The 282,570-nt window shown below is 51.1% G+C and overlaps 2 protein-coding genes, 2 long non-coding RNA genes and 2 other non-coding genes across 25 annotated transcripts; 3 read left to right on the forward strand and 3 right to left on the reverse strand.

Annotated features, from left to right (window-relative positions):
* Positions 1-42,769: 42,769 nt before the first annotated feature.
* LOC123567615 (uncharacterized) lies at positions 42,770-48,093 on the reverse strand. The gene is made up of 3 exons (XR_010579675.2): positions 47,988-48,093; positions 45,406-45,514; positions 42,770-44,668 (listed from the first exon to the last, which is right to left on the reverse strand). It is a non-coding gene; the product is annotated as an uncharacterized lncRNA (long non-coding RNA).
* A 48,334-nt stretch (positions 48,094-96,427) lies between these two features.
* SFSWAP (splicing factor SWAP) lies at positions 96,428-190,621 on the forward strand. 7 transcript variants are annotated; one of them, XM_005572640.4, is made up of 19 exons: positions 96,428-96,780; positions 99,386-99,555; positions 100,133-100,264; positions 105,354-105,439; positions 111,936-112,161; positions 113,470-113,582; positions 114,834-114,969; positions 139,994-140,234; positions 141,230-141,361; positions 142,856-142,949; positions 144,248-144,419; positions 153,301-153,531; positions 154,967-155,157; positions 167,158-167,423; positions 175,810-175,965; positions 177,202-177,327; positions 188,092-188,265; positions 189,913-189,985; positions 190,308-190,621. In XM_005572640.4, exons 1-19 carry the CDS (start codon positions 96,563-96,565, stop codon positions 190,371-190,373), a joined length of 3,003 nt encoding a protein of 1,000 aa, XP_005572697.3. In that variant the 5' UTR covers positions 96,428-96,562; the 3' UTR covers positions 190,374-190,621. The 7 variants fall into 7 exon arrangements, with proteins under 7 accessions (XP_005572697.3, XP_005572698.2, XP_045222248.1 ...); XM_005572641.4 differs by lacking the exon at positions 175,810-175,965; XM_045366313.3 differs by lacking the exon at positions 175,810-175,965 and having other exon boundaries at positions 99,386-99,508.
* A 15,073-nt stretch (positions 190,622-205,694) lies between these two features.
* Positions 205,695-205,800, reverse strand: LOC123567744 (U6 spliceosomal RNA). The gene has a single exon (XR_006690851.2). It is a non-coding gene; the product is annotated as a U6 spliceosomal RNA (small nuclear RNA).
* A 10,280-nt stretch (positions 205,801-216,080) lies between these two features.
* On the forward strand, positions 216,081-216,184 carry LOC123567743 (U6 spliceosomal RNA). The gene has a single exon (XR_006690850.1). It is a non-coding gene; the product is annotated as a U6 spliceosomal RNA (small nuclear RNA).
* Positions 216,185-222,589: 6,405 nt separating this feature from the next.
* MMP17 (matrix metallopeptidase 17) lies at positions 222,590-247,921 on the forward strand. Of its 14 annotated transcripts, none has more exons than XR_012420855.1 (10): positions 222,590-222,868; positions 232,295-232,427; positions 232,707-232,836; positions 234,387-234,781; positions 235,572-235,748; positions 238,588-238,672; positions 239,650-239,732; positions 239,827-239,979; positions 244,930-245,050; positions 245,862-247,921. XR_012420855.1 is itself a non-coding variant. In XM_074008435.1 (10 exons), exons 3-10 carry the CDS (start codon positions 232,727-232,729, stop codon positions 246,215-246,217), a joined length of 1,506 nt encoding a protein of 501 aa, XP_073864536.1. In that variant the 5' UTR covers positions 222,590-222,868; positions 232,295-232,471; positions 232,707-232,726; the 3' UTR covers positions 246,218-247,921. The 14 variants fall into 14 exon arrangements, 10 of the variants coding, with proteins under 10 accessions (XP_073864536.1, XP_045222245.2, XP_005572702.3 ...); XR_012420856.1 differs by having other exon boundaries at positions 234,498-234,781; XM_074008435.1 differs by having other exon boundaries at positions 232,295-232,471; positions 234,498-234,781; positions 244,793-245,050.
* A 23,192-nt stretch (positions 247,922-271,113) lies between these two features.
* LOC123567703 (uncharacterized) lies at positions 271,114-274,571 on the reverse strand. Its single transcript, XR_006690810.2, has 2 exons — positions 274,248-274,571; positions 271,114-271,690 (listed from the first exon to the last, which is right to left on the reverse strand). It is a non-coding gene; the product is annotated as an uncharacterized lncRNA (long non-coding RNA).
* Positions 274,572-282,570: the final 7,999 nt, after the last annotated feature.

The raw sequence follows: 282,570 nt of genomic DNA on the forward strand, positions 1-282,570 counted from the left end.
GTCACACTTCATCCCACTGTTTACTTGAAGTAAGCGGGTCGTTATGAAGTACTTCTGATAAAGGAAAATAGATACACGTGAAGCCGCTGCGTGTTTGCTCCCGTTTGGGTCACAATTATTCACTCGTTCAGCAATGCATTTTGAGCACCTGCTGTGTGCCGGGAAGGCAGCGGCGAGCAGAGCAGATGAGGTGTCTGTCTGGGGAGGTCCACCTGCCAGTGGGGGTGGGGGACAACACCGTTGGATGATGTGTTGCCCCCTCCAATGCCCGCCGCATCCGTCCTGCCACAGTGCTGCCTCCCCACCCCTTCCTCGCCCTTAAGTCAGGGCCCTGTCAACGGTAGCACCCCCACTCTCACAGCTGCCCCGTAGAAAACACACCGTGGGCATCGTCAGGAGTGTGGCAGGGCTGCAGTGAAGGGAGGACCCCACGGGCACCCCCAAGGCTTGTGGTGGTCATGGGAAATGGGGTCATTCATGTGTCATAAAAGTGCTGCAGCGTGGCCTAGGTCAGGTACCCCAGAGTTTCCACAGGGCCTTGGGGCCTAGGTCAGCGTATTGATCTGTTCTCATGCTGCTAATAAAGACATACCCAAGACTGGGTAATTTACAAAGGAAAGAGGTTTAATGGACTCACAGTTCCACATGGCTGGGGAGGCCTCACAATCATGGCAGCAGGCAAAGGAAGAGCAAAGTCGTGTCTCACATGGTGGCCGGGAAGACAGTGTGTGCAGGGGAACTGCCCTTTAGAAAGCCATCAGATCTCGTGAGACTTATTCACTACCATGAGAACAGCACAGGGGAAACCGCCCCCATGATTGAATTCTCTCCACCTGGCCCCACCCTTGACACATGGGGATTATTACAATTCAAGGTGAGATTTGGGTGGGGACACAGCCAAACCGTATCAGTCAGTCAGCCCCTCCCAAATCTCATGTCCTCACATTTCAAAACCAGTCATGCCTTCCCAGCAGTCCCCCAAAGTCTTCACTCATTTCAGCATTAACTCAAAAGTCCACAGTCCAAAGTCTCATCTGAGACAAGTCCCTTCCACCTATCAGCCTGTAAAATCAAAAGCAAGTTAGTTACTTCCTAGATACACCAGGGGTACAGGCATTGGGTAAATACAGCCATTCCAAATGGGAGAAATCGGCCAAAACAAAGGGGCTACAGGCCCCATGCGAGTCAAATCTTAAAGCTCTAAAATGATCTCCTTTGACTCCATATCTTGCATCCAGGTGATGCTGATACAAGACGTGGGTTCCCACAGCCTTGGGCAGCTCCGCCCCTGTGGCTTTGCAGGGTCCAGCAGCCCCCGTCCTGGCCGCTTTCACTGGCTAGCATTGAGTGTCTGGCTCACAGTGCAGGCTGTCAGTGGATCTTCCATTCTGGGGTCTGGAGGACAGTGGCCCTCTTCTCACAGCTCCACTAGGCAGTGCCCCAGTGGGGACTCTCTGTGGGGCCTCCAAGCCCACATTTCCCTTCCACACTGCCCTAGCAGAGGTTCTCCATGAAGGCCTCACCCCTGCAGCAAAATTCTGCCTAGACATCCAGATATTTCCATACATCCTCTGAAATCTAGGTGGAGGTCCCTAAACCTCAGTTCTTGACTTCTGTGCACCCACAGGCTCAACTACACATGGAAGCTGCCAAGGCTTGGGGCTTTCCCTCTCTCCAGCCATGGCCTGAGCTGTACCTTGGCCCCTTTGAGCCATGGCTGGAGTGGCTGGGATGCAGGGCACCATGTCCTGAGGCTGCACACAGCAGGGGGGCCCTGAACCCAACCCACAAAATCATTTTTCCTTCCTAGGCCTCCAGGCCTGTGATAGGTGGGGCTGCTGTGAAAGTCTCTGACATGCCCTAGAGATATTTCCCGTTGTTTTGGTTATTAACATTTGACTCCTTCTCACTTATGCAAATTTCTGCAGCTTCCATTTCTTTCCAGAAAATAAGGTTTCCTTTTCTATCACATCTTCAGGCTACAAATTTTCCAACTTTTATGCTCTGCCTCCTCTTGAATGCTTCGCTGCTTAGAATTTTCTTTTCCTAGAGACCCTAAATCATCTATCTCAACTTCAAAGTTCCACAGATCTCTAGGGCAGGGGTAAAAAGCCACCAGTCTCTTTGTTAAAGCATAGCAAGAGTGACTTTTACTCCAGTTCCCAACAAGTTCCTCATCTCCATCTGAGACCACCTCAGCCTGGACTCCAGTGTCCATATCACCATAAGCATTTTGGTCAAAGCCATTCAACAAGTCTCTAGGAAGTTCCAAATTTTTGCACATCTTCCTGTCTTCTGAGCCCGCAAATTGTTCCAACTCCCGCCTGTCATCCAGTTCCAAAGTCACCTCCACATTTTTGGAAATCTTTACAGCAGCACCCCCACTCCACCGGTACTGATTTACTGCATTAGTCTGTTCTCGCACTGCTAATAAAGACATACCTGAGACTGGCTAATTTATAAAGGAAAGAGATTTAATGGACTCACAGTTCCACACAGCTGGGGAGGCCTCACAATCATGGGGAAGGAGAAGGAAGAGCTAAGTCGTGTCTTACATGGCAGCAGGCAAGAGAGCTTGTGCAGGGGAACTGCCCTTTATAAAACCAAGAGATCTCATGAGACTTATTCACTATCATGAGAACAATATGGGAGAAACCACCCCCATGATTGAATTATCTCCACCTGGCCCCACCCTTGACCTGTGGGAATTATTACAACTCAGGGTGAGATGTGGGTGAGGACACAGCCAAACCGTATCAGTCAGCTACTCCAGCACTTCCACACGGTCTTGGGGCCCAGGTCAGGCACTCCAGTGTTTCCACACGGCCTCAGGGCCTGGGCCAGGTACTCCAGCATTTCCACATGGTCTTAGAGCCCAGGTCAGGCACTCCAGTGTTTCTGCACAGCCTTGGGGCCTATTTTAGGGGTCTATGTTGTATACAAGTCGTCACAAACTTAGCAGCATAAGACAACAGATTTTCAGTCAGGTCTGAGTCCTGACCCAGCCAACCCGGTCCTCTGCTCATGCCTCGCGAGGCTGAAACCAAGGTGCTGTCTGGCCTTGTTCCCATCTGAAGGCTCAGCTATAAGACCTGTATACAAGCCTCCCAGGATGTTGGCAGAATTCACTTCCTTGCAGCTGTAGAGCTCACAGCAACTTCCTTCTTCATACCCAGCAACGGGGAGAGAATGCGGCTTTGAATCTCCAACTCAGGGAAGGTCCAGACCTTTATTTTCCTTTTATAACAGCCATCATTGGACCTGTTAGCTGAGACACCTACTTGTGGCCTCTTCGAGGGCCTGAATTTGCCCATGGCCTGGAGGCTCCGTTCCAGGAGTGAGTTGTACCACTTCCAAGGAGCTCATCTGATTCGACCAAGAACACACAGCATAATCTCTATTTTGATGAACTCAAACTCGACTGATTAGCAACTATAATTACATCTGAAAAATCTCTTCTTTGCCAAAAAAGCCATAACCTAATCACAAGAGTGAAATTGTATCCTGTTCATAAGTCCTCCCACACTCAACAGAAGGGGATTTCGCAGGGCGTGTACACCAGAAAGCGGAAATCTTGGGGCCAGGCTTCCCAGCCTGGATTCATTCCTCCACAGCACTCCAGGGAAGATCTGGCAGCTCAGGCTCTTTAAACGCAGAGTCTCACTTTCAGTCACCCAAGCAAGAAAGTGGTTACAGCCTCTGCCTGCTGCAGCAAAGACCCTGCTCCCATGCTCCAGCTCCCCGAGCCCACCCTCCTGACAGCCACGGAAGCCTGCAGACAGGACTGAAGCCCAGGATCTCCAACCCACACCCCTGCCTGCCTGGCACTCTTACACTGCTGAGCCCGTCACAAAGCCCTGTGCCCTCCCACTGTCCCACCATGCCTCTCCACTCAGCATCAGCCAGCTCTGCAGGGGCCCACCACAGCTCGCTGTGCAACTTTTCAGAAAGAGTAAAAACAAATCCTGGTGAGATCCAGAGAATCTCAGCTGCATTTAAGAATTCCTACTATACCCTTCAGTATGACATTCTGTCTCAGCCAAATAGCCTGTTGCCAGGGAAAAAAAATTAAATTTTAAACACGAGCTGCAGAGTAGGTGACGGTGGATGACAAGTAATAGAAACCACAAACAAGGCTGTGCATCGTCGTCAGCCTGAACTGCAGAATAATTGCTTCTGGTGGAGGAAGCAGCTTAGATCTAAACATCAACTCAGCTCCAACAAAGCCTCGCAGAAATCCAGAGCTGCCTCTGGGATCAGAATTTTGAGGAACTCTGCTTCCTGCACTTGGAAGATTCTTAACGCAAAGAACAAAAAAATTTAAAAGTCTGAGAGAAGAAGGAATAAACCCCACCTTCAGAATTTTCTTTGATTTTTAAAAAATTGTAGTGTTTAATCCTAGTTCATCCAAAATAAAAGTGAGAGAGGGGTTTTCTCTGCATATCAAAATTTCTAGAAGGCTCAAGAGAAAACATGGCTGTGGGTGGGCACTGAGAACCGTTTGCTGACCCACTGGGAGCCGGGACCTGTCACTCACTCACAGCCCTTCTGTTACCGGAAAGGGGTCCTGATCCAGACTGCAAGAGGGTTATTGGATCTCGTGCTAGAAAGAATTCGAGGTGAATCCATCAAGTGAAAGGAAGTTAATTAAAGTGAAGGAATATAAGAATGGCTACTCCATAGGCCCAGCAGTAGTGTGGGCTGCTCTACTAATTATAGTTTTTTCTTGATTATATGCTAAACAAGGGGTGGATTGTGGTCTAAAAGTCAGGAGAAGCCCTCGGTTCTGGAAATTGCTCACCCCTTTCCCGGAAAACTCATGATTATTCACGGCATTTTAAAACTATCATGTCACTGATAAGCGAGAAGGACGACCCCAGAGGTCCCTCGTAGCCATCTTGGTTTTGGAGGGATTTGGCTGATGTCTTTACTGCAACCTGTTTTATCAGCTGGGTTTGTGACCTGTATCTTGTGCTGACCTCCTCTCTCATCCTGTGACTCAGAACACCTTCACCATCTGGCAATGCAGCCCTGTAGGTCTCAGCCTCATCTTTCCCAGCCCCTGTTTAAGATGGAGTCGCTCTGGTTCCAATGCCTCTGACACTTCCCTCACCTTTAACCCTGGACAGGGGATTCCCTGCTGACCCCACAGAGCCCACGCCGAGTTCAGTTGCCTCTTTCCTTCCCCTGCTCTACTTTGTTATTTTTAGAAGAGCAAACCTCAGAAACAAGAAAGTCCCTGCACCATCAACAATAATATTTAAAACCTCAACTCCAAGCAACTTTTCATCCCCTTCCTTTCCCAGCGAGACTTTTCTAAGGTTCGAAAACAAGCGCAAAACAACCACAGAAATCATCATCATCTCCAGGGTTTTTGTTTTGTTTTTCATTATTCTCCTGGAGCTTTCCCGTATCTAATATTTTCCAACTTTTTCCTTAAGGACATTCCCCCGGGTTTCGGGACAGAAGCATCTCAACAGGTGAGGGAGGTCTTTTCTGCTAGCGAGTGTAATTTTGGAACTGCGCTCACATTTCTCTCCCCTCCGGGCCAAGGTCTCATTCAGATGCATAACTGAAAATCTGGGTCCGCTAACAGTGCCTGTGATCGTCCAGTGGATTCTTCCTGCTCACTGCACAAATAAAGACCATGGCATTGCAGTCAAGAAAGAGTCTCATTGACGTGAGGCCAGCCGCGCCGTGTGGGAGACGGAGGTTTTACTCAAATTAACCTCCCCAAAAATTCATGGATTAGGGGTTTTAAGGATAATTTGGTGGGTAGAGGTTTTGAAAGTGGGGAGTGCTGACTGGTAGGGTCAGAGATGAAATCATAGAAAGTCCGGCCGGGCGAGGTGGCTCAAGCCTGTAATCCCAGCACTTTGGGAGGCCGAGACGGGCGGATCACGAGGTCAGGAGATCGAGACCATCCTGGCTAACACAGTGAAACCCCGTCTCTACTAAAAATACAAAAAAAAACTTAGCCGGGCGAGGTGGCAGGCGCCTGTAGTCCCAGCTACTCGGGAGGCTGAGGCAGGAGAATGGCGTGAACCCGGGAGGCGGAGCTTGCAGTGAGCTGAGATCCGGCCACTGCACTCCAGCCTGGGTGACAGAGCGAGACTCCGTCTCAAAAAAAAAAAAAGAAATCATAGAAAGTCAAAGCTGTCATCTTGTGCTGAGTCAGTTCCTGGGGAGGGGCCACAAGACCAGATGAGCCAGTTTATTTTTCTGGGTAGAGCTGGCTGGTGCATCAGAATGCAGGGTCTGCAAAATATCTGGAGCACTGATCTCAGGTTTTACGGCAAGTGACCATAAACCATAATTTCTAATCTTCTAATCTGTAAGTCCAGCAAAGGCAGTCAAGTCTCTAGGCAAGAAGGGGTTTTGTTTTGGGAAAGAGCTGTTACCGTCTTTGTTTCAAAGTTTACGTTCCTTCCAGAGTAAGCTCAGCCTACGCCCAGGAATGAACAAGGACAGCTTGGAGGTAAGAAGCAAGATGGAGTCAGTTAGGTCACATCTGTTTCACTGTCGTAATTTTCTCAGTTCTAATTTTTGCACAGGCAGTTTCATGCCCAGACAGAGGAACATTTGACATTGCTGTGCAACCTAGAATACTGTTGTGAAACTGTTCTTGTGCCTCATTTACCAACTGCACAAGTTCACCAACTTTCTCAAACTATAGTCGTTCCTCAGTCCTCCAGAGGTTGGTTCTGAGGCTCCCGTGGATACCAAACTCTGAGGATGCTCAAGTCTCTTCTATAAAATGGTGTATTATTTGCATATCCTCCTGTATACATTAAATTGTCTCTGCATTCCTTGTAATACTTAATGTAACATAAATACCATGTCAATAGTTGTTATCACTGCTTTTTTATTTACTTTTTATTGTTTTATTGTTATTTTTAATGGGTTTTGTTTGTTTGTTTTTTGTTTTTCGAGACAGAGGCTCACTCTGTTGTCCAGGCTGGAGTGCAGTGGTGTGATCTTGGCTCACTGCAACCTCCACCTCCCAGGTTCTAGTGATTCTCCTGCTTCAGCTTCCCAAGTAGCTGGGATTACAGATGCCCACCACCACATCCAGCTAATTTTTGTATTTTTAGTAGAGACGGGGTCTCACCATGGTGGCCAGGCTGGTCTTGAACTCCTGACCTCAAGTGATCTGCCCACCTTGGCCTCCCAAAGTGCTGGGATTACGGGCGTGAGCCACACCACCCAGCCCTGGGTTATTTTTTAATATTTTTGATCCGAGGTCCAAGGATGTGGGGCCCACGGACATGGAGGGCCACATCCATCTGTTTCCCCTCTCAAATTCTTCCCAGTCTTCCTCTCAAACTTGCCAATTAGTATTCTATTGCAGTTTAACTCTGGCATTAACTGTTCTCAACCTAACCTCAGTGGAATCATAGAGGTACATTTTGGATCCGACATTACCTGGGGAGTTCTGTGGGAGTTAAGAGGAAGAGAAGTGAGTGTTTGTACATCCACTGACGACTATTCCTGTTCTGCCTGTGTCTTCATTGTTTTGAATTTCTGTTTCATCTTCTATTTTTAGGCACGTCTTGAGTCAGTTGAAATTAGATTAGCTGTCCTCTGAAGTTCCTTCCAGTTCTGAGAATCTGTGATTTCATTTAATATTAAACAGGCTTGTGAGCAAACATGATGGATGGGGAAGTATTTTATGAACTATAAACATACCAACACCAGTATGAGATTACTAATTCAAACTTTGTGTGTCTTGTGTATTCACACGGAGTGCAGGTGCCCCAGGGCAGGGACCCTATGGTGTTGGGTCACTGGTTTCGATGTATGCTCAGTGTGACGGCCATAAGATCTCCCTTTGCATGCGGTGGCTGGTCGGGTCTTGCATCTGTGGTCACACTGGACCAGGGATACCTGCAGGAAGGCTGTCCAGACCTTAGAGAAGCATCTTCCCCTGCACACAGAATTCCTTTTCTTTCTCACCCACATGGTCCTTCAAGTTGTTTTCCTGACTCTTTTGTGTATAGGCCACAGATTCCAGCAGTGGCGGAGGGTGAGTCACTGTCACCCGTGGTAATTTATCATAGTTACCACTTTGGGAGGTTAGGAGGGGCTGGTTGTCTTTCATTCATCCTCAGGCTGTTTTTGTGATTTATCTCAACATCAGTAGGTTGGGGTTTTTTTTTTGATGAATTCTGTTTGTTTGTTTGTTTGTTTGTTTTTCTACCTTCCGAAAGTCTTTGTGGGATACTTCATTTTGGCCTTTTCATGTGTCTGGATGGTCTGACATTTTTGTTTTATTACAAAATTGAGTGGTAGAAACTATAAGTGAAGAATTTCATTCTTAGAAATGTTCAACAAAGATCATTTAAATAGATGAATAAAGAATTGAAGGTCCTCAACTAGTAACATTACAGTCCGAGCATAAATTCTTCCTTAATTCTTATCTATGATGGGTTAGTTCTGATTACAAATACCACTGGGGCTTGAGATTTTTGCTTCTCTTCAGTTGCATTCGATATCAATTTTGTTTTAATTGTTTTATTTGCATTTCAGAGGAAATCAATGCAATGGACAAATGAGAGAGAAACAAAAACGTATTAATGGCATTTGTTTTGCCATGTGACTGTTTTAAGCAATTCTGGGAATAAACAGTTTAAAATCTGTTACTGTTTAGAATTAAATACTTTATATTCGGCATGTACTGCCTTCGTCTGATTTCTGTGTTGTGTCCATGGAAACGCACATAATTTATGTTAAAGCACAACACCATGTGTGATCACTTATGTTTAAGCCCAGTTTAGGATATTGTCTCTCGTTTCCCCACACCTCCTCACCACTATTTTGTCTTTGGTATGGAGCAGGTGTTGGCTAATGCAGGAACATCATTAAGGCAAATTCCGCCATAGACAACGCAGATATTTTGCCTGGGGAGTTTCTACATTTAAAATCTTTGGGGGAGCCAAGCCAACACCCCATATTCGCACTGAGACGTGGCTTCTGTGGTTCTGAGAACAGAACCACGCAGTTCCGTGAGGGGCCTCCAGGGGGAGGCTGGGGCCGCCCCTCCTGCTCAGCCTGCAAAGGACTCCTCTGGCCAGACAGACTGTGGTCAGAGACCTAACAGGCAAATCAAATTTGTTGATTTTCAAAAAAAAAAAAAGAAAGAAAAATTTTTGGTTTGTTTTTTGTATTTTACAGATTTTTTTTTTTTAATTTCAGTCGTATTTTGGTGGTTTTTGTTACCTGCATGAATTGTGTGGTGGTGAATTCTGAGATTCTGGTGCCCCCGTCACCTGAGGGGTGTCCACTGTACCTAGCGTGTAGTCTGTTTATCCCTAGCCCCCATCTGGCCCTCCTCCTTCTGAGCCTCTCAAGCCCGTTACGTCACTCCGTATGCCTTTGCATAGTCAGCCTAGCTCCCTCTGACAAAAAAGAACATGTGGTTTTGGTTTTCCACACCTGTGTTCCTTCACCCAGAATAATGCCCCTGGCTCCATCCGAGCTGCTGCCCTTCGGCTACTGAGTGGATAAAGAAAATGTGGTGTCCATACACCACGGGGTCCTACTCAGCCACTAAAATGAATGCAATCCTGTCTGTTCCGGCAGCGTTTTGAGCAGGGCTCGCGCACCTAGCTGATCCATTTGAAGCCCAATGCAGTGCTCTGTTGTCTCAAAAATCAGTACTTGGAGGCAGGAATGTGGCTGCCTGCAGCAAACCATGAGAGACCCTGGGGACCTCGCTGTGGGGTGTTGGTGGGCAGGCCACCCTGAGCCCTCCCTGGCTTCTTGGCAGCATTGCAGGGCATCCCAGGGAAGCAGCTGGTGACGCTGGCACCTCTGATCATGAGAGAAGGGTGATGGGGCCATCATGGAAAGCTTTAGAGAACTCAGCTACAAAACAGGTGCCGTGGGCCTTGTGTTCTTGTAGCCTTAACTCGAGCAGCATGAAAGAAACAGCTGTGGCTTCACCTGCCCAACGGGCAGGGGACAAGGCGTAAAAAGACAACACTGCCGCCCCGTTGGTGGAGGTCGTCTCTGTCTTCGTCCACGAATGTGAAGCTTCTGATGGTCAACCTCGGAAATTAATCAAGTGCCTGCAGAGCTGCAGTGGGACGGGAGCATCTCCACTGTTTTACGGCCCATGGCAACACTGGGTCTGTTGGAGCAGGTTTGTCTGAAGGAGCTGGAAAGTGTCTGCCCGCAGTGGTCCCAGATCCCACCTGTCTGTGAGGAGGCCCCACCCTCCAGGGCACAGTTGACTGGACCTTTGGTGACCCCTGACACAAGTAGGCCTCTCCCCCTGGCCACCTGGCCTGGGAGCCGAGAGTCTTGTTTCGGGTTGAGCCTGCCTCGTAAGCAAGATAAGAGGAAACTCAGGGGCTGTGTGCTGGGCGGGGAGCACGTTCTGCCTTATGGACAGAGGTGCAGAGAAGTCAGACCAGCAGAGGAAAGATGACAAAGCCACCGGCAGGGGAGAGCGGGGGCAGCCGGCCGCCTCTTCCCAGCACCCTCTCTTTTCTTGCCTTTTCTGTCGTTAAACTTTCCTGGTTTTCTCCCCTGTCTCTGGACGCCCCTCGGGCCCCCTTGCTAGCTCCTCTGCCTTCTTGTTTAAACAGCATCCCTTCCCACACCATAGCCTGCTGGATAGAGTCCTGGGGCCCTAAGATGGGGACAGGATGCAGGAAGCAGGCAATGTCCCTACACACAGCTCCAGCTCCAGAGCGGAAGCTCAGCGATTTTGCCCAGGAGAGGGTAAAAGTGAGGGCTCCAGGTCTCTTCCCAAGGGAACTAACTTCATTTGCAGCACAGTATGGAGAAGTTGAAGCCCAAGGATGCTCCCAGGAACAGTGGAGGTGTGGCCAAAGGGGCCAGTGGACAGCAGATTCCTGGAGACGTGAGCCACACTGCAGGCTGGCCAGTTCGCAGGTCAGGCTGTGGGCTGTTTTTTGGAACAGGAGCATCATGTGGGCAGGGCAGAGCCTCCGAGGCACCTGCTACAGCTGCAGCAGCCTTCACAAGGCAGGCTGGTGTGCCTGTGGAACGAGGGCAGGTGCCTGGGGCTCGCGTGTGCACAGTGGAGATGGGAGGGAGACAGTGTCTGGGACAGGAAGACCATAACGAAGCCATCTCCTCTATTTCACTCATTAAAAATAACCTGGGTCTCAGTTCCTCTGCAGCCAACCAAAGTCTTGGTGCCTTGGGTAGGTGGGTATTTGGGGTCTAAATGAGCCTCTGCTTTCTGCAGATCTAGCTCTGGGGCTCAGTAGAGCGGAGGCTCCATGCTAGTTTGTTCAGTTCATGCTGACCATGCCTCGCATGGGCTGGGGCAGAGGGAAGCCAACCAGAGGCCCTTCAGCCACACGGGGGGGTGTGGGGTTCCGTCCAGCCTGCACCCAGCTGCCCAGACACGGCTGTGATGTGGGCTGAGTCCACTCAGGGGCCCTTTGTTCCAATCCATTGTACCGGCAGGGGTGCCTGCTCCCCTTGCCCAGCATGGCGCCACCCACCTGCACAAGAAGGCCCAGGCTCCCTGTGCCCTGGCTCTGTGCCCCCAGGCCCTGTGGCCATGCCGCATGATCCATGGTGCACTTGTTTCTGGCTCTGTGCCCCCAGGCCCTGTGGCCATGCCGCATGATCCATGGTGCACTTGTTTCTGGCTCTGTGCCCTGCCAAATGGCCCACCAGCCCAGGGGAAACCCAGGGCCACGTGTTCCAAATCGTGATGGCGTGAGCCTGCGGTGCTGTCGAGACCCTGGAAAAATCCCCCGGGGTGGGGCCCCCCCTCAGTCTCCCCCACCTGGCGGCTGACATCGTGGGGGTCCTGCCCCTTCCCCGCTCCGCTGGAAGCCGCCCACCCCCTCTTGCCACCTGCCTGAGTCTTGAGTCATGACACTTTGCAGAATTAAGTTACTTTGCCACTGGCTCTCTTCTCGAAAGTAACCTCTCTAATTGTTCATTTGGGGACCAGACCTGACCCTCTCTTGCCCGGGGCCCGAGGCTGCTATGTTAGCAGAAATCCAGCGTCTATGTCCACGTATCCTGTCTGCACACGTACACACAGCCCAAGGTGTCCTTCCTGCCACAGGCACCGTTCTCTTTAGGGTCCTGCTGCGGGGCCACTGGCTCTCTGGTTACCGCTGGGCTGGGGGGATCTACAGCACGGGGGGAAGATTTTCTCATTTTGCACTTCGGGGCCCACACTCGTCCACACTGTGCTGATGACACGGAGTGGAGGGAAGGGCACAGGCCCTGTGCCCACACCTGGGGTATGGCACCAGTGGGGCACCTGTGCACCACCCCGAGAAGCCACATTAGAATCCACGTCTGTCAGTGCATTCGAGCCGCTGAAACAAAACCACAGAATGGGTGGCTTAGAAACAACAGAAATTTATTTTTCACAATTCTGGAGGCTGGCAGAGTCCGCTTCTGATGAGGGCCACTTCCTGGTTCATGGAAGACGCCTTCCGGCGACATCATTGCATGGTGGAAGGGATTGGGAGCTTCCTAGGGTCCCTTTTGGAAAGGCACTAACTCCAGAAAAAGCGCTCAGTCCTCACAACCTCGTCACCTCCCAGAGTTCCCACCGCCTGACACCATCACCTTGGGGGTTAGGATTTCCGCAGATGCATTTGGGGAGACACAGCATTCAGACCATAGCTGGGTCCCTGGTGGCAGCCGCCTGGGGCCTGCTGGGTCTGAACCTCAGGGACAAGCTGGGCCCTAGACCCTCTGTAATCCAGGTTCAGCGACTCACCACTCAAAAGCCAGACACGAGGGCCAAAGGGTGGCGGGAGGGAAAGCAGTTTTCATTGGAGAGCCAGCAAGCCAAGAAGATGGACTGATGTTCTAAAGCACCATCTTAAATGTGCAAATGCGCCACAGGGAGCTGGGAAACGTGACACGGGGGCCACGCGGGGTGCAGGGCCTGTGTGTCTCACCCCAGTGGCTGGTGTTCTAAAGCACCATCTTAAATGTTCAAATGTGCCATGGGGAGCTGGGAAACGCATGGGGGCCACGCGGGGTGCAGGGCCTGTGTGTCTCACCCCAGTGGCTGTGCTAGGTGGACGGAGGTCTGGACGGTGCATGCTGACTTGGGCCCGGTGGTGGTGGACTCATTGGTCATGATCTCCCCTAAGCAGGAGAATCCACAATGGAGACTCGGTGCCTGGCTTATTTTGAGATCAGCCTCTAGGATTTCTTAAGCAAGATTCTAATTAGATAAGTGTGCATCGCTAGAGGGGAGTGTCCAGAGAGGGAAGGAATGAGGGGTGAGAGGGGAGGGAGGGAAGAAAAAGAGAGTGTGTGATTTTTAAAACTGAGGTCCCTGGTGTTAAATTAAGTTTAGCCTAAAGCTGGCTCCTTACGTATTTTAAGTTCAGCCTAAAGATTTTTCTGTACATAGAGAACTGAAACCTAACTGGATGTGTAAACAGACTAACCTACTCTCGTGCCAACCACCGAGTTCTGGCCAATTAAAAATAAGGCAAATGGCCGGGCGCGGTGGCTCAAGCCTGTAATCCCAGCACTTTGGGAGGCCGAGACGGGTGGATCACGAGGTCAGGAGATCGAGACCATCCTGGCGAACACGGTGAAACCCCGTCTCTACTAAAAAATACAAAAAAACTAGCCGGGCGAGATGGCGGGCGCCTGTAATCCCAGTTACTCGGGAGGCTGAGGCAGGAGAATGGCGTAAATCCCGGAGGCGGAGCTTGCAGTGAGCTGAGATCCGGCCACTGCACTCCAGCCTGGGAGACAGAGCGAGACTCCGTCTCAAAAAAAAAATAAAATAAAATAAAAAAATAAGGCAAATGCCCAGCTGCAGCTGCAGCCAACCCCGCGGGTTCCGTCCCAGCTGCAGCCAACGCCGCGGGTTCCGTCCCAGCTGCAGCCAACGCCGCGGGTTCCGTCCCAGCTGCAGCCAACCCCGCGGGTTCCGTCCCAGCTGCAGCCAACCCCGCGGGTTCTGTCCTCACTCCCTTTTCTGTGGTCACTTTCCTTTTATTCTGTCCATAAATCTTCTTCCACCACGTGGCTGCCCTGGAGCCTCTGAGCCTACTCTGGCTCTGGAGGTGAGACCCAATTCACAACTTGTTCTTTGCTCAATTAAACTCTGTTAAATTTAACTTGTCTAAGGTTTTTCTTTTAACGCTGGTTACACTTCCACACAGAGCGGCTGCCTGTGCTACCTCCAGGCCAAGTGAGAACGTCACCCTCCAGCAGCAGCAGGCCTGTCGTCCACGGGTGACTTGGTCTGGGAAGCCATGTGTTCACTGCTGACCTCTGTCAACCAAAAATAAAATTCTGAGGCCCCCAACCAACTAGTGAACCCCCCATCTCAGCCACGGGCTTTCCAAAGTCAACCTGAAACACTGGCTCAGGCCCTGATGGAAGGGGGTTCAGACAGGCTTCATGAGACCCTCCTCCCTTTGAATTTCTGACACAACTGACCAGCATTAACATTAAAACAGAGATTTTAAGACTGACCAAACAGACTCTTTGTAGCAATAAGAATTTCCAGGCCGGGCGCGGTGGCTCACGCCTCTAATCCCAGAACTTTGGGAGGCTGAAGCGGGTGGATCACAAGGTCAGGAGATCAAGATCATCCTGGCTAACACGGTGAAACCCCATCTCTACTAAAAATACCAAAAAAAATATAGCCGGGTGTGGTGGCGGGCGCCTGTAGTCCCAGACACTTGGGAGACTGAGGCAGGAGAACTGCCTGAACCTGGGAGGCGGAGCTTGCAGTGAGCCGAGATTGCACCACTGCACTCTAGCCTGGGAGATAGAGCGAGGCTCCATCTAAAAAGAAAAAAAAAAATTCCAACCCTAATCTAGTAAATCATCACATGACAGATAGCAGGCCCTGAAAGAAATCTAAGTATTTTACCCAAAAATATGTTTCTTTAATAGATTTTGGTGTGGCCTTGCACAGCTGTTTCTTGTGCAGGGAATTTGCATTCTGTAGAGAATCCCGTTCCCTTTCCCGGTCTTTTCCAGAGAGTCTAGCATCTTTTAAAGGTCTGAATAGGAAACATTTGCCACCTTTTGCCTCTAAGGGTGGTCATCTGTGAGACTTCATCTATGTAATAAGAACCTTGGTCTCCACAGCCTCTCATCTCCACCCATATATTCCTTTCTGTTGATTCCAAGTCCTTCAATAATAACCTCAGTCTCTCAATCAAGTGCCAGTCAGAAAATTTTGAACCCATCTATGACCTCCTATAGCCCCCCAACCCTGCTTCCAGTTGTCCCACCTTTCAGACTAAACCAATGTACACCTCACATGTATTAACTTATGTCTTATGTCTCCCTAAAATGTATAAAACCAAGCTGCAACCCAACCTCCTGGGCACACGTTCTCAGGACCTCATGAGGCCGTGTCATAGGTCATGCCCTCACATTTGGCCTGGATAGATCTCTTCAAATATTTTACAGAGTCTGGCATTTCTCATATGCACCTCTGAGCCTCCTGGAAGAGGCTGCCCCATGCAGTCCTGAGATCTGAGCTGTTGCCTGGGCTCTCAGGCAGAGCCATCTACACCAGCAGAGAACTGCAGAGAATGCTGGAGGAAATTAAAATACTTGCCCCCAAAATACATTTGCTTGACATAATTTGAAACAGCTGCCACTGGCCTCTGATAGAGAATCTTCACTAATGCAGCCAGGCCCCCTCCACTTTCCATGCCTTTCCCAGATCTGGGAGAGATTGAGAGTCTGACACTGTTAAGAGTCTGAAAAAAAAACACTTCCCATCTAACCTCTCCAAGGGAGGCTTCGTCTCCATAGCAAGGCTGCCTGTGCTAGCCAAGCCTCTTCCTTTCTCCCGCTGTTTCCCTGTCTTGTCACTGAGCCTGACTTTGCAGCGTGACCTGTTTCTGGCAGTGCTTAGAGTCCTCTGCCTTCCTCGCTGTGCCTCAGGATGGTGTGGAAGCTTCCGTACCTTATCATTGGGTTGGATCCTTATTCCGAAGACTCCCAGGCATACATTTTAAGTAAATGTGTGTGCTTTTCTCCTGTTACTCAATCTTCCTCATGTCAGTGACTTTCCAGTGAACCATTAGGGAGCCAAGAGCCTGTGGTCCCACAACACCTCTTTGTCGTAAGTATGGGCTTTGCAAGCCAGCCCCAGGCTTCCCCAGATGTCAGGTGAATTAAATGAAGCTCACGGCGGCCCTTACTCCCAACGCTGTCCTCAGAGAGGGCGTTGGGCCTGCAGACCCAGTGACAGCTGAGGGGACACGCTGTGCTCCTGGCCACCTTCCCAGCCCCTTCCAAAGCACACCTGGCCTCACTCTTGTATGTCAGCATCTCCTGCCTCGCAAATAAGTGAAGTCACTGATAAAAGAGTTGCATTAATAATTGTCCATTTCTCAGCAGCTTTTTAAAAATATATATTTTTCCTCCCTGAAAGCCTTAAGATAAATGGCACGTCGACCGTGCCGGCTCCCGCTCCGGGGCTCTCTGTTAGGAGCGGGCTGTTTATCAACTGCCAGTCACCCCGGCCCGGCACAGCGGGGAACAGAGGCCGCTCCCCCACGATGTGCTCTGCCCAGGCTGCTCCCTTTCAGCTCAGAACGATGGAACGTGTGTTTCTGCCGCGCGTCGGGTGTGGGCTCCGTTCACCAGAAACATCCAGCTTCACAGTAGCTGGGAAACAGACCTTGGTATAGCTACTCGTGGGTGCATAACTGGAGTCATAAACAACTCCTTTGCGAGGAGACACAGACCCATCCAGGGCCCTCACGGCTGCTGAACCTGCATCTGCCCAAACCAAACTCGTGATTCCTCCACAGACTTGTGTCCTCCTGTCCTCCTGCCCTCCCTCCAGAGAAGGTGGCACCAGCAGCTTCCTCTGCAGCTCAAGCCTCCCAGCCAGGAGTCACGTGTCCCACTCCTGGAACCCGCCCTGTCCAACTCCCAGCCAGGAGTCACGTGTCCCACTCCTGGAACCCGCCCTGTCCGCCTCCCAACCAGGAGTCACGTGGCCCCGTCCCACTCCTGGAACCCGCCATGTCCACCTCCCAGCCAGGAGTCACGTGGCCCCGTCCTGCTCCTTGAGCCCACCCTGTCCACCTCCCAGCACACAGGCTCCTCGGATGTGCCCTGCCCTTCTTGTTCCTCTGTTTCTCATGCCGGGCATGGCACGTGGCATACAGTAGGTGCTCAGTAAATACATTTTAGTGAAATGATGAATCCCTTGGGTTGGAAACTCATCTAAGTTCTGAGTAGCTTTATTGGAAATCCCACAGGAAGGAGCTCGCTCTGTCCCAGGGAAGGGGAGGTCTCCATACAGAGCCAGGCACCCCCTTGCACAGTGGCTCAGATAAACCTTCAGGGTCCTGGAGGCCCCCACTGCCAAGACCCTGGAGTGTCTTCCAGCCCCTGGCTGGTGTCCTGCTCGTCCACCTGTGTACCCAGCTCCTTCCATGGAAAGTTCCTGAATGCACGGCCTGGAGTGGGCTTTCTCCTGACCAGTTAGCCATGTCCTTCCTGGAGTCACAGCTTCGCGGGACAGAGCACCAAGTGGGGGTGGGGATTAGAGTGGAGGCAGGCAGGCAGGAGAGGGCTGAGATTGCAGTGTGGTCTCTGGCTGCACCCCAGGACTGTCGGCTGAGGACCATGGCGGTCCCGCTTGCGTGAGAGCTCCGAGAATGTTCTGGGAATGGAAGGCACTGGGGCAGGAAGAGGATAGTTTGTTTGGGAGCCTCATAGATTTAAAGACACCGTTGACATCCTATGGTGTTGGCTACGTGGAGGAGTCAGGTCCGAGACTGTGAGGATGAGGGGGGCCAAGTGCCATGTCCTGGGAGCAGCTACCTGGCGACTCACGGGATCCTTCGCAGGGGGCCAGGGCCTCCCCTTACTTTCTCACCAGCACTGATGCCCTCGTTTCTGATATCAGCCCAGGGATCCTCCCATGCCCCTGGTCTCTGAAGTTCAGGTAGGGCTCAGGCTTCCCTGTGCACCCTCACACCGTGGCAGGCACGTGTTCCAGGACAGGCAGTCGGGGACACAGTGGCCAGAGCGAGGGGGCCACGCCCCAGGCATGCAGGGCGCCAGGACAGGCAGTCGGAGACACAGTGACCAGAGCGAGGGGGCCACACCCCAGGCATGCAGGGAGCCAGGCTTGTCCTGTGCACCTCCCAGCTCTGGGTCCTGTCCCCAGGGCCTCTGATTGGCCGTTTGTGCTGCTCTGATGATTTGGTGGGTCCAAGTATGATGGAGAAATTCTGGATGCCATCCATGACCGATAACGGGGCAGTGCACTTGCAGGATGCGGCAGCGCCTGGTGCCACGGCCGCCTCCCACACCAGCCCCTGGGGAGTGGAGAGGCCTCCGGCAGTTGCTTCTGCACCACGCTGTTCACAGACCTGTGGCCTGGAAAGCAATTCAGGTTTGCTCTTGGTGAGCCTCGGAATTTCCAGGCAGCCACTAGATTCTCAGACGTCGCCACCCCCAAACCTCCTGGGTTTTGCCATCTTGGCATAAACAGCCTCGGTCCCGACCCCTGCCCTTTATTAAGCCCTCTTCAATTAACCCGTCATGTCCCTTCTGAGTGCTGGGGGACTCCTATGGATACAAGCTGTCTCCTCCACGGGAAGGTGAATGCTGTGAGTGCGGGGCCCTGGTTCAGCACCAGAAACAGTGCTGGCACCTGAAGAGACTCAGTGACGTTTGCTGAACGAGCGAACGGGCAAACGATGCTTCAACTGCGCAGATGCCATCAGCTCTTTCAGGATCATGGTCTTCCCACTTTAGTGACCGTCTGAATCACGTGGGAGGCTGCTGAGACGCAAGTACCTGGGTCTCTCACGCTCCATATTCTGATCCCAGAGTCTGGGCTGGGACCTAGGAATTTGCATTTTTAACTAGGATCTCATACAGGCTTCTAATCTGACAGACAAAGTCTTCAGAAAGTCAGTCTCTGAGAGACAAGCGCTATCCTCAGAGAACAGTGTACACAAAGCTGAAAATAATTTCCCTTTCTGCCTCCTCCAAGGCTCAAGGCTCCTGAAAAACTGCTCGAAATTTTCCCAAAATGTGTGCACTATTTTCCACTCTCCTCCCCTCTCTGCATTCCATTCAGCCATCCCAAGAGATCCACATGAGACGCTGCTCCATCGTTTCCTTATTCTGGAAACTCCTAAGGCCTCCTCTCTACACTGATGATTTTGCAGAGCGAATGAGAAACAATAAACACCTTCCAGAAAGAATTTCTCAGTGACGGCAAATCAGGAGTGAGATTCGCATTCGGGGAGGCCGTTTGCCCTCAGTGTGGGGGGTCAACAGTGTCAGAACTTGGCAGTGAACCTGAGGACGAGGCCAGGAGCAGATGGGATGTTTGACTTCACCTCCTTTTTTCTCCCTGATGCATTCCAGTGCAGGTCTGCTGTGCTGCAGCAGCTGTGTGGCTGAGGAGAGACGAGGAGGAGGTTCTTGGGCACAGGAGGAGCGGGGCTGGGGTGAAAGCAGCCAGCCAAGTGCGGGGGTGCGCTCAGCAGGGGAAGCCAAAGTGCGTGGAAAAGAAAACGAAGTGCTCTCCAGGACCAGCCCTGCCCACGGCCTCCTGGCCCTCAGGGGGACTCACAGAACTGGCTCCACAGGTGCACACACGTGTGCACACACACGGGCACACAATGCATGTACACATATGTATGCACACACAGAGACCCACACATGCAGACCTAGACATACATACGTGAATGCATAGGTACAGACACGTGCATGCACACACACCCACACACACACACACACACACGAGTACTGGAATCACCACCACCACCATGCCACCTGCTTAATCCTGTTCGAAAGGGCTTTCCTTGTCCTTAAGTTTTTCCACACTGGCCACACACTGCAAACCTCCAAGAAGCCAGGCCCCCCCAATTTGACAATGTCTGGTTCCTCCACAGGAAGCTGCCGTCTGCACAGCATCTGGACAGCTGTGGGACTCACCTTCTGGGGAACCCTGCTCTCCTGCTGCAGGGGGAGGACTCCCCAGACCCCAGAGCGAAAGTGTAGGATGGCGAAGGCTGTAGAGCCCACACAATCCGATGTCCCAGCGGAGCAGGGTCTGCTTCCTGGCTGCTGCAGCCACTGCCCAGCTCTCCTCTGCCCCTGCCCGGCTCTCCTCTGCCCCTGCCCAGCTCTCCCCTGCCCCTACTCCACATGTGTTATCTGGGCTCTCTTGGAAGCAAGTGACAGAAGGTGCTTCACCAACCCCCTCCCCCGAGCACCATAGGAAGGGGCTGGCAGCATCAGGACAGGTCCAGGCTCAACCTGCCCTCAGACAGAAAGCAGCTCAGCAGTTCCCCAGCTCAGACTCTGCAGCCAAACTCAGTGCTCAAGACCCAGCTCTACCACTTTCAAGCTGTGTGGCTTTGGTTGCGTTGCTTAACCTTTCCAGGTCCCACTTTCCCCGTCTGTGAAATGACCATGGTGAGGTGCTGCGGCGCTCTGATGAGATTGCCCACGCCAGTGCACACACAGCAGGACTTTGTGGACGACTGGCACCGCCCCGGCGTCACCCTCACCCAGCCCTGGGCATCGGCTCCCCATCCTCATCTCAGGCCCCCTCCCGTACAGCGGCAGAGACAGAGCTGCACTGTGGCTTCCATGGGCCCTGGGCCCTGTGGCATTCGTGGGCGCCTTCCTCCATAAAATCACCTTTAAACTTCTATTTTACAACTGGTACAAAGATGAGTAGGTTAATATTTTATATTAAAATGCTTTCTTTGACCTAAGAGCTCATATTTTCTTCTAATTTTAAAAGAAATTAAAACATTTTTGTAGCCCTGGAAACGCTCAGGACTCTTGCACTTTGCCTGTGTCCCTGATGGGGGAAGGCGGCCTGGAAATGGCCCTCAGAGAGCTCCTTTTTTTTTCTTTTTTTCTTTTTTTTTTTTTTTTTTTTTTTTGAGAGCTCCTCTTAACTGAGCAACTGCGAGAAAAGCCTCCCTTTCCCAGGGGTTTCGGAAAAAGTCCCAGGCACATTCTGATTGGACCAGCTTGGGTCACATGGCCATTCCTGAGCCAATCCCAGGACCACAGCAGGAAATATGCTGATTGGAAGGCGTGGCTCCCCACCTCTGAATCACGTGCACCAAGTGGGGGTGATCTGGCAGAGAAATACAGAGACAGGCAGGTGAGTGCTGGATGGACCCAAGGGACATCTGTTGTGCCCCTCAGGACCACACAGCAGAGCATGATACGGTGCCTGTCCACAGCCCAGGGACCCTTTTCAGGGGATGGCAGAGCTGGCTGTCCGGGGAGGGGGCAGAAGGTCCAGTCTGGTGCACGGAGAGCTCCATTCCCTCACTGCAGCCCTTCGGGGGCGTCCTCAGCCCTGCCCAGAGCCCCAGGGCTGCGGCCAGACTTAACCACTGGGACCCAGGCCTGCCCTGGGGCCACCTCCCAGGCCAGGCTCTGTTACTCACTGGGACACTGTCCCTGGGGGAGGCAGACACAAGGGCCCTTATTGTTCCTGGAGGAGGAGGTGGCGGGGAGAGCTGTGCAGTCACTGTGGACTGAGCCAGCACTCTCCTTCCTCCCCAGTCACTCCCAGGATGGCCAGATCCCTCCCAGGCCTGGAAATTGCTCCTCAGCCTCTCCTCGGGGCAAGGGAGAGGGGTCAGGGCTCCCCTGGACAGGGAGGCCCAGCATGGCCATTTCCGCTCATGTACCCACTGCACGATTAATGCACATTGCAGCAATTTCCAGGCTGGCGCTCACGAATATGCTGCTAAGAGCACCTTCTGGTGAACACACATGCCCCTGTCTGTGGTGCAGACACCCCAGAGTGGAACTGCTGCATCCGGATAAGTGGATCTTCAGCTCTGGGCAACGCTGCCAGGCTGCTTCCCAAGGGGTCCGCTCCACTGGCCATTCCCGGTCAGAGTTCCCGCTCCACCACACCCCCAAGGGGTTCCAGCCTGCAGCGGCAGAGACCCACCACTCTGCTGTGTACCTGAGAACGCACACAGGCACATGCACTCACACGCACACTTTTCCTGAATTCACACACATGATATGTGGGCGGAGGCTGTGTACACACACATGCATATGTGCACACACAAGCACGCACGTGTACCCTCACATTTCCTAAGACCACACCCGATACGTGGCCCAGGACTGCATACAGCCGGCGTCTCTGCTTGGCTGGGCAGCAGCCACAGCCTCCTCCCAGCTCTCCTGCTGCCACAGCTCCTGCGCTTCACGGGGCCTTGCCTGGCCACTCTCCCTGCACGGGGCAGCTCAGGGGCCTCGGCATCTGGGAGGAGAGGCTGCAGGGGAGGGGCTGGCAGGCGGCTGGGGTCCCTGTAGTCCGGCTCTTTTCCCTCCTCATACACTGCTGTGTGCTCCCCACTTGCCTGGCCCCGAGGCGAAGGGCCCAGGGGTCACTGGTGAGGAGGGGCTGCAGCTGGGCTGTCCTGGGGGAGGGAAGATTATAAAAGGCCCTCAGAGAGCTACACAAGGCGGCCTTGTTTGGGGAACAGCCTCCCCCAAGCTCAGGGTTCCCTCCCACGTGAGCAGGAAGGGGTGGCCCAGGACCTGTGGTCAGGAGGCCTGCACTGTGTGGCTGGGGTGGGGTCACTGTGGGTCTATTTCTAGCTCTGGCCTCTGCCCCGCAACAGGGGGTACTGGGCGAAGCTGTTTGCAACCTGAAGCATCCGGCCCCCTGGCCCTCCCTGCAGCTGTGACCTCACCAAAAACAGAGGCCACACTTCCCAGGGCGGGAGGGGCCGGAGGGCCCAGCTGTGAGGGTGGACGTGGCTGAGGCCTCAGCTCCCTGGGGGACCTGGGACAGGATGACCTTCCTCTACAAGCTTCTGTGGCTCCCCATTGATGTGCAGAATAGTCCATGCCCCTCCTCACCCGGGGTTCACTACCACCACTGCCACCCTCAGTCCTACCCCTCTACACCCCACCCCTGCCACCTTGCCCTCCCTCTCTGGGCTGTGGCCTCGCCCACCTCCCTCTGCGCCCTGGTGGAGACCAGCAGCCTCCCAGGGCAGGGCAGGAGGGCTGCCCTTTGTACCTCGGTGCCCAGAGTAGGACCCGGCAGGGCCCTCACCCTGCAAAGACGGGCACGGTGAGTGCACAGGGTGAGGACGATGACACCTACCCTCGGGCATGCTGTGGGCACCCATGCCTTCGAGCCTGGAAAGTGCTGGCCACGGTTCCTGAGCGGTCAGGATGCAGTGGGGCTGACGGCCCTGGGGAGTCAACTTAGCCCAGCCCAGCCAGCAACAGGCTCTGCCCCGAGGCCCGAGTTCAAATCCCCTCCACGCTCCAGTTGGGAGGACGGCCCACTCAGCCTCCCGGGCCTCAGGGACCTCGTCTGTGAAATGGGAGTGAAAGTCACAGTGGGTGAGCCTGGGAGGGCTGCTGCGAGGTTGAATGAGGGACCAGCTCCTGGCACGATGCCCACCCCCCCCAGCCAGTAACCGTCACAGGGCGTCAGCAACAAGGACCATTCCCCTTCCTCCCACCAAGCCGCAGAGGGCCTCTGAGTCACAAAGGAAAGGAACGGAGAAGACGGGCTGTGCTCCCGGTGACAAAGTGTCAGCTCTAAAACCCAAATCCGCTTTACAGACTGGAAACAACCACCACGGGCTGCAGGCGCTGATCCTCAAGCCTGTGATGGGCCGAGAAGCCCAGGGACTCTGCAGGGAAACGCAGGGCCCATGGCCCTGGCCTTGGCGTTGAACCGCACGCTTTGCCCGGGTGCGTTAACACCCAGGGAGGCAGAGGGCGAGGCCAGACTGTCCCGGCACTCACTCCTGGGCCTCGGGAGGTGAAGGAGGCATCACCCCACTCTACTCCCTCTGTCCCTCCTGCGCCTGGGCTGAGAGGCGGGGACGTCCGTGGGGCTCAGACCCCAGCATGGTGGCCAGGAGCCGAGTGACCAACAGCAGGGCTAGCAGCAGACGGCAGGACTGATCTCATGTGTCAACAGCAGCAACCCAAAGGCTCCCAAAGGCTCCAGAGACATTTCTGGGGAGGAGGCCCCTGTTGGGGAGCAGGGTCCCGACATCACACAGGAGGTGAATTCAGCGCCACATCACTGTCCTTGGGTGGCCACAGGTGGCTGCACTGGGTGTGAGAGTGTCCACATCCACCCTCTTCTACAGGCCACAGGGGGCGCTCAGGAGTCAGGACTCTGGGGGTGACAGAAGCCCCAGACCAGCCCAGGCACCAGAGGAAATGCATTGAAATCCTCAGACCAGGACAGCTTCAGGCACAGCGTGATCCTGCAGCTCAGGCATGACCTCAGGGCTCTGGTTTCCTGTGTCCGGGGCCCTCCCAGGCCAGTGTCTCCTTGGGGCTAAGTCCACTGAAGCTGACTGACTTCTCCAAGCAGGTCCAGTCAAGTGCCCACCCCTGAACCCATCGCCCAGGCCATGGGAATGGAATGTTCTACTCTCATAGGTCTGGATCACAGGAGCACACCTGACCTGGGGGTGGAGTCAACCCCACCCAGACCAGACCACGTGGACAGAGTGAGGGAGCCAGGGACTCCCAGATAAGCCAGGTATGTGGCCTGCAGCAGAGACAGCCCCTCAGCTGTTCCCTCCAGGACTCCCAGGCTGCTGTCACCAGGGCTCATCCAAGCCTCTGGCAGATGGGAGGCCCCACCCAGCACCCGTGATGCCCACTGAGCTTCTCCTGGCACCGTGCCAGGTTCCACAGGGAGGACGGTGCCAGGAAGCCCAGAGCAGGGAGGGGCTCGCAGATGCCCATGGGAAGACAGCTGGGTGCACCTTGCTCCCACGGGATGTGGACGTGTCCCCTGTGTCCCAGGCTGTGGGTCCATTTGTGTCACTCGTCACCCCGGCCTCATTTTCTGAGTGACTGTTCCTCTCCCTAGGAGCCCTGAGAAGAGACAGCCAGCACGTGCTGCTAATTCAGGAGGCTCAGCTGGAATCAGCTGTTTGAAACTTAAAAGGCTGTTAATGGGACTTCTAATTTCCGGAGGTGGAAAGAGTCAAATTGTATTGCGAACCAGTCCTGTAATCCAAGATGTTTTCTGATTCTGCGTTTTGTTCTGGTAATTAATTGGATGGAAGCTGTCCAAGTCTGTGGATGAAGCAGAGCTATTGCAGGTTTCACTGAGTCTCTGGAAGATTCAGTTACTTTGTCTCCCCCCGGAACTCCCAGAACCGTCCACATTGGTGCTGTTTCAAAAACAAAGGGCTGAGCAGCTTTCAGAGCGTGTTCCGTTGCTTTCTAGTTCCAGAACCGTGGAAGAGCAGCAGGCTGTGTCTGCTCAGAGCAGGGCTCTGGGCTCACCCAGCCTGGACTCCAGGACCCCAGGACCCAGGAGCCCCGCTGAGGCGCTGGCTGGGGCCTCGGGCAGGTCCAAGCCTTGGTTTTCTCATCTGGAGAAAGGGGCTGAGGGCGGCGCCTGCTGTCTAGGGTCTCTGTTGGCTGCAGGAGAGAGTCCAGCAGGCGTTTGGTCCCAGGCCCGGCACATCCTAAGCCTCACAAATGTCCAGGAAATGACCCCGTGGGTGAATCACCACTCCTCTATCACAGCTTGTGATGCCTTCCCACTGTCCTGAAAGTTCCAAAGTCCCAAACCTTTAACGCTCCACAGAACAGTCCCCAGAAGGCAGGCGAAGGATGTGTTTACGGAACCGAAAGTGGAAGAAGTTTTTAAATAGGGACAGAATCTGTGTTTGGGCTTTCTAAAGAGTGTGGTGCTCATGAGAGATTCGAACTTCACTGGGCTCCCGAACCTTCCCAGGGGAGGGACAATCGTCTTTGGTTTCAGTAACACAGGGGGCCCCACAGCCTCAGCCAACTCAGACCTGGCAGCCTGGATCCATCCAGCCCTGTGGGACCAGCCCCACCTCCCATATCTGCTGTCCTTCATCCTCCGGAGACCCTGGGTCTGGGCTAGGGCGGGCTCCCACCCACCACAAGGTCCCCCACAATCAGCCACCCCCCAACTTCACCTGCAACCCCTTTAACTGCTGCTCCTGTCTTGCAGGATTTGCCACCTGTGCTTGGAGGCGCCCCTACCACCTCCATGCTGGTGGGCTTTAAACCATTTCCATGAAGTCTCCACCCCCTCACTCTTACCTCCTCACTTGTTCACAGCAAGTATTTTCATTTAAAATGTAAAGAAATGGTTGCAGAAACGTAATTCCCCGTGTATTATAAACTGTGACATTTTAGAAACTGCCCCGGCCTCTGTGTCCCCAGTAACGCTGAGACCACAGCCACTCCCTTCTCACCATCCACATTTACAAGTACAGCGGGAAAACCCCAGCGTCCTTTCTACTCAGATTCTCCATTCGCTGCGTCCCGTTTCTCCATGGAGTGAGTACTCGATGCCTGGAAGTATTTGCTAATTGCCAGATTACATTCCCCACAACAAAAAAACGTGTTTGAAATTTAAATAGCAACGTAATTGTTGTGTCTAAAGAGCTCCAAGTGTTAACATGCTTTTCTGGATCCAGTTATGGTCCCATTTTTAGTAACAGACAATTCTTCCAAACAACATGAAGAGATCAAATGTTTCTATCATGTCATGTGTCCGTTTCCGTCGCATATACATGCTTACATCTGTATAAATATATGGCATAAGTCTATTTACATAATGCATGTGTAAATATTGACATATGGGATATGTAATATGGTGTATGTTATGTATTTATGTAATTAATATATCAAACTTTTTTAGAGTTATTTTAAAGGAAATGGATTGGAAAACTTCAGGAGTCTCATTTGGAGGGCGCCCGGGGTCTCTGCTCCCCCTCCCAGGACGTGCCTCTGGGGGATGCGGGATGGGGGGTTGTCCTTCCTGGGAAAAACAGGAGCTGGGAAGCCATAACGGGGAAGGGGAGACCAGGGAGCCGACCGCAGGCTCCTTCCAGGCAGGTATTTTTAGGACTTCAGGCAGCCGTGCTGATGCCCTGGGTGGTCCCTGAGGGAGTGCCCACCTCGGGGTCCCGCAGACTCAGGGGCCCTGGCTGAGCCATGCCTGGGATTTTCCTGCCACGTCCATGGTCTCCTTGGGCTCCTCCCCGACTGTGCCCTGCATTTCCTGTCCTCATCCCACACGCAGCCTGGCCCCGAACACCGTGGGGCTTTTGTTCAGGGGCCCTGCACACCGGGCCTCAGGATTCCATCCTCCCAGAATCATGGCCACAGAATAAGGTCCACAGAGACAGGTACTGAAAGCATCTCAAACACCGGGGGGCGGACAAGTGAGGAGCCGGCCTCTCTCCACCCTCAGCCGCCCTCCAGCCCGGCCTCCCTCTATCCTGGATGCCTCGGCCCCTCCTCACTCTGCACCTGCGGGTCCTCGGCCCCTGGGTCCCCCCCTTCCTGTGCCCTCCCAACTCCACACCAGCAGTGTGGGGCTGGGGGCTGCAGGACCACTCTACCCCCAACCTCATGCTGTGAGGGGCTGAGGGGGAGCCGGGTGCCCTTTGGCTGCACCCCATTTGTGGTCAGAGATCCCATGTTCTCCCTGGCTGGGCACATGGGCTCTGTGGGGTGTGTGAGTCCATTGAATTTGAACACCGGTCCCAGGACTTAGAACTCAAGGACAGCCCTGCCCCGTGCAATGCTGAGTGGTGCCTGGGGTATTGAGGAAACAGCTCCCCTGAAGGCCAGACTCAACAAGGTCCCCTAGGGTGACCTGCTGATCCCAGGACCCCGCTCCCTGGGAAGCCCCCCAAAGCAGCCCCTGCCCCTCTGCTGACACCCCTTGATCTCCACCCTGGCCTTGGCCCTGTCCCTGCCTTGTTGACAGCTCCTGGGTCATCTCAGAGGACCTCAGACTCATTGAGTCCCAGCTGCACTCGTGACTCTCCCAGAACGCTTTCCTCTTCCAGTGTCCTGCCTCAGCCTCCCGACGCTGACACCAGAAACCTGGGACATGCTGGACGCCCATCTCCTCTCCCCATCCAACAGTCACTGAGCCGCAGATCCTGCGTCCTGAAGGAACCTACCACCAACCTTGTTCCCCCGTCTTCACAGCTCCACCTCCTTCCTGCAAGGCTTCCAGACCCGCCCTCCTTCTGCCCCCTTCTCTAGCACTCAGTGAGGGGCCGGTGCTGACCCACTCTGTGTGGCCACCTGTGTGTGAGGCCCTCACACGACTTCTCCCCACATTCAGAGACCCCATGACCTCTGTCATAAACCCCAGGGCTCTGCCACACCGCACCTCATGGGGCCTCCCCGCTCACCTCCTCTCTGTTCTCCCCACACCATGTTCCTGCCAGGCCCAGGGACTGGGCACCTGCAGTTCCCCGGGTCCGGAAGCTTCCTGAGCCAACTCCTCCCCTCCTCCCAGGTTTCTCCACACATCACGTCCTCAGAGGAGCCTCCCGAGGCCAGCCCAGGATGGGTGTCCTGTACCGACCAAGGAACTTATCAGACTGGGGGCTTGAAGTTAATTCTTATATCATATGGCAAGAGCCACAAACACACAGGATGTCCCCACACATGTGTTTGTGGCTGCTCTGTGTGTGGTGGCTGAGAACTGGGAATAGTGACCCAATGTCAGTCACCCTTGGGAGGGCAGGCGAGACGTGGTGGTCCATGGGCACTGCGGGATGTTCGGCAGCTGCTACACAGAATGAGCAGAATTCCCGGGCCTGGGAGCCTGTCCCGGACACACAAGGGGTACAGTGAGAAGTGAAAATGTAAACTACAAATTCAGATGCTCCTCGACTTACAGTGGGGCTGTGTCACGAGAACCCATCCTAAGTTGAAAATATCGTAACTCAACATGCATCAGTGCACCAAACCTATGGAACAGCATGGCTTTTCCTGGCCTACCTTAAATGTGCCCAGAACAATCTCCTGTAATTTATTGAACACAGCACGGAAAATGAAAGGATGGCTGTACAGATAATCAAAGTACAGTTCCTACTGAAAGCAGATCATTTTCACACCATCGTAAAGTCAAAAGTTCCTGCATTGAACCATCAGACCATCTGTTTGTATTTATGATAATGGTACAAACTTGTTACAAAGCAAATGGTCCCGTGGACAAATATTACAAAATAATATGGACAAATGAAATTACAAATCTGAGGCCAAGCACAGTGGCTCATGCCTATAATCCCAGCACTTTGGGAGGTCGAGGCGGGTGCATCACTTGAGGTCAGGGGCTCGAGACCAGCCTGGCCAACATGTTGAAACCCCATTTCTACTAAAAATACAAAAATTAGCCAGGTGTGGTGGCACACGCCTGTAATCCCAGCTACTCAGGAGCCTGGGGCAGGAGAATTGCTTGAACCTGGGAGGTCAGGGACTTTGTTTTTCTTCCTAACGGCTCTATCCCCAGCTTCAGCAGACAGTCTGGCCCACAGCATGTGCTCAGTGAACTGGATGAAAGAATGGGTAGGTGGGTGGATGGGTGGAAGGATGGATGAATGGGTGGGGGACAAGAGGTGGACGGGTGGAAGGATGAAACGACGGATGAATGGGTAGATGGGTGGAAGGATGGAAGAATGGATGAATGGGTGGATGGGTAGAAGGATGGATGGATGGATGGATCCAGGGATGGATGGATGGATAGAAGGGTGAATCGGCAGATGGAAGGATGGATGGATGGGTGGATGGATGGATGGATGGATGGATGGATGGATGGTGGATAGGTAGGTGGGTGGATGGATGGATGAATGGATGCTGTTGGCCTGGTCAGGGGATCACTGACCCATGCTGGGAACCTACGTATTTCCTGCTCCTACAGGTCAGCCCTGTGCTGACCTTTAGAGCTGAGTAATCTTAACCTGCATGTGTGGAACCGGGATGGCTCCTTGGATGCCTGGGCTGAGGCTTCTTCCTATAAGGTTGGCAGGAGAATGGCAATTCTCCTTAGCTGCAGCGTTACAGGCTGGAGCAACAACTGTAAAATACATTTCCTTTTGAACAGACAAAGCGTGCTCCAACAGTTCAAAGGACACTCACTGACAAGCGGGTCTCCCACGCCGTCCCTCGGCCTCCAGTTCCCTCCCCAGATGCAGCTGGTGTTATCATCTTTGTTCATCCTTCCAGAGAATACTGTGTCACTAACAAGGAAACACACGGCTATGTCTCTTCTTCTCACACAGATGACGGCGGTCTGTGCGGCTCTACATCCCTTTCACACATGGGAAAAGTCCCTGTCAGTCATCCGTGATCTGCCGCATTCTTTACCCACGGAATGGAGGATTCCAGGCCTGGAAGCTCCAGCCTCATTTAACCCGCGCCGGCAGCGGGTCCCTCACAGGCTCCCCATCCTTTGCTAAGACGCTCGTGTGGGTGCGTTCGTGGGAATCATTCCTGGAGAACTGCTTGGTGGAGGAGGAAATGCATTTTAAAATTTGTCTTCTAATTTGCATGCCCTCGTTGGCGTGCGGTTCTGTGGGTTTGGACAACTGCCCAGACTCATGCGAGCACCTCCAGAACAGCCCCGTCACCCCCACATCCCTCACACTCCCCTTGTCCTCGCCCCTCCCCTCCGCCCTAACGCCTGGAACCCACAGGCCTCTTCTCTGACGTCCAGAGCGTCCCATGAAGGGGCTCCTGCAGCGGGTGGGCTCCCGGCCCTCAGCCCGGGTCACTGAGGGTCGCCCGGCGGCTGTGCGCGCCCACGGCCTGCCCTGCCCGGCCCCGCGGAGCGTGTCCACCGCACGAGGCCTGACGGCCGGTTCTGCGCTCGCTGGTGGGGGCGTTTGCGTTGTTCCCAGTTGCTGCAATTACAAATAAAGTCGCTTGGAACGTTAACCGGCATTTTTCTGTGCGCACGTGGCTTTTCACCCACGCGAGCGGGTCCCCGCGTGGGGCTGCGGACTCCCGTGGTGAGCGTGCGGAGCGCTGGGCTGGAGGAGCCGCCGCCCTGTTTCTAGAATGAAGTGGCCGCTCCGCTTGCTCCGCAGCCTCAGCAGCGCCTGGATCGGTTCCTTCTTCTTCCTTTGCTTTCCTTTTTCTGTTAATTTTAGCATCCTAATAGGTGTGTGCTGTGACCTCATCGCGACTTTAATTTGCATTTTCCTAACAATTCGTGACGTTGCCCATTCTTTTATGTGCTTATTTGCCACTTGTATATTTTATTTGGGAAAACGTCTGTGTACATTTTTCCTCATTTAAAAAATATTGTGTCCTTTGTTTTGTTATGGTTGAGCTTTAAGAGTTATTTACATATTCCAGATACAGGACCTTGGTCACATATATGAATTGCAAATATCTCCTGCCAGTCCGTGGCCGGTCTGAGCATTCTCTCAACTCTCTTTTGCAGAGCAAAAGGGTTTAATTTTGATGAAGTCAAATTTATAGATTTTTTTTTTTTAAGGATTGTGCTTTTGCCATTGCCTAACCCAAAGTCACAAAGCTTTCTCCAATGTTGCTTCTAAAATGTTTATAATTTTACTTTTTACACATGGGTCCCCGATACACGCTGAGGCAGTTTCTGCTTGAAGTGGGAGGTGTAGGTGGAGCTCACTGTTTTGCTTGCGGACCTACAATGGCTACAGCCTCATCTGTTGAAAACGTGATTCCTTCCTGTTGTGTCGTCTTTGTGGACAGATGCATTTAACATTGTAGTGAGTAATCAAAAGCCCTCTCCAGTCAACACACATTTATTCCACTGTGAATGAATGCACTGCGGGCGGATGGGGCTTTGTCATCCTGGCGCTCAGTGCACGGGGTGGGGATGGGTTCTGTCTGTGGGGGGAGGTGTGGGCCTCTGTGGGGGAGGCAGAAGGTGCCCGGGAAGGTGGTCCCCAATCAGCTGCACATAGTTACCCCTGGGGTCTGTGCTGACTCCCACACCCACCTGCATCTCTGGGGGTGGTCTCCAGGCACGAGCATTGTCTCAGGCTCCTTGGGTTCCAGAGTGCACCAGGATTGAGAACCCCTGTTCCTGGGGCAATGCTGCTGACACGGCTGCTGCTCAGGCCGCTGGCTGGCCAAGGTCAGGGTCCAGGGGCCTCTGAGTTGGAGGAGGGGCTCTTTTTCCCCGGCAGCCGCGCTGTCCCGGCCAGGGCCCAGGAAGCCAAGGGTGGTCCCCACTCACTGCTGCTCCAGCGGCTGGCTGGGTGGGCCTGGGTCCTGCCACTGCTCCCCAGGGAGCTGTAATTAGGCTTCCCATGCAAGGAGTTGATGGAAATGGCATGTCACAACACTAATGAACTTCTGCTTTCTCTCCAGAGCCACTTAGTCTATTTAAAATGCAAATTGAAATCAATAGGAAGTGGCTTGTCTGAGTTCCATCCAGGGATGTGGTAGGTTTGTGTTGGAGGAAAGACGGGCTGTGGTTCCCCTGAGGGAGAAGACAGGAATGTTTAGACCTGTCTGTGCCTAGGGCCGGCTCAGCATTGCCCTCTGCAGGGGAGGGGCTCCCTGGGTCAGGACCTGCACAGGGATGGGGAGGGGAGCGACCCAAGGATCGTGTCCCACCAGAGCCCATGAGGCCCGAGTCCTCTGGGTTCTTGAGTGGAGTTGTTTTTATCCCAATTATCCATGTAACTGCCCGAATTCCTCCCCCGTGGCCTGTGTAGGTTCAAGTCACCACCCACGTGTGGGCTGCCTGGGGCATCCACACCGCTGGCCGGGTTGGCTGACCTGCTGACCCAGGTTGTGACCCCCTCATTCCCTGACTGTCTGAATCGATCGGAGAAGTGGTGGAAACAGGAAGTGTGGGCTGCTGGGAACAGCAGGTGAGGATTAATGCACCACCTGCGTGTCTCCTGGGAACGTGATGACCCTAAGATTTAAGTCAAACATTCGCTCTCAAAGTTGTCATTTTTGTGTATGTCCATCCACCTTCTCACTAATCCATCCACCATCCATCCATCTGTTCATCTGTCTGTCCATCCACTTATCTGAACTTATACTCAGTTTACTATCCAGTCTTCTCTCTTCCGTCTATCCATCCGTCCATCTGTCCATCCATCTGTCCATCTGTTCATCCACTTATCTGCACATATGCTGAGGGTACAATCCATTCTTCTCCCTTCATCCATCCATCCATCCATCCATCCTTCTGCCCATCCACTTATCTGAACATATACCCAGGTTACTATCCATTCTTCTCTCATCCATCCATCCATCCTTCCATTCATCCATCCATCCATCCACTTATCTGAACATATACCCAGATTATTATACATCTTTCTTTCTCTTTCATCCATCCATCCATCCATCCATCCATCTGCCCATCCATTTACCTGAACTTATACCCAGGTTACTATCCATTCATCTCCCTTCCATTAATCCATGCATTCATCCTTCCATCCATCCGTCCATCCACTTATCTGAACATATACTCAGGTTACTATACATCCTTCTTTCTTCCATCCATCCATCCATCTGTCCATCTGTCCATCCATCATCCATCTACCTTCTCATCCATTTATATACCTATCCCCCATTTAACCAATCATCTGGATTTTAACCAATTATACCATTTGTCCTGCAATTATCCAGTCATCCATTGCACACCCATCCCTGTTTGCACGAATTCTCCATGTATTTGTCTGCCCACTTGCTCCTCTGTTGCTTAATGACCCCGTCATCCATCTCTGGTTGCCTCTGCCCATCACCTGACAGCACCAGCTATTTCCCTGGAGACTTTACCAAACACTGGAATAAGGATGGATTGATGAATGCATGGTACCTGGCCAGCATCAGAGGGAGCTTGATGAGTATATTAGGGCTAGGACGTATCTGTCCATGTTTGTCACTGGCCTATTTCTTACCTTGACATTTCCACTGGAGGGAGCCTGGAAAAGAAAGTGAGATTTATGCCTCCTGGTCTAGGAGCTACTGTCCTTCCATGATAAGAGAAGCAATATGGTCACTTAATCAGATGCCACTTTGTTTAATTGCCACATGATCACACCAGAACCACTGTTCCTCCCTGGACCCAGCCTCTGCTCCCCAGGGGAGTCAATGAGCCACCTGAGGGGCACCCGACACATGATGGGCAGAGATGGGAGGAGACGCGCAGAGCAATTTGCTTTACCCTGGGGCTGGGAATGCTGTGAAGTCTGGCTAAGGGTTTCTGTCCACTGATGGTGCTTTTCACACGATGCATGTGGTTCTGCTCCTGCCTGAGTCCGCCCTGAGTCTGCCTTTCTTCTACACCCGGAGCCCCTTCCATGCAAATGTGCCTTTCCTGACAGCCAGGCTCATGTGAACAGAGGAGAACTAAGCAGCCACATACAGGGTGGTGGAAACATGTCTTCTCTGGAAACATCAGCCTTCGCCCCCACACCAGGGAAGTGCTTTGAGTTTCACTGTCCTAGATGCCTTGCTGTGGGCTGTCCGCAGGCCTCTCTCTGATGGATAATACATTAAATCGTTCTTAGAATAGGCCCCAAAGGGATTTGCTCGGATGAGAAAGAAACACCAGGGGGGCTGGGAGGGTGTGCAGACCTGAGAGGTGAATCTGAGAATATTCAGGAGCTGCCACTCCCCCTGCAGGGGCGACCACGGGAGGTGCAGGAGGGGACCACGGGAGACCAAGGAAGGGACCACGGGAGACCCAGGAGGGCACCCCAGGAAAGCCCGGGGCTGGAGGTGTGGGTGAGGAGTGAGTGCAGGAAGGGGCTGAAGGTAACCATGGAATCCTCTTCTACTTTCTTCCAGGCCCTCTTGGGCCCTGTTTCTAGGGCTCTGTACCCAGATCGATGAGAGGAAGATGGTGCCATTCATGGAAATAACAGGAATAGGTGTGTGAGGAGGAGCTGGCAGGGTGGGAGGTGAAGGCTCTGTCTGGGGAATCCACTCAGTGAGGAGCGCCTGGACATGGCCTCAGCTCCCACCCTCCGGACACCCACTCTGTTCTACCAAGTTGAAGGTAGAGACACCTTTCTCTTGGCAACAGGAGGTCCAGCAGGGCTTTTTCTGTTACTGTAACCCCCGTACACACACACACATACACACACACACACACACACACACACGGCTTAAGAAGAGATGGAGACGGACCCAGTGAGTACAACAATCACTCACTCTGGGCCTGGACAGGACCGGGGAGGGCAGGCACGGACAGGACCAGGGAGGGCGGGCACGGACAGGGGCATTGCTTGCCTGATAGGGAGGCTGTGTAGGAGTGAGTGCTGACTCAGCTAAACACAGTGAGGGTCTCTTGGGGATCCTGTGTGAACATCAGGGTCCCTGCAGGAGAAGGAGACCAGTATCCCACCCCATGCTGGACGCATGATGAGCAGAAGAGCCACAGGCCACCTGCGGCCGGCAGCCCTGTGCCAGGAGGGCTGGGAAGGGCTGCACAGTCGTCCTCTGAGGGGTCAGCCTGAGTCTAGAGCTGGTGCCAGCTCCCATCTGTAGACTCAGGAGAGGTAGACCACACGGCAGGCCCTGAAGGACCCCAGTGTGCGGGACCACCCTCCACCCCAACGTGCCCTTGGGTGGCCACAAGGGGATCGTCCAGCACAGCCCCAGGCAGCCCGAGGCCATCCCTGGTGGACACACTGGAAGGCGGGTGGGCCTGGAAGCAGCCAGTCGGTGACTATCTCCATTCTGCAGCAGCGTCTGCAGAATAAGGGTGGTGAGGGGACAGATAAGGGCGGTAAGGGGACAGATGAGGGTGGTGAGAGGACAGATGAGGGTGGTGAGGGGACAGATGAGGGTGGTGAGGGGCTCTGAGAGCACTGTGCATGACCAACAACAGACTCTCCAGTCCCTGGGCTCATGTGGGGACATTGATGGTGCTCAGCTCTTGTGTCTTCCCTCTAGGAATCCACCCTGCAGGAAATACACCTGTGGGAGCTAAGGCGTGGACTACAGGATGTCCTCCCTGGCTCTGTGGGGTGCAGGGTCACATTGAACTGCCCTGGATTCCATCAGCAGAAAGCATATTAGGTGAACGACACTGCATCTCTACCACAGAACGCTGGCAAAAAAAAAAAAAAATCGATTAGTTTTAGGGGGGTTCTGTGTGCTCTGATGTTGAAGGATTCCATGGGCTAAAGCTCCACCTCGGAACTGGACTTGACCCATCAAGCACTGTTTGCAAGCCCTGCCCAGGTGGCGGGGCTGGTGACCCTGCTGCTGCATCGACCCCTGCAGTTCTAAGGGGACGCGGACCAGCCAAGTACTTCTCGGTGAGGTAGAAACGAGTCCCGGGCAGGTGTTACCTTGCTGGAGAGTGGGCAGGAAGGGAGGGCATCTCTAGCTCTGAAGACTCCACAGACAGGTGAGGGGTGGGCGTAGGGGGTGGGGTGGAAGGAAGCTCTGATGCAGGTGTTTTCCTTGGTTCTGTACCAGCCAGCCCTGGGGGCATCAATCTGACTCCGTCCCCAGGGCTCTGCTAGCTGGTCAAGGCCAATGTCCAGCCTTCTGGATCATGTTCAGGCTTTCACCTTCATCCCTGCCGTCCTCACCTCACCTGTGGAAGCCTTTTCACTCAGACCTTGGGTCAGGTGGTCCCTTCTCCACCCCAGTCCCTCCAGTGGGTAGGACCTGGGGTGTCTGTGCTGAGCTGAGGAGCCCGAACACAGAGCCTCCTGGGAGGGCATTCTGGACACATCCCTCAGCCGTCCCTGCCGTGGGCAGCAGCTGCTTCCGTGGGTGGGTGCTGGGAGGAAACTGGGAGGGGTCTCCAGTCTGGAGGTGCTCCTTGTAAACTGGAGGTTTGTCAAAGCATCTCCGTCTCCCCCTCTGATGTCTTCTCCATATTTAGGACTCTGTGGTTGAAGGAGACAAAAAACTCAACTCAAGCCAACTGAAGGGTCCAGGGTTGTGCACTTTCAGGTACAGCTTGATGGAGGGACCCGGGAGAAGCCCCCAGGACCTCTCTGTCTCTCTGTGTCTGTCTCTCTGTCTCCTTCTCTCTGACTCTGCTCCCTGTCTGGCTCCTCTCCTGGTTGAGCTCAGCCACGTGGGGCCAACCCTCCACCTGCAGTGCCAAGCCCACTGCCCTCCTCTCAGGGACATTTATGAAGAGATGCGTCTTCCCAGTCCTCTGTCAAAGCCCAGATGTGGGTCCCTGTGGCTTTCACTGTCTGGGGCTTGTGTCTATCCAGCATCAGGTGCCCTGATCAAGATGCTGTGATTGGCCAGGTCTCATCAACATCCATCCCAGAGCTGGGACAGACGCGTGATCTGAGAACTGGGGGTGTCATTTCCATGGGAAATCAGTGCGCTGTTGGTGGAATAAGAGGGAAAGGTTCTCGGGGCACCATAAAAAGCAGATGCAAGCACTCGGTGACACTGAGAGCTGGGTTGAGTTCCCTGGCAGGTTTTAATTGTAAAAGAGCTTCCGAGGGGCAATACTTACCTAGAGGAGGGGAGGTGTGCCCCTGGGATCTGGCACTGTACTTGGTTGCAGAGGAGACATTTTGGGGTGGGTACAGGGGAACTCCAAGTCTGAGAGTCGCTCTGTGAAGGGGAAGGGTTGAGTTGAGCTCAGGCTGGGGAGGGGCCTCTCAGCTGCAGAGCATAGTGTGAACACAGTTGCATATCATTATAGGATTAGAAAATGAGATTCCAGAACCAAGCAGCCTTCCCTCTCTGGGTGCCAGCAGTGAGCGTCTGTTACTGAAGCAGTGATATGGCCCTCGGCACAGTCAAGAATTGTGCCATTTGGGAGGCAGGAAATCGTTTCCAGGAGAGTGCTCCATGCAGATGGCTAAGCATCTGGCCCTGGAGAATCTGCAAATGCTGAAAACTTCAGGATTTAAAAGAAACCCAAACTTGTTCCCAACCCTTCCCTGAGCCTTTTCTCCTTAGAGACAATGGAATGGGCTAGAATGTGCTCAAGGATGCAGAATGCTGAGCAGGAATCTTCAGGATGAACAGCAGAGAGGCGATGGGGTGGGGAGAATTTCCCAGCCATTTCCAAACCTGTGGGAAGTTCCAACTGGTAACATATTTCAGATATGTTCAGAATTGACCACAGACCACACAGACTGGAGTATGGGCCAATCAAGATGAAGGATTTGCCAATCAGGATGGAGCATAGATCAATGAGGATGGATCATGAACACAAAGATGGATCATGAGCTAATCAGGATGGAGCATGGGCCAATCACAATGGAGCACCATCCAATCAGGCTGGAGCATTTTTCAATCAGCATGGAACACGGGCCAATCACAATGGACACCTGTCTAAAGACCCAGCACGGAGGGAGCACTGTGTCCAGCTGAATGTCCCTCCTGGTGCTGCACTCACCAGGCCCTTCCCCTTCTTATCCCACCACCCCAGGCTGTGGGTCAGGAGACAGAGGTGCCTGGAGGAGACAAGACCAAACCCCACTTCTGCCTGTGCAATGGGACACCCACGCAGAGAGAGGACAGTGGGGGACAGAAGGACAGGAGCCCAGGGATGCGCTGCGTCTGTCTGTCCAGATATCTGTCTGTGCAGGAGCCCAGAGACCTCAGGCAGCCTCAGGCCTCCAAGCTAGCATTTGTGCTTCTCAGATCTGGGGTCGACTCCAGGACAAGCTGATACTTACAGACACAGAAGGCGATTTAAATGTGTCCCCAGGAGCTGACAAGGTAGTCTGGGGTGAATTCATTTGTAAGAGTCTGTTGACATTCATTGTAAAAGATGCATACTTCTCACTGGTCCTCACATGTCTCATCCCTGAGACAGAGAGGGAGAACATCATTTTAATTGCCATACGGTATGTGTTTCCTGAAGACTTTATGGCTGCTTTGCAGTATACCATTGAGGGGTAGATTTATAGCACTGTCTGCGGGTCCTTGCCTGTGCTGGGCTCGTTGTCAGGTTGTGGGTAAAATGGAGAGGGTCTAAGGGGCGCGCCTTTGCCACCCAGGCATCTCCAGAGCTGACCTGCGGCTCAGGGCCAGAGGCAGGCCAAGGACAGTTCAACCAGCGGTCAGAGTCAGAGTCCCGGCCTTCCAGGCAGGTCCAAATCCCAGTGCGACCCTGACATCTGTGCTATGTGACCCCGGAGCCATCCTCACCACTGACATGGTTCCCTCCTCTCTAAAGCAGGGAAACTGATGCTCTCCCAGGGACACCACTCGGCAGCCATTCCCCCAGTGCCTGGAACAGGCCGCTGAGGACCGCCCTTCACCCAGCCTCAGTCCACGTGGTTCGGGGACATCCCCAGTCCAGGGACAGATCACATGACCGAGTCACAGCCAATCAACACACGGCTGTCCCAGGGCACGTGATTGGCTCAGGCATAGGGGTGTGACTCCATCAGAGCCAATCAGATGCAAGGAAACGGGCTGAGAGGCTCTGGCCTTTCTCATTGCCTGTGACCTGAGGGGGCGTGGCACAGGTTGCTCCCCTGGGACCAGTGGACAGAGCCTGCTTGATACTGGAGTCCACGTGGAAGAAGCAGAGCCAGGGGTGGAGCAGGCCTTGGTGATTGTGACCTGAGCCCTGGATACACCCAGACCTCAAATCAGGTGGCTCTGCCCCTCCCCTAGATTCAACCATTCATCCCCGTTTGGGGTTTAGGTTCTTCCAGTGGGGTTTGTGTCACTAACACCAATGAGGACAAGATACGTCTATTTCAGAAACAGGAGGTGATGAGGGTGCCTGGCCACAAGAATTCTTAAATAGGGGCTTCTGTTAGTATACGGAGCTCTCCTGCTGCCGGGGTGTCCCTCATTTCCCCGAGACAGAGCAGGTAGAAGGACCCCCTTCAGCCCCATGATATCCGGATGGAAGTGCGAGTCTCCGGTGTGGGCGTTGTCCTCCCCAGTGCTGGTGTTGCTGCACTGCCCCCGGCCCCAGCCTGGCCAGGGTCCTCGTAAGGCTCCCACCGGGTCTCCTTGGTGGGCGTTCCTCTTCCTGCCAAGTTCATCCCAGGCCTCCTCCTCTCCACCTGCTCCCGTTCCCCAGGAGTCAGCTCCTGTGGCTCGAACACCTTCTACTACTGCTGACCACGCATCTGAAGGAGCCTCGCCCACACCCCTGCTATATCACGCTGACTTTCACCTATTTCATTTTTTTTCCCTTATCACCACCCAGTGCTTTACCGCGGATTATTCTGGTTACTCTTTGTCTGCAGCACAAACAAGCCCAAAGAGGGACAGGACTTGGTCTTGGTCTGTCTCAGTTGTCCCCTATTTGTTGAATGGAGAAATGGATTGATGAATGAACAAAATGACTGATGGATAGATGGATAAGTGGGAGGATGAATTAATGGATGAATGCATAGGTAAATGAATGAATGAATGGATGGATGAGTGGGTGAATGGATGAATGGACAGATAAAGGAATGGATGGATGGATGAGTGAATAATGGAAGAATAGACGAATGGATGAATGGATAGGTGGATGGATGGATAGACGAATTGATAGGTGAAAGAGTGGATGGATGGATGGACGGATGGATGGGTGAATGAATGAATGGATGAGTGAATGGATAGATGGATACAAATTTGCAGAGCTCAAATTCTCCTCTCAAATGAGTTTTCTAAGTCCTTCCCACTCTCACTGGCTCGTGGTCACCTGCCCAGTGTCCTGTCTGCTGTGTCCCCACAATGCCAGGAGGACCCTGTGGCCTGCACTGGTCAGCGAAGGCTTCTTGGAGGAGGGGACTCAGGCAGAGTATGGAGGAGAGAAGAACTTGGGGGTGGGGTGGGGACACAGCCAGCAGATGGTGGGGAGGGGGCTCCATTCCCAGGTGGTGGGTGGGGTCTCACAGCCTCGCTGTGGCTCTGTTGGATCTGTGAGAGTGCTGGTAGCTAAAAATGCTTTTTCCCAAAAAGTCTGTAACTGGGAGACAGAAAGTAGGGCAGGTTCACAGTCCAGCAGGAATGAGGCCAGGAAGAAAACAGGATCCAAACCCGAGCATGTGCTGCTCATTTGCATATCATTTGTATGGAATTCTTAGTGCTCCTCCTCTCCCCACCCCCTCCCTGCCACCTTCTCTGGGACTGAACTCACAGCGGGGCTTGTCTCAGCCCCATCAGACACCAGAGCAGGCACAGGCAGCACCATGAACACAGACGGGTCCCCAGTGAGTGTGGCCCTGAAGAGAGGAAGGGCCTCCTGGGGCTGGGCCATTTCCCAGTGGGCTCAAGAAGACAGAGGGGGCCTTGGACTGGGGACAACCAGCAAGCCTGGTATGCCCCTGCTGAGACTGCCCTGCTGAGTCTATTGTTAGGGTACCCTTTGTTTGCCTGACCACGGGGGGCCTGCAGGACAGGAGGGTCTGGGGACAGCCTTAGGACAGGAGGGTCTGGGGATAACCTCAGGACAGGAGGGTCTGGGGACAATCTCAGGACAGGAGGGTCTGGGGACAATCTCAGGACAGGAGGGTCTGGGCCCCTTCTCCACTTCCTTCCTTGAAGTTTCTTGTGTGAGAAAGGAAAGAGCTACCCAGGCTGCACCACAGGAACTGTGAGGCCATAACTGGGGCTGCAGGGGTGTGGAAGTTGTGGTGCAGGGACAGAACCTGGCCCAGCCTCTGGAACAGAGGATGGGGAGCTTCCTGGGCCCTCTCCTGTCCCTGAAGTCCACAGCCCATGGGTCAGAACAGGTCACAGGGCACAGGCACAACCCCCTGCAGGGATCAGGGGCCCTGGGGAGCACACAGGCCCTTGGGGAGGACAAGGGCCTCCTCTGCTGCCATTGAATGGCACAGGTTCTGTAGGGCAGGTGTAGCCCCTGTGGGGCACAAGCAGAGAGTGAAACCCTCTAACACAGGCTGGGGAGGGACCCCAGGCAGCTGTGTGGGGAGTGTAAGGCCTGGGTGCAGGCAGCAGCCTGGGGTGTGTCCCGCAGGACCCCAAGGAGAGGCCACGAGTGCGGAAAAGAACCCCAGGGCAAATTGAAGAAGAGCGGCACTGGGACGTGTCTCCCACTAAGGTTATTCAAAGGTGGAAGCACAGGGACATCCTGAAAAGCTGCGCAGGAGCTCCAGGCTTGGGCTCGGCTGCCTGGAAGAAGGGAGGTGCTCCGTGCTTGGAGGCCAGAGGATGAGGGCGAGGCAGGCTAAGGAGGAAATCATGGCCCAGCCTGAGCCTGGGGCAGGGGCCTGGCTGGGGAAACTGCTGGCTCAGGAGCAGAGCATGGGAGGAGAAATACAGCCGGCCCCTGCTCTTGAAGCCTCTGGGAGGTCGGGAAGTGCATGAAAGCACCGCTGAGCCTCGGGTTCTCCATCTGCACAGTGGGCAGGATGATGCCGGGCCCTTCTTCCCTAGAAGGAACTTTTTAGGCACAAATGAGGAAATAACATAGAAAGACTTGGAGGCTTTGCCAACATAAGGCAGGAGACCACTCCAAGGTAGGATGACTGCTATTTTAACTGGCTGTAATCAAATGTAATGTCTCATTTTCATGATTTGGATTGGAGGTGGAAATATTAATTTACGAATCATCTATCCTGCAGCCAAGGGACCTCCCTGATGGTGGCTTCTCCCGTTCCCTGTAACTGCTGTGACTGATGAGCCGTCAGCAGGGTTGGGAGGGATGGAGCCTCGGACATCATGTACTCCCTTCTGCTTGTGAAATAACTCAGGACCTGGGGCTGCTTCTCGGGCCTGGGCCGAGTCTCCCGTGCCCAACGTGGTGCTGGGCGTATCTGCTGTCTCTGGGGAGACAGACACGAAGCAGAAAGGCAGGAGAAGGAAAAGGTGTCAGCCCAGGCGCTCCTGTCCCACTCCGGCCTGCAGGCCACCTCCCTCTGCCCATCCCGGAAGGACGTGTCTTCCTCTTAAACACCTGAGCCAAGAGCCTGGGGTGCACCTTCCCCTCCGCCCTCGTGCTCAGCTGCGTGGCTGCGTTGAGGGGGTTTTTCTGTCTCTGCCATTAAACAAATCCTGGCAGGTTAATTAGCTACGGGAGGTTTCAGGTGCTTTCGTTTTCAAAAGAAGTCAAAACAAGCACATATTATGCTTGGAACAAGCCTCGCTTTCTAATGAAAAGAGACTGCAACTGGATCGTCAAACAAATGTAAACAAACAGATCAATAAACATGCGTGCACACACGTGTTCACAGAGGACGATTTGAAGGTGGAACGTGAAATGAGAGCCCGCACGGAGGTCCAGCCATGAGATGTGCGGGGGCCAAGGGCGCAGGGCCAGGGCCAGGAGGATGTGCAGTGGAGCCGAGTTAATGTTACTGCTGTGCCCTAAGAAACGGGGAGGGGAGGGGAGGCAGGTCTGGAACCACCTAGGAGGCAGATTTGGCTGATTTGTTTCAGGAATCCTTTCTGCCTTGTGATTTAGGAGTCAACGTTTCCTTCTCCTCTTTCTGCTCCTCCTCCCTCCAATAAAGTGCCTGACCTTCATCAGCGCACACACAGGTGGCACTGGCTCAGGGCCCATCGAGGGCCAGTGTCCTGGGCCCTGCAGGGCATGTCTGTGGGAGGGGCCACTAGGGTCAGGGGACAGGGCCGTGGGGAAAATCTGCCCCGTGGACAGATTTGACCACAACCACGCTGTTCTTCTGGGGAATCAAGGCAGAGCCTTCCCTTGTCCCTGGGACAGCAGGGGCTTCCCCGGGTGGTGGCCTCTCAGGGGCCCCTCCCCAGCATGCTTCCTGCCCTCCCACTGCTCTGATCAAGTTCCTCCCGCCCACCTGCTGACTTCATTCCTGTTCCCCTCATCGTCCTGGGGGGGGCCTTCCTGAGCTGCTCCCCTAACCCTGAGGAGCTTGACCAGCCACTGGGGCCTGGCCCTCTCCAGGGTCCTGAAATCTGCTGCCGCTTCCTGGGTGGCAATGGCGTGACTGTCCCAGGATGAGCAGATGTGGGACCCCGTGGCAGAACTACAGTTGTTTCTATGTTTCCATCGTGCCCTAAATCCAGCCAGAAGCAGCGTGAAGATACCTGGTGCGGAATGTCCCGCCCACAGCACGCTGCTGAGCAGACGCCTGGGAGGAGCATCTTTATCCTGGATGGGCTCAGAGGACCCTCAGAGTCCAACACACACCTCTCCAGAATCCATTCAGGCGTCTGCAGGCTGGAGACTGAGGGCAGAGGAAACAATGCCCATGGGATCATCACCCAGCTCAGCAAATGCTCATCAACCCCTTTCTGCACACGGCACTGCGCTGGGCACCTGGGCGCTTTAGAGGGTGAGATGTGGCCTTTGAATCTGGAGAGTCATCGCTTGGTTGTGAGCCACACCATAGCTCCTCAACAGAGAAACAGTGAGGAGGCATCATCAAACAGAAGAATCTCGAAGACGAGGCAGGAGCATTGAGGTACCGCCACCGCCTCCAGCCAACTCTCGCCGCAGCTGATAAACGTGCAGTATTGGCGTTGTCGGGAACTGGCTTTCTGGGGCCTCTGTCACCTCCCGTCTTGGCGGAGCTTGTGATTGAGCCTGTTCGCAGGACACCTTTGTGCTCGACACAGTTTCCTGTCGTGATCCAGAAACTCACTGAATTTAATCTAAGACTGCTTTTGTTGCGAGTTTCCTGGGGCTTGGGAGGGGATAATCAGGAGTGGTGCTGCTCTCGGGGAAATGAGAAAACTGTGTCAGTCCGGGCTCGGCTTCAGCCTAAAGTGGCAGAAATGCGGCTGGCACTGGTGTAGGTCAGGGAAGTCCACATGAGGGGAAGAGCGAGGTGTGACTGGGTCTCTGTGAGGCTGGAATAGGGAGCGGGAGCTCAGCACGGCGCTCTTGCGTCTTTCTCTGTGCAAACTTGGTTCCTCCCCTCACACTGGCTGAGCCTCACACTGACCACTGTGGACCCCATTCCTCTGGCATAACAGATACGTGGGTAACCGACTCCAGCATTCCCTCCATGATGTCTGTTCACTGTCCTTGTAGATCTCAAAAGAGCTAGAAGAGAAGAATGTGAATGTTCCCCGCAGAAAGGAAAGATAAACGTTTGGGGTGATGGGTATCCCAAGCATCTTGATTTGATCACTACGAATTATAGGAATGTATCAAATATCACACGCACCCCCAAAATATGTACATCTATTTTGCTTAATTTTTTTTTTTTTTTTGAGACAGAGTTTGGCTTTTCTTGCCCAGGCTGGAGTGCAGTGGTGTGATCTTGGTTCATTGCAACCTCTGCCTCCCAGATTCAAGCGATTCTTGTGCCTCAGCCTACCTAGTAGCTGGGATTACAGGCACACACAACCACAACCGGCTAATTCTTGTATTTTTAGTACAGACAGGGTTTCACCATGTTGGCCAGGCTGGTCTTGAACTCCTGACCTTGTGATCCACCCGCCTAGGACTCCCAAAGTGCTGGGATTACAGGCATGAGCCACCACACCCTGCAGGCCAATGCTTCATAGGGTGTAAACAATCGGAGGCCTCTAAAGGGCACCTGGGGGTGTTAGCAAATTCTTTTAGCTTAATAAAAACCCTGAAGAACACTGTAATTGGGGCTCTTGAGCAGCTTGCGATCCCACTCCCCCTCTGTGGAGTGTACTTTTGCTTCAATAAATCTCTGCTTTTGTTGCTTCCTCCTTTTGTTACTTTGTTCTTTTGTTGCTTTGTTTTTTGTTGCTTTGTGCTTTTCATTTAATTCTGTGTTCAGTGTGCCAAGAACCTGGACAACTCACAGTCAAGCCCTTCCATCTGGTAACATCTCCTTCGAGTTGTTTCGTCGTTGAACTTGAAGCTTGCCTCTAAGAACTTGCGTCTTCCTTCAGCATGGACACCCATGGCTGCCTGCAAATCGTTACACAGATTCGCGTAAACTGCAGCGGGTTCACATAGTGGCAGCCGCATCTCATGAACCACTGCTCACCCCCGCCACTTGTGTCATAGGAAGAGACAACATGTGACCCTTGTTCCTTGAAAGGGTGACCATGCACACACACATGCATGCACACTCATTTACACACATGCTCACACTCATGCCCACTCACATTCATGTGCACACACTCATCCACTCATTTACACACCCTCACACCCATGCACACTCAGTTATGCACACATACTCATTTACACACATGTGCTCACACTCGTGCGCACACTTTCATCTCATTTACACATGCTCACACTCGTGCCCACTCACACTCATGCACATGCTCACACACTCATTTGCACACACACACATGCACACTTGCACGCTCACTCACACATGTTCACATTCATGCCCACTTGCACTCATTTATACATGCATGCTCACACTCATGCTCACACATTTTACACACACATGCTCACAATCATGCCACTCACACTCATGCACACACTCACACACTTATTTACAAACCCACACTTATGCACACTTGCACACTCATTTACAAACTCACTCATGCACGCATGCACATTTGCACACATGCATGCTGACACTCATGCCCACTCACACTTGTAGACACATGCACACTCACACAGTCATTTACACACTCATACCCACTCACACACACACTCATGTGCACATTTACAGGAACATGCTCACACACATGCCCTCATGGCCACTAACATTCATGCATGCACTCACACTCATTTATACACAAGCTTATACCCATGCCCACTCACATTCATGCACATATGCACACACTCACACACTAATTTACACACACGCTCACACTCATGACCACTCACACTTGTGCCACACATGCACACTCAAACATCCTCACACACACTCACATACATGCACACTCACACACATTCAGGCACCCTCACACATATACACTCACATTCACTAACACAGCATGCACACGCACAATCACAACCACATGCACACTTACACGCTCACTGCCCTGCACACTCTCACACACGCTCGCACCCACACACTAACACACGTGCACACTTACACTCTCACAAACATGCACACTCACACGCTCACTCATCCCCGTGCTCACCCCCCCCCACACACACACACAGGTTTGAGAAGTCGCCTCCCATGCTCACCCCCCCCGACACACACACACACACACACACACACACACACACACAAACACACAGGTTTGAGAAGTCTCCTCCCATGCTCACCCCCCCACACACACAGGTTTGAGAAGTCGCCTCCCATGCTCACCCCCCCCACACACAGGTTTGAGAAGTCGCCTCCCATGCTCACCCCCCCCCCCCACACACACACACAGGTTTGAGAAGTCGCCTCCCATGCTCAACCCCCCCCCACACACACACAGGTTTGAGAAGTCGCCTCCCATGCTCACCCCCCCCGACACACACACACACACACACACACACACACACACACAAACACACAGGTTTGAGAAGTCGCCTCCCATGCTCACCCCCCCACACACACACAGGTTTGAGAAGTCGCCTCCCATGCTCACCCCCCCCACACACAGGTTTGAGAAGTCGCCTCCCATGCTCACCCCCCCCCCACACACACACACACAGGTTTGAGAAGTCGCCTCCCATGCTCAACCCCCCCCCACACACACACAGGTTTGAGAAGTCGCCTCCCATGCTCACCCCCCCACACACACACAGGTTTGAGAAATCGCCTCCCATGCTCACCCCCCCACACACACAGGTTTGAGAAGTCGCCTCCCATGCTCACCCCCCCCCAACACACACACACACACAGGTTTGAGAAGTCGCCTCCCATGCTCACCCCCCCCCCACACACACACACAGGTTTGAGAAGTCGCCTCCCATGCTCACCCCCCCACACACACACACACACAGGTTTGAGAAGTCGCCTCCCATGCTCAACCCCCCACACACACACACAGGTTTGAGAAGTCGCCTCCCATGCTCACCCCCCCACACACACAGGTTTGAGAAGTCGCCTCCCATGCTCACCGCCCCCCCCCCACACACACACACAGGTTTGAGAAGTCGCCTCCCATGCTCACCCCCCCCCACACACACACACAGGTTTGAGAAGTCGCCTCCCATGCTCACCCCCCCACACACACAGGTTTGAGAAGTCGCCTCCCATGCTCACCCCCCCACACACACAGGTTTGAGAAGTCGCCTCCCATGCTCACCGCCCCCCCCCCCACACACACACACAGGTTTGAGGAGTCGCCTCCCATGCTCACCCCCCCCCAACACACACACACAGGTTTGAGAAGTCGCCTCCCATGCTCACCCCCCCCGACACACACACACACACACACACACACACACAGGTTTGAGAAGTCGCCTCCCATGCTCACCCCCACCCCCCCCGCCCCCCCCCCCCACACACACACAGGTTTGAGAAGGTCGCCTCTACCTCCTTGCTTCTCCTCCATGTGTGCTGCCTTCTCCCAACATTTCCTCGTGGAGCCGGGCCTTAGCCACTGGCCCATGTTTCTGCACCTGGAGGAACCAATAACCTGGTTGGATGGAAAGAAGGTAATTTTGATCAGGGGAGACATTCTTCCTTCTGTACAACATCCCACTATTTGGGTTGCAACTTACTTGCCCTTCCCAAGATTGGCCTCTGTTGTGAGAATAACACTGCACAGGCAGCGTGATCTGGGAAAGAAGAAATTCCGTATTGTGTGAGTGCCCAGCTCTCTGGGCCACTACTGAGATTCTGGGGGGCTTTGGACCATTCTATGATCCACCCATCCATCCATTAATTGCGCTCCCATTATGTGCAAGGAAATGCTAGAGTTTTGGGTCCCCCAAAGAGGAGAAGAATTAGAGGTGCAATAGTCAGCATCAGCTAAGCTCTGCTTCAGTGACCAAAAAAAAACTGCCTTCGGTGGTGTAAAAGCATAAAGCTTCTGCCTGACGCATGCTGCACGGCCACCACATGCCAGCAGGGAGGCTCTGCCCACGGCAGGAGGACTTATGAACCCTGCTGGCTGCTGTGCCTGAAGGAAGGGGTGTCCCACGGAGTCTCACGTGGACAATTTGTTGCTTTGACATGGATATTGTGGTGTCATTTCCACTCAACACTCATTGGTCAGAGCCTGTCGCTGGCCCCACCCAACCACAAGGAGCCAGGACATGCAGTCTTTTCCTTGTGCCCAGAAGGGTGAGAACCAAACGTATCTGACGAGCATCACTGCTGACAGCATGTGGAGAGGCGGGACCACGACCACAGCTTCCCCACTGGGCCTTCCAAGGTACGCACCTGGCTCAGACTGGGAGCCCAGAGCTGGGAGCATCTTTCTACACCTATAGTCTCATCCTGAGACCCTTGCCAGAAAATGGGACCTGATCCTGCTCCCTCTGTCTATCCACAGGCCTGTGGGGACCACATGGGGGTTCTTGTTGGTGATCTACACACAATGGGCCACTCACTTGTGACGGAGGCGTTGGCAATGCTCCTCACTTGCTCCCATGAGATAAGACGCCCCTGAGGGCCACAAGCGACTGCTTCCCCCTGGGCCAAGTAGTTGGTATTAAATGACTGGGATGTCCACTGACCACTGTCTGCATAGCCAGGACAGTGACCATGGAATAATCTTGAGGTCAGCATCTCAACTGCAATGAGAGAGTGAACTGAAACCTGGAAATCGCTTTTTAAACGTTTTACTTTTATTACTTTTTTTTTTTTTTTTTTTTTGAAACAGAGCCTTGCTCTGTCACCCAGGTTGGAGTGCAGTGGCACAATCTCAGCTCACTGCAACCTCCGCCTCCTGGGTTCAAGCGATTCTCCTGCCTCAGCCTCCCAAGTAGCTAGGACTACAGGCATGTGCCACCACACCCACCTAATTTTTGTATTTTTAGTAGAATACAAGAATCCTCTTTCACCATGTTGGCCAGGTTAGTCTCAAACTCCTGACCTCAGGTGATCCACCTGTCTCGGCCTGCCAAAGTGCTGGGATGACAGGCATGAGACATCGTGCCCGCCCACTTTTACATTTTTTCAAATCATACATTCTTGGTTCATGCTCCTCTAAAACACTAGGGAGAAATGTGTCCCTTGCTGCTCCACCAAAGTGGGAGCCTTGTGACTGCACCTCCCCGCTCCTCTCTGTCCTCCTCCTCGCCATTATTTTTGCTTCTCCACCAAAGCAGTAGCCTTGTGACTGCACCTCCCCCCTCCTCTCTGTCCTCCTCCTCACCATTATTTTGGTGGATGCCCTGGTGCCTGGGTTTGTGTATGGTTCCCTCCATGGGAACGGCACAGGAGTCGCTGAACTCCTTGTCTCTCAGACACATAGCTTCCCCTTGGCTGGGCAGTGGCCTTGGCCAGTCCCATGCAGGATTGGGTGTGACAAGTGTGGGCCTTCACCAAGAATTCCCTTGGGTTCTAATGATAATGTCTTCTAATGATAATACTCAGTTATTTTCCAGAAATGTTGCCAGACACTCAGATTCCTCACTTACCTTCTACCCAGTGGTGGAAAGAATCGTGATCCAGGCAGATGTGGGTTCCTTCTCCACAGCTCACTGGCCGCGTCTTGGCTGAATGGTTGAACACTGTGGAGACCAAGGTCTCTCATCTGCACAGTGGCCTTACAGCAAGTAGCTCCTGGGCTGTGGGGTGAGGGGCAGCAGCCGGTCAGCACGAGCAGAATTCAATTTGTCTTCCCCAAGCTCTGACCACGTTTCCCCCTAGAGGAGCCCCGGAGGCTGTGAGAGCTTGGAGTCCTCCAGAATCCTCTTTAGTTCCTTTCCCCAGGAGCAAAGGCCACTCCTTCCTGCCCAGAGTCGGGAACCTCGCTGGGATTGGGGGAAGAAGCTCTGGTTTGTTTTACTCCAGCATCCTTCTGGTCTGCAAGGAATTGGATTATAATTTTGAAACCATTTTTTGGCACTGAACAGGAATACAAACCAGGGTATTGTAAACATGCAGCATTCAGAAAACTGGGAGAAAATGGTTATTGTCATGTGTCATTTAGAAATATCGGATGCTGGGCCAGGCATGGTGACTCAGGCATGGTGACTCAGGCATGGTGATTCACACCTGTAATCCCAGCACTTTGGGAGGCCAAAGCAGGTGGATCGCTTGAGCCCAAGAGTTCAAGACCAGCCTGGCCAACCTGGCAAAACCCCAGCCCTACCCAAGAAAAAGTACAAAAATAATTAACTGGGTGTGGTAGTGGGTGCCTGTATTCCTAGCTCTCAGGAGGCTGAGGTGAGAGGATTGATTGAGCCTGGGAGGTTGAGGCTGCAGTGAGCCATGATTATACCACTGCACTGCAGTCTGGGTGACAGACGAGACCCTGTCTTAGAAAAGAAAAAACATACCAGAAGCTGTTCCTTTGACGTCAAGAACATAGTAAAGATGCCTGATATCACTGTCACAAACAGTATTTAATATAGGTCCCCCACCCAGGCCACAGTGTTTCTCTGGAAATGAAGAGGAATGTGGTGAGCAGGAAGGAAAGGACGGGGTGGAGTCAAGAATGACTTTCACTTTAATCTACAAATGCACAGTTGATATTTGCAATGATCTTGAATCCATGTATGGGGAAAAACAGCAAAAACAACGTCTTTGCTCTAGGGGATGGTGTGTGGCTGGGAGATTAAGGAAAGGGTCTATGTGAGAAGAGGGGCAGGGCAGGAGGAAATGGAGTTTGAAGGATCAGGCAGGATTTACCCATCACCCCTTTTTAGTAGTTATTTGAGGCATCACTTACACTCAGTAAAATAACAAATCTTACGAGCACAGATGGATGGGACTTCACATATGTACAGGCCTTGTGACCACCCCCAAGTCGAGGCACAGACATCACCACCCCCAGGAAGCCCCTCACGCCCTTTCCAGTCCACACCCAGAGGTCACTGCTCCTGTGATCGGTTTCCACACAGTCTTGCCTGTTCAGAAACCTAAGTGACAGGAACTGGATATAAATGGAATTCTGTGACACGTAGTATTTCATGTCTCCCATTTTTTTTTTCTCAACATAATTTCTTAAGATTTCTCCCTAAAGCTGTCGTTCTCAGGAGTGATCGTAGAATAACATTGCATTGTATGAAGATTCTGCTATTTGTTCTACATTTGCCTGGGTTGTTTCTGGGTTTCACTATTTTGAACAAAGCTATTGTGTCATTCTTGTGCAATTGCTTTTTGTAGACATATTTATGTATTTTTCTTATGTTCCCAGAAATGGATTTTCTGGGTCATGGGGTTGTTCTATGTGTAATCTTCTTAGAAGCCATCCAAGAGGGTGTCTTAGGGGTCCAACATTGCACACTCCTCCCCAGAAGCCATCCAAGAGGGTGTCCTAGGAGTGCACCATTGCACACTCCTCCCAGCTACACACAGGAGTTGCAAGGGCCCCACTTGGTCTTCAGCAGGAGGTCAGCTGTTCCAATTCCAGCCATTCTTGTGGGCATGTACTGGAGTCTGGCTATGGTTTAATTTGTACTTCCCTGATGTCTGTCGATGCTGCACAACTGTCCCTGTGCTTATGAGACATGTGAGAATCCTCTTTTGTGAATTGGCTAATCTAAGTTTTTTTTTTTTTTTTTTTTTTTTTTTTACCAATTTTAGTCATCACCTTAAAGCATCTAATTAATAGGGTCTCAGGTCACACACTCATGATTCTAAAATCTGGACAGAGCAGAGTGTAGAGAACACTTTCTCTGTTCTGCGAGTTTATCTTTGCTTAAAGCTGTGTCTGTTTAAGTCTGCGTAGCTCCTCCCCTCTCCCAAACCCGGTTTCCTCTTGTGTGAAATAGTGCAGGCCATGACTGAGTGCTGCTCTCCTGCAGCATCTGGGCAGGTGTGGCTCCCCTGGCTGGGCCTTGGAAGCCTCTAGAGGCTCTGGGTTGATTCCTTTGCCTGTCAGTCAGTTTGCTGAAGGGCAGGATTGGAGGTGGGAGGGGCACTCGGCCTCCAATTGCAGAGGGAAGCCGCCCAACCTCCCTGAGATGCCATGAGGCTGAATCAGGAGAGTCTGCGAGTCCTTCAAGAGGTGGCCACGGTGCAGAGAGTTGAATTCCAGGAAAAATCCCATTTCCTTCCCTGGCTCAGCCAGAGAGCAGCCAGAGGGCAGGGGCCTGAGATCTCTTGGTGTGTGCAGTGCTCAGCCTTTTGTGCAGTCAGGGATTCCGTGGCCCCCTCACCCTTCACAGGGGAGGAGCAGACATTTGACTGCAGATGTGAGTAAAGCGTTGCTGGGTTGGAGGTGATGGAGCTGCTGTCCCCACTGAGAGATGTATCCCATCCATGGCCCTGTGGCCAGGTTCATTGTGGGGTGATCCCCTGCCCCCATGGTGCCTGTGCACTAAACACATAAACTTCTCTGCCCAGGATGCCACAAAGCCCATACCCTCATTTTGGAACTCAGCATCTTCTCATCCCTGTCCTGGGACTCAAATTCATTGCTCATAGAAGTTCAAGGCAGAGAGAGATATGGGTGAGAATAATGGCAGTTTAAGCTCCCATCTCTGAACACATTTGACATTGTGATGAGGCAGGTTCAGCAATACACTAGAAGTGATTGATATCAACAGGAGAAATTCCCGTCTTCCAGGCCAGCTCTGCACTCTTATCCCAGGTACCACATCAGCAGCAGGAAAACAAAGAGAGGCACAGGCAGCCCGGTGCCACATTCTGGGGGTGAATCCACTGCAGGAAATGCTGCCACAATTAGCTGAGAAACCATACAGGTCTGTCCCTGGGGGTCAACCGGGGGCTCTGCAGAGAGGACCCTGAGCAACAATCAGTTATGGGACAGAAGGGACCCTCCCATGGCCCCTAAGCAGATACCTCTCATGGTGAAGGAAAACGGGGAATTGGAGCCCCTAAAGCTTTGCTACTCTGGGACCAGCAGCATCAGCATCACCAGGAGCTTCTCAGAACTGCAGACTCTCAGGCCCTCCCTCCATATCTGCCCCACCTGTGGATTAGAGCCCCACGTGGGATCTGGACCCACGGATATCCAGAGTGAGGACAATCTTCCCCAGCTCTCCTTGTGGCCTTGTGTGACCAAGTGACCCATTTCTGACCAATGCACTAAGATAAGAGGCCATGGGAGCCACTTCCTGGTCATTTCCTGACAGAGGTGAGCCCTCCCCTTCTCCTCCTCTCCTCCACTTCCTCAGCTGTGACATAGGAATGGTGATGATGATGATGATGGTGATGATGATAGTGATGATGGTGATGAGGATAATGATGGTGATGATGATAGTGATGATGGTGATGAGGATAATGATGGTGTGGTGATAATTATGTTGATGATGGTGATGAGTGTTATGATTATGATGATGATGGTGTTGGTGGTGGTGATGATGGTGATAACGATGATGGTGATGATCATGGTGGTGATAATGATGATTATGATGGTGATGATTGTCATGACGATGATAATGATGATGGTGGTGATTATTATGATTATGATAGTACTGATGGTGATGATGATGGTGATGATGGTGGTTGTTATAATGATTATGGTGGTGATGGCGGTGATTATAGTGATAATGATGTTGATGATGATGGTGATTGTTATGATTATGATGATAATGGTGATGGTGGTGGTGATGATGGTGATGATGGTGGTGATGGTGGTGATGATGGTGATGGTGGTGGTGATAATGATGATTATGATGGTGGTGATGGTGATGATGATAATGATGATGATGATGATGATGGTGATGGTAATGATGGTGATGTTGGTATCCCAGAGAGAGAAGAGGATGTGGTGAGATCAGGACAAGGTTCAGAGCACAGACAATCCCACCACAAATGCTGTATGAAATATACTTATTATTGCTATAATCATCTCAAATTATTAGGTATGTGGAGACATTCCCCTCCCAGGGGCTCCCTCTTTATAAACAGAAGCTGAGCTCCCCTATAGAAAACTTCCCTTCTGGTCTTCCCCTCAGCAGCACGCCCTCCATAGAGCATGTAAACATCCCCCAGACAAGGAGGAGACACAGGTGGGTCTCCTGACCCTGTACCAAGGGGGTCACTGTGCCTGGCATCCTGGAAAGAGTCATTAATGTAAGGAAACTTGTGTCCCTGAAATAGGCCATGATCAATGGCATTTGAGTTGCACTTGGCTAAGGGATGGGAGAACAGACATCAGATGGCAGGTACTGAACCATTTTACTAATGAAGCTTCTGCCTTGCCCACATCATGAGAAGTTTTCCAGTGGCCTTGGAGCTGCCGCTTTTTTTGTTTGTTTGTTTCTTATAGAGATGAGGGGGAGGTCTCACTATGCTGCCCAGGCTGGTCTTGAACTCCTGGCCTCAAATGATCCTCCTGCCTTGGCCTCCTAAAGTGCTTAGATGACAGGTATGAGCTGTTGTGCCTGGCCCAGGGCTACTGCTTTAAGGGAAGTGCAGCTGGTCTCCCCAGGCTGCTGTCTGCACGTCTTAGTACATTAGTGTGGAGGGGGCAGGCAAAAATGTCACACACCTGCTGAATTCACTGTTTGGCTGATTATTAGTGAGGTGGGACATCTTTTCTTTTGTTTAACTGTTTTTCGATGTTCCTTTTCTGTGAATTACCTGCTCATGATATCTGCTCATTTTTCTATCACTCTTTCTGTTTGTTATTCACTTATGGAAGTCACTTAGATGTTGCATATAACAAACTGTTGACTATTAAGCATAAGGCAAACATCGCTCCTCAATCTCACCTATGTCTTTTCATTTGCGTATGGTGGTGGTGTTTACAGGAAGAGGTCTACAGTTCATCGCAAGGCTCTAGAGGGAATCAGCATATGCCAACCTGAGGTACGCCGTTTTGGCATCAGAATTCTTTTGAGCAGAAAGCACTAGAGTTCCTAAAATTCTTCATCTGCCTAAAACCAGAGCCTCCCCAAACAACTCCATTGTCCTAAGTCTCTCCCCAGGAGCAACTGTAATCTCTTCTTGGAGGTGAGAAGCGCCCCCGCCACATCCCGGCAGACATTGTCACAAAGGACCATATCTCCCATCTGCCCTCCCGAGGGCCCATTTATCTTTCTTTTTTTTCTTCTTCTTCTTTTTATTTTATTTTTTTATTATACTTTAAGTTCTAGGGTACATGTGCACAACGTGCAGGTTTGTTACATATGTATACTTGTGCCATGTTGGTGTGCTGCACCCATCAACTTGTCAGCACCCATCAACTCGTCATTTACATCAGGTATAACTCCCAGTGCCGTCCCTCCCTACTCCACCCTCCCCATAATAGGCCCTGGTGTGTGATGTTCCCCTTCCAGAGTCCAAGTGATCTCATTGTTCAGTTCCCACCTATGAGTGAGAACATGCGGTGTTTGGTTTTCTGTTCTTGCAATAGTTTGCTGAGAATGATGGTTTCCAGCTGCATCCATGTCCCTATAAAGGAAATGAACTCATCCTTTTTTATGGCTGCATAGTATTCTATGGTGTATATGTGCCTTATTTTCTTAATCCAGTCTGTCACTGATGGACATTTGGGTTGATTCCAAGTCTTTGCTATTGTGAATAGTGCTGCAATAAACATACGTGTGCATGCGTCTTTATAGTAGCATGATTTATAATCCTTTGGGCATATACCCAGTAATGGGATGACTGGGCCATATGGTATTTCTAGTTCTAGATCCTTGGGGAATCACCATACTGTTTTCCACAATGGTTGAACCAGTTTACAATCCCACCAACAGTGTAAAAGTGTTCCTATTTCTCCACATCCTCTCCAGCACCTATTGTTTCCTGACTTTTTAATGATTGCCATTCTAACTGGTGTGAGATGGTATCTCATTGCAGTTTTGATTTGCATTTCTCTGATGGCCAGTGATGATGAGCATTTTTTCATGTGTCTGTTGGCTGTATGAATGTCTTCTTTTGAGAAAAGTCTGTTCATATCCTTTGCCCACTTTTTGATGGGGTTGTTTGTGTTTTTCTTGTAAATTTATTTGAGTCCTTTGTAGGTTTTGGATATCAGCCCTTTGTCAGATGAGTAGATTGCAAAAATTTTCTCCCATTCTGTAGGTTGCCTGTTCACTCTGATGGTAGTTTCTTTTGCTGTGCAGAAGCTCTTTAATTTAATTAGATCGCATTTATCAATTTTGGCTTTTGTTGCCGTTGCTTTTGGTGTTTTAGACATGAAGCCTTGCCCATGCCTATGTCCTGAATAGTATTACCTAGGTTTTCTTCTAGGGTTTTTATGGTATTAGGTCTAACATTTAAGTCTCTAATCCATCTTGAATTAATTTTCGTATAAGGAGTAAGGAAAGGATCCAGTTTCAGCTTTCTACTTATGGCTAGCCAATTTTCCCAGCACCATTTATTAAATAGGGAATCCTTTCCCCATTTCTTGTTTTTCTCAGGTTTGTCAAAGATCAGATGGCTGTAGATGTGTGGTATTATTTCTGAGGGCTCTGTTCTGTTCCATTGGTCTATATCTCTGTTTTGATACCAGTACCATGCTGTTTTGGTTACTGTAGCCTTGTAGTATAGTTTGAAGTCAGGTAGCGTGATGCCTCCAGCTTTGTTCTTTTGATTTAGGATTGTCTTGGCAATGTAGGCTCTTTTTTGGTTCCATATGAACTTTAAAGCAGTTTGGATAGGAAGAATCAATATTGTGAAAATGGCCATTTATCTTTCAATAAAGTCCTTTACGTTTCTGTAAGTGCGCCTCTGCCCACCCCACCCCCATTAGGATGAGGTGTGAGCTCCAGAATCTCACTGCTCCTCTGGTATTTGTTTATTTCTGGGACACTCTCATGCATGTGAAGTTTAAAATGTCCAACTGCATGCTTTTTTGCTGTTTTTGTTTTTGTTTTCTGTTTTTATTGAGACAGAGTTTCACTCTTGTCACCCAGGCTGGAGTGCAGTGGTCATGACGATGATGATGATGATAATGGTAACGATGATGGTGATGATTATTATCATCACAGGACACTCGGCTCACTGCAACCTCCACCTCCTGGGTTCAAGTGATTCTGCTGCCTCAGCCTCCCAAGTAGCTGGGATTACAAGCACGTGTCACCATGCCTGGCTAACTTTGTATTTTTTTTCAGTAGAGACAGGGTTTCTCCATGTTGGTCAGGCTGGTCTCGAACTCCCGACCTCAGGGCATCCGCCTCCAAAGTGCTGGGATTACAGGCGTGAGACACTGAGCCTGGCCACTTTCTTCCTGTTAATGACTTTCACCAGTTAGGCCCCCACCCACTGAAGGTGAGACAGTAGAGGAGAAGTTTTTCTTCCCCTACAGTTCTTTGAAATTAGTTTTCTCACCTAAACCTCCACTCTGCTCTCCCAGCAACCAGTGAAGATTTCTCCATTAAATTTAGTTCAAGACTTTGTAAAAGCAAAAACCCGGGAGGAGAAGAAAGTCTGAGCAAAACCATCTTCCTAGCAGTTTCTGTTTTAATAAATTTCCCCAGGAGATGGGTTTCAGCTAGAGGCCCTTTTAACCAAGTCGATCTTTGCCCAGAGGGTGGGGGGAGATCCGTCCTTGCCAGGTTCTTTGAGGCTCTTCCCAGTGTGAATTAAAGGGTTGGGGCTAGAGCTTGGGAAAATCTCCTGGAGAATCCACGGAGCTGGAGCTGCTGCCAAGGTCTGAGGTGCGGCCTCTGGAGGGGAGCCCTGCAGACCACAGCTGCCCTGGGCTGGGCCTCCCGCTCGGGGCTGTCCTCCCTGCTGACCCACCGCGGTCAGACTCCAGTCTGGGTGGAGCAGCCACAAGACCTATGTCGGTCTCAAAGGCTCCTCTCCTGTGCACCTGGGGAATAAGGCGGGAGCGGACCCTGCTCTTTTCCTGCCTGGGCCACCTTCTTCACCAGGTGAATGCATCTCTTTAAAGCCTGGGATGGAGGCTGGAGGCTGGGGGATGGGAATGGGGAGGGGACTCCAGAAATCCCTGGGAAGGAGGAGGAGGAGGAGGAGAAGGCCCCGGCCTTCGGAGCCCAGTGAGGCCCCATCCCCTGTGAAGGCTGCACTCACCCTGAAGTGTGCCTGTGCCCCAGAGATTTGTTTCCACGTCGGGGTCTCATCTGGCCAAATTCAGGAGCCTCCAGGTGAACCAGGGAACGGGAACCTGTCATGGAGGGGATTCCCCATCCCGGTTAAATATTTCCCACCCCCACGTCCTGAGCTGGAACTGGGGCCTCCTGTCTATGTGGTGGGTGTTCTCATGAGGGGAACCCTCCTCCACTTCCTGCCAATCATACACTTTTTAAAAACAAATCCACAAATTAAAACATTTTGACAAGCCGAAGAGTTGTGCATGTAATGCCCAATGAATGAGAAAAGAAACGTGAAAAATTCAGCCTTATTTCACTCTGTGTCACAAAAATGAATGTGTTGCTCAGGCTCATAAATTTTAGAAGGGAGTTTTTGCTAAAAAACAAAAATTGTTGGCCGGGCGCGGTGGCTCAAGCCTGTAATCCCAGCACTTTGGGAGGCCGAGACGGGCGGATCACGAGGTCAGGAGATCGAGACCATCCTGGCTAACACGGTGAAACCCCGTCTCTACTAAAAATACAAGAAAATTAGCCGGGCGAGGTGGCGGGCGCCTGTAGTCCCAGCTACTCGGGAGGCTGAGGCAGGAGAATGGCGTGAACCCGGGAGGCGGAGCTTGCAGTGAGCCGAGATCGCGCCACTGCACTCCAGCCTGGGGCACAGAGCAAGACTCCGTCTCAAAAAAAAAAAAAAAAATTGCAACCTTCAGAAATGTTGTCTACTCCCACAGCTCTGAAACAAAAGCACGCCCTCCTCCAAGCAGGAGAGAGCCCAGCTCTGCTCCCGGGCACACCCAGGGCCTTCACCCCAAATAGTGGATCCTGTGGGACCCTTAGCACTGGGGCCCTGGGGCACTGGGTGCTGGGCCTGCATGGATTTCTCAGGCTTGCTGGAATTCCGTGCTTCCCAGCAAACACCTTCATGCGGGGGAAGCCAAAGGAGAAGGCCCAGGGAGAATGGGGTCTAGAGAAATGACAGGTGCCCTGTCCTGGGGGAGTCAGGAAGGGGTACTGCAGCTCCTGGTGTGGCGCTGTCCCCATGCACAGTCCGAGCCCCCCACCGCTTCTGCAAGGCCCACCTCAGCTCCTGGTCCAGGCTGAGCCAGCGCTCTCTGTTTCCTCAACTGTGAAATGGGTTGCTCAACCCACTTGCAGGGTTGTTGAAGCTCAGGCCATATCCTCGGGGACAGTCAGTTCTGGAAGCCACAGGCTGTTGTCTGCAAATGTGCTCCTCAGATCGCCTTCCCACCCACAGCCCCTCAGCCCACCGTGGTACCAAGTGGCCAAAGTCTAAGGCCATACCACCCTGAACACCGACGATCTCGTCTGATTTCCGAAGCTAAGCAGGGTCGGACCTGGTTAGAACTTTGATGTGAGACCAAATGGCGAAGGCGCTGGGCTTTCTTCCTCAAACCCCACGACGGCAGCGCGATCCACAGGGACACTGTTGGAGGCCACGTGGCTCACAGGCCTGTCCCGGACCCAGCACTTTGGCGAAGGCAGTGGGGATCCCGGTTGGCCGCCCAGGGCCACAGACCCTCCCAGAGCCAGACGCGGAAGGGGAGGGAGCTCTCCCAGGAGCCTCACGCGGGACACTGAGCACAGCCCTCCCCGCACACGCGGTTATGGATAAACGGAGACTTGACACATTCGTGGATTCTGTTTTCCCGGGAGGGTCGCTGGGACCGGTGTGAATTCTCCCGTCTCACCCCGCAAATCCTACTAACAGGCATCCGCGAGCTTTCTCGTCTCCACTTTGGACAAGTAAATTGTGTTTTCTCTTTAAAATGACAAATAGCGCGAGCTTCTGGCGCCCGTGTCAGACTGGAACAGACGCTGCCCCACGGGGGAGAGACGCTGGCGGTTGAGAATTCTCTGGAACCCCCAGCGGCGCTGACATCCCAGCGCGGAGCCCGCCCTGCGCCTCCCTCCCCGGCTTCGGGTCCCGCTCGGCCCTGCCCGCCCGGGCTGCGCTCCTGGCGAGTCTGCGGCCCCCACGCGGCCCTGGGACCCAGCGCGGGTCTTCTGCGGACGCCTCCAGCCAGCGCCGGGTCCCCGCCCGGAGGACGCTAGTTCGTGTCCTCGAGCAGGAGAAGCAGGTGGAGACAGAGCCGCCTCCTGCCCTCCCCGCCCGCCGCCCCACAGCAGCCACCGAGCCTCGACCTGCGGCTCCCGAATGCACAAAGTCCACGCTCCTGCCCGGGACCCTGAGTCAGGGCCTGTCCCGCCCGCCGCCCCCTCTACGGCCCTGACCCCTCCTGGGCACACCCGGCCCGTCCCCGGAGGCGCCTCGGGCTCTGCCCTGCGGTTCCCCATCCCGCGCGGCTTCCTGCCCTCCGTGGGGGCCGCTCTTCACCCCACAGGCCCCGCGGCTGGAGAGGCCCTCGCTGGCGCCCCCCAGATGCCCACGAGGCGCTGCCCGGTTCTTCCCTTCCCACCCTCCGCGCCTCTGGCTGCATCTCATCCCTTCTTTAACGGATGCACTTATTTCAGGGGAGCTCCAGGAGGGCAGGGATTTTCTTTCGCTTTTGGATCTGCAGAGCCCAGGACAGCACCTGGCACCTAGTAGGTGCCGCAAGAAACGCCTGTTAAAGGAAGGAAGGAACGAACCAATGAGCATTGCAGAAGGACTAAATGAAAGATCAATTCATCCCATGTCATGATAACAGGCACCCTCTTTCCTCCCGGCCCGAGATTGGAGAGTTTGTTTTCATCCTCCTGTTGTCTGACACAGCACAGAGCAATCCTGAGACACAAAGCAGTGAGCCTTTCAAACTTTTTGATAAACATGGAGTCTTGCTATTCTGGCCAGGCTGGTCTTGAACTCCTAGCCTCAAGCGATCGTCCCTCCTTGGCCTCTCAAAATGTTGGGATCATAGGCATGAACCACTGTAACCAACCTCAAGGCAGGCTTTGTAAGACAAGATTCCGCCTGTCAACTGTAACCACGGAAACCATTCCTTAGTTCATTGTCACCGCCATTCCTAACTCTGATGTGAAAATCCCTGCTTTCCTCAACATAACCCAGTTAGGGTCGCACTCATCACAAAGCACACTAATATGTAAAACAAACTGACGGAACTGAAGGGAGAAATACACGTAAATGCAGCAGAAGGCTCAATACCCCATTTCCACTAATGGATAGATCAGCCAGACAGAAGAACAGGGAAGGAGAAGACCTGAGCAACAGTGTAGACCAACTGGGCCTGACAGACACACACAGAACACTCTCCAGCAGCAGAACACACATTCTTCGTAAGCACACAGGGAACATTCTCCAGGAAACATCATATGTTAGGCCACAAAATAAATCATAATACATTGAAGAAGGCTGAAATTATGCTGAGTATCTTTTCCAACAATGGGATGAAACTAGAAGTCAACAACAAAAGGAAAATTGGAAAATCCTACAAATATGTGGAAAACAAACAGCACACTCTTGGCCGGGCGCGGTGGCTCAAGCCTGTAATCCCAGCACTTTGGGAGGCCGAGACGGGCGGATCACGAGTTCAGGAGATCGAGACCATCCTGGCTAACACGGTGAAACCCCGTCTCTACTAAAATACAAAAAAAAATTAGCCGGGCGAGGTGGCGGGCGCCTGTACTCCCAGCTACTCGGGAGGCTGAGGCAGGAGAATGGCGTGAACCCGGGAGGCGGGGCTTGCAGTGAGCTGAGATCCGGCCATTGCACTCCAGCCTGGGCAACAGAGCTAGACTCCGTCTCAAAAAAAAAAAAAAAAAAAAAAAACAGCACACTCTTAAATAATCAATGAGTAAAAGAAGAAACACAAGGGAACTAGAAAATACCTTGAGGCAAATGAAAATAAAAACACAACATACCAAAGTTATACATTAGGTACAAATATACAGTACTAAGCAAAAGCAGTACTAAGAGGGGTGCTTACCATGGTGAATGCCAACCTTAAAAAGAGAAAAAAATACCTCAAATCAACAACCTAACTTTACACCTCACAGAACTAGACAAAGAACAAATTGAATCCAAAGTTAACACAAAAAAGAGATAATAGAGATTAATGCCAAAATAAAATAGAGAATAGAAAAACAATAGAAAAAAATCAATAAGACTACGAGCTGTTTTTTGAAAAGATCAATAAAGTCAAAAACCCTTTATTACACTAAAAAAAAAGAAAAAATATTCAAATAACAAAAGTCAAGAATAAAAGAGGAGACATTACAACTGATGCCACAGAAATAAAAAGGATCATAAGAAACTAGCATGAGCAATTATATGCCAACAAATTGGATAACCTGGAAAAAAAATAAATTTCCAGAAACATCCAACCTACCAAGACAGAACCATGAAGAAATAAAAAATCTGAACCAACCTGTAACTAGTAAGGAAATTGAATTAATAATCAAAAACATCCCAAAGAAGAAAAGCCCAGGACCAGATGACTTCATGGAGAATTCTACCAAACATTTAAAGAACCAACGCCAATCCTTCTCAAACCCTTCCAAAAATTGAAGAAGCGGGAACACTTCCAAACTCATTCTATGAGGCCAGTATTACCCTGATACAAAAATCAAAGATACTACAAAAAGAGAAAATTACAACACCAAATATCTGATGAATATTCATGCAAAAATCCTAAACAAAATGCTAACAAACAAAATTTAATAACAGATTAAAAGGATTACACACCGGCCAGGCATGGTGGCTCACGCCTGTAATCCCAGCACTTTGGGAGGCCGAGGCAGGCGGATCACAAGGTCAGGAGATCAAGACCATCCTGGCTAACACGGTGAAACCCCATCTCTACTAAAAATACAAAAATTTAGCCCGGCATGGTGGCGGGCGCCTGCAGTCCCAGCTACTCGGGAGGCTGAGGCAGGAGAATCGCTTGAACTCAGAAGGCAGAGGTTGCAGTGAGCTGGGATCACGGGGCCACTGTACTCCAGCCTGGATGACAGAGGGAGACTCCACCTCGAAAAAAAAGAATGAATAAACCAATTCAACAAAGTTGCAAGATATAAAATCAACATGCAAAACTCAGTGTCATCTCAATATACTAACAATGAACAATCTCCAAAGAAAATTAAGAAAACAATCCCATTACAACTCCATCAAAAGAAAAAAATTCTCAGGAACAAACTTAACCAGAGGCAAAATACTTGTACCCTGAAAACTACAAAACACTGCTGAAAAAAAATTAAAGAAAACACAAATCAATGGAAAGATATGCTGTGTTCATGGATTGGAAGACTTAGCAGCATTAAAATGTCCATACTACCCAATGCGAGCCACAGATTCGATGCAATCCCTATAAACGTCCCAATGGGACCTCTTACAGAAATAGAAAAATTAGAAAGCATCCTAAAATTCATATGGAATCTTGAAGAACCCTGAATAGCTAAAACAATCTGGTGAAAGAAAACCAAAGATGTGTTACGAAGCTACAGTAATCAAAACAGTATGACATAGGCATAAAGACAGACATACAGACCAAGGGAACAGAATAGAGAACCCAGAAATAAGCCCTCACAGGTGTGGTCAAATGAACAGTGTGGTGTTCTTCAAAAAATCCCTATGATCCAGCAATCCCACTTCTGGTTATTTATCCAAAAGAACTGATCACAGGATCTCAGAGATATCTGCATACCCTCGTTCACTGCAACCTTGCTCACCATAACCAAGAGGTGGAAGCAGCCTAAATGTCCTTTGAAGAGTGAGTGGACAGAGAAAGTTTGGGATTATACACAGCAGAATCCTCTTCAGTCTTCAGAAGGAAGAAAAATCCTGCCGTGCACTACAACATGGATGAACCCTGAGGATATTATGCTAAGTCAATAAGCCAGTCACAAAAAGACGAACACAACATGATTCCACTCATGTGGGATTCCTAAAACAGTCAAACTCTTAGAGACAGAAAGAATGGCTATTGCCAGGGACAGTGGGGAGGGGGAAGAGGAGTCACTCAGTGGATAGAGTCCGTTTAGAGAAATCGTGTGCTAGCTTGTGCATTTGGTTAACACTGCTATATATACACTTAGAAAAAAGGTGAAGATGATACATTTTATGTTATGTGTCCTTTATTACAACTAAAAAAAAAAAAAAAGCAACCTCCAGAGAAGAAAGCCAGGCAGGAATGGGGGAGCCGAATCCCACAGCCTGGGAAGATGTCCTGGCCGAGGCCCTGCCGCAACCCTGAAATCTCAGCTCTGTGGGCCCTGGAATCCCCCACGACCACCTGAGCCCCTGGGGTGGGCTCCATTACTGTTACCCAAGGTCTTTAGGATGCACTCAGCCACTCAGACCCTACAAGGGAGCCCAGCCCGGACCTTCCGCTGGCAAACCCAGTTCACCTGCTGCCCCCAGCCCTGGCCTCACAGGACCCCAGGGGCCCCTCCTGTGTGGATCAAGAGACCAGCATCTGAGGCTGGTCATGTCATCAATCACTGCTGCAGAGACAGAAAGTGCTGACGAGGGCCACGTGCAAAGACAGAAGGAGCTGATGAGGGCCACGGGGGCCCCGCCTTCCCTTCTCATTAGAGGCCTAACGAGACTCACACCTTGAGATTTCATTTCAGTGAATTATCAGCTCTAATCTGAGGGAGTAATGGCCAAGACCACCCGCCACACAGTCAGAGAGACAGGACGGAAAGAACTCTGCACCAGTGCAGTCCCCAGAGCCGGGATGGTGTCAGAAATGGCGAGAACGGCAGTGGAAATCCTGCCCCGACTCTGCCTGGACCCACGGGTGCTGGGCGTGACGTGGAAAGTGGGGGACAGGAGGGTGAGCGTCCTAAACACCTTGTCCCTTCCCTTCTCAAAGCCTCCGAGGTTTCTCTACATATTCAGAACAAAACCTGGGTCTGAGCCTGGGACACAGAGGTATACACAGGCCATGCAAGTTCGGCTGCTCTGACATCCTGAATTGATGTCCCACGCCCTCCTCCAGCAGGTGCCCCTGCTGTGCCTGGAACACATCAAGTTCCCCTGACCTCAGGGCCTTTGCACCCCCATTCCCACTGCTGGGGAGGCCCTGTTCCGAGTGCTTACACAGCTCCCTCACTTCATCGGGCATCTGTCCAAATGTCACATCCACGTCCCTGCTCTGAGAGGTCACTTTACAGAGGGGCCACGGAGCGTGGAGGGCGGGCACCTGGCTCCTCGCCTCGGCCTCTACTCCTCACTGGCTTCAGGCCACGGCCCGGTCTGAGCTGTCAGCATCCCCGCACCACATGCCGGCCCTCGGATCCTGGGCCTCAGTGAGTCACAGATGCTGTCCTTGCTTTAGATGTAGGGGTCACTTGTGGGGAAAGACTGACTTCAATCATGAGGATCGTGTGGGGAGACTCACAGCGTGCAGCGTGTGGACACCAGGATGGAGGAGGAGGAGGGGCAGACCCGGGGCCCGTCTCGCGTTCGCTCCTGTCGGGGGCTCCCAGGCCAGAGAGCGGGCAGTGGGTGCTGGGGCTGACCAGTCATGAAACACAGCTGTTGTCATAAATTAAATCCTGTAAACTTACAATGGAATAAATTGTGTGAAAACGAAGGGAATAAACTCTCACAGTGTCCCTGTGATGACTTACTACATTCCACCGTGGTCTCCGCCCTCAGGGTTCCCGGCGTCTGTGGTGTCTGCATGGTGGAAACGGTGGTGCTGGGCTGCACGCCTCTCCCAGCTCTGTTCAGAGACCTCCGGTGACAGCTTGAACCAGTCATGGTGAGAATACCTAAACAGTGGCACTCATCAAATGGTGCAAATGAGGGCCTAATTTATTCTTTTGTTGAGTTTCTAGATTTAAGAAAGTACAGAAGAAACATGTTAATTGTGCAGATTCAGATTAAACATGTGTTGTGTCAGTAGCCAACACACTGTGAGTGGCACAAAAAAATGAGAAAATGTTCTTCCAGTACTGGAAAACCACGAACCATTTCCTTTTTTTTTTCTTTTTTTTTTTTTTTTGGAAGCAGAGTCTCACTCTGTTGCCCAGGCTCAAGTGTGCAGTGGTGCAATCTCGGCTCACTGTAGCCTCAACCTCCAGGGCTCAAGCAGTCGTCCCACCTCAGCCTCCTGAGTAGCTGGGAATACAGGCACACACCACCACATCCAGCTAAATTTTTAAAAAATCTTTTGTAGAGACAGATGGGATTTTCCAGAGGCCTCAAACTCCTGGAATCAAGCAATTCTCCCACTACAGCCTCCTGAAGTGCTGGGAATACTGGCGTGAGCCACGCACCCGGCCTGAAAGTTATTTTCTGATTAAGTCAAGAAGCTGCTCACTTCATTGATGACAAGTGGGACTCCAGCGTCAACTTCCATCTGACCTGAGCCGACGCACGTGATGTCATCTCACTTAGGTCAGTGTAATGAAATTACAGCCCACACGCACGTCAGAACTGCACCCATTTGCCAGTCCTGCGAGTCTCTTGCTGAATCTGACAGTGAAAACATTTACTCATTGTCTATCTTTGCCAAACCTTGCTTGATTTGCAGCCACAGTGTGTCAGCCTGGGTTCCATCAGGAGAGAGAAATCCCACAGTGATTTGAACCAGGCAGGTTTTATTTAATGGTTTGTTCAATTTAACAGAGGACTGCAGAAAGGAGGAGTTGAGGATTAAGGAGTACAGAGAACTCCAAAGAACATGAGAAAGCTCATACAGGCACCAGCACTGGAGAAGCCACCAGCCCAGCACGACCCTGCAAGGGAGCCCAGCCCAGACCTTCCAGTCCAGCCACTGGAGCTGGTTTAGGGACCGGAGAGCAGCACCTTTCCTCCTGCCAGGCCTCCTCGGCGCTCTCTGCTGACTGTGCTCAACACTGCACCAGCTGACACAGGAGAGCCGCTGCCGGGCCCAGATGCATTTCCACCGAGCAGACAACGCAGGACAACTTTGGAACTCAGAGGCAATAAATCAATAGCCGGCACCCAGAAGTCAACTATGAATAGAACAGTTCAGTAAGAATCAGTGAGAACATCCTGCAACAACCGCTTGCAATTTGGAATTCACAATAAAGGGCGTGGTGTATTTCACTATTGAAAACCTGGGTGCTGCAGAGCCTCTGTGTCAGTAAAAATGAAAATCTGTGCACACGTGTGTGAGCATACACACATGCCAAGACATCCCGTTGTTCCGCCTCTGCCAGCACACCACTGATTATGGGGGGAAGGTATCCGCACATTTCTGCCATCTTCCTTCTTCCCTCTCCTCCAGCCCCTTCTTTTCTCCCCATGGTTTCTTTGCAGAAGGACAGGGCTGTGCCATTTGTCCTGTGAGTCCCCTGTCCAGATGGTGCTGATCACATCCCCAGGCATCCTTGGAGATGCTCCTCCCTTCCCTGCATTTCATGTAAGTTCCGGGGTTAGAACCAGCAGCTTGATTTGATGGCATTTAACTGTAGTTTGCTAGGAAGGTGAGTCATTCCTCAGGGACACACAGCACCCGGAACTCTCACTCCCAGGGTCAATGAAACAGTCTGGTTCTGTGTGAAGAGCCCGTTGTTGGTCCCCCATCCCCGGGCCGGGGCATGTCCCACAGAGGAGAGAGGAGGGGGCCTCCCCTGGGCTCAGACATCAGAGGAGAGAGGACGGGGCCTCCCCTGGGCTCAGATGTCAGAATAGAGAGGATGGGGCCTCCCCTGGGCCCAGACGTCAGAGGAGAGAGGACGGGGCCTCCCCTGGGCTCAGACGTCAGAAGAGAGAGGACGGGGCCTCCCCTGGGCTCAGACGTCAGAGGAGAGAGGACGGGGCCTCCCCTGGGCTCAGATGTCAGAGGAGAGAGGACGGGGCCTCCCCTGGGCTCAGACGTCCTGGAGGGGCTCCCACCCCCAGCTGCCTCTGATCCCTTGCGGAGGGAGGGGTGAGTAGATGCGGAATAACAGGGCCTGGGCTCTGTTTCCACTTTGAGTTCCTGACGAAAGGTCCCTGCATCCCCTAAGCTCTAACTTAACTGGTGCCTCCTAACTTTCCCTCAGGGTGGCCCAAGTAAGTCAGCGGCCCAAGCACATTCTGTTTCCAGTGCTGAGTGGAGGGTCCTGCGAGGCGCTGATCAGTCCCTCAGCGAGGCAGGCGTGGGCTGGCTTTGCAGGGCGAGAGCTTTTCCCTCACAGTCCACAGAGGCTGAGTCCACGGTGGCCATCCAGCCCCTTCCCCCTGCAGGGAGCCGGGGCCCCAGGCTGATTCCTGCTGACCCCTGACTTGGAGACTCCCAGCCTGTGGTCTCCATCTGATCCTTCTCGGGGAGAACCTGGAGCTCTGGTTTCCAGCTCGAGCACCTCGTCCTCACCCCACACGCATCCTTTCCCACAGCCATCCCACAGGGGATTTCGATGCCTCTCCTCTCTAATGCCACGGCCTCAGTGACCAGTTGTCCAACCCCATGGGTGCAGGGGACACTGGATCCAGCCATGTCAGGGGAGCTTCTCATCATCCCCCACTGCCTTCCTTTCCTGCAGCAGACTCGGGGTCTGCACGGCCCTGCAGAGGGGTTGAGTGTAGTCATGGATTTGGGAACCCTGAAGGGGGAATGTCATTGTCAAAGGGCTGGGAGACAGGCTGGGTGTGCAGGTGTGCAGGTGGCATGTGTGTGTACAGGTGTTCATATAGATGTGATGTGGCATGTGTGTGCAGGGGTGTGTGCGGGTGTGTACATGCATGTGTGTGTTGTGTGGATGTCAGTGTGCTTGTGTATCTGTGTATCCATGTGGGTGTGTGGATGTGTGCATCTAGTACACATGAATGTGCAGACCTGTTTTCGTGTGCATATATGTGTATGTGTGTGCATGGATGTGTTTTTGGTTGTATGGATCTGAGTATGTGTATATGTGTGTACATGTGTTATGTGCCAGTGTGTATTTGAGCATGTGTGTACACACAAGTATATGGGATGTATGGATGTGAGTGTGCATGTGTGCATATATGTGTACATGTATGTGTTATGAGTACTTAAGCATGCATGTGCACACAGGTACATGGGGTGTGTGGATATGAGTGTATGTATATGTGCACATGTGTTATGTGCAGCTGTGTATTTGAGCATGTGTGTACACACAGGTATATGGGATGTATGGATGTGAGTGTGCATATGTATGTACATGTATGTGTTATGAGTATTTGACCATGCATGTGCACACGGGTACATGGGATGTAGAGATGTGTGCATATGTGTACACATGTGCTATGTGCAGGTGTGTATTTAAGCACACATGTGCACACATATATGGGGTGTGTGGGTATGAGTGTATGTACATGTGTGTACATGTGTTCTGTGCAGGTGTGTACTTGAGCATGTGTGCATAAGTGTGCACACGTGTCTGTGGGATGTGTGAGTGTGAGTGCACCTGTGTGTCTATGTGTGTTCATGGCATGTGTGTGCTGTGCATCCGTGTGGGTGTGTAGCTATGTGCAGGTGTGTGCAGATGTGTGTTTTAGTGTGTGCATGTGTGCACATGTGCATTTTGTTTAAACTCAGGGGGAACCTGTGGTGAGAGGCGTCCCCACACAGGCTGCTCCCCACTGAGCTTACTCCGGACGCCCTAGGCCTCTCGCTGGGGGAGGGGGGCTCAGGGCCTCGGGGGCAAAGGCCCAGGTCACATCAGGGTCACAGCACCAATGCCCAGGGCTGGGTGGACGTGGCTGCCAGTCCAGCTGAGCTGGTGGGAGCTTGGTCACTGGGGAGCAGCCCCCAGCCTTGACTCTGACAGCCGACTGTGGCCGGGTGCGCCTGGAGCTGCCAGGACTTCCGGTTCTCCAGGAGGAGGTGGAAATCCAGGTTTTACCTGGAACATCCCGACTTTGATCTACTGGCAACAGACTCAGAATTTCACAGGACGACATATGGACCACATGGAGCGTCCCAGGTTGGGTGGAGCCCCCGCCCCACTGGTTTTCTCAGGACTAATGGTGGCAGCAGCTCACAGCCCTGAGGCAGGAACCATCCATGCTCAGGGTTTTAAGCGCTTTTTCTCATTTTGTGCTCCCTGGGAACTGCAATTTAGAGGTGATGGAAACCAACAGAATGGCTGACCTTGGGGGATTGGCCCAAGGTCACCCGGGCTCAGGAGCGGGGCCGGGATGGACTCTCCTGGACTCTGTGCTGCAGCTCCCCCAGCCCCTGCACTTCACTGGCTCCCTGCCTATTAAATCATAATGCTAATAATTAGTAGCGTAGTCATCATCGTTATCAGATGCCACTGCTTCCGGCTGGAAGGTCTGAGGCTGTGCAGGGAGGAGGGAGAGGCCCCTGTCTTCCTCCCTTCCCCACCCGCCTCCCCTGGAGAGCAGGGAACGGAACAAAGCGTCCCTGGGACTGGCTTGCACCTGCTCAGAAGCTGGGGATGAGCTTAAAGCTTTCCTTGAGGAGCTTGAACCCGAGCTTGTCCTGCCGCGGTCAGCATGGGGACCCTGCTGTCCACACCTCTGGGGACCCGTCCACCCAGGCATCTTTCTCTCTGTTCCAGGGAGGCCGACACCCCGGGCCTCTCCTCTGGGGTCTCTCGCCACTTGGAGGAGAGGTGGGCTCGCCGCGAGCTCCCATCAGCTGCTGCTTTTGCTGGGCTGCCTGTGCCTTCCCTTTGAAGTTACAATTCACATTCATGGTGTCTGTGCACATTCCTGGTTCCAACGTCTTCTGCAGAAACTCCTCACCCTGTAGTCTCCCTGCCTTGCTATGCTGTGTTAGTGATCACCCACAACGACGGTGACAGGTTGCATTAAAGTCATGAAGAGCAGAGCTCCTTGTGAGTGGTCCAGGATGCTCCACTTGGCCAGTGGATGGAGCAGCCACAGTGCAGGACTTCCGGGGACAGCTGTCTCTTCTCTCAAGGTCCTGGCTCAGTCTGGCTGCTGGATGCCCCATTTTCCCATGTGTGTCCCCGAGGGGCCTCTTCCAGGACTGTCCCAGATGAGAAGGCCTCCTGGGCCCCTCCTCCCTACTCCCCAGGGCGACTGTGAGCTCCGTGGGGCCCAGGACAGCCCCACAGGTTTCCCCGCAGAGAACTGGGCAGAGGCTGACCTCCTCAGGCACCCTGGGCCCCTGACCATTTGACGCTGCTCACTGTTCTCCAGACACTCATCCGACCTGAAGTCACGGGTGCTGGTGCCATGGCGACTGGTGCATAGCAACCCACACATTCTCCACGCCAGGGCAGGTGGCTTTATTGCTCTTAGGCTGGGTTAGTGACGGCAGCACCCAGGACAGTCACTGTCGAAGCCTCCTGGAACACAGGGCCTGACCGTCTAGGAGCGGCCATGAGAGGACAGCCCCAAGCTCTGTAGAGAGGACGTGAGGTCACACGTGGGGACACGATGGCACCAGTGTCCCGAGCTCTGCACAGAGGACATGAGGTCACAGGTGGGGACACGATGGCACCAGTGTCCCAGCTCTGTGCAGAGGACATGAGGTCACACGTGGAGACACGATGGCACCCACACCCTGAGCTCCTAACAGAGGACACGCGTCACACATGGGGATACAATGCCACACATGCCCCATCTGTGATCACTGTCACCTCCCCGGAATGGCCTCACTGAGGACAACAGAGTGGCCTGGGAGGAACATACAGTCACGTCTGCACAGCCCGTGTGACTGGCGGCCGGCACGTGGGGTGGGTCAGGTGAGAGTCACCCTGGGACCCAAACCCCACAGGCCCCCCAGACCCAATCCCCGATCACATAGAACAAGCCAGTAAGCATGTGTCCTGGATGAGCCAACCGCGCTCTCCCCACTTGGGATGTGGCTGCCCCGCAGGGGTGGGTCCCAGAGGCTGACTTGGGTTGACCAGATGGACTCTGGAGCAGGGCATCAGCTCCACTCTGGATGGAGTTCAGGGTTTGGTTGGAAGAAGCTGGAGCCAAGAGATGACACTGGGAAAGGGGCTCCTGGGAGGGGCCGACGAGAGGGAGAGAAGTGGGAGGACACGTATTGCTGGGGTCCAGGAGCAGGGTCCTCACGGGACGTGGGCAGCCAGCTGGGTCAGGAGCAGGAGGTGGGGCGGCAGCTGAGGGGCGTCTGCTGTGGATGACAGGGGCCAAGGGAAGAAGGAGGGAAACGTGGAGGGAAGCAGAGGTCAGTGTTGAACCCTGAGCAGGAGGTAGAGGCCAGGGAGGGGCAGAAGAGGTGGGTCTTATGGGAGGAAAACGGAAAGGGGAGGGGGAGGTGCGGGATCTGGACTGTGGGACGTGGGCTGAGGGGCGGGAGCGTAGGGAGGGGATGCAGGGGTGCCTGACCTGGAGCTCTGTCCCTCCAGCTGGCCGGGCAACAGGGCTCCAGAACCCACCTCCTGCGAGTGTCTCCGGACGGCTTTGCAGCAGCGGGAGAGATTTAGGATCGGGGAAAAGGGAAGATTCACGGTGGGGCTTCAAAACAATCAGCAGAAACGTCCCGGGTGGGGTGAACAGCAGCTCCCAACCTCACGTCGTTGTATTATATTAGCACTGCCCATCGTGATCGAGAGCTGGGATGTGTCCGCGCCATCTTCACAGGACGGCCTCGTTCACCTTTCGAGGCAATCATGTCAATACGACAGTCATCTGCATTTTACAGGTGGGTAAACTGAGGCCAGAGCCACACGGCTGTGGTGTGGAATCCAGCCGCAGGCCTGCCTGACCTGGAGCTGAGCTCTTGCCTCTGACGGCTCACCTGGGCTCAGTCCCCGAGACACGGGTCACGCGGCACCTGCCAGGGCTTCTGGGTTGAGATGGTTGCAGTGGACACCAGGTCAGGGAGTCCTGCCCGCCTCTCCCGGGAAGCTCCAGCGCCCCGTTCCCGAATCCCAGCCTGCAGGGCTTCCCTTCCAGACGCAGGCGCCAGCGTTCGCGAAGCTGGGAGCAGAGCCGCCCTGGTCCACGTCCGTCTTGGTCTCTCTGCACGCTCTCAGTCACAAGCAGCATTAATCCTGGGCAATAAACTGTGGTAGACGCACTGCAGGAAAAGTCAGGGCCTGCCCCGTCTCAGCTCTGGGGTTGGGGTCCTGAGTGATGGAGCAGATGGAAGCCCCCTCGGGAGTCAGCAGCCTGGGTCGTTACCACTGAAGTCCTCACGGACGAAAAGACTTAATTTTTCACTCAGGTGTGAAACAGACCAGGGCTTTCAGCCTTTCTGCTGCTGCGTGTGCATGACGGACGCGGTCAAGTGTGCAGCACACACACTCCTGGTGCTGACGCGGACTCTGACCAGCCCAGACAGGTTCCCTGGGGGCGTGAATAGAGACGGCAGCCCCCGAACACCAGGACAGACGGCTCTGCCGGGAAGGACCCGCCACGCGGACACGAGGCTCCTCCCCAGCACCTTCCCTCCCTCCCATGATGCTCTTGGCTCTCCCTGGGGGGTTGCCCCTCCCCACGTCCAGTCCCTGTGGGCCAGGTGGGGCCCTCGCCTTTTCACACACGTGAATCATATGATCGGGCCGCAGAGTGAAGGCACAGCCTCCCTAGGACAGCACTCTGTGGGGTAGGGGTCACATGACCCCATCAGGGCCAAGCAAAGCAAGATCAGGACCACTGCAGAAGCTATTGGGGAAGGCGTGTGCTGTTTCTTAAGCACAGGTGAGCTGGGAGGTGCTGCAGCATTGATGGGGTCACAGTCAGAGGGGATTCCAGGGGACAGCATGTGGGGCCTGAGATGGAAGCAGCACAGGAGGGAAGAGCTAAGAGCCAGAGAGAGTGAGTGCAGCAGAGAGCAGGGGGGAGAGAGAGAGAGAGTGAGAGCAAGAGAGAGAGCAGGAGAGAGGAGACAGCAGGAGAGAAAGAGAAAAAAAGAGGCCGGGTGTGGTGGCTCATGCCTGTAATCCCAGCACTTTGGGAGGCCAAGGTGGGAGGATCAAGAGGTCAGGAGATTGAGACCATCCTGGCTAACACGGTGAAACCCCTTCTCTACTAAAAATACAAAAAAAAAAAAAAAATTAGCTGGGCACCGTGGCAGATGCCTGTAGTCCCAGCTACTTGAGAGGCTGAGGCAGGAGAATGGTGTGAACCCGGGAGGCGGAGCTTGCAGTGAGCGGAGAACAGACCACTGCACTCCAGCCTGGGGGAGATAGCAAGACTGTCAAAAAAAAAAAAGAGAGAGAGAGAGAGAGAGAAAGAGAACAGAGAGCAGGGAAGAGAGAGAGAAAGAGAGAGACCAGGAGAGAGAGAGAGAGAGCAAGGAAGAGCAGGGGAGAGACAGAGACAGAAACAGAGATGGAGAGATGGAGAGAGATGTCTCTAGAGGCCAGAACGCAGCCACACCTGAAACCAGCTAGAATAACCTAGATTTCCTCACGATACCTGAAACCAGCTAGAATAACCTAGATTTCCTCGCGACGTGAGCCAACACTTCCCGGGCATCCGCTGATTGGCATCAGGGTTTCTGATGCTCCGCAGAGAACTGCCCCCAGCTGTTTGCCCTCTCCTGACTGTGGACGGCCAAGCCAGGCATTTGCCCTGCCAGTGTGATCCCAGCTCTCCTCTCTGGTGACACAGCGAGTTTGAATGCAGCAAAGGTGAAGTCACCCACCGTCAATTACTCTAATGACCTTTCATTTATTAAAAAGTAAAACATTCCCAATCTGTGGCACTTGGGTATTTAGAAAAACATTACTTGTCACACCAAGAAAACCGTGGTGACACAATGGTGTGCTTCAGCGCTGTGGAGAAGAGCGGAGTGAACCTGGCTCTAGTGCTGGGCTCTGGCGCTGCCTGAGTGTGTGCTCACCACACGTCCTTGTCTTCTTCTCCGGGGAGAGCCCTGACTTATCCGAGGGAGCCACGTGCCCCTCTATCCTGCTGGTTAGGACATAAATGTCCCTGCTGCACCCGGGACTGCCTCCGTGGTGATGACGCTGGAACCTCGGGTGGGGGAGGGAGGCTCGGAAGCGCCCGTGTCCCGAAGCCTGGACCTCCCGGCGCCCTGCCTGTGGGTTAGTTTCTGCATCAGTTGCTGATGTCCGTCTCTGGCACTTCCCACCAAGGGCCTGAACCTGCACACCTGGGCTCAGTCCCCGAGACACAGGTCGCGCGGCACCTGCCAGGGCTTCTGGGTTGAGATGGTTGCAGTGGACACCAGGAGAGTCGTGGGTGATGGTCGAGAACTGCCCAAGAACAATCTTAATCACACACTAAGAGCCTTGTCATTGAAAGAGGGTGACATCAGGTGGGGGTTCCCCTCCCCTCCCTGGGAAGGGTGCGCAGAGCTCACTTGTGGATGCTGGATCCTCATGGCCTCCTCTGCTTCTAAAGGATGGGGGAGGCAGGAGAACAGGTGGGGCCCAGGCTGGGGCAGGAGGAAGGTGGAACAGACCCCATGGCCTCCAGTGGGGATGGGGCAAGGGAAGAGGTGGGGCCCAGACTGGGGGAGGAGGAAGGTGGAGCAGACGTCATGGCCACCAGGGGATAGGGCAGGGGAAGTGATGGGGCCCAGACTGGGGGAGGAGGAAGGTGTAGCGGACCCCATGGCCACCAGGGGATGGGGCAGGTGGCTCTGGGATCCCCACTCCCCCAGGCAGCCCCTGGACTAACGCAGTTGAGGGGGTGGGGAGGGGAGGTGAGATGGGGGAGGGGAGGGGAGAAGGGGGAGGGAAGAGAGGAGAGGAGAGGGGAGGAGAGGAGAGGAGGGGAGAGGAGAGGAGAGTAGAGGAGAGGAGAGGAGGCCAGGCTCTGCAATCACTCACCCTCTTGTTTTCCACCCTTCCACCACAGGATGACCACACCAGAGGCCAGTGCCATGTGCATGGAGCCTCCAGAAACATAAGCAGAAGAAATGTCTCGTCTTGATAAATTACCATCTGTGATATTCTGTTACAGCAGCAGAGAACAGCCTAAGACACTCCATTTCTACTAACGGGCATTTGATGCAACAGTCATCCTGAAAATTCATGGAGAAAGTCTGCTCCGAAACCAATTTTCTGCTCCATAACATCTGCCTTTGGGGAATCTCATATAAATAAGGAATGAGGTGCAGATGTCGAAAGACAGTGGGTTCTGACGGTGTCATTCCAAATGGAGAGGGGTGATAAACGCCCATCAGAATTCAAATAAAATATGAACTTCAGAGAAAGGGAAAATGTGATGTGACCCTGCACGCTCAGCTGAACGTGGTAGAAACTGTCCTGTAGAGAAATGGAACAGGGATTAAAAAAAAGTCACCTTCCTTCATTTGCATGTATATATATAATAATTCATTTCCAGACGTGAAAGTAAGACCGAGATTTCAGCTGCTGAATTATACATCTTGATTCTGGCATACAGAGGACTCAAAAACTTTCCCCCGAAGGCCTAAATAATGATGTCCAGCCTTATTTTTCCTTCAACATACCTCACACACAAACGAGGATGGGCCATCCTTTCTGGAACTCTGTCCCCAGGACATGCGGTGAAAGCCACAGATAAAGAACCAGTGAATAGCCAAGGGTGTGCAGAAGTGTAGGCTTGTGACTCAGTCGTGCAGCCACAGGGAAGGACAGAGCCAGGGCAGCCGACAGCACCGTTCCCTCTGGGCAGCACCACCAGCAGGGACCACTCTCACCACCTTTACTAGAGACACGGATCGAGGCTCTGCATGGCGACTTCAAAGAGCACAGAATGGAAAAAGGAGCAGTCACTTTAGAGTGGAGAAACCCGGCAACCAGGCTCAGCCAGGAATCAAGGTCAATGTCAGCCATGATGTCGGATCCATGACAGGGGCCCTCAATACACCATGAGAGACAGCCACCTTACCTCTGTACACCCCAGGCGAGTCACTGGACAAATCCCAACGGAGCGACCATGCACGGAACACCTGGCCAGTCCTCCTCACAACTGTCAAGGTCATCAAAGCAAGGAAAGTCTGAGAAACAGTCACAGCCAAGAGCAGCCCAAGGAGACACAATGACTGAATGTCACATGGGATCGTGGGTGGGAGCCTGGGATAGTAAAAGGACGTTGGGAAAACTAATAAAGTGTGACTGAAGTGTGGACATGGGTTAAGAGTGATGTATCCATGCAAACTCATTAACTGTGACGGATGTACCGTGGTAATGAAAGAGGTTAGTGACAGGACACGGGACAGGAGCTGCAAGGACTCTGTACAGTCTTCATACTTCTCAGAAAACCTAAAGAAAGCCATGCTAAACTAGGAAAAGTTTCTTTTAAAACACGGGAAACAGTGGTGTTGAGGCTGCAGAATCAGAGATGAAGAGCTGTAACCCTAAAACTTTATTTCCCAGCTGAAATCGAACGTTTTACAAAAGAGGACGCTGGGGCTGGTAGGGCTGGCATTTTCCCACCACGGCCAAAGTGCTTTCACCCCAGGACAACGTCTGTGTGCGCTGGGCTCTAGGGCCTTTTTGGTTTTTTTAGTTTTTTGCTTTTATGTCCCCAAAATAAGACATGTCTGTGGTTTAAAAGTGTAGAGTATAAAATACACAGCGGGGAGGAAAAGAGGTTTCTTCTTTGTCATTTTGGCCACAATGTCTCCATGTTAGCCCTCAAAGGCTGCCGCGGTCACCTGCTCTAAAAGGTCTTTCCAAAGATAGTTTCCGCCGGGCATGGTGGTGTGTGCCTGTAATCCCTGCGTCTTGGAAGGCCAAGGTAGGAGGATCGCTTGAGCCCGGCAGGTCAAGGCTGCAGTGAGCCATGATCATACCACTGCACTCCAGCCTGGGAGACAGAGCTAGACTGTCCCAAAAAAAAAAAAAAAAAATCAAAGATAGTCTGTACAGGAACAAGTGCACGGGACCTTACAGAACCCTCATTATTTTCGATGGCTTCAGCCTGTGCTACTGTATAGGGGCCTCGTAATTTGTTTAAGCAATTCGCTATCAACAGACATTTATCTTAGTCTTTTATTACAAATCACTCCGTAATGATATCTTCGTTCAGACGTCCTTGCACACATTACAGCATTATTTTTAATGCCTGCTGGATATGCGATGAGAATGATGTACAATAACTTACGTAAGGCATCCTCTATTTTAAACGTCTAGATTGTCTCCAATGTTTTCCACCATTACAAACAATGCTGTTACAATATAAATCTTCACACACACCTCTGATTGCTTTTCTTGGATGAATTTCTGGAAGGAAGTGCTGAGTGAAAACGTTTTCACTTTAAGGTTGCTTCCAGCCCTTTCATGAGGGCTGAGTCTGGGCTGTTCGCATGGCGGGGTGGGCAGGCGCCCACGAAAGGGCAGGAGGAGAGTCCTGTGAAAGAGGGGAAGGCCAAGCCGCCCCTCCAGGGTCGGGGAGGGAGGGCGGTGCCCGGGGCCCTGCGGGTTGTCCTCTCACAGTCCGGCTGGGCCCATCTGGGGTCCTTTCCCTCACTCTTCAGGGTGGTGCCAGACACCAGGATTCCTAGAGCTTTGGCTGCTGTCAAGGAAGAAATGTCTGCAGAGGCTTCTTCTTTTTTATTTTTTCTGAGACGGAGTCTCGCTCTGTCGCCCAGGCTGGAGTGCAGTGGCCGGATCTCAGCTCACTGCAAGCTCCGCCTCCCGGGTTCCCGCCATTCACCTGCCTCAGCCTCCCGAGTAGCTGGGACTACAGGCGCCCGCCACCACGCCCGGCTAATTTTTTGCATTTTTAGTGGAAACAGGGTTTCACCGTGTGAGCCAGGATGGTCTTGATCTCCTGACCTCATGATCTGCCCGCCTCGGCCTCCCAAAGCGCTGGGTTCTTTAAAGAGAACCCCCATACACCTGGGAGGTACAGTGACGCATCTGACCCCGCCGAGGAGGGGGAACCAACCTGCATCGCTGAAGGTCGGCCTGAGGTGAGTTGGACCCAACACCTGCAGCTCAGGCCCTTGGGAGTGTCCTCCAGCTCTGGTGTGTGGGAAACAGCACTGCCTTCACGATTCCACCAATGGCTTTCATCTCCACCTGCCCCCGTGGCACACACTGGATCTCAGCTCCCCCAGGCACGGCAGCTGAGTCTCAGGGTCTGTGATGTGCTGCAGAGGCGGCGAGGCGGACTGGAGGCCACCAGATCCCTGACGTCACCTGCCCATCCAGGACAGGAAAGGATATCATCGTGCAAGGGGCCTCCGTGGGGTGTGCTGGAGTTGCCCTGTGAGCTTTCAGAGCCAGTCATTAGAGCTCTGGGAATGCACAAGCCGGGCGTTCAATGCTGCCTTTATCACAATTGCATCAGATAAACTTACCATGAAGTAAACTCTATTAAAGCAAGGGTAATAGTTACAAGCCCTCAGCTCCCAGTTATTTTACAACTGTTGCAGTTAGCTGTTGAGTCTGTGGTGGCAGCGCCATGCAGTAGAGACCACCAGCATCGCCCCCAGCTCCACCCTCAGGGGCATTACAGTGCAGTGGGAGGTCAGCCCTGGGCAGTGTTTACACCACAGAAGTTGGCAAATGCCACATATCCAGGCTGCTTTCTTTAGTTTACCTGAAGGGCTGGCTGTTACACACCTGCCTGCGTCCACAGAGCCTCCGTCGTCCGTTGGGGTGGGGGCTCTGCAGTGTCACTTCTGCCCGTCTCCCCAGGGTTCTTTCCCTCCAGAGGATCACTTGGCCTCCCTCTGCCACTCTTGGGGCATAGAATGACTCGCACTTGAGCCTGGGGGGCTCAGCCAGACCCTCTCTGCCTGCACACTCAGCCTTCAGCTCCTTCCGGGTCTCGCTCCCTCCCTGGCCCTCCCCAGGGGTGAGTCCAGGTCCTCGCTGCTCTGATGCCCCTTGAGCCTCGCGGGGTATCCCCTTCCTCCTGCCTCCTGCAGGGCTCACACCAGGCAGCCAAGGCAGCCCCCGTCATGTGTCTTCCGGGGCCCCTCACTCTGCAATACCACACTCCCCACCACGCACACCTCCACACTTGGAGAATCTCCTGGGTCCCAGCTGGGGCTGATTTCCCAGGAGCTGGAAGAGGGACCCCACGGGGCTAAGACCCAGACTCTGAGGGCCCCACACAGGAGGATGATGCAGTGAGGCTGGCCAGGGGTGGGCTGGGCTGAGCAGGCAGGAGCCCGGAGCTGCCTGCACTGCTGGTAGAAGTGTGGCTGCTGGGGGGTGGCGCTCAGAGGAACAGGAAGCAAACTGGAGGCCACCAGTCCTCTGTCATTCCACCGTAGGCAGGTGTGTGCAAGTCCACCCCAAAGTCCTCTGTCATTCCACCGGAGGCAGGTGTGTGCAAGTCCACCCCAAAGTCCTCTGTCATTCCACCGGAGGCAGGTGTGTGCAAGTCCACCCCAAAGTCCTCTGTCATTCCACCGGAGGCAGGTGTGTGCAAGTCCACCCCAAAGTCCTCTGTCATTCCACCGGAGGCAGGTGTGTGCAAGTCCACCCCAAAGTCCTCTGTCATTCCACCGGAGGCAGGTGTGTGCAAGTCCACCCCAAAGTCCGAGGAAGCTGTTGAAGAAAGAGGCCGACATGTTCAGTTTCTTTAAAAGAAACATCTAATAGTGACTTACGAACAGAAGCCAGGTCTGTGTCTCAGACGACAGCGAGACGAGATGGTGGATCCCTGCCCCATCACTCCCAGACCCAGGGCTCATAGACCACAGGGAGGGGTGACTCAGAAGAGACAACTGAAGGATGGTAACCTTAAGACTGTTTGATCCAATGGCAGGATTTAGAGTAAGTACCTGCTCCTGTACAAGGAACAATCAATAAACTGGAAACGTCACAGGCCTTCCCAGAACAGGGGTTAATCAGAAGCCAACATGGCAGATTCACATCCAACATGGAGCTGCTTTGACCTCCACAGCCCTCCAGTCTCACCGCCTCCCCCTACGGCCCCTAAGGCAGGGTCCAAGAGGGGTTTGCAGAGACCATGCCCCATGGTCACAGGCCAGCAGAGGACAGTCCCCAGCTGAGACACCACAGCCCAAAAACACACATGCCTACCTTATGGTCCTGCATCCAGGGGAGAGACCAGGGGCCCACCGACCTGCCCACCCTGCAGCAGACACACCCCCTTGAGGTTTCTGATCCCAGGACTGGGAAGTGAGGAGGGGGCACCTGCTGAAACCCTTTGACAATGACAGTGGGTGAGGCAGAACAGGACAGAGCAGGGCAGAAAGGATGCTGTAAAAAGGCCGTGCACAGAGTCCACGGCCCGCACAAGGGAGCCCGTGCACAGAGGCTGCCCATGGGCTGCACACAGAGGCCACGCAATGGAAGCTGCACAGAGGCCGCACACAAAAGCTGCACACACAGACTTCTCACAGAACCGCACAGAAACTGCAAGAGACGCTGCATACAGAGGTCTTACACGGAAGCTGCACACAACTGCCTGTGCCTGGGGAGAGCCAGTGAGGCCTCCACTGTGAGGGTGAGTGGAATAGTCCCTTCCCCATGGAGGTCATTCCTACAAAGAGTGCCTGCTCCCTGCACGCAGACGGGACCATCGGAAGGGGCTGTGGGGCTTTTCCCAGTCTAAGTGCTGAGCTCTCCGTGGTCTCCTTGCCAGAGCTGGTTGCTTTAAACACGATTCTGTTGGTTCAAATCATGTCTTAAAATATTTAGAACAGAGATTGCAAAGTAGTGGCCTAGCAGGAAGGTGTGTTTTCTTTGGGCTGCTATTCCAACTTTTTTCTTAACGGGGGATTTCACATAAAAATCCATACTCTGAGCTTCTCCTCAGGCATCCCCAGCTGGCGCTCCTGCAGGGTGCAACTGGTGCACCCACCCTGACGCTCACCACCTCCACCTCTGCAGCAGCCTCACCTACAGGCCTGGCCCCTGGCGGTACCTGAGCTTAACACTTCTTGTGTAGGGAAAACACTGCGCTGGGACTCTTGAAGAGTCAGGCTGTCTTCAGAAAGATGTAAACATTTTGAGGTTCAGAAAAGTGGAGGTTGAATGCAGAGCAGGTTGACTCGGGAACTCAGTTGCCAAGACCACCTGTTCCTCGTGGAAGGAAATCATGACAGAGTCGGGCTTGATGTCATAGGGAAAGAAAACCTTTTCCCCCTTCGCTTCTGCCTCTGACATGGAAAAGCATCTTGGGTGTGGGAAAGGATGTCCCTGAGTAACAAGGGCAGTTAGATGCCACCTTCCCAACACGGTCCTTTCATGTCTGTTCAACCCACCACAGAGATGTAACTGGGCAACAGCAGTAAATACTGCACAGCTTCACACCAATTCCACAAGTCACCAGGATGCCCGTACACACGTAAGTGATTACACGTGTGCCTAAGTTAAATCCCCCCAATAGAGACTCCGAATGCTTTTGCAATGGTGTCGGCCACAGAGCTAGCACTAAACACCTTGGCTCACTTGTCCTGTGGTCGCCACTCCCCACCCCTGGTGTCCCTTCCCTGGCCCTCGCCCCTTCCCTGGTCCTGGTTTCCAATCTTGACACTCACCTCTTCCTCCATCCTTTCTCGTTTCACTAGCCTAAAGACGACAACGTTGGCCACACTGATTAGCAACAGGGTCCCTCGGTGTGGCCCCCACGTGTGAAAATGCCCATGGTGCAGGTGCCTGTAATCGCAGCTACTTAGGAGGCAGAGACAGAAAAATCACTTGAACCCAGGAGATGGAGGCTGAAGTGAGCCAAGATCGCACCACTGCTCTCCAGCCTGGGCAACAAAAGCAAAACTCTGTCTTAAAAAAAAAAAAAAGACATGTGCACACAAGCTCACAGCAGCGCTATTTACAATTGCCCTAAAGTAAAATTACTCAAATGCCCACAGACTACTAAATAAACGATGGTGCTATCATAATGGGCCATTATTCAGCAATGAGAATGAATAAACCAGAAATAACTGTTAACCCAAAAGGAAGAAACTGAGGCAAAATTAATACAAGTAGAGAGTTTATTTGGGCCAAACCTGAGGATTGTGGCCCAGGAGCACACATTCAAGTTTCCTGAATATACACTCTGATTAGCAACCATTAAAAGTGGATTTTTAAAGGCAAAAGGGAACAAGGAGTGGGTTGATAAAAAGTTATATCAAGAATTATCTGGCCAGGTGCAGTGGCTCATGCCTGTAATCCCAACACTTTGGGAGGCCGAGGCAGGTGGATCACCTGAGCTCAGGAGTTCAAGACAAGCCTGGGCAACATGGCGAAATCCTGCCTCTACAAAACACTAGCTGGGCGTGGTGGCCCATGCCTATAATCCCAGCTACTCGGGAGGCTGAGGTAGGAGAATCGCTTGAACCTAGTAGGTGGAGGTTGCAGGGAGCCGAGATCGTACCACTGCACTCCAGCCTGGTGACAGAGCGAGACTCCGTCTCAAAAAAAAAGGAAAAAAGAATTCTCATTAGTCTACAGAAATAACATTGATTAGTGATTGGCTGTACCATGTTACAAGGTAGGGTGTGGGTCACAGTGTCCAGTGTGGCGTTACTAGCTTAATTTACAGCTACTTGTGGCGACAGCCCACAGTTTGAAGAGTCGAGTACACAATTCAAAGCAGGGAGAAGCATGTGGCTGCCGCTCATTCTACGGTCTCTCTGGGCCTGATCATTAAAGGGACTTGCATTCCTCAGCCTAAAGTTCTTTACTTTTCTCATAACATACCATGATTTGGGAAAATCTCACAAACGTAAGTAAAAGACAACGGATTTAGAAGCATGCATACTATATAATTCCATTTACATAAAATATAAAAACAGGCAAAATCAACTTACCATGGTAAAAGTCAGGGTAATAGTTACCTTTAAGAAAAAAATTAATCAGCATATCAGGTAATTAGCATATCAGGTAATCAGCATATCAGGATATACGAAAAGTCCATAACTTTGTTGTTGTTGGTTTGTTTTGGAGACAGAGTCTCACGCTGTTGCACAGGCTGTAGTGCAATGGTGCGATCTCAGCTCACTGCAACCTCCAACTCCCAGGTTCAAGCAATTCTCCTGCCTCAGCCTCTCAAGTAGCCGGGATTATAGGCATGCGCCATTCGGATAATTTTTTGTATTTTTAGCAGAGACGGGGTTTTGCCACGTTGCCCAGGCTGGTCTCGAACTTCTGATCTCAGGTGATCTGCCCGCCTCAGGCTCCCAACGTGCTGCGATTACAGGTGTCAGCCATCTCTCCCGCAAGTCCATAGCTTTTAAATGGGTAAAAGATTTTAATAGACACTTTGCTGCAGAATATATCTGGATGGCTGATGACCATAGGACAAGATGCTCAACATCATCAGTCACTAGAGAAACGCAAATTAACACCACAGAGAGACACATAGCCACTAGAATGGCTACAGACCAAAGGACTGCCCACACCAAGTGGTGGTGGAGATGGAACATGTTACAGCCAGCTGGAAAACAGTTTGGCAGTGCCTCAGAAGCTTCAGCATGGAGCCGCTGTACACACGGACTTCCCATCGCTGCTGTAACAACTGAAAACGATACAGCTTTGCTTTCTTCCCATTTGGAAGGTCAGAAGTTCACAACGAGTCTTCGAGGAGTTGAAACCCAGGTGCTGGCAGGGCTGGTTCCATCCAGAAGCTCTAGGGCAGGGGTCCCCAAGGGGTCCCCAACCCCCGGGCCACAGACCGGTACCGGGCCTTTTAGGAACCAGGCTGCACAGCAGGAGGTGAGTGGCAGGCAAGCGAAGCTTCGTCTGTATTTACAGCTGCTCCCTGTCAATCACATTACCGTCTGAGCTCTGCCTCCTGTCGGATCAGCGGCATTAGATTGTCACAGGAGGCCGGGCGCGGTGGCTCACGCCTCTAATCCCAGCACTTAGAGAGGCTGAGGCAGGCGGATCACCTGAGGTCAGGAATTCAAGACCAGCCTGGCCAACATGGTGAAACCCCGTCTCTACTAAAAATACAAAAATTAGCCAGGCGTGGTGGCACATGCCTGTAATCCCACCTACTTGGGAGGCTGAGGCAGGAGAATCGCTGGAACCCGGGAGGCGGAGGTTGCAGTGAGCCGAGATCGCACCATTGCACTACAGCCTGTGCAACAGCGTGAGACTCTGTCTCAAAAAAATTAAAAAAAAAAAAAGATGATCACAGGATCATGAACCCTAGTGCGAACTGCACACACAAGGGATCTGGGTTGTGAGCTCCCTATGGGAATCTAATGCCTGGTGATCCGTCACTGCTCCCATCACACCCAGATAGGACCATCTACCTGCAGGGAAACAAGCTCAGGGCTCTCATTGACTCTACACTGTGGTGAGTTGTACAATTATTTCATTATATATGACAATATAATCATAGAAATAAAGTACACAATAAATGTAATGCACTTGAATCATCCTGAAACCATCCCTACCCCATCGGTGGAAGAAAAGCCTTCCACAAAACCAGTTCCTGGTCCCAGAAAGGTTGGGACCACCGGTCTAGGGGAGAGTGCATTTCCGGCCTCTTCCAGCTCCCAGAGGCCACCCCGCATCACTCCAACCTCCGCTTCGCATCATTTTCCCCCAACACAGACACTCCTGCCTCCCTCTCATTAGCACCCATGCGATTATATTGGACACATACGAAGAATCCAGAATCATCTCCCATCTCAAGACCCTCAGCCACATCTGCAAGGTCCCTTCTGAGTGAATTCAGAGTGAATGTGTGTATTCTGGTTCACTAACGAGGCTAACAAGGAAAGATGAAATGAGAATTCAAGACAGTAGAAGACAAAAGACAGTCCATGATCAATTGCCGATGGATTGTACAAATAGAACCGCATTCCTTCTTCTTAGTCCCACAGAGCACATCAGGCTCGAATGTTTCCAATCCCAAATGTACTATCATGACTCAACTGAGATTAAATAGTTCATAAATGGTGCTGCAGAGTTAAACTGGAATATAATGCCAATTAGTGAGAGAAATGATGACTGGGGACAATGTGGTGAGGAGTGAAATAGACACAGCTGCATTTTTAAATGGCAAACTTGTGCAGTCAGTGAGGGAAGGGAGTGAGAACAGAGCCTCCGGTACAACTGGCTGAGTTAAACATCAAGGTCAATCGATTGATCTAGCCAGGGTACTGTTATCAGGAGTAAAAATTGCCAGTTATACATCTGAGTCAAGCCTTTGCCCAAGTGGGAAAGAAATATAAAGCTGTTTTCAAAAAGGCTTCATCATAACTGTTTACAAGCTTTCACTCTGAACGCTGGATTTCAAAGAAACTTAGAAGAAAGGCTAGGTGAAGAAATATGTTAGCTGTGAAATAGCCCAGGAAAATGGGAAAACTGGAGATGGTGCTACTCATTTTGTCATCATGAAAGCAATAATCCCAAAAAACTTAAATACATAGGTTTTGGGGTTTACTGTGGGGCTTGACATCCATGGAGGGATGGACCCTGCAGGCCACTTTGCTATGCAGCTGTGACATGATTCCAAACACATCGTGTGCTACATGAGTGGAACATGCTTTGCTGTGATGAGAAAATGGAGAATAAGCCCCAGCCCCATGAAGATCTTACATCACACCTTGTCAGACCACGTATGTGACTACTGGACCCCAAAACACATACACATCCATAATTTCAACAGACACATTGACAGCTCAGGCTGTGGCCAGGCTACTCTGTCAGCCTCTGATCTGTGCTTTGAAGCCTAGTCCACAAGCAACACCACTCACTCGTGTCGAGGGACCTGGAGAGTCACCCCAGATCTCTGCTGTGCTGGTCAAACCGTCTCTTCCAAGAACTTCTCATAGAAAGGTATACCTAAAACTTCAGTTAGACTCTACATCCCCAGCAGCCTGCTTCCACCCTAGAGCAACTGGACTTTAATAACTGAACCCTAACAAAATGTACCTCATCTGTTGAGTGTATTCCCTGAGAGATTTGTTCTCATCATCCTCCCCATCTTTGAGCATTGTGACAAAAGGAGTCTGTTTGTATAGCAATTAAACCACGTTATTTGTGAAATCACACTTTGATCATGGCCTTCGTTTAACCACAGAAAACACATACACATGGGTCAGAAGATGGCTGACTAGAAGCCCCTCGTGCTTGGACCCCCGTGGAGACAGCCAGAACAATGAACACACAACAGCATCGGAATGAAAGTAACTGAGAGAGAGAGAGCGGTGGAGTGCATCAGAAGAGTCACAGAAACGCTGGTGAGCACAGAAACTCAGGATGGCCACATCGAGAAGGAAATGCTGGGCCTCCACCACCCCATCCCCCAACTGGGACCAGCTGGGACCCACAAGGAGCTTCTCCCTTGGGTGGGGAGGAAAGCAAGAGGACCCCAGCGGCCCCCACCACCACCATGGACACCCACAGCCCTCACCACTGGGGTCCCTGTAGTCCCCACAGGCACCAAGCTCAGCAGAGGGAGCTGCCTGGAGTCTACATGGCTGTGATCCCCCAGAGAAGGAAGCAACACGGTGCCCACCCCCATGGCCCACATGGCTACTGTGCCCCGCCATCTTGGAACTGGAAGCATGGCTGGAGTGTGTCATGGTCTGGAACAATAAGGGCAGCTCCTGTGGAACCACCACAGCCCAATGACCCAACATCCCCAAGCAGAACTGGGGCAGCTGTCACAGCCTCTTCCCGTGGGGCCAGGCAGATGTGAAGCCACCTGCCTACCCCTCCCTCTACCCCTCTGGGCAGCTGTCACAGCCTTCCCGTGGGGCCAGGCAGATGTGAAGCCACCTGCCTACCCCTCCCTCTACCCCTTTGGGCCGGAGCTGAGAAGGGCCCTGCATCCCAGGAAACAGGGCCTGGGCTGCCCAGAGCAGCCATGCTCCCCAAGCCTGAGGTGAAACAGCACGCTGCTTCCTGAGGAGTCAGTGCCCTGGCCAAGCTGCACAGCTTCACATCCCAGAGCAGAGCTGAGATGGTGCCCCGCATTCCAGGGAAACAGCAGTGGCTGAGCGGAGACACCCACCCTACAGGCCAAACAACTTTAGTACCTGCTTCCCTGCAGCTGGACTAGCACTCTAGAGTCTCAGCAGCTGAGACAGCCCTCTACCTGGGAAGTGGAGGCATTGCTGTGCTATTCCCTACCCCTCAAGGGCCCAAATGACAACCTTATACTACCATCCTTGCCACCTCTGCACCTGGCCTCCCAGAGCCTGGGGTACTGCCAAGCCTCACCATCCCAGAGTCTAGAGTCACTACCACCTAGTGCCTCATCCCCTGGGACCCAAGTTACCACTGAGCCTTATTGGCTGAGGTTATCGAATTGCAGTCATGCCCTGATCTTGAGGCCCAAACCCCCAGGACAAGCCTTCTTCCCCAGAGTTGGGCCAGTGCTGTGCCCTGTCTCCCAGGGGTAGAATCACAGCTACAACCCAGGCCCCAGGCCGGAGCTGCTAGGGAGTGGCTCAGAGTCACAGATCTATTGGCAACCAACATCCAACCCTGCCACAAAGAATGAACCTAGACACCAAAACCCACGTGCCATAATAGGCTTGTGAGACCCTGAGCCTAGGACCCTGGATTCACAGCTGCTGCAAGCATCTACACCTGGAACCCAGCACCACTGGAGCTGCTTACAGGCCATGTCAGACTGACATCAAGAGAGATGCCCTGACCTGAGTCCCCTATTGTGGGGAAAACAGGAATAGGAGGACTCCAAAAGCCTTTGATACCAAGGACATTAACAGCCTATGCTGGCACCACTGCTACCACAAACTTTACAGCCTAGACAACTGAGGCACCTACAGTTACTGCTGGCATTCAACACAGCTGAAGAAGCTGAGTGGGGACTATATCACTGCACTTATCTGGAAACAGAGTCACCACATCCTTTTTAACCAGCACGTTTAAACCAAGCCAACTACATGTGAAAGTCTTTCTCTATGCAAGGCACTCTCAAAATTTGGAGGAGGTGGTTTTTCCACCAGATGCACAGACATCAATGCAGGGGCATGAGAAACATGAAAAAGCAAGGAAGTATGACACAACCAAAGGGATCTAATAACTCTCTAGCAGCAGACCAAAATGAAAAGAAAATCAACAAATTTCTAGAAAAGGAATTCAAAATAATGATCTGAAGGAAACTCAACAATATACAAGAAAATACAGATAGACAATCCACCAAAATCAGGAAAACAATTCAGGATATGAACAAGAAATTCCAGAAAGTGATAGAAATCATAGAAAAAAACCCCAACTGAACAGAAATTCAGCAGCTGATGAATTCAATGAATACAATAAAAACACAATAGAAAGCTTCAACAGCAGACCTGATCAAGCAGAAGAAAGAATTTCTGACTATGAAGATAGGTCATTTGAAATTATCTAGCAGAGGGAAAAAAAAGAAGAATGAAAAATATTTAAAAACCTGTAAGACATGGGACACTATTACACGGTGCCTCACGCCTGTAATCCTATCACTTTGGGAGGACAAGGCAGGTGGATCATATGAGCCCAGAAGTTCAAGACCAGCCTGGGCAACATGGTGAATCCTCATCTCTACCAAAATAATAATAATAATAATACACACACACACACACACACACACACACACAGAATTAGCAGGGCACTGTGGCATGTGCCTGCAATCCCAGCTACTGAAGAAGCTGAGGTCAGAGGATCACCTGAGCCTGGGAGGTCAAGGCTGCAGTGAGCTGAGATCACCTCCAGCCTGGGTGACAGAGTGAAACCCTGTCTCAAAAGAATAAATAAAATAAAATGAATAAATAAAAATAAAAACATCAAGAGAAAAGCATCAAGTCACATATAAGGGAATCCCCACTAGACTAACAGCAGATTTCTCTGCAGAAGTCTTACAGGCCGGATCCAGAGAACAGGATGATATATTTAAAATGCAGAAAGAAAAAAAACTTGTCAACTAACAATACTATATCCAGCAAAGCTATCCTTCAGGAATGAGAGAGAAATAGTCTTTTGCAGACAAGCAAAAACTGAGGAAATGCATTACCACTAGAACAGCTTTATAAGAAATGATTGAGGGAGTCCTACATCTGGAAGTGAAAAGATAATCGTCACTATTGTGAAAACATGCAAAGGTATAAAACTCGCTGGTAGACCAGATACGCAAAGGAGAAACACAAAAGAAGAAAAACTTGTTTGGGTAGGGTGGTTCACACCTGTAGTCTCAGCACTTTGGGAGGCCGAGGAAGGCAAATTGCTTGAGCCCAGTAGTTTGAGAGCATCCTGGGCAACATGGTGAAATCCCATCTCTACAAAAAATACAAAATTAGCCAGGTGTGGTGGTGCATGCCTGTGGTCCCAGCTACGCAGGAGGCTGAGAGAGGAGATTCACTTGAGCCTGAGAAGTTGAGGCTGCAGTGAGCCATGGGCATGACACTATACTCAGCCTGGGCAACAGAGTGAGACCCTGTCTCAAAAAAAAAAGAAAGAATAAAAACTTGCTACTATAGAAATACACCACACCAAAATAATAAACAATAAGCAAGGAAGAAAGGCACAAAGGATATATAAAACAGCAAGAAAACAGTCAAAAAATGATAGAAATAAGTCCTCACATATTAATAATAACCTTGAATTAAAACAGGTTAAATTCTCCCACTAAAAATACATAGACTGGCTGAAAGGATTTTTTTTTTAAATGACAAAACTATACGCTACCAACGAGAAATTTACTACACCCATAAAGACACATAAAGACTGAAAGTGAAGGGATAGAAGAAGATATTCCATGCAAACGAAAATCAAAAGCAAGCGGGATTAGCTGTATTTATATCAGATAAAACAGGCTCTAAAGCAAAAATTGTAAAAAGAGAAAAGGTCATTATGTTATAATAAAAGGATCAATTCAGCAAGAGGATATAATAAATATATATGTACGCAACACTAAAGCATCCAGATACATAAATACCAAGTATTATCAGATCTAAAGGGAGAGATGGACTCCAATACAGTAACAGTTGGGGACTTCAACACCCCACTCATAGCACTGGACAAGTCATTTAGACAGAAAATAACAAAGAAACATTAGATTTAAACTATGCTTTATGCCAAATGGACCTAACAGACATTTATAGAATCTTTCATCTAACAGCTGAAGATTACATTTCCTTTTCATCAGTACATGGAACATTCTCCAGGATAAAATTCTCCATCAACAAGTGAATGGATAAAGAACATGTCGTGTATATATACACAATGGAATTCCATTTAGCCACAAAAAAGGAATAAAGTTCTGGGCTGGGTGTGGTGGCTCACACCTGTAATCTCAGCACTTTGGGAGGCCGAGGCAGGTGGATCACCTGAGGTCAGGAGTTCAAGACCAGCCTGACCAACCTGGAGAAACCCTATCTCTACTAAAAATACAAAATTAGCCAGGCGTGGTGGCTTATGCCTATAATCTCAGCTCCTCAGGAGGCTGAGGCAGGAGAATCGCTTGAACCCGGGAAGCGGAGTTGCCAGGAGGCAGAGGTTGCGGTGAGCCGATATCGCATCACTGCACTCCAGCCTGGGCAACAAGAGTGAAACTCTATCTAAAAAAAAAAGAAGAAAGAAAGAAAGTTCTGTCATACCAGCAACATGGACGACCTTGGAGGTCATTAAGAGAAATAAGTCAGGCACAGAAAGATAAATATTGTATGTTCTCACACATATGTGGAGCCTAAAAAAGTTGATCTTATAAAAGTAGAGAGTAAAATAATGGTTACTAGTGGCTGGGAAGTGTCAGGAGAAGGGGGCATAGCCAAAGGTTGATTAACAAATACAAAAGTAGTCAGCCAGGCGCGGTGGCTCACACCTGTAATCCCAGCACTTTGGGAGGCTAAGGCAGCCAGATCACGAGGTCAAAAGAACAAGACCATCCTGGCCAACATGGTGAAACCCCACCTCTACTAAAAATACAATAATTAGCCGGGCATGGTGGTGCGCGCCTGTAGCCCCAGCTACTCGGGAGGTTGAGGCGGGAGAATCGCTTGAAGCCGGGAGGCAGAGGTTGCAGTGAGTCGAGATGGTGCCACTGCACTCCAGCCTGGGCGACAGAGCGAGACTCTGTCTCAAATAAACAAACAAACAAACAAACAAATACAAAAGTACATCTAGTTAGGAGGGATGAGTCTAGTGTTCCATAGCATTGCAGGGTGACTATAATTAACAATTTATAGTATATTTCAAATAGCTAAACGAGCACATTTTGAATGTTCTCAGCACAAAGAAATGATAAATGTTTGAGGCAATAGATAAGCTAATTATCCTGATTTGATCATTACACACTGTATACATGCAATGGAAATATCACACTGTACTCATAAATACGTACAATTATTATATGGCAACTTAAAATAATTTTACAAAACACACATTTGCATGTTGATTCTTAGGTTTTTACAGTTCTTTAATCTTATTTATTTACCTGTTTTTTTTTTTTTAAGACAAGGTCTTCACAGGGTCTTGCTTTGTCACCCAGGCTAGAGTGCAGTGGCATAATCACAGCTCACTGCAGCCTCGACCTTCCAGGCTCAAACAATCCTAAATTTTACCTTTTGACATACACAGACTAATTTTATTAGATTTTAATGTAAAGTCTCCACCCTGAAGTGAACGTGGGACCATGTAACATAAATGTTCACTTGCCACACACCCTCACAAGCCCCTTTCACGAATATTCATACCTCCTCCTATAACCTGTTAAATATGTATGTTTAGCCGACCTGTTTATCATAAAACTCCTGTCCCACCCTTCTTCCTTCAAAGTGCCTCCTTTCTCTCTCAGCCAGAGGGTCTGCTTCCCAGGCTGTGGGTTGCAACCCTTCTCAAATATAAAGTTCTCCTCTCCAAATTTAAGATCTTGTGATCTCTTTACTTTGACATATGAGATTTCCCTAGCCGTTTTTTAGTCCATCCCTGAAAGACCAAACGGTTAGATCTTTGATATCTTTTTCAAGTACCTCCCATCTGGCCTCAGCCATCCATTTACAAGTATCACCAGTCCCAATATCATATGAATAAATTGGGAAAGATCAAGGAATCATGGATCATGTACTCCATGAGAATTTTTTACCTCTGAGAAAATTTCTGGGGGCTTTCCTTTGAAACCTTTCACTATTGCTCTGAACTCAAAAGATTTCTGAACAAGGCATAACAGTAATTAAAGAAGCAGACTTATTGATCTGAGGGCCTAACTATATAAGGCATTTGTTTGGCTTTCTTTTTGTCTTTGGGGTAGGAAGGTAACTGAGATAAGAAGTTAGGAGATTCTGAGTAGGCAGAGAAGGATAGAAAGACAGAATGCACAGTGAGTTCAATCCACCAAAATACAAGTTTTTTCTCATAAATTAGCTGCTTAAGTTTTTCATTTGCTTTTTGTAAGAAGTCACTTAGAAAGGCAATTTTTGGTTCATTTAACCTTTTAGAAGTCTCTGCATGTCAATCAAAAGACACCCTGTTGTTTCTGAGCTGCTTTTTATCCTTTTTTTCTTAATATTTTATTTTATTCCTTTCAGACCTAGTCCTGCAAAGATCCTTTCTTTTCTAATGCCTTGCAAGTGAACAATTTTATCTAGGTTAAAACTTCCTCACTTTGACCACTGCTAACTCTTAGATAACCTTTGGTAGGTTCACCCATTTCTCTGCAAAAGTGCAGACTCTGGGTTGATAGTTTCTTACATATGAAACTGGCTGGAGTTCCAGGTGGAGGAGTTTCAGACTCCTTGGATCCAAATGAAGGCATCATTCCATGTATTCTCATACCCTTTCCAACCATAAGCCTCCTACTGGACTCAGTCCTGTTCCCATAGGCCTTGTACTGGATCCAGTCCCAGTTTCTGTCATAACTTCTGGACCCAGCTCAGATAAAAAATGCTCAAATAAACTTTAAGAATTTGACACAAGTTGTACAGTTTGTATCCAAGCAGGGCCTACAAGTGGCAGCCTCCAAATGTGCAGTGAGAAGCTGTGAGCACTAACGGCTCAGCATGTGAAGCAGACCCACTGGGCACTGGTTACCAGCCTGTTCTGAATTATCATAAGCAACAATTTACACGCAGTGCATTTCGTACCTATAGACAAGTGGTAGGGACGAAGGCTAGGACTCACTGTGAGTCAATCCCCCAAAGCTCAGAAAGTTACCCAGGTGGATGAAGTCTCCACTGCACATTCCTCACTCACACCACAGATAAGAGATCGCAAAGAGCGGCCCACCCAGATTACACACTGCGTGTTCACATGAATCACTGGGCTAAAGTGCTGAAGGACCTTCTATTTCCAGGGGAGAACTGGAACAGAGCCTGGGCTACTTCGGCCAGTCCCTCCCTATCTCAGGATGTTGCATCCCAGCATGTTATGCAGTTACTCTTGAAAACTACGAAGGAAAAGGAGGGAGAACTGGGTAGGCCCAAGGCTATCCAGAAAACTGTCCTGCGCAATGAAGCACCTACATCCGTTTAGTCACTGTTCCCAGAGGTCATGATTGAGGGGATGCGGGGGCCTTCAGACCCCATTTCTGACACCAGAACTGTTAAAAGAAAAACTTTACAGAAAACCAATTCAAGTTTATTTGAGCAAAAAAACAATTCACGAACCAGGCAGCATGCAGAAACAGAAGAGGTTCAGAGTTCCACTCAGCAGCATGAGCAGCAAGCTTTTATAGACCCAACATGGAAGCACAGAAATTACTTGATTGGGTTTTGGTTTGCTTGCATAGGAGCTGGTGCTACAGAGTTGATCTCAAGCTAATGGCCTCCTTATTCGCTTTAGCACCCCACACCTAAATCCAAGGGAAAGCTTGAAGGGAGCCCAGCACCCCAACAAACTAGTATATGCCTGGGGGCAACCAACAGTGTTTTTACCAAGTAACCATGACACGTACATATTCCTCAGCAGTGGCAGAGCAGTCTTGTAGAGTCAGATAGAAGACGATGGCCTGGCCATGCATGCTTAGCTGCTGGCAAAGCTCATTCTACAGGTATTAAATGGTATTTGGCTCACAGCGTGCCAAGCACCATTCTAGGCACTGAGGATGCTAAGGTGACCCCCAACAATGTCCCTGATCTCTTAAAGCTAATTCTAGTGGGATGCTGAACACAGGATGTAACCTAAGGTGGTGATGAGTGGTACACAGACAAATCGGAAGGCACAAGTCAGCCACCAGGGAGGGGAAACTCCAGACAACATAGACACATAAGCCCAGGTGGAGAGATGGATGACTGAGTTAAACTTGGGTGAGGAGCCTGACAAATGAAAACACAGAAGCATGACCCAGTCAGGGGAAACCACAACAAAAGACTTTTGGTGGGAACTGCCTGTTTCTTAATTTCCAAAAGTCAGTTAAGGTTCATACACATTATCTCATTTCAACATCACTAGTAGAAAGATGCCATTTTTATGGAAAGGGGATCTGAGGCCCAGAAAGGGGATTATCTGTCATCGTTTTCCAGTCAAGGGCAAACATGGGGATATCCCATCCTAAGATTTTGCACTCCAGCCCCTTTGACCTGAAATTACTGAGCTAAAAGGGACCGAAAGATCCTAACGGAACCACCGATGGAAAAACTGCGGCCCAGGAGGAAACACACCAAGCAAAATCGCACCGCATCAGGGTGGCCAGTCTCCAGAGCCGCCAGACCACCTCCCCGCGACAAGGGTCTCAGGTCTCCGAAATCTCGCCACCTGCGTGTGATTTGCGGCGCAGAGGCCTCTGCTGCCTCGGAAACCTTCAAAGGTGGGCGGGTGGGGGGCCAAGTCCCCCTAGGGATGAAGAAGGGGGCCAAGGAAAAGGACATCGCCGCCCTGGGCAGAGCACGCATGGCCCCAGCGAGCCGGACACGGTGAGGGGCGCGGCGGCCCGGGGTGGACCCGAGGCCTCCACACCCGCTGCAGGGCCACCCACAAGGACTCGCCCAAGGCCTAGAGCGCGCAAGGCCCCTCCCTCCGACTCCGTCGCCGCCAGACTGGCCGCAGCGGAAGCCGGCGCGCGATCCCACGCCGCGCTTTCGTCACTCACCTGACGGCTGCCCGATAAAACGAACAGTAAAATTGCACTTTGCACCGAATACAGCAGCACCTATTGTGGCGGCGCATCTGAATGCGAAAATTAACGCCAAAATATTTCCTAGCGGCTAAAAGAGCTTTGAGCCATGACGAATCTGCCTGTCCGCTCGCCGGAAATGCGGGCCCTCCTGCCGGAAGCTGCCCCTCCACCATTTTGTGGCCCGCTATGGCGGCGGTGTTGAGGTTGGGTCCGGGATGCGGGGCATTTGACTGAAGGGGTAGGCCAAGTGGAGGTATCAGGGACGTCGCGCGGCACAGAAGAGGACCAGCCTGGACGCCGGGGACGCTGTCATGTACGGCGCGGGCGGGGGCCGCGCCAAACCCGAGAGGAAAAGTGGCGCGAAGGAGGAGGCCGGGCCAGGCGGTGCCGGCGGTGGGGGCAGCCGAGTGGAGCTCTTGGTTTTCGGCTATGCCTGCAAGCTGTTCCGGGACGACGAGCGGGCCCTGGCTCAGGAACAGGGACAGCACCTCATCCCCTGGATGGGGGACCACAAGATCCTCATCGACAGGTCGGTTCCTCCCCCCACCCGTCGATCCTCCCCTTCCCTCACCCGCTTGATCTCGTCTGATGTTGACTTGACTGCAAGGACTGCAGAGGGTTTTCTGGAGCCAGCGGGGATCTGGGGGACACCCCCTCCCCTGTCCCCACCTCCTGCTGGTGTTCTGGTGGGGAGGGGGACGGTGAAACCTGCCCTAAGGCACTGGCTGGAATTGCGTGCCGCGTCCGTCTCCGGAGGGATCGTCTTTGGTCCCGCAGCCCCCTTGACCCCTCACCCTGTCGCTGGGCTGCAGTTGGCGATTCCGCGCGGTGAAAGCTGCCAGTGCCCAGGGTCTGCTTCTGAGCGCACCTGGGCCTGCCGCCCGGCGATGCCATGGGGTCGCGCGCTGCTTTTCTACTCGCCGCGCTCCCACTGCTCGGTGTACTGGGAGGGTAGCCTGGGAGGCGTGCCTTTATTCTTCCGAACCGCCGCTCACTGAGACCGTGGCTAAAAGTCTCTTTTGGACCCTGTGAGTTAGCCTTAACCTGTTACGACCCCAGCGCCCTCAGTGGAGCGCCGGTACTTTAACGGCATGACGTTTGACTTCCTGGTGATAATCCGACGAGTTCGACAGATTGAGGTAGTGAGCGAAGTTGCCTGTCAGTTGGCGGCCAGTTGACTTCGTGCGGACCCTGGCCTTGCCCTTGGAAGAGATAGTGTTCTTAGGGCTGGTTTCACTGTCTCTTAAAACCGAAGGGTGGAGCTGGGATATAGATGTGTTGTTTCTTTTCAAATCAAACCTGCTTTAGGTCGTCACTCGAGGGTGTCTAGCCATTATGGGCAGTGGGGGCCTGGGATTAGGGATTTCTAAAGGCGTTTGATTTGAAAAGGATAACGTTACATGATGTAGGTGGTTTGCTCCCCTCTTCCCATTTTTTCAGTCCCTCTTCCCCTCGTCTCTGGGTTTTGGGGTTGTTGTGGGGTGGTATTTTTTCTTTTTTGCCTGTTCGGCTACTTCTGGGGCCCGGACTGAAAAGCTAACCATGACCAACCATTAAACTGTGGAATAGTCTCTCCACGTGAAGAAAGCCCATCGTTTGAGACCATTAAAACTGGATTCTTCAAAGCCCTGGATCATGACCGTAGGGATGACCTCTGAGCTGGCCAGAATGGACACATTTATGACCAAATAGGCCTTTTTCCATCCCTGACGTTTCCACTTGGAATTAGAGCTAGAAAACAAGAACTGGTGAAGGGAGGGCTGCGGAATCAGATCATGCCTGGATCTGATGGCTCCGTGCTCCGCTCAAGCCTGCTGTGCCTTCACACCATGGTTTATATTGAATGTGTCACCTGAGTTATCAGGCTTGCTTTTCCAAAGTGTCACTTGTGATATTTATCATTAAAGTTTGGTAAGCAATGAAGTCTGAGCTCTTTGTACAGTTTTCCTATCATTCTGTACATGATTTGAGTTAGGTCTTCCAAAACTGGTGGGGAGCAAACGCCGCACATGTACATGTATAGTATTTTTAATAATAATCTACATTTGTAAGTTAAGGAGGTTTACATCAAAGTCCAATTAATTTTGAAATTTAATAAAATGCAGTAACTTGACTACCCTGGAATTTTGGGCCTTTTTCTTGTAAATGTCTTTTTTGGTCTACATTAATATTTTTGGTTCCCATTACAAAAGTCAGCATTTAAAAAATAAGCAGACTTTTGTTTGTTTCTCTGTTTGTTTTTGAAACCCTAAATCTGAGTGTTTTAAGTAAAGTTCACTAACTCACTCATTTATTATCTGACAGTTTTACACGTTGACAGCATCCTCATTGGATCGTTTATGTTAAAAGCATAGCAGAAAGTGCTCCCATTGTTTGGCTAAATTACTGATTGGTCCATGCAAGAGAAACATGGAAGTGTCTTCATGTATGTTACTTCCTGCGGGTATAAAGTTCAGAAGGAAATATTGATACCGTATCTTCTAATAGTTTTGCTCTGTTGCCAGTGAACCTCCTTAAACTGCATGTATATGTCACTGTTCCGATGTATGTGTGTCTCTCTATCACATAACCCAGCACTTATTTCCTCAGCCAAGTGGCTAGGGGGCGAGCCTAGCCAAGATTTTACCTCCAATGGACGCAAGTTTCTTTGGTGAAGATCTCTCCTGAGAGTTCGGGACTAGCAGAAAGAAGCGAGGAAATTTCGACCGTTTGGTTCTTACGGATAGGTATTTATGTATTTGGTTTGTGTGAATGTAAGCTATGATATTTAACTTTTCAGAAAAAAATAATAATTTTTTGCAAGTGGCATTGAATGGTTGACCAAACCATAATGGTAAGAACTGCCAGTGAAGTGGATACCATTTTTCCTAATAATGGATTGTTTGCCTTTAGTTATAAATGTTATCTTACTGTGGAAAGGAATTTAGACTTTGTTAAGATAACTTGAGTTTAAAAGTAGGTGAGATATGACTATCCAAATTAAATGTAAACCTGGGAAGAGTTTTTATACTTGTTTTAATATTTTTATTTATTTTAATCGGTAAGTATGTGTGTATATATATATATAAAAAACACACACACACGCCAGTCTAGACGTTAATTTCCTTTTATTGACCAGTTTGTTCACATTACAGATATGATGGACGTGGTCACCTGCATGACCTTTCTGAGTACGATGCTGAGTATTCCACGTGGAACAGAGATTATCAGCTGTCTGAAGAGGAGGCGCGAATAGAGGCCCTGTGTGATGAAGAGAGGTATTTAGCCTTGCATACGGACTTGCTTGAGGAGGAGGCAAGGCAAGGTACTGCTCAAGACAAACTTACTTCAGCAACAAACTTTTTAAAATTTTTAAGTATTTAAAAATTTACTCCCATTCATTTTTTATACTCACTCTTTCTGATATTATCTTGACAGTACCCAGTGGATTGGAAAAACAGGAGTCTTTGCGTTCTGAGAGGACCTCAGGATAGTTTATAAATAGAGCCACAAAGAATTTTCCCAGCTTTTGAGGGCAGACTGGGATTTGAAAAAAACAAAAACCAAACTCTTTAACTGTTCTTCTTTAACAGTATCGTATAAATAAAATTGATGTTCTTGTCTTTGCCGTAACAATCTTTAATACAGTTCTTAATCCCAAGATTTTCTCAGCAGGAAGAAATTTTCCACAAAAGACGTGTATTCAGCTGTCTGTGGGTAAACATGTACTGACAAAAGTACATATTGATAGATATAAAGTGTGAATTTTAAAAAATATTTTACCTCAAAAGGAGGTTGAAAAAAGTATGTTGTATGCTTTACTGATAGCTACAACTTTAGAAATAAAAGTTTTTCTCAGTAATTTTCTATTTTTGTTGATAAAATTCTCATTTTTATTCAAGAGGAAGAATACAAGCGATTGAGTGAAGCACTAGCAGAGGATGGGAGCTACAATGCCGTGGGGTTCACTTACGGTAGCGACTATTATGACCCGTCAGAGCCGACGGAGGAGGAGGAGCCTTCGAAACAGAGAGGTGAGCGGGAACTGCCTGGACTGCTGGTGTGGGGCTACATGTGTACACACAGGCTGCATGCACCATGGTCAAGTCTGCAGAACACATCTCTGGACTCATGATAACACCACTGTGACCACAGGGGAAAACGGGAGGAAGTGGTATTCCTGCTTTTGGTAAAACAAAGTTAAAAACTAGAACAGGAATGATTAGTGGAGGTGGAAAGTGAATGCATTGGATCATTTATTTCTCATTGATTCGGGTAACAGAATTACTCGCTCCAGATTATTTGTTTCTAGATTGTTAACGTGTTCATTAATATCCTCAGGGATTCATTCTTGAGGCAGTGAAAGAATAGGTGTGAGCTGGGATACATTAACCTCACCGCCCTCTCACCAATCTGCTTCTCCATATCCCTGCACAACTGAGACAGTGACACATGCCCAGTGGAAGGACACAGTGAGTGAGTTACTACTCCCCAGAAAACAACACAGCTCTCCGGTAGCCTTGGTGCCACCTAGGGCATATGCTTATCACAGTACTTTAAATTAAAGATTTGGAATTTATGCTTTTCTGGATTAACATGGAAAACTTTGGATATAAAAAATAGTGCTGCTGAAAAACCTGGGCTCATGTGGTGTAGACACAAATATCCTTAATCACTTCAGTAAGCGTTGAGAGCTCCACTACCACAGCACTGCATCATGGTCAGTCATTAGTTACCAATAATGGTAACATGAACCTGACACATTAAAGACGGATCACTATATTCAGGATGTTCTGTTTAAAAAGAAGGAGAATGTTAACTTAGAAACTGACTCAAACGTTTAGTAAAGTGGAATTACATCAAATGGAGATTCAGTTTTAGAGCTAATTTAATCTGTTATTCGGAACTTCATTCGTTTCTCCTTCAGTAACACTTTTTTGTTATCTCTTTAAATTTTTTTATTATAAAATACACAATAATTTTTAAAAAGAGATGGGGTCTCACTGTGTTGCCCAAGCTAGTCTCAAACTCCTGAGCTCAAGTGATCCTACTGCCTTCGCCTCCAAAGCACTGGGATTACAGGCGTGAGCCACCACGTCCAGCGAAGTAACACATCTTTTAACAAGTGTGAAGCAATTACAGCATTTTAGTATTAAAGCAAAATGATGTCTGCCACTCCGTGCTGTGACTGCACCAGGGTTCTACCCGTCGGCACTCTCCAAGGGCTGCGGTCCTAATGGAATGATAGAATGTGGGGCAAACGCACACAGGCTTTCCTTTTGCCCTGCCTTTAGTCCTGCTCCTTACTTCGTGGGCACAAGAATTACTGTTGCACAGCTCTATTTTATGAGCTTTTAGAGAAACTTTCAAGTGTAATTGTAATTATACCGAGTTAAAGGCTAGTTAAGGTACTTAAGACTTTTTGCATTAACTTTCAAACCTACCCATCCCTCAGAAGTTACAATGCACTGGAAATGTTCTATCAGGTCTAAAAAGTAAACACCCATTTATTTATCCAGCATAAGCTCTCCTTCCTAGGGTTCTGGATAGTTGTGATTTTGTTGTCTTATCTCTAAGCGACACACATGAGTTCGACTTTCTATCTGTGGTGTTTTTATCAGAAGGAAAGAATAGATACTATAACCACTTCACAAATAAAGAGTTGAAATACAGTCAGCTTATCGGGTCCACATCTGTGGATTCAACCAACCACAGATCTAAAATATTGGAAAGAAAATAACAGTTTTATTGGAACACAGCAGTGCTCATTTGTTTACATATTGTCTGTTGCCACTTTCGCACTTCAACAGCAGAGTTGAAGAAATGAAACAGACCATATGGCCCACAAAACCAAAAATATTTATTGATACTGTCTGGCATTTTATAGAGTTTGTCAGCCCCGGTTCTCGCTGGTGGACCGTTGTCTCAGTGTAATTATTGGGCTAAATGGTGTTCAGTTTGTTACAATTACTGAATTTTGAGAACTTCAGCATGACTTAGTTTATCTTCTGAGTATTAGTTTGCTTTCTCCTTAAGATAAAATTCTCTTTAGTATTTTACAGTGTTACTTCTTTTCTTTCTGTAATCATGTTCTCAGAACATTACCTTATATGCTGATTAATTTCCTTAATGGAAATTGGGCCCACATAAAACTTAGAGCTTGACGTTTTATGTTTAACTTGCATTAATATAAGTGAAACACCTAACACACACACACACACACGTGCATATTGTGATAGAATCCAATACCACTAACAGCCACATTGAGTGTCACATTCTGTTAAAATAATTTTTTTTTCCTGAGCCGTCAATATGTCTACCTATGTCTTGATTTTCAAAATTACTCTATTGTATTGTTTGTTAGTATTTTAAAGCCTTGTGATACTAGCCAAAAGCAGTTGATGGTGCCTCCATCTCTGCCATCTTTACTATTTTCAGTCAAGTTTCTATCCTTTAGATGTTCATAATTTTTCATCATTATTCTATATCCATTTTTTTCCTCTTTTTTAGGGGAATAATGGGGCGGGGACAGGCCCTCACTGCTATATATCTATTTTTTAAACAAAAGATTATTTGAATTTATTTAAATCTGAGTTTTTATTGCAATGGTTGGTTTTTATTTTATGCTACTAAAGCTGGGGTTTTTTTTGTAAATAAAGGTATATATAAGAATAGAACAAATCTATTTAACCCATCCATCCCAAAAGGCTATTTCAATTAAAATGCCTTTATTTTTGTGAATAACTTAACATTAAGGAAAGGCTTTTTGCCTAGACAATGTTTTAATCGTTTTTTTCATTTTAGGAAAATATAGTAAAAGTTGTATTTTTAAATTTATTTTATTTTATTTTTTTGAGTCAGAGTCTCGCTCTGTCACCCAGGCTGGAGTGCAGTGGTGTGATCTCAGCTCACTGCAACCTCTGCCTCCTGAGTTCAAGCAATTCTTATGCCTTAGCCTCCCGAATAGCTGGAATTGCTGGCGCCTGCCACCACACCTGGCTAAGTTTTCTATTTTTAGTAGAGACAGGGTTTCACCATGTTGGCCAGACTGGTCTCAAACTCCTGACCTCAAGTGATCCACCTGTCTCGGCCTCCCCAAGTTCTGGGATTACAGGCATGAGCCATCGTGCCCAGCCTTACTTATTTTTTTTAAGGCAGTCTACCTTGGAATATAAAAAGTTGCATTTTTAAACACACACTCCTGCCTCATTCCCAAAGAGATTTTGAGAAAGAGGAAACATCTGCTGCTTGGCATTTTACCAATAGAAAATCGCTGCAGACCAGTGTTTCTGGTATTTTCTAATCTTACTGTGTCGTTTGGTTACTGAAACTGAATGACAGGATTACTAATTACAGAGAGCTTTTTAAAAAGCAGTAGTAAATCTCTGCCCTCTCATTCATCTCTGATTGATTGATTGATCGATTGATTGAATTTTGAGACAGAGTCTCACTCTGTAGCCCAGGCTGGAGTGCAGTGGTACAGTCTCAGCTCACTGCAACCTCTGCCTCCTGGGTTCAAGCAGTTCTCCTGCCTCAGCCTCCCAAGTAGCTGGGATTACAGGTGTGTGCCACCATGCCGGGCTAATTTTTTGTATTTTTAGTAGAGACAGGGTTTCACCATGTTGGCAAGCCTGGTTTTGAACTCCTGACCTCAGGTGATCTACCTGTCTCGGCCTCCCAGAGTGCTGGGGTTACAGGTGTAAGCCACTGCACCCAGCTTTGTCTCTGATTTTTGAAAGAACAGGGGACTCAAACAGAAATGGATGGGACAGTGTTAAATAACTGTAACTTAATAGGGATTGTAATCAACTTGTATCTGATCAGACTAGAATACCCAAGTTTTTATGTACCAGGAAACCTGCTTAAAATTCCTCCTTGGTTTCACAGAATGAGGCTTGACAGGAGATCTTTGCAAATTATTGATTGCTTCAAGAGCCTTTACTGTGTATGAAAGAAACATTTATTTTCATGAAGATTTAAGGTTTGCTTCTTTAATGTCATCTGTTTTTAAATAAGAACCTCAATAGATCATTGAAATCCTTAAAAAAGTTAGCTTTTTAAAGTTTGCTGTGGTATTTTTGTACATTTCAGTGTATCTTTTTAAACTGGTAATCATCTGAGTTATTGAGATGTACTTAGGTACCTTAGAATACAGAAAGATAACGTGTAGTACCTTGTCTACCACGTAGTAGGCAAATACTTGTTAAGTGAATGGTTAATGAATAAACAGAAATGGAAAAATAATTGATTATTTGTGAAAGAGGTAATTTGCTTGGGTGGAGGAATCTTGACAGTTATACCCAGGTAGTTTACAATTCAAAGATGAAAATCATTTATCTAGGAATTGATTACTTTGTGTTGTGTCATGCTGTCAGGAATCCACAGAAATAGTTGGAGAAAAATCTTAGCGATACCAATGAAATACTTACCTACATACCTGAAAGAGATGCGGGGGGGAAAAGGAACATGGACTGAGCATCTGCTAAGTGCGGAAGATTATGGTAGAGATGTTCAGGTGGGCTATCTCACCTGAGCCCCACTTGGCCCTGGGAGTAGATGCGATGACTTCACAGCCTGTGACAAAACAGAGAACAGCAGAATCCTGGGGCTAACAAGTGGCAGGGCAGGAGTTTAACTACAGTTACCCTTGAACAACACAGGTTTGAACTGCATAGGTCCGCTTATATGAGGATTTTTTTCAGCCATACAGGGATCAGATTGAGGGATGTGAGACCCGCATATATGGAGGGTCAGCTTCTTTGTATATGTGGGTTCAAATGGACCAAAAGCGGAATTCGCGCACATGTGGATTTTGGTGTCCGCAGGGGTCCTAGAACCCTGTGTATACCAAGGGAATGCCGTGCAGTCTGACCCTAGACACACTCCTGCTGCTGCACCACACCTCCCTGCCGCAACCGCCCCTGCCACCCCCCGCCCCGCCTCATTGGGAATTTTGTAAAGTGAGTTTCACTTGCGTTGTAGGTAGAAGAGAAAGCTGAAACTGGCTTCTAGAAGTAAAACAGAAGGTAAAGAAGCAGGAACAGCCAGTCACATGCTTCCGTCTTGCTGCAGGTGCCTTCCTCCCTGCATTGTTCTGAATTTTTAAATTTTCTTTTTATGCAGAAAAAAATGAGGCTGAAAATTTAGAGGAAAATGAAGAGCCCTTCGTTGCCCCCTTAGGATTGAGCGTCCCATCTGACGTGGAGCTGGTATGTGTCCTTCATGAGCACTAGTTGTCGTCATTATGATTTATCATGATTCAGTCCTGCTTGTGGGAAAGCTCAATGATGATTACAGCTGCTTTTTAGGCATGTAATGCTTTAAAATGGTTTGTGAGTTAATGGGTGAAAAGATCACACCCTACTTATTTTCCTCAAAGAAAAAGGGAAGACTTATAGCAAAATTTGAACTAGACTGGAGCATTAGGGACTTGAGGACTTGGGTGTGTTTCAGCGGCCATATAGTTGAATCCCCAAGTCAGAATCAGTGGTGAGTGGGCTGTTAACCACACATAGATGCAAAAGCACTCTTGCTCAGGACAGCGTTGATTTCAGTAACGTTGCTTTGTTCTGGCTTTTTAAAGTGTGATTTTTGGGGGCACTTCACGTTACATTTTCTTGGCAGTTTTCTGTGTTGTGATTAGGTCCCTGTGGCATCTCCAGGCCCAGGCCGCCCTTCCACTGATGAAGGGGAATTCTACCCTGGTTTTCCTCATCTGAGGGCTTTGCAGCTGGTTACTGTCTGTTCAGCATTGACCTTTCCTGCTATTTCAGTTATGTCACATTAAATTAAGTTATAACAGGTGTTAAAGCCCAAACCAGGATTTTTCCTTTTTTTCTGAATGTTCATTGAGGGAGTTCCACATTCTAGTCACGTGCTAAGCTGCTTTTTGCATATTAATCTTATTTAATGCTAACAGTCCTATAAGTGAGCTGCTGTTTACTCTCCCTCTTGTGCCGATGAAGAAACTGAGACTTAGGAACGTCAAGAATTTGGCTAATAAATGGCAACTGGGAACCGTGGTCTTAACTATGATGCCATCTTCAGTCACCGTGCTTTATGGGGTTTTTATATGTTTACTAGGGAAGTTGAAAATCTTTCTGCTGCGTGTGTATACTTGGGAAGGAATCTTAAGTGTTTGTGCCTAGCAGGAAGTTTTTTATTGGACATTTTTGTAACTGGACTGCAAGTGGCATAGACGCAGGCATTCTCGATTCTTTTTGTTCCCACATCCTGAATCACCTGCACAGTAGATGCTGGGAAAGCTCAGCACAGAAAGAGCATCTCTCACCTCCCACTGCGATCACTTGCTGCCAGTCTCAGTGAGTTCAGCGTGAATTTGATGGTTCTTACCCTTCATTATGTGATGAAGGGCAATATAAAAATAGCCCTTTTAATTCGTGCCTCCCAACACTTTCCTTCTCTTCCCTTATTCATTTACATATCCTCTCTCTCTCTTTTATTCTTGCAAATATGGGTAAAATAACTTTTTGGATTTTGCCTAGTGTAATTACTACTTGTATTGGTAGTAATTTCTCGCATGGCTATAAAAAAATACCTGAGACTGGGTAATTTATAAAGAAGAGGGTTAATTGGCTCACGGTTCTGCAGACCGTACAGGAAGCCGGGCAGCATCTGCTTCTGGGGAGGCCTCAGGAAGCTTTAACTCATGGCAGAAGGTGAGGAGGGAGCAGGCATGTCTTAGCATGTCCAGAGCAGGAGGGAGACAGGGAGGTGCTACATGCTTTCAAATGACCAGATCTCACAACAGCTTATTCACTGTCTATCACGGGAGCAGCACTGAGGAGATGGTGCGAAACTACTCATGAAGGATCCACCCCATGATCCATTCATCTCCCACCAGGCCCCACCTCCAACATTGGGGATGACAATTCAACAGGAGATTTGGGTGGGGACACAGATCCAAACTATATTACTACATCTGTTTGTTTCTCCATTTCTAGTATTGATGATTTTGCTATAGTTAAAGCTAAAATTACCCGAAGATTTGATATCCTGAGACTTGTATTAATATATTTTCCATGTATTAGTATATGTCGTATTTGTTTGTTCTGAAATATGTTTATTATGCATGACACATTAACATGAAGCTTTAAAAATCAGTTACTCCATTTTTATTAAATGCTAAGTGCTGCATCTAATATTTAATGCTAAAAAGTTTATGTGAAGTTGACTATATGGAATTTTGTTTTTAGTGTTAAAGATTTTTTAAATTTTATTCAAATTTAAATATAGAGGTACAATAGAATTTTGTTGCCTTAATTCCTATTAAAATATTTAATAGCTTTGTGTTCTCAGCCAAACTAAGCATCACTAAGCTCTTGGTAGTCTGCCAGATCAAACATACTTGTCACTCATTGGAGAACAAAGTAAGTCTTAGTGTGTAGCAACTTGCTATCTTATCATTAGAGTTTCTTCTAATATTATAAAAGGTCTCTTGAATGTTGTTTTGACTGTGTGGAAACTGAGGGCTTGATTGAGTCTCTCATTTGCGTCTTTCATTTACTTTGTGGTAGTGTCAGTATTTCATTCTCATAATTATTATGATTTTTTGGCAGTAATTCATTGTGTAAATTATACACTGTGGTGTCCATGTTAGTGGAGAAAATGTAGAAAACAGAAGTGTCTGAATTATAAGGTGTTTTGGTGACTAGGCCTCAGGATTGTTGAATTGTGGTTAAGTAGACTATTGCTGCCTCAGGGGCAGGACATGGTTTGACTCAATGACGAGGTTGGAGTGATTGGGAAAAACAGCAGGTACTTTAGGAGGTTCTTGGTTTTTTAACTAACTTGGTTTAGAACCTAATGATGACAGGATCCTTGAGGCTTTTGGATGAAGAGTAAGAAGTAGTTAGAAATTACAGCACCCCAGGCTGGGAACAGTGGCTCATACCTGTAATCCCAGCCCTTTGGGAGGCTAAGATGGGAGGATCACTTGAGGCCAGGAGTTCGAGACTAGCCTGGGCAACATAGTGAGATCCCGTCTCTATAAACAAGTAAAAATAACAGGCCAGTGTGGTGGCGCATGCCTGTAGTCCCAGACCTGTTAGGGCATGGTTCCAAGGGAAATGTGCTTGCTCCAACACATGTTAGGGACAGAAGAAAAGCAGGGAAGGATTTGATAGTTGCTGTTATGTGCAACGTTTACTCCATTAATGAATAATAACATAGAACCAGCCTTTATGGAGCACTTACTGTGTACCAGACACTGTACTAAGTGCTTCTTTAGGCGTATCTCTCAGTGAATACTCAAAGTAACTCTACAGGCCGGGTGCAGTGGCTCATGTCTGTGATCCCAGCACTTTGGGAGGCTAAAGTGGGAGAATCGCTTGAGCCCAGGAGTTCAAGGCCAGTCTGGGCAAGATGGTGAAACTCCGCCTCTACAAAAAATAAAAAAAATTAGTCAGGCATGGTGGTACATGCCTGTAGTCCCAGCTACTCAGGAGGCCGAGGTGGGAAGATGGTTTGAGCCCTGGAGGTGGAGGTTATAGTGAGCTGATATGGTACTGCTGCACTCCAGCCTAGACAACAGAGCCAGATCCTGTCTCAAAAAAATAAAAATACAAAAATAACTCTGAAGCAGATACAGTTGTTTCCAGATGTTAAGGTTTAGAAAGTTAAGAGTAACTGCCCTAAGTTAGATATGTTAGAGTAAGGCCTGGGGTTCCAGCCAAGGGACCGACTGCAGAGCGCTGAACCACTGAAGTTAAGCTTTATCAAATCTGTGCAGATTAGAGTGTGATTTCATCATAATTTAGGTACTATATTGTCACAGAAGGTGGGTGGGGAGGGAAAAATGTTGATTCATTCTTGAACTGCTGTGGAGTGATTGGCCTTTTGCTCAGATTCGTAAGGACTCTTGACGTCTGATGAGCAGTAACTCTTGGTCCCCAGTGTGTCCTCCAGCTGTTTTCTCCCCACGCTCTGTCTTGTAAGTGATTGTGCGGACTCTGTGCAGAACTTAGGTGTAGAGTGATACATGTTCCTCTATTCCTTATGGCTTCAGAATTTTAAAGCTTATGTTGGAAGACTTTTCCCACTCGCAAGAGTTTGAAAATATTTTCCTATATTTACTGCTAGTACTTCTGTATTTGTTTTTGTTTTTTGTTTTGTTTTTGTTTTTGTTTTTGTTTTGAGATGGAGTCTTGCTGTGTTGCCCAGGCTGCAGGGCAATGGCGCAATCTCGGCTCACTGCAAGCTCCACCTCCTGGGTTCATGCCATTCTCCTGCCTCAGCCTCCCGAGTAGCTGGGACTACAGACGCCGCCACCACGCCTGGCTAATTTTTTGTGTTTTTAGTAGAGACAGGGTTTCACCATGTTAGCCAGGATGGTCTCCATCTCCTGACCTCATGATGCACCCGTCTCGGCCTCCCAAAGTGCTGGGATTACAGGTGTGAGCCACCGGGCCTGGCCTTACTTCTGTATTTGTATTTTTGCCTTTGAATTTTGGCTCAATCTGATACTTATTTAGGGCTCTGGGCAAAGCAGGTATTTGATTTTTTTTCTCCCCTAATCCTGTGAGGAGAGGGCTGGCCCTGCTGCCCCTGGGGTTCCTTGCTAATTTCCCTGTCTTCATGTCATGCCACCTCCTTCCTGGTTCCCCGATGGGTCTGAGCTCAACCTTTTTCCAAAGCTCTTAGGAAACCATACATTTGTGTGGGTTTTCTGACCCGTAGATACCTGTCTCCCGTTTCCCATGCCTCCCCTGGAGTTTAAATTCACATTAATGGAATTTCCAGGGAGGGGGAGAGGACGTGTTAGACCCTTTCCGGAGCTCTGTCAGCTTCCTTAAACAGAAGCCTTCCCCACTGGATTTAAATTTGAAAAACAGTTTCCTTTTCTCAGGCCATTGTAACATGCATATTTATACGTTGACTGTATTTTTTAAATCTCATTGTGTAGTAGGAATGATCATGATATTCTTAAATGGAAAATGATTTACCTAAAGTCTGCATAATAAAGAAAGTAAAGAATGGCTTTTTCCAAACCAGGTACTTTTTAATCTCATTCAGGGTTGGTAGCCAACCTTGAAATATGTTCATAAGATGTTTTGTTTTTTTGTAAAAACCTACACGTTGCTTTTTAACCATGGTAGTAGTAATATTATATAACAAATAGGCCGACTTTTAAGAAATTTTAGGGCCGGGCGCGGTGGCTCAAGCCTGTAATCCCAGCACTTTGGGAGGCCGAGACGGGCGGATCACGAGGTCAGGAGATCGAGACCATCCTGGCTAATATGGTGAAACCCCGTCTCTACTAAAAATACAAAAAACTAGCCGGGCGAGGTGGCGGGCGCCTGTAGTCCCAGCTACTCGGGAGGCTGAGGCAGGAGAATGGCGTAAACCCGGGAGGTGGAGCTTGCAGTGAGCTGAGATCCGGCCACTGCACTCCAGCCTGGGCGACAAAGCGAGACTCCATCTCAAAAAAAAAAAAAAAAAAAAAGAAATTTTAGATCAACAAGTTGATTTGGTCAATAAAGAAAGCCTCAACTGGGAACATCATATTTTCCTTTAAGGGTGGTTGTTATGAAGTGATCATTAATTATTGATGTGTTTATGGAATATTTTGTTTTAACAATCAATAACCAAAGCTACTGAAAATCCAAGTCATGAGCCATATGCACACAATGGGCCTTTAACATGGAATTTAAATTATTTGGGGATTAATGAATAACTTTAATTGTAGACATTTATCCTTTTTAAGTATGAAGGATGTTATTAGTTCAAAAATTAAATTAGAGAACTAAGCCATTTATATTTTATGAAGGATGAAGCCCTGAATTCTTAACCATCCATTTTTAATGAGAATAATTGCCAGTTTTATTTGCAAGTAATTTCCTAGTGTTAATCTCTTTGTTGATATGAAAAGTATTTTAGACGTGTGGCTTTCAGCCTTTAGTCTAACAAGATCCTTTTGGGGGCAGGAAATGCTAAGAGCGTGAGGGTCGGGTCGTCGAAGTGACTCCTTAGCAGCACATGAAAGGATGAGGGAGGGCTTTGATGCTGGGAAGAAACTCACCTGGAGTGTCTGGAGCGTCCCGTCTGCTCTGGCCAGACAACACCTAGGTGGTCTTCAGCTTGGGATACTGCTTCTAAGTGGGAATGGCAGTGAGCCAGGAACTGTGCAGAGGCTGAGGAGAAGGGGTCAGGAGCAGAAGACAAGACATGGTGTATGTGCTCTTGTGGCTTTTGTTGGGTGTCGAGAGGGCTGTTTTTTAAGAGGGAGCCTCCAAGCTGTGAGAACGAGTCCCCGCTAAGAAAAAGGAAAGAGCGGTGATTCTGATTACTGAGAACCATGGGATGTGTATCCTCTCCCTAGAAAAATGTTCGTATGTAAAATTTGCATACACAAAGGATTCACAAACCCCCTGAATTCCATCATAGAACCAAACTTAAAGACCCTTGATATATAGAAAAATGTTGACTTGGTGCAAAAAGAGGTTGCCTCCCATGGATCTGTACCACCGTGGAGTGGCCTGCCTCAGCTGGCGAGTTTTCTCCCCTGCAAAATCCTGACGAGATTTGGAGATGAGGAGTCTGAACAGCCTTGGCTCTTCCAGCTTCAAGTCTCGTATCTCTTAAAATTGACAGTAAAGCTAGAGTCATTTCTTTGTTTTAATGAAATCATGTGGCCGGTGGACAAGAGCACAGATGGGTAATGTGAATATGTGTGTTTTCCCGTAGCCACCAACTGCTAAAATGCACGCCATCATCGAGCGCACGGCCAGCTTCGTGTGCAGGCAGGGAGCGCAGTTTGAGATCATGCTGAAGGCCAAGCAGGCCCGGAACTCCCAGTTCGACTTCCTGCGCTTCGACCACTACCTCAACCCCTACTATAAGTTCATCCAGAAAGCCATGAAAGAGGGACGCTACACCATCCTGGCGGAAAACAAAAGTGACGAGAAAAAAAGTAGGTCCCACTGCATCTGTTCCATCCGGACTTTGGGCCTGTGTTGTGGGGGTGGCAGGCAGGGGGTGGTTCTGGGAAAAGTTTGAAGACGTACATTCTTACAGATGCATGGTTGAAAGCCAGACTTGAATTTCTAGAATGTGTCTGAAATCCTGCAGCTAAGGCGTGATCATTACCCCTGCTGGTGCACCTTTATTAAATCCTTGGTTAATATTTTATAGATAAATGAAATATAATTAAATATTGATGCTATCAGAACATAATCATCTGGGTGGGAAATTTTTGCCCTCATTTTACCCACTTAACGTTTCAGAGAGAAAACAGTTATACCCTCTCTTGGATTATTCATGTACCATAGTGTTCAGGGCTGTATAGCTCTATACATGGCCACAAAAGTGAAAATTTTACTTGGATTATCTATTTTAAGCTATTATTTTTATAACAGTGTTTCTCTTTTAGAGTTCTTACTGCAAAAGCCAGTTAGCTGTATTTTGAATAAAGATGGTATTTTGACAAGTCTGTTCATAGATGTGTGTATATATATACACACACACACACACATATCTTCCATTGAATTTTTTTTTTTTTTTTTAATTAGAGACAGAGTCTCACTCTTGCCCAGGTTGGAGTGCAGTGGCATGAGCGCGATCTTTGCTCACTACAACCTCTGCCTCCTGGGTTCAAGCAATTCTCATGCCTCAGCCTCCCGAGTAGCTGGGATAGTGGGCACGTGCCACCACGGCCAGCTAATTTTTGTATTTTTAGTGGAGACAGGGTTTCACCATGTTGGCCAGGCTGGTCTCGAACTCCTGACCTCAGGTGATCTGTCCGCCTCAGCCTCCCAAAGTGCTGGGATTATAGGCGTGAGCCACTGTGCCTGGCCCTTCCACTGAATTTTGTTCTCTTCAGCTAAAATAAGTTTCAAATCAGTTGTGTAAATCTTAATGCAGATCTCATCTTCAGGTTTGTTGTAGTTGTTTATTTCTGTTTGTTATTTTACTTTTCATAAATTAGTACAATTTTTGCCCTTTTTTAAAAAAGAAAAAAAAAGAAAGAAGAAAGCATACAGAGCCCCAGACCAGCTGGTGTTCAGTGTTGGCAGGAGTCACCAAATGGCCAAAGGTTGCAGTCCTTTCTAGCTGGCCTTCGTCTGAGCAACTTGGGTGACTCTAGGGAAAAATTACTAATAGTGTTTTTTGGACAGATAACCAAGAAGCTCTACCTTTGGCTGCTTCTAAGTTTTTGCATAATTTTTGTACTTTTTTTCTCACCAAACACCAAAATCTTGAAATGTGATTTTGATTTCAGAATCAGGAGTCAGCTCTGACAATGAAGATGATGATGATGAAGAAGATGGGAATTACTTGCATCCCTCTCTCTTTGCCTCCAAGAAGTGTAACCGCCTTGAAGAGCTGATGAAGGTTTTTATCTCATTGTTGAACTATATTTTTTATGCCACCACAAAACTGCTAACGTAATTTTGGAAAATTTGAAGCATGTCATTCTTGTGTGTTACAGTTGTATCTTATTTTATCATCATTGAAGTGTATTTGCATTTTTGTTTTTAGCTGGGTGACAAAGCATCTGCTTCTTTGGTTTCTTACCTATCTATCTTATAAAATTCATGAGCATTTGCTCATGATAATTTTATCATTTCATTAGAGTTTTACTCTCTGAGATACTTAGAATAAGTAGAGTGTTGGTTAAGACTTGGAAATTGTTCTGTTGTCCGGGTGCGGTGGCTCACACATGTAATCCCAGCACTTTGGGAGGCTGAGGCGGGTGGATGACCTGAGGTCAGGAGTTCAAGACCAGCCTGGCCAGCATGGCGAAACCCCATCGCTACTAAAAATACGAAAATTAGCCAGGCATGGTGGGTGCACTTGTAATTCCAGCTACTCAGGAGGCTGAGGCATGAGAATTGCTTGAACCTGGGAGGTGGAGGTTGCAATGAGCCAAGATCACACTATTGCACTCAAATCTGGGAGACGGAGTGAGACTGTGTCTCAAAAAGAAAAAAAGAAAATTGTTTAGTTGTGATTTCATCATAGGATTAGATTTTGTAGGTGATTAGAATGTATGCATCTTCAAGTCCTCTGTTACCATCATAGATTGTTTTTAAATAAATGTTTCCACTTCTAATTCTCCTCTCATCTGTGTGATGAAACCACTCAGCAGTATCTTGTGGTTAATTCACACCACTCTGCCATTTGCGACAGAAAAAACTAGAGTCTACTAGATTTAAGTGTCTAGTTTTCAGCAGTTAAGCATCTAGTTTCAGCAGTTGTGCAGTGTGGGTGACCTTTTGTGGGAATGATTGCTGATTGATTGGACTGGAAAAGCTGTTGGTGATTAAAAATCAGAAACTCCTATAAGGAAAAACAGTTTGAAGTTTTGCATGGGGTTTAATTGGTGTCAAACTGGACTTAGTTGTTCATCTGTCCTTTTCTTGATAGTTATTTTGGAAATTGAAACCCTGTGTTTACTCAGTTCCTCTGAGACAGCCAGCTGGGGCATTTGGCCACAACTAGTTAGGACCTACATGGGTGCATGCGTGTGTGTGTTTTTTCTGAGGCATGTACACTGTGTCCTAGAGGTGAGCGTTGTGTAGCAGAAGAGTTCCGTGTGGTTCCGAATACTGAACGCTAAGGCTGTGTCTTCTCTGTTTTCAGCCCTTGAAGGTGGTGGACCCAGATCATCCCCTCGCAGCGCTTGTTCGTAAGGCGCAGGCTGACAGCTCCACTCCCACCCCACACAACGCAGACGGTGTGCCTGTGCAGCCCTCCCAGGTGGAGTACACGGCAGACTGTGAGTACTCACTGTGTGTATCCTGACCTGTGTTCAGCTGCCTGTGACAGAGCCAGCTGCAGGGCTCTAAACCCCAGGTGTTCTGTCCTCAGTGTAGCAAGTTTGGAAGCAGGCAGCCCAGAGCCAGCGTGGGCCCCGAGGGAGAGTGCCATGAGGCCTTGCTTGGCCCCGTGTCAGCAAGATGCTGCCCTGTTCCAGCATTAGCTCTGCATTCCAGGAAGGACTGGCAAAGGTAGTTGGCTGCCTCCTCTTTCTTTTTTTTTTTTGAGACAGGGTTTCACTCTGTTGCCCGGGCTGGAGTGCAGGGATGCAAGCATGGTTCACTGCATCCTTACCTCCCAGACTCAAACGATCTTCCCACCTCACTCTCCCTATTAGGTGGGACTACAGGCACTATAACTCTGGGCTGATTTTGATTTTTTGATAGGGATGGGATCTCACTGTGTTGCCCAGGCTGGTCTCGAGCTCCTGGGCTTAAGCAATTCTCCTGCCTTGGCCTCCAAAAGTGCTAGGATTACAGGCGCAAGTCGCTGCTCCTGGCCCTGGCTCTGCCTTCTTTAAATATCTCCCCCCAAACCATACCTAGTGGCTTCCCTTACCTCTCAGTGGCTAGCGTGGTGTCACGTGGTCTCCCCACCTGCAGCAGAGGCTGGGCAGTGGGGCCTCCGTTAAACATATTGCTGCCCTAAACAAAGTCAAATGCTGTTAAGAACAGGGAGAATGGGAGACACATAGTGTTGTCTAACACAGTTGCTTCTTTAAAAAGGCTCACGGCAGGCCAGACATGGTGGCTGGTGCCTATAATCCCAACACTTTGGGAGGCTGAGGTGGGAGGATCACTTAAGCACAGGAGTTTGAGACCAGCCTGGACAACATACTAAAACCCCATCTCAACAACAAATAAAAAAAGTAGCTGGGCATGGTGGTCTGATCTGCTTGGGAGGCTGACATGAGAGGATGGCTTGGCCCCAGGAGGTCAAGGCCGCAGGGAGCTGTGATTGCACTGCCGCACTCCAGCCTGGGTGATAGAGCAGTACCCTGTCTCCAAAAAAAAGCCTTACAGTGTAAGGCAGCATATTATATGCATATGTAAAGGAATTACATTTCTTTTTCTTGCTGATTGCAATTATTTTATGGTATTAATCGAAGGTAAGTCTTGAAGGTCCATGCAGGAGATCATTTGAAAGTGTTTGGCCTTGGTTCCAGCGTCAGGTCTTTTTGTAATTGTTTTATTCAGAGGTTAAATATGGAATGAGGAAGCTTTAGCAGAGCCGAGGAACCACCTGCTGAATCTGCTTCCCAGGCACATCTGGTGCCCTGACTCCATTTGTAAAGCTTATATTCTTCAGTTCAGCCAGAGATGAATTGTTAAAACATGAGCTCCTCTTTATTTGATACAATATTTTGTAAACATCACAGCTGTGTTCTTCGCTCTTCCCTTTTAGCACTGGCATATACTAAACGTTTTTAGACTTTAAAAAATTAGTTATTTGAGTGAACTCTCTGCATGTGTCCCCCCAAAAAACTTTTAAAGCTGAGATTGTCTTTAAATGATTAAATCAAGTCATATCTAATTTTATTGAATATTCAAATCAAAGATCAGCTCTACTGCTACAGAGGTGCGTGTTGAATGGTGTAGGCAGCCAGCTAGCTGAGGTGCTCTGTAGATCTCTCCTAACGCCCAGTCCTCACTGCTTCACTGCATGGATTTTTGGATAGACGGCCGCACACCTTTAAGTCCTGAGCCCCACTTGGCAGCCTGTGAAGCTCCTGCCCTGGCATCATGGGGTGCTATGCTCTGCCCGGGATGCCTGCCCACTGAGGGACTATCCCTCTGCTTCCTCCTTTCCTTTTTCCAAGCCTGTCGTTGAGTTTGCTTGAGCCACATGCATTGTCTGTGCACGTCCACTAGATCCCTGAAGCTGTTGCAGAGGAGAGGACTACAAATTCAGGGCAGGCTGACCTTGATTATTTGCCGTGTTAATCACTAGTAGAAGAACAGCTATGTGCAGACCCCGCAGGGCCAGGCAGGATGGTGGAGCTGGCTGATAGTGGCCGTTCTGTGACACACAGCATCCCCTGGTCTAGTGGGAACGTGATCTGAACCGAGGCATGCTGGGGCGGCATTGTGAGCTGTCTGGGTCAGAAGGCTGGGCACATTCCCAAGGGTTCACCGCAGGGCGACCAGAGCCCACACACCTTGGTTTCTCCCCACCTGCTGTTGGCTCCCAAGACCACTGATGAACCATGACAGCCTCTGCAGGAACCCCAAACTTACTCTGTTCAGGCCCCCGACTACCACCACCCTGGGCACTGACGGCACCCCACCCCATCCTCCCAGCTGCAAGTGCTCCAGCAGGGGGCGCCCTCTCCTCCCCTCAGTACAGTAGAGTTGTTTTGAAACATTATCTCCCCTCAACACAGCGAGAGCAGTGGACACGCACATGTGAGAGTAAGGCGGCTGGGTGCCTGGAGGCTGGGGAAAGCATGTGTGTCTGATGTTAGGGTCTGTGGGTTTTAGACACACGCTCCTGCATCAGCCATATGGGTCAGAGCCCTTAGCACAGTGCCTAGAGCTTCCTCGATGAGCACTCAGGGCCACCACCACAGTCCCACCCATCTTGGATCTGGAGGCTCAGAAGGTGGGGGAGGTGTCCTCATCCAGTTTCCAAGAAGAGCCAAGAGCTAGAACTTTGGCTCTAAATCACTGTAAAACCCAGCAGAAATCAGTATAAACCTGTACTCAGGCGCTCAGCCTTATGGGATGAGTGGCTGTGGTGTGGCAGTAGTAGGGTCCTCCAGCACCATGCAAGCCCGGGCTGTGCGGCTGCTGCAGAATCTGCAGAGGTTCCAGGGTGCCTCACTCACACACGCCTCCCTGCCCGCCGTCTTCCTCTGCTACCCTTTGAGTATCTTGTTCTGCCTGCCTCGTGCTTCTGTGTGCTGTTGAAGTTTCGTGGGTGGAAGTCCCTCATGACCTCGTCTTCACCTTCCTGGGTTTTCAGTGAAGTTGTTGCGGAATTTGGGGTCCTGTGTGGCGGGTTGTTGGCAGTTGCAGGTGGAGACAGCAGTCATTGCTTTACCCAGGTTTGTCATAATTAGGGAACTACCTGTAATTCATGGACTGACTACTCTGTGGTTATTGGTTTGTAATCAGTCATTGGTAACAGCATTTATTTACAAATGCAGTTCAAATAGAGGGAACACTGGTCATAGTTTTTGGGTTGAGTTCCGTTGTGCTAAAGTTCAAGATAATATTTTTACATTCATTATATGTAGTTAGTTTCCAAAAGTATTAATGCCGTGGGATCTCAACTATGCTTAAAATAATAAACTGAAGAGAGCTGTACAAAAAATACTGTGAGGCTCAGAGCTACCTCTCAGATTGGCATTTGGTTGATTTTTTTTCTCTGCATACTTTTTTCATTTTCCTAATGTTTTTGGGTATGCGTTGCTATTTTACTTTTTTTTTTTTTTTTTTTTTTTTTTTTTTTGAGATGGGAGTCTCACCCCGTCACCCAGGCTGGAGTGCGGTGGTGCAATCTCGGCTCGCTGCAACCTCTACCTCCTGGGTTCAAGCAAGTCACCTGCCTCAGCCTCCCAAGTAGCTGGGATCACAGACGCTCGTGACTACGCCCTGCTAATTTTTGTATTTTTAGTAGAGACGGGGTTTCACCATGTTGGCCAGGCTGGTCTCAAACTCCTGACCTTAGGTGATCCGCCCACCTCAGCCTCCCAAAATGCTGGGATTACAAGCTGAGCCACTGCGCCCAGCCATGTGGCCATTATACTTAAGAAACAAAGTAAAATACAAAGTTCATAGAATAACTGTAGTGTTTGAAACGCCGTGACAGTGAGGACAAGAGCAGCCTGTGCCTTGACCTGAGTTTGTGGCAAGCCCAGGCCTGTACAGATCTCCCGAAGTTCCTTCTCAGGCTTCTGAGCTGCTTGAAGGAAAGACCTTACTCACGGGCTGTGTCTGGCGAGCCTTTGTGAATGCAGTGTATGAAGTTGGGCTTTGTGAATGCAGTGTATGAAGTTGGGCTTTGTGAATGCAGTGTATGAAGTTGGTGGGCTGTTTTGAAATTCCTGCTTCAGCCAGCACAGAGGAAGGTTTGAGGGGCCCCTTTCTGTCTTGGGCCCACCCAGCCCTGCTCAGGAGAGCTTGAGAAGCAGGTCTGTGGGTTGTGCTGCCCTTGGCTGCTCTCAGCTTGCTCCTCGTCTCCCCCTGATGTACCCAGTGCGTTCACAGAAGTGCTGCCCCACGGGGTTTCGTATACAGCCTGTTATTCCTGTATCTCTAATGTGTGATTTTCCATGCTCTGGGCATGCATGGGTTTGTTTCTTAAACAGCCAGCTTTCTACAGAGAAGGCACAACCGTCAGAGGCATTAAAGTAATTTTCAGAAGAGGACTTAAACTGTGGGCTTTGCACTTGGGGAAATAGTAGGATACTGGAGAGAAAGCTATCTGGAAAATTACTAACATTACTGATAACATTTTGGGAGATTCACAGCTGGGGCAAACCTGGGGCCCCGTGGGGTCTGGAAAGGGGTGGGGCTAGTGTCCGTCAAGCACGTCAGCTTCCACAGCACCCAGTTACTTTTCCCGAGAACAGAGGAATTGTGTGTGAGGGAGGAGGCGTGGTTTAAAGCCTGCAGAGACTCATGCCCCACGATGAAAGCAGAGCCCTGTGACCCACGTTTCAAACCACTGCCAACTGTGGACACCAAAGACGAGACAAAGGACGTTTTGGCCGTAGACTTGAAACATCCTGGGACTTACTGGGAAGGTGCATATCGTCAGGAGCTCCTCACCCTGCCCTGCGAGAACTTTCTTGTGTGTGTCTCTGCCATCTCCTCCTCCCATTCCTGACCTGTGGAGCCAGGGGTGGACTGGCAGGCCTATAAGGTGCCTTTCACATTGAGGGTCTTAGGATTTTCAGTCCAGCTTTGCAGGGAGCGGCAGTTTGTCGTTTGTGGGAGGAAATTTCACGATCATAAAGCACAGCATGCATCCTGAGATCCAGGCAGCGACCCCTCCTGCACTGCCCCAGTGCTCAAAGGGTCACAGGAGCAGGGCTTTCGCCTCGCCTCTGAGCAGTGGAGCCGAGGCTGGAGGTGGGCGCGGCTCCGTGTTCTCGGGGGATTTCTTCACTGTGTTTCTCGGGGGCTCACAGACTGCAGCCGTATTCTTGGAGAGAGGAAGAGGCCTGTCACAGCGTCTGACAGCCCAGAAGGAAACAGCAGTCCATACAGTCTCCTCGTGACGGGCACAGAGGACCTCGCCCTGGGGTCACAGGCTTGGTGAGGTAGGGGGACAGGCAAGAGTGGGCCCTGAGGTGTGCAGAATGTGTGTTTGGGCTTGTCTTCCTGCCACAGTGCAGTAGCCCTCCCAGGCCTCGATCCTGGCACCTGCCCCTCCACTCCTCTTGCAGCTTCGTCCTCCAGGGCATGGTCTCCAGATGACTTACCTCCTAGATACAAATAAGACACTAAACACACACATGGGAGCAGCTCAGCGCCCTGTGCGTGGCTTTGCCACCACCATTCGGGAACTTTGCTCCTGTCCTAGGTGAGTGCCCACCATGTGGCACTGAGACCCGACAGCTCAGGTGACAGTGACACCTGCAGCAGAGGCTGGGGAAGCTCAGAGCCTCTGCCACGGTGGACGCCAGGTGGCCCCTGGCACAGAGAGCGTGTTCATCGCTGGCTCCTGCCGCCCTCGAGGACTTGAAGGCTGATGTTGGGCTGGGTGTGGCTCGTACATAGGACAGGGCCCACACACTGGATTCCTGTTTTTCCCCACAACTTAGAATAACAAAGTTACAGACTTTGGGTTCTTACGAAGACAAGAATGAGTGTCTTGGCTAGCCATGATCTAACCCAAGAGGACTTTAAAATGAGTGTGCAGGGGAAATGAGAAGAGGACTTATGATCAAACAGAGAGTGACTAGGAGGTCAGAGAGGCAGCCACCCTGGCCCGCACTCCCCGCTTATAAGCTGGGGCCCCGTTGTTGTGTTACCACACTTCTGTTGTAGAGCCTGTTACGGTTTTGAGTTACACAGTCGTGTGTGCTTGTGCATGTGTGAATGCCCTGTGGACCTGGAGGTCCGTGAGGCAAAGGCTGGGACTGTCTTACTGGCCAGTGTGCTCCCTACACCTCGATCCAAGGGGCCACGGGGATCCCAGGAACATTCACCAAGTAACTTCAGAAAAGTGAAGAGCAGAAGTTCCAAAAGTACCTGGTGCTTCCTGGGAGAAATCACCTGCACAGGTACCTTGGATCCAACTGACACGTGAGATGAACCAGCTCTCTCTCCGTGCGCACGTGTACACACACGTGTATGCTGAGGAGCAGGCATTCAAACATGACGAAGCTGCTGCCGCAGCCGCAGATACCACCTCAGCTGGCATGGCGCATGGGGGCGGGGTGGGGCAGTGCGGGGGGCCTGCTCCGAGAGACAGACAGGTCAGGCCGGAAGCAGCTGTCCGTGAAGGTGACGCTCATACCATAACCTTAGCAGCGAGCTGTTGCCACACAGTCACAAAAGCGGGAGGCAGCAGTGGAACCGCGTGGCCACAGGCACTCGGACTCCCCAGAGAGCTGGCGGGAGGCTTTGCTGGCTGGAAGCAGTGACAAGTATTTGGGTTTGGGGGACAAGGGAAACTTGGAAATGACAAAAAAGCTGAAAAATCAAGTCCCCACAACCTCCCCTAGCGAAGAGAGCCGTCGTAGCCATGGGCTGTGCATCATTCCTGCGCGCCCGCGACAGAAGATTTGCGCGCTTTCCCAGGACGGCCTTTGCAGTTGGGCTTTGCTGTGGCTGGATGACGCTGAGCCCTTTGCTTTGCTTCTCTGGGCCTCAGTTTTCCCATTTGTACCATTAGGGTATTAATTTAAATAGCAGAAGCACTCTATCGTATTCTGAATGGGACACCAGTTAATTCTGGAACGTTTGGGAGGTTTCCCATTGCTCCTGTGAGCCCCAGGGAGAGTTTGAGAAACAAATGATGGAGGGTCCACGTGATCATAAAGTGTATGCTGCCACCGAAGGTCTCTCGAGCCTTGTAGTTGGCGCTTTAAGCAAAATAGGTGGTTAAAACAGGTCTGCACATGCTGTGTGTGGACCCAAACCGTGAACATCTGCTGGGCCTCAGCTCGTCTATTGCTGTTCCCTTGGTCTTGGCGTCCTGTGGTCCTCATGTGAGCTGCACCCAGCCAGCAGAGCCCTGACCTCCAGTCTGGATTTCTGTAAAGTGATGCTGGACTTACAGTAGTTCAAGGACTTGATGGTTACTTCTCCCTCTTCAAGTTGCACTATGGCTTCTTAAAGCAGGTGACTTTTTGTCCATCTTCTCAAAGTATTCAGCTTCATTTTCACAGAAATGATCATTCTCATCTCTCAAGTTTTACGGTTACATAAATTTTCATCAAACATGTAATTACAGTAAGTTTAACTGGAAAAAATAAGAGAAAGACTCTAATGTTAAAAGCAAAAAGGCCCAGGCTTCTGAAGAGACGCCCCTTCTACCCTGGTGTTTGTCATGGCACCGGCCAACCCAGCAAGATGGAGCTGTCATTCTAGCCAGGAAGCTTCTGCGTGTGTCTCACACAAGGCGGCACCAGCACAGAAATCCACAGGCCCTGCAGTGGGAAGGGATGAATGAGTCCCCAGAAACAGATCCAAATAAAAATAGGGACGGAGAAAAGGAAACACCAAGCTAACAGGAAGGGATGTTCTAAGACACGAAGAGCTATTTGGAAAACATCACATTAAAGCCTCACTTTTACCCATATCAGAGTCACTTCCAGATGTAAATGCCAGTTGTGGAAATTCTTAGGAAAGTAAGGATGCTTCAGCAGAATGAAGAATCATCTATTTTCAGTCAGCAGTTATGTTCAACTAATTAAAAAAAATTTGAGGGGAAAAAAAAAGCCTGTATGTCTAAACAGCTTTTACAATCAAATAGGAAAAAAGTCTGATAGTCCAGTAGAAGCATGATCTGCAGTGTGAATAAATCACAGAGGTAAAAATGCCCGTACGGTTTTACAGGCTCACCCTCACTGCCTCTCACAGACATTGTGTCTGTTGACTGCAGAGCCTGAAATCCGTAGTGACCACCACTCCAGCGCTTTGGTTCAGCTCAGCTGCAGCGAGTGTGTTAGGATGGGAGGCTTCGTATTACAGTAGAAAGGAGCGCGCTCACAGGCACACAGAACACTCTGCAGGTCTAAGACTTAGGAGAAGACGAAGATTTCTAGGCTGTTAGAATGTTATTTTGTATATGCGAGTTTGGGTACCTTAATAATAGAGATTAAATAAATGCAGAGGAAACCTACAATGACGTGCCATTTTTCAGCTGTCACTTAAGCAGAGAGAGAAAAGGTGACAGACGTTTATTCTTGGTGGGGGTGTAGATTTGTACCAGCGATGTGGTACATGTGGAGGGCCAGCGGGCAATCAGTCTAAAACACACATGCCTCCAACCCAGGATGTCTACTCTCATTTACTAATGTGTGGGTGAACATGGCTTTGTTCAACATAGCGAACATAGCCACTAGATATTCATCATAGTACGATTTTAGTAGTAGCAAAAGCCTGAGACGACCCACGTCCTCAGTGGAGGACTAATGGAGTCCCTCTGGTGCGCTCTCGAGGCGGGCTGCAGGGCTCTGGGGGTGAGCCAGGACCCGAGTATTGCAGGGCTGCCCGCCGGAATGCCTCTTCCTGAGGATGAAGACGAGGTGACTCAAGAGGAGGGCAGCACAAGGCAGTCTGTTCACGTCAGAAGGGGAGGGAAGTGTCTGTACGTGCTTCTGTATCAGCACCTAAAAGGACAGGTAAGAAGGACCGGTGGCCAGCACAGAGAGGGGAACTGGAAGGATGAGGTCGCAGTCTCACCTGCCCGTTCGTGCTGCTTGAATTTTTTCAGCGTGACTCGTTGCCTCAAAACATGCAGATTGACGTGGTGCTTATTTTGAGACTAAACTAGTATCCTGAATTAATTCCTTACAATTCTGTATTTTAATAATACATGCTTTTATAATTTTGAGGTGTTTCATCTGCTCAGTGTATTTTGTTTAGGCGGAAGCGGTCCCTGTAACATCCTTTTCCCCGTGAAGACTGGCATGCCCAGTACTGCTGTGTCTCGCGGGGGCTGTTGGGTCACTAAGCTTTTCTGGCTTTCATGTGGCCTGGTATTTAATAATTACCTTAGGATACACTCAGTCATTCTTTCTTACTTACTTCCTACCGATAGAGATTTTCCTACATTTTGGCAGCCTGGAAAGAAAAGCATCTATTTTTTTCCTTAAAGTCCAGCAGAATTTTACATATATATATGTATATAAAATGATTTTTCTACAAGCTCATTAAATATGGATGTGTAAAACTAACAATTTATTTCATGTGTTAATTAGCCTGACAATGAACCACTTTTCATGCCCTTTATTTTTCATTACTTAGTTGTCTCCTGCTATTTACCTATAAATCCTTACAGAAGAGTATAAATAATAAAATTAATTATGCAGGCGGCAGTAATAGTGAAATACTGCCCACTGTGATAGCCTATGGTTTTTTAAATAAAATGCCAACTCAGTTTTTCTTAATATTTATTTTATAAATATCTGCAGTGAAATTAAACCATTGCACGTGGCTACTATAGATATTTTCTAGCTTGGTCCCGGTTTTTTAAATGTGTCTTTGCTGTTTATGGTATATTTTTCCTGCAAATCATGACCTTGAAGTTCTTACTTTCCAAACCCGTTTTTAAAAATGATTTTATTGTATGTCAAGAGAAGAAGAAAGAAAGCAAAAATATTACCCAAGATTCCACCATCCAGAAATAGCCATTAGTGAACATCATTAGCAAAGTGGAAAAGACTGAGGTAATCGTGCTAAATAAAAAGGAAAGAAAGAAGCTTGTTATCTGTGGAACACAAAGATCATCTTTATGCACGAATATCAATTAAAATGTTGGCTGTGTCTCTAGAAATACTTACGTTAAAGTGAGAATAAACTTAATTTTACTTAAACAGAAGAGCCTGCAATCTAAAAGTGAAGTAACTGTGGAACTTCGGATGAAAGTTTCCTTTATGCCTAAAGAATTCAGTTCTGAAAAAAGGTCAGGAGACCATTGAGAGGTTGTCATTGTAGATGTTTTATAAAGCTGTGTATTTTTCCTGATTTTTGTTAGAATTTTTCAACTTTTTCTTTGCATTTAATATCTATCGAACATCTTTGTGTAACAGTGCATGTAGATTTCTCTCTCCTCGCTGTAGCAGCTGCTTAGTATCCTGTCATATAGATTTATTATGAAACAGCCCTCCATTAATTGATAATTTGATTATTTATGATTTCCAATTATTTCTGCTTTTCCAGTACTGTAATGAACACTCTTTGTGTTTTTTTGGTGTGTTTTTTTTTTGAGACAGAGTCTCATTCTATCGCCTAGGCAGGAGTGCAGTAGCGGGATCTTGGCTCACTGCAACCTCAATCTCCCAGGCTCAAGCTATCCTCCCACCTCAGCCTCCTGAGCAGCTGGGACCACAGGCATGTGCCACCACACCTGGCTGATTTTTTAGATGAATTTTCTAGAGGGTCTTGCCATGTTGCCCAGGCTGATCTTAAACTCCTGGGCTTAAGTGATCCACCCACCTTGGCCTCCCAAAGTGCTGGGATTACAGGCATGAGCCACTGTGGCCTGCCAATTACTTATTGCTTTTAAGCACTAACACGGTATAATCCTATATGCAAGATAAAAATCTTAGAAAATAAACAGCTAGTTCAAAGAGTATATGCATTTGTTCAAAGTATTACCAGTGACTGAGCAGTTGCCTTCTGAAACATTGTGCCGTATGCATTGCTGCATTGTCACCACGGGGATATGAGAGCTGCTTAGTTGTGTAACCATTTAAAATGTAAGATTGATTTGAATATGCTGATACAGAAATATATTGAAGAGTGAGTAGGACAGTTAATATACTATATATATGACTTTGACTTTGATTCCTTTATAGAAATATTTTTAAATTATGAGAGTTTATAAATAGTATTTGCATTCTGTTATTTCCCAGTTGCTTTTTTTTTTTTTTTTTTTTTTGAGACAGAGTCTTGCTCTCTCGCCCAGGCTGGAGTGCAGTGGCACGATCTCGGCTCACTGCAAGCTCCGCCTCCTGGGTTCACGCCATTCTTCTGCTTCAGCCTCCCAAGCAGCTGGGACTACAGGCTCCCAGCACCATGCCCAGCTAATTTCTTGTATTTTTATTAGAGACGGGGTTTCACTGTGCTAGCCAGGATGATCTTGATCTTCTGACCTCGTGATCTGCCCACCTTGGCCTCCCAAAGTGCTGGGATTACAGGCATGAGCCACCGTGCCTGGCCCCCAGTTGCTTAATTTTATTTTTATGGTTGACTGGATTTGTTTTTTCCCCACAGCTTCTCCTTTTGAGTTATTTATTCAATTCATCTTTTCTTGGTCATTTGAATTTCATAAACAAGCACATTTTTACAAGGGCTGTAGTTCATGAATTTCTGCCTCTTGAAAAATGCCTGCGTTTGACCTTTATGTGAACAGGACAGCTTGTCTGGGTATAAAACTCTTTAAGTAATGCTGTGGGCCTCTCAGGTCTCTGGGAACTGGCATCTGATACTGTTTTCCACGGCTCGGCAGGGTGGCCCAGGGCAGCTGGGTGGGTCATGACTGCTTATTTGGGTTTGTTCATTGGTTGGTTTGCATTCATTGCTCCTGTGCTGCTCTCTGAGTTTTTTCATGCTTGAACATCTTTCTCGGCTGCCTTGTAACATAAATAGCAATTTGCAGGGAATGATGCACCGAGTTGCTTGCCTGGGATTCAGAAGTGGAACTGAACGTTGCTATGGAAAGGGCGAGGCCAGCCCTGTCTTCCCTACCCCGCCCTGGGAGGCGGATGCTCTTTCTGACCCAACATCTGAGGAAGTCTCGCTTTGCCCTTAAATTTTATTAACTTGATTTCCCATTTTTCAGGGACTATATTGTACACCTTTCAGTCAAAGATTCAGTTCTCATTTCCGGGAAGCTCTTTTCTGTTGTGCCTCGAGCACCTTTCCTGTCCCATGCATTGGTGCTTCTGCTTGAGGGCCGCAGTCTCTTGGTTCGGGTCACCTTTCTTCTGTGTTTCTCTTTGACACTCAGCAGGACTGTGTCTGTCTTCCCTCTCAGCGACTTTTTTCAGCCATGTCTATTTATTCCTTGTAGTTTAAATTCCATTGGTTCTGCAATGGTATTGTTTGGATGCACGGCTGGTTTTCTAAGCTTTACAGCAAAGCTCCGCAGCCTTTCTATATAAAGGTGCATGTCTTCAGCCCTGCAGCTGCCCAGCCTGTATGCAGCCCCTGCTTTGTCCCTGGGGTGTGGAGGCAGCTGCAGATGGTCGTAGACCCGTGTGTGTGGCAGGGCTTCACTAAAGCTTAATTGATGGATACGAGGGTTTTCATTTCTTTTTTTTTTTTTTGAGATGGGGTCTCACTCTGTCGCCCAGGCTGAAGTGCAGTGGCCGGATCTCAGCTCACTGCAACCTCCGCCTCCCGAGTTCAAGCAGTTCTCTGCCTCAGCCTCTCAAGGAGCTGGGATTACAGGCGCTGCCACCACACCCAGCTAATTTTTGTATTTTTAGTAGAGACGGGGTTTCACCGTCTTGGCCAGGCTGGGAACTCCTGACTTCATGACCCACCCGCTTCGGCCCCTCAGAGTGCTGGGATTACAGGCATGAGCTACCGTGCCTGGCCTAAGATTTTAATTTCATGTAATTTTGACGTCATAAAATATTATTCTTTTGTTTGTTTGTATTTTTTTCAACCATTTAAATATGTAAAAACCAGGCCAGCCATGGTGACTCACACCTATAGTCCCAGCACTTAGGGAGGCCAAGGTGAGTGGATCTCTTGAGCTCAAGAGGTCAAGACCAGGCTGGGCAACATAGTGAGACTGTCTCTACAAAAAAATTAAGAAAATTAGGTGACCATAATGGCGCACACCTGTGGTCCCGGCTGCTGGGGAAAGTGAGGTGTGGGGGTTGGCAGTGGAGAGGACATCGAGGAGTTCCAGGCTGCAGGGAGCAATGGTTGTGCCACTGTGCTCCAGCCTGGGTGACAGAGCAAGACCCTGTCTCAAAAGAGAAAAAAGCCAGTAAACACCGTCCTGCTGATGGCTGTACAAGAACAGGGAGAGCGCCTGCTGGACCCTGCCTCACAGCCTCCCCCTCTATTGCATGTGGTTGTGTTACCTTATTTTTGTGTTTTGTTGAACTCCTGTCTTCCCAGATTCGTCTGTGGCTCAGAGAGCTCAGAGGTTCCTCGGGTTAACGCTTCTTCAGCCTGAGTTGCCATTCACGTGCCATGCTGTTTCCCTCTGCTGCTTTTCCTGGGGGCGTGTGCGGGGTCTCATGCCATCTGGCGCTCTTCCTTCCCTGGTGTGCGAGCCTGTGTGTTCTTGGTATGGGTGGATTCTCCTTGATGCTCTCTCACCTTCTCTTAGCTCCTTTGTCTTCCCTTCCAGCAGCCTTCTTTGGAAGACCTGTCCTCTGCTGTCTTCTGTGAGATTCTAAAAATGTCCTGGTGCATTTCCTTCCCCCAGAGAGGGACCCACAGAGAGAGACGTTCTTGAGTATCACAGCTTGTCCGTCAAGCAGGGCCCCCCAGTCCACAAGCCCCCTTCTCCTCACTGGCAAGATCCCCACTGCAGGTCAATGGCATTTCTGCCTGCTTCTCTCTGTGGTGGGGCCCAGGTCCCACTTCAGCCACTTGCTCTCTGTACCCACAACTATTTTTATGTAAGAAATCTTCAAAACCTCAATACAGCATTAAAAATTGAAAACTTTTTGCTTTGAGGGTCACTGATGAAAATGGTAAGTAATGTTTAGAGACAGGCCTTTTTTTTTTTTCTAGAGGAAAGTTTTATTTGCCAAAAAGAGGTGACTTTTAAGCACAGTGGGCTAAAATTCCAAATAGCTGGTTAAATGCCCAAAACAGATTCATTTTTGTAGTTTCCCAACTTGACAAGTAGAATAATCTTGCATCACTACAGAATTCATTCGGGTTTCCCAAATCCAATTCGGTGATGTCAAAACGAGTCTTCTCTTGTTGGGGAACTTTTTTTTTTTTTTTTTTTTTTTTAAGTTACTAGGTCATCTGGAAGTTGCAACAGAATACAGTGTGGTTGTGATGGACTGCGTGTTAAGTGTTGACTTTCTCAAGTAGGTCTTGGCGTATAAGAACCCGTTAACAGATCATTGGAAACCATTCTGTGTTGTGATACGGATAGCCTTACGGTTTATATTAGTCTGTTTTCACACTGCTGATAAAGACATACCAGAGACTGAGAAGACGAGGTTTAATGGACTTATAGTTCCACACGGCTGGGGAGGCCTCACAATCATGATGACAGAAGGCAAGGAGGGGCAAGTCATGTCTCACATGGATGGTGGCTGGCAAAGAGTTTGCGCAGAGAAACTCATGTTTTTAAAACTATCAGATCTCATAAAACTCATTCACTATGACGAGAATAACGCAGGAAAGACCTGCCCACATAATTCACTCACTTCCACCAGTTTCCTCCCACAGTATGTGGGAATAGTGGGTATTAAAATTCAAGATGAGATTTGGGTGGGGACACAGCCAAACCATATCATTACCCCCTCCCTGACCCCTCCCAAGTCTCACATCCTCACATTTCAAAATCAGTCATGCCTTCCCAGCAGTCCCCTAAAGTCTTAACTCATTTCAGCATTAACTCAGAAGTCCACAGTCCAACATCTCACCTGAAACAAGACAAGTCCCTTCTGCCTATCAGCCTATAAAATCAAAAGCAAGTTAGTTGTTTCTTAAATACAATCGGGGTACAGGCATTGGGTAAATACAACCATCCATATGGGAGAAATTGGCCAAAACAAAGGGGCTGCACAGGCCCTGTACAAGTCCAAAATTTAACAAGGCCATCAAATCGTAAAACTCCAAAATGACCTTTGACTCCATGTCTCACATCCAGGTCACGCTGATGGAAGAGGTGGGTTCCCATGGTCTTGGGCAGCTCCGCCCCTGTGGTTCTGCAGGGTACAGCCTCCCTCCCGGCTGCTTTCACAGGCTGGTGTTGAGTGACTGGCTTTTCCAGGCACATGGTGCAAGCTGTTGGTGGATCTACCATTCTGGGGTCTGGAGGATGGTGGCCCTCTTCTCACAGCTGCACTAGGCAGTACCCCCGTAGGGACTCTGGGGGCTCCAACCCCACATTTCCCCTCTGCACTGCCCTAGCAGAGGTTCTCCATGAGGGCCCTGCCCCTGCGGCAAACTTCTGCCTAGGCATCCAGGCATTTCCATACGTCCTTTGAAATCCAGACAGAGGTTCCCAAACCTCAGTTCTTGACTTCTGTGCACTCGCAGGCTCACCACATGGAAGCTGCCAAGGCTTAGGGCTTCCACCCTCTGAAGCCACAGTCCGAGCTATGCATTGGCCCCTTTTAGTCATAGCTGGAGCAGCTGGGACACAGGGTACCAAGTCCCTTGGCTGCACATAGCACAGGGACCCTGGGCCTGGACCACAAAATCATTTTTTCCTCCTAGGCCTCCAGGCCTATGATGGGAGGGGCTGCCATGAAGACCTCTGACGTGTCCTAGAGACATTTTCCACGCTGTCTTGGGGATTCACATTTGGCTCCTGGTTACTTATGCAAATTTCTGCAGCCAGCCTGCATTTCTCCCCAGAAAATGGGATTTTCTTTTCTATTGTCAGACTACAAATTTTCTAGACCTTTATGCTCTGTTTCCTTATAAAACTGAATGCCTTTAACAGCACCCAAGTCACCTCTCGAGTGCTTTGCTGCTTAGAAATTTCTTTCACCAGATACCCTAAATCATCTCTCTCAAGTTTAAAGTCCCATAGATCTCTAGGGCAGGGGCAGAACGCCACCAATGTCTTTGCCAAAACATAACAAGTCACCTTTGCCCCAGTTCCCAACAAGTTCCACATCTCCATCTAAGACCACCTCAGCCTGGACCTTATTGTTCCTATCACTGTCAGCATTTTGGGCAAAGCCATTCAACAAATATCTGGGAAGTTCCAAACTGTCCTGTTTTCTTCTGAGCCCTCCAAACTGTTCCAAACTCTGCCTGTTACCCAGTTTCAAAGTCACTTCCACATTTTGGGGTTATCTTTTCAGCAGTCCCCCACTTCTGGTACCAAATTACTGTATTAGTCCATTTTCACACTGCTGATAAAGACATACCTGAGACTGTAGAGAAAAAGAGGTTTAATGGACTTAACAGTTCCACATGGCTGGGGAGGCCTTACAATAATGGCGGAAGGCAAGGAGGAACAAGTTATGTCTTACTTGGATGGCGGCAGGCAAAGAGAGCCTGTACAGGGGAACTCCTGTTTTTGAAACTGTCAGATCTTGTGGGACTCATTCATTAACACGACAACAGTGCAGGAAAGACCCACCCCCATAATTCTGTCACCTCCCATCAGGCTCCTCCCACAACACATGGGAATTGTGCTAGTTACAAATCAAGATGAGATCTGGGTGGGGGCACGGCCAAACTATATCACTGTTTTATCTCAGTTGGAAAATATTTGGACACAATGTGTGATGAGCCAAATAATAAATGCTTTTAAGTATGGGAGGATGGGAAGGAAGTCATATTTTCTTAAAAACTGTGGGCTTACATCTTAAGGAGTTTTTGGTTTGTTTTACCATTTTTATTCTTGCAATATGAGATTTATGTTATAGAGAGCTAATAGGTAACCACCCTGCCTGAAACAAACTATTGCCAGAAGGGGTCTTTTAGGAATTCTTGAAAATTATCTGAGTTCAGGAGATGAAGTCAGAAGTCTTGAGAATGGAGATAATTGAGTGGAAAAGAGAAACTTGCAGAAGGAGAAAGAGTTTCTCAGCCCTGTTTTCTCTCATTCACTTCTAGAAGACCTTGAAGGTTTCTAACATCCCCTGGGTGTATTAGGCACTGCCTCACTCTTGAGAATGCAGAATTCAGTAATAAAATCAATTATTCTTGAATTGTGTTGTCAATGCCTGACATTTCCATGCATAGAATTTGAACCTCTCCTGGGGTGCAGGTCTTCACTGTGAATAAGGCAGCACTCTAACTGTAAGCAGAGTAAGAGTCTCAAATCAACAGTCTGCCACAGTCTGAAGGAACTAAAAATACCTCTTTCAGTGATCTGTATCTTCAGATGGTAGTAAAACTTTTAGTATGGCTTTTTTTTTTTTTTTTTTTTTTTTTGTCAAAAAAAAAAAAAGTAGTATTGTAGAATTTTACACTAAATAGTGGAATTGCCATGATAACAATGTATTCTGACATTGATCCAGCAGTCGAATAAGCCTGCCGGGAACAGTGGCTCTTGGCAGCAGGTCAGGCTGTGGGCTTCAGAGCAGGCGGCTACCTGGCTCACCAGCACTGCTAGGGTAAATCTGCTCTCAGCAGCTTCCTCCTAGAATCCAGCTTGAAAATTAAATGGAAATAAACGAACATCGGTTATGGTCTAGGAAATTTGCTGCATATTGCATGTTCTGTTTGACACACTAATACATGTACATGCCTAGTATTACCGATGACTGCATATGTTGGTGAACCATTAGCCTGAACTGGAGAGATCTCAGGTGAGTGCTGGGAGCGTGCACATCATCTTCGCAATGCAGCCCACTCTGTATCTCTGAGAAGTCAGTGTGCGTGTGGACAAAGAATGGAAGGGAATGCAGGCAAGAGGGGCAGTTCTCAGACGGAGCTGTGCTGACTTCCTCGCTGAGGACCTACAGCGCTGTTGTAGTGTAGACTCACGTAATGGTGCCATCTTTTAAGCAGGTCTTGACTTTTGATGCCTCATTTGCTGCTGCTGGATCCAGGTGGAGCCAGCTTCTCTGGTGTGTGGGTCATTTGTTTGCAGTGTGCATTTGGTGAAATTGACAGCTGGGTTTCTGTGTCCCCCGCCTGGAACAGTGGTGTTCTGAGCCTGTAGCCAGTACTTTTCTGTGACTTGTCTTTCTTTCCTGTGTTCGTTCCTGTTACTGTTGTTTGTATGTTTACTTCTGTATTTTGCTGGAGCACATCCTCCAGTAGTTTGCCAAGGAAGGGTACATAGGAACACAAAGTTTTTTAAATTCTTGGATATCTGAAAATGCCTTAATGTTGCCCTCCCATTTGACAGGTAGTTCGGAAGGACCTAGAATTGCTGGATGGGTATGACTTTCCCTAAGAATGTGGGTGCTGGGTGCCACCATCTGCAGGAGCCTTTACTGCCATGGAGAAGCTCATGCCGGCCAGACGCTGTGGCTCACGCCTGTAATCCCAGCACTTTGGGAAGCTGAGGCTGGCGGATCACGAGGTCAGGGGGTTGAGACCATCCTGACTAACACAGTGAAACCCTGTCTCTACTAAAAATACAAAAAATTAGCCAGGTATGGTGGTGGGCGCCTGTAGTCCCAGCTACTGGGGAGGTTGAGGCAGGAGAATGGCATCAACCCAGGAGGTGGAGCTTGTAGTGAGCTGAGATTGCACTACTGCACTCCAGCCTGGGCAACAGAGCAAGGCTCCATCTCAAAAAAAAAAAACAACAAAATCTCATGCCATGTTCATTCCCATTCTCTCCTGTGTAACTTGTACAGGCTTTGAGCGATTTGCATCATGCTCTGCCATGCCAGGAACACAGTGGACAAAGCTCCTTCTGCCATGGAGCTTATGTTCTGGAGGGCAGAGCCAGACAGTGACAGTGGACACGTGACTAAAAGCGATGGAGAAAGTGGCCATGACAGGGGGACCAGGGTTCTGGGGAGGCTAGCAGTGCTGGCATCATGGGTCGGGGAGGCCTCCTGTGACCAGAGACCAGAGGAAGTGCAGGTGAGCCCAGCAATTACCATGTGCAGGGTGGGGGATGGGACAGCAATGGGACATGAGGTGGGAGAAGCAGGCAAGTGGGTTTGCAGGAGGGCTTCCCAGACAAGGGACCTAGCTTGACCCTGGTTGAGAGAGGTCACCGTGGGAGGGATTCAGGCAGAAACTGTGGAGGCAAGGGCGGAAAAGCCCGGGGCAGAGCTGTGCACGTGGAGGGAAGGAGGTGCTGGAGCTGGAGGGCAGGTCGCAGAGCTGAATCATGGGGCATCAGCCATGGGGTCTGACAGATGGACTGGATGGACGAGGGGTGTGGCCACCTCCTGTGTTGAGGGACTACAGAAGAGAGGCATGGGAGAAATCAGGGGCTCTGTTCTGGACACATTCGACTTGAAATATGGGTGAGACGTCCCAGTGGGAACATTGAGTAGGTGGTTAACGCACAAGTTCAAGTTCAGCTCAGGGCTGGAGATGTGAATTCTGCAGCCATCAGGTATAAATAGAATTTAAAGCCATTGAACTTAGAAGAGTCCCTGTCAACAGGATTTAGAGATCCAGGAAAGGAGATAGAGGCATGGCTGGTGCTGAGGAAGAGCCTGGGGCTGTGGGAGCAGCGAGGCCACGTCTGGCTCTGGATGGCTGGAGAGCCAGGAGACAGGAGGGCTGGCTTGTTGCTGCCTCTCAGATATGCTCAGCTAGTGACATTTGCCTGGCTGACACCCAGGGGCTTACTCGGATAGGTGTGTTTTTTCAGAATATCTATACTTATCTCCATAGAACTCTTAACTATTTTAATTCTTTTTTTTTTTTTTTTTTTTTTTTTTTTGGAGGCAGTCTGTCCCTGATCTCAGCTGGCTGCAGCCTCCATCTCCCGGGTTCAAGTGATTCTCCTGCCATAGCCTCCCAAGTAGCTAATTTTTTTGTGTTTTTTAGTAGAGACGGGTTTCACCACGTTGGCCAGGCTGGTCTGGAACTCCTGGCCTCAAGTGATCCCTGCACCTTGGCCTCCCCAGGTGCTGGGATTTCAGGCATGAGCCACCTGGCCAGCCTATTTTCATTCTTTTCTTTTTTTTTTTTTGAGACGGAGTCTCGCTCTGTCGCCCAGGCTGGAGTGCAGTGGCGCGATCTCAGCTCACTGCAACCTCCACCTCCCAGGTTTATGCCATTCTCCTGCCTCAGCCTCCCGAGTAGCTGGGACTACAGGCGCCCGCCACCACGCCCGGCTAGTTTTTTGTATTTTTTAGTAGAGACGGGGTTTCACCGGGTTAGCCAGGATGGTCTCGATCTCCTGACCTCGTGATCCGCCCATCTCGGCCTCCCAAAGTGCTGGGATTACAGGCTTGAGCCACCGCGCCTGACCCTGTTTTTATTCTTAATGCACACATTGTTCATCTTCCCTGACTTAGTTCTTCCGGAAAGGTGGTTGCTCACCAGTCTCCTCCTCTCTAAGAACCTTCTCAGCACAGGAGTTCTGTTCTGTCTGTTGAATTTACACGAGATTAAGATCATGCGGAGATACCAGGAAACTGGCTCTGGTTTTTGTAAGAAGCCAGCTGAATAGAGGGGCCTTGGGAGATAATTAGGCAGATTTCTCTGACCTGTGTTAAGTAGCTCTGCATGTTTCAGAGGAGGCAGTATTGGGGAAGAAGGACTTACAAATGTGCTTCCTGCTTTTAAGCAGCTTGGTTCTCTTCGTACAGCTATACTTGCCTTTAGGGACTGTGTAGGTACCTGTTGGAATTCCTTTCTTGGATTTATTTGGAGTAGGCTTTCGTAGTACTCATAGTGTTTATTAGAGTAACATTACATCAGCATTTAACTTACTTTAAAACCTAGTCCTTTTTTGGGAAATTCAATATAAAATCCTGAGAACAGCAACAAACCTAACAAAATATATGTGGTCCCAGCTTACTGAGGGTTCAACTTGATGGTGGGGCAAATGCAATTTGCATTCAGTAGAGCATCAGTAAATTACTTGAGATGCTAAAAACTTTATTATAAAATAGGCTTCGTGTTAGATGATTTCATCCAGCCATCAGCTACTGTAGGTGCCCTGAGCACATTTAAGGCAGGGGAGGCTGTGCCATGATGTTGGGTAGGCTACAGGTGGATTCAGTGCATTTTCCATTTCACGGTGTTGTCAGTGTATGGTGAGGTTGTTGGGAAGTAGCCTCACGATAAGCCCAGGAGATTCCCTGCATGTCGTGGCAGCCTGAGGACAGCAGGAGCCCCTTGGCACGCTGTGCCCGCCCCCATTTATGACTAGTGATGGCACAGTTATTGTCGGCACGCTGTGCCCGCCCCCATTTATGACTAGTGATGGCACAGTTATTGTCGGCACGCTGTGCCCGCCCCCATTTATGACTAGTGATAGCACAGTTATTGTAAAGCTGATGTGACTTTTGCCAGCCCAGACTTCAGTTTCTAGACTACAGCCCAGCTCGTAGATTCTAATTCTGTTCTCACCCTGTTCTAGTCCAGAAATTCTTAAAGTTTAGTGTTCATGAGAATTGCTATATACAACATACAAGGGGCTGTGTACAAAATCCCTGTGTGCTGTAGTTGCTAGTCAGTTTAAAGGGCTTCAGTCCAGTTAAAGGGTTCTGTCAGCTGTGTGGTGCTGCCACTGTGTGGGGCATGTGTCAAGCAGCTTCATGGTCACTGCGGGATATTTTAGCACTGAGGCATTTTAGAAGCAGCCCAGGCCATGCCACCAGCTGGCATGAACTCACTCATTAGACACTTACTGAGGGCCTGCTCATGCCAGGAGCTGTGCGAGCTGCTGAGGTTTTGTGGTCACTATTTGGAGATGTGGAGTCCTTGGGGCCATAGCTGCACCCCAGTCCTGGTGGCTGGCACAGGAGTCGCCTTAGGGCATTGTGTACAGGGTCCCACGTGAGGTCCCACGTGAGCCCAGAGCAAAGGCCTCCTGAGTCTGCCAAGGAGGCAGAGGCTTCCCAAAAGAAGTGGCACTGGAGATAAGCTGAATAGGGGCCTCTCGTGGCAGGCAGAGACCCTGTGAGGCCGTGCCAAGGACAGAGACCTGGGGACCAGAAACCAGGGCAAGGGGCGGGCTGGGCAAGCGGCAGAAGCCCTTCAGGAGACTGGCCCTGGGCTGTTCCAGATGCCTTGTGCCCGTCCTGCCTCCCACCAGGGCCACAGCATCTGGGGAAGGATGGATCTGATGTCCTCCCTCAGATCTTCACATCCCTGATACCCTACGAAATGGGAATCTGGGAGAGGCAACCCAAGAGCAGTGTAGCGGAATTCATGCACCCCTGCGGCACTGGTTCCCGGGCCACTTCGGAGCATGGCAGTGCCACAGGACACGCCCCACGTTCCACATTCCACCGTCTGCCGACAGATGAGTGTTTTCATCTCATTGAACAGCACATACTTTATTTCTCTTGGAGTCCTTTTGAGAAGCAGGACGATTTTCAAATTTGATTAAAACCTTGGAGAGAATCACAGGGAAGAGGTCACAGCAGCAGTGGCTAGTAGCAGACCGGCTCACAGAGGCTGCGCGTATCTCGGCTTCACAGCTCTCCTCCATGAGAATCTCCTGAGTCTGGGTCAAGGGTGTGCCCAGAGCATGGTCAGCCTGGGTGGTTTTTGTGTGGAGCCTCTGAAGCAAGTTGGGGACCCAGGCTAGGATGTCCCTGGAGGTGTTTTCAGATTTGGGGATTTGTTTCATTTTTACACCTAGAGACAGCCTTTTTTTCTTTTTGTGAGCTCAGCTCAGGGCTTCACTCTATCACCCAGGCTGGAGCGCAGTGGTGCCATCACACCTCAATGCAGCCCCGAACTCCTGGGCTCCCGCCATTCTCCTGCCACAGCATCCCAAGTAGCTGGGACGATAGGTGTGTACCATACCCAACTAGTTTATTTTATTTTTTGGAGATGGGGTCTGACAATACTGCCCAGGCCTGAAGCATCCTCCCACCTCAGCCTCGCAAAGTGCCAGGATTATAAATGTGAACCACTGCACCCAGGCTAAATTTTTCATTATATTTTAGCCAACGTTTTTGACGTTTGTAGTGGATGAGTCTCTGAGTAGTCTGCCATTTTGCCAGCACTGCTATTTTTTTTTAACACTTCGTTTTTATTTAACAAGATGGAATGCTCAGGAAGGTCATATAGTCTAACAGTCTGCGGGTTCTTTCAAAGAAATGGCGCTTAGCTTTGAAAATAACTTCTTCATCTCTGTTGTGTTCCAGGGTGATTGCACTTTACACAGTTACATAAAGAATGCAGGTATCAGGTTGGAGTTGCGTAATATGTACTTACTAGTTGAAATAATTATAAACTGTTTTGTTTTGTTTGTTTTTATGAATTCAGATCCCTTCCTTTGTGGCCCCAGTTTAAAACATATTTGGGCTTCTTTTTAGGGATGAGACTGACTGTCCAGGGCAGGACATGGGGTTTCCGTCCTTCCTGCTGAGGTGGGAGGCTTGAGACCTGACAGTAGCCAGTCAGTAGTGGCGTCGGTTCCGCCCAGCCCTCCCCAGAGCCAAGCACACAGTGGGCTGCGCTGTCTCCCCTGGAGTGCTGGCTTCACCCTGGCCCATACACAGTAGCCTGATGGCTCCAGCAGGGAGTGGATGGAAGCAGCAGCTCCCCTCTTCCAGGGACGACGTTGTCTCTTACAGAAGCACGTGCTTATATTTGGATTCCTGATTTTGATAGGAAAGCCTGTGCTGGACTATCAGGTCGGCTCGCCGGTCCAGCACGTACTCTGTGCTCAGTGCAGAGGCTACCGAGACAGTGAAGACAGGACCTGCCCCGTAGGACCTCAGAGACGGGGCCTGCCCTGCTGTCAGCCTCCTCCCATTGACCTCCAAGGGTTTCATCCTTGCCCCCGGCCTTTTCTCAGAGATGGTACTCAGATATTTCTGTGTAGACGATAATGTGGAGTACATTGAGCCCACTTATCTTATTTTGAAAATTTGGAGTATTGCTGTTTCTGTGTCATGGTGGTTGGTATATAACATGGAGCTACAGAACGACGGTTTAGGAGTTCATCGTGTGTAATTAATTTAAATAAGTCGTTGGCAGCTGGAGAATATGCCGACAGTACGTAGGAATTATGCTGCCTCGCCAATCTATGACGGAAAGGTCAAGAGAGTCTAAGTCGTACTTCTGAAATGTTTCTCTGCATAGCATACATTACTGGAAACCATGGTTAAGCTTTCACTGTTTTTCAGTGTTATCGTTTCAAGGTGAATTATTTGAAAATGAAGATAAAAGTTCTTAATTAGAAAAATAATTTTGCCATCTCCTAATAAAGAGGAAATTAAATCTGTGTGTAGTCAGAACTACTTGCTTATCTACAACAGGACTGGAAATTAAATTTCATAAGTAATCGTTGAATCTTCTGCGATTCATGGTTCTGAACATTTAGCCCCAAAAAGGATAAATGTACAGGATTTTTAATTGTTAAGACAGCGTGCCACTGCCCTACAGATACCTGCATGTGTACACAGAATAGGGGGGAAGATGGCGTACATCACTCTCTGTGATGGAAAGGTCCAGACGCAGACTCAGTGCCCCTGGGAACTTTTATTTACTGGATAAATTCCCGCACAGCCTGTGTTGCTGGGGCCGGGGGTTGACACCGGGGTTGCCAGGAGCACCTGCCTTACCGAGGGGGTAGTTTCCGGATTAACGTGTGAACGAACGGAGGGAGCAGTGTGCCTGGAGAATGAAAGCTGATGTCAGCGCAGGCAGCTAGCCAGAGGCGTTTCCTCACATGTGCGTTTAGGAGCATAGGTGGCCTTCGTGAGCCGTGTGAGCAAAGGGGTGACTGGTTGCTGCAAGAGAGGAGACTGTTCCCAACCTGCACATTTTGAAGTTAAGGAGAATATTAATTTGTCTAGAGAATATTCACGTCTGGTGGCTTTGAACATCCTCATGCTGTTCACTTTCCATCTGTCTTTGGATGTGTGTTGTGGCTTTGCCTGGTTCTTTTAAATTGCGTATGGCACAGACAACATTTTTGTATCAGAAAAATCTAGAAAACAGCATGGTTGGAAGTGAGCAGAAGCAAGGCTGCATCTTGCCGGGGGACAGGCTCTTGTGACTGTGTTGCAGACTCACGGACCAGTCTGTCGCTGGCCACGCTCACTCCCGGGCAATGTGTCTCCACAGCGACCGTGGCAGCCATGTATTACAGCTACTACATGCTACCGGATGGCACTTACTGCCTGGCGCCGCCCCCTCCCGGAATCGACGTGGCCACTTACTACAGCACCCTTCCTGCTGGTGTGACCGTGTCTAACTCCCCCGGAGTGACGACCACTGCCCCACCGCCTCCTGGGACCACGCCACCGCCGCCCCCAACCACGACGGAGACAAGCAGCGGGGCCACCTCCACAACCACCACCACAAGGTAGGAGCAGGGTCCGCCGGCGCCTGCTGTGTGGGTCACTTAGCACTGCAGTCACTGGAGCCGTCTGTGTCTCCCTGGGGGGCTTGTAATCTGGATCACATATAGGGGTCCCCATTATCTGAGTAGTTATTATTCCAAATCCCCAAGTTACAAAGTTGACAGGAAAACAGAAATGGTCGTAGCACAAACTTTTTAGCGTTGAAGTTAAACCTCTTATAAAGTTGAGTTCATTTCACGTTGCACGCTGGCCCCAGATCTCCAGCATCTGTTCTTGCGCTTTGTGTCAGAGTCTCAGTTGAGCTGTGCTAGGCAAAATCAGTATGCAGTGAAACTGCAGTTGTTTGTAAAACATGCAGGTTCGTAAAGTTGAGGAAGGTGATGTTGGGGTGCTTCATGAGTCTCCCAAGCTGTTGGCCATTGCAGGGGCCTGGCAGCTACTTCAGTTAACCTGTGAAGCCATCGGCAGAGCCCTAGCTTCCCCAACAGCGAGGGCCCCCAGTGTTCGTGGGACGAGGAGGAGACAGGTGCTTTACCAGAGGGCCTGGAATGCCCGGCCTTGAAAGGAGGCTCTTGGGAAATGTAATAAAACACGGGAGTTTCTGTAAAAACGACTCTTTCTGGTCATGCTGAGCAAGTCAAACAGGAAATGAAGAAAGCTGAATCATGCTTGCTGACTTTTTTTTTTAATATAACAGCAACAACAACAAAAACTTACTCTTGTTTATTTCTAAGAATTAGCTTGTGATTGGGGAGAAATGTTAATTACTAGGAAAAATGCACCTTTTATCACTAAAATCCCCATTTTCACTCGACAATAATCCTGTCTAGTTGACTTTAGTTTCTGTCGTATGCATCACCTTCAACAAGAGCCTCCCCTATATACTGTAACTCACATGTCTCTCTGGACATCTGAGGCGGTGAGGACCTCCGAGCAGCCAGGACGGAGCTTGGCGAGCCCCTGAGGCCCAGGGGCCTCACAGACTCTTCTCCCACAGTGCACTTGCCCCCGTGGCCACCATCATCCCCCCGCCCCCCGACGTCCAGCCTGTGATTGACAAGCTAGCCGAGTATGTCGCCAGGAACGGCCTGAAGTTCGAGACCAGTGTTCGTGCCAAGAATGATCAAAGGTCAGAAGAAGAATTTTGTATGTTAGGTATATGGCATTTGGGGATTTCGTTTAGCCTTTTTTAAAAAATGTAGGTACAGAATGAATTTTTTTTTATGTATTTTTAATCCTTTTCTTGGCTCAAATGTCTTTTTTGAGATGGAGTCTCACTGTGTCACCCAGGCTGGAGTGCAGTGGCGTGATCTCGGCTCACTGCAACCTCTACCTCCTGGGCCCAAGCAATTCTCCTGTCTCAGCCTTCCAAGTAGCTGGGACTACAGGTGCGCACCACCACACCAGGCTAATTTTTGTATTTTAGTAGAGACAGGGTTTCACTGTGTTGGCCAGGCTGGTCTCAAACTCCTGACCTCAAGTGATCCACTTGCCTCGGCCTTCCAAAGTGCTAGGATTACAGGCATGAGCCACCACACCCAACCAATGTCTTTAGATAAATACATTTTTTAATTGGCTTGTTAGGCCGGGCACGGTGGCTCAAGCCTGTAATCCCAGCACTTTGGGAGGCCGAGACGGGCGGATCACGAGGTCAGGAGATCAAGACCATCCTGGCTAACACGGTGAAACCCCGTCTCTACTAAAAAATACAAAAAACTAGCCGGGCGAGGTGGCGGGCGCCTGTAGTCCCAGCTACTCGGGAGGCTGAGGCAGGAGAATGGTCTAAACCCGGGAGGCGGAGCTTGCAGTGAGCTGAGATCCGGCCACTGCACCCCAGCCTGGGCGACAGAGCAAGACTCTGTCTCAAAAAAAAAAAAAAAAAAAAAAAAATTAGCTTGTTAAATTGCTTAGACTTGGGGTGGTGTTTTTAAATTATGTTACCTGTTTTTTGTTTGTTTCATTTTTTAAGTAAGAATTTTGGGCCGGGCGCGGTGACTCAAGCCTGTAATCCCAGCACTTTGGGAGGCCGAGATGGGCGGATCACGAGGTCAGGAGATCCAGACCATCCTGGCTAATATGGTGAAACCCCGTCTCTACTAAAAAATACAAAAAACTAGCCGGGCGAGGTGGCGGGCGCCTGTAGTCCCAGCTACTCGGGAGGCTGAGGCAGGAGAATGGCATAAACCTGGGAGGCGGAGCTTGCAGTGAGCTGAGATTTGGCCACTGCACTCCAGCCTGGGCGACAGAGCGAGACTCCATCTCAAAAAAAAAAAAAAAAAAAGAATTTTGAAGCTACCTAAAATAAAACCCTATAATTCATGGTTTTCAAGAATCTGCCTTAAAAATCTAGACACAAACCCTTCTTTTTAAAAACCAAGTAATGTCCCATGCTTCAGTGCTAGTAAAGCCTAAAAATATGTTGTCAGTTTGCCGTGTGACCTGTGTAACCCCGGGCAAGCGATTTCGACCCCTTGTATGCCGTCTCCCTCGTCTATGAGTAGCTGTAATAGTAACCACCTTGTGGGGTTGTGGAGATCAGTAAAGAGCTAGGAGAACAGGGCCTGTTGTTACTTCAGTGTGCTTATGTTGGTAAATGACCCATTTTCTTTCTCCTTCTGCTCAGATTTGAATTCCTGCAGCCATGGCACCAGTATAATGCCTATTATGAGTTTAAGAAGCAGTTCTTCCTCCAGAAAGAAGGGGGCGATAGCACGCAGGTACGTGTCTGCACACCGGGAGGCCGTGAAGCTGTTACAGGTGGCTCTGCCTTCCAGATCAGAAGTCACTTTCTGTTTATTCTCCTACAGGTGAAAGGGCTGGGTGATTCTTCACCTTTCTTTAATGTGTGTCTGGCATACTCCATCTTTCACATCCCCCTTAGCTCTGGAACTTGATCTGTTGAAAGCATCTGCCCACATTCACAGTACTGATGATTGTTTGTCCAGCACATTCTAAACAAAAAAAATCCTGTTCCTTCAGCTGTTCAATGTTTTGGCTGTCTACAGTTTTTAGCTACATTTCCTGACAGCTGGGTACCCTGCATGTGTTGTGTTAACATGTGTGAAATATATAAAATATGGCCAGGTACGGTGGCTCATGCTTGTAATCCCAGCACTTTGGGAGGCCAAGGCGGACAGATCATGAGGTCAGGAGATCGAGACCATCCTGGCTAACATGGTGAAACCCCATCTCTGCTAAAAATACAAAAAATTAGCCAGGCGTGGCAGCAGATGCCTGCAGTCCCAGCTACTTGGGAGGCTGAGGCAGGAGAATGGCATGAATCCCGGGGGGCGGAGCTTGCGGTGAGCAGAGATCATGCCATTGCACTCCAGCCTGGGCAACAGAGTGAGACTGTCTCAAAAAAGAATATATATATATATATGTGGGCGCCTCACACCTGGCCAGCTGCTGCTGGGGGTGTCCTGCAGCATGGTCTCTGCCTGCTCCTGCACGCCCTTCCCCCTCACCAGGTCCCCGGCGTGGTGCTGGTGCCCTTGGAAGTGCTTTTTGTCCCGCAGCCCCGTCTTCTGCCTTTGCTCTGCTCTTCTCAGTTATACAGACACCCTGACATTTTTGTAAAGCCAGTTTTGGTGAAGAGATGACATGGACCTTGCTTCTCAGGAGATTTCTTCAGACCTTTATCTCCGATGGCATGGCCCACACTGAAAGAAACTGACTCCTCTGTAGGTGATGAGGATAATTTGGTATTTTTAAAGAATTCTCAGTAATCAGCGTCCAAAGAAAAGGTACCGAAGATTGGTTCCCAAGGCAGTATTAGGGCTTCAAAGAGTATAGTGTTTTTTCAGACAGGAGAAAATCTTCTGCTCCTCTTTGATACATTCTATTGTAAGAAAAAATAGCAGATCTGGATATGGAAGTCTATTCCCAGTGCTGCTTGGGCAGTAATGTACAGTTGCCGTTGTCCAGTGAAACATATATACTGTATACATCTCTCTTTTTTGAAAATGTCTGTATAATTTCTTGCTGACAGTTTATAGTGACATTTCATCTCTAGGCTGTGTCCGCACCGGAAGAGGCTCCCACAGACTCTGCTCCTGAGAAGCCGAGTGACACTGGGGAGGACGGCGCGCCTGAAGACACGGCCGAGGTGGGAGCACGGGCAGGCTCAGGCGGGAAGAAGGAGGCGTCGTCCAGTAAGACCGTCCCGGACGGGAAGCTGGTGAAAGGTACGCTGCCACTTGCATGTTGGCCTTGCACGTTCCACCGTAAGTCGGCAAGCGCAGGATCCTCGGCGACCTCACCTGCAGGCTGGGTTGGGGTTGGCGGCCCCCGCAGGTGGCTGTGGCGAAACCTCCACCTTCTGCGCTGTGTCGTGCTTGCCTAGCGTGGCACTGGAGGTAACGTGGGTGTGAGCAGCCCTTAGGTATGTGTCTGTTTAACAGTCTGTTCACTGTACTGGACGTTTGCAGAAAGTTTCAAATAATCCTTCATACTCCCTGGGACTTTCTGAAGCTATTTATATGCAAACTGTTGTACCAATGAAATTCATTTACTTACTTGTCAAAGCAGGTTCCTTGAGAATCTCTGCCAGGCGATACTTCGCTCACTCGATTTCAGTTACTTTATTATGTTCTTGGAGGGAGACTTTCATGTTGCAGGACACACATGCACGTAAAAATAAAAAGCCAGTGCAATTAAAAAGCAGACAGAAGCAAAGGCCAGAGCAGGCCCCGTAGCCAGGAACCTCATGGAAGCCCGTGTGGAGCAGCGGTGGGCTCCCCCACAGGAGGGAGGTTCTGTGGAGGAGAGGCGTTCAGCTGGTGTTGCGAGAGGAACGGGAGGCACCGAGGCGGGGGTGCAGCCCTAGGCAGGAGCCCCGTGGTGCGAGCTGCCCGGCCCTGTGCTGAGATGTGGTAGGTAGTCAGCAGTGACTAGGGGGGTGGCTGGTGAAGGATCCTTGGCCAGCTTGTCCAGGCGTGCCCTTTGGGGGAGGGGCCGGTACATCTGACAGGTTTCAGGTCAGCAGAATAACTTTATCCAGTCTGGTGACTTTGCGATGCAATTAAGCCACTGGAGCGACTTCAGAGATTTCTGGTGGCATTGGTGGCCTGGAATGGAGTGTGACAGGTGTGGCAGTGGGGCGAGGTGACAGCTCTTGGGTTAGAAGGAAAGGCAGAGTGGAGACGAGAGATTGAGGAAGTAGGCTGGGGTGGTAAGAGGACCATTCTTTGCATAAAGATGCCTTGCTGTATGAGAATGGTGATCATTTAGCAAAACCAAATCCGTGTGGATGAACTGTTAACTAGGCAATTCACTATGTGTGTCTTTGGGCCTCTCATTCCAGGAGGTTACCTGAGCACAAATGATCCATCTCTCACCCTTCCCGGCCACCCGCAGACTCTCATTGGAATAACCAAAGGATTGTAATAAGTAGAGGATGAAAATGGTTATTGCTCTAGAAAGCAGGGGGAGGTACTGTCTGTATGTCAGGGTAAGGCAGCACACCTGGAGCTCGCAGAGAAGTGCCCTTGAGACTCAGGGCGGTGACCCCAGGGGAGTCGACCGTCAGCCGCAGAGGGGTGGTCAGGAGGCTGGAACAAGCTGGGGGCATCCCAGAGGCAGCAGTACCTCATCCGTTCTCACACCCAGAAAGAAACCACAGCCCGAACCTGCCTCCTGCCCCAGGGTTTGCGAGCGCAGGGAAGGCGCCTGACGCAGCCAGCTCTGGGGCGTGGAGAGGGGTTGTGAGCCCAGGGAAGGCGCCTGACCCCTGCCAGCTGTGGGGCTCGCAGAGGAGCAGCCCTGCACACAAGGCTGCTGCCAACCAGCATGGCCTTCTCCACACCTCCCTGATTGTCCTGGCACCTGGCAGACAAAACAGCACACCCAGAAGTTTCCCGTCTCCATCCACCCAAGCCTGAGACACCTGAACAGAGATCTACTCAGTATCTGACAAAACTCATGCTAACTCTCAGTTCTCAAAAGCACAGGCCAGCCTCTCTCTGAATAGATGCGGAGACAGAAATGTCATTGCGCCCACAGAGATTCCAAAGTTCGGAAGACACAGCTGAGCCTCCAGGCATATGGGCATCTCTGAAACAGACTGCGTAACAGGAGAAAAATCTTTAAGTCTCTAATTTGTATTCTACAAAACTGAAAATATAAAACTTGTGCTACTGATTATCAGACGTGGAAAAGATTGCTTAGAAATAAATTGCTGTGGAGTGTGGTGGCTCACGCCCATAATCCCAGCACATAGAGAGGCCAGGGCAGGCAGATCGCTTGAGTCCAAGAGTTCGAGACCAGCCTGGGCAACATGACAAAACCCCGTCTCTGCTAAAATTACAAAAATGTAGCCAGGCATGGTGGTGCATGCCTGTAGCACCAGCTCCTCACAGAGGCTGTGAAGCGGGAGGATCACTTAAGCCTGGGAGGTAGAAACCAGCCTGGACAATATCGTGAGACCATGTCTCTACAAAAAAATTAAATTAACCAGGCTTGGTGGCACACATCTGGCCTCCCAGCTACTTGGAGGCTAAGGTGGGAGGATTGTTTGAGCCTGGGAGATGGAGGTTGCAGTGAGGCAAGACCACGCCACTGCGTTCCAGCGTGTGTGACAGAGGAAAAAAATTATAGGTATCTTTAAAGTATATGAAGAACATATATTATTTCAAATTTGAATGAATTTGAAAATCAGTGAAAAATAACGTTTTCTAAGAAAACATGAGTTGCTGAAATTATTTCATAAATAAGGAACCGACATAGATCTATAGACCTGAAAGAATTTTGAAAATAATTGGTTAGTGAAATACCTCTAAACCCAGGCAGTCAGCCAAGACAAATTAAAGGTCAAGTTAATTCACCCTCAAGAAATAGAACGCCTACATCATTAAAGCCACTCCAGAGCATTAAGAAAGATGGAAAAGAATGAAGCTCTCAAAGCTTGGCAATCTGTAGACCACGATCACTTACAAGTATAGATGTTAAGATAAGAAACTGAATTCAGCTATGTATGAAAATAGTAATAAGTTATGAGCAAGTAGGATTGTTCCAGGAATCCCAGTATGTCACAAAATGAGAAGATCTTCTAGTACAGTTTATCATATTAACAGATGAACATTCTCTCACATTTTTATGATGAAACTTCTTTAGTATAACAGTAATTGATGTTGGAAAAACAGGCTCTCCGTTTTGAAAAATAATAAGACATCACATATTTGACAACCATAATTCCATATAAATCCAGTATTTAAATGTAAAAAATAAAACTAGAAAAGTAGAAACATATAAAGGTAATTTTTTGAAATAATCTTGGAGCTGGAAAGAAGTGTCTAAGAACTGAAGCTGTAAATCATGGGGAAAGATTAGTAGGTCTAATGGGGGCTTGGCCTGAATAAAGTTAAAAGACAAATACAGAAATGGCAGTAATTGCTACCACATAAAAATAAAGGTTAACATCCTTACTATAGAAAGAGCTTTTATAAATCAATAAGAAAAGACAGTCACTGACCTAGAGAAATAGACAAAGGACATGAAAAGATGGTTCCAAAAAGAAGAAAAATCGATGGCCAGTAAATATATTTTTTCAATGTATCCTCATTAACAGGTTTTTATTTTTTGCCTCTCAAATTGATAAAGTTTAAAAAAAGTAACAATGATAGGCTGTGGGCAGTGGGAGTCCTGGTTTTGAAGGAACAATGATAGAGAGGCTGTGGGCAGTGGGAGTACTGATTTTGAAGGAACAATGATAGAGAGGCTGTGGGCAGTGGGAGTACTGATTTTGAAGGAACAATGATAGAGAGGCTGTGGGCAGTGGGAGTACTGGTTTTGAAGGGACAGTGATAGAGAGGCTGTGGGCAGTGGGAGTACTGGTTTTGAAGGAACAATGATAGGCTGTGGGCAGTGGGAGTACTGGTTTTGAAGGAACAGTGATAGAGAGGCTGTGGGCAGTGGGAGTACTGGTTTTGAAGGAACAATGAGAGAGAGGCTGTGGGCAGTGGGAGTACTGGTTTTGAAGGAACAATGATAGAGAGGCTGTGGGCAGTGGGAGTACTGATTTTGAAGGAACAATGATAGAGAGGCTGTGGGCAGTGGGAGTACTGGTTTTGAAGGGACAGTGATAGAGAGGCTGTGGGCAGTGGGAGTACTGGTTTTGAAGGAACAATGATAGGCTGTGGGCAGTGGGAGTACTGGTTTTGAAGGAACAATGATAGAGAGGCTGTGGGCAGTGGGAGTACTGGTTTTGAAGGAACAGTGATAGAGAGGCTGTGGGCAGTGGGAGTACTGGTTTTGAAGGAACAGTGATAGAGAGGCTGTGGGCAGTGGGAGTACTGGTTTTGAAGGAACAATGATAGGCTGTGGGCAGTGGGAGTACTGGTTTTGAAGGAACAGTGATAGAGAGGCTGTGGGCAGTGGGAGTACTGGTTTTGAAGGAACAATGATAGGCTGTGGGCAGTGGGAGTACTGGTTTTGAAGGAACAGTGATAGAGAGGCTGTGGGCAGTGGGAGTACTGGTTTTGAAGGAACAGTGATAGGCTGTGGGCAGTGGGAGTACTGGTTTTGAAGGAACAATGATAGAGAGGCTGTGGGCAGTGGGAGTACTGATTTTGAAGGAACAATGATAGAGAGGCTGTGGGCAGTGGGAGTACTGGTTTTGAAGGGACAGTGATAGAGAGGCTGTGGGCAGTGGGAGTACTGGTTTTGAAGGAACAATGATAGGCTGTGGGCAGTGGGAGTACTGGTTTTGAAGGAACAGTGATAGAGAGACTGTGGGCAGTGGGAGTACTGGTTTTGAAGGAACAGTGATAGAGAGGCTGTGGGCAGTGGGAGTACTGGTTTTGAAGGAACAGTGATAGAGAGGCTGTGGGCAGTGGGAGTACTGGTTTTGAAGGAACAATGATAGAGAGGCTGTGGGCAGTGGGAGTACTGGTTTTGAAGGAACAATGATAGGCTGTGGGCAGTGGGAGTACTGGTTTTGAAGGAACAGTGATAGAGAGGCTGTGGGCAGTGGGAGTACTGGTTTTGAAGGAACAATGATAGAGAGGCTGTGGGCAGTGGGAGTACTGGTTTTGAAGGAACAATGATAGGCTATGGGCAGTGGGAGTACTGGTTTTGAAGGAACAGTGATAGAGAGGCTGTGGGCAGTGGGAGTACTGGTTTTGAAGTGTAAGTTGATACAACCCAGTAATATGGACTGAATTTTAAATGAAAATGACCTTCTACTCCTAGAAACGTGTTTTACCAAGATGTCTATACATGGATGTTTGTTGTAGGGCATGTTTGTTTTTTTAAATAAAAAAAAAACCTTGGAAGCAGTTATGGTAAATTGTGAATTGGCATGTCCATACTACTTTTTGCTGTCTAAGTGGTCTGAGTTGACACGGAAATGTGTCTACACAGTAAAGAAAGGAGTTGCTGGGGCCGGACGCAGTGGCTCACGCCTGTAATCCCAGCACTTTGGGAGGCCAAGGGGGGCAGATCACGAAGTCAGGGGTTTGAGACCAGCCTGGCCAACGTGGTGAAACCCTGTCTCTACTAAAAATACCAAAATCAGCCAGGTGTGGTGGCAGGCACCTGTAGTCCCAGCTAATTGGGAGGCTGAGGCAGGAGAATCACTTGAAACTATAAGGTGGAGGTTGCAGTGAGCTTACATCACTCCACTGCACTCCAGCCTGGGTGAAAGAGCAAAACTCCGTCTCAAAGAAAAAATAAAAAAGGAGTTGCTTATTAAGTGAAAATAGCAGGTTATGAAACAAGGAGCTGTGCCCTCACTTTTCACACATGTACCATTGTACACTTCTGCCGAGGAATCCACCAATGATGTTCAGATGATTTTTTTCCGTATTGGGATTGCAGCTGATCTTTTTGCTCATATGCTTTCAAAATTTCCCATAGAAAATGTATATTACTTTTGAAGTTAGAAGTTAGCAATAAGAGTTGTTAGCTAAAAAGCAGAAACCTATTTGCTACGGAAGACGGAGGGTTCACTCAGGGGTGCCCGATGCCATGTCAGCCGTGCATCTGTCCCCGCTTGGTCCCGTCCTCCACTGCCTGGGAGATAGTGGGCCGTCATCGCCTGAATGCAGATCGTAGTGAGTGGTGTGCAGGAAAGAGGTGGGGCAGGTCTGTCTGAGGAGGCCTCGTAGGGGCTGGTCCTTGAAGAATGTGAAAGGGACAGGAGAAGAGCAGGCAGCTCTCAGGCAGAGGGCAGGCCGGCAGCAGAGGTGAGGGGCAGTGCAAACGTGGAGCAATGGCCCCGGTCACGCAGGGACGTGGCAGCCTTGGGAAGGAACTGGGTTTATTCTGAATGCAGCATGAGACCACTCGCTGAAGCGGTAGGACATGCATGTGTTGTCACGTGATCTGCAAGGAGGATTCTAGGCAGAAGCAACAATTTTGTGATTGAAAAATTCCACATAAAGAAGTAATTCCTGATTCCCTGCACTGACCTGAGGTACCATGAGAAACTTACTTAATCTTTTCACCCTCAGTTTTCCCATCTGTAAAATGGGAAGCCTCTCAGTGTCCGTTCTGTGGAGCTGTAAAGGCTGAGTAAGGGAGGCCTGTGGGCCGTGTGCCATAGGCCACTCTTAGTGTAAGTAGCTGTGGTTTTGGCTTTGTGTTTGGTATGTATAGATACTAGCTTTAAAATGTCTACTTGAGAGGCCGGACAAGGTGGATCACCTGAGGTCAGGAGTTCGAGACCAGCCTGGCCAACATGGTGAAACCCATCTCTACTAAAAATACAAAAAATTAGCTGGGCATGGTGGCGAGCTCCTGTAATGCCAGCTACTCAGGAGGCTGAGGCAGGAGAATCGTCTGAACCTGGGAGGCAGAGGTTGCAATGAGCTGAGATTACGCCTTTGCACTTCAGCCTGGGCGACAGAGTGAGACTCTGTCTCAAAAAAGCAAAAAATGTCTACTTGAGGCTGGGCACAGTTGCTCATGCTTGTAATCCCAGCACTTCGGGAGGCTCAGGCAGGAGGATTGCTTGAGGCCAGGAAGTCAAGACTGTAATAAGCTATGATTGCACCACTGCACTGCAGGCTGGGCAATACAGTGAAACCCTGTCTCAAAAAATATTAAGAAAATAAAATGTAAAATGAAATAAGCATCACTAGAAAGTGTTCCAGAAGCTTTCATCTTAATACTCTTATTTGTTGATTGCATATTTTTCTAATTTGGGGAGATGGTTTGGAAATAATTGTTATTAAATCATTTCGTGATATGTTTTAGTCTAGCCCCTTGTTTTTTTTGTTTTGTTTTTTGAGACAGAATCTCACTCTGTCGCCCAGGCTGGTGCAGTGCAGTGGTGTGATCTCAGCCCACTGTAACCTCCGCCTCCCGGGTTCAAGTGATTCTCCTGTCTCAGCCTCCCAAGTAGCTGGGATTACAGGCACCCGCCACCGCACCCAGCTAATTTGTATATTTTTAGTAGAGACAGGATTTCACGATGTTGGCCAGGCTGGTCTTGAACTCCTAACCTTGTGATCCACCCACCTCGGCCTCCCAAAGTGCTGGGATTACAGGCATGACCCACTGTGCCCTGTCAGTTTTTTTTTTTTCTTATGGAAAATCTCAAACATGTACGAAAACAATATCATATAATGCCCACTCACGCCCCACACATGTGCTCATCATCTGGCTTCAGCTGCCGGCCCTGCTCCTTATTATTTTGACGTTATAAAGTACTGCTCTCCCGGTATTAGTGTCTTGGTGTGTGCCCTGTCCCTTGAGGCAGTTGCTGATGAAAAGTGGTTATATTTCAGAGGGTCCGGGCTATCACATACTTAACTGTCTACTTCACGTCACACCGGGTTTGAAGCCGTAAATTGCTAAAGCGGGAGGACCTCCCCCAGGGGCTGGCCAGGTAGCCCGCCGTGTGCCGCAGAGCATCACAAACATAAGTTGCAGCCCTTCCAGAAGCTTCCTTGTTTACCCAGAACCCACCTCCCTCTCAGTCACCTGGTTTGCGGTGCACTTAGCATCCCCTTCATTGTGGGTTACTTGAATATTCTTCATAAATAACAACTAATGGTTTTTTAAAATACTGTATCTTATTGCAACCAGTTAGCTCTTGTCAAGAGCCATTTATCACAGCATCTGAAAGAGAAAGGGACTCTGTGTTCACTGAGTGGTGGGGCAGGGAAGATGATTTTTTTTCTTCAGGGCCTCCATATTTCCCTTAAATTAAACTTTCTGGATATTCTAGGAGGAGGGATTGCTTCTAAATTTTTGTTACGCTGGGTTTGAAATTTTCTTACAGGTGTGGAAAATGGTCTAACATAATGCCTGTCACAAAGTAGGTAAAAATGTTTGCTGAATAAAGGCATGGATTCTGTAATTTTTGGTTTGTAAGAAAAGGCTATTTTGTATCATGGGGAATTTTTGAAAGAGACCTGTTTATAGTGGAGTCACATCATATGCCTCCTGAAGCAAATTTAGATATATGCTGAGCCGTGAGCTTTTTTTTTTTTTTTTTTTTTAAAGAAAAATGAGGCCGGGCACAGTGGCTCACGCCTGTAATCCCAGCACTTTGGGAGGCCGAGGCGGGTGGATCCCAAGGCCAGGATATCAAGACCATCCTGGCTAACACGGTGAAACCCCATCTCTACTAAAAATACAAAAATTTAGCCGGGCGTGGTGGCGGGCGCCTGTAATCCCAGCTACTCGGGAGGCTGAGGCAGTAGAATCGCTTGAACCTGGGAGGTAGAGGTTGCAGTGAGCCAAGATCGTGCCACTGCACTCCAGCCTGGGCAACAGAGCGAGACTCCATCTCAAAAAAAAAAAGAGAGAGAAATGACAAGAATTGGCCGTTTAAAATTGCAGGTGACTGCCCTGGCATCAGCAAGTGTGCCCTTGCCATGCAGTGCCCAGTCAGTGTCATTCTCACAGCACAATTCAGGGGCTTGCCCCAGCCCAGCGCCGTGCAGTGCATGTCTGTCCAGGTCTGCTCTGATGGCACGGCATCCCCACCAGAGACCCTGTGTATGATGTGGCTCCATGCTGGTCATCCCCTTCCCAGCAGCCTGTGCTCAGGTGGGTAGCAGGGCCTGCAAAGATTTCCACTCTGTAACATGTATCATAATTCTCACCTTTCCTCAATAGCTTCCTTTGCTCCAATAAGCTTTGCAATCAAGGCCAAAGAAAATGATCTGCTTCCCCTGGAAAAAAATCGTGTTAAGCTAGATGATGACAGTGATGATGATGAAGAAAGCAAAGAAGGCCAAGAAAGTTCTAGTAGTGCTGCAAACACTAACCCAGCAGTTGCCCCACCCTGTGTAGTTGTTGAGGAGAAGAAGCCTCAACTTACCCAGGAGGAGCTAGAAGCAAAGCAAGGTTTGTTGATAGCTTTTAAACTTCTTGAAAGAAAGGAAATACATAAATATAAGATTTATCTGCTAAGCCAAAAAACCTCAAGGCTGCCAACTAGAATCTGAAGCCTTTGGAAATCAGACCCATTTGGGAGTTGTGTAACATGTCTGAGGTTTTGAAACGTTCTCTGTTAGAGGAATGAGCTCTGCTCTTCACTGAACCTCAAATGCAGTGCCGTTGGCAGTTTGTTTTCGAAGAAACTGAGTTGGCCGTCTTAGCCCTCATGCGCCACAGTGGAATGCATTAATGGAGGCTCACTTTGCGCTTGGCTGGCAGCCCCAGGGTAAAAGGCTCAGCCTTGCTTCCCAGCTCAGGAACCAAACTAGGAGATGCCCTTTCGTGAGGCTGCCTCCCAACAGAACCATTGGGCCCTTGAAGGTGGTGTGTACCCAGCTGGTTTTCGGGCTGCAGCTCATCTTCATGGGCCACAGCGTGGCCACCACACCCGCTCCAACACTGCCGGTAGCATGGGGACAGCATATAGTCTTCCCATCCTGACTCCAAAATAAATTCTATTCTGCATTAAAGCAGTCAAATAATGGTTGCTGCATTGTGGTTGTTATCTATTCTAACTGATTTTCTTAAATTGCTTTTCCTGTATACACACATTCAGATCAAGCAACATTTAAAAGAGGCCAATTTTCAGGCCGGGCGAGGTGGCTCATGCCTGTAATCCCAGCACTTTGGGAGGCTGAGGTGGGTGGATCACCTGAGGTCAGGAGTTAGAGACCAGCCTGGCCAACATGGTGAGACCCCGTTTCCACTAAAAAAAAACAATTAGCCAGGCATGGTGGCGCACGCCTATAATCCCAGCTACTTGGGAGGCTGAGGCAGGAGAATTGCTTGAACCCGGGAGGCAGAGGTTGCAATGAGCCGAGATCGCGCCATTGCACTCCAGCCTGGGCAGCAAGAGCAAAACTCTGTCTCACAAAAAAAAAAAAAAAGGCCATTTTTCAACCACAATCCACCATCAAGAACTTCCATTGTGCTGTGGCGTTCTCCCTGAGCAAACTTGTACTCATGCCTGTACATCTGAATCTGTACTTCCTGTGTGTAAACTAACCAACTGTCGGATCATTTGGAATAAAACACTTCTCATAGAGTATCCATTGCCTGGTGTGAATATTTTGGATATATGTTGAGAGCCATTCTGAGGTTTTCATTATTCCAGCTTTCGTTAGTATAGAGTCTCATCAGCCTTCTAACTCTAAAAGTAAAATATCCAAAAAAGGGCACGTTATAAACTAATTCTTTCAAAATTTGATTTGTCCGATATATGTACCTATTCAGAAACTTTAACTGACTGCATCGTATGACGCTTTTGCAACCTGTGAAAATTAAGATCAGATAAAATACTGCTTGCTCTAAACTTCTCTTTTCTCTTTGTTTATTCCTTAAGCAAAGCAAAAGCTGGAAGATCGCCTCGCAGCTGCTGCCCGGGAAAAGCTGGCCCAGGCGTCTAAGGAGTCGAAAGAGAAGCAGCTTCAAGCAGAACGTAAAAGGAAAGCGGCATTATTTTTACAGACCCTCAAAAATCCTCTGCCGGAAGCAGAAGCTGGGAAAATTGAGGAGAGTCCTTTCAGTGTTGAGGTATAGTAAAGAAATCCCACATTGGTATTTGCGGGGCTGCGTGGTACATAGAAGCAGGGAGGATGTGTCTCCCTCCAGCTGCCTGTCTCTGGCCTGAGTGAGGGATATGAGCCCCCAGCTCTTCCTTCCTACGTGGGTTGGCTTTTGCTTTATAGCTGTGAATCGAACAATTTGACAAGAGTTTGCCCCGTAAGTGCACATTCACATAAACAGCAAATACTGCCTGCGATTTCGGGGGAGCCTCTGCTTCATGGCTGCCCTTATGGGGCGGGCAGGAGGGCCTGGGGAGTCACTCCCATGGGTCCTGCTGGGGAAATGTGGTGGATACACTTCCCTGGAGCCCCGCCTCTGCAGCAGCACCAGTACTGAGCTCACACTTAGGGCAGAAATCCTTTTGCCACAGTCTGTATCAATGTCAACACTTTAATTAAAGAGAAAAAGGAAGAGGGAGTTAAGAGAACAGATTCCGGGAGTACATGGCTCCTTCCTCAGTGGTGTGAGCAAAGATATGGCCTTACATGGGGATCATCACATGGCTGCCTTACAAGTCTCCTGCACCAAGGGAAGGTGCTCAGAACAGAGGCCTTCAGTAGACACTGGCTCCTGTGCCAGGGGAATTGCTCACATGGGTGTCTGAGACCAGAGGCCTTCAGGAAACACTGATGCCTTCAGCAGCAGCAGTACCGTAATTAATCATATTCAGCAAAAACACTGCTTTTTTTTTTTTTTTAGTCACATCAATTTAGAATCTTTTAAGTTTAATTTTAGATTTTTTATAGCAGTTCTGTCTCTGAATTTTATTTTGTATTTAAACTACAAGAATATCCAGAAATTCTTTGGGGAGTTTAGGAGCATTTTGGAGACATAACTCTTTTAAAGTAAGAAAAATAATAGAGTAGGACACATCCTTTGAGGATTAAAGGAGGATTGTCTTTGTATCAATAAACTATGACAAAACTGGGCATTTTAGTAACTAGTCCTATAATTGTAGATAAAAGCTGACTTAACATTTGAACTATAATATTAGGATGGGTTTAGATCTACAATTAGACAATAGCTAAAAAGTTGTGGTTTTATGTTATTTCAAGAGCACTTAAAAAATCTTTTTATAAAATCTTTCTCAACCTAATCTCTCTCCTAAAAAAAAATGAATGAACACAGGAACAGAAAATCAAACACCACATGTTCTCGCTTATAAGTGGTAGCTAAACATTGAGTGCACATGGACACAGAGAAGAGAACAGCAGACACGAGGGCCTCATTGAGTGGGGAGGGAGGGAGTGAGGAAGGTAAAGATGAAAAACCTCCCTATTAGCTACTGTGCTCACTGCCTGGGTGATGAAATAAATAAAAGTTGGAAAGAATAAAAAAGATAGTAACTCTGGGAATTTTACTTTTTGAAAAGTTTGCAAACCTTCAAAAAATTGGAAAGAATGGTAAGATGCCCCCAGTGCCCAGGCGATTGCATGCGCATGCTTACTCATCTATATGTGGGCACGTTGACCCATGCGTGCTCACCCTCTCTGAGAGTCGTTTGCAGACGTGGTGACCGCTCTACCCTGAATACCCATGAAGGGCCTTCTCCTGGGAAACACAGTGCCGCATGCAGATTGCCCACTGATGGTACATCACTTCCTCTGCAGGCCGCAGTCACATTGCTCCAAGTGGCCCCACGTGTCTTTTGTAGCTCTTTTTTTCCCGTAGTATAGAATGAGCCTTTCACTTTAATTATGCTGACATTTCTAAGAGTCCAGGACCATTATTCAAAACTGATTCTCTGCTTGAAGTCACTCCGCTTGTTTTTGTGTGGAAACAACATTCTGGGCTCAGACTTTTGAAATGATGCAGAAGGCTGAATCAGCTTTCCTGTTTTGGGAGTCAGTCTGAAATCCCCTCACATCTGGCAGGAGGCCTCAGAAATAATATGATGAGCAGGGAGGGGAGAGTTACATAAGAGGAGCAGAGAAGATGAGTCTGTGTGAGACCTGTCGAGTGCCCGAGTGCCACAGGGTGGGCTCCTGCCCCTGATTCCGGAGTGCCCGGGCCACCCACTGTAGCCTCAGCTCCACAGGTCGGTGGTGCCCAGTCTTCTGAGCCGTTCGACTTGCCAGTCCCAGAAATGAACATTTTCAGGGAAGGTAGGAACCCCCAGCAGCCCCGCAGGACACCATCTCACAGCCTTTCCACGGCTCTTCAGAGTCGGGGCTGCCTCCTGGCTCCTCACTTCAGCCTGTTATGGCAAAAGGATCTCTGGTCATTCCTTAGCTTTAATAGGATTTCTTGGCTGGGTGTGGTGACTCACACCTGTAATACCAGCACTTTGAGAGGCCAAGGCGGGTGGATCGCCTGAGGCCAGCAGTTTGAGATTAGCCTGGCCAACATGGTGAAACCTCGTCTCTTCTAAAAATACAAAAAATTAGCCGGGCATGGTGGCGCATGCATGTAACCCCGGCTACTCGGGAGGCTGAGGCAGGAGAATCTCTCGAACCTGGCAGGCAGAGTTTGCAGCAAGCTATGATCCCGCCACTGTACTCCAGCCTGGGCGACAGAGCGAGACTCCATCTCAAAAAAAAAAGGATGGCCAGGCATGGTGGCTCACGCCTATAATCCCAGCACTTTGGGAGGCCAAGGCAGGTGAATCACAAGGTCAGGAGATTGAGACCATCCTGTCCCACATGTTAAAACTCCATCCCTACTAAAATACAAAAAATTAGCCAGGCATGGTGTTGCGCGCCTGTAGTCCCAGCTACTCCGGATGCTGAGGCAGGGGAATCGCTTGAACCCGGGAGATGGAGGTTGCAGTGAGCTGAGATCACGCCACTGTGCTCCAGCCTGGTGACAGAGCAAGACTTTGTCTCAAAAGAAAAAAAAAGATATTCGGCAGCAATAAGGGGATGAAATACACAACAACAAAAATGATCATGAGGACGCTTGTAGCCACACAGAAAATGCTTCTGATGTAATAAGCAAGAGAAGCACAATATAAAATACATCCACTTCTGTGGTTACAGCCATGAAAATATGCATGTGGCAAGAAGGGAAGGGAATTTAAGAAAGTAAGCGACCTGTTACAGTGGCGTATGGGTTATCGTGTTTTGATATCATTTGTGCAGTGGATAAAGGGGTTCATCAAAAGACATTCGTGAGAATACTTTAACCATTTATATTACATGACTGTATCTGTATGTTGTAATAAAATTTCCAGTGAAATTCAGTCACAACTATAATTTATCACTAACCCAGTTTTTCCCAATCTACTGTAGTTCCACATCACAGCAACCAGAATTATTTCCTTATAAACACAAAATATGTTACAGCTTAGGCCTTTGTCCTATTTATTTATTTTATTTTACTTATTTGTTTTTTTGAGACAGAGTCTCACTCTGTCACCCAGGCTGGAGTGCAGTGGCACAATCTCGGCTCACTGCAACCTCTGCCTCCTGGGTTCACGCCATTCCCCTGCCTCAGCCTCCCGAGTAGCTGGGACTACAGGCGCCTGTCACTGCGCCCGGCTAATTTTTTTGCATTTTTAGTAGAGACGGGGTTTCATCATGTTAGCCAAGATGGTCTCAATCTGTCCTATTTATTTTTATACGTACATTTCTCTCACCTCTCCTGTTTGCAGGCATTGGTTTTTGAATCTGTAGAAAATGGAAACGAGTGTTTAAATCACTAGAATGCTCTCCCTGGATATATGTGTGTGTATGTGCAGATTACAGCTACCAAGCCATTTCAACAAAAGTGTAATGGTTGTAGCAGATGATGATAAATGTCTTTATTTGCTTCTGAAACAAAAATACTTGTAATTAAATTGGCAATTGTCATAAATAAAAATCAAACTCAAAAATATTTTTAGCCTAAAACAACTTCTGGGACAGGTTACCCTTGACTTTACTAAGTATTCTAGCATCTACTTTACTCACTGATGTTGACATTTGACCCAGCTGTGTAGTTGTAAAATTCTCGGAGTCCAGGAGGACTTGAGACAAAACCATGTTTGGCCACCGCACACCCTGGGTGAGGGAGCCAGCGTGGCTGAGGGCACATCAGCACCAGGAGGCTCATGGCACCCCCAGGTCTGTTGGAGCCATGGCTAGCTCAGGCTGACTCTGCAGGGTGGCATGAGGACACTCCCTTATACAAGGCCTGGCGTAACATGGCAGGAATTTTACTGTCACCTTAAAGTTAACTAAAAACAGCCACAGAGCAGCTTATGTGCCTGAAGGACAGTCACTTCTCTGTCTTTACTTTGCTTTTTATAAAACTGATGTATACATATTATTTTTAAAGTTCAAATGCTACAGAAAGGTATAAAAGAGAAAAGGTCCTTTCTTTCTTGTGTATTTTTTTAAATTCCTGTGGAAATGGCATTTTTTAAAATTCCTCTCAATTCTCTCCCTTCTGTAGTTTGAGTTTTTAACATAAAGGTTACCATTTTACCTTTTTTAACTGTGCCGTTTATGCTGGCATTAAGTGTATTCACACTGTGCAACCATTACCACCCATCCATTCCCAGAATGTCCATCTTCTAAAACCAAAACTCTTTAGCCATTAAATAGTAACTCCCTGCTCTCCCCTCCCCCAGCCCTGACACCCACCTGCTTTCAGCCTCTGAACGGGACTCCTGGGGACTGCCTGTGAGTGGGATTCTGCCGTGTCTGTGCTTCTGTGCTTCTGTGCCTGGCTGACTTCGCCTAGCGTGGTGTCCTCCGGTCCAGCCATGTGGCAGCCGCGTTGGACCCCCTTCCTTTTTGCGGTTGAATGATGCTCCGTCGTGTGTATCCCCTCCCTTTGTTTCCTGTGAATCCTTGAGGGGAAAAACTCAATTCGATTCATGTATGTAGAGATGTAAAACCTCACAGTTATGGGATCATACCCTACGTATTTTTCTGACATCTTTGACTTACAGTAGAGATCCTTCTGTTATCAATGCTTACAGTAGTGTTTGGTGTGTTACAGGCACTTGGTAGATATTTATTGACCGAATGACTGTAAGTAGTTTACCTGTAAATCACCCGCTCTGTGTGTGCCCCTCCCCTGCTGTGGGAAATGTGAGCCACGTCTCAGGTCTGTCTTTGTGAACAATGCCATCACCCATCTGTGTCCTGTATCTTGTGTACTCCAGTGAGTGCACTCATGGGGGAAATCCTCACCATGGAGTTCTTTTTTTAATTTGAGATACTGCTCAGTTGACCTCTGAAGGGATTGTAGCAGTTTTATTGGTGCCCGTGGAGTATGAGAACTGTTTCTTCATGCCCCTGTCGGCATTGGGTACCATCAGCCTTTCAGTGGGAAAGCAGCATCCGCTTTAACTGACATATTTAATGATAAGTAATACTGAGTCACTTTGCTGATGTCTTTTTTTTTTTTTTGAGACGGAGTCTCGTTCTGCCTCCAGGTTGGAGTGCAGTGGTGCGATCTCGGCTCAGTTGGCTCACTGCAACCTCTGCCTCCCGGATTCAAGTGATTCTCCTGCCTCAGCCTCTCAAGTAGCTGGGGCTATAGGCGGGTGCCACCACGCCCGGCTAATTTTTGTATTTTTAGTAGAGACAGGGTTTTACCATGTTGGCCAGGATGGTCTCGATCTCTTGACCTCGTGATCCGCCCGCCTCAGCTTCTCAAAGTGCTGGGATCACAGGCCTGAGCCACTGGCCCGGCCACTTTGCTGATGTTTCTTGGCCTTGTCTGCTGCCTTTTGAACTGACTTTCCCTTAGCCTGGGCCTGTGTTTCTTCCGGCCCCAGGAAGGGCCCTTTCTTTGTCTGTGCTGCTTCATGTTAGCTGTTTGTCATCAGTGTCACAAACTTTTCTTCCTCTGGTACGTTTTTGACCTGCCACACTTGGAATTAATTTCAGTTTGAGGAGCCTGTCGCTAGATGCAACACATTCACTAAGTCATACATGTTTTCCCCAGTGACTCACAGAGCCTTCTTTACGACGCGCTGAACTCCCATTTGTACTCGATCTTTCTGCGTATGTGTTCCTGTTCAGTCCCATTGATCGTTAGGAGAGGTGATTTTACGTATTGAGATACAGTTGTAAATGATGTCCTAAAGTGTGCCTGTTGGCATGGAAAGATATTGGCAGTACTCTTAAATTTTTCAAGTGGAGTATAAAATTTATAAAAGCATATGCAAAAATAGTGCATATAAACCTGCATATGAGACTGGAGAGTTCCCTTGACCCCTTCCCAGGACTCGCAAAGGGGGTGGCTCGTTTGCTCGGCCGCCACTCAATCTCTTACAGGAGGGACCACATGAACAGACAGGTGCGGGAACCAGAGCAAAGGAACGCTCCTCTCTAGCGGGAGCAGGCTCTGCGCTGGCCTCACGGCATCCTCCAAGCACATTACAATGCTCTTTTAGCTTTGCCGTCCAGGAGGGGGTGTCTGTGACCCCTGGAGCCCCAGAAAGCGTGTGTTACAGTCAGCGTTGAGTGTTAATCAGCTCTGGAGGGCCAGGGTGACAGCCTTTACACCCTGCCCTCTTGGTACCTGAGTTCTTGTCCAGCGTCCAGCAAGAATCAGGTCACACGAACAAATTGAAGGATGATGAATGTGGAGGACTTTATTGAGCTGTGGAAGTGGTCTCAGCAGAAAGGGAAGCTGACAAGGGGTTACAGCAGGAAGATAATTTTCCCCTGGAGTCTGGCCATCCTCAGCCAAACTCCTCTCCAACATCCAGCTGCTTCGTATCCTCTCTTCGCTCAGACGCGTCTCTCTTCTGTGTGTGTCCCCTAAGTCTGGAGTCTGGGGTTCTTATGGGCACAGGATAGGGGGCAGAACAGGCCAAAAGGCAACATTCAGGCGGGAAAACAGGGATAGTTCTCACTTTGGGCCGTGGGTCCAGGCTTGAGTGTGAAGCCCTCGCCAGTATTTCCCTGCCTCCTGTCCGTGTCACATATATTCTCTCTCCATTCCTAGTGTGTGTTCTTAATCCAGGATGAAGAGAAGGCAGAAGTCTTCACTGAGCCCCTTTTGCCATGCAGTCATTTACATAGTCGTGCAGTCATTTACATAGTCGTGCAGTCATTTATGTAGTCGTGCAGTCATTTACATAGTCGTGCAGTCATTTATGTAGTCGTGCAGTCATTTACATAGTCGTGCAGTCATTTATGTAGTCGTGCAGTCATTTACATAGTCGTGCAGTCATTTACGTAGTCGTGCAGTCATTTACGTAGTCGTGCAGTCATTTATGTAGTCGTGCAGTCATTTACATAGTCGTGCAGTCATTTACGTAGTCATGCAGTCATTTACATAGTCGTGCAGTCATTTATGTAGTCGTGCAGTCATTTACATAGTCGTGCAGTCATTTACGTAGTCGTGCAGTCATTTACGTAGTCGTGCAGTCATTTACGTAGTCGTGCAGTCATTTACGTAGTCGTGCAGTCATTTACGTAGTCGTGCAGTCATTTACGTAGTCGTGCAGTCATTTACGTAGTCGTGCAGTCATTTACGTAGTCGTGCAGTCATTTACGTAGTCGTGCAGTCATTTACACAGTAGCAACAGACTGCGGGATGGTTTCTTGGATTCCACACATTTTTTTCTTTTTCTTTTTTGAGAGAGTCTCACTCTGTCACCCAAGCTGGAATGCAGTGGTACCATCACAGCTCACTGCAGCCTTGACCTGCCAGCCTGAAGCAGTCCTCCTACCTCAGCCTTCAGAGTAGCTGGGACTTACATACATTTGCCGCCACGCCCAGCTAAACGTTTTTTGTATTTTTGGTAGAGATGGGATTTTGCTATATTGCCCAGACTGGTCTTGAACTCCTGGCCTCAAGCAGTTCTCCCGCCTTGGCCTCTCAAGATGCTAGGATGACAGGCATGAGCCCCTGCACCCAGCCCATAGATGTTTTCAAGTTACAGATCCTGCCAAGTTTACGATTCCAGTAAGAGTTTGACAAGGAAATAGGAACTGAAACCCGCCTGTGTTTGCTGAATCTGCTGTGTGCTAGGTGCTGAGGCACTTTGGGATATGCATTAGAAGCTTGCTTGTTCACCAGTGACCGTGATGGCATTTGAGCTGTTGCTGTTCACACATGGGCATTTCCATCAGGACAGCACAGCCAGGAGGAGAGTGGCAGCTCCCGGATCTAGGGCTCAGGCAAGGCCTTGAGGCGCTTACAGAATAGTGAGGACCCACGAGGACCAAAGACCCACAAGTGGTAAAGGACAGGTGGCCCCACTCGAGAACACACGTTCTCAGGCAGGACGGGTATGACAATGGGAGGCCAGTTGTAGAGAGCCTGGGACGCCAGGATAAGTGAGCATGAGCACGAGAGCTGCATTTCCGCTGAAAGAGTGTGGCTGTGGGGCAGGGGGCACTGGAGCAGAGTGGAGGCAGGGGTGGGAGGACGCACCTGGCCAGGAGACAGTAGGGCAGTGGGGCTGGGTGAAGGGATGGAGAGGACGCTTTAGTGTTTGCCATCCGTCCGTGGGATTGGCCCATTTCATAGTTAATGTAATGCCCTTCACAAATAAGATTTCTTTTATTTTCCAATACAATCAGATACACAGTCGGTCTGCTTTTGAGCAATTTGTTTTGCCACAGTAGGAAATAATAGTTGCTAGTTCATGTGCTAATTTGTTGCCAAATACTTCATTGTGATAAAGGGGGGCTAATCAATGTTATTTTCCAATGTTACAAAAGTGGCAGGCAGTAAGCTTTTAATGCTCTCATAAATGACCATTTTTCAGAAGTTCTTTGCTTTGTCCTCGACTCTACCTGAACCAACGTACGTCTGCCCCCCCACACTCAAACATGACTTCGGTTTTGATCATTTTTGCTGGAATATTAAAATTGCATCTCAAAGGGAGCTGTGGTTTCTGGAAAGCTGTGTTTGGCATCAGTCCTTGTGCACTTTTAGCACTTGAAGCTGAAAAAAGCGGTCATGTCAACATCACAGACCATCTTAATTCCGCCTGGCAGAGCTCGCAGTAGCTCTGGTCTTCACCTTCGTGGTGAAGGATGATCGTGTTGTTGGAGTAAATAGAACTGGGCTTCATTACAAGTGACATTTGAAAGTGTTGATTCAGATTGTCCCCTCACTTCAAAATGAAGCCCTCGTCTTTAACCACAGTGGTGAGATAAGTTTTGTTTTTTGTTTTTTGGTTTATTTTTGAGACGGAGTCTCGCTCTGTCGCCCAGGCTGGAGTGCAGTGGCCGGATCTCAGCTCACTGCAAGCTCTGCCTCCCGGGTTTACGCCATTCTCCTGCCTCAGCCTCCCGAGTAGCTGGGACTATAGGCACCCGCCACCTCGCCCGGCTAGTTTTTTGTATTTTTTAGTAGAGACAGGGTTTCACCATGTTAGCCAGGATGGTCTCGATCTCCTGACCTCGTGATCCGCCCGTCTCGGCCTCCCAAAGTGCTGGGATTACAGGCTTGAGCCACCGCGCCCGGCCAAGTATTATTAATGACAGGCATTAGTTAGGATAAAGGCAAAAAAAAAAAAAAAAAGTTTAGAGGTTCAAATCGTTGGCAGTAAAAACAGGAGTAGAAACTCAGCTGGAGAGTTGACTCTTCGCACCCCTGTTTGTCTTGACTATGCCTCAGATGGCGTCTCGCGCCCCTTTGGTTTTGTCTTTCACAGACGTTTGCCAGGGACCGGGTTTTTCCATCTCCCCTCTGTTTTAACGCCATGTGTTATCAGTCACATGCCAAAATAGTGCAGTGATTTTGTGAGAGAGAGTAAATGAGGAGAGTTCTTCACCAGAAAAAGACAACAAAGACGTGTTTCTCTTCCTTCTCGCCACAGAACAGACTCCTCACTCGAGGGTGGAGTCTGCGTCTCAGTCTCCTCTTCAGCCTTCTCTTTGTTTTCCTGGGGAGATCCCGGGCCTTGTTAAAAGGACCTGCAGCAGCTCTGACTTCCCCAAACACTCACAGGTGCCCGTGCTGAGGTTCCCAGTGGCGTCTTTCATCCCCGGGGCTGGCTGGCTTTCTCCTGGTTTAGAGTCCATGGATATTGGGATTTTTTTTAGTGCCTCAGCTGATTTCTCTGGTCCCACCCAGGGCTCACCTCAGAGGATGTGCTCAGCTCACAAACCTTTGTTCTTTGCTGTTTGCAGAATGGAAGCCCTTGCAGTGTGTATGGGAGAGGCCATAGCTAGGATGTTGAGCCTCTGAAGTTGTAAAGCTTACTGGCTTTTATTTATTGTCTTTTTAATTTAAAGGATCATTTAGCATTGCTCATGGGCAAATCCTGACTAATGCCAGAGTGGAGTGGGTGTTCTTGGATATAGAGCTTGGCTTCTCATTGGACGTTTGTGTGTTAGAATTATGTAAGCAATAAAATATTTTAGCTGAGTGCGGTGGTTCACGCCTGTAATCTCAGCACTTTGGGAGGCTGAGGCGTGCAGATCACTTGAGGTCAGGAGTTTGAGACCAGCCTGGCCAAAATAGCAAAACCCTTTCTCTACTAAAAATACAGACAAAAAAGAAATTAGCTGGGCATGATGGCACATGCCTGTAATCCCACCTACTCAGGAGGCTGGGGCACAAGAATCACTTGAGGCCGGGAGGCGGAGGTTGTGGTGAGCTGAGATCACGCCACTGCACTCTACCCCAGCGACAGAGCAAGACTCTGCCTCAAAACAAACCAAAAAACATAAAATATTTAAAAGTTAGACCTGAAAAATATTGTTACACTTACAGAATTTCAAATGAGAAAGACCTTTTTGATAAGAACTCTCCCACAGTAAAATGGATTTTTTTTACCAAAGTGTCCCTGGAGATAATTTAGGCAGAGCCGTAAAGATGAACTTGGTAGCAGTGAACTTGGTAGCGGCCAAATGGGAGGGCCATCAGCTCCCGACGAGGAATTCGTCCCTGCCCTCCTGCCTGCAGCACACCCACAACCAGGGAGGGGCATCAGAGAGCATGGTGTAAACGGAAACAGCAAGGAGGCTGAACAGAGGACTGGGAAATCACAGTGCCATCATAAAGCAGCCAGCTCGAGTGGAATCTCATCTTAAATTGGGGCCTGCCCCACCAGGGCTCCGCTGAATTGCTTTTGATCTCAAAGCCAAAGTAAGAAGCATAACTGTAGAAGAATCATTTCTACAGTGTTTTCCCTCAGCCAGTTGGCCTTGCCAGGGCAGACCTAGGGAGCGGAAAGAAGGAAGGGAAGCCCCCTTAGCACTTTGCCTTTCACAGACGCTGTCCTGCGCACACTGTGCCGTCTTGCACACACTGTGCCATCCTGCACGCTGTGCCACGGGCTGGGCTGGAGCTCTCTCCCTGGGGAGCAGCTGGGGGCAGCCTGGGAGACTGGGTCCTACCCCAGCACCTGACCTGAATTTCTTCGAGGCACTAAATGATGAATTGCAGATTTTTTCACTGTGTCTAAAGGTGTGAAATGTTTAATGGCTGTAGTTTAAAATTCACTTAAAGTGAATTGAGGAGAGAGTGAGCTTTCCGGGGAAGAGGGCCAGGCTGCAGGCCCACACTGTTGAAGGGTGTTGTCTCCTGACCTGGTTCCGATGCGCTGTGGTGGAAATGTGTCAGGGTGCATTGAAGATTCGTGTGCTCTTCTGCATGTATGTGACACTCAGATGGAGAGGTTTTAAAACATCAAAGGGGAACCTAGACCTTTAAAAATTATTGTCAGAGTAGTGCAGAGATTCATTTAAAAACCTAGTATTGGAGGTTTGAGGAATCTCTCCGTTGGTAGTTAAAACTATTAAAAAGAAACGTATTTTTTTCCAGCATAGCATCTCTATTACTGTGCTCCTCTTATTGGCTCCTGCTGTCCACAGCCTGGGGGCTGGGAAGGGAGTGCTGCCTGTGGAAAGGCTCGGGAACCAGAGGGGGTTCCCTTTCTCCCTTTGCATCCTGGGAGGTGAAAAGGAGGTCACTCTGGATAGCTACAGGAGGAGACGGGTCTTTGTAAGGGATGGTTGCTATGTTTGTTGGTGTGAGGGGCCCAAAGTTGAAACTTTATACATACACTTCAGTGTTCTGTTTTCCCTGTTAACACCCAGATTTCCCTTTTATTCTTAGGAACCCAGCACTACGCCCTGCCCTCTACTAACTGGAGGCAGACCTCTGCCTACGTTAGAAGTTAAACCACCCGATAGGCCTTCGAGCAAAAGCAAAGATCCACCGAGAGAAGAAGAGAAAGAAAAGAAAAAGAAAAAGCACAAAAAAAGATCTCGAACAAGATCGCGTTCTCCCAAGTACCATTCGTCATCCAAGTCCAGGTCTAGATCACACTCAAAAGCAAAGCATTCTCTTCCCAGTGCCTATCGGACAGTGCGGCGGTCGAGGTGGGTGTGCAGGGGGCAGCACCTCTGGTGCCTTCGTGACCCCTGTGTCCTTCACAGGATACCCAGTAGAGCTAGGTAGAAAGTTTAAAATCAGTGCCACTCTCATTGAGCAGACGTGTGTATGCGTGTGCTTGTGTGCCCTGCAAGTCCAAATGGAGGCTGAGGCAGGAGAATGGCGTGAACCCGGGAGGCGGAGCTTGCAGTGAGCTGAGATCCGGCCACTGCACTCCAGCCTGGGTGACAGAGCGAGACTCCGTCTCAAAAAAAAAAAAAAAAAAAGATCTTTTTTGGTTTTTTGTTTGTTTTGTAGTTAACTTTTGTTTGTTTTTTGAGACAGAGTTTTGTTCTTGTTGCCCAGGCTGGAGTGCAGTGGTGCGATCTTGGCTCACTGCAACCTCCGCCTCCCGGGTTCAAGTGATTCTCTTGCCTCAGCCTCCTGAGTAGCTGGGATTACAGGCGCCCACCACTATGCCAGGCTAATTTTTGTATTTTTAGTAGAGATGGGGTTTCACCATGTTGGCCAGGCTGGTCTTAAACTCCTGACCTCAGGTTACCCACCCACCTTGGCCTCCCAGAGTGCTGGGATTACAGGCCTGAGCCACCGCGCAGGCCTATACTTAACTACTGCCAGGTTTTTAAAAATTGGTTTGTTTAAATTCTAATGGATCCTGGAAGTAAGCCTACCAGGACCTTGATTCACAGGGTGGTGTGCTGATTGTGTGAAAGATTCACAGGGTGGTGTGCTGATTGTGTGAAAGATTCACAGGGTGGTGTGCTGGGGGGTCTTTTGTTTTATTTGTGTAAGTGAAGTTTCCCATGCTAATTTCTCTCAAATGTGTAAAGTTGCAAGACAGGAGAACTCTTTAGCACTGGTTTTGGGTTTGGATTCCCTGCTCTGCACATACACTCACCGGTGCCACACTCTGCACATACTTCATGTGGCACCGGTGAGCATGTGTGCAGAGTGGGTGTGAAGAGGGCGGCGCGGGTGAGCGTGTGTGAAGAGGGCAGTGTGGGTGTGTGTGAAGAGGACCGGCAGGTGTGTGTGTGAAGAGGGCAGCACGGGTGAGCGTGTGTGAAGAGGGCGGCGCAGGTGAGCGTGTGTGAAGAGGGCCTGCGGGTGTGTGTGAAGAGGACGGCACGGGTGAGCATGTGTGAAGAGGGGGCACGGGTGTGTGTGTGTGAAGAGGGTGGCGCGGGTGTGTGTGAAGAGGGCCGACAGGTGTGTGTGAAGAGGGCAGTGCCGGTGTGTGTGTGAAGAGGGCGGCGCGGGTGTGTGTGTGTGAAGAGTGTGGCGCGGGTGTGTGTGAAGAGGGCCGACGGGTGTGTGTGAAGAGGGCAGTGCCGGTGTGTGTGAAGAGGGCCTGCGGGTGTGTGTGAAGAGGACGGCACGGGTGAGCGTGTGTGAAGAGGGGGCACGGGTGTGTGTGTGTGTGAAGAGGGTGGCGCGGGTGTGTGTGAAGAGGGCGGCGCGGGTGTGTGTGTGTGAAGAGGGCGGCGCGGGCGTGTGTGAAGAGGGCCGACGGGTGTGTGTGAAGAGGGCAGTGCGAGTGTGTGTGTGTGAAGAGGGCAGTGCGGGTGTGTGTGTGTGAAGAGGGCGGTGCGGGTGTGTGTGAAGAGGACGGTGCAGGTGGGTGTGAAGAGGGTGGCACAGGTGTGTGTGAAGAGGGCGGCGCCGGTGCACACTGTTTCCTCTCCACGCTCCTTCCGGAAGTCACTATTAAACCAAAGGCCTTCCTGGTGAGGAGCCAGTTTTTCAGAAAGCAGGTGAACATTTCTGGGAGCAGAAATTAAAAATGTAAAAACATTTAAGAGTCACAGAATTTACATCTTGGTGAAAACCATTTTTTAAAAACAAAACAGTGGCCGGGCTGTGGGAGGCTGGCACAGCTTGCTGTGTTTTCAGGGCCCCGTTACACCTCGGGTTGTTGCTGAGCACTGACTGGCTCTCTCGGTTTCTGTAGTGCGGCACTGACTGTGCTTGTCTAGTTTTTCTTCTGGAATTGCTGTTAGCTCTTACGTTTCCATGGGACAAATACAGATGCCTTGGGCGCTCTGTGGGCTTTTTAAGTATAATTTTACACATTTGCCTCTCTGAATATATCCTAAAAACAATATGCTTTATTTATTTGTTTGTTTGTTTGTTTATTTATTTAGAGACGGAGTTTTTGCTTTTGTTTCCCAGGCTGGTCTGCAATGGCGTGATCTCGGCTCACTGCAACCTCTGCCTCCCAGGGTTCTAGTGATTCTCCTGCCTCAGCCTCCCAAGTAGCTGGGATTACAGGCATGCGCCACCACGCCCAGCTAATTTTGTTTTTTTAGTAGAGATGGGGTTTCACCATATTGGCCAGGCTGGTCTCTCTCTCTCCTGACCTCAGGTGATCCACCCATCTCGGCCTCCCACAGTGCTGGGGTTACAGGCACGAGCCACCACGCCCAGCCTGCTTTCTTTATTTTTACCGCAGCCAACACTTAAAGTTTGACAGGCATTTACACTGATTTCTCTGCAGTGAAATTGGATTTGACTCTATGATAAATCAGTTTGATCTTTCACTCTGCATTTTTGCGAGTGTTTTAAATGTTTCATCACTTCATACCCTTATACACACAAAAAAGAAACCTTGCTATTTTCTAATCAAATGGACAGTTTTGCTAACATATCTTCAATTTCTGAAGGCTCCCAGGAGCTTATATATCAAAGCTTTTTAAAAATTTCTCATTTGAGGCCAGGCACAATGGCTCACACCTGTAATTCCAGTGCTTTAGGAAGCCAAGATGAGAGGATTACTTTGAGGCCTGGAATTCGAGACAAGCTTTGGCAACACAGTGAAGACCTATCTCTACAAAATTTTTTTTTTTTTTTTTTGAGACGGAGTCTCCCTCTGTTGCCCAGGCTGGAGTGCAGTGGCCGGATCTCAGCTCACTGCAAGCTCCGCCTCCCGGGTTTACGCCATTCTCCTACCTCAGCCTCCCGAGTATACAAAATATTTTTTAAAATTAGGCAGGCGTGGCAGTGCGTGCTTCAAACTCCTGAGCTCAAGCGTAGAGTCTGATGTGGGGGGATTGCTTGAGCTGAGCTCAGGAGTTTGAGGCTGCAGTGAGCTATGATCACACCACTGCACTCCAGCCCGGATGACAGAGCGGGACCCTGCCTCTACATGCAATTAAGTGAAGATTAAAATAAAAAATTTCCCACTTGAAAATGTTTCTTATGACATTACATAGCTGAAGACAGGCATAAACAAGCCCTCCTAGTGACCAGATGCAGTAAAATTCTTCCCAGTTTTCCTTTTCTACAGGCTCCAAAGAAAGCATAATTCCTTCCTAAATCCCAAGCCTTGGGGCCGATCCTTGTAACAGCTGTTCGTGGTTCTTTAGTGTAAGAAATTAGCTCAGCTTTCACGTGGGGAGTTTTTGCAAACACAGTGGATGCGGCATCTGATATTTCCAGGTCTCCTACCATTCACTTCTAAGGACAGATGATGCCGTGGCCGCCAGCTTTTCCCACATTGGTGTATTCAGAGCTGAAAGGCTTCACCTCACACTTGGAATTTCAGGTTTCTAGGCTGTGCCTCCTTTTTGTTCACTAGACTATAGGAGAAAAGGTCATTTTACATCTTACTTGAGTGATTTGTTTTAGAATAGATTTAGTTACATATTTTTGAATAATGTACTTTAGAATAGCTTTAGTAGCATATTACTTTATATAAAAATATATCTTTATATTATTTTTATGGATTCATTGCTGACAAGTCCAAGAAGCCAAACCCTACTCATTTGTTTGTAACTTTCAGTTAAAAGAAAAAATTAAGGTAAAAATTACCTGAGTATGGTTTCTATTGTGATGGTAGGCTACCAATTTTAATTTGACCTACATTTAAAATGTTTTACAGTGTCAACAGAGCAAAGTGTTTTCAGAACACTCAAATTTTTAGTTAATCTCCATGGCTGAGGAGGTAGTATCTACATACTTTTAGTTAATTTTAGTTAAATAACTGATTAGAAAGCATTCGATTTTGCAACTGAGACAAAATATGAAGGCAAAGTGCACGTTTATTATAAAATGAAAATAAGAGTATTATAAAACAAAACCTTCCAGGTGTTGGATTGTTGAGCAAGTTCTACCGTAGGTGCTGGCCCCTGGCAGTTGTTTCCTCCACAGGGCCAAGGGCATGGCTGGGTGCAGAGACCAGCAGTGCGGGCCAAGGGCAGGCTGGGTGCAGAGACCAGCAGTGCGGGCCAAGGGCAGGCTGGGTGCAGAGACCAGCAGTGCGGGCCAAGGGCAGGCTGGGTGCAGAGACCAGCAGTGCGGGCCAAGGGCAGGCTGGGTGCAGAGACCAGCAGTGCGGGCCAAGGGCAGGCTGGGTGCAGAGACCAGCAGTGCGGGCCAAGGGCAGGCTGGGTGCAGAGACCAGCAGTGCGGGCCAAGGGCAGGCTGGGTGCAGAGACCAGCAGTGCGGGCCAAGGGCAGGCTGGGTGCAGAGACCAGCAGTGCGGGCCAAGGGCAGGCTGGGTGCAGAGACCAGCAGTGCGGGCCAAGGGCAGGCTGGGTGCAGAGACCAGCAGTGCGGGCCAAGGGCAGGCTGGGTGCAGAGACCAGCAGTGCGGGCCAAGGGCAGGCTGGGTGCAGAGACCAGCAGTGTCGTGGGTTCTGGAGTCCGAGGACATGAGTTAAACAAGCTAGTCAAGCCCCAGATGCTTGGGAGGCAGAGGCAGGAGGATCCTTTGAGCCCAGGAGTTCGAATCTAGCCTGATGGACATGTTCTCTATGACAAAAGAAGAAGAAGAAGAAGCTGATGGTTTTTCACCATAACCTTTTCTTGTGGAATTCTGCCTCAGCTCTTCTGGGAACAGGGAGTGTGTGTTTTTTTGAGTAGGATTGCATTTTTCTAAACTGGCTGCAAACCTGCGTCCTCCATCCAAGCTCTGCCAGCAATAATCATTTCCAGGGATCCAAGTGGCCTTAAAAATGCAAGTTAGAAATGGGAGGGGTGGTGGTCTCCTCAGTCATATGAATTATTGGAGTATAAAAGATAACTAAATTTTAACCAAAGTATTGAAAGTGCTGCCGGGCGCGGTGGCTCACGCCTGTAATCCCAGCACTTTGGGAGGCCGAGGCGGGCGGATCACAAGGTCAGGAGATCGAGACCACGGTGAAACCCCGTCTCTACTAAAAATACAAAAAATTAGCCGGGCGCGGTTGTGGGCGCCTGTAGTCCCAGCTACTCGGGAGGCTGAGGCAGGAGAATGGCGTGAACCCGGGAGGCGGAGCTTGCAGTGAGCCGAGATCGCGCCACTGCATTCCAGCCTGGGCGACAGAGCGAGACTCCGTCTCAAAAAAAAAAAAAAAAAAAGAAAGTGTTAATGCGGTTGTTATCAGATAGAATAAACTGTTAACAAACATAGCCTCCACTCAGAATGGATCAGACTTGTCACCTGGGCCTGAACAGACCTAATTGATCATTTTTAATGACTGCTGCCAGCCCACAGTAGAATACCACAGTTGTTAATATTTCTAATTGTGGTAGGATGCTATGTGGAATATGTTTTTTGTATATATTAAATTACTAAAGTTCTATGTAAAATACAGAAAGTTAAGATTAGAAAGCTTTCTTACAGCACAATGAATATTTATTTAATGGCCATACTGTTCCTGTGGTTGAAGTCCCATTTATTTAGTATGTCTAAGTTATAGGTGACTTTGGATCTCCAAAGACAAATTAGACATGTAAAAATCTTTAGTTTTGGGAAATCACTATGTTACTTCTCAAAAAGTATACTAGTTATGACCAGGTAGTATTTAGTGTCTTTTATATCAACATTGAGGTTGGCACAGTGGCTCACTCCTATAATCCCATCTCTGTGGGAGGCCGATGCAGGTGGATCACCTGAGGTCAAGAGTTTAAGACTAGCCTGGCCAACATGGTAAAACCCCACCACTACTAAAACTACAAAAAACCAGGTGTGGTGGTGGGCGCCTGTAATCCCAGGTACTCGGGAGGCTGAGGCAGGAGAATCGCTTGAACCCAGGAGGTGGAGGTTGCAGTGAGCCAAGATTGTGTCACTGCAGTCCAGCCTGGGCAACAGAGCAAGACTCCATCTTAAAAAAAAAATTAAAATACTTTTGTTGTCTTGTTTTCTGTTTTCATTTGTATTTTGATATCGTATCTGGTTCTCTATCTTAATGGAATGAAGAAGTACTCATGCAGTTCATTTACAACCTAAAATTAAATTTTAATAAGTATCAGTTTGAAACTAAGTTTATTTTTAAAACTTTTGCTAAGATGGTCTCTTGTGTTCATTTACTTATCTAAATACATCTTCAGAGTTAGGCTGGGCTTCTGGGAGTTCTAGATAGATCTCTGCATGTTATCATTTTAAGATATCTTCTAGTGTAGAGACCTATATGATAAAAACATATTTCTGGCTGGGTACGGTGGCTCACGCCTGTAATCCCAGCACTTTGGGAGGCCGAGGTGGGCAGATCACAAGGTCGAGAGATCGAGACCATCCTGGCGAACACTGTGAAACCCTGCCTCTACTAAAAATACAAAAAATTAGCCGGGTGTGGCAGCGTGCGCCTGTAGTCCCAGCTACTCAGGAGGCTGAGGCAGGAGAATGGCAAGAACCCGGGAGGTGGAGCTTATAGTGAGCCGAGATTGCGCCACTGCACTCCAGCCTGGGCGACAGAGCGAGACTCCGTCTCAAAAAATATATATAAAAAATATATATATAATCTATTTATTTGTAGAAATTAGCTTCCTAAATACTTGGGGTTGGTGAAGGAGACTGGGGATGGATTTGGAAGACTTTTCTTAGGAGTCTTGTTTAGCATTCAGAAGGGACTCAGGCAACATTGGGTTTCGACTTTAGGTTGAAAGTTGTGGCTCCTCATTGCCCTTTTTACCCACGATAAACTGCATAGCAAATCAGTCAAAGCGATGACTCATCTCCTAATCCTGCTCCTTAAAGGAGGAAACCAGATGCTTGCAGTTTCGTGAGTGGCAGTGTTGATCATGCTGAGGTGAGGACCGTCTTCCCATCACTTGCAAAGTGAATCAAAGTGAATCATAGCCAGACACAGATAAGACCAGAGGGTATCTGCACTGAGCAGTCCAGGAAGGAGGGGAGCTGCAGCGGCTGTCACTGGGCTGGGGACATGAGGAGGAATTGCATGTGAAATCAGATCCAGTTTCAACTTGAGAAAAATTAAGCCCCGGGAGCTGCTGGTAGAGCCCAGATCTTGCTGCTGAGTCATCTGCAGAGATTATTCCGGGAGCTGCTGGAAGTTCCAGCTGTGGCAGAGCCAGACCCTTGCTGCTAAGTCGTCTGCACAGATTATTCCGTGACTGAAATGCCGTGGGTAGGGACACGAATGGAGGAAGTGGAGTAGATGAAATGGTTACATGTCGGAGAAGAGAGGCTATTTATAAATACGACCACTGTCATTCAGATAAAATATCTGGAGTTTTGTCATTGAAAAAAGTCTCATTATGTTTCTTTTTTTTTTTTTTTTTTTTTTTTTGAGACGGAGTCTCGTCGCCTGGGCTGGAGTGCAGTGGCCGGATCTCAGCTCACTGCAAGCTCCGCCTCCCGGGTTTACGCCATTCTCCTGCCTCAGCCTCCCGAATAGCTGGGACTACAGGCGCCCGCCACCTCGCCCGGCTAGTTTTTTTTTTTGTATTTTTTTTTTTTAGTAGAGACGGGGTTTCACCGTGTTAGCCAGGATGGTCTCGATCTCCTGACCTCGTGATCCGCCCGCCTCGGCCTCCCAAAGTGCTGGGATTACAGGCTTGAGCCACCGCGCCCGGCCTATGTTTCTATTTGAAAGCAAACCATTATGCTTTTTTAAGAAAAAAAAACAAAACTGAGTCACGTTATGCTTGAAAGTGTTTAATTCAGACCATTTCATCTTTAAGAAGGCTTCTGGTCACATTATATGGATGATTTGCTTATAAAATGGAATTCCTGTTTCTTGCACTATGTTGTGGTATCAATATGAGAAGCCTAATTAGCAGAATAAAAGCATTAAAGCTTCTTTAGCTAAAGTCAAACTTAGAGAATTGTCTAATGGTATGTAACCCCCTCATTCTGAGATGGGCGTTTTCCCCCGATAACTTGAAAATCTACTGGTAACAGCCATTTCCCTTTAAAGAAGTCTATTACTAATAGCCACTACAAATGGTATTGTATTTCAAACTTATGAATTTGCAGGCCTTACAAACTAACTTATCTTTCCTGATTATTGAGTTTATTGTAGAATTCTACGTGTAAGCATTCCCTAGCCGCTATAGCTTTGAATAAGCAGAGCTTTTTTCAGAGTTCTGGTAGCGCCCAGCCCAGCACCTTTTATTCTGAGTGTGAAGTGCGTGCCTCCGTGTCCCAGAGCCTCAGCCTCCCCAGGGATGCTGCGTGCGGAGCCCTGTCAGAGCAGCGTGTCAGTGACAGCGGCAGCCCAGCCAGGAAGTTATCAGCCAGCCTCGGCCACCAGCAGATTTGACTCCGCGAGTTCTTTTGAGGGAAAACCTGGTAAAATGTCAAGGTGTCTAACTGACCTCGCCTTTATCGTCTGTTCTGTAAATCTTAGGAAAGGTCTGGAAAAAAAATCAAAACCATTCTGTCAGTTAAAGGATGGCCACTCCCGGCTCTCCAGGATGCCGGGGGCTGAGTGATCCCGAGCTGATCTGCAGAAGCATAGCCTGTGGCGTGTGCGGTTTATTGTCATGAAAATGATTCAGTGTAGAACTTTTTCAAATGGCAAAATCAGACCACTCTTCTTATATTGTTTTGAATGAGTTGTCATGGAAACAAAATGGAAATAAATGGAGTTTTTTTTTCCAGATTTGTGCTCATTGCAGGTCTTCCCAAAATAGTAGCTTTCCTGAATGAACAAAGAACTAAAACGAAGGTCCCAACTCATCGCTACGGGGCCTCCACTAGGGAGCATCACCCCGGAGGGGCGCGGGTCTCAGGGTCCTCGTGGCCACGTGTGCGTTGTATCACCACAGGAGAGAAATTAGTCCTTTCCAGGCACATGAGGAGGAGGAGGAGTCAGTGTTCATGGGTGGCTTTGCATCTGTGAAATCTCATAAACTTAAGTTAGCCGAAACTGTCGTAAGACTGGCATTTCCGAATTGGATCGAAGGTTTCAGGCTTCATGCCAGTGCCCCACAGCCTGTTCCTGAGTGTCTGTGCTGAGAGGCTGTAAGATTAGTGTGAACAGGAGAAATTTCCAGGTAGGCCTCTAGCTTCATTACCGTTGAGTTTCTTCTTGCTGTTACTCAGACAGGTAGACCCGACTCGTTAGAGTCTGATTTGCCTTTTCTTACCTCGTGCTGGTAGAAACGTCAGTGAGCTGAAATGTATAGGGAGATAAAATGGGCAAAGGCAGGAGGAAGGAAGAGAAAGCGGCAGCCTGAGGTGGTCATAAATTGCATACTCAGACCATGGCTTGTGGGGAATTGGTTGCCATTGACCATTTGAAGCAGCTCCAGCCTCCACGCCAGTGTATATTGGTTAAAAGTTTATCCTTGGTGTGATAAGTGTGTGGAACGAGAGAGACCATCTCTGCCTCTGAGGTGGGATTCGGGGTTTCAGTTCGTTGTCGGTGGAGTAGTGGAGCTCGGCAGGGGTTCTCTGAAGCCTCAGGGTCTACACGGGCACCATCCTGAGGAGCAGCCTCTGCAGACGGGGCCTGATCTCTGCCAAGGCAGTCGGAAGCATGACACGTCCCGCCAGCCAGGCCACAGAACTGAATGCTGCCTCCTCCTCTGTCCAGGTCCCGCTCCCGGTCCCCTCGGAGGAGAGCCCACTCCCCTGAGAGACGGAGAGAAGAGAGGAGTGTGCCCACTGCCTACCGCGTGAGCAGCAGCCCTGGGGCCAGCAGGAAGCGGACCCGCTCCAGGTAGGCCACTGGGTGTGCGCACAGGTGCCGGATGCGGGCCAGGTTTCCCTGGGCGGAAAGGGCGTCTGAAGGTCGGGTATCTGTGAGCAGAGCTGTGGGTGACCAGAGGGAGGTGCTGAGTCCCTCCCCGTGGCGTGGCCATCCCTGTTGCCACTTGATCACACTGAGCTCCTGTGTCTGGTGGGCGGGGCTCACTTACCCCCCAGGCTCTGCATGGCCTGGCTTTGTGTCCAGCTTTCCACTGTGCTGGTACCTTGACTGGGTCCACATGCAGCTGCTGCCCCTCTACCTGCTGGTGGAGAGGACAGGAAGGCACAAACATAAGGAAAATGCAAGCTTCCGGTCACAAAGCCTCCTGGTCTCAAGGACAGTCACCGTAGTTGCCTGGGTGCTGTGTGACTGTGACCACAGCCCAGGCTGGAGCTCCCAGGAGAGGCCACAGAGTCCTGTTGGGGCCTAGAGGGCAAGGAGCATCCATCCCTTACCTCTTGACCACTAAGGAGAACCTGTCTTGGTTGGAGCAGGAGATGGAGGGAGGTTGGCGTTCATGTTTATCAAGCGGAAGCGCCAGCCGTGGTACCTAGCAGGGCCTCTGACAGCCCAGGGTGCCACGGGCTCACCTCTCACTCAGTGCCTGGCACTAAGTAGAGGTTCCACCTTTCACTTCAGGAAATACATCCACCATCTGTCCTCTCGCCCCGGCTTCCAGTAGCTGTGGACGGCCACCTCCATTGGTGCCACCAGTGAGCACCGCCCTCTCGACCATGAGGGTGCCATCTCACGAGCGCCTCCTCTGGTTCTCACCCACTGATGTCACCACCCAGTGCCTTGCATGGGCCAGCCCTGCATTTCCACTCTTTCCAAGCACAAGGAGCTTGTTTTGTGTCCCCACGTGGAGTTTGTGCAGCCTCCTGGCTGTGTGGGTGGACCGTGTCTGCGTCTGGAGCCACACAGAGAAGGATGGAGCGTTGCACGTCGTAGCCTTGAGTTTCTTAACACGGTTCTGCTAAGTGCATGGGGGTCAAGACACTCAGGGTCCCAGAGCCTTCCAGAGGACGAGCCTTACATTGCCAGGATCACCCACACACTGGGACCCTCCTGCTCCTGGGACAGATAGCCCCAGCCGTCACCCACACTGCCCAGCCGCAAGGCATACCCTAGGCAGAGAGCCGCAGCAGGTCCTCCCCACAGCACCCTGGGCAAGAAGACGCTGCTGCAGTTGGCCAAGTACCACAGTTCCCTCCGTTGACAAGATATGATTTTTTCTTAAAACAGAAAAATTAGCAAAAGAACTATAAAGCAGATAGATACTAGCAAATGTTTCATGTACAACTGGCTCTGTTTATAAATTACATTTTGTTCCTTAGTAATCCTACACTGAGCGTTCATGTCTACTCTCATACAATCTGATGAAAATTAAAATGTTAGAATCCATCCCTTAAACAAGTAATTTCACATCAGAAATTCACCATCACCTTTGGTATATGTGAAGGGCATGGTTAGAAATTAATTCCTTCTGTCTCAACAGAAGAGGCCTTCACATTAACCTTTGCTTTAAGAGAGAGCTTGTGGGAGCAAGTAGCGATCGTATCTGTAAGTAGCAGCGTCCTGACGGCCAGCCAGCACACTCAGACGTCAGACTCGCGTGAGCGGCTCATATTCTCACCGAGCGCTAACAGGTCACACAAGAGAAGCGAAGCATTAGACTCGGTGCAGAGCTGAGCCCTGAGCTACCCTGCCTGGATAGACGGAATTAAACCTGCAAACCTAACTCTGTGGAGTGTTAAACTGTGATTCACTAGGAACTCAGTAGAGGTGAATATGTCGGTAATTACTGGTCAGTTTTGTAGTTGTAATTATAAGCCCCCAGTTAGTCTATAAATCCAGAATATGGATTTGGTTTTGTTTTCTTTGGGGGGTGGTTTTTTTTTTTTTGAGACAGGGTTTCACTCTGTTTTCCAGGCTGGAGCGCAGTAGTGTAATCACAGCTTCTGCTTCTGCTTCCTGGGCTCAAGCCATCCTCCCACCTCAGCCTCCTGAGTTGCTGGGACCACAGGCTCCCACCACCGTGCCTGGCTGGCTGCTCTCAAGCTCCTGGCCACAAGTGATCAACCTGCCTCAACCTTCAGAAGTGTTGGGATTGTAGGCATGAGCCACCGTGCCTGGTACAGAATATGTTTTATTAGCAATCATATTAATCCTACAGCCAGGCTGTGTCCCCGTCTCAGAGTGGGCATCCACTTCCTTGCCGTGGTGCAGTGCACGTAATCAGCTACCGAGTTGCTGTCACTTTAATGCTGGGACAGCACCAGACCAGACCCGGGGATATGCCCACTACCCAGATTTGAATTTTTTTCTTTTTATTTGAGATAGGGTCTCACTCCCATTGCCCAGGCTGGAGATTGCCCAGGCTAGAGTGCAGTGGCACGATCTCAGCTCACTGCGGCCTCAACCTCCTGGGTTCAACTGATCCTCCCAACTTAGCCTCCTCTGTCGCTGGGACTACAGGCACATGGAACCATGCCCAGCTAATTTTTTGTATTTTTAGTAGAGATAAGGTTTTGCCGTGTTGCCCAGGATGGTCTCAAAATCCTGAGCTCAAACAATCTGCCTACCTCAGCCTCCCAAAGTGCTGGCATAAACCACTGTGCCCGGCCCTGATGGGTCATTTCTGTAAACTGATTATAGCCTGATTCTTTCACTGACTTCTTTGAAAATGTTTTTAACTTACAGGAAAGTGTTTAAAATAGTACAATGGGGCCAGGCTCAGTAGCTCACACCTATAATCCCAGCACTTCAAGGCCAAGATAGGAGGATCACTTGAGCTCAGGAGTTGGAGGCTGTAGTATGCACTGTGATCGTGCCTGTGAATAGCCACTGCACCCCCTACCTGGCCAACAGAGTGAAACCCTCTCTCTCAAAAACAGTTGTACAATAAACACCCATATGCATAAAATCTGTAGCTCAGTTCCACAAGAGCTGACATTTTGCCACATTTGCTTTCTCTCTCTCACCCCTTCCCATCGCACCCATCCCATCCACTCCCATCCCTCCCTCCTTTGTTCGTGTGTGTATTTCATGACCTTCACATTCCTGAAAATTCCAGGCCAGCTCTACTATAGATGGTCCCACAATCAGGCTTCGTCTTGCTGTGCCCCATGGCTGGGTTCGGGGCGCATGTTTTGGCTGCGCAGGCGACGTTGCGTAGCTTCCCACTGCACCACCGATCAGCAGACATAGGAGTGTCCGCTCGTCCCATCATTCATGATGCTGAGTTTGATCACTTGATTAAGGCTGCATCTGCCCCTTCGCCTCCCCAGCAGCGAGGAATCCAAGAGGTGACACTGTGAAGCAGCACGGCTCTGCTGCTCCCAGCAGCTCTCTCCTCATTTGTCTCAGCACACGTCAGGCAGGGTGGCCCCTGCCTGAATCAGCTCTTACACTGCTGACTGCCAAATAGTGACTTTCTCCCTCTCTTCTTCCTTCTGTGTTCATTAGCTGAAGACCCTGCCCTTTTGTTGAAATCTCACCATGGACTCAGGAGCATTTTTGGTCTTGATTTTTGATTTGTTGTGTGATAATCCCATTGCTATTATTATTCTATTAGATGGTGACATGGTCTCCAATTTGGCCAGTGGCAGCCCTTTCAAGTCAGTTCTGTTCTTTTGACACCTCCCATGGTTCTTTGTGTTCTTGCTTTTGGTACAGGAAATTCCAGGTTTACTGGGCATTTTCCCTGTTCCAGCCCTGGAATCTGCCATTTCTTCAAGGACCTCTGGTTCCTTTTAGTGAATATTTGGAAAACCAGATGTGGACGTATTGAGGAATTTTTAGGAGTAAAATTTGGTACTATGTGGACATATATAAAACAACATTCATGAAAGTTACTTTGAGTACGTCATAGAAGTGTTTTTCAGCCAGGCACAATGGCGGGCACCTACAGCCGCAGCTACTTGGAGGGCTGAGTGGATCGCTTGAGCCTAGGAGTTCACACCCAGGGCTTTCCACAAGAATATTGACCAAATCTTACAGTAGCACACTTCAACAAGATGTCCCAGTTATCTTATTGTAGCAAATACAATGAATGATTAGTTACAGGTTTTCCCCATTGAGTTTCTAGTACTTAACACTGCACAAGGCACATGGACAGCTATTTGTTGAGTGAGTGAATGGGAGTTTACTGCTGCAGTAAAGATCTTTCTTTATCCATGAAATGTTAATTCAAGGTAGACTTTGCTAACTGAAGGATGCGTAACTTAATTCCCTAGAGCAACCACTAAAAACAAAAATGTAGCTAAAAAGCCAATAGAAGATATAAAGTAGGATTCTAGATGCTTTCTTAAATTCATGAAACAGCAGAAAAGGGCAGGTGGGGGAAAGAACAAATGGGACAAATAAAAAACAAGATTGTAGGCTTAAAACCATTGTAAAATAATTACATTAAATGTAAGAAGACTAAAGACTAGTTAAAAGGCAGTGATTGTAGAGTGGATTACAGAGCAAGACCTGGCCTGGCGCGGTGGCTCACACCTGTAATCCCAGCACTTTGGGAGGCCGAGTGCACTTTGACCAGCCTGGCCAATATGGCAAAACCCCGTCTCTACTAAAAATATAAAAATTAGCCAGGTGTGGTGGCACATACCTGTAACCCCAGCTACTTGGGAGGCTGAGGCAGGAGAATTGCTTGAACCTGGGAGGCGGAGGCTGCAGTGAGCCAATATGGTGCCACTGCACTCCAGCCTGGATGACAAAGTGAGACTCTTACCTCAAAAAAAAAAAAAAAAAAAAAAACCTTTTCCACCAAACTCCAGGCCCAGATGGCTTCACCAGTGAATTCTAACATTCAAGAAAGGAGGGGCCGGGCGTGGTGTTTCATGCCTGTAATCCCAGCACTTCGGGAGGCTGAGGCGGGCGGATCACAAAGTCAGGAGTATGAGACCAGTCTGGCCAACATAGTGAAACTTCATCTCTACTAAAAGTACAAAAAATTAGCTGGGTGTGGTAGCGTGCATCTGTAATCCTAGCTACTCAGGAGGCTGAGGCAGGAGAATCACTTGAACTTGGGAGGTGGAGGTTGCAGTGAGCCGAGATAGCGCTCCAGCCCAGGTGACAGTGCAAGACTCCGTCTCAGAAAACAAAAAAAAAGAAAGGCCGGGCGCGGTGGCTCACGCCTGTAATCCCAGCACTTTGGGAGGCCGAGGCGGGCGGATCACAAGGTCAGGAGATCAAGACCACGGTGAAACCCCGTCTCTACTAAAAATACAAAAAATCAGCCGGGCGCGGTTGTGGGCGCCTGTAGTCCCAGCTACTCGGGAGGCTGAGGCAGGAGAATGGCGTGAACCCGGGAGGCGGAGCTTGCAGTGAGCCGAGATGGCGCCACTGCACTCCAGCCTGGGCGACAGAGCGAGACTCCATCTCAAAAAAAAAAAAAAGAAAGAAGGGGTACTCTATTTAAAAAAATAGATGAGGGAACACTTCCCATCTCATCTCTTGAGTCCATCATCTCTCATACCTAAGACAGATAAAGATTCTGTGTTTGGGGAAAGGTGTGCACGTGCACCCGTTTCTGTTCACGACCAGTACTGTCTGCGCACATCTGTGTTCACAGACCAGTGCTGTGTGTGTGCGCGTGTGTGTTCACAGATAGGTACTGTGTGCATGCACATGTGTGTTCACAGAACAGTGCTGTGTGTGCACGTGTGTATTCACACATCAGTACTGGTGCGCATGCATGTGTGTTTACAGACCAGTGCTCTGTGTGTGCACGTGTATTCACAGATTGTACTGTGTGTGTGCACGTGTGTGTTCATAGACCAGTGCTGTGTGTGCATGTGTGTGTTCACATACCAGTGCTGTATGTGCACATGTATTCACAGATCGGTACTGTGTGTGTGCACGTGTGTGTTCACAGATCAGTACTGGTGCGCATGCATGCATGTCCACAGACCAGTGCTGTGTGCACGTGTGTGTTCACATACCAGTGCTGTATGTGCACATGGGTTCACAGATCGGTACTGTGTGTGTGCACGTGTGTGTTCACAGACCAGTGCTGTGTGTACACACACACGTATATGTTTCCAGACTAGGACTCTCAAGAACATAGATGCAAAAATACTTCATAAAATATTAGCCAACTAAGTATTACTGAGATGCCTGTTCTCCACAAGTTGGTGCAGAGATGCAGTGCAGTCCCACTCAGAGCTCCCATGGCTTGTCTAGAAATTGACACAAACTCCGAAGCATGTGTGGAAATGCAGATGACCTGGGAGAGCCGAAACAGCCTCCTTGACAAAGAGCAAGATTTCAAGACTTACCAGAAAGCTGCAGTGACCAAGGCAGTGTGGCCTCAGCATGAGGATACAGCAGAACAGTGGGATGGAATAGAAAGTGCAGAAAAAATTCATCACCCAAAGGGCAGGGGGCTGGGGCCACAGCCACAGTGATTCAGTGATGGAAAAAAGAAAGGAAAGTGTTTTTTTTTTTTTTAAAGAGACAGGGTCTCACTCAGTCGCCCAAGCTGGAGTGCAGCAGTGGTGGGATCTCGGCTCGGCTCAGCTCGGCTGACTGCAGCCTCCTGGGCTCAAGGAATCCTTCTGCCTCTGCTGGGACCACAGGCACACGCCACCATGCCTGGCTAATTTTTTTTTATTATTTTAGAGACGGGGTCTCGCTATGTTGCCCAGGCTGATGTTGAACCCCTAGGCTCAAGCAGTCCTCCTGCCGTGGCCTCCCAGAATACTGTGGCTGCAGGCGTGAGCCCCAGCGCCCAGCCGGGAAAGTCTTTCCGGCAAAACTTGCATGGACAGCCGGACACCGGAACGGGAAAGGTGCGGCGCACACCATCTGCAAAATTTAATTCAGGTCGGATCAGACTGTTACGCTTTTTGAAGAAAACACAGAGTATGTTCATGAATTTGAGGGTGGCAGAGATTCCTTAAGATGTGGAAAACCCTCTTGATAAGAGGAAAAAATCAATTAGACTTCATTGAAGTGTAAAAACTTCTCTCAAAAGGCACAGTGAAGAAGATGAATAGGCAGGCCGCAGGTTTTGCCGCGTGTATCTCTCGACAAAAGCCTGTGTCAGTACCAAAGAGACAAAGGACCCAATTAAGAAGGGGGCAGATGACGCCAGCCAACTTCACAAAAGGATCTACTGAAATAGCCAGTAAGCACATGGAAAGATGTGGAACGGCACGAGTCAGCAGTCAGGGCCGTGCTGATGAAGCCAGTGAGACAGGACTGGACGGGAATCGCCCGTCCCAGAAAACCGGGACGGGCTCTGGGGAGAGTGGGCACAGGCCCAGCGGCTGCACTCTCAGACACTGGGTTGGGAAATATTTGCAGTTTCTTGTAAAGTTAAGTATACACCTACTCCCTCACCCAGCTGTCCTGTTCCTCGCTGTGACCTCCTCTGTAGGTCAACATTGGACCAAAAACACTTTGATTGATAATTGCCGAAAACTGGAAACAACCAAATCTCTATTAACAGGAGAATTAATCAACAGACGATGGTAGCGTCCTGTCATGTAATACTATTCACAGGTGAAAGAAACACATCGAGAATCACCCTGCTTCATGGAGGACTCTCAGACATGCTTTGCTAAGCAAAAGAAGCCAGACACAGGGCAGGTGTGGTGGTTCACACCTGTAATCCCAGCACTTTGAGAGGCCAAGGCAGGAGGATTGCTTGAGCCCAGGATTTCCAGGCTTTTTTTTTTTAAGTAGAGACCCCCATCTCTACTTAAAAAAAAAACGTTTGTGGTGGCGTCTGCCTGTCGTCGCAGCTACTTGGGAGGCTGAGGCAAGAGGATCACTGGAGCCTGGGAGGTCAAGGCTACAGTGAGCAGGGATTGTGCCCCTGCACTCCAGCTTGAGCAACAGGGAAACTGTCTGAGAAACAACAGAAAACCAAGAAGCCAAACCAGCAAACAAATACAGGCATAGTGTGGGGTTCATTTCCATAGAGCTTTAAGCTGTGCCCTAGAAATCAGAGCAGTGGGGAGCGCTCAGGGTGGAGAAGGTATAGATGAAGTGGCATTGAGGAACTTTCTGGAAGGAAGAGACACCCCTGCGTGGATAGGGCCCAGGTGTCAGGGTGTGCGCACTTGCCAGCACCGAGGACATCGTTTCACCCAATGGCACCTTAGTGCTTTAAAAAAATGAATGAGTTACTTCATTCCTTCAGCAAGGGCTTAGGTCAGATTGTAGCAGAATTGAGCCAGTTTACAGTTAAGGATTAGTAACCTGCTTTTTGTTCATTATGCAGCCACATAAACTCAGCTGGATTTCGAGAGTAAGTCATTTCGGACACATGTCACATGCTGGTATATATTTTATTTATTTGCTGCTTCCTTTGAAATCCTGGCATGTATTCATAGACAAAAATTTCACAAAACATTTTGCAATATAGAAAAATGACTCTTGTGTACAGATCCCACATGGGCGTATTGAACAGTAAGAGCAACATCTCCATTTACAACATTTTGTCCTCACTGGGCACGTCAGGCAGGCTTCCAGAAGATGCCAGGTCATCTGTCCGGGCCCAGCTCACCAGGGACAGCCCCTCCAGCAACTGGATTTAAGCTGCCAGCCAGCACCGCCTCTGGCAGGTCCTGCCTTGTTTGAATGGAGCTGGGTGGGAGTGCCCCAGGCCTGGCGCTGCTGCTTTAGGTCACTTCATTGGCACCAACACAGTCTGCTCATGCCCAGAACCACACAAGGGAGCCCGGACAGAAACGCTCAGTCCCCCTCTGCATATCGGGGCTGTCCCTACCAGGGCATGCTGTGGCCCCTCCTCCCACAGCTCTGTCTGAGCTCTGCAGGGCCATGCACTAGTGGGGTCCGAGAGATGGGTAGAGGGTATGGCCCCTTGATGGGGGTCTGCACCCCAGACTGTGAGCACAGCCCCAGCCATTAAGCAAGAATGTTCCAGATCTTGGGGGTTGGCACAAAAGAAATGCATGAAGTCGGGAGACCCTGATGAGGGGCAGGGCTTGGGGTAACTGGGCCTGTGCACAGACCCTGGGGGTCTCCCTGGAAGACAGAAGAGGCCAGGCTGGGAAGGGGCTTCGTGGCACGCAGAATCATAAGGGAGGCCAGACGCTTGCAAGCTGTGCAGATAGCAACCCCAGGAGAGTCAGACACCAGCAGAGAACCACGGTTCCCCCTTCAGGTTGGCAGATTGAGCAGTTTGGGTCCACCTGGATAGCGAGGGTGAGGCTGAGCCAGGAGGCCTCTGGCAGCTTCTGCGGCAGCGGACCCCGCAGCCCTACTCCTAGGATCTGTCCTGTCCAGGCCCCAGCAAGCAGGACAGGAGGGAGGGAGGGAAGGAAGGAAGGAAATCCTGTCCAGGCCCCAGCAAGCAGGACAGGAGGGAGGGAGGGAAGGAAGGAAGGAAATCCTGTCCAGGCACCAGCAAGCAGGACAGGAGGGAAGGAGGGAGGGAAGGAGGGAGGGAGGTGGGGGAAGGATAGAGGAGGAAAGGAAGGAAGGAAGGAAATCCTGTCCAGGCCCCAGCAAGCAGGACAGGAGGGAGGGAGGAGGGGAAGGAAGGAAGGAGGGAGGGGAAGGATGGGGAGGGAGGGAAGGAAGGAAGGAAGGAAATCAGTGATGCAAATGACCCATGCAAAGACTCTCCAAGAAACTCTGTACTCAGGGCCCAGAAGCGCAGGCTGCAGCGTCTGTTACAGATGAATTCTGAAAGATGCCAGGTAGGGCACCTCAGGGCTTGGAGGGCCTCATGGGAAGGGCTCAGGCCTGTCTGCCTTTACCAAGTACGTGTTCACTCTCAAGTGTTTGTAGAGGAGTGGCCAAGAGGGCCACGTGGCTCAGGTGTGGAAAGGAGCTAGACCAGGCGGAAGCCAAAGGGTCGGCCTCTACAGGCAGGAGAGAAGGATGGTCTAAGGGCAGGTGCAGGCCGGAATGTCTGGCAAGCATTTCTGGTACGGGATTGTCAGTTTGGTGATGTGGACTCTGGGAGGCAAGAGGACAGGGAACGACAGCAGTCAGAGCTGAGCTGCTGCCCACAGAGCAGGCTCCACTGCCCAGAGGCTAAGCAGCATCACCAAGCGGCGGGCAACTGGCAGGTCAGAAAGAAGCACCGCTCTGGCCTGGACAACAGAGTGAGACCCCATCTCTTCAGAAAAAGGAAGCAGCAGCACCAGAAGCTGCGCCCCTAGCCTCAACTGTCTGAGAGGCTGAGGCAGGAGGTTGCTTGAGGTCAGGAGGTGAAGGCTGCAGTGAGCTGTGATGGCACCACTCTCTCCAGCCTGGATAGCAGCGTGAAACCCTGTCCGCTTTTTTAAAAAAAGGAACGCTAAACTTCGATGTATTGATACTTTAATAATTTCCTGTATCATTTTGGAAATTTTCATTGATGAAACGTAGCGGCAAAGCGCTGTGAACTGCCTATGGTTGCTTATCTTACGTATTTTGCATGTGAATAAAATGCTGGTTGCATCTTAAATACCACAAGTATTTTAGTTGAGGTCCTAAACTGGAACGAAGCTTCTTCCAGGGAGACCATACCGTCTTCAGTGTGCTGGGTGGCTTTTGTTAAACCCATGGATCGATTTGCCGCGTTGTCAGTTATCAGTTCAGTGAAATAAGTTGCTTTAAGAAAAATTCATGTGTTTGGAATGGTTCCATCCCTGAATTGTGCCTTGACGAACTCTTACCCAAAAACTGGCTCAGGTCCGAGCTTCTCCCTTTGTGCTCTGCCTTTAAACCAAAGGTCCATCTCTCACAGAAACACTTGCCTTTCAGAAGTCCCCACGAGAAGAAGAAGAAGAGGCGGTCCCGGTCGCGGACCAAGTCCAAGGCCAGGTCTCAGTCGGTGTCACCCAGCAAGCAGGCAGCTCCCCGGCCCGCGGCCCCCTCGGCCCACTCGGCCAGCGTCTCCCCTGTGGAGAGTCGGGGCTCCAGCCAGGAACGCTCCAGGTAACCCCTGTCCTCCAGCGGCTCTCTTTGGGGAAGGGCAAGGGGTGGCCGGCAGGACTCTCCCTCCCTCCCTGAGTCCCTGCCTGTGTCCTGGGGGGCACCAGCCACGAAGCCAACCACACTCCCTGTAGCAAGGAAGTCCCCCAGACGAGGCTTCTCACGATCCATGAGCGCTCAGAGGAGTAGGTCCTGTACTGGGGAGACCCTCCTGCAGAGCCCAGGAGTGGAGCAGTCCACTTCAAGCAGCCCGGGTGTCACACACGTGCCTGATGCTCACCAGGCATACTGGGCTCTGCAGTGACCAGTAGACCTGGAACTGTCAGCAGCTCCCCAGGCTGCCATGGCTGGAGCAGGTCCCCAGGCTGCAACGGCCGGGGCCAGATGACGCCAACCTGTTGCTGGGCATCACACCTGGGCAGCAGCACAGATGTGGCATCCCAGTCCTGGGCTAGGTGATAATGACTTCAAGTCAGACACCCTCCACTGCCCAGGCACCCACACCCTGGAGGGACCAGAGGGCGGCATCTGGGAATAGCCGCTCCCTTTAAACTGATTGCTTCCGTAAATGTGAATCATGGGACGTGCGACCCTTCCATTCAGGTGGCAGAGGCCTCAGCTCATTTGAGATGGATCCGAATCTCTAAGAGGTGGCAACTTTAGAGCTAAAATGTCAATCGGGCCGGGCACCGTGGCTCACACCTGTGATCTCAGCACTTTGGGAGGCCAGGGTGGGAATTTGAGACCAGTCTGGACAACATGGCAGGACCTTGTCTCTACTAAAAATAGGTGGCATGCATCTGTAATCCCAGCTACTCAGGAGGCTAAGGCGAGAGGATTGCTTGAGCCCAGGAGGTGGAGGCTGCAGTGAGCTGTGACGGCGCCACTGCATGTCAGCCTGGGTGACAGAGAGAGACCCTGTCTCTGAAAATGTGATAATGGCCAAATGCACATCAGTGCGGGAGGCTGAGCATCGCTGGGGGGCAGGGGTGCTGGCTCCCCACACAGACGCCTCGTGCACAGGCCGAGGGCACCCACTCAAGGCCATGGTTCTGGGAGGGCTCCACTGTTCTGCTGCATCTTTCCTTTCTTTGTTTCTTTTTTCCTTTGTGTTTAAGGTAATTTTATATGAAAATTTTTTTTTAGTTAGATTGCAGTTTGTACACATTTCAGATGCGTGTAACAGCATGTTTATGAAGCCTGTTTTTATTGAAGGATATGCTCACGCCTATAATCCCAGCACTTTGGGAGGCCGAGGTGGGTGGATCACCTGAGGTCAGGAGCTGGAGACCAGCCTGGCCAATATGGTGAAACCCTGTCTCTACTAAAAATACAAAAATTAGCCGGGCGTGGTGGCGCACTCCTGCAATCCCAGCTACTCGGGAGGCTGAGGCAGGAAAATCACTTGAATCCTGGAGGCAGAGGTGCAGTGAGCTGAGAACCTGCCATTGCCCTCCAGCCTGGGCGACAGAGTGAAACTTGTCTGGGGGGAAAAAAAAAAAAGGATACTGGAAGCAGATGCAGTGGGCTCTTCTCAGTCCTCGAGCTGGGGTTTGGAGGTGGAGATGCTGTTCGCTGGCCTTGGCTCAGCGTCTTCACACGGTGGTAAGCTCTGCGCTCTCTCTCTCTCTCTCTCTCTCTCTGCATCAGGGGAGTCTCTCAGGAAAAAGAAGCCCAGATCTCTTCAGCAATCGTTTCTTCCGTGCAGAGCAAAATCACTCAGGTCAGTGGGCGTGCCCCTCCCGCTCCCAGCCTTTCATCAAGGGGCCTCATGGATTTTCTTTTGCTAATTTTCATTCCCTGTCCCTCCCGTCATCGACACCAGCACGGGACAGGGATCTCAGGCAAAATGCCGCAGGCCCTGGGTGAGGCCGAGGGCAAAGCCGTGTGGCCCGCACCATGCACAGCCAGGCTCCTCCGCCACCCCCACTGTGCTAGAAGCACTGTCTTTGGTCTTGACCACCAGCTCGTTGATGAATTTCTTCACCGCATGGATTGTCTGGCCAGGTCTTCACAGGTTCTCCTCTGTGTCTCGCCCTGCACAGGATCTCATGGCCAAAGTCAGAGCGATGCTTGCAGCTTCCAAAAACCTGCAAACCAGCGCCTCCTGAGACGGGGCCAGCGGAGGCAGAGCTGGGAGGCTGCGTGGGCTTCTGGGCAGGCTCACGCAGACGCTGGCCACACCATCCACCTGGCTGCCTCCGTGGACCCTCGGTGGCTTTTGTAAATTAATTTTTGATGACATTTTCAGTTTTAAGATTTCTGACCAGCAGTCTCTTACCTGTATATTTGTAAATATATCATGTTTCTGTGAAAATGTATTATGAAATAAAATGGGAGGAAACACCTTTTCTAGCTAGACCCTGGCGTGGTTTCTTCCTTCTCTCCTTGGTTGGCTTCTGGGTCTGTTTGACTGTTTGTCATCTATTATACGTGTGGTCATGGAGGTGTGGCGGGGACAGATGGGCAGCGCTGGGCCTCCCTGTCCTGGGCCCCCAGCCCTCTGACAGCAGCCGCTGGACTCCCTTCCCCATCCCATGCCTCCTGCGATCACCGCACACCCCTTCCCAGGCCGTCAGCTCCCCGTGGGCGTGTGTCCCTGCCGGCACCCATGCTGCAGCTGCTGGACAGGCCCTCCCTGCGCGGTGGCACACAGCAGGGGAGCAGCCCGGCCCCGCGGCCCCGCGGCCCCGCTCCGAGCACCGCGTCACCACACGGAGCACCGCGTCCTCGCGCCAAGCACCGCGTGTTGCCTTAAGCGCTGGCTGCTTGCTCCTGGTGCCTTTCCTGACGTGCGAATGCCCGGGACTCCACTGCAGCCTTTGGCCGCCCCAGTGGAAACATAATTTGTGTGTAGCTGAGGGTCCGGCCACCTGGAGTTGGGGCTCATAAGGTCCTTACACCAGAAATGAGGATTTGCTGCTTGTCAGGTCACAGTGATAGTTTGGTCCCCACAGGAAGGAAACTCCCTGGCGTTCACTTAAACCCCTGCTGTGCCGAGGTCGTTCCATTTTCAGTTCTGCCAATTTACCAAAACCCAGAAAGGGAATTAAACACTTTTTCCTCCTTATGGCACTTGGGGTCCAGACACTGCCTGCCACAAAGGCCAGTGTGGGTGAGGTGAGGCAGGGCAAACTGGAGCAGGTGGGTGCGTGGGGCCAGGCACACACATAGGCACAGGCCCCACAGCTGCCCACAACGACTCGGAAATGCCACAGGCCCTGGACGAGGCAGAGAGCAAAGCCGTGTGGCCTGCACCCTGCACAGCCAGGCTCCTCTGCCACCCCCACCCCCACGGTCCCATATACCTGGTTCCTCTCACAAGCGGTGGCTGACTTTATGTAGCACTCTAGGCGTCTCCTCATGGGTTGGTTTCTGAGATGACGTCCCGCGGGGCCCCCTGCCCCCGCCCACGGCTTGCAGTAGCCGTCCATCCCACAGACGCTCATCGGCCCCCTGCACCTGGACACGAAGCCGTCTCTGGGAAGACGCTGGCTTCCTCCCGCCGCGGCGCACTGCGGTTCAGTTCCGGCTCCCCAGTGGCTGCTTGGGGTCGCAGGTGGCCTTTGCTGCCGGGGCAGAGCCGTGGTGACCGTCCTCAGGCAGATGTTACCCACATCCTCCTGGTGCAGCATCTGCAAACATTTCTATCTTTGCTAAATCAGAAAGATGGAAAGGGCTTGATTTTACTTGCATTTCTTTAGTGATGAGTCAAATGGCGCAGTTTCTCTTCTGTTTAAAAATGCGTTTATGTTGCTTTATGAACTCAACCGCATCCATGCCTGTGTGTTGCCATGGACTTCTTTTTCAGTCATAACCACTCTCTACATATTAAGGGACTTAGCCTTCTGGTATTATTTATTTTGTAAATGTTTGCCCCAATTTCTCATTGCTGTTTTGACTTTTTTTTTAAGGTTTTTTTTACATGGAAAAATTTTTGTATGTAGTGGTTTTTTTTGTTTTGTTTTGTTTTTTTACCAAAAGCCTCCAGCACCTGGTATTCCCAGTTGGTCTCCCATCCAAGTACTAACCAGGCCCAACCCTGCTTAGCTTCCTCGATCAGACACAACCAGCATGTTCAGGCTGTTTGTGTTTGCCATGGCTCCTGGGCGCTGCTCCTGAGATGGGCCCTCTGTGCAGAGGTAACCTTGCTTTGCCTCGGGTTTGCACCTCCAAGTTTTACACACACCCTCCTTGTTTCACTGGGTCATTTTCCACTGTAAAGCGTCGGGGATCATGAGCCAGACATCGGCGTCTTGATGCAGGGAGATCGTTACGTGGGACCAGACGTCAGCAGGACCGTGGTTTTACCCATGCACTGTCAAGGCGACGTTTATGCCGGCAGCAGCCAGGATCGTCGGCGAGGGCAACACAGGCTTGGCCAGCGTCTGGAACATCGGGGAATCCTGAGGGGCCTGCCACGTCCTGATAACGGTGATGTTTTTGTTTGGTGCGTTGGTGCTGGAAGGGTTGAGGCACTTCCCTGATAGATGGGAGCAGGCATCAGTGCCTGGAGCAAGGAAGACCACCCACCCGGCCTCCAACCACTCCAGTCTCCAGAGCGGCCATTCGTGATGGCCAGTGTGCCCCGGAAATGAGTGTCCCCCGGAAATGAGTGCAATGGTGTCACATTCGTGATGGCCAGTGTGCCCCGGAAATGAGTGTTCCCCGGAAATGAGTGCAATGGTGTCACATTCGTGATGGCCAGTGTCCCCTGGAAATGAGTGTCCCCCGGAAATGAGTGTCCCCTGGAAATGAGTGTGCCCCGGAAACAAGTGCAGTGGTGTCACACTCTGCATAGACCCCCCGGTAAACTCAGCAGCACACGTGCACTCTAAATACCGGAGCCAGATGTGGTGCACGCAGTTGAGGTTCCAGCTACTTGAGAGGCGGAGGCAGGAGGATCACTTCAGCCCAGCAGGTCGAGACTAGTGAGCTGCGATCACGCCACTGTACTGCCACTTGGGTGACAGGGAGACCCCATCTGTTTTTTGTTTTTTGTTTTTTGAGTTGGAGTCTCCCTCTGTCACCCAGGCTGGAGTGCAGTAGCAGAATCTCAGGTCACTACAACCTCTGCCTCCTAGGTTCAGGAGGTTTTCCTGCCTCAGTCCCCTGAGTACCTGAGACTACAGGCATGCACCACCACGCCCAGCTGACCCCATCTTTAAAAACAAAATACTGGGTCAGGCACAAGTGATTCAGTCCCAGCACCTTGGGAGGCCAAGGCAGGAGGATCACGTGAGGCCAGGAGTTCAAGACCAGCCTGGGCAACAGAGCAAGACTCCGTATCTACAAAAAACACAAAAATTAGCCAGACGTGGTGACGCCTGTAGTCCCACATACTCAGGAGGCTGAGGTGGGAAGATAGCGTCAGCCTGGGAGGTCGAGGCTGCAGTGAGCCATGAATAAGCCACTGCACTCCAGCCTGGACAACAAAGTGAGACCCTGTCTCAAAAAAAAAAAAAAAAAAAAAAAACCTGTAAAATTAGACTTTGCATAGTGTATACAAGACACATTACTGTGTGTATGACACAGTAGTAATTCCATACCATGGGCCAGGCACACAGTGGCTCATGCCTATAATCCCAGCACTTTGGGAGGCCAAGGCAGGAGGATCACTTGAAGCCAGGAGTTCAAGACCAACCTGCAACATGGTGAAATTCTGTCTCTATTAAAATTATAAAAATTAGCCGGGCGTGATGGCGGGCACGTGTAGTCCCAGCTACTCAGGAGGCTGAGGCAGGAGAATTGCTTGAACCCGGGAGGCAGAGGTTGCAGTGAGCCGAGATCACACCATTGCACTCCAGCCTGGGCGACAGAGTGAAACTCCAGTCTCAAAAAAAAAAAAAAGTCTTATCACGGCTAAGGACTATCATGTTAAACCTCAAATGTCCTACTTTATGGGTGATTAAAGAGATTTCCGGCCGGGCGCGGTGGCTCACGCCTGTAATCCCAGCACTTTGGGAGGCCGAGGCGGGCGGATCACAAGGTCAGGAGATCGAGACCATCCTGGCTAACACGGTGAAACCCCGTCTCTACTAAAAATGCAAAAAAAATTAGCCGGGCGAGGCGGCGGGCGCCTGTAGTCCCAGCTACTCGGGAGGCTGAGGCAGGAGAATGGCGTGAACCCGGGAGGCGGAGCTTGCAGTGAGCCGAGATCGTACCATTGCACTCCAGCCTGGGCGACTAAGCGAGACTCTGTCTCAAAAAAAAAAAAAAAAGATTTCCAAGGGTGACTTTGGCTGGACCCCTCACCCGTATGAGATGCAACCCCACCCTCCCCAGGCCTAACTCTCCTGCCGTTGGACATCTAGACAGCTTCCTGCCTTACCATCGGCAAGGATGCTGCTGTGAAATTAGAGTTTTTTCCCTTTAAAAAGAGTCCTTCTGGGGCCGGGCGCAGTGGCTCGCCTGGAACTCCAGCACTTTGGAAGGCCAAGGTGGGCAGATCACTTGAGGCCAGGAGTTCGAGACCAGCCTGGGCAACAGTGAAACCCTGTCTCTACCAAAAAATAGAAAAATTAGCTGGGCATGGTGGTGCACGCCTGTAATCCCAGCTATTCAGGAGGCTGAGGCAGGAGAATCGCTTGAAACAGGAGGCAGAGGTTGCAGTGAGCTGAGATGGCACCACTGCACTCCACCCTGGGCAACAGAGCAAGACTCCGTCTCAACAACAACAATAAAAATATTCTTTCCTTCTTTAGGACAGATTTAGAGTAGTTTTACTGTATCACTTCTAAGGTTCTTAAACTGTTAATAAAATTGTTCTCCAAAGAATGTCTCCTTCACCTGTGTTTAGTAAGGCTGGCTTTTGTCAGAAGTCATTTGCTTTGATGTCCTGGTGTGCAGCTTGGATCCCTGCCCCGTGTGTCCCTGGGTGTGACCCGTGTCTGGATCGTTCAGCTCTCTGAGCCCTAATGCAAGCTGAGAGGGCTGGGTTGCTCTGCCAGATTCCGGGAGCCAGACAGGCACTGGGGGTTGTGAGCAAGAGCGGGGCGAGGCCGGGAAAGGGCTTGGGAACGAGGAGCTGAGGAGGCCGGGCAGGCCTTTGAGGAGCAGGCATCGCTAGGAATGCTGAGAACTTCCACCTCACGGCCAACATTTGGGGTTTTATTTGTCCGAATACGTGATTCACTCACGTGGCTACATAGGAATTTCTTGTGAATCTTTCCAAGTTTCTTTGTATAAATACAAGCAAATATGCAAATATATTCTCCCCCTCCAGCCCCAATACACATCTTTATACACAGAAAGTGTGTATCATTTCTATTCTGTGCCAGCATCATCTTGCTTTTGCGGTTACTGTATGTCTCGGAGTCATTTCCTTATCCGAACATAAAGAGCTTCCCTATTTTTTAAATAATAAACTCTTTTTTCTTTTCTTTTCTTTTCTTTTTTTTTTTTTTTTTTTTTTTTGAGATGGAGTCTCGGCCGGGCGCGGTGGCTCAAGCCTGTAATCCCAGCACTTTGGGAGGCCGAGACGGGCGGATCACGAGGTCAGGAGATCGAGACCATCCTGGCTAACACGGTGAAACCCCGTCTCTACTAAAAAATACAGAAAACTAGCCGAGCGAGGTGGCGGGCGCCTGTAGTCCCAGCTACTCGGGAGGCTGAGGCAGGAGAATGGCGTGAACCCGGGAGGCGGAGCTTGCAGTGAGCTGAGATCTGGCCACTGCACTCCAGCCTGGGCGGCAGAGCGAGACTCCATCTCAAAAAAAAAAAAAAAGAGATAGAGTCTCACTTTGTCGCCCAGGCTGGAGTGCAGTGGTGCGATCTCGGCTCACTGCAATCTCTGCCTCCTGGGTTCAAGCGATTCTCTTGCCTTAGCCTCTTGAGTAGCTGGGACTACAGGCATGCATCACCACGCCCAGCTAATTTTTATATTTTTGTTCACCATGTTGGCCAGGCTGGTCTCGAATTCCTGACCTCAAGTGATCTGCCCGCCTTGGCCACCCAAAGAATAATAAACTTTTTTTTTTTTTTTTTTGAGATAGTGTCTCACTCTGTTGCCCAGGCTGGAGCGCACTGGCGGGATCTCAGCTCACTGCAAGCTCCACCTCCTGGGTTCACGCCATTCTCCTACCTCAGCCTCCCCAGCAGCTGGGACTACAGGCGCACACCGCCACACCTGGCTAATTTTTGTATTTTTAGTAGAGACGGCATTTCACCAGGTTAGCCAGGATGGTCTCGATCTCCTGACCTCGTGATCCGTCCGCCTCAGCCTCCCAAAGTGCTGGGATTACAGGCGTGAGCCACCGCTCCTGGCAACACCTTACATTAGGATGGTACATTTGTTATAATCAATGAACCAATATTGATACATTATTATTATTGAAAGTCCATACTTCAGATTCCCTTTGTTTCCCTAATGTCCTTCTTTTGTCCCAGGATCCCATCCGGGTTCCAACCTTGTATCGAGTCCTGTCTCCCTGGATGCCTCTGGGCTGGGGAAGTTCTACATTCTTTTCATAGCTGTATAATATTCCATTTTATAAATGGCGCATTGCTGATTAACCAGTCCTCTTCTGGAGCACATTTGGGTTGTCTCTGATCCTGCTGCTACAAATAACACTACTCTAAAAGCCTTGTACCTAAGTCATTTCTCATATCTGCACAAACATCTTTAGCATAAGCAAACGTTCAGCAAAAGCCAGATGGTAAACATCTTAGTATTTGCAGAGCATCCAGTTTCTGTTATTCAACTCTGATGTTGCATAAAAGCAGCCAGAGACTATATGTAAATGAGCAGGTGTGGCTGTGTTCCAATAAAATTTTATGTGTGAACCCTGAGATCTGAATTTCATAGAATTTTTACATATCACAAAATATTCTTTTTCACAAATTTTTTAAAATAAATTTGTTTCAAAATTTAAAATGTATAACCTGGCCAGGTGCAGTGGCTCACTCCTGTAATCCCAGGTACTCAGGAGGCTGAGGCAGGAGAATCGTTTCAACCCAGGAGGCAGAGCTTGCAGTGAGCAGAGATCACACCACTGTACTCCAGCCTGGGTGATACAGCAAGACTCCGTCTCAAAAAAATAAATAAATAAAAGCATTTGTACCCAGAATAGCCAAAACACTCATGAAAAAGAACAAAGTTGGAAGACTCACAATTCAGAGTTGGAAAACTTACTGGACGGCGCAGGGACCCGGACCATGCAGAGCTAACTGATGGGGCAGAACTGAAAGCTGAGACAATTCAGGGGACAAAAAAGTGCTCATTTAGGCCGGGCGCGGTGGCTCAAGCCTGTAATCCCAGCACTTTGGGAGGCCGAGACGGGCGGATCACAAGGTCAGGAGATCGAGACCATCCTGGCTAACACGGTGAAACCCCGTCTCTACTAAAAAATACAAAAACCTAGCCGAGCGAGGTGGCGGGCGTCTGTAGTCCCAGCTACTCGGGAGGCTGAGGCAGGAGAATGGCGTGAACCCGGGAGGCGGAGCTTGCAGTGAGCTGAGACCCGGCCACTGCACTCCAGTCTGGGCGACAAAGCGAGACTCTGTCTCAACAAAAAAAAAAAAAAGTGCTCATTTCAACAAGCGCTGCTGGGAAAGGCATGTGTCCACGTGCAAAGAACGAAGCTGGATCCTTCCCTCACACCATGTGCAAATGTGAACTCAAACTGGCTCAGAGGCCAACAGGTAAGAGTGGAAACTGCCGACCAGCGTTAGAAGCTAAACCTTTGCGACTGTGGTGGCCGTGGTGTCTTCAACAGGACCACAGAAGCACGACCAACGAGAGAAAAAATGACAGACTGGACTTCATCAAAACGTACAACTTTTGTGCGTCAAAGGACACCATCAAGTGAAAAGCTCACAGAATGGAAGGAAAACTGCAAATCGCGTGTCTGGTAAGGGATTTGTATCCAGCATATGTAAGGAACTCTTACAATTCAATAATAAAAAGAAAATAACCCAATTAAAAAATGGTCAAAAGATCTGAATAGACATTCCTCCACATAACAGATACAGATGCTAGTCAGCACAGGAAAAGAGGCTCAACACCATTAGCCATCAGGGAAGGGCAACGCAAATCGCAGTGAGGCGCCACCACACACCGGTTAGGACAGCTGGATCAAGAAGACAGCACAGGTGCTGGCAAGAGTAGGGGGTGTTGGAGAAATTGGAACGCTCACACACTGCAGGTGGGATGTAAAATGGTACAGCACTTTGGAAAACAGTCCGGCTCTTCCTCAAAAGGCTGAACATGCAACCTGGCAATCCCACTGCTCGGCATCTACCTAAGATCCCATTTATGTGAAATGTCCAGAATAGGTACATCCACAAGCAGTAGTGGTTGCCTAGGGCTGGGGGGATTGGGGAGAAATAAGGAGTGACTGCTAATGGCTGTAAGGTTCTTTTTGAAGTGCTAAAAATATTCTAAAACAGGCTGGTGATGGTTGCACAAATCTGTGAATACACTGAAAAACTTTTTTTTTTTTTTTTTTTTTTTTTTTTTTTTTTTTTTTTTTGAGACAGAGTTTCTTGCTCTTGATGCGCAGGCTGGAGTGCAATGGCACGATCTCAGCTCACTGCAACCTCCACCTCCCAGGTTCGAGCGATTCTCCTGCCTCAGCCTCCTGGGGACTACAGGCACACACCACCACATCCCACTAATTTTTGCATTTTTTGGTAGAGATGGGGGTTTCACTGTGTTGACCAGGCTGGTCTCGAACTCCTGGTCTCAAGTGATCCACTCACCTCGGCCTCCCAAAGTGATGGGATTACAGGCGTGAGCCACCAAACGGCCTAAATAAACTTTTTCTTTTTTCTTTTTTTGAGATGGAGTCTCACTCTGTTGCCCAGGCTGGAGTACAGTGGTGCAGTTTTGGCTCCCAGTTTCCAGCAATTCTGGCGCCTCAGCCTCGGGACAGAGAAGCTGGGATTACAGGCGCGTGCCCCACGCCCAGCTAATTTTTTTTTTTTTTTTTTTTTTTTTTTTTTTTTGTACTTTTAATAGAGATGGGGTTTCACCATATTAACCAAGCTGGTCTCCAACTCCTGACCTGAAGTAATCCGCCCACCTCGGCTTCCCAAAGTGCTGGGATTACAGGCAAGCACCACCGCGCCCGGACCTAAATAAACTTTTTTTTTTTTTTTTTTTTTTTTTTGAGGCGGAGTCTTCACTCTGTCGCCCAGGCTGGAGTGAGTGGCGCGATCTCGGCTCACTGCAAGCTCCGCCTCCCGGGTTCCCGCCATTCTCCTGCCTCAGCCTCCCGAGTAGCTGGGACCACAGGCGCCGCCACCTCGCCCGGCTAGTTTTTTGTATTTTTTAGTAGAGACGGGGTTTCACCGTGTTCACCAGGATGGTCTCGATCTCCTGACCTCGTGATCCGCCCGTCTCGGCCTCCCAAAGTGCTGGGATTACAGGCGTGAGCCACCGTGCCCGGCCGGATAAACTTTTTAAAGAGACTTTTGTGGCTGGGCACGGTGGCTCACGCCTGTAATCCCAGCACTTCGGGAGGCCGAGGTGGATGGATCGCCTGAGGTCAGGAGTTCAAGACCAGCCTGGCCAATATGGTGAAACCGCGACTCTACTTAAAATACAAAAAATTAGCTGGGCATGATGGTGGACGCCTGTAGTCCCAGCTACACGGGAGGCTGAGGCAGGAGAATCACTTGAACCCGGGAGGTGGAGGTTGCAGTGAGCCGAGATCGCGCCACTGCACTCCAGCCTGGGCGACAGTGAAACCCTGTCTCAAAAAAAAAAAAAAGGGAGACATTTGTATTAGATCTTTGAACTGTTGGCGTCTTGGAAACGTTACTCAACCCAGACAGACGACAGAACCCTCTCCAGGGCAAAGCGCGCCCCGCTGGGACCCGGAACAGAAGGAGCGGAAGGCGCTGCGGGCGGAGTGTGGGGCGGGCAGGGACGCCCCGCCCGGGCCTCTTCAGCCTCAGTTTCCTCAGCTGCAGGGAGCGGCCGGAGAACCAGGCCCCCCCCCCGGTTGCTGGCGCCCCCCGCGCTGTCTCGCCGCTGCTCCGTTTTGACTGGAGACTAAACGCTGCGTTCGGCTCCTTTCCGGTGAACAGCAGACGCCAACTCTCCGCCCCAACCACGGGAATCACGCCAGGCAGCGGGCGGTTCCCCCAGGGCAGGGGGCGCTGGGCCCCGGCCGCTCCAGAGGGTCCCAGAGCCGGGGTGGCGCATGGACGACCCTCCCAGCGCCGGTGCAGCACGAGGCCCAGGCTGCCTCCGCCTTTCTTCAACTCCTTTCGCAATCCACAGTGCAGGGAACTGGGCTTCCACTGAGCGCGATACGGCCACTCATCCCCCGGCTGAAAGCGGCCAGCACCCTGGTGCACCTCGTGGGCCAGGTCCGCCCCCAGGAAGGTGTTCCCACAAGAAGGTGCACAGGGGCGGGGTCCTGGAGGGCAGCCGTTCTACCCACTCGATAAACATGAGGGTCCGGGATTGCACACCTGCTGCGCCGGGCTGGGTTCCAGCCCCGGACTGAGAGCCCGAGCCACGGGTGCTGGAATGCGGCTTTTCACCATGTGAAAAGTTGCTTTAATTACAAGTTCATTAGCTATTCAGCGGGGGCAGCTTAGGGAAACATGAAAGTCAAATGTTGAAAAAGAATTTGAGAAAGCACTGCCGACGATTTTTCGTTGGTTCAGATCTCAAATACTGCAGAGCTGAGCCACCTCTGTCTTCCCCTTGGACAGATTCTGCCGTGGGTTGCTAGACTACCATGGAAACAAGGCCAGCTGATGCCTCTACTAACCTGGAAATAACCCAGGTTTCTTTCTGAGTACAGCAGGTCCTGCCAGCTCTTGAAAAATTGTGCAGCTGGGTGCGGTGGCTCACGCCTGTAATCCCAACACTTTGGGAGGCCAAGGCAGGCGAAATCACCTGAGGTCAGGAGTTTGAGACCAACCTGGCCAACATAGTGAAACCCCGCCTCTACTAAAAATACAAAAATTAGCTGGGCATAGTGGTGGGCGGCTGTAATCCCAGCTACTTGGGAGGCTGAGGCAGGAGAATCACTTGAACCCGTGGGCGGAGGTTGTGGTGAGCCAAGACTGCACCCCTGCACTCCAGCCTTGGCAAAGAGTGAGATTGCATCTCAAAAAAAAAAAAAAATTGTGCAAAAGCAGAAACAAGCTTGCAGTAGCCAGTGTCCCTTTTGGCCACCACCACCCAGGACCCACCAGCTTCTGGAGGGTGGCAGCTCTGCTTTCTTCGGAGTTTGGCCCCAGCTCCCAGGAAGCAGAGAGCCTGGCACCTCACAGGGGCTCAGCATACATGCAGAGGAAGTGCCCTCTGGATGCCAGCCCTGCACCACCCGACCTCCATTCAGCTGACAGATGGGTCCCGAGCATGTCCTTTCCCCAAGCAGTATCCTGGGAAGAAAGGGACGCAAAAGAGGGCTCAGCCTCAGGCCTCCATGTGCTTCAGAGAGCTCTCAGAATGTGCTTTGGGGAGAGTAGGGTGGGGAGGCTGAAAGTAGAGAGTCAAGTCCACAGCAAGGGGGCCTGCGCCAGAGTGCACAGAGCCGCGGGAGGCCCCAGAGGGACTGAGGAGGCTGCGTCCTGGGCTCCACGGTTGGGAAGAGGGAGAGCAAGAGAGAGGGACAAGGCGACTCCCAGGGTGAGCAAGGGGAGAGGCTGGCGTGGTGCATGTGGCGATGGACGAGGGTTGGAGATGTCAGTGTGAACTCATGCAGCTGAACACAGCTACAGGTAAGGTTGCATAGGAAAATATTTGTGTTTGTGTATGTGCAGGGCTTCGTACACACACGTTTCTTTCACTGACCAATGAGGCCCAAGCAGCAATGAACAAACCTAGTGCCCAGGTCTTGATTTCATGAAAGTTGTCAGAATCACTTCTGTTTTAAAAAACAAAATAAAACAAAACGCCCTGACAAACAGGCCTGAGGAAGGCCCTGAAGAGAAAGGCTCTCACACATCAATGCCTGAAAACAAAACGATCAGAAAAGACTGCAAAAATGGACTCATACGGACTCATGAAAAAACAAAAAGAGGCCAGGCGCGGTGGCTCAAGCCTGTAATCCCAGCACTTTGGGAGGCCGAGACGGGCGGATCACGAGGTCAGGAGATCGAGACCATCCTGGCTGACACAGTGAAACCCCGTCTCTACTAAAAAATACAAAAAAACTAGCCAGGCGAGGTGGCGGGCGCCTGTAGTCCCAGCTACTTGGGAGGCTGAGGCAGGAGAATGGCGTGAACCCGGGAGGCGGAGCTTGCAGTGAGCCAAGATCACGCCACTGCACTCCAGCCTGGGTGATAGAGCGAGACTCTGTCTCAAAAAAAAAATGAAAAAATAAAAATGCAAAAAAACACAACATTGCACAAAGGCCATTGAAACCTACACAAAAGCTACCGTGAAAACCTCTACCCAGAAACTGCCTGTCTAACCTTGAACTGGCATTGCCTTTGTTACTGATCTTTGTAGCCAAAGATAAATTTTTGATTTTTTTTTTGAGATGGATTTTTGCTCTTGTCTTCCAGGCTGGAGTGCAATGGTGCAATCTTGGCTCATCGAAACCCCCACCTCCCAGGTTCAAGCGATTCTCCTGCCTCTGCCTCCCAAATAGCTGGGATTACAGGCACCTGCACCACCACACCTAGTGAATTTTGTATTTTTTAGTAGAGACGGGTTTCTCCATGTTGGTCAGGCTGGTCTCAAACTCCCGACCTCTGGTGATCCGCCTGCCTCGACCTTCCAAAGTGCTGGGATTACAGGTGTGAGCCACTGTGCCCAGTCAGTCAAATAGAATGATCTCAAAACAATTATGTCATCTTCCTCATTCATTCTGTAAAGGCTTCATCTTCTTTCACCCCCAGCCCTCACCCCCAGTAATGCACATAGTTCACTATGGCACACGTATTCCCACTGCAATTCCCCATTCCCAAATGAATACCATTTTCTTGCCGGGCACAGTGGCTCACGCCTGTAATCCCAGCACTCTGGGAGGCCAAGGTGGGTGGATCACCTGAGGTCGGGAGTTCAAGACCAGCCTGACCAACATGGAGAAACCCATCTTTACTAAAAATACGAAACTAGCTGGGCATGGTGGTGCATGCCTGTAATGCCAGCTACTCGGGAAGCTGAGGCAGGAGAATCTCTTGAACCCAGGAAGCAGAGGTTGCAGTGAGCTGAGATCAAAGCACTGCACTCCAGCCTGGGCAACAAGAATGAAACTCCATCTCAAAAATATATATATATATACACACATACATACACATATATATATACACACACACACACACACACACACACATATATATATATAATTTTCTTTTAAAGAGCCTCTCCCTGATACTTCAGTTGAGATAAATGGTGTCAGAAGTGGGACCTGAAAAGCAGTCACTGTTGGAAGGAAACCGTGGCTCTTAGAACCGGCGATTCCCACCTGAGCTGCTAACTCCTGCCTCTTGCCTTTTCTGCCCTGCTGAATCTTCTCTCAGGCCAGGCCTCCCTCTTTTTAGGTAGAAGCTCTCCACTTTATTCAGGATTTGGTTTGGTTATAAGGTTGCCTTAATAAAAGCCCTTACATTCCTCCTAGGATCAAAACAGAAAAACAAGTGACTTTCTTGACAGAACTCAGATTCTGTCTGGAGGTATGTCTTTCTGGTAAACTCACTGTTGATCACTGCTCCTAGCTGAATGTTTCATTGGATCTACATGCCTGGGTCAAAATTTTTTTGCAAATCCTGATTATAGTTTGGTCACACGCATGATTTGGCCATTTTCCCTTTTTTGTTTCTAAAAATCTTCCAAGAACAAAAATAAACATTCTAAACGGTGGACACAGGGTGGCTAATTAAAAACCACTGGGTTTCACATTGAATTCATAATTGGAAAAAATACGTACTAGGAGATACAAAGAAAAAACTTTTTTAAAGCTGCTAGGCCAGTCACCACCATCTGAAAACACTGGTCGAACTCCTAACATTCTCTGACAGGATTTACAGAATTTTCTTTGCTCTAAAGATATTAATAAGAAACAGAATGGGATTCTTAAATATTAAGACATGCCAAGTTTTCTGGGACTCCAGCCACCTACATATTATAGCCTATTCTCATGAACATTTTTTTAACTGGTGGACAAATTACATCAAGAAAAATTAAGAGCTCACATTATCATTATTCAAACAGTCTTTTCAAAAAAGAAAAAGCCTTCAACTATAGAGCTAATGTGGAGAGCCTTCTAAGTTCTCTATTTTTTTTCTGCTTACTTTGAATCTGCTAACTTTTCTAATGGGTTTGAGATAAAACTCACAGCTTTAGCATTCCAGTCAATATTTTTTGTAATTATTATAAGAAAGAGGAGTGGATGTGGTAGCTCACACTTGTAAACCCAGCACTTTGGGAGGCTGAGGCAGGAAGATTGCTTGAACCTTGGAGTTTGAGACCAGCCTGGGCAACATAGTGAGACTCCATCTCTACAAAAAATAAACAAAAAATTAGCCAGGTGCGGTGGTGCAGAGCTACTTGGGAGGCTGAGGTGGGAGGATCACCTGAGCCCAAGAGGTGGAGGTTGCAGTGAGCCGAGATTGCAGCACTGCATTCTAGCCTGAGCAACAACAGATTGAGACCCTGTCTCAAAAAAAATGAATAAAAATAAATAAAGGTTACATCCATGTAACCTTTTTAAAAAAAACTTTTTTTTTTTTTTTTTTTTTTTTTTGTAAGACAAGGCTTGGCTCTATTGCCCAGGCTGGAATGTGGTGGAGTTTAGGACATTCACAAGGTGGCATCTGCACAACTTTTGTTTTTTTTTTTTTTTTTTTTTTTGAGATGGAGTCTCGCTGTCGCCCAGGCTGGAGTGCAGAGGCGCGATCTCAGCTCACTGCAAGCTCCGCCTCCTGGGTTCACGCCATTCTCCTGCCTCAGCCTCCCGAGTAGCTGAGACTACAGGCGCCGCCACCATGCCCGGCTAGTTTTTTGTATTTTTTAGTAGAGACGGGGTTTCACCGTGTTAGCCAGGATGGTCTCGATCTCCTGACCTCGTGATCTGCCCGTCTCGGCCTCCCAAAGTGCTGGGATTACAGGCTTGAGCCACCGCGCCCGGCCCGCACAACTTTGTAAATGTCCTAAATGCATGGAAGTGTACACCCTGAAATGGTGGGTTTTTTTTTTTTTTTGAGATGGAATCTCGCTCTGTTGCCCCAGCTGGAGTGGAGTGGCACCATCTCTGCTCACTGCAACCTCTGCCTCCTGGGTTCAAGCGATTCTCCTGCCTCAGCCTCCCGAGTAGCTGGGATTACAGGCGCCACCACACCCGGCTAATTTTTGTATTTTTTGGTAGAGACCAGGTTTTGCCATGTTGCCCAGGCTGGTCTCAAACTCCTGACCTCAGGTGATCCGCCCCCCTCGGCCTCCCAAAGTGCTGGGATTACAGGCATGAGCCTCCACACTTGGCCAAAAAATAATTTTTTAATATTTATAATTTTATTATTTTAAAAATATGGAAGGCTTCACGAATTTGCATGTCATCCTTGCACAAGGGCCCTGCTAACTCCTCTGTGTCACTCCAATTTTAGCGTCTGTGCTGCCGCAGCCAGTGCTGTGTAACTATCTCTGTCTTGCTTTCAAAGTCTTTTGATTATCACTTCAGTGAAACAAACGACTATTATTTCACAGTGACCTATGATCACCTTTCGTTCAATTGTTTTAAACCTTTTAACATCTTTAGCAGCTTCTCCAAGAACAAAATTCTAAATTAAGTTTTTCTGACCTAGGCTTAACTTTGGGATTTTCTAGTTGGGCCCTAGGAGAGCCTTAAAAACTTATCTCTCATTTTGTTGAGGCATTAAATGACTAGGCTTATTTAGTAAATTATGTGAGAGACACTATCAAATAATAAATTACATTAGACGTTCTTTCAGTTAGTTATGTTATTAATACAAATGTTTCATGGCTGGGCGTGGGGGCTCACACCTGTAATCCCAGCATTTGGGGAGGCTGAAGCGGGCGGATCACTTGAGGTCAGGAGTTCAAGACCAGCCTGGCCAACATGGTGAAACCCCATCTCTACTAAAAATACAAAAATTAGCCAGGCGTGGTGGCACACGCCTGTAATCCTGGCTATTCAGGAGACTGAGTTAGGAGAATCACTTTAACCCAGGAGGCGGAGGTTGCAGTGAACCGAGATCGCGCCACTGCACTCCAGCCTGGGCGACAGAGTGAGACTCCGTCTCAAAAATAAATAAATAATGTTTCAAAATTGTATAAAACTTAAAATCTAATATCATTAGTCATAATTTTAGCTGTTATAGTAAATCTTCTTTAAAGTTATATTTATGTAAATATATTAATGTGAATATCCTACAGATTATGTACAGCTTATCAGTCTGATGGCCCACGTGAACCGTAGAGATCCATCATTCCACACTCTTCATTTACAGCGATCTGCAGTGTTGAGAGGCTCCAGCCATCACACTCACTCATAGGCAAGTCCCTTAAAACCTGATTTCCTGCCGGGTGTGGCAGCTCACGCCTGTCATCTCAGCACTTTGGGAGGCCAAGGTGGGCGGATCACCTGACATTAGGAGTTCGAGACCAGCCTGGCCAACATGGTGAAACCCTGTCTCTACTAAAAATACCAAAATTAGCCAGGTGTGGTGGTGGGCACCTGTAATCCCAGCTACTCAGGAGGCTGAGGCAGGAGAATCGCTTGAACCCGGGAGAGGGAGATTGTAGTCAGCCGAGATTGCGCCGCTGCCCTCCAGCCTGGGCAACAGAGCAAGACTCCATCTGAAAAAACAAAACAAAACAAAAAAAACCTGATTTCCTGCAGCAAAAATGAAATGACTCAAGAAATTACCACTGGCAGAGAACAAAGAGGGTGGAGAAGTGGATGTTTCACACAAGTCACACAAGGCCAGGCTCAACGTAGAAACATGGAAAAATACAGTATCTGAGGCCAAACTAACCAGGAGCAAGTCCTAGCAACAGCATTCACTAGATACAGAACTATGGGCACGGCGCGTTTGTTATTGTTCTATGATAAAAAACCTCAGTGAGGTCAGGCACAGCGGCTCGCGACTGTAATTCCACTGCTTAGGACGGCCAAGCTGGGAGGATGGCTCAAAGCTAAGAATTCAAGACCAGCCTGGGAAACATAGCAAGAGCCCAACTCTAAAAATAAAATTTAATTTAAAATTAAACAAAACAAAACAAAACTTGGCCAGGCATGATGGCTCACACCTGTTATCCTAGCACTTTGTGAGGCTGAGGTAGGTGGATAGCTTGAGACCAGGAGTTTGAGACCAGCCTGGACAACGTGGCAAAACCCCATCACCATAAAATTAAAAAAAAAAAAAAAAAAAAAAAGAGCAGGATGTGGTGGTGTGCGCCTGTAGTCCCAGCTCCTTGGGAGGTTGAGGTGGGAGGATTCCCTGGGTGACAGAGCAAGACCCCATCTCAAAAAGAAAAAAAAAAAACTTAAACGCGTCGTTGGGTAAAACTTTCAGTGTTAACGGAAGGAAGACACGCCACGCTGGAAATGAGGTTTTCCAGGCGCTCCACTCATCCTGGCGCGGGGCTCAGGCTTGGCTCTGCCACAGTCCACACCATCTCCTCAACACAGAACGACGACAGGCCCCGGCCCGAAGCCTGCACATCTCTCAGCCAGAGCTCCTTTCACAGGCACAGGTGGTGGGAGTTGACCGTCCACTCAGCGTCCCAACAGTCTAAGGAAGGCGTAGCAGCGTGGGCTCCACGGCAGGTGCAGTGAGGTAAATCACACTCGCCCAGGCTCCCCCATTCGTGGTGACAGAAACCCAAGCGTGGGGCCATTTAAAAGAGTAGTCGTGACAGCTTAGGAAGGAGGATCTGAAGCTTTCTTTGTTTTCTCCCTGCCAATATCTTTAGGGGCTTCTCCAAGTTTCTTGCTGAAGACATGTACAGGCCTTAATGAGGCTGGTCCACCACAGTCTTCCGATTCGAGGCACAGTAAGTGGCCCCTTTCTTTCCTTCTCTGCTTGACTTTTCCGGATTCCAAAGAGTGTTTGTCAAACTTCCGAAAAGATGATGACTGATGATTTTTACAAGGATGTGAACCGTGAAAAGTGATCCCATGCCCCGCAGGATGGGGTTTCACACTGACATTGCTACAGACCTACATTAGGTGGCAACAGCCCTGAACCCCCAAAGGAATCTAACAACATACAAGACAGGATTGTTTCTGGCCGGGCGCGGCGGCTCCCGCCTGTAGTCCCAGCACTTTGGGAGGCCGAGGCGGGTGGATCACGAGGTCAGGAGATCGAGACCATCCTGGCTAACACGGAGAAACCCCGTCTCTACTAAAAATACACAAAATTCAGCCGGGCGAGGTGGCGGGCACCTGTAGTCCCAGCTATTCAGGAGGCTGAGGCAGGAGAATGGCGTGAACCCGGGAGGTGGAGCTTGCAGTGAGCCGAGATTGCACCACTGCACTCCAGCCTGGGCGACAGAGTGAGACTCTGTCTCAAAAAAAAAAAAACAAAAAAGACAGATTTTTTTTTTTTTGAGGCAAGGTTTCGCTCTTGTTGCCCAGGCTGGAGTGCAGTGGTGTGATCTCGGCTCACTGCAAGCTCCACCTCCCGGGTTCACGCCATTCTCCTGCCTCAGCCTCCTGAATAGCTGGGACTACAGGTGCCCGCCATCTCGCCCGGCTGAATTTTGTATTTTTAGTAGAGACAAGGTTTCACTATGTTGGTCAGTCCTCAAACTCCTGACCTCAAGTGATTCACCCTCCTCAGCCTCCCAAAGTGCTGGGATTATAGGTGTGAGCCGCTGCGCCTGACCTTTTTTTTTTTTTTTTTTTTTTTAAACACTGGGTCTCACTCTGTCGCCCAGGCTGGGGTGCAGTGGCACAATCACAGCTCACTACAGCCTCGGCCTCCCAGGCTCAAGTGATCCTCCCACCTCAGCCTCCTGAGTAGCTGGGACCACAGGTGTGCACCACTGTGCCTGGCTAATTTTTGTACTTTTGTAGAGATGGGATCTCACCCTGTGGCCCAGTTTGGCTAAAAGCAGATTTTAAAGAGCAGTAAAGGTTTTTAAAACTTAATTGGTCTTTTGAACCAAAGTCCTCCCTTCTCCAGGTTTCTCTAGGTCATCTAGCACTTTGGTTGTTTGGTTAAACTGTCTTCATCCAGCCTCCTCAGCAGTCGAGCCCGGGCTCCTTGGCCCCATAGGCAGCTGCCCGCACTCACTCACTGCTCCACCCTCCCGCAAGGCCTCCCCAGCCCTCCCTTTTAAACTACCTGTAGTTTAAAACAGTTTGGTAAAGTAAACTTTCGTAAACAAAGATGAAAACGTTTGCTTTTTCTTCCTACTGATTTCTCCAAAATTCAAACTATTTGTGAGTACTCTTAGGACAATATGATCATTTGCATCGGTCCAATTAAACTCCATTCTCTCTTTTTTTTTTTTAAGACGGAGTCTCATTCTGTTGCCCAGACTGGAGTGCAGTGGCGCGATCTCAGCTCACTGCAACCTCTGCCTCCCGAGTTCAAGCGATTCTCCTGCCTCAGCCTCCTGAGTAGCTGGGATTACAGGCACCTGCCACGGCAGTCGGGTAATTTTTTTAGTTTTTAGTAGAGACGGGGTTTCACTATCTTGGCCAGGCTGGTCTTGAACTCCTGACCTCAGGTGATCCGCCCACCTTGTCCTCCCAAAGTCCTGGGATTACAGGCACGAGCCACCACGCCTGGCCCCACATGGTCAAGGCACTGACTAAAATGTGATATTTGAAAATGTACACAGGGCCGGGAGCCCTGTAAGGTCCTCTGAGCTGGCCACACTATGGTCAAGCCATCCTGACATTCCCCCACCCTTGTGATAATGTACATTGTGATATTCCCAGTTCTTGTGAATGTACTTTGTAACATTCCTCCCTCCTCTTGTGACAATACACGCTCGCCGCCCTTATGAATGTACTGTGTAACATCCATCCCCTGCCCACAAAAAATTGCTCCTAACTCCACCGCCTATCCCAAACCTATAAGAACCAATGATAAGCCTACCACCTTCGCGGACTCCTTTCTCAGACTCACCCCCTTGCACCCAAGTGAATAAACAGCCTTTTTGCTCACACTAAGGTTCAGGTGGCCTCTTATACGGACGACGCACGTAACACCTACATTCTTCTAGATTCATCTAATCTTTCTTTCTTCCATAGAATTACTAAAAATGGAAACTTCTCTGTTCCTGAAGTCCTATCAGCTAAAACTAGATGAATTCTCCAAAAGCAGCCTTGCGTCTGATGGGTGGGCCACACAAAAAGTTCACAGTACCCCCTAATGCCATAATCAGAGACATTCAAACTGCAAACCAGGTTGCGAATCGGACGTTTCGTGCTGTAGACGGCTTTCCCCGGATGCCAGAACAGGACTCCTGTCACGACGAGGCTCTTACCCATCTCAGTGCCCACCTCTTCCATGGAGCAGGACACTGGTGTCGCTGAACCTTCACGATCCATGGCTTCTGCTGGCAACTCCACAGAACCTGACCCAGGAGATCCCTTAGTCCCGGCTGGTTAAGTAAGGAAATGCCTGTGCTGTTGCTGACACCACGTGCTGCACCTGGAGAAACTCCTCTGGGAAAGCTGAGACCCACATGCACAAAATAAGAAAACAGGTCACAGGGTCGCAGCTGGTCTCACCCACCCTGTGGCCATCTGATTTATTCCCCTGGTTGCCTTTACGCCTGGGTTCGTGACTCAAAGCCATTATGCAAACTGGGATTGCCACATTACTATTAATTTTACCTTGTATTTCCCCTTTTCAAGCTTTGCGTTCGTTCCTTGTTAAATTTTGAAGTACAACTCCTAGCAGAATCATGCTGGCCCAGCGTGTCAAGATGGCAGCAAGAGACTCCAAAGCAGAAAAAATTGAACTCAGTAACGGGCCCCAGGGGGACTTAGCCCGGGAACCACGCTCTCCAAACCTCTCTTATTGCTCAACTGTGGCTAAAAGGGTTTTGACATTGACTCCTAGTCACCACCCACAGTAACCTCACCCAGTGTGCGGCAAGACCAGCAACCAGGACATCCCCAGGACATCAAAACCTAAGTACAGGGCCGCGCGCAGTGGCTCACACCTGTAATACCAGCACTTTGGGAGGCTGAGGCGGGCAGATCACCTGAGATTGGGAGTTTGAGACCAGCCTGGCCAACATGGTGAAACCCCATCTCTACTGAAAATACAAAACTTAGCCAAGTGCGATGGCGGGCGCCTGTAATCCCAGCTACTCAGAAGGCTGAGGCAGGAGAATCACTTGAACCCAGGAGGCAAATCGGAGGTTGCAGTGAGCCAAGATTGCGCCACTGCACTCCAGCCTGGGTGACAGAGTGAGACTCCGTCTCAAAAAAACAACAAAAAACTAAAAAGCTAAGTACAGAAAGACTGATCAGTGATGCCTGAGAAAGTTTTTTGTTTTTTTTTTTAAACAGAGTCTCACTTTGTTGCCCAGGCTGGAATGCAATAGCACGATCTTGGCTCACTGCAACCTCTGCTCCACCTCCTGGGTTCAAGCAACTCTCCTGCCTCAGACTCCCAAGTAGCTGGGACTGCAGACGCACACCACCATGCCCAGCTAATTTTTGTATTTTCAGTAGAGACAGGGTTTCAGCATTTTAGTCAGGCTGGTCTCAAACCCTTGACCTCAGGTGATCTGCTCGCCTCAGCCTCCCAAAGTGCTGTTATTACAGGCATGGGCCATCTTGCCTGGCCTCTTTTTTTTTCGAGACAGTCTTGCTCTGTCACTCAGGCTGGAGTGCAGTAGCGCAATCTCAGCTCACTGCAGCCTCTGCCTCCCAGATTCAAGCAATTCTCCTGCCTCAGCCTCCAGAATACCTGGGACCACAGGCGTACACCATCATGCCTGGCCAATTTTTGTAGTTTTAGTAGAGATGGGGTTTCACCATGTTGGCCAGGCTGGTCTCAAACTCCTGACCTCGAGATCCACCTGCCTTGGCCTCCCAAAGTGCTGAGATTACAGGCATGAGCCACCACATCTGGCTGCCTGAGAAAGATCTCCATCAAAGGGGGAAATATGGCCGAGCACAGTGTCTGACACCCGTAATCTCAGTGCATTGGAAGGCTGAGGCGAGAGGATCTTTTGAGGCCAGGAGTTCACGACCAGCCTTAGCAACATAGTGAGACCCCTGCCTCTGCAAAAAAATCCTTAAAAGTTAGCTGGGTCTGGTGGTGCACACCTGTGGTCCTAGCTACTTGTGAGATGGAGGTGGGAGGATTGCTTGACCCTGGGAGGTGGAGGCTGCAGTGAGCTTTGATTACGCCACTGCACTCCAGCCTGGACAACAGAGTCCCCTCTCTCAAAAAAAAAAAAAAAAATTGCCTGGGTGCAGTGACTCAAACCTGTAATCCCAACATTTTGGGAGGCCAACGCAGGAGGATCCCTTGAGCCCAAGAGTTTAAGACCAACCTGGGAAACATAGGGAGACTCCATCTTTATTTATTTTTTAAAAATTTAAGAGGCCGGGCACTGTGGCTCATGCCTGTAGTCCCAGCACTTTGGGAGGCCGAGGTGGGCAGATCAAGAGGTCAGGAGTTTGAGACCATTGTGGCCAACATGGTAAAACCCCGTTTCTACTAAAAATACAAAAATTAGCTGGGTGTGATGGCGCACGCCTGTAATCCCAGCTACTCAGGAGGCTGTGGCAGGAGAATCGCTTGAACCCGGGAGGCGGAGGTTGCAGTGAGCTGAGATCACACCGCTGCACTCCAGCCTGGAAAATAGAGTGAGACTCCATCTCAAAAAATATATATATTAAAAAATATTTTTAAAAAGGGGAAATAGGAAAGTTTTCAGAAGCAAAATGGAGTTATTAGTGTAAAAATAAAATCACCTGACAAATAGAGCCAGGGAAGATTATGAAGGGAGGGTTCTCAGCCTTGTATGCCTGATAAAAACTACCACAAAAGAGTTGCAAAAACCACAACTTTGCCCAGAAAATACTTCTGCGAGGAAATCTGCCCAGCGACGGCCTGTCCAACCCTGGACTGGCATCATCTTGTCATTCATCCTCGTAGCCAAGGACAATCATTTCAAAACAATTATGTCATCCTCATTTTCCTTTAAAACCCTTTTTCTTCCTTTTCCCTCCTTAATATACACACAGTTTACTATGGCACACATTCCCTCCCAAATAAATATCTACATCCTCTAGAGAGCCTCTTTCTGTTTCATATTTAGGTTAGGAGGTTCTAATTCCATTCTCCAATACAAGGAACTCAGGGCCAGGCACGGTGGCTGTAATCCCAGGACTTTGGGAGGCCAAGACAGGAGGATCACTTGAGCCCAAGAGTTTGAGACCAGCCTGGGCAACCTTGTTCCTACTAAAAATACAAAAATTACCCAGGCGTGGTGGCATGCACCTGTGGTCCCAGCTACTCAGGAGGCTGAGGTGGGAGGATTGCTTGAATCCGGGAGGTTGAGGCTGCAGTGAGCTATAATCACGCCACTGCACTTTGGCCTGAGCAACAAAGTGAGACTGTGCCTCAAAAACAAACAAACAAAAGCAAACCAAGCAAACAAAAAAACACAAAACAAGGACTGGGGCAGGAAACACACAACCTTATAGTTGCAGAAAGTAAGAACGTGCTCAACACAAATAAAATCCCCAGTCAAGGGCGGGGCATGGTGGCTCATGCCTGTAATCCCAGCACTTTGGGAGGCCGAGGTGGACGGATCACCTGAGGTCAGGAGTTCAAGACCAGCCTGGCCAACATGGTGAAACCACATCTCTACTAAAAATACAAAAAATTAGCCGGGCATGGTGGTGGGCACCTATAATCCCAGCTATTCAGCAGGCTAAGGCAGGAGAATCATTTGAACCAGGGAGGCAGAGGTTGCAGTGAGCCGAGATCGTGCCATTGCACTCCAGCCTGGGCAACAAGAGTGATACTCTGTATCAAAATAATAACAATACACTTTATAAATAAATAAATGTCACATGAGATCCAGACAGGGCCCTTGCACAGAAAAAAGGACATTAGAGAAAAACTCAGGGAACCTGAATAACATGCGGATTATGCTTAATGACAATGTATCATTACGGTTCATTCACTGTGACCAATGGACCATGATGAGATAAAATGTTAATTACAGAGGAGAGTGGGTATAAGGTGTATGGGCACTTCAGCCATTATGGAAACAATGTGGCAATTCCTAAGAAATTAAAAATAGAACTGCCACAGGGCCCAGCAGTCCTTCCCCTGGGCCTGTACCCAAATGAATCAAGCTCACCACCCATCTAGGTGTCCACACTCACACACGTCCACCACAGCACTACCCACAGCGGCCAAAGCGGGGAACCACCTGGGCATCCATCAGTGGCCGGACAGATAAGGAGAATGTGGTGTATATGATCACATGGAGGGAGATGACGGACTATTGTTCAGCCTTAAAAACAGATCCTGCATTTGCTACATGGATGGACTGGGGGTCACGATGCAGCAAGACAAGCCAAACACAGAAAGAAACATCACAGGATCTCACAAATATGCAGAATCTTAAAAATAAATAAATAAGTAAAGGCAGGGGTATTGGGTGCGGTGGCTCACACCTGTAATCTCAGGATTTTGGGAGGTCAAGGTGGGAGGATCACTTGAGCTCAGGAGTTTGAGACCAGCCTGGGTAACATAGTAAAACCCCATCTCTACAAATTTTTTTTAAAATTAGCTCAGTGTGGTGGTGTGCACCTGTGGTCCCAGCTATCTGGGAGGCTGAGGCGGGAGGATTGCTTGAGCCCAGGAGGTCGAGGCTGCAGTGAGCTGTGGTCGTACCACTGCACTCCAGCCTGGGCAAGACAGCAAGAAGCTGTCTCAAAATAATAAATAAATAAAAAGGCGGGGATCAAATATATAAAGACAGAATAAAACAGTGGGCGACAGGGTGAGCCCCTTCAAACGGGCTTGTGTGCACCTGAGGGCTACAGAGAATAATTATGTTCCAGGTGTTTGCTAATGCGTGGATCACGGCTGCTCTGACTGTGGGAGGAAGACGGGTGCCTGTGAGATGATGCAAAACTCACCTGTTCCACTGTGGTCACCAATTTACTGCATATACGCACCCTACAACACCACGATGTACACCTTAAATGCACACAATAACATTTTTTTTTTTTTTTTTTGAGACGGAGTCTCGCTATGTCGCCCAGGGTGGAGTGCAGTGGCCGGATCTCAGCTCACTGCAAGCTCCGCCTCCCGGGTTTTTACGCCATTCTCCTGCCTCAGCCTCCCGAGTAGCCGGGACTACAGGCGCCCACCACCTCGCCCGGCTAGTTTTTTGTATTTTTTAGTAGAGACGGGGTTTCACCGTGTTAGCCAGGATGGTCTCGAACTCCTGACTTCGTGATCCGCCCGTCTCGGCCTCCCAAAGTGCTGGGATTACAGGCTTGAGCCACCGCGCCCGGCCAATAACATTTATTTTTAAAAAAGATACGTGGGGCCAGGCGCAGTGGCTCACACCTGTAATCTCAACACTCTGGGAGGCCGAGGCGTGCAGATCACCTGAGGTCGGGAGTTCGAGACCATCCTGACCAACATGGAGAAACCCCATCTCTACTAAAAATACAAAATTAGCTGGGCGTGGTGGCGCATGCCTGTAATCCCAGCTACTCAGGAGGCTGAGGCAGGAGAATCACTTGAACCCGGGAGGTGGAGGTTATGGTGAGCCGAGATTGTGCCATTGCACTCCAGCCTGGGCAGTAACGGCAAAACTCCATCTCAAAAATAAAAAATAAAAAGATACATGGGAACTTTCCTATATTAATAGTTTTTCTATAAATTTAACTTCTAAAAATTTAGAACTTTATTTTTAAAAAAACAACAGACTGCTCACTTCAGCAACACCTATCCTAAAACTGGAACGACACAGAGATTAGCGTGGCCTCTGCACGAGGATGACACAAAAATTCATGAAGTGTTCTGTAGTTTTATATTATAAATAAAAATAAAAAATAACACACACATACAAAACCGTGCCTCAAAACATGTCATCTAGGGGCTGGGTGCAGTGGCTCACGCCTGTAATCTCAGCACTTTGTGGGGATGAGGTGGGTGGACCACCTGAGGTCAGGAGTTCAAGACCAGCCTAGACAACATAGCGAAACCCCATCTCTACTAAAAACACAAAAATTAGCCGGGCGTGATGGCGCATGCTACTCTGGAGGCTGAGGCAGGAGAATCGCTTGAACCCGGAGGCAGAGCTTGAAGTGAGCCGAGATCGCACCACTGCACTCCAGCCTGGGTGACAGCGAGACTCCGTCTGAAAAAAAAACAAAAATATGTCAACTAGGAACACCTGTGTTCTGTGTTCTGTTCTGCCTGAGTCTGCTGCAAGGCCTGCCGGGGTGTGGCTGAGCTGCCTACGCCTCCGCCCACCTGCCCAACCTGCTCGCACACCACAGCCCATGGGTCCACTGGGAAAGCACCTCGGGTGCAGTGAGACCTCAGAAGCCGACCTCAGTTGCACGCAGGTGGGTGACAGGGCACGCAGCGTCATCTGCAGAGCGCCCAGTGGGCACTGCCTCCCGTGGCCCCTGGGCCTCAGGGTTTCCCAGGCTGGGTCAAAGCTAATTCCCCCAAATGCCACGCAAAGTGACAGCAGATTATTTCCTCTGCAACAAATAGCTGAAATTAAGGAATTTGAAAATTTTACAAAGGCAATATTTGTTAACTTGAATAAATTCGAGATGAAGAGATTAATTTTGTTTTCTCATTATTGTTCAGAATGAGCACTTCTGGGATAAAGACAGCCGTCCTGAAATAAATAAATAACGGCACCCAGTTTTCTAGGTGGAGAGCCTGCAGAGAGGCGGCCGGGCTTGGACTCTGCTGTGAGCGCCCGGCCTGCGGCTCACCCTGGGATGTCCAGGGTGCCTGGGCTGCCTGGGCACCTGCTCTGGGTTGGAGTGGACAAACCTAGGCAGCGCTTGGCCAGCAACAAGGAGCTGGTGAGTACAGATCTCGTGATGCAGGCCAGCTAGGGGGGACGCTGAGAGCAGGGGGCCCAGAACCCACCCATGCGGGGCTACAGTGCGTGGGGTTGAAGGGGTTTGGTTCTGTGGCGCCGCCCAAATCTCCTGTTGAAATGTAAGCCTCGTGTGTTGGAGGAGGGGGCTAGTGGGAGGTGATGGGCTCATGGGGGCAGATTTCCCCCTTGCTGCTCTCATGGAAGTGAGTTCTCACGAGATCTGGTTGTGTAAAAGTGTGTAGCACTTCCCTCTTCGCTCTGTCTCTCCTGCTCTGGCCACATGAGACGTACCTGCGTCCTCTTCACCTTCCACCTTGAGAGCTTCCTGAGGTCTCCCCAGCTATGCTTCCTGTACAGCCTGTGGAACTGCGAGTCAGCTAAACCTCTTTTCTTTATAAATTACTCAGTCTCAGGCAGTTCTTTGCAGCGTTGTGAGAACAGACTCACATAGAGCTGAAATGCTGCCAAAGAGGTGCTGAGAAAGGGGAGAGCATCGTTTACCAGGAAGGGGGTGCACCCAGGAAGGGGGTGTAGCATGTTCACCACGGAAGTGCGAAGGCAGCCCAGGCGCCTGCCATGGGGGAATGCACAGAATGTGGGCCGAGCACGGTGGCTCATACCTGTGAGCCCAGCACTGTGGGAGGCTGAGGTGGGCAGATCACTTGAGATAAGGAGATCGAGACCAGCATGGCCAACACGGTGAAACCCCGTATCTACTAAAAATACAAAAATTAGCTGCGCGTGGTGGCGGGCGCCTGTAATCCCAGCTACTCGGGAGGCTGAGGCAGGAGAATCGCTTGAACCAGTGGGGCGGAGGCTGCAGTAAGCAAAGATCGCACCGCTGCACTCCAGCCTGGGCGACAGAGTGAGACTCCATCTCAAAAATCAATTAATGAATTAATAAACATTCAAAAGTCAACAACAAGGGGTTGAGGACCTCCACTGGTGGTGTTCATGGCAGCAGGGAAGCCAGGTACCAGTGCATGAGGATGTGGAACCAGGACTACAAAGACGCTGGGCTGAGGAGAAGACCAACCAGGCTGGGGCTGGCATAGGGTCCAGGGAGGGCCCATCTCTGAAATGGGTGACATAAGCCAAACACAGTGCTTTGTGCTCAGGCCTCTCTGCATTGGGCTTCCTGTCACTTACACACAAAGAGCCTTGAATGGAATTCACCGTGAGTGATACAACCAGGGGCACAGCACCCCCTCCTCACTGCCTGACCCAAGGGTCCTAGGTCCCCACAGGAGCGACCGTGGGCAGGGCCACCCAGGGGCTGCCCATCAGAGTGTCTGCACCCGGATGGCTACATTCCAGGGCTGGGCACCTCTGGCTTTCCTAGAACCTTCATGTCACAGCTAGGAGCCGCAAGTGTGTGCCCCACAGAGCCCCAACAATAGTGCCCAACTGTCATTTGCCCATCTTCATGGTCCACAGACATCGCTACCTGAGTCTCCAGGCAGGGGCAGGAAATGAGCTGATGGGCCCAGCCTAGGTTTAATGGTCCAGGCATGGGGCAGCGTCACTAAACCCTGGGCTGACAGGGACAAAGGTGGGTTTTCTAAAGGAAATTGCAGGATAAGGGAGATGGATAATAGGCAAGGCTGGATCAAGGGGCTCAGAAGATATGAGGCAATGTGTGTGTGCGTGTGGTAAACACAAATACAGTATATGGTTATTGTGGGTCTTTTCTGCTTTCTGCTTTTCTTGTTTCTCATAAATTGTTTAATTTGCTCAACAATATGTCTGAGGCTGGGCACAGTGGTTCATGCCTGTAATCCCAGCACTTTGGGATGCCGAGGTGGGTGAATTACCTGAAGTCAGGTGTGGCATTTGAGACCAGCCTGGCCAACATAGTGAAACCCCATCTCTACTAAAAATATAAAAAGTAGCTGGGCGTGGTGGCGTGTGCCTGTAATCCCAGCTACTTGGAAATCTGAGGCAGGAGAATTGCTTGAATCTGGAAGGCGGAGCTTGCAGTGAGCCGAGATTGCGCCACTGCACTCCCGCCTGGGTGACAGAGCAAAACTCCATCTCAAAAAAGAAAAAAATCCAACAATATGTCTGAGTGGCCCTGCTGATACACTTGGATCAAATCCCTTCTTCCTGGCTTCAAGGCAGTGTTCTGTCTTTGGGACAGGTCCCAGAGTGGTCAGCCCAGGGCAGCCACCAGCTGACACAGCAGCTTCGTGGGTCTTGGAAAGGTGCCTGATTCCTCACGGGCTATGGCCCCACCGTGGGGCCATGGATCCATAAACAGGGTGCAGGTGGGACTCCAGCCTCTACCCACGCCCTTGGCCACAGCCAGCAGGACACATGGCGCTGGATCAGCCAGTCGGCCATGGGTGGGCACGTGGGCAGTTTCCGAATTCTTTCCTATTACAAATCACACTGCAACACCATGCTTGCATTAGCCTTCCGGTGCAAAGACGGGAGTGTCACTCCAGAGCAGACACCAAGAACGCAGGCCGCGGAACACACGCTTCTTGAATTATAATAGCTGCTACCTGGTGGCCCTCCCGAGGGGCTGTACCAGGAGCCCGAGTGCCCACTCCCCACACCCTCCTCTGCACATGATAATATGTGATTTTTCCCCTCCCTCCCTCCCTTCCTCCCTCCCTTCCTTCCTTCCTCTCTTCCTCCCTCCCTCCCTCCTTTTTCTTTCTCTCTTTTTCTCTTTCTTTCTTTCTTTTTCTTGGCAGGGTCTCGCTCTGTCTCACTGGAATTCCCGTGCTTAAGTGATCCTTCCACCTCAGCCTCCCAAGTAGCTGGGACCACAGGCACACACTACCATGCACGGCTATTTTTTTGTATTTTTAGTAGAAACATGGGTTTTGCCATATTGGCCAGGCTGGTCTCAAACTCCTGAGCTCAAACGATCCGCCAGCCTCGGCCTCCCAAAGTGCTGGGATTACAGGTGTGAGCCACCGTGCCCAGTCATGATATTTCACCGTTGCAGAGCTGATGGGGGAAGAGCGACTTCTTGTGAGGCTTGGATCTCAGCTGCTTTCAGATGTCTGAATCAGGTGGCAGGCTTGAAGGGAACACAGCAGCCACGGTGCCACACAGCTGCTTTGAAGAAGGCCACATTCCCGATGTCTAACCAAGCATCTCCAGGTCACCAGCCGCCACCAGGCCTTTCTGGGGAGAACTGTGGCCTGCCTGTAAGGCCCCTTCTCACATTTGTACACCCCAAGCCACTGTCGCCCATAAACAAGCCATCTCCCTTCACTGCCAGCAAGCCCCGTGGTGAAGGCTCTTGCCAGCACCGAGCCACAGCCCCTTGACAGCGTCCTGTTGCAAGTCTCAGATGCGTACGAGCCCCGTGACGCAGCGGGGGTGGTGGCCGCATCGCCTCTTCTGAGCCCTTGACCCAGCTTTGCCTGCCATCCACCCTCCCTTCCTCTGACTTCCTGTAGAGAATCCCTTCCAGCCCAGGGCTGCAGCTCACTTCCCTGCCCCTGGCCCCACAATCAGTTCCTGACCCAGAATCCAGAAAGAGGTGGCCTTGGGACCGTTGGTTGAGAAAGCGTCTGTCTCTGGCTGGGCCTGCTGCGCAGGAAGGATGACGGGAGCTGCCCTGGGCCGTCTGTGCCCCACACAGAGCTGGAGTGAGAGAAATCGCGTTCTGACGCTGTTGCCGTGTGACTTGGTCCGGCCCTGCCTGACTTTAGCACACGCTGGGACACCACCGTTCCTGAGCCCCACACACTTCCTTTCCTTGACTACAGCCGCTTTGGCTGGGTCTCTGCTCTGGAAACAAGGGTGTCCTGATGCACTTGGTCAAAATCCCGGATGAGGCCAGGCGTGGTGGCTCACTCCTGTAATTCCAACACTTTGGGAGGCCGAGGTGGGCGGATCACCTGAGGTCAGGAGTTCAAGACCAGCCTAGCCAACATGGTAAAACCCCGTCTCTACTAAAAATACAAAAATTAGCTGGGCACGGTTGTGCACACTTGGAATCCCATCTATGTAGGAGGCTGAGGCAGGAGAATCATTTGAATTTAGGAGGCAGAGGTTGCAGTGAGCCAAGATCCTGCCACTGCACTCCAGCCTGAGCAACAGAGAAAAAAGAAAGAAAAGAAAAGAAAAGAGAAAGAGAAAGAAAGAGAGAAAGAGAGAAAGGAAAGAAAGAAAGAGAGAAAGGAAAGAAAAGAAAGAAAAAAGAAAAAAAAAATCTGGGATGCGCTGTGAAAGTCCCTACATGCCAGGGCTCCTCCTACAGGTGATCTCCATCAGTCCGAACCAAGGTCGTCTGAAGCAGGTGTGGAATCCTCCTGTTCAGACAGGGCCAGGGAGGCTCTGAGGGCAGCAGGGACAGGATTGACCAGAGCACCCAGGGAAGGTGTGGGGTGGGGGTCGGCCCGCACAGGAGTGGGGGGGCACCACTCCCTTAAGACCAGTTGTGGTAAAAGGAGCCAAGCCTCAGTTTCCCTGTCCGTAGAATGTGACCTCAGTCCTGACAGTAACAGCTGTGATTTGGGGTGGCAGAGCAGAAGGGCTTGGGAAGGAGGGGAAGCCATGCCGTCCAGCACGAGGAGAAGCTGAATAAAGGCTAGGGTTACACTTGAACCTCACCCCCCGCCCTCTCCCAAGATCTCCCACTCGGGGGGGCAGCCTGTACGCAGCTTACACGAGTTCAATCCACACCAGCACCTGCTTGAGCTCTGACCCTGGCTCTGCCACTTGCCCGCTCCAGGACCTCCCATAAGTTACTTCATTTCTCTGGGCCTCAGTTTCTTTGTCTGCAAAATGGAAATCATAGTTTTCATCTCATAAAGGTTGTAAGTAAATGAAATTATTCATGTAACCCCTGGGCATGTCCAGGCACACGCTGAGCTCCACCAAACGTTACAAGTTAACATTGTCCCTCCCAGGCCCGCAGGGACTGCAGAGCCTCCCGAGGACCCCAGCCCCGCAACAACCGCCCTCGCCCTCCAGTCCCCCGCGCTCCCACAGCCCCCACCCTCCCTCTCCCGCGGTCCGCGGGCTCCACCAAGCGCCCACCAGCTGCGCTGCGGCGACGGCTCCGGGGCCTGAACCCGGTTCCGAACCCAGGCCTCGGGTGCCGTGGGGGGTGGGGCCGGGAGCGCGGCCGGAGAGGGAAGTCAGGGTCAGCTCCCCGCAGACGCCCCGGACCCCTGCCCCCGCGGCCACCCCGCGCATCCCCGCCGCCCCAGGACCGTCCCGAGACACTCGGGGAAACGCCTTCCCTGTGATGCCGCGGACCCGGTCCTCTCGCGGACACGGCGGGGCGGGACGGGGGTCGCAGCGTCCAGGGCGGCGCGGGCCCTTTAAGGCGGCTGGCCTCGTTAGCATATATTTGCATGGCCCCGCCCCGCCGCTTGAGGCTGCCGCGCGGGGCTCAGTCCGGCGGGGGCGCCGCGGAGAGCGGAGGGCGCGGGGCTGCGGAGCGCCGAGCGGAGGGCGCGGGACCCTGCACGCCGCCCGCGGGCCCATGTGAGCGCCATGCGGCGCCGCGCAGCCCGGGGACCCGGCCCACCGCCCCCGCCGCCCCCGCCGCCCCCAGGGCCCGGGCTCCGGCCGCTGCTGCTGCTGCTGCTGCTGCTGCTGGCGCTGGGGACCCGCGGGGGCTGCGCTGCGCCCGCGCCCGCGCCGCGCGCCGAGGACCTCAGCCTGGGAGTGGTGAGCGCGCGGCCGAGGGCGCGGGGCCGGGACGGGCGCGGAGCTCCTGGGCCGGAGTCGGGGGTCCCCGCGGGCCGGGTGGCGGGGACCGGGAAGACCCCAGCAGTGCGCGTCGGCGTCGCGCGGGAGCCCGGGCGCCCTGGACCCATTTCCTGGGTGGGGAGACTGAGGCTGGGGCGTGGGCTGAGCGGCCGGGCGAGGGCACGCGAGTCCTAGGGAGGCGCCGGCTGCCGTCCCGGCTCCGTGCGCTCGGAGCGCGCCGCAGCCTCAGGAGCCCGTGGAGTTGTGAGGGGGTCGCCTACCCGGAGCCCGGGTCCCTGGCTTGCAGCAGCCCCAGAGCAGCCGGGGTGGGCGAGAGCAGGCATCGCGGCCGCTCCGAGCCCTGCGCGCTGCGTGCGTTCTGGGTGGGAGTGGTGGGGGCAGGAGCACGCACCTACAGAGCGAGGAAGGGCAGGGGCTGCGGAGTGGGGGCACCCCGAAAGCCTTGAGCCCCTGAGTTTGCTCGGTTGAGGGTGTTGGGGGCACAGGGAAGCCGGCCCCCAGCTCACCACTGGGCAAGGACCTGGCCTCCAGCCTCCTTCCCCTCCACCCCAGGTCGGCCAGACTGGCCCTGCCTGGCCCTGGTACAGTACTGAGCCGGGGGCGCGGGGAGAGCCTTCCTCACCCCACACCAAGCCGCTGTCAGCTCAGCTTGGGAACCCTGCCTGGGGGCAGCGACGTGGCCTCTTCCCACAGCCCCCTCCCCTGTTCCGCAGCCGGGACTTGCGTCTCTTGTGGACCCGGAAGATTTAGAGCAGAAGTCGTGGGGTCAGTGCCCCCCGGCTGGGGCGGCCGGGTGGACTCGGGCTGGGTTCAGCGGTTCCTTCTGAGGCTCCTACCCACCGCTGCCTTCACTGCACTCCTACCCAGGGAGTCGGGCCAGGAGCCGAGGCCTCCCTGCCCCGCACAAGTGTTTGGCCCGGCCCTCGTCCGCGGACAGTCTCCCAGTGGGGTCCTGACAGGGCCCCTTGCCCAGCGCAGTGGACATTCAGGAGCTCCAAAACCTTAGGGTCCAAGCAAGTCAGCGCAGGTGGATTTCGGGCAGTCGAGGCATTTGGAGGGGCCACTTGGGTGGCACCCGCAGCCCCTGTGGTTGGCAGGACTTGGCCAGGGGGTCTGGATGGGAAGCCGGTTTGGCCACCGTTTGCCCCAGGCCCCGAAGCCATTTGGGAGGGTGCTGGTCACTGTCCCTGCTGCCCGCGTCCAGATGCCTGCAGGTCCCCACAATGACTTCCAGCCAGGCAGCCTGTGAACTTGGGGTGCCTCCCCACCTCCTCAAGACCCCTTTGTAGCTGGGGGTCTCCCGGATCCCCCACCGAGAAGCACGCCCTGGGGACGTGGTGTTTCCAGCTCTGGAGGGAGGTGAGCCCAGGCCGGCCTTCCAGGTCCAAGGGTGCTGCAGAAGGGACTGGGTCAATGCCAAGGGAAGACTCAAGGTGGTGCCCACACACTCAGGAGGATGGACCCCTGGCCGAGCCATATTGGCTGATCAGACCCAGCACGGTTTGGAAGTTTCTTGCCACCCACCTGCCCACCTGCTCGGAAAGAGTGGGTCAGGCGCCCTCCTCTCGGCTGGTACCTGTGCCTCGGTCTCTCCTGGCACTCCGGAAGTCACCCGCCCCGTGCCCTGTGACAGCACCGAGCGGAGGATGTGGCTCCCCAGCCTGGCCGGGGGCAGTGAGTGGGGCCCCGGTGTCCAGCCGGAGAGGGAGGACTCTGCGGGCAGCCCCCTGCATGGAGCCCCCTCCGGGGTCCCGCCCGGCCTGGCCTGGCATGGAGCCTCCGTCCTGCCTCAGCCTCCTGCTCACACTGGCGGTGCGGGGCGGCCACTGCTGGCCCTCGGGGGAACCGCGGGCCGAGCTCAGGCCCAGGGGCGGGCGGCTTCCCCTGGGGAGGGATGGGGAGGCCGGGATCTGGGCGGGAGGGGGGACTCCTCCACCGCCCCCTCTCTGACTGAAATTCAGGTCTGGGCGCCAGGGAGGAGAAGGGCTCCTTTGTCTCAGGGACCCGCTCCTGCAGACAGAGCTGCACCCAACAGGGCTGGAGCCGCGGCTGGAGGGGAGGGCCCGCCCGGGAGCGCCCCCCATTAGCACGTGAACAAGGCCGGGATTCAGACTGCTGGGCGGCGGGAGCCGGGCTTTCAGGAGCCCTGGGTGGGAACAAAAGAGCGCACTGTCCCCCCGGGGGTCCTCAGCAGGGCTGTGCGTCCTTGTGGGCCTGAATTTTTTGTCTTCCTGTGTTTTGAGTACAACAAACAGGCGTCTCCACAGGCGTCCACCTCCCCCCACCCCCCCCCCGGCTCCTGGGCACGGATGGGACGTGGCTCTCAGTGCCTTATTTTGCACGGTGGCACCGTGCTGCCCGTGGGCCGTGCCATCTCCACTTCACACGCTATCTGGAGTGTCTGTGCCAGAGCCACCGTCTCTGGTTCAGCCAGGAACCGGAGTCACCTGGTTCAGCCAGGCCGGCCTGCAGCCCGGTTCTGGCCGGAACTTCCCGGACTCGCCGCGAGAGTGTCTTGGGTTCTGGGTCCTGGGTGGCAGTTGTGTGGTGGCAGATTTTGACAAACTGTGCTCTGAAGTTTCTGTTCCATTTCTCCTCTCGGCATCACAGCCTGTGGCTGTCATCACCGCCCCCACGGCACAGTGGCAGCTCCCTTGATCTTCTGCATGAGGTGGGGTGGGGCGGGGTGGGGGGGTATTGCTGAGGTTGTGGGATGCTGGGCCACATGGCACCAGGTGGCAGCCGCCCTCCATGTCCTGGCTTCTGCCGGTGGCCTCTGGGTTCCTGGCCCTCAGGACCTTGTCATCGCCCTGGCCGGGGCCAGGGTGTCCCCTGCAGCTGCTCCCAGAGCTTCAGGCGAGCACCCCCAGCCAAAACCAAGACAGGCAGGAAGGTTAGACCACAGCCTGATTTCGCCGTGAGAGACGTCTGAGTGTCCCTTGCTCCGCGGTCCCCTTCTGACAGCCATCTTCATGGCTCCAGAGATGTTGTTTCTCTTGGATGTGGGCTGTGCGACCCGACTAAGTGTCAGGCCTCAGTCTCCCTGTCTGTACAATGGGGTCAGTGAGGACAGGCTGCCGTAAGATCAGCGGAGGTGCTTCCGATGGCTCAGGGACAGGAAGGGGGAAGGCTGGAGAGGATCTGGGGGGGATGGGAAGGGGGAAGCTGGAGAGGATCTTGGGGGGATCGGAAGGGGGAAGGCTGGAGAGGATCTGGGGGGGATGGGAAGGGGGAAGCTGGAGAGGATCTTGGGGGGACGGGAAGGGGGAAGACTGGAGAAGATCTGGGGGGATGGGAAGGGGGAAGGCTGGAGAGGATCTGGAGGCACGGCAGGGTGTTCCCTGACACAGTGTCTTCCTGGGGGTTCCAGGGGCACTTTGCGCATGCGTGAGTTTGCCTCCTTGTTGGCAGCAGATCCAGTGGGACGCTTGCCCTGGCTATGGACACATGGTGGGTGTCAGACGCATGCAGGATGGCACTTCTGTCATGCAGTGGCTGTGAGCCTCCTGAGCACCCGCCTCTGGGATTTGGGCCCTCCTGGGCACCGTCTGGGTGGGACAGGACTTCAGGGACAGGACGGGGTGGTCTGGGCAGGGTGTGGAGCCCGGCTTCCCCTGTGGACCCTGCAGTAATAGGCAAGTCCCCTCCTCATGTGGGCCCCAAGGGCTCCACGAGACCTGGCCCACCTCCTTCTCTGTCCCGCCCCTTGACTCTGTCCCACTGGCTCCTCTGCGCTGTGCGTTTCCCTGCCTAAGCCTTTGTACTTGCTGTCCCCAGGACTGTGAGCACGTGAGCACCGCCCCCCGTATCACCTGGACAGCTCCTTCTGTGCCCCCCCGGGATGTTCCCCGAGCACCCATTTCATCAGCCCTCCAGCCCGTCCCTCACACCCGCATAGCACAGTGGTTACAAGCGGAGACCCTATAGCCAACAGCCTGGGCTGTGTGGCTGAGGATAGATGTCCGAACTCCCTGTGCCTTGGTGTCCTCTGGGAGTAATAAGAGCACCCACTTCATAAGGTTAGCCCTCCGTTGTCTGTGAGCACCTGCTAGGCACCCTCCAGCAGGGGCCACCCCAGCCTCGCCGTGCCCGAGGGACGTGGCACCAGTGACGTGGATGTGGTTGGGTAGTGCTGGTAATTGTTGGCTATTAGGGTCGAGTAGAGCAGTTCTTCCTATTCAAGATGTAACAACCACCTGAGACTCATGTATGTGTTCAGGTGTTTGCTATTTATCCTCCTCACAATCCCGTCCTCCGCTGTGGGCAGTGGGATGGGGTCCCGTGGTCTCGGCCTCTCCCCAATTGCTCAGACAGACAGACTCAGGAGATCTGGCAGTGTCCCTGGAGAAGAGGCTGGAGCAAGGGTGTCACTCCAACCGAGGGTCAGCCCCCAGAGGAGGCTGGTGCAGGGGAACCCCGCATGGCCAAGTGGGTCAGACATGGTTGCTGGGACCAGACCACGGCTCCATCACTGACCGTGTGCTATGTGACCGTGAACAGGTTATCCACACTCTCTGAGCCTTAGTTTTCTCATCTGTAAAATGGGGCTGATGACACCTGCTCTCCCCACCCCCAGGCCCCGTGCAGGTTGGGTCACAGATGAGTATGGGGGTCGGGCCCAGGCACCACCCCCGTGGCACAGCAGGGCCACAGATGCACCCGCCAGCCAGGGTGCCCTGGGCGGGAGAGGCCGTTACAACCAATCAGTGCAACCCAGAGCCCGAGAACAGTGGTTGCGCTCCATAAACAACTCCGTAAAACCATAAACTCCCTAAAAACTGTCAAAGGGAATTCTGTGCTGTGTGCATTACGCCCCCTTGAGGCTGGAGACAGATGCGCGTTGTGTCAGACAACAGGCATGGCTTAACGGTAGATCCGGAGCGGGCCAGGGCGGCTGCACCCGTCTGCACCAGAGTCAGGGGCTGCGGGAGCCCAGTTCCTGCCGGTGCCCCCCAGGCAGGGCTCTGCCTCTGGCCTCTGTGTCCCCATCTTTGGTAATGGCCCAGCCCATGGGAGGAGCAGAAGAGCGGCCGCCTCTCTTAGGCAGCTCCAGAAACTATCATCGGCCAGGGGGTGGCTGCCATGGGTTGGGCTCCCTAGAGCTCCCGGCGCCCCCTCCCGCCTCCTCCCTCCTCCCGGCAGCCCCTCCGCTTCCCCAGTGGCCTTCTGGAAGGTTCACCCTGCTGCTGCTGCAGCACCCTCCCGCCACAGCCTCCGTTGCCCTGGAGACAGCGGTCTCCGTGGCGACAGCAGAGGGAGGACCAGGCAGCGGGTGGGCGTGGAGGGGAGCAGGTAGCAGGTTCCCAGGATCAGACGGCCCCCAGCCTGCGTGGGATCCACAGGCTCTATAGGTACTGGGGGCAGGAGGCAGGGAGGAGGATACCTGGAGGGCGGGGTCTGGGCCCTCACCCCAGCGGCCATCCTACAGCAGGCGTCCCTCTACCCGCTGTGGGTGGGAGTGGGTCAGGGTAGAGCCTGGGGGGGAGGAGGGGCAGGGAGGGGCCGCCACATTTGCCCTGAGGTGCTGTCTCAGGGGCTTTGCCCCAGGACCATGCTCCGGGCCTGGTTAACCCCTCCTCCTCTTAGCTAACAAGCCCACCTTGCCGCCACTGCCACCCCATTACCTGGGTGGACATTTCCAAGCCCTAGCCGGGAATCGGCCACCCCTCCCAGATGGGCCTGAGCTGCCTGGTGAGCTGCTTGCCGCCTCTTCCCTGCAGGCTCAGGAGTCCCCACAGCTGCGCCTCTGCCCCCGCTGGGAGCACAGGACGGGTCAGGGCTGGGCGAGGGCACCTGGTGGGCTTAGGAGGCCCCCTGGGGCAGGTGGCCACTTCTACCCGTGTCTACCCGAAGGCTGGTGGCTCCCAAACCTGCAAGGCTTGCTCTGTCGGGGTGCCCCTGGCAAACTAGGAAGTAGTTCCCACCCTCCCACTCCAGCCCCCCAGACGGCCCCTCCCAGGATGCCTAGCCTGAGATTGGGGGCACAGTGCCCTGAGCACAAACTCGTGTTAGGTAGGAGGCACCCGCCAGCCCTGCCCCACAGACCCACCGCCCCCCAAGATTCCACGGCATTCTATGCTCAAATTCCAGTGCCTGGGGGGCCACGGTGACAGTGCCTGTTGACAGTGGGCGGGGGTACCTGTCCCGGGCTGGCCCCATAGCAGACTGCCTGTTCACACCTGCGGCTAAACCACCTGCTTCCAAAGTTGGGCAACATTCCACAGCCACCGGGAGTGCTGCCTGCCAGGCCCAGCTCCGCTTTCTTGAAATGCATGTGGCTCTGCGGCTGCCCAGCTCCCCAGGGACCAGAGGGAGGGGTGCTCCAACCCACTGCCATGAACCCCACAGAGTAAAAGGGCCACTTAGTGCAGCCACCAGCTGTTACCCCACTTATAGATAGGAAGGCTGGGGGCTGGGTTGTCCTCCCAAGGGGTCTCAGCGCCCGCTGGCCCAACGTGGGCAGCAGCTGGCCTGGGTGGGAAAAGCACCTGCCTGTATGGACCCTTCCCTGGTGAGGGGGCAGGGAGTCATCATCCAGTATCATAGATGGTGTGAGGAAACTCCAGAGGGCTTCCTGGAGAAGGTGACAGGCTATTGTAACCATGAGGCACAGCGGCCCTGTTGAGCTGTGATCTTAACAAAGGACTAAAAAGTGCACGTATTTAATGCAGAATGTGCTGATGGGCATCTCTAGCACCTAGAGCAGTGACTGGCCATGGGACACCCTCCGTAAACCCTGTGAGTGCATGGTAGTGTGGGGCCGGACGCTCAGGACCAAAGATCCCACACCCTGGAGGTCGGGGTGGAAGTGGGAAGCCAGCCTGTCGAGGCCAAGGCTGTCACCCTCAAGGCCCCTCCCGAGAAGCTGCCCTCCCCAGTCATGAATGCCCACGTTGATGTCCTGTCATGCCTATAGCCTCGGAGGGGCCCCCAGACCCGAGGGCTTTCCAGGCTCCCCCAGTTCTGTACACACTCTTGGCTTCCCCTCGGGGCTGAGGGGCTGGGCTGGGTCAGTAGGGTTTGGAGAGGGGGTAAAGGCACAGAGGGAAGGCCCCGGGAAGGACTCAGTGGTTCCTAGAAGGGGGATCTCGGGGTGTGCAGATCCCATGCAGTGTCTTGTGCGGCCCCTCCTGGCCGGGACGGCCTGTTGCTGATGCCCCTGGGACTCCCAGGTGGATGGTGCCTCGCTCCTCTGAGCACTGCCTGCTGGTGGGCAGGAGGGTTGCCCAGGACCACCCTGTCACCAGCTCCTGCAGACCAGAACCCGGGTCCCAGCAGGTGGCATAAATGAGTCACAAGCATTTTCTTTTTTTTTTCTTTTTTTTTAAGGATTTCTTTAAAAAGTTATTTTTTTTCATTTATGCATTTTTTTAGGTTAAGCCACATGAAACTACTAGTATTTATTTTAAATCAGAGAAATGATCAAAAATGGGTGCTTTCATATGGTTTGGCCAATGAATCCATGAGAGGTGGTAAATAATAGCGATTCACAGGCCGAGCGAGGTGGCTCAAGCCTGTAATCCCAGCACTTTGGGAGGCCAAGGCGGGCGGATCACAAGGTCAGGAGATCGAGACCATCCTGGCTAACACGGTGAAACCCGGTCTCTACTGAAAAATAAAAAAAACTGGCCGGACGAGGTGATGGGTGCCTGTAGTCCCAGCTACTCGGGAGGTTGAGGCAGGAGAATGGCGTAAACCTGGGAGGCGGAGCTTGCAGTGAGCTGAGATCCCGACGCGACACTGCACTCCAGCCTAGGGGACAGAGCAAGACTCCGTCTCAAAAAAAAAAAAAAAAAAAAATATATATATATATAGTGATTCCCAAGCATTTTCTAAATGCCCAACAGAGAGAGAAAAAAAAAAAGACAGGTCTGCAGGCAAGGCAGAGCCCCCAGCACGTCACCCCTGGCTTGTACCTTTCTGGAGCCCGCCTCACCCGTGCTGTGGTTCCCTGGGCTGGCGAGTGTCCACAGGGCGGAGCTGGAGCTTCATGGCAACCTGCAAGTGGGCACAGGTGCCATTTGGTGGTTGAAGAAACTGCAGCTAGGGGTGGAGGTAGCCCCCACAGATGGCATCCAGGCCCCCCTATCCCCAGGTCCCCATGATGGCACCCAGGTCCCCACAGATGCCATCCAGGCCCCCCTGTCCCTGGGGCCCCTCCAGGGTAGCAGAGGTGACTGGGGTATGGGGCCAGGGCTTGATTTGTGCCCAGGTTAAAGGGCTGCCCCCATTACTGCTCCTGCTCAGCTCCAGTGTGGGTAGCCTCCCACTCACCCCACTAGACCCTTCAGAGCGGAGCTGTCCCCTACGCCAGGTGCTGGTGTGAACGTTTTCCACATCCTGGCTCACATCCTCACCACCAGCCTGCCAAAGACTCTGAGGAAGGAGCCCAGAGGGTTGGACTGCCCTGCCCCAGGCACACAGCGGGGAGGTGGCTGAGTGGGATTTGAACCTGGGCAGCCTGGCTAGAACCTGGCTTTTGTTTCTGAGACAGTCCCGCTCTGTTGCAGTCACAGCCTCCAACTCCTGGGCTCAAGCGATCCTCCCGCCTCAGCCTCCCAAAGTGCTGGGATCTCAGGCATGAGCCACAGTGCCGGCCAAACCTGGGCTCTTATCTCCCCCATGAATGTACAGCATGGCCCAATTCCTTAACCTGGTGTCTGAGCCACTGCCTTTTTCAGCTGGGGTCCCAGACCTTGGGTCCTAGACTGCTCTGTCACAAGTCAGCTAAGAGCCTGCGTTTGACACTGGCCACATTTAAGAGCCTTTTGAAGGTTCCCTAGCATTTTGCGGTCTCAGGAGGCATGGGGTGGGGTAGGGTTGCCATGAGTGGTTGCACAGGTTGTGCACTGCACAAGCTCACATCATCTAAGGTACATCAGGTTTATTTTATTTTTTATTTTTTAGATGGAGTCTTGCTCTGTTGCCTGGCTGGAGTGCAGTGGCACTATCTCGGCTCACTGCAAGCTCCGCCTCCCGGGTCCACGTCATTCTCCTGCCTCAGCCTCCCGAGTAGCTGGGACTACAGGCGCCCGCCACCACCCAGCTACTTTTTTGTATTTTTAGTAGAGATGGGGTTTCATGGTGTTAGCCAGGATGGTCTCGATCTCCTGACCTCGTGATCCACCCGCCTCGGTCTCCCAGAGTGCTGGGATTACAGGCTTGAGCCACCGCGCCTGGCCAGGGACATCGGGTTTATTAAGACACTTTTCTGGCAGCTGCCCAGGGAAGAGGCAAGAGGTGCCTTGTGGGCAGATAGGGGTCTGGGGTGGTGATCAGGGCTGGGAGGGGCCTGCCCCAAAACAGTGTTGGCCCGTGGCAGGCTTCTTGTTGGGTAGGACCGGGCCCTCTATTGCACCCCCTCACCCTGCTCTCTGCCCTCAGGAGTGGCTAAGCAGGTTCGGTTACCTGCCCCCGGCTGACCCCACAACAGGGCAGCTGCAGACGCAAGAGGAGCTGTCTAAGGCCATCACAGCCATGCAGCAGTTTGGCGGCCTGGAAGCCACCGGCATCCTGGGTCAGTTCTCCAGGGGGCAGCGGGAGCGCTGTGGCCCCCGTCAGGTCTGCACCAGTTGGCCATGCCCCCTCTGATCAGACACAGCCCACCTTATGCTTGAATGAACCTGGGTCCTGGCCTGGGGTAGCTCGGGGCCTGGGGCTCGTCCCCCGAAGATGGCGTGGGAGGAGGGGGCAACTCAGAGGCTGGTACCAGTGCCAGAGTCAGGGTTGGGGGTACTCGGGATCCTAGGGTGGGGAGCGAACTGGGCTAGGCTCTGAGCTCCATGCACCCCTGCAGACGAGGCCACCCTGGCCCTGATGAGAACCCCACGCTGCTCCCTGCCGGACCTCCCCGTCCTGACCCAGGCTCGCAGAAGACGCCAGGCTCCAGCCCCAACCAAGTGGAACAAGAGGAACCTGTCGTGGAGGTGGGTGCGTGGCCAGGGTGGGGAGCAGGGTCTCCATGGAGGTGGGTGCGTGGCCAGGGTGAGGAGTGGGGCCCCCGTGTCTCCGTGTCTGGGCCTGCTGTAAGTATCCACAAATGGGGAGACTGGACAGCAGCAGGAGCTCTCTTCCCGCCCTGGAGGCCAGGAGTCCATGCAAAGGAGTGGGCAGGATGGTGCCCTGGGGAGGTAGAGGGAACATCTGTCCAGGGCTCTATCCAGCTGTGCAGCTGCTGGCAGCCCTCGGTGGAATCGCCAGCTCCGCCTCTACCCTGTCCTGTCTGTGTGCTGCCTCCTCTCCCATGTCTCCAGGACGCTCCTTGGATTTGGGGCCCACCCTAATCCAGTGTGACCTCATGTCAGCGCCTCATGACATCCACAAAGACCCTGTTTCTCTTTTTTTTTTTTTTTTTTTTTTTTGAGACAGAGTCTCACTTTGTCACCCGGGCTGAAGTGCAGTGGCACAATCACAGCTCACTGTACCCTGACCACCTGGGCTCAAGCAATCCTCCTGCCTCAGCCTCCCGAGTAGCTGGGACTACAGATGCACATGACCACACCCAGCTAATTTTTTTCTTTTTTTTTTTGACACAGTCTCGCTCTTTCACCCAGGCTGGAGGGCAGTGGTGCAGTCTTGGCTCACTACAACCTCTGCCTCCTGGGTTCAAGCAGTTCTCCTGCCTCAGCCTCCCAAGTAGGTGGGATTACAGGCACGAGTCAGCACGTCCGACTAATTTTTTGTATTTTTAGTAGAGACAGGGCCAGACATGGTGGCTCATGCCTGTAATCCTGGCACTTAGGGAGGCCAAGGCGGGCAGATCATATGAGGTCAAGAGTTCGAGACCAGCCTGGCCAACATGGTGAGACCCCATCTCTACTAAAAATACAAAAATTAGCTGGGTGTGGTGATGTGTACCTGTAATCCCAGCTGTTCGGGAGGCTGAGGCAGGAGAATCACTTGAACCTGGGAGGTGGAGGCTGCAGTGAGCCAAGATTGTGCCACTGTACTCCAGCCTGGAGACATACTGAGACTGTCTCAAAAAAACAAAATAGTAAAGACAGGGTTTCACCATGTTGGCCAGGCTGGTCTCGAACTCTTGAGCTCAAGCAATCCACTCACTCTGGCCTCCCAAAGTGCTGGGGTTACAAGCATGAGCCACCACACCCAGCCAACCCTATTTCCAGGTCACAGTCTAAGGTTCCGGGTGGACATGAATTTTGCGAGACGCCATGTGTCCCACACACCACCTGCTGACCCCGGGGTCAAAACTGGCTCATAGGGGCCCTGGCTAGTGTGAGAGCTGGTGACCAGAGAGAGCCCCTTCAGCAGGCAGCACGGGGCTGGGGCAGATGGGACGCACCGCTGAGGGCCCTGGGGCTGAGGGCTCCACGTGGGAGCTGACGTTTGCCTGTGGCCGGGGGGTCTCATCGTGCCTGGGCTCTCATTTCCCTCCCTCCCTTGTCCATCCTGGGTGAACCCCTGGGACCTCCGTGGGCGCGTCGGATGACTCCTGGCACGGGGAGAAACGCAGAAGATGGGGGAGACCCTCACAGCGGCACCCCCGGCTGAGGAGGGGCGTTCAGGGAACCTCGGCCTGGGGCCCGTGGCCTGTTCTCCGTGACTCTGGGCTGACCCCTGCCTGCAGGGTCCGGACGTTCCCACGGGACTCGCCGCTCGGGCGGGACACAGTGCGGGCGCTCATGTACTACGCCCTCAAGGTCTGGAGTGACATTGCGCCCCTGAACTTCCACGAGGTGGCGGGCAGTGCCGCCGACATCCAGATCGACTTCTCCAAGGCCGACCACAACGATGGCTACCCCTTCGACGGCCCCGGCGGCACCGTGGCCCACGCCTTCTTCCCCGGCGACCACCACACTGCCGGGGACACCCACTTTGACGACGACGAGGCCTGGACCTTCCGCTCCTCCGGTGCGTCTGGGGCAGCCCTCGGGGCGGAGTCAGGAGCCCCAGCGGCCTGTGAGGCCAGGGAGCAGCCATGGCCCCCCCATCCCCAACCCCGCGGCTGAAAGCACACACAGCTGCTGAGCACGGTTGGGCGTTTCCCACTAGGCCGACCTCACAGCATCTGTGCTCGCCCGGCTGACCTCGCTGGGTGCCGGCCTGTCGGGCGGGGACACCGCGGCTGAGCCGAGCTTGTCCTCATCGCGTTCTCAGCACCCGAGGGAGGGAGCAGGAGGAGGCCTGCGAGGCCTCTGTGGCCCCGGCTCTGTCTCTCCCGCTAAGTCCTGTTGTCTGTAGAAGTCACGGCTCTGCAGAGGCCGTTCCTACCCCTGGACTGTGGCCTTGGGGACCATGCAGTCCTGGGAGCCCAGGCCCGTCGCGTGGGGCCAGGGGGGCTGTGCCCACAGCATCGAGCCTCAGGTCATCCGGCCGACACCAGGCTCCACGTAACCCAGGGCCCAGGCACAAGGTGTTATCTGTGTGGCCTTGTACAGAAAAGGTTATCAGCCCCTCCATGAATGCTGCAAAGACCCCAGGCCTGAGAAGCCCAGCAGGCCCCACAGAGCCCCCAGGGGAATTGCGTTAATTCCCAGTAACCCTGCAGAATCCATCTGGTGAAGCAGGCACCAGGGCATCCCCATGGGCACCCCAGCCCGGGCCCACCCTGACCCCATAGCATGGCGGGGGCCTGCTGGTCCCTCCCCACAGGGACAGGGCCCTTCCTGCCCTTGGTTCACATGGCTCCCTATGTCCCCAGATGCCCACGGGATGGACCTGTTTGCAGTGGCTGTCCACGAGTTTGGCCATGCCATTGGCTTGAGCCATGTGGCTGCCACACACTCCATCATGCGGCCGTACTACCAGGGCCCAGTTGGCGACCCGCTGCGCTATGGGCTCCCGTATGAGGACAGGGTGCGCGTCTGGCAGCTGTACGGTGAGTGTCTCCCTGAAGCCAGACATAGGGCCCCTGGAAGAGGAGTCAGAAATCCCAGGCACCCCTGAGCAGAGCCCCCCAGGAGGGTTTGCTGTCCCCGCCGTTCACTCCACGTGTGGTGCTGTGCCAGCTGGACACTCCGGCCTGTCCACAGAGCCCATCCCTGATGTCCCCAGAGCCCCTGGGTCAGAATTCCACCTCTGTGCCCCAGACACTGATGGAGTTACGATAGGCGGGGTTGATGGTATCCCAGGCCTGTGCAAATCACATTTCAGGCCTTAAATCATCTGATTTTTGTGGCCATATAAGGTAGCACTACTGTCCCCACTTTACAGATGAGAAAACTGAGGCACCCAGAGGTATGTAGATTGCCTGGGAAACCCAAGAGTAGCCGAGTCAGGCCCCAGGGACCCCTCTGCTGGGTTCACATTAGGAAGTGAGGCAGAGCCCCTGTCCTGGGAGCTGGTGCCCCAGGGAGACAGCACACGTGCATCAGAGGCCAAGGCGGTCACCTCACTTATACCCAGCCCCAGCTCCCCCAACACCGCCCACCACACCTTGCAGTAGTGCTGTCCCCGCCACCCGGACCCCTCCTGACCTCAGCATCGTCCTTGCCACTTCATATGCTCTGACATCCATGCGTCATTTCCATTGTAGTAAAATTCACATCCCATGCAATTTGCCTGTTTGGCCGGGCGCGGCGGCTCACACCTGTAATCCCAGCACTTGGGGAGTCCGAGGCAGGCGGATCACTTGAGGTCAGGAGTTTGAGACCAGCCTGACCAACATGGTGAAACTCCATCTGTACTAAAAATACAGAATTAGCCGGATATGGTGGCAGGTGCCTGTAATCCCAGCTACTCGGGAGGCTGAGGCAGGAGAATCACTTGAACCCGGGAGGCGGAGGTTGCAGTGAGCCGAGATCGCACCACTGCCCTCCAGCCTGGGTGATAGAGTGAGACTACCTGAAAAAAGAAAAAAAATAGAAAGAAAGTCACCATTTCAACATGTGTACTTCCATGAGTTCAGGACATTCACAAGGTTGTGCAGATGCCACCTCTATCTGGTTCCAGAACTTTTCATCACCCATTACCACCAAAGGAGACCCGACACCCATCCCATCGCCCCAGGCAGCCACTGACCTCCTTTCTATCTCCACAGATTGGCCTCTAATGCAGCCGTGCAACCTTTTGTGTCTGGCTTTTTTTTTTTTTTAAAAAGAGATGGGGTCTCACCATGTGACCCAGGCTTGTCTCAAACTCCTGGGCTCAAGTGATTCTCCTGACTCAGCCTCCCGAGCAGCTGGGACTATAGGCATGCACTACCACATCTGGCTAGTTTTTAAATTTTTTGTAGAAGTGGAGTCTCACCATGTTGCCCAGCTGGTCTCAAACTCCTGGGCTCAAGTGATTCTCCTGACTCAGCCTCCCGAGCAGCTGGGACTATAGGCATGCGCTACCACATCTGGCTAGTGTTTAAATTTTTTGTAGAAGTGGAGTCTCACCATGTTGCCCAGCTGGTCTCAAACTCCTGGGCTCAAGTGATTCTCTTGCCCTGGCCTCTGAAAGTGCTGGGAATACAGGCACGAACCACTGTGCCCGGCCCGGCTTCTTTCACTGAGCCTACCGTGTTCCAGGTTCGCCCCGTGGCTGCGTGGATCTGAGCATAGCATGCTCCAGGTTCGCCCTATGGCGGCGTGGATCTGAGCATAGCGCGTTCCAGGTTTGCCCCATGGTGGCGTGGATCTGAGCATAGCATGCTCCAGGTTCTCCCCATGGCCACGTGGATCTGAGCATAGCGTGTTCCAGGTTCGCCCCATGGCCACGTGGATCTGAGTGTAGCGTGTTCCAGGTTTGCCCTGTGGTCTTGTGGATCTGAGCATAGCATGTTCCAGGTTCACCCCATGGTGGCATGGATCTGAGTACAGCGTGTTCCAGGTTCACCCCATGGTGGTGTGAACATAGCGTGTTCCAGGTTCGCCCCATGGTGGTGTGAACATAGCGTGTTCCAGGTTCGCCCCATGGCAGCGTGAATCTGAGCATAGCATGTTCCAGATTCACCCTGTGGTAGCGTGGATCTGAGCATAACATGTTCCAGGTTCGCCCTGTGGTAACGTGGATCTGACCATAGCGTGTTCCAGGTTGGCCCTGTGGTCTTCTGGATCTGAACATAGCGTGTTCCAGGTTCACCCCGTGGTGGCCTGAACATAGTGTGTTCCAGATTCACCCCGTGGTGGCGTGGATCTGAACATAGCGTGTTCCAGGTTCAGCCCGTGGTGGTGTGAACATAGCGTGTTCCAGGTTCACCCCGTGGTGGCCTGAACATAGTGTGTTCCAGATTCACCCCGTGGTGGCATGGATCTGAACATAGCGTGTTCCAGGTTCACCCCATGGTGGCGTGGATCTGAGCATAGCGTGTTCCCGGTTGGCCCTGTGGTAGCGTGGATCTGACCTGGATTTCTTCTCGTGGCTGAATAGTTTTGTCATCGTGCAGCCTTGGCAGGCACTGGGTTGCCACCCCATTGGCTGCGGTGAACAGTGCTGTGAAGGCTGGTGTACGAGCTCCTGTGGGAACGCCTGTCTTCAGCTCTTTAGGGTGTACACCAGGGTGGAATTGCAGGGCATTGCTCACACACTGAGTGTTTAACTCGGCGAGGGGTCTGACTCCCACCTCTACGTCAACTCTGGGGGCGGCAGTCTCGCTGATTGCAGCTGTGCCCCCGCAGAGCCTGTCTGCTGAGTGGCCTCGGTTTCATCCCTGGGATTCAGAGGGGCCAGTGGGATGTGGGGGGAGGCGGGCGTCTGGGGTTTGAAGCTGTTCTCCTCCTTGTCTCCCATAGGTGTGCGGGAGTCTGTGTCTCCCACAGCGCAGCCCGAGGAGCCTCCCCTGCTGCCAGAGCCCCCAGACAACCGGTCCAGCATCCCGTAAGCCCTGGGCCATGGTCACCACCTACTGGGGTCTGTCTATCCTCATCCCCATCCCAGGCAACATTTGCCCCAAATCGTGGCTCGGAGTCCTGGAAAACGCACAGCTGTGTGGCCAGATGAGCCCCCAGTGACATTGTGTCTTTTCTTAGACCCCTTCCAATACCAGCCCTGCCCTGCCAGGGGCCCCGCACAGAAATGACAGCTTCAAACAAGGTTTCCTCTCCCCCTCGTCCGTGTCAGCTACTGCCACGTGACAAGCGGCCCAGCTTGATGAACGTTTCATCAAGCCCATGGATTCCCAGCGTCAGGAAGTCAGATAGGGCCCGCGAGTGTCTGGCCTGTGCCCCCAGTGGCAGGGACATTCACTGCCTGGGCTCACATCTGAGGCCAGGGCTGGGCCCAGCTGGGACAGCCATCGGGGCTGCTCCACGAGGCATGACCCTCCCACGGCAACTGGATTCTGAGTGAAGTTGTCCTGAGAGCTGGTGTTGCCAGAGGCCGGTAGAAGCTGTGACCTTGTGTCACCCAGCCTCAGATGTCACGTGTGACCCTACCGGTTAAAGCTGTGAAGGAGCCACGCTCTGTGTTTCGAGTTATCTCTCGGTGGACATGCACCTTGTCCCTGATCCTCTGTTGTTACAGCCATGTGGCTGTGAACACGCTTCTTGTAGGACCGAGTTCTAGGCCTGGGCTTGGGGTCCCGTGGCGTGGGTGTTTGGCGCTAGGCCCTGGGTGCTACACCAGTCTCCACCCCTGAGCTCCTGCCCTCCCCGCAGCTCCCTGGGGCTCTGTATGCTCAGAGCATAGATCTTGCTCCCCGCCCCCCAGTGAAGCAGTGGACAGGCACCCCCGTTTTAATTCGCCTTTCTCTTCAAGAGCAGACCCCCAGGCAGGGATAGGGGCTCCCCCCAGGAATGCGCAGTCCCACGCTGCTCAGGCCCCGCCTCCCAGCCCACCTGGCTCTCTCCCCGCAGGCCCAGGAAGGACGTGCCCCACAGATGCAGCACTCACTTTGACGCGGTGGCCCAGATCCGGGGTGAAGCTTTCTTCTTCAAAGGTACCGCCGGGTCCCCGTGGCGGCGGGCAGAGAGGCGCGGCCCGCTGTGGGTGCAGACCCTCTCTGCAGCCCGGCCCTCCCCCTGTGTCCCCAGGCAAGTACTTCTGGCGGCTGACTCGGGACCGGCACCTGGTGTCCCTGCAGCCGGCACAGATGCACCGCTTCTGGCGGGGCCTGCCGCTGCACCTGGACAGCGTGGACGCCGTGTACGAGCGCACCAGCGACCACAAGATCGTCTTCTTCAAAGGTGGGCGGGCCTCCCCCCCGCACTCCGGGCCTCCCGGGCCCTCTGCCCGCCTCACAGAGGGGGTCCAGCCTGCATCCCGCTGCGTGTAAGCCCCACGGCTACCCAGAGGCTGGTCGAGCACAGAGTGGCTGGTTTGCTTGTGCACTCAGCAGGCACATACTGAGCACCTACTGTATGCCCCATCCTGAGGTAGCCACTGCAGGCGCACAGAGGGCGAAACGATAGAAAGCCCTGCTGTCGTTCTAGTCGGGGCACAGTCCACCCACAAGTCAGGAGGAGCTGATTGCTGGTGCCGTTCAGTGTGGTCAGAAGTGAAGGGCAGGCCGGGTGTGGTGGTTCATGCCTGTAATCCCAGCACTTTGGGAGGCTGAGACGGGCGGATCACGAGGTCAGGAGATTGAGACCATCCTGGCTAAGGTGGTGAGACCCCGTCTCTACTAAAAAGTACAAAAAATTAGCCAGGCATAGTGGCAGGCGCCTGTAGTCCCAGCTACTCAGGAGGCTGAGGCAGGAGAATGGTGTGAACCTGGGAGGCGGAGCTTGCAGTGAGCCGAGATCACACCACTGCACTCCAGCCTGGGTGACAGAGTGAGACTCCGTCTCAAAAAAAAAAAAAAAAAAAGAAAGAAATGAAGGGCAACGGGAGGACGTCTCCTTAAGGAGATGCTGTACAAGCAGAAACTAGGGAACAGTGTTCCAGCCCAGGGAACGGCCGTGCAAGGCAGGAGGAGTCCTGCTGGATCCCAAGAACCTCAAAGACGGGGCCGCAGCTAGAGCACCGGGGCCTGGAGGAGGCTCGGGACAGAAGCGTGAGGGGTGGTGGCTGCTGGGGCCGGGCTGCCTCTTCCCGGTCAGCCCCTTTGCCCACCGTTCCAGGAGCGACCTTGTGGTGGTGTTACAGGAAGCACTCCTCTTGCCTTCAAGTCTCCATGAAGGGCAGGAAAAGGAGACAGAAGCAGGGGCAGCAGGGTTGCAGGACAGAGGCCCCCATGCTGGGCTGAAACACCCGGAGTTTCCCTCACTGTCTGGAGGTCACAAGTCCGAAATCAAGGGGTAGGCAGGGTGTGTCCCCTCTGGAGGCTGTCCCAGGCCTCTCCCACGTCCAGTGTCGCCCTCAGCCACGTCCCTCCTGCCGCCGCCTCTGGCTTCACACCAGGCTGTCTCCTCCGTCTCCGCGTCTTCTCTTATAAGGAAGCCAGGCCTTGTTTCAGGTCCCCTAATCCCATTTGGTTTTTATGGGGTTTTTTTGGTTTTTTTTTGGAGACAGAGTCTCTGTTGCCCAGGCTGGAGTGCAGTGGTGTGATCTCGGCTCACTGCAACCTCCACCTCCCGGGTTGCAATTCTCCTGCCTCAGCCTCCCGAGTAGCTGGGATTACAGGTGCCCACCACCACGCCTGGCTGATTTTTGTATTTTTAGTGGAGACAGGGTTTCACCATGTTGGCCAGGCTGGTCTCGAACTCCTGACTTCAGGTGATCCATCCACCTTGGTGTCCCAAAGTGCTGGGATTACAGATGTGAGCCACTGCGCCCGGCCTGCCTAATCCCATCTTAACTCATCTAAACTAACACAGCTGCAAAGACCCTCTTTCCAAGTAAGGTCACGTCTTAAGATTCTGGGTGGATGTGAGTTTGGGGTACGTCATTCAATCCAGTGTGGCAGCCACTCCCACAGTCACAGGTGGGACCCTGTTTCCCGGTGGAGGTAGAGGGTGTTCTGTGTGTCTGCCAGGGGAACCGCTTCCTGTCACTCCATCGCCTGCCCAGCCCTTAGCATTTGACTCGGTCACCCTCGTCACTTGGGAGCCCTCAGGTGACTGTTCCTGGAGGCCTGATCCCTTCTGGAGATACCTGGGGGGCTGAGGCAGGAGGACCACTTGAGCCAGGAGGTCAAAGCTGCACTGCACCATGATCGTGCACTGCACTCCAGCCTGGGCAACAGCACGACCTTGTCTAAAAAAAAAAAAATCCCCAAAGACAGTACCTGGACTAAAAAAGAAAAACGAAAAAAAAGGAAAAAAAAGAATGACTTGCAAACCTCCTAACCCTAACCCTAACCCTAACCCATTGCTCCTCACCTCCCCCAGGCGACCTTGCAGAAGGTCCCAGGGTGCCCTGTAGAGCCTTCCCGAGCAGGGTCCCGTAACGTGCGGCTCCCCTGCCTTGCATGGGTTAGAAGTATTCGGGCCACTTCCCCCAGGTGGACCTGTCTGGTCTGGTGTCTCCTCCGGATCAGGTTCTGGTTTTGCACATCTGGCAGACATGCCACTGACGGCATGTGTTCTGAGCCCCGAGCCGCCCTGCCTGGTGACGTTCGCTGTGGTCACCTGGATGTGTGTCTGCAGGTTTCTCTTGAGAACATGTGGGTCTCTTGCCACAGCCTGTCCCACCCCTGCGTCAACTCTGTCCCCTGCACCCCCTGCCCCTGCCTGGTTTCCTAACAGGCGCACCTGTCCTGGTTCCTACTCAGCCGTAGCAGGGCAGGGCCCATTGGTCATCCCGTCATCTCCTTAATACCTCCCCTGCTTACAGACATCACAGCCCTTTCCAGTCTCCAGCATTGGACGTTTTTTGGTCATTTTATATTATTTTTATTTTTAAATTTTATTTTACTTTACTTTTTTGAGACAGGGTCTCACTCTGTCGCCCAGGCTGCAGTGCAGTGGCATGATCCCGACTTACTGCAGCCTCGACCTCCCAGGTTCAAGCAGTTCTCCTGCTTTAGGCTCCTGAGTAGCTGAGACTACAGGCACTCACCACCGTGCCTGGCAGATTTTTTGTGTTTTTGGTAGAGATGGGGTTTCACCATGTTGGTCAGGCTGGTCTCCAAATCCTGACCTCAGGTGATCCACCCGCCTTGGCCTCCGAAAGTGCTGGGATTACAGGCGTGAGCCACCATGCCCAGCCCTGTTTTTGTGGTCATTTTAAATTGTGGGTGTGGTAAATACAATTTACTGTTTTAACCATTTTTAAGTGCACAGCTCAGTGGCATGAAGCACATTCACGTTGCTGTGTAGCCGTCACCTGCATCCACCTCCAGAAGATTTCCAACTTCCCAAATGGAAACGCTGCCCCCATGAAACACGCATGCCCCTCCCCTCCCCTCCCCTGTGCACCCCCGCTCCGCTTGCTGTCCCATGGCTCTGAGTGCTCCAGGGACCCCATGTCGGTGGGACAGACAGGATCTGCCCTTCTGTGCCTGGCTCGTGTCACTCAGCGGAAGGTCCTCGGGGCTCATACACGCGGTGGCACGTGGCAGGATTTCCTTCCTTGCTAAGGCTGAGCGTCGTTCCGTGGCATGGACGGACTGCATCTCATTTGCCTGCTCACTTGGGTTTCTTCTACTCTGGGCTCCTGTGAAGGACGCTGCTGTGAGCATGAGTGTGCAAACGTCTCTCCAAGACCCTGCTTTCCGTTCTTTTGGATTTATACCCAGAAGCCAGAATGCTGGATCATGTGATAATTCTACTTTTGATGTTTTGGGGAGCCTACGTCCTGTCTCCCGCAGCGGCTGCACGATTTCACACGCCACCAGCAGCGCCCAGGCTCCGCCGTCCCCACATCCTCCCGACACGTGTGACTTTCCATGTACTTGACAGTCGGGGCAAGGGGCGTCTCATGGTGGTTTTGAGGGCGTTTCTCTAGTGACGACCATCTTCAGGTGCTCAATGCCATCTGTATTTCTTGGGAGAAATGTGTATTTAACACAGGGCACGGTGGCTCACGCCTGTCATCCCAGCACTTTGGGAGGAAGGCGGGCGAGTCACCTGAGATCAGGAGTTCGAGACCAGCCTGGCCAACATGGTGAAACCCCGTCTCTACTAAAAATACAAAAATTAGCCAAGTGTGGTTGTGGGCACCTGTAGTCTCCAGCTGCTCAGGAGGCTGAGGCAGGAGAATCACTTGAACCCAGGAGATGGAGGTTGCAGTGAGCTGAGATTGCACCATTGCACTCCAGCCTGGGAGACAAGAGCAAGCCTGTCTCAAAGGAAAAAAAGAAGACTCACACAGTTAGGCCTTGAAAGAGGTCCTTTCTGGTCTTTTCAGTGAAGACGTTCGAGCCCCTTGTGCAGAAAGAGTGGTCGGCCAGGTGCAGTGGCTCGCACCGGTGATCCCAGCACTTTAGGAGGCTGAGAAGGGAGGATTGTTTGAGCCCAGGAGTTTGAGACCAGCCTGGGCAATGTAACAAGATTATTTAAAAAAAAAAAAAAAAAAAAAAGGCCGGGCACAGTGACTCATGCCTATAATCCCAGCACTTTGGGAGTCTGAGGCAGGCAGATCACCTGAGGTCAAGAGTCCACCACCAGCCTGGCCAACATGGTGAAACCCCGTCTGTACTAAAAATACAAAAATTAGCTGGGTGTGGTGGTGCGTGCCTGTAGTCCCAGCTACTCAGGAGTCTGAGGCACAAGAATCGCTTGAACCCAGGGGCGAAGGTTGCAGTGAACTGAGATCAAGCCACCGCACTCCAGCCTGGGTGACTGAGTGAGACTCCATCTCAAAAACAAATAGTAATAATAGAATGGCATGTCATGGGCTGTAGTTTAGCCCGAGTCATTGTTTCCATCGATAAAGGGGTGGCCGGCAGTGTCCGCAGGCTGGATGGGACGGCCCGGGCCGGGCACAGTAGGTGCTCACTGCGTATCCATGTGGCTGCTGTGATGTGAGGTGATTGCACTGTAGCCGCTGTCCCATCAGGCCCGGGTGAGGGGTCAGGACAAGGGCGGCCGACGCAGGGGAGAAGGAAAGGCTGGAGCCCCCTGCCCTTCGGGGTGGGGCCGAGCCCCGGCCCACAGCTGTTTCTCTCGCCCCCAGGAGACAGGTACTGGGTGTTCAAGGACAATAACGTAGAGGAAGGATACCCGCGTCCCGTCTCCGACTTCAGCCTCCCGCCTGGTGGGATCGATGCTGCCTTCTCCTGGGCCCACAATGACAGGACTTATTTCTTTAAGGACCAGCTGTACTGGCGCTATGATGACCACACGAGGCGCATGGACCCCGGCTACCCCGCCCAGAGCCCCCTGTGGAGGGGTGTCCCCAGCACGCTGGACGACGCCATGCGCTGGTCCGACGGTGAGTGCCGGCTGCGGGGACGGGCCGTGCGGCCTCAGTTTCCCCACCAGGAGATGGAGATCATGACAGGGCAGCCAAGAGGTTCCCTGAAAGGAGGACGGCCCCAGTCGGTGTGGGCTCTGAGGGTCCCAGCCCCTCGCCTTGAGCAGCCGACCCTGCGGGGGTCCCAAGTCACTCCCCAAAGTGAATTCAGCCTCCTGAATGAGCCGCACTTGGTCGCGCTGCCCTCAGCACTCACTCGCCCCTGCTGCTCCCCCAGCCATGCTGCTGCCCCAGGGCTTTGGCACCTGCCATGCCCTCGTCTGGGCACACTTTCCTAAGATGTCCATGCAACCCCTCCCTCACCGACCCAGCCCTGCCAAACGCCCTCCTGAGCATCACCCCGTGCTCCCTGCCGTGTCCCACAGGGTAGAAGAAACCTCCCCACAGGGTCAGCTCCAGGGACGGCAGCATCCTCTGTTTTGTTTTCAATGCTGCATCCCCATCACCTGGAACAGCCCTGCACAGAGTGGGCCCTCAATAACTATCCAGTAAGGGAAAGAGACTCTGAGGGTCTCCTGGTCCATCCCCTGCCCCAGCGGACTCCTGCAGAGCTTCCCAGGCCTGTGACCTGCCTGCAGAGCCGCCGCAGCTGAGCAGATGCTGACGCCGTCTCAGATACGATCTGGGTGCCCCCTGCCGTCTAGCTCGAGCTGCCCCTCACCTGGCCCGACCCCCACTGCAGTCCAGCGCAAGCGCCCTGCTGTCTGGCCCCACCCAAGCCCCTCCCGCTGCAGCCCTCCCTGAGCTCAGTGCTCCCTTCTCTTCTCAGGTGCCTCCTACTTCTTCCGTGGCCAGGAATACTGGAAAGTGCTGGATGGCGAGCTAGAGGCGGCACCCGGATACCCGCAGTCCACAGCCCGGGACTGGCTGGTGTGTGGAGACCCACAGGCTGACGGCTCTGCGGCCGCGGGCATCGATGGGGCGGAGGGGCCCCGCGCCCCTCCGGGACAGCATGACCAGAGCCGCTCGGAGGACGGCTACGAGGTCTGCTCATGCACCTCCCAGGCCTCCTCTCTCCCGGGGGCCCCGGGCCTGCTGGTGGCCACCACCTCGCTGCTGCTACTGCTGCTGCTGCCACTGTCACCAGGCGCCCTGTGGACAGCGGCCCAGGCCCTGGCGCTATGACGCACAGCACAGGCCCATGAGAGGACAGAGGCGGTGGGACAGCCTGGCCACAGAGGGCAAGGACTGCGCCAGAGTCCCTGGGGGAGGTGCTGGCGCGGGATGAGGACAGGCCACCCTGGTGCTGGAAGGCCAGCAGAGGGCACTGCCCACCAGGGCTGGGCAGACTCAGGCAGCTGTCCAGTAGCGAGTGACTGCGTGACTGGCAAGCCAAGAGGTGGCCGCTCCAGAGGGGTGCCCAGTCAGGCCGCACCGGCCACCAGCCTCCCCCAGCCCTGGAGGGAGCATCCTGGGCTGGGGGCCTGCCTCTGTCTGTGCCGGCGCCGCCAACCCTACCCACACGACTGCCTGGTGCTCCCGCCAGCCCACAGGGCCTCCGTGCCCAGGTCCCCAGTGGGGCAGCCCTCCCCACAGACGAGCCCCCACGCGGTGCCACGGCACGTCCCCCTTGTGACGCTTTCCAGACCAACACGACTTCTCCCTGCTTTGTAGCGGCTTCGCCGGGCTCCCTGTGCTCCAGGGCCATCGGGTGGGCGTCCTCGGGCCTCAAGGGGCTTGGCCCTGACCAGGGGCCCACACGCCTGCACTTGGGGTGGAGGCTTCCAAGGAGGTCTGGCCAGTCGTATCTCCCTTGTTCATCAGCCCTTCCCGCCCTGTGTCTCTTCCCGTCCTCGTGCCCCGAGGGGTCCCCGAGCCACTCTCACAGACGGGAGAGTTGAGGCCCTGTGAGGGGTGAGCCTCGGTGCCACAGGCAGGGGCATCACGGGTGGGCGGCGGGATTCTCAGTGTGGGAGGTGCCCAAGGAAAGGCACTCGGTTCTTGGGTGAGCCACTTGGGATGCTGCCTGCCCAGCAGCACTGGACCGTGATGCCCGGCCAAGCACCGGGACCTGGGTGCGCCTCAGAGGAAGGGCAGGTGCTCCCTGCATGGGGCTCGTTCTAGCTCCAGCCAGTCTTTGTCGTTTGCTCCCTTTGCTCCCAGCCTCCGGATCCACAGCACCTGGGGTCCCTCACCCCGCCCCCACTGTGACCGGCGAGCGACGTGTCTGTCCTGTGGGACCCTCCTGTTCAGAGGGTGCAGCCGAACCGCTCTGCGGGGCCCAGTCCTCCCGCCGGCGCACAGTCCTCTAGTCTCCACGGCACAGACATGGGCTGGTGGGCCTGCCTGCCTGGCCACATTTCACACCCGCCCATGGCACATTTCACGAGCCCCCACCTTTCGATACGCACATGCAGCTGAGGCCACATTCAAAGAAACCCCCCAAAACCTAAGACCTTTTGGGCACTGACGGGCTTGGGGTGCACACAGAACATTTGGGATTTCACTTTTTTGTTTTTTGAGACAGAGTCTCGCTCTGTCGCCCAGGCTGGAGTGCAGTGGCGAGATCTCGGCTCACTGCAACCTCCACCACCCAGGTTTGAGTCATTCTCCTGCCACAGCCTCCCGAGTAGCTGGGATTACAGGCAGGCGCCACCACGCCCGGCTAATTTTTGTATTTTTAATAGAGACAGGGTTTCACCATGTTGGTCAGGCTGCTCTCAAACTCCCGACCTCAGGTAATCCACCCGCCTTGGCTTCCCAAAGTGCTGGGATTACAGGCATGAGCCAGCATACCTGGCCAAGAGGTAGTATTTGAAAAAAAGAAAAGCAGAAAAAAAAAATGCTCAACCTGTAAGTATAATGCAAATACAGTGTTCCAAACTCCAATCTGAGCTCCAAAACACTTCTCTGGTCCTGCACATCTCGGATAAGGAACACTCAGGCAGGGTGTGTTGTGTTGTGGAAAGGATCTCATGTTCATAGAAAGCTGCACACACAGCATGAGAGTCCTCTGCATCCTTTGGGAGGCGCTGACCACCCTGAGCACGCTTCTGTGTCTCCTGGAACCCAGGGTGTCCTCCCAAGGTCAGAGTTGGGAAAGACGCAGGCAGTGGATCTCAGATCAGAGGATGCTGCAGGGACAACCTCACCCAGGACGGCCTTCGTCCCAGCACAGCTCTCGGGCCTTCCCCGACCCCCGTGACCTCAGCACGTAAGAGGGCTGCCAGCCCGTCCTTCTGTGGTCCATTCCCCCGGCCTGTCTGCCTGCACGTTCCTCGTGACGGGACCTCGGTTCTGTGTCTTCAGCAGACAGTCTTCCATCTTCGCCTGAGTTACCATCTAAACCCCTGGAGACTTCACGTGACGTTCTGGATTTTCAGTCACTGCTTGTACCCCAGGCTGGGCTGGCCCAACTTGGAGAAGCTGTGCCCCCATGCCCAGGATACAGGGCATCGCCAGCCTGCAGCCACGGTCAGAAACCCTCAGAAGGAGGTCAGAGGACCCGTACCACCCCAGTGAGGGGCAAGGACCTCTTCCCTTCTTCCCTCCACCCCGGGGAGGTCAGACTGGGGGCCCAGGGTCTCTCTGAGCCACGCGGCCAGGCCCAGGCCCTGGCTGCCTTCAGCATGACCCAGCCTTGTGACCAAGCACACCTCTGCATGGGAGACCCCCGGGGACAGGACACCCTCTCCAGCTCCCGTTACAGGGAGGGAAACTGAGGCACGGTGTCTCAGCTCAGCTTGCCGTGACAGGCTGCTGTAGACTGGGTGGCTTCCACATGGGAGACCTCCGGGGCCAGGACACACCCTCTCCAGCTCCTGTTACAGGGAGGGAAACTGAGGCACAGTGTCTCAGCTCAGCTTGCCGTGACAGGCTGCTGTAGACTGGGCGGCTTCCACACAGGCATTTTCTTTCCCACCACTCTGCAGGAGTCTGAGGTCAGGATGCCGGCAGGGTTGGGTTCTTAGAGGCCCACTTCCCGATTGAAGGCTGGCACCTTCTCACTCTGCCCTCACAAGCCGGAGAGAGAAAGTTCTGGTCCCTTCACCCCCTACCAGGGCACCAATCTCATTGTGGGGGCCCTGTCCTCATGACCTCATCTAACCCAAATCACCTCACAAAGGCCCCTCCTAACACCATCACAAGGGGGGGGTCATGGTTTCAAAATGTGACTTTGGTGGCCAGGCACGGTGGCTTATGCCTGTAATCCCAGCACTTTGGGAGGCCAAAGTGGGAGGATTGCTTGAGCCCAGGAGTTCAAGACCAGCCTGGGCAACACAGCAAGACCCAATCTCTACAAAAAACTTAAAAACCACACACACACACACACACACAGATGTCTTTGAGGAGACACAGACATTCAGTGCATAACATCCAGGGTGGATGGGCCGAGGCTGCCCAGCGGGTGGGTGGCCCCAGATCCCAGCCATACCTCTACCTCCCTGCCACCCTCCTGGTCTCCTTCAGAAACCCTGCGGGGAGCGGATTGTGGGGGTTAGGAGGCTCTGGCGGGACCCAGATCACCCCAAAGCATCATGAGTGACAGCTAACACGCCTGCTCTGCGATCTGCGACTGCAAACTCACTGAATCCTGGCAGCCTCCCCGAGCGGAGGGGCTAGGTTACTTCTGTCTCCCAGATGAGAAAACTGAGCCCCGGAGGGGGCAGAGAGCTGTCCAAGCCCAGGCGTTCAGTGAGGGGCAGAGCCCGAGCTAGGTGTGAAGCCAGTGGGCACACTCTGAGGTCAGGCTTAGAGCAGCACGTCCCGTGCCCAGGTGGAGGGACCACAGGTGGCAGGACACCCTTATGGGAATCCTAAGGACGCCAGGGGACACTGCTCCAGGGCAGCCGAGCTGGACCCACAGGTGTGACTGCAGCGTGAGCTGGGGCCACCCCTCCCAGCTTCCGGGTGGTCTTTAGGGCACCATGGCTTCATGGGGGTGCCTGGCTCTGGGCCGCTTCACCCCAAGCTGTGATGGGCCAGGCTGGCTCTGCGCCCGCTCTGCACCCTGCCCTCCCGAGCCCAGGCCAGGCAGGCAGGACCCCGCTGAGGCTGAGAAATGGGAGGAGACAGACCCACTGCTGGCCACTCTCCACCTCCACCGGGTCAAGGGCCTTCCACTGTGACTGCAGGACAGGGCCCCCCTGGTTTCTCCTCTTAAAGCAGCAGGATCCTCGCCTTCTCGCTCACTCTGTCACCCCCACTCTATTTCTCTGTCTCTAGCTCTCTGTCTCTTTGTCTGTATCTCTGTCTGTCTCTCCATCTCAGTCTCTAGCTTTCTCTCTCCGTCTCTGTCTCTCTGTATCTCTGTCCCTCTCCCTGTCTGTCACTCCTTGTTTCTGCCTCTCTGTCTCTGTCTCCCCATCTAGCTCTCTCCCTGTCTCTGTCTCTCTCCCTGTCTCTGTCTCTCTCCCTGTCTCTATCTCTCTCCCTGTCTCTGTCTCTCTCCCTGTCTCTGTCTCTATCTCTGTCTCTCTCCCTGTCTCTGTCTCTCCTTGTCTCTGCTTGTCTCTGTCTCTATAGCTCTGTCTCTGCATCTGTCTCTCTGTCTCTATCTCTGTCCCTCTCCCTCCCTCTCTCTCCCCCTGTCTCTGTCTTTCCTTGTCTCTGGCTGTCTCTGTCTCTATATCTCTGTCTCTCCATCTGTCTCTCTCTGTCTCTCTGTCTCCCTCCCTTTCTCTGGAGGTCTCCTGGCCTCTGCCACTGGTCTCCCCTGCACTTGCACAATGGTGGGGACCCTGGCTTGCTCCTGTCACGTGGCATTGGCACTGGCTCTGGCGGGAGCCTCCATGGGGCCTGGGCTCCTCCCAGCACTCGGCCGGTGCCCTGCGGGTGCCTGCATTTCTCTCACTCTTTTTTTTTAGACGGAGTCTCGCTCTGTCGCCCAGGCTGGAGTGCGGTGGCGCGATCTCGGCTCACTGCAAGCTCCACCTCCCCAGTTCAAGCCATTCTCCTGCCTCAGCCTCCCGAGTAGCTGGGACTACAGGCGCCCGCCACCACGCCTGGCTAATTTTTGTATTTTTAGTAGAGACGGTTTCACCATGTTGGCCAGGCTGGTTTTGAACTCCTGACCTCAAGTGATCAGCCTGCCTTGGCCTTCCAAAGTGCTTGGATTACAGGTGTAAGCCGCCGCCCCCAGCCTCCCGTCACTCTTTATTCACTCAACAAACACCTGTTAAGCCACAGGCACTGTTTCAGGTGCTGGGGCCACATCCTTGAACCAAACAGGCCAAATCCGTAATCTTGTGAAATCTTCTGTAAAGCTTCCTGTATTCCAGCGGGGAGACAAGGCAGCCGAGCAGATGAGGCTGTACCTGTGAGAGCGTGTCACCCGTGGGTGGAGTGTGCAGTGATCAGATGTTGGTAGGAAAATGAGGCAGGGGGGCGGTGTTTGTTGGGGAGGGAAGCCGAGCTTGCAGGAGCTGAAGGAGGCTGCGCACAGGCCCTGGCAGCCAGCGGCGCTGGGTGCTCCGGGTAGTGCTGGGTGCTCTGGGCGGCGCTGGGTGCTCTGGGCAGTGCTGGGTGCTCCGGGGAGTGCTGGGTGCTCTGGGCAGTGCTGGGTGATCTGGGTTGTGCTAGGCCCTCTGCTTGATGCTGAGTACCCTGGGGAGGTGCTGGGTACTCTGGGGCAGTGCTGGGTACTCTGGGGCGGTACTGGTTGCTGTGGGGAGGTGCTGGGTACTCTAGGAAGGTGCTGGGTGCTCTGAGGAGGTCCTGGGTGCTGGGTGCTCTGGGGAGGCCCTGGGTGCTTCAGGGACGTGCTGGGTGCTCTGGAGAGCCTGAGGACACGCCGGGGTGTCAGGGATTTCTGTGTTTACTGTGCAGGCTCAGGGGAGCCACGGGAGGGTTTCGGGTAGAGTGGGGCCTGATGAGACGGAGCTTTCTGCAGGTCCATCTGGCTGCTGCCCTGAGAACGGGTGGATGCAGGGCCAGTAAGAGTGCAGGGCTGGGATTTTCCAGGGAGAAGCAGTGGCCTGGACGAGGGTGGTGAGGGAGACACATCCAGGTTGTATTTGGAGATTTGCGGGGACTGTGGCAGAGCGATGAGCCCTCCCCTGGGCACGGGAGGACTGGATTTGCCGTCTCTGCCTGCGGGAGGCCGTTTGACGGTGGTGGCCTGGTGATTCCCACGCGGGAGTCAGAGGGGTGCCGATGGGCTTTTCCACGACGGGTGGAAGATGGCTGGTCCTGCAAGGCTTTCTTAGACTTGACATGATGCTCCCGGTGCAGAGGGCGGAACTGTGTCCCCCGCTGGACACCGGCAGGCCGGAGACTTCGGCGAGTCCTTGAGGGCTTCCCGGGGAGGCAGACGTAGCCTCCACCAGTCCTCTGAACCGGGGAGAGAGTGGACGTTGTTGTGTTTTGTTTGTTTTGTTTTGTTTCAGATGGAGTCTGGATCTGTCACCCAGGCTGGGGTGCAGTGGTGTGATCTCGGCTCACGGCAACCTCCGCCTCCCAGGTTCAAGTGATTCTCCTGCCTCAGCCCCCCGAGTAGCTGGGATTACAGCCACGTGCCACCAGGCCTGGCTAATTTTTGTATTTTCAGTAGACACAGGGTTTCAACATGTTGGTCAGGCTATTCTCAAACCCCTGACCTCATGATCTGCCTGCCTCGGCCTCCCAAAGTGCTGGGATTACAAGCGTGAGCCACCGCACCCGGCTGAGAGTCTACGTTTTTTAAAAGATGTGGTGGAAGTCTTTTTGGACATACCCAGGCTTTGAGAATTTCTTTGGCCATCTAAAGGCTGTAAGAGCTTTGTTCTGTTCACAACCAGTTGTATAACAGAAGACTTCCTGTGTATAAAGTAACGAATCATTGATTATGTGACTTGTCCTGAATTCTGTTAAATACTAAAAAATAGGCTGGGCACCGTGGCTCACGCCTGTAATCCCAGCACTTTGGCAGGCTGAGGCGGGTAGATCACTTGAGGTCAGGAGTTCGAGACCAGCCTGGCCAACATGGTGAAACCCTGTTTCTACTAAAATACAAAAATTAGCTGGGTATGGTGGCAGGTGCCTGTAATTCCAGCTACTCGGGAGGCTGAGGCAGGAGAATTGCTTTAACCTGGGAGGCAGAATTGCTTTAACCTGAGGCAGAGCCGAGATTGTACCACTGCACTCCAGCCCAGGCCACAGAGCGAGATTCCATCTCAAAAAAATTTTTAAAATAAATAAATTAGCCAGGTATGGTGGTGAGCGCCTGTAATCCCAGCAACTCAGGAGGCCGAGGTAGGAGAATCGCTTGAACCTGGGAGGCGGAGGTTGCAGTGAGCTGAGATCACACCACTGCACTCCAGCCTGGGCAACAAGAGCAAAACTCCATCTCGAAAAGAAAAAAAAAAAAAAAAAAAAAACGCAAGTTAGCTGGATGTGGTGGGCACCTGTAATCCCAGCTACTCAGGAAGCTGAGGCAGGGGAATCGCTTGAGCCCGGGAGGTGGAGGTTGCAGTGAGCTGAGATTGTGCTACTGCCCTCCAGCCTGAGTGTCAGAGAGAGACTCTGTCTCAAACAAAAGAATAAAACATAGGCCAGTGCAGTGGCTCATGCCTGTAATCCCAGCACTTTGGGAGGCCAGGGCGGGCGGATCGTGAAGTTAGGAGATGGAGGCCATCCTGGCTAACGCAGTGAAACCCTATCTGTATTAAAAGTACAAAAACAAAATTAGCTGGGCGTGGTGGCGGGTGCCTGTAGGCCCAGGTACTCAGGAGGCTGAGGCAGGAGAATTGTGTGAATGAACCTAGGAGGTGGAGCTTGCAGTGAGCCGAGATCACGCCACTGCACTCCAACCTGGGTGACAGAGCGAGACTCAAAAAAAAAAAAAAAAACAGAAAAAAGAACTCCTTTAAAAAGAGAGAGAGAGAAAGAAAGAAAAAGAAAAGAAGTAAAGAAAAGAAAAAGAAGAAAAGAAGAAAAGGAAAAGAAAGAAAAGAGGAAAGAAAGGAAAGAAAGATCAAAACTAATCCGATCGGTCTCAGCCAAGCTGGGTCCTGGGGCCACACGAGGATCCCTGGAGCCTGTTGTGTGAATCAATCAGCCTTCCCTGGAACACAGCCAAGCCCATTTGTTTAAATAATAATACACTAAACCAGGCAACTGAGCGGTGGGCTGGCCCCTGGGAGAAGTGACACAGCAGCTTTTATTTATTACAACACTCGTTTCCCAAACACAAACAGAAACCAAAGGGCGCGCCGCCACCGCCACCGAGGAAGGGTGGTCTCCCAGCTGGGGAGGACCTGGGATATGAGGGAAGAGGGAGGGAGGGAGCAGGGATGCATGAGCCAGGATCTGGGGCTCCTGCAGCCCTCAAGGCAGGCTGAGGCCAGCCTCGCCCCGGTTGCATCACCCAGGACGCCCTGGGGATCTCCAGGCCACTGCGGCAGCCGGGCCCCTGATGCAATCCGTGGCTGTCTTGCAGCATGACCTGCCCTGGTCAGCCTGGACTCTGTCTTGCCTGGGGGCCCAGCCCTCACCGCAGCCTCCAGTGATCCCTCCCTTCCCAGGGTCTGTTTAGAGGCGCCTGGAGCATCAGGCCCTTTTCTACCATGAACTCGCAGTGTGGTGCCCAGTGGGTGTCTCTGATCTGTGAACTGGGTGTGGTGGCGTCTACCCTGTCTGTGGGGTCGCAGGAGCAAGCCACACGCATGTGGGGAGCCACGCCTGGCACACAGTGGATGCAACAGGAGAGTTTGCATGTTCTGACCGTATTTCACCATATCTCTGATGCGTATCTTCTCACATGAAATCAGGATGTGTCTTAAAATTGACAGAGAGTAGAAGTTCAGCCAGCAACATTGCCTCTCATCCCAGCACTTTGGGAGGCCAAGGCATGAGGATCACTTGAGCCCAGGAGTTCAAGACCAGCCTGGGCAACATGGTGAGACCCTGTCCCTAAAAAAATTAAATTAGCCAGGAGTGGTGGTGTGCACCTGTAGTCCCAGCTACTCAGGAGTCTGAGGCAGGAGGATCACTTGAGCATGGAGATTGAGGCTGCAGTGAGCTGTGATCCAGCCTGGACAACGGCGCAAGACCCTGCCTCTGAAAAACCAAGTTAATGGTGGGTGTGTTGTGGACGGCACCCAGGCTGGAAGGAAAGCAGAAGGATCTGCAAAGCTCAGCTGCACAGCGTTTCACAGAACTCATCCAGGCAGGGGCTGGAAAGTGCTTTGTGAACCAGAACTGGCAGTGATGCTTGGGTGGGCTGGGCCCTGCACTCCCATCTCCCACCTGTTAGGTGCCCCAGAACAGGTCTGGGGTACACCAGGGGCTCTGTATCCCCCTCATCCAAGGCTGCCAGGGGACCGGACTTTCCTGCCATCTCAGGGACTCTGAGGAGCCATCAGACAGTCGGAGGGAGAAGAGAGAAAGTCAGGAAGTCACCTACGGTGTGACTGACATGAGACTTAGGTAGTTGGGGTCAAGGTGGATGCAGGGGCACTTTAGACGGGCGGTCAGTGTGGGATTCCTGGAGGAGGTGGCATTTGAGCTGGGACTTGCATGATTGGGAGAGCACTTGGGCGGAGGGAACAGCCGGAGTAAGGCCTCAGGCTGGGGAAACAAAAAGAGGCCAAAGTTCACGGTCCACTGCTCCGATGGACAGAGCAGGGATTCAGACTCAGGCCACGGGTCCCCAGGGTCAGGGCACACGCCCTGCTCCTCACCAAGTTATCGACAGGAGGATGGCGGGGAGGGGAGGCCAGTGTGACGGTGGGCAGGGGCACTCTGGAGGCAGGGGCTGGGCTCGCTCTGCTGCCCAGACTGGAGTGCAGTGGCAGCATCAGAGCTCACTGCAGCCTCCACCTCCTGGGCTCAAGCAATCCTCCTGCCTCGGCCTCCTGAGTAACTGAGACTATACAGGCTTGTGCCACTGCACCTGGCTAATATTTTATTTTTATTTTGGTAGAGATGGGGTCTCCCTCTGTTGCCCAGGCTGGTCTTAAACCCCTGGGTTCAAGTGTTCTTCCTGCCTCAGCCTCCCAAAGTGCTGGGATGACAGGCGTGAGCCACCACAACCAGCTAAGACTATATTTTTTAGAACAGTTTTGGTTTCACGGCAAAATTGAGCAGAAGGTAGAGGGAGTTCTGTGTGTCTCCCACACACACAGCCCCTGCCGTCAGCTGGCCACCCCAGGTAGCCCTGCTGTGACCATCATTGTCACCCGGAGTCTGCAGTTCATGCTGGGACTCACTCTTGGCGCTGTACCTGCTGTGGGTTTGGGCAAATGTACCAGGACACGGATCACCATGGTGCCATCACTTGGGGTAGTTTCACTGCCCCCGGGTCCCCCATTCACTCCCTCTGTTCACCCCCACCCGCTGGCAGCCACCACTGTCTTCCTGCCTCCAGGGTTTGGCCTTTCCCAGCTTGTCCAACATTGGAATCATCATCTGCGGCCTTCGCAGGCGGCTTCTGTCACTTAGTAACGTGTGCTGTCGTTTCCTCTGTGTCTTCGGAGCTTGGAAGCTCCTTTCTTCTTGGTGTTGAATAGCGTCCCACTGTCTGGATGCACCCCGCTGACCCACCCACTCACCAACTGCAGGGCATCCCGGTTGCTGCCAGGTTTGGGGGATGATGAATAGAGCTGCCACAAACCCAGCTGTCTTTGCTGACTCTGCAGTCATGCCTGGGGAGGGAGGAGTGAAGGGGGGAGGGAGGGGTGAAGGGGGAGGGAGGGGTGAAGGGGGAGGGAGGGGTGAAAGGGGGTGGGATGGTGAAGGGGGAGGGAGGGGTGAAAGGGGGTGGGATGGTGAAGGGGGAGGGAGGGTGAAGGGGGGAGGGAGGAGTGAAGGGGGAGGGAGTGTGAGGAGGGAGGGTGAAGGGGAGAGGGAGGGGTGAAGGAGGAGGAAGGGTGAAGGGGGAGGGAGTGTGAAGGTGGGGAGGGAGGGGTGAAGGGGGAGGGAGGGTGAGGGGGGAGGGAGGGGTGAAGGGGGAGGGATGGTGAGGGGGAAGGGAGGGGTGAAGGGGGAGGGATGGTGAAGGTGGGGAGGAAGGGGTGAAGGGGGAGGGAGGGGTGAAGGGGGAGGGATGGTGAAGGTGGGGAAGGAGGGTGAAGGTGGGGAAGGAGGGTGAAGGGGGAGGGAGGGTGAAGGTGGGGAGGGAGGGTGAAGGGGAGAGGGAGGAGTGAAGCGGGGAGGGAGGGGTGAAAGGGCTGAGCCTCCCAGCTGACCCCAGATCTCTAGGAGGGGAGTTTTTACCCACGAGCCTGTGGGGGCGGGTTTGTTGCTCAAAAGCATAAATGCACAGAACTGCCTTTGCCTGGGGCTGGAGGGATTTGGCAGGCTCTCTTCATCTCTGAAGGCACTTGGGTGTGAGACCTCCCTGGGGGCCTGGGAGGGGAAGGGGTTCCAAAGGCCCCACCCTCACCCCTGTATTCCTGTAGGTCCAGAGGTTGCCCAGCTGAGGGACTCAGGAGTGAGGTGAGTCTGGACCTGGCTCCTAGGGGTCACCAGAGTGGCTGGGGTCTGAGGAGGGGACTCATGGGCTGAGAGCACAGCGGGGAACACAGGACCATGCAGGCCCCTGCTGCCCTGTGGCCGAGTGACCCCTGCCGGGGCTGGCGTCTTAGATGGGTCAATTCAGCTCCTGCACCAAAGCTTCCAACGTGTCAGCAAGATCAACACGGCCCCTCAGAGCATCCGAGATGAGTGCCTTGTGCATTTGGAAAACAGTATTTCCACAGCAGCCAGCCAGGACAGATGTCTGTTTTGTGTCACAGGGTCATAAAGATGCCACGTCCCCGTCCATTGCCGCAGGTGAAATAGCGGGCAGGGGCATCTTTCCCGGCATGCACGAACCAGAAATAACACCAGCGTGTCTGAGAAGAAATGGTGAAGAAATCCAGCCCGGCTGTCGGGCAGCCCTGGCGAGGAGGCCGAGTCCCCTTACTGCTGTGAATGAGCTGTCCTCCACCCCACGACGGAGACCTCCGTGCCCAGCGCCCCGGCCTGTTAGCTGCATCCAGCCTGTTAGCTGCATGCCTTTGACAGCACCCCCTGGCATGTGCCTGGGCCTAACAGCTATTGGCGGAGTGCCTACTCTGTTCCAGGCGCAGGGCACAGTGGCAACCTTGACCCCCAGGGGTGGCTCCTCCTGCATCCCGGCTTCCTGCTGGAACATGGGCAGGTGATTCACACAAGAAGCCTGTAATCGCCTGTAATCCCAGCACTTTGAGAGGTGGAAGCAGGAGGACGGCTTGAGTCTTGGGAGTTCAAGGCTGCAGTGAGCTGTGATCGCACCACTGCACTCCATCCTGGTTGACAGAGAGAGACCCTGTCTCAAAAAAAAAAAAAAAAAAAGAAAGAAAGGGCCGGGTGCGGTGGCTCAAGCCTGTAATCCCAGCACTTTGGGAGGCCGAGGCGGGCGGATCACAAGGTCAGGAGATCGAGACCATCCTGGCTAACACAGTGAAACCCTGTCTCTACTAAAAACACAAAAAAAACTAGCCGGGCGAGGTGGCGGGCGCCTGTAGTCCCAGCTACTCGGGAGGCTGAGGCAGGAGAATGGCGTAAACCCAGGAGGCGGAGCTTGCAGTGAGCCGAGATCGCGCCACTGCACTCCAGCCTGGGGGACAGAGCAAGACTCCGTCTCAAAAAAAAAAAAAAAAAAAAAAAAAAAAAAGAAAGAAAGAAAGAAAAAGAAAAATCCAACAAAATATGAAAATGAGTATGTAAATGAAAGAAAATCTGTTTTTTTTTCCCTAAGGGGTGGGAGGAAAGACAATGCAACCTGTGTGGTTAAGAAAGAATTTCTGTCAGTTGCCTCAGCCTACAACGTGATGTAAAACAGCTCGGAGACAATGAAAGGCTAGAATCTGACAGCCCTGGAGTACCTGCTCTGATTTAAAATGCATAGTTTTCCCTGTGAAACACAGGGTTTTTTTTCTATACTATGTTGCTTTTTTTATAAAGCTTAAAAACAAGCAGGCCGGGCGTGGTGGCTCACGCCTGTAATCCCAGCACTTTGGGAGGCTGAGGCGGGCAGATCACGAGGTCAGGAGATCGAGACCATCCTGGCTAACACCGTGAAACCCCGTATTAGCAAGGTGTGGTGGCGGGCGCCTGTAGTCCCAGCTACTCGGGAGGCTGAGGCAGGAGAATGGCATGAACCCAGGAGGCAGAGCTTGCAGTGAGCCGAGATCGCGCCACTGCACTCCAGCCTGGGCAACAGAGTGACCCCGTCTCAAAAAACAAAACAAAACAAAACAAAACAAAAAGCAAAGCTGGCTGAAAAAGATAGCTTCTAGGTATACGCATGCATATACATGCTAAGACTGTCTAGTGAAAAGCAAGGAGATGATGCAGTCTCAGCAGGGAGTCTCGCAGCCAACACACGGTGAGTCCTGTCTGACTGCATTTATGTGCAGTCCAGGGATGGGCACGCTAATGTCCAGAGGCTGAGATCAGGACAGTGACTCACTCATCAGGAACGACGGGCACCTGCCAGCTTCCTAGGGTCTGGGATGCCCTACATCTTCAGGGGCTGCGATGACAGGTGCGCATGTGAGCAAAAATGAATCAGGCCGTGCCCTTTGGATTAGTGTACTTGACTGAGAATCAGTTATTCTTCAGTAGAAAGTAACAAAAAACAAAGGAATAATAAGCACAAAACTCAGGCATGAGTAGCCTGGTCAGGGAGGTGGGGAGGTTGGGATGTAGGACCATAGATGGTAATGAAAATAACTGGGCCAGGCACAGTGGTCATTCCTGTAACCCCAGCACTTGAAGAAGCTGAGGTGGGAGGATCGCTGGAGGCAGGAGATCGAGATCAGCTTGGGCAACTTAGTGAGACGCCCCCATCTCTACAAAAAGTAAGAATAAAAATAAAATAGCCTGGAATAGTGGTGCACGACGTAGTCCCAGCTACTCAGGAAGCTGAGATGGGAGAATCGCTTCAGCCAGGGAGGTCGAAGCTGCAGTGAGCCAAGATCATGCCATTGCACTCCAGTCTGCATGACAGAGTGAGACCCTGTCTCAAAACAAACAGAAAAAATAAATTATTGGAGATGTTCTTAGTTTTGGGTGAGGTGGTGATTTACAGGGTGTTCCTTAGTTAATAATGCTGTTTATATGTGCTACGTATATTATTATGTATGTGTTACATAGCAATAAAGAAAAAGGTCTGGCTGGGTGTGGTGGCTCAAGCCTGTAATCCCAGCACTTTGGGAGGCCGAGATGGGCGGATCACGAGGTCAGGAGATCGAGACCATCCTGGCTAACACGGTGAAACCCTGTCTCTACTAAAAATACAAAAAATTAGCCGGGCGATGTGGCGGGTGGCTGTAGTCCCAGCTACTCAGGAGGCTGAGGCAGGAGAATGGCATGAACCTGGGAGGCGGAGGTTGCAGTGAGCTAAGATCGTGCCACTGAACTCCAGCCTGGGCGACAGAGCGAGACTCCGTCTCAAAAAAAAAAAAAAAAGAAAGAAAGGAAAAGGTCTGAGATTATTTAAGTAAACATACAGGAATTCCCAGTATGTTCTTTTTTCTTTTATTTCTCATATACAGTATTTCTTCTTCGTGAAAATTTTCAAGCTTAGAAAGGAGTTGACTTGGCCAGGTGCAGTATCTCACACCTGTAATCCCAGCACTTTGGGAGGCCGAGGCGGGCACATCACCCGAGGTCAGGAGTTCGAGACCAGCCTGGCCAACATGGTGAAACCCTATCTCTACCGAAAAATACAAAAATTAGCCAGATGTGGTGGTGGGCGCTGTAATCCCAACTACTCGGGAGGCTGAGGCAGGAGAATCGCTTAAACCCAGGAGGTGGAGGTTGCAGTGAGCCGAGATCGTGCCATTGTACTCCAGCCTGGGTGATAGAGCAAGAGACTCTGTCTCAAAAAAGAAAGAAAAAAGAAAGTAGTTGACTGGGCCTGGTGCGGTGGTGCACATCTGTAATCTCAGCTTTTTGGGAGGTTGAGGTGGGCAGATCACTTGAGGTCAGGGGTTCAAGACCAACTTGGCCAACATGGCGAAACCCCGTATCTACCAAAATACAAAAATTAGCCAAGCAGGGTGGCAGGCACCTGTAATCTTAGCTACTCAGGAGGCTGAGGCAGAAGAATCACTTGAACCTGGGAGGTGGAGGTTGCAGTGGGCTCAGATTGCACCACTGTACTCCAGCCTGGGCAACAGAGCAAGACTCTGTCTCAAAAAAAAAAAAAAAATTGGAGTGAGCTGTAATTCCAGCACGTTGGGAGGCTGAGGCAGGTGGATCACCAGAGCCCTGGAGTGCAAGACCACCCTGGGCAACATGGCAAAATCCCATCTGTAAAAATAATTCAAAAATTAGCCGGGCATGGTGGTGTGCACTGGTAGTCCCAGCTACTAGGGAGGCTGAGGTAGGAGGATCGCTTGAGCCTGGGAGTTGGAGGCTGCAGTGAGCTATGCTCTCTCCACTGCACTTTAGCCTGGGGCAACAGAGTGAGACCCTGTCTCAAAAGAATTTTTTTTTTAAAAGAAAGTAGTTGAATGAACAGCCTTTTATAAGCACAGCACCTAGATTCCAGCATTGTGAGGACTTTGGATGTTGCTTTATTTATTTTTGTGTTTGTTGCAGCAATTCTGAGGCAAAAATAGGCATCACGACATGTCACTGCTAAATATTTTGTTTCTCTCTCTAAGAAGGTGCACATTTCCTACATAACAACAGTATCACGATCACACTTAACAAAATTGACAATTCTGGGCCAGGCACCGTGAGTCATGCCTGGAATCCCAGCACTTTTCGAGGCTGAGACAATAAGATCACTTAAGCCTAGGAATTCAAGACCAGCCTGGGCAACGTGGTGAGACCCCTTCTCTAAAAACACCAAAAACACAATGATTTTATAATGTCGTGTCAGACTCGTCCATACTGAAATGTGTCCCGTCCCCACAAAATGTCTTTACAATGGATTTGTTTGGACGATTCCCCCATCCATGGCCATGTGTGAGCCACTTCATCTCCAGTGGCTTCCTATGTCCCCCACGTTGTGAGTGAACCTCAGGGCCAGTTGTCCTGTGATGGAAGCTTGAAGCCACGGGGGCCGGGGAAGATGAGGAGTACGGGGGCCCGGGAGGCGAGACTTTGGTCTAGGTGATCAGGGACAGCCCCTTAGGAGGGGACATGGGGCTGAATCCTAAAGTCACAGAGCGCCAGAGCCTTGTGCAGTTCCAGCCGAGTGTGAACCTGGCAGGGCTGAGGTGGGAGCTCACGTGATTGAGCTTGGCCCGAGGTGCGGTGAGCATGGAAGGATGGTTAGAAGTTACGTCAGGGGATGCTGAATGAGGGAATGGACACGAGCCCCCCCAGGCCTGTGGCTGGCGGGGCCACAGCTGAGTCACTTCCTGGCCCGGCTGCAGGCCTTGCTCTGAGCGCTTTGTGGCATCAGATCCTCCATCCTCGAGGCAGCCCGTGGGAGCTGCGGCCACTCAGCCCCATGCAGGTCTGTCCCCTGCCCCGTGGCCGTGTGCACGGACTGGGGTGCAGCTGAGAATGGTTCCCGCTCAGGTCCAGGGCCCGGGCGTCTGACCCTCAGCAGGGCCACAGAAGGGCCAAGCAGCTGCAAGCCAAGCTCAGAGCTGAGCCCGGGACACCTGCACCCTCCACGGGGCGCTGAGGCCACGCTGGCTCCTGCAGGAAGGGCGGGATTCCCACAGGCCCAGTGGCGGGAAGGCTGGTGCCACGGAACATTCCGCCAGGAGGGCTGTGGTGTGAGAAGGGCAAAGGGAAGTGGTCCAGGCCTCATGGCCCACAGCGGGAAAGGCAGGGGGAGCCGGCCAGGATGCCCACAGGTGTGAGGAGCAGGTGCACTGGGTGTGGCCGCCCAGACACAGCCTGGCTGCTCCCGGGGCAGGAGTCCCCTCCCCACCTCAGAAGGCTGGGACCCGCCACCACACCTTTCCCCAAGGCTGGACCACATCCAAAGTCCCTGCAGGGGCGGCACAGAAGGTGGGCAAGGGCCACTGCCAGGAGCCCCAGCTCTGCCAGGCCCATGCATCAGCTCCCCCCAGCTTCCCTTTCCTGTGCACGTTCTCTGCGTCCCCCAGCAATTAGTGAGGTCTCCCATCTCAGAGCCCACAGTCAGAACCCCCCGCCCCTCCTCAAAATCCTTCTGTTTTTTTTAGGTGAGATTCACATAATATAAAATTAACCATTTTAAGCACCCAACTCAGTGGCACCGAGCGCATTCAGTGTGTTTCACGATCACCACCTCCATCTAGTTCAAAATGCGCTGGAAGAGAAGCCTGTTAGCGGTCACCCCGCAGGCCCTGGCAGCCACTTACCTTTCTGTTTCTGTGGATTTAGGTATTCTAGATATTTAACATCAACACAGCCACAGGGCGTGTGACCTGTGACCTTCCTTTTCCAAGGCTGCAGTTTATCAAAAAACAAAAATGTCTCCCTATGGTTATACAAATTGTTCCTTAGGAAAAAAAATTCAGCCAGGCACAGTGGCTCACGCCTGTAATCCCAGCACTTTGGGAGGCCGAGACAGGAGGATCATGAGGTCAGGAGATCAAGACTATCCTCCCTTTTTTTTTCCGTCTCGGAAAAAAGAAAAAAATTCACTGGAACCAAACTTCAGGTGCATCCCTCGGGTGGATGTAAATCCTGGAACCAAACTTCAGGTGCATCCCTCGGGTGGATGTAAATCCTGGAACCAAACTTTAGGTGCATCCCTCGGGTGGATGTAAATCCTGGTTCTTGGTGTGCTCTCCGCATCAGCCTGGGCTTCTTTTCCTTTTTTTTTTCTGTGTGACAGTCTCGCTGTGTCACCCAGGCTGGGGTGCAGTGGTACGATCTTGGCTCACTGCAACCTCCGCCTCCCAGATTCAAGCGATTCTCCTGCCTCAGACTCCAGAGTAGCCGGGATTACAGGCCACCACACCTGGCTAATTTTTGTATTTTTGGTAGAGTTGGCATTTCACCATATTGACCAGGCTGTCTCAACTCCTGACCTCAGGGGATTGGCCCGCCTCAGCCTCCCAAAGTGCTGGGATTCCAGGCGCGAGCTACTGCACCCCACTGCCTGGACTTGTTTGATTTGTAGTATAATGAAAATCCGTGGGTTCAGCAGCCCACTCGATGTTAACCATGGCTGCCATCTGCCTCTGTGCCTTCCAAACCCTTGATCCCTCCCCAGGCGGCCACTGTCTTGATTTGTGCTGCCGTCCCTTGCCTTCCTGTGTTGAAGGTTTAGCCCTAGGGACATGCCACACGTATCCATCACAGGTGCATCACAGTGTCGTGTTTAGTTTTTGATTGTTTTTAACTTCGTAAAGAGGATGTCACACCCGCTGCCATCTCCTGAGTTCACTTTTTCCCACTCAGCGTGATGTAACCTCGGAAGCATCCTGTGGGTGCAGGAAGCCGCCATCCGTTTATTTATTTATTTATTTACTGAGACGGAATCTCGTTCTGTCGCCAGGCTGGAGTACAGTGGCACGTTCTCAGCTCACTGCAACCTTCGCCTCCCAGGTTCAAGCAATTCTCCTGACTCAGCCTCCTGAGTACCTGGGATTACAGGCACGCACCACCACGCCCGGCTAATTTTTGTATTTTTAGTAGAGACAGGGTTTCACCATGTTGGTCAAGCTGGTCTCATACCCCTGACCTCAAATGATCCACCCTCCTCAGCCTATCAAAGTGCTGGGATTACAGGCGTGAGTCACCATGCCCAGCCGTGAGCCACCCCACCTGGCCCATGCATTTTTTTACTGCTGCATAATATTCCATTGCAGAAAAATATAACTGAGGGTTTGGATCTTTCCACTTTTTTTTTTTTTTTTTTTTTGAGACAGGGTCTCACTCTGTTGCCCAGGCTGGAGTGCAGCGGCCGGATCTCAGCTCACTGCAAGCTCCGCCTCCCGGGTTCACGCCATTCTCCTGCCTCAGCCTCCCGAGTAGCTGGGACTACAGGCGCCTGCCACCTCGCCCGGCTAAGTTTTTGTATTTTTAGTAGAGATGGGGTTTCACCGTGTTAGCCAGGATGGTCTCGATCTCCTGACCTCGTGATCCGCCCATCTCGGCCTCCCAAAGTGCTGGGATTACAGGCTTGAGCCACCGCGCCCGGTCTTTTTTTTTTTTTTTTTTTTTTTTTTTTGAGACAGGGTCTCACTCTGTTGCCCAGGCTGGAGTGCAGCGGCAAGATCACAGCTCACTGCAGCCTCCGCCTCCCAGACTCAAGTGATTCCCCCCATCTCAGCCTCCAGAGTAGCCGGGACTACGGACACACCCCCCGCCATTCCTGGCTGGTTCTGTTTTGTGCACAGACAGGTTCTTGCCACATCACCTAGGCTGGCCTCCAACTCCTGGGCTGAAACAATCCTCCCACCTCAGCCTCTCAAAGCACTGGGATTACAGGTGTCCATCACCACGCCCGCCTCTTTTCTAGTCTTTACTATTATGAATAGTACTGCTATGAACATCAAAATTGATGTTTGGTTTTTTCTTTTTTTTAATTCTTTTTTTTGACAGGGTCTTACTCTGTCACCCAGACTGGAATGCAGTGGTGTGATCACAGCTCACTGCAGCCTCAACCTCCCAGGCTCAGGCGATCCTCCTGCCTCAGCCTCCCAAGTAGCTGGGACCACAGGGACACCACCACACTGGGCTAATTTTAAAATTATTTGTAGAGATGGGGTCTCCCTATGTTGTCCAGGATGATTTTGAACTCCTGGGTTCAGGTAATCCTGTCTTGACCTCCCAAAGTGCTGAAATTACAGATGTGAGCCACTGGGCCTGGTCATGGTTTTTAAAGCTAACAATGAGGCCGGGCGCGGTGGCTCACGCCTGTAATCCCAGCACTTTGGGAGGTCGAGGCAGGCGGATCACGAGGTCAGGAGATCGAGACCATCCTGGCTAACATGGTGAAACCTCGTCTCTACTAAAAATACAAAAAAATTAGCCGGGCATGGTGGCGGGCACCTGTAGTCCCAGCTACTCGAGAGGCTGAGACAGGAGAATGGCATTAACCCAGGAGGCAGAGCTTGCAGTGAGCGAAGATCGCACCACTGCACTCCAGCCTGGGCGACATAGCGAGACTCCCTCTCAGCTCACTGCAGCGCACTGCAGCCAGTGCGTCCGGCCATTATCTCCTTTTTAACAGCTGTGTAGTACTCCATGAATGGGTACGTCGTAATTTATTTAGTCAGTTTCCCCAAATGAATTTGTATTAAGCTGTTGCCGATCTTCTGTTATAACAAAAAATCCTGTATCAAAAAACTAAACAGGCCGGGTGTGGTGGCTCACGCCTGTAATCCCAGCACTTTGGGAGGCCGAGAGGGGCGGATCACGAGGTCAGGAGATCGAGACCATCTTGGCCAACATGGTGAAACCCAGTCTCTACTAAAATACAAAAAATTAGCTGGGCGTGGTCGCGGGTGCCTGTAGTCCCAGCTACTCTGGAGGCTGAGACAGGAGAATTGCTTGAACCCAGGAGGCGGAGGTTGCAGTGAGCCGAGATCGTGCCACTGCACTCCAGCCTGGTGACAGAGCTAGACTTCGTCAAAAAAAAAAAAAAAGTAAACATCGCAGCACTTTGGGAAGCTAAGGTGGGAAGATTACTTGTGGCCAGGAGTTCAACAGCAGCCTGGTCAACATAGTAAGACCCCATCTCTGCAAAAAAAAAAAAAAAAAGTTTTTAATTAGCCATGGTTAATATTGGCTCACATGTGTAGTCCCAGCTACTGGGAGTCTGAGGTGGCAGGATTGTTTGAGCCCAGGAGCTTGAGGCCGCAGTGAGCTGTGATCTTTGCCACTGCACTCCAGCCTGAGCGACCAAGTGAGACCCTGTGTCTAAAAATAACTGGTTAAGAGGATCGATTTTTTATTTTGTTTGTCACAATATAAAAATGCTGCAACAGACATTACTATACATATTTGATGTTGAATATGTGTGTCTATATCTGTAGGACAGGCCAGGTGCTGTGGCTCATGCCTATAATTCCAGCACTTTGAGAGGCCGAGGCAGGCAGATCACTTGAGGTCAGGAGTTTGAGACTAGCCTGGCCAACATAGTGAAACCCCGTCTCTACTAAAAATACAAAAATTAGCCGGGCATGGTGGTGCGTTGCCTGTAATCCCAGCTACTCCAAAAGCTGAGGCAGGAGAATTGCTTGAACTCTAGAGGTGGCGGTTGCAGTGAGCCAAGATCGTGCCATTGCACTCCAGCCTGGGTGACAGAGCGAGACTTGGTCTCAAAAAAAAAAAAAAACTAACTAACTAACTAAATAAATAAATAGGCTGGATGCGGTGACTCATGCCTGTAATCCCAGCACTTTGGGAGGTTGAAGCAGGTGGATCACCTGAGGTCAGGATTTCAAGACCAGCCTGACTAACACAGTGAAATCCCGTCTCTATTAAAAATGCAAAAAATTAGCCAGGTGCGGTGGCGGGCGCTTGTAATCCCAGCTACTCAGGAGGCTGAGACCGGAGAATTGCTTGAACCCGGGAGGCAGAGGTTGCAGTGAGCCAAGATCGCGTCACTGTACTCCAGCCTGTGCAACAAGAGCGAAACTTTGTCTCCAAAAATAAATAAATAAATAAATAAATAAATAAATAAATAAATAAATAAATAAAAATATATCCACAGGACAGACCCAGGAGCCAGTGGAGGTCTGTGTGAATGGGTGTTTGGGTAGTGCCTCCAAATTGCTCTTCATAGAGGTCCTGCCAAGTTGCCATCCCACCGCACCATATTAAGAGTGGACTTGGCCAGGCACGGTGGCTCACACCTGTAATCCCAGCACTTTGGGAGGCCAATGGTGGCAGATCGCTTCACCTCAGGGGTTTGAGATCAGCCTGGGCAACATGGCAAAACCCTGTCTCTACAAAAAATTAGTCAGGCATGGTGGCACATGCTGGTAGTCTCAGCTACTTGGTGGGCTGAGGTGGGAGGATTGCTTGAGCCCAGGAGGTGGAATCTGCAGTGAGCTGTGATCACACCACTGCACTCCAGCCTGGGTGACAAAGTGAGACCCTGCCTCAAAAAAAAAAGCAGCCTTGAGATATATTTTAGACCCTCCCAGTGGCACTCAGCGCCTTCTCCTCCTGTCAGCGATTCTGTTTCCCTTCGTATAACTTTTCCCTTCGTATAACTTTATACGAAGTAAATGTCAAAAGTCTAAAACTCAGACCAGCTCCTCTGGAATGTCAAATCAGGATAAATGATCCCCCAGCAGCTCCTCCCCAGGCTGCATCCCAGGGCTAGGGTCCATGTGGTCTGGGGAGCACCCAGGAGCACCCCACCTTGGCCTGACCCTCGCTGCTCACTCCCGCAGCCTGGGGAAGGAGGCGTTGTGGACTTTGCCTCTTCTACAGAGCAGGAAACATAGGCCCAGAGACAGAAAAGCGCACCCAAGCCCGTGGGGGCTGCAGTGAGGCCTTGTCATGGGGGCCCAGCCTTCTGATTCTGGTCCAGGTGAGAAGACAACTCTATTGGCATCAGGTCCAGAACCCTGTCTGTGGGGCCGGGCCCTGAGCCAGGGGTCATTAGACCAGGAAGGGGACCTGGGGTCACAGCTCACAGGCCATGATCCCACAGCCAAGAGGGGATAGGTTTCAAGAGCTCGACGGGAGGGTGGCTGGACATGCCCCGCACAGGTACTTCATTCACTCCCGCGTTGACTCACGCATTCCCCGGTAATGATGAGGTCTTCCCAGCGTTTTTTAGATGAACAGATTCAAGTTCCCTGTGTCTCCGACTTTACATTCCAGCGGAAGGAGCTAGAAAACAAGAAATAAACAAAGGAGAGACCGGGCACGGTGGCTCACGCCTGTCATCCCAGCACTTTGGGAGGCCGAGGTGAGTGGATCACCTGAGGTCAGGAGCTGGAGACCAGCCTGACCAACATGGCAAAACCCTTTCTCTACTAACAATACAAAAATGAGCCCGGCATGGTGGCGCGCACCTCTAATCCCAGCTACTCAGGGGGCTGAGGCAGGAGAATTGCTTGAACTCGGGAGGTGGAGGTGGAGGTGGAGGTTGTAGTGCGGCGAGATACTGCCACTGTACTCCAGCAAGACTCTGTCTCAAAAAATAAATAAATACATAAAAATAAAAAATAAATAAACAAATGAGGAGCGTTTCAATAACAATTTACGAAGAAAACCTACTGGTTGTGCTACCAAGATGCCCTTTTTTGGATGATGCCTGGGGAGGATCAGCTAAGGAAATGCTACATTTCTGCTGGAGGATAGCAAAAAGGAAGAGGTGACTCCCCAGCCACGTTCACAGGCACCCGGTGGCCAACCCTGCAGCCAACCTTGGTCCGTGGACTCCTGGTGTCAGCACTTGACTAGGGGGCATCAGGGAGAGCCTCGAGAAAGCGTGTTCTCTAGTGGCAAAGAGTCTGTCAGTGCAAAGGCCCCGCGGCTGCCAGGTGCAGGGGATGAGGAGGAAAGAAGGTGCTGCCCCCGTTCGGGGTTTGGGGTTGGTGTAGGTCAGAGACGACAGGGGCTCAGACGCAGTGGTCGGGGGATGGAGATAGGAGGGCAGGACTGGGGAAGGGAGGGGAAGGAGATGGGCATTTGGGTTGGATGTGGGGGAGGAGGGAGGGCGTGAGCTCAGGAGACTCACCTGGGCGTTGGGCCTTGGGTAGAGCTGCACCATTTACAGAGATGGGTGGATTCGCGGAGGGCAGGTTTGCCCGCCTGCTTGGTGGAGCCCGGGCATTGAGGATGTTGGAGGATTCCACGTTGGAGAGCAGAGGCGTGGGGAGCGGGAGCCTGCCCGGGCCCTGACTCTGCCCTGCAGGGGTTCTCTGCCTGTGGTGGTTCTGCCTGCCTTCCAGATGTGCTGTGAGGCTGGTGACCTGTCTGTCCCATCATGGGGCCGGCTACCACTTGTGTCAGGCTGAGTCACAGGCAAGCTGCAAAGTCCTTGGGGCACTCTAAGGGCCTCTGCAGGAACCAGTCTGGCCGGCTGCAGGCTCCTGGCCAGCTCAGGCCTCATTTGGGAGCTGCTGAAGTTCAGGGGCCGGAGCTCTCTGGGCTGGGAAGATGCTGGATAAAGCTTGGGTCCCTGGCCCTAGCAGTTCCTGTCTTCCACTGTCTTCAGGCCACACTGGCCACAGCTCCCAGCCCCCTCCGTCCCACCCTCACCCGGGCCTGGTGGAGAGGCTGGTGGGACTCCCATACTACTAGGCAATGGTGCTCAGGAAGAGTTACTTTAGCAAAAGCTTCCTACGCACCGTTTGTGCTCTTGTCCTCCCCTTTCCCTTCTTCCCCCTCCTCACGTCTTTTTTTATTGAGGTGAGACTCACATGACATAAAATCAAACATCATAAAGTGCACAATTCAGTGGCAGTGCACAGTGCTGTGCAACCATCTCCTCGCTCCACTTCCGAAACGTTTCATCACCCAAAAGGAGATTGCACACCCATTCCCAGTCACTCCTTAAGCGTCGCCCCCCAGACCCTGACAACCACTTTATTTTAATTTTCATTATTACTTTTTTACACAGGGCCTCACTTTGTTTCCCAGGCTGGAGTGCAGTGGTGCTGGCATGGCTCACTACAGGCTCAAACTCCTGAGCTCAAGCAATCCTCCAGCCTCGGCCTCCCAAAGTGCAGGGATCACAGGCGTGCGCCACTGCACCTGGCCTCACTTCCTATCTCTGTGGATTTGTCTGTTCTGGGCATCTCATGTAAGTGGTGTCATACGTCATATTGTTACCAGGGGGGTCCTTGTTCTTAGAGCTCCCAAGATGGTGGTAGGCCGTTTCCAAGATGGCGGCAAGCCTCTTGTTCTCTGACCTGGGGTTCTTGGCCTCACGGATTCCAAGGAATGGAATCTTGGGCCATGCGGTGAGTGTTATAGCTCTATTAGAAGCCGTGGGTCACAGAAGAGAACCGTGGAATCCACCAACTAGTGTTCAGCTCGATTAGGATGAACCTGGGCACTTAGCCACGCAGGAACAATGGCGAACCTCTAGCCCAATCGGGGGCAACAATGGGTGCCTCGCTGGATCAGGAGCGCAGCGGACGCCCTGTCGGATCCGGAGGGGTGGAAGTCAGTGGCAGGTCTGCGACGGTGGCATTCAGCAGTGGTGGACGGCGAGCGAAAGCTCAGCTCTGTAACAAACACGGACCAGAAGAGTGTGCAGTTGCAAGATTTAATAGAGTGAAAGCAGAGCTCCCATAAAATGGGAGGGGACCCAAAGGGGGTTGCCGTTGCCGGGTTTATATCCCGATCATTGTCCCTCCCCCTGTGCTCTCAGGTGATAGATGATTGGCTATTTCTTTACCTCCTGTTTTAGCCTAATTAGCATTTTAGTGAGCTGTGTTTACTACCTGACTGGTTGGGTGTGAGCTAAGTTGCAAGCCCCGTGTTTAAAGGTGGATGTGGTCACCTTCCCAGCTAGGCTTAGGGATTCTTAGTCAGCCTAGGAAATCCAGCTAGTTCTGTCTCTCAGTGCCCCCCTCAACAGGAAAACCCAAGTGCTGTTGGGGAGGTTGGCCAATGATCACTCTAACTGCTTCCTGCTGAATTGGGGTATAGTAGGGGTTGTGCAGTTGAGATTTCCTCAGGAGGGGTGCCTTCAATGTCATCAACATCAGAGCATAGGCTAGCAGGCCGGTCCCTGGGTCCGTGGTAGATCTCAGTCATGGACTGCATCTGGGGCTCCATTTGAAGAACGATGTGTAGTTTTACAGCATCGATTCTGGAAGAGACAAACTTAACAAGGAGGTTATAGATACAGGGATTGAAATGTGTGGCCTGCAGTGCAGGGGGTTATTTCTTTGGCATACTTCACAGGCCCTGACTATCTTTTTGATAGTTTTGAAAATGCCTGGTCCAGTAAATAATGATTTGGCCATCTGATGGGTGCTATCAATACCTAAGTGAAAGGTCTGGTGAAGGGTTTTAAGTAATTTCCATTGGTTAGCTGCAGGCAAAAGTATTTTTCCTTCTTCGGTGGCTAGCCATCCTGAAGGGAGGAAACAATGTCCTCGTGAGGTTCCCCGTTCTATTTCTTCTGCTGAGTACTGGGGCTTGGTTTCCCAGAGGGGATTACCCCATACCAGGAGTCCTTCTATAAGTATTTCTCATGGTCCTTCTATAAGCATTTCTAATGGAGGGCCCCACCTTGCAGCCCTTTTGGCTTCAATATCTGCTTGGTGGTTCCCTTCTATTTCCCTTTCCTTTCCTTTCTGATGACCTGGCAGTGTAAGACTGCCGCCTCTTTAGGGTTCTGTACAGCCAATAATAATCTCCTAGTGGCTTCCTGATGTTTGATAGGCATTCTCTGAAGTTAGGAATTCCCTTTCTCTCCATGTTGCTGCGTGGGCAGGGAGGACTAGGTAAGCATACTTAGAGTCTGCATTATATTTACCCTTTTTCCTTCTCCTAATTCTAGCACCCGAGTGAGGGCTATTAGTTCTGCCAGCTGAGTGCTAGTTCCTGGAGTGAGGGGATTACTTTCAAGTATTCCATTATCACTGACCACTGCATACCCCATTTTTTGAAGTCCTTTTTCTACAAAGGAACTTCCATCAGTATACAAGCTGAGGCCGGGATCAGTCAAGGGAATCTCTAGAAGGTCCCCTCGAGCGGTGCAGGTTTGAGCAATTACTTGTTGACAGTTATGTTCTATTTTTTCTTCATTGTCTGGAAGAAATGTGGCTGGGTTAAGAGTTACACAAGTGCACAGTAGCAGCACTGGCCCTTCAAGTAATAGAGCCTGATATTTAAGCAAACGGTTGTCTGACAGCCACAAGTCTCCCTTAGCAGTGAGTATGCCATTCGCATCATGAAACATCCACACAGTAAGATCTCTTCCCTGTATCATTTTAACGGCTTCAGATACTAAGACTGCTACTGCTGCCACTACCCGTAAACAGTGAGGCCAACCCTTTGCCACTACATCAATTTCCTTGCTCAGCTATGCCACTGGTTATAAGCTGGTCCCTCGGACCTGTGTAAGGACTCCTAGAGCTATTCCTGTTTTTTCTGTGACATATAAAGAAAAGTCTTGCTCCGTTGGCAAACTTAACACTGGGGCTTGGGTTAGGGCCTTCTTTAGGGCCTGGAAAGCTGCTTCTACTTCAGGTGTCCATCTTACTAAATGGGTATTGGCTTTCTGAGTTTTCTTAATTAGTGTATATAATGGTCTGGCTATTTCGCCGTACCTGGGAATCCATGTTCGGCAGAAGCCTGTTATGCCAAGGAATGCTGTTAGTTGCTTTAGTGTTTTGGGGTGAGGATAAGCCGGTATAGGCTGGATACTTTCCTCACTGAGGACCCTGGTGCCTTTGGATAATTTTAACCCTAAGTATTTAACCTGCTGTGAGCAGAGCTGAGCCTTTGATTTGGAAACCTTATATCCACAGGTGGCAAGGAAATTTGGGGCTGGGTGCGGTGGCTCAGGCCTGTAATCCCAGCACTTTGGGAGGCCGAGGCAGGTGAATCACAAGGTCAGGAGATCAATACCATCCTGGCTAACATGGTGAAACCCCGTCTCTACTAAAAATACAAAAAATTAGCTGGGCGTGGTGGCAGGCACCTGTAGTCCCAGCTACTTGGGAGGCTGAGGCAGAAGCATGACGTGAACCCGGGAGGTGGAGCTTGCAGTGAGCTGAGATCACACCACTGTACTCCAACCTGGGTGACACAGCGAGACTCAGTCTCAAAAAAAAAAAAAAAATTGGCCTGGCACGGTGGCTCATGCCTGTAATCCCAGCACTTTGGGAGGCCGAGACGGGCGGATCACAAGGTCAGGAGATCAAGACCATCCTGGCTAACATGGTGAAACCCCGTCTCTACTAAAAAATACCAAAAACTAGCTGGGCGAGGTGGCGGGCGCCTGTAGTCCCAGCTACTCAGGAGGCTGAGGCAGGAGAATGGCGTGAACCCAGGAGGTGGAGCTTGCAGTGAGCTGAGATCCAGCCATTGCACTCCAGCCCGGGCGACAGAGCGAGACTCCGTCTCAAAAAAAATAATAAAATAAAATAAAAATAAAAAATTTTTAAAAAGAGCACTTGGGTGGCTTGATGGCACAAAGTTTTTGAACGGGTGGCTAAAAGTAAATCATCCATGTACCTAAGGACAAGGGTAGAGTTCCCCAGTCACAACTTAGTGGCTGGGAGAACTATCTAGTGACCGGCTGTCCTAGGACCCCTCAGATAGTGACAGATCTGGAGGACAGTTGTCCGGGACAGGAGAGTAAGACTGAGGAGGCTGTGCCAGTGTCCAGGAGACAGTTAACCTCCTGGCCCTCAACGGTCAAGCATACCTGGGGCTCTCTGAGGGTGAAGGCATGGGCTGGCGCTGGACCCGGGCACCCTCAGTCCTGCTGCTGGATCATCTGGTTAGTGGCTTCTGACTCAGAGGACCTTCGTCTCCTGGGGCAGTGGGGCTTCCAGTGATTCCCTTGACATAAGGGGCATGGACGAGGGGCGGCTGATTTCTATTCGGACAATCTTTTTTAAAGTGTCCCTGTAGACCGCACTGGAAGCAAGCCCTATTAGGCATTCGACTTGCCCAGCCTTTCCCCGTTCCAGAGCCTCCACAATTCACCTGCCTGAGGGCCATGACTAAAGGGGTGGCCTTTTTCTTATCTCGTTCATCCCGTTCCACCTGCTCCTCCTGATCTCTATTATAAAAAACCGAGGCTGCCAAGTTCAATAGGGTTTCTAAGTTTTGCTCCAGGCCTAAGGCGGACTTTTGAAGTTTTTTTCTAATGTCTGCAGCTGACTGAGTGATAAACTTATCCTTTCAGATTAGTTGGCTTCCATAGAGTCAGGTGACAGGGACGTGTGCTTCCTCAGTGCCTCCCTTAGTCTCTCCAGAAAGGCGGTAGGATTTTCTTCCTTTCCCTGTGTCATAGTGGACATCATTGAATAATTCATAGGCTTCTTCCTAGTTTTCCTTAGTCCTCCTAGCACGCAGTTTAGCACATGTCTGCGGCACCAATCTCCATGTTCTGACTCTCTGTCCCAGTGAGGGTCTACACTGGGAACTGCCTGCTGGCCTGTGGGGAATCGTTCTCTTTCCTCTGTTGTCATCCTCTCATTGACCGGACTGAGATACCAGAGATCACCAAACTCTCAGGCTGCAGTTACGGGGGCACTTCTCTCATTTGGGGTTAGTGTCTGATCTAGCAGTGACATTATATCTCTCCATGTCAGATCAGAGGATTGTCCTAAACCTTGTGAAACATCAATATAGCCATCAGGGTTGTCTGAGAATTTACCTAGGTCTATTTTAATTTGTTTCAAGTCTAAGAGGGAAAAAGGTACATTCACTCTGGCTGGGCCGAATTCTCCAGAATACATCTTAGGGGCATTTTTGCCTTGGGAGAATGTTTCCCATCTGGAAAAAGAACATAGGGATGCCAGCACCCCTAGTCGTTTTCCGATGAGCATGAGTCCTACAGCGTCCTCTATGGTCCTAGTGCTTATTCCTTTCCATGGTGCGTAACCACCCACAGACCTCTGCTTACTGGATTAGTTACACTCACCAAGGTAACAGGTCCTGGACCTGTTTTCCCCGCCTTTCTTGACCACAAAGGTGGGTCCGGGCTGCTGGATTCTAGTGGTCCTTTACCAGCGTGCCTGACACTGCCTTTGCACTGGGGGTGAGTTCTAGAGCTGAGCTGGGTTCCTGAGTATTTCATAATAACCCAGCTGCTGCATCAGGATGCACTCCTACAAACAACAGTTCTTATGCAGATTCATTTCAGAGAGGGTGTGGGTAACCTTTTGAGTCAGGATTGAGGTAGAGTTTTTTGATTCTGTAAGTACTTTAAGGCTTGGCTGAACGCAAACAGCTCCCACATTTGAGCAGATTAATTATTAGGCAATTTTCTTAACTCTGCTTCTACAAGAGTTTCTCTCAATTATTGAACACCCATTGTGTTTTTTTCTCAATCACCTGGGAGGAACCATCTATTGTCCTGTCCTGAAGGGAGTTCCTCCTAGGTCTGGTCAGACCTTTGTAGGGTAATTAAGATTTAAATCCCCTGTTAGGAAATCTGCTGGGTTAAGGTAATTATCAGTGGTTAATGTTATATTAACTTTCTCTAACAGAATGTCCCATACTTTAAGATTTTTGAGTTAGTAAGCTACCTTTTTGCTTTTTTGACTTAGGATAGTTCTGAACTGATGAGGTGTGCTCACAATGAGGTTTCCTCTAAAGGCTAATTTTCTACTTTCTTTTGTTAGCAAAGCAGTTGCCACTATAGATCGAATGCATTTGGGCCACCCACGGGTTCCTGGGTTAAGGATTTTTGATAGGAAGGCTACTGGTTGTTCGGGGACCTCAGTACTTTCAGGATACACCCTTATTTACACTGACAACAAAGTAGTGTTGGAGTGTTATAGGGTCATAGAGAAAACCTTCAGTTGTCAATTATAAGTTTTAAATTTACCCTGGCTTTTAAAGAAATAGGGTACACTGTTTTTTCTTTACTACTTCTCTTTCTCTCTTACTTTCTCCTTTCTGTCTTTGTAGATGGATTTTTGGAAACACAGTGGAAGGACGTTCTCTCGTTGCCCCCATGTGCCACTATAGGAATATGCGCCTCCCTTTTATTTACTCAATTTGCTTTCATCCTGATCTATTAAGTTGTTGTAGACCCAGTTCCAGTGGTTACAGTATTTCACCCTGATCTATTACGTTGTTGTAGACCCAGTTCCAGTGGTTACAGTATTTCACCCTGATCTATTACGTTGTTGTAGACACAGTTCCAGTGGTTACAGTACTGGGTTATCAGTTCTAAGGCCCTGGCAAGGGTGGTGGGGAACGGGTCCCACATAACTACCCATGTCAAGAGCTGTATGCCTAAATTGGGAGGGACACCAGGGACAAGACTCCCTGGGTTCATAGCCTAGGGGCCTAAGGACCCAGCATAGAGCTTCCTTAGATCCCTTTGGAGATACAACCTGCTCTAATACTTGGGAGAGGAAGTGAAAGTCTGAAGCATTAGCGTCCAGGAGGCAGGGATCAGAGGAAGCAGATTCAGAGGTAAGGAGAATGTCGTGGTCAGGACCCAGGAGGGATCAGAGGAAGCAGATTCAGAGGTAAGGAGAATGTCGTGGTCAGGACCCAGGAGGTATGGGTCAGAAGGAAAGGGAGGGGTGCACACATGGGCGATTATTGAGTAGAGACTTGTGGCCACACCATAATCTCAAGCGGCTAATGACAGGAGTTCGGGACAACAGTTTTCTGCCTCTAGTCGGCCCTCAGCTTCCCCAGAGAAACTGAAAGCAGAAGCTGGTTCCGGGCAGACCGCGCTCCCAACCCAGAAGGGTTGGGGGTTGTTAGAAAGCGCTTTCCCAGACAGCCTCACACCTGAGTCTTAAGTACAGTGTTTTTAATCGGCCAACAGGTGCCCAGTATTTTCCTCCAATTCTAAGGAAGGATAGGACAGAATAGCAAGCAAAAGGGGTCCAATATTACTCACTGCTTTGGAGTTCCCTTCAAGATTGCCAAAATGTTATGGGGTGGGGGTCCTTGTTCTTAGACCTCCCAAGATGGTGGCAACCCTCTCAAGATGGCGGCAAGCCTCTTGTTCTCTGACCTGGGGTTCTTGGCCTCACGGATTCCAAGGAATGGAATCTTGGGCCATGTGGTGAGTGTTATAGCTCTCTTAGAAGCCGTGGCTCACGGAAGAGAACCGTGGAACCCAGCAACTAGTGTTCAGCTCGATTAGGATGAGCCTGGGCACTTAGCCGTGCAGGAACAATGGCAAACCTCTAGCCCAATCGGGGGCAACAATGGGTGCCTCGCTGGATCAGGAGCACAGCGGACGCCCTGTCAGATCCGGAGGGGTGGAAGTCAGTGGCAGGTCTGCGACGGTGGCATTCAGCAGTGGTGGACGGCGAGCGAAAGCTCAGCTCTGCAACAAACACGGACCAGAAGAGTGTGCAGTTGCAAGATTTAATAGAGTGAAAACAGAGCTCCCATAAAATGGGAGGGGACCCAAAGGGGGTTGCCGTTGCCGGGTTTATATCCCGATCATTGTCCTTCCCCTTGTGCTCTCAGGTGATAGATGATTGGCTATTTCTTTACCTCCTGTTTTAGCCTAATTAGCATTTTAGTGAGCTGTGTTTACTCACACCTGACTGGTTGGGTGTGAGCTAAGTTGCAAGCCCCGTGTTTAAAGGTGGATGTGGTCACCTTCCCAGCTAGGCTTAGGGATTCTTAGTTGGCCCAGGAAATCCAGCTAGTTCTGTCTCTCAATGTGTCCTTTTGCATCTGTCTTCTTTCACAAGAATCACGTTTTCAAGATTCACCCACATTGTGTGTGGAAAAAAACCATAAGAAAAAACAAAAACTACTCCCCAGATGCTCGGGAAGACTGATTTGAGTGATGATAAAACACCCACACAGCTGGCTCTGCGTGAATTTCTCTTTTTCGTTGTGTTGTTGTTGTTGTTGTTGTTTTTGGAGACAGTCTCGCTCTGTTGCCCAGGTTGGAGTGCAATGGCGCGATCTCGGCTCACTGCCACCTCCGGCTCCTGGGTTTAAGTGATTCTCTTGCCCCAGCCTCCCGAGAAGCTGGGACTACAGGTGTGTGCCACCATGCCTGGCTAATTTTTGTATTTTTAGTAGAGACGGGGTTTTGCCGTGTTAGTTAAGCTGGTCTTGAACTCCTGACCTCAGGTGATCCACCCACCGTGGCCTCTCAAAGTGCTGGGATTACAGGCGTGAGCCACTGCGCCCAGCTGAATTATTCTTTCTCTATTGCAATTCCCCTGTCTTGATGAATCAGCTCTGTTGAGGCAGTGGGCAAAGTGAACCCCTTGGGCGGTTACACTACGATTGCAGAGTGTTAAGCAGTTGCAGTAGAGGCTGTGTGGCTGCAAAGCTGAAAATGTATACTACCTGTCCCTTTGCAGAAAACATTTACTGACTCTTTTTTTTTGAGATGGAGTCTCACTCTGTTGCCCAGGCTGGACTGCAATGGCGCGATCTGGGCTCACTGCAACCTCTGCCTCCCAGGTTCAAAAGATTCTCCTGTCTTGGCCTCCCAAGTAGCTGGGATTACAGGTGCCCCGCCACCACGCCCGGTTAGTTTTTGTATTTTTAGTAGAGACGGGGTTTCACCATGTTGGCCAGGCTGGTCTTGAACTCCTTACCTCAGATGATCTGCCCACCTCGGCCCCTCAAAGTGCTGGGATTACAGGTGTGAACTACTGCGTCCAGTTGTTTGCTGACTCTTGTCCTAGATTTTTTTTCTTTTTTCAGAGTGAGACAGGGTCTCACTTTGTCACGAAAGCTGGAGTGCAGTGGCACAGCCAAAGCTCACTGCAGCCTTGACCTCCTATGCTCAAGTGATCCTCCCACTCAGCCTCCTGAGTAGTTGGGACTACAGGTGTGCACCACCATGCCTGACTAATTTTTAATTTTTAGTAGAGACAGGGTCTTACTAAGGTGCCCAGGCTGGTCTCAAACTCCTGGGCTTAGGCAATCTGCCCACCTCAGCCTCCCAACATGCTGGGATTACACGGGGAAACCACCTTGCCAGCCTGCCCTGGATCATTAAGTAATCCGTGGGTGGACCTAGTAAATGAGGCTCCAGGTGACAGCCAAGTGCGAGCCGCGTCATTGTTTACATATTCCGAGCATTTTCCCAAACAGTGGTCACACACAGGAGCCGAAAGCCTGGCGTTGCCATCTGGATCCTCCCCTGCCTGGGTGGGTTGAATCCTGGGGCGGGTCAGAGAGCTGAGAGCTTGAACCTGCCCAAGTCCCCTCCAGGTGCCACAGGGAGCCTCGGCTGGATACTGTGTGCCTCTGTTATCCCACCAGGAAAATGGGAGGGACGATAAGAAGGCCCCTTAGAGGACTGGCCGGGCGCGGTGCCTCCTGTCTATAATCCCAGCACTTTGGGAGGCTGAGGCAGACGGATCATGAGGTCAGGAGATCGAGACCATCGTGGCTAACACGGTGAAACCCCGTCTCTACTAAAAATACAAAAACTTAGCCGGGCGTGGTGGCAGGTGCCTTGGTCCCAGCTACTCGGGAGGCTGAGGCAGGAGAATGGCGTGAACCCGGGAGGCGGAGCTTGCAGTGAGCCGGGATCGTGCCACCGCACTCCAGCCTGGGCGACAGAGCGAGACTCCGTCTCAAAAAAAAAAAGAAGACCTCTCAGAGGATGCAGTGGCCTGTGCCTGGCGGCTCACGCCTGTAATCCCAGCACTTCAAGAGGCCGAGGTGGGAGGACTCATTGAGTTTGGGAGTTCCAGACTAGCCTGGGCAACATGGTGAAACCCCTATCTCCACCAAAACAAACAAACAAACAACAAAATGGCTGGAGTGGCGTGCGCCTGTAGTCCCAGCTGCTCAGGAGGCTGAGGTGGGAGGTTCGCTGGAGGCTGGGAGGTCAAGGCTGCAGTGAGCGGAGATCATGTAACTCACTCCAGACTGGTGACACAGGGAGATCCCATCAAAAACAAAACAGAACAACACGCAGCTCCTTTAGGAGGAGCCACACCCCCTTCCCGTCCGGAGCTGCTTCCCTTCCCCAGCCCAGCCCCAGAGAGCCGCAGAAGTCAGAGTTCTGATCTCTTTCTGAAAAAATCTTTGTCCTCCAGGAGGGCACGTTAGGTAGATCTCAGAGCCTCCAGGCTGGATCCTAGGGCCTTCAGTCTCTTTGTTCAAAAAAAAAAAGGAGGGGTGGGCATGTTGGAGAAGGAAGTGGAAGAAGGGAAGCTTGACAGTCCACCCTGACTCCTGGCGGTGCCGGTGCCGGAGGGGCATGAGGGAGCCCTAGGCAGGGTGGGCCTCACGCTTGGCCCTGGAGCAGGCTCCTGGCAGTGGGAGTGGGGACAGACAGCCTGGGGCGCTCAAGGGAGGTTTTGGGCAGCTTCAGTCCTGGGGGCTCTCTGGGCCCCCACTTGCTGGGCCCCACCTGTGTGCCCTGAGGCCCAGAAAACCTTTTGGCTGTTTTTATGGTACTACACAGACACTGACCTCAGGACTAGGAATCCTACTCCTAGGCATTTATACAAATCACATTCGGGAAATGTTCTCAGCAGCTTCACGCATAAATAGCCCAAAGCTAGAACCAGAAAAGCCTGTGAAGAGGCAAATCCATTTTCCATCCTCCGAGGATGTAGGCTGCTCACTGGAGGTGCCTAAGGATGGGCCTCCACTCAGCCACGGGAGAGGATGGCCCTCCACTCAGCCACAGGAAAGGATGGGCCTCCACTCAGCCACGGGAAAGGATGGGCCTCCATTCAGCCACGGAAAGGATGACCCCCCACTCAGCCACAGGAAAGGATGGATCCTGCTCAGCCATGGAAACAGCCAGAGGGATGAGTGCACATGGGCCCAAACCAAGATGCAAACGAAGAGACTGGGCTGCAGAGTCCACTTCTGTGGGATTCTAGAAAACGCAAAGTCATCGATAGTGTTGAAAACATATCACTGTCGGCCTGGGGTGGGGTTTGAATGGGAAAGGGCAGCAGATAACTTCTGCGCCATGGCAATGCTCTGTGGTGATTGGCAGTGGATAAACGGGTTTGTACATTTGTCAAAACTCACTGAACTGAACTCTTAGAATGTGAACCTTTTTTTTTTTTTTGAGACCGAGTCTCACTCTGTCGCCTGGGCTGGAGTGCAGTAGGGCGATCTCAGCTCACTGCAAGCTCCGCCTCCTGGGTTCACGCCATTCTCCTGCCTCAGCCTCCTGAGTAGCTGGGACTACAGGCGCCCGCCACTGCGCCCAACCAATTTTTTGTATTTTTAGTAGAGACGGGGTTTCACCATGGTCTCGATCTCCTGACCTCGTGATCTGCCCGCCTCGGCCTCCCAAAGTGCTGGGATTACAGGCGTGAGCCACAGCGCCCAGCCAGAATGTGAACCTTTATTTGTAATGTGGATTATACCCCTTGATAAAGTTGATTTTTTTTTTTTTTTTTTTTTTTTTTGAGACAGAGTCTAGCTCTGTCACCAGGCTGGAGTACAGTGGCACAATCTCGGCTCACTGCAACCTCTGCCTCCCAGGTTCAAGCGATTCTCTTTCCGCAGCCTCCCTAGTAGCTGGGATTACGGTATGTGCCACCGCACCCAGCTGATTTTTTTTTGTATTTTTGGTAGAGACAGGGTTTCACCTTGTTGGCCAGGATGGTCTTGATCTCCTGATCTCATGATCCGCCCGCCTCCGCCTCCTGAAGTGCTGGGATCACAGGCGTGAGCCACTGTGCCTGGCGGGTTTTGTTGTTGTGTTTTTTTTTTGAGATGAAGTCTCATTCTGTACCCCAGGCTGCAGTGCAGGGGGTCAGTCTCGGCTCACTGCCACCTCTGCCTCCTGGGTTTAAGCGATTCTTCTGCTTCAGCCTCCTGAGTAGCTGGGACTACAGGCACCTGCCACCATGCCTGGCTAATTTTTCTATTTTTAGTAGAGACGGGGTTTCACGGTATGGCCAGGCTGGTCTTGAACTCCTGACCTCGTGATCCGCCCACCTCGGCCTCCCAGAGTGCTGGGATTACAGGTGTGAGCTACTGCGCCCAGCTGGGGAGTAGAGTTTTTAAGGATAATTTGGTGGGTGGGGGAAAGCCAGTGAGCCAGGAGTGCTGATTGGTCAGAGTTGAAATCACAGTGAGCC

Source organism: Macaca fascicularis, chromosome 11, assembly GCF_037993035.2.
Source record: "Macaca fascicularis isolate 582-1 chromosome 11, T2T-MFA8v1.1".
Taxonomy (NCBI): Eukaryota; Metazoa; Chordata; class Mammalia; order Primates; family Cercopithecidae; genus Macaca; species Macaca fascicularis.

Bases quoted from the DNA above. Each gene is read 5' to 3' on its own strand.
- SFSWAP (XM_005572640.4), top strand. From the start codon at position 96,563: ATGTACGGCGCGGGCGGGGGCCGCGCCAAACCCGAGAGGAAAAGTGGC. The intron at 96,781-99,385 runs GTCGGTTCCTCC...TTCACATTACAG, and splicing joins CACAAGATCCTCATCGACAG to ATATGATGGACGTGGTCACC. The intron at 155,158-167,157 runs GTATAGTAAAGA...TTTTATTCTTAG, and splicing joins AGAGTCCTTTCAGTGTTGAG to GAACCCAGCACTACGCCCTG.
- MMP17 (XM_045366310.3), top strand. From the start codon at position 222,692: ATGCGGCGCCGCGCAGCCCGGGGACCCGGCCCACCGCCCCCGCCGCCC. The intron at 222,869-232,294 runs GTGAGCGCGCGG...CTCTGCCCTCAG, and splicing joins AGGACCTCAGCCTGGGAGTG to GAGTGGCTAAGCAGGTTCGG. The intron at 235,749-238,587 runs GTGAGTGTCTCC...TGTCTCCCATAG, and splicing joins GCGCGTCTGGCAGCTGTACG to GTGTGCGGGAGTCTGTGTCT.